The sequence below is a fragment of the Tenrec ecaudatus genome, chromosome 12 (genome assembly GCF_050624435.1).
Source record: "Tenrec ecaudatus isolate mTenEca1 chromosome 12, mTenEca1.hap1, whole genome shotgun sequence".
Lineage (NCBI taxonomy): Eukaryota > Metazoa > Chordata > Mammalia > Afrosoricida > Tenrecidae > Tenrec > Tenrec ecaudatus.
The window spans coordinates 33,139,411-33,396,176 of NC_134541.1; the positions used below are offsets into that span (position 1 = coordinate 33,139,411).

General features: G+C 45.4%; 1 protein-coding gene across 1 annotated transcript; it reads left to right on the forward strand.

The window, feature by feature from the left end:
* The first annotated feature begins 26,287 nt into the window (after window positions 1-26,287).
* Window positions 26,288-202,786, forward strand: TGM3 (transglutaminase 3). The gene is made up of 13 exons (XM_075527964.1): window positions 26,288-26,775; window positions 168,693-168,886; window positions 169,200-169,427; window positions 170,007-170,125; window positions 171,570-171,698; window positions 175,596-175,773; window positions 175,863-175,998; window positions 188,864-188,967; window positions 190,666-190,911; window positions 195,572-195,880; window positions 198,296-198,453; window positions 201,883-202,016; window positions 202,639-202,786. Exons 1-13 carry the CDS (start codon window positions 26,288-26,290, stop codon window positions 202,784-202,786), a joined length of 2,571 nt encoding a protein of 856 aa, XP_075384079.1.
* Window positions 202,787-256,766: the final 53,980 nt, after the last annotated feature.

Consider the following 256,766-nt stretch of genomic DNA (forward strand, 5'->3'; position numbering starts at 1 on the left):
GGCCTGTGATCTTCCTGCATTCGGCATCATGGCGTGTGTCATGTGATTGTGAAGCAGAGCTTATGGACTGGTATCCGACAGGTGGGCTAATATTGGACTTATGGACTTGATCTAGACTGGGTGGGATGTTTTCTCAATATACAATTGCTCTTTTATCTAAAGGTCTTTATTATACGCATATGAGTATCCGTGAATTTGTTTTTCTAGTCCACCCGGACTAACACTGTAATGCCAACCACTCTGGGCTGGGAGTGGTCAGAAATCTCAGGTTCTGGCCTTGGCTTTATTCCCATCTCTCTGTGTGATTTTGAGCATACCCCTCTCCTTCCTAGCAGAAAAACTCAGTGATTTCTTTGGGCCTCTTTGCTCGTCCCTGGAGCTAGCCGACGTCATCAGGATCCTGGTGATTTTCAGTTCTCTTTGGGAGCCCAACTCTGTGCAACAGCTTGTGGTCTAGCCACGTTTCAGACTGACCCCTCGTGCTGACCCGGATGGCCTCTGAGATGCCTGGGCTCAATATAACATGTGGCCCCTTTGGCACTTGCTGATAAAAGCTCATCACGTGGCAGGTCATACTCAGAATTAGAACTGCTAATCCATTTGGGGGTTGGGCCAGCCCCTCGCGATTACAAATACCTACTGAATTTTACTGACTTCTTACTGTATCCTGGGAGCTATGCCAAGTGCTTCCTAGGCATATCTCATGTCATCTCTCACCTGTCCAGTGAGTGGGCATAATTCTTTTTTTTTTTTAACAATTTATTAGGGGCTCATACAACTCTTATCACAGTTCATACATATACATATATCAATTGTATAAAGCACATCTGTACAGTCTTTGCCCTAATCATTTTTTTTTCTCCTCTTTTCTTTTTTTACATTTTATTAGGGACTCATACAACTCTTATCACAATCCATACATATACATATACATACATCAATTGTATAAAGCACATCCATACATTCCCTGCCCCAATCATTCTCAAAGCATTTGCTCTCCACTTAAGCCCCTTGCATCAGGTCCCCCTTTTTTTTTTCTCCCTCCCCTCTCCCCACTCCCTCATGTGCCCCCGGTAATTTATACATCGTTATTTTGTCATATCTTGCCCTATCCGGAGTCTCCCTTCCCCCCCTTCTCTGCTGTCCCTCTCCCAGGGAAGAGGTCACATGTGGATCCTTAAGTGGGCATAATTCTTATTGCTAATATATATGTCAGAGGATTCTTTGACTGCACATCAAAGAAGACTTGCTTCGCAAAAGGAAATTTAACTGCATCACAGAGTGAAATGTGAGGGAGGGAAGACAGTTCTACATTGTTCCAGCACCCCGAGCGTGTCAACTATGACCCAACTTGGTCTGTCTTCTCAGCTCTCTTTGGCTGCTGTGGTACATGGCAAATGGTACCACATTTTTGGCAAGCCTGTCCAACAAGAAATTGGCTCTAGGTCTTTCATCATGGCTACTGCTGCCCACGTGCCATCTAGGCCGAGGAAGACCTGGAAAATGAGGCCCACACAAGCCATGGCCACGGCCACATCGGGAAGTCCCCCGGGGAAATGTTGGTGGAATGTGACACTACAAGTTCAACTTCGACAAGCATCACCCGGTGACTTTGGGACAGTCAGTGTGAAGCATCGCCACTGGAAGAGGAGCCGCAGCTCCTGCCCAGCTGTCAACCTCGATGGATTGTGGACCTCGGTCAGGGTAAATGCAGCCAGAAGTAAGACTGGAGCTAATCCCATCATTGATGGGGTGGTGACAGCTGAGCTACAACAGAGTTCTGGGGACGGGAACACTACCAACAGCCCTGTTATCCCGAGGGAGAATTTCTTCAGCCGAAGAGCTGAGGAGAAGATTCCGGGTGCTGGTGGTTTTGTTTCCTGGTGGCTTGAAGCTATGTGGAGATTTAATGGTTGAATGCTTTCCCAGAGAGGAGGGAAGAAAAGGGGGAGGGGGATGGAGTAAAGAAATGCATTCTGTTTCCCAACCTCCTGAATCTGGGTTGGCTTTGTGACTGCCTTTGGACAATAGAGTGCTGTGGCAGTGAGGTTGTGAATGTTCTGGAAGTAAGCGATCTAGAGCTTTCTCCCACTCTCTCTTCCTCTTGAAAAGATGCCCCGTGTGAACAAGCTTAGTATAGCCTTCCTATGGAGGAGACCTCTAACCACCCAAACCATAGGATACCATTCGGGCTGTTACAAGTTCAACAATATGATCCCAGCTGGCTGGCCCAGGGATTAATGAACCCTGATCCTATCTGGATCTTGCGGAACTTTTGGGACAAAGAGTGTAGCTTCGGCTCCTCTCCGATGGAGGAGCTATAAACTTTACCGCTCCGGGAGGCCACAGCAAGGGAGCAGAGAACGTTGGTTTGCAGAGAGGAAATAATACAGCAGATGGGCAGGCAGAGGCAGGGAGTGCTATGGAGTCTTTTTTTTTTTTTCTTCTTCCCCTCAACAGTTTTATGGCATATGATTCACCTATCATATATTTCCAGAGTCTCTTAAAGGCTTCTGATCCCTAGTTTGGCTGAAGCTTTGCCCTTGAAATTCCAAGTGAAACATCTGTACCCCATCCTTCTTTTCCTCCTCTTAAACTCCCTTGAAGGGAAAGAATCTCTCTTATTTGCGATCAGGAATCCCAATTACAGACATTCCCTGCCTACAGCTGAGATGGGTTCCCAAGTGCGTCTTTCGGAATCTGTAGGTAAGTCAAAGCAGGTGCATACCGTTCTCCTTTAGCCGTCTCTCAGGGCGAGAAAACCTCAAGCCTCTTCAATGATTCAACAACTGCATGTGCAGGAAGCGAAGGTGATTGTGACAGAGAGTGTGCTTCAAGCAGGGATTAGTTTAATCGTTTCCAAGTGACGATAAATTTACATGCCCTTAAAGGGCAAGTTGGTTGCTGGGAACCCAGGGGTTGCCTGTATTGTAAGGGGATTCTCTAAGAGTGAGGCTTGCACCTCAAAGGCAATTGAGACCCTAAAACACCTTCATCCTCATGAGCGATCCGGCTAATTAGAGCAAAGGGCAGATGAAGATGATGGATGGGAGAGAAAGGGTGAATCCCTACCATGTGCAGAGCACATTTCACACTTGTTACCCTATTAACTACGTAAGCCAGAGTTCAAGGTGAAGGACACATCCACTAGGCACGCTATAGAACAAAGGGGTTCTTCTGGGAATTTAACCTTTGCAATGGGAGGAGCTGGCTGAGTTTGCATACGGGATTCACAAGGATAAGCTGAACCCCACATCAGTTTCTCATCCCCTCTAAACTTCCAACATCTGCAGTGCAGGTGACTGGTCTGAGCAGTGGGTCAGTGTGCTGCAGAGCTGCACTTGAACCTGCCCGGGGATTCAGAGAGAAGAGTGAAGGAAGAGCTCAGGGTGAGTTGGCAGAAGTGGGGAGTGCAGGTCTGGCAAATGGCAAATGAGTTGGACAAAATGCAAAGTCACTCCGTCAGTCCATACCACAAGCTCATGGTTGTGGGCTCCTATTTTGATTTATTTAATAATTGAAGAAACTGAGGCCCAGAGTGGGTGATGTGGCCGAGGTCAGACCATGAACGAGAAGGGACGGAGTTGAGAGCTAAGCTCCCTGATCCCAGAGAATGAATGCATGATTGACAGGTGCTTGTACATGGGATGGCAGAAGGCAGAAGGCAGGGGGTCTGCCTACAGAGGGGAATTCCCACACCTGTCTGGTGGACTTACTGGGTTGACTAGAGAAAGCCACTCATGTGTGTAAGAGAGAGTTTTATGTCAGAGAATAATTGTACATTAAGAAAACATCCCGGCCCAGTTCATAAGTCCAAATATTATCCCATATGTCCAATACCAGTCTATAAATTCCTCTCCAGAACCACGGAACAGATGCAATGATGCCAAATCAAGAAGATCACAGACATGTGAGCGGAAAGTCTTGTGGACCCAGTGGCAGTGGAAGCATCCTTAGCATTCTGGCTGGCATCAATGTGGTTCCATGTGGCTTGCCAACAGGAAGGTCAAGCAGAGAGAATGTGTGTCCTGCCTCCAGGGAGGAAGACAGGAGTTCCCAGAATCCTCAAGAGAAGGCCATGCCCACAGAGACCTCATTGTCTATGACCTGATTGACAGACTAGACTCCACCCCTTCGCTTAAGTGGACAGTGAGATGTGACTGTAAATAACATAGACATGTTCAAATTAGCATGCTCCTTTATGCATGTTCTTGGCACATCATCAAAAGAAGACAAAGCCCCCTGTGACTGCAGCCCGAGGAGGTATATACATCAAAGAGGCCATGACAAGGGGAAGCATAAGATTTCAGGACTGGCTGGGCGCTGGCACATTGTCAATGTGGAGAATCTCAGGAGCAATGGTGGACGCCAGTGGGTTACTTATTTCTCAAGATCCTCAGAACTAAATGGCCTCCCGTCTGTATATTTGGCCCGTCGAATGCCCCAACTCCAAAATTAATTGAGATGGTCACCACTCGTCACTAAACCTTGGGTGCGTAGCAAAGTCAAAACGCATTGCATTAATGTTTGGTGCCAGGATGTCTCAGCTGAGGAGGAGGAGGGAACTCATTTCATTTGGTAAACGCTTTGACAAAGCACTGCGGTGGGAAGGGGAGAGCTGAAGTGTTGGCAAGGGTCAGGGCACCAAAGAAGGGGAGCAAACTGTTGTGCAGGACACATGTGAGGGGTGTGGAGAGAGAAGCCAGACAAAGGGGACGGGGAAGGAGGATTGTAAGCTGGTGGACCGAATGCTCTGTGTAGTTGACGGCCTTCTCCTGCGACTGGGAGTCAGGGGGATGGGATGGGAGGAGTGAGATGGGGCAGGATTAAACGGAGACCGAGTTTACATGCCACACGAAGGGACATATAGGAGTAAGAACCCAAAGCTGGGTTCGACTTGAGGGGACCAACCATTGGTTTACCTAGCCTGGAAATTCACAGATCTCATAGCGAAACCTTGCGCTGGACTTGGGGGTTTCTAGCCCACTCTCTTTAGATACAAAAAGGGCAGGCAGCCACAGCTGGCCTAGGGAGTAGAGGAAAACACAAAAGACTGCAATTCCAAATACCACCTTCCAAACAGCCAGGGGGACCGTATGTCCAGACCCCCTGCCTAAAGATCACAATCGGCATATGCCAATCCTAACAGTGCCCTTTCTGTACTTTCCCAGCTAAGAGTGGTTTGGGACCCAGTTCTGGTTGATAGAAAAGCCAATGTCTGCCAAACTGGTTGTAGGGAGAGGGTGGAGGTAATGGGAGTTTGGGTGTGGTTTTTTCTTCTACCTTAAACACAGACATGACAGCTGGTGCAGTGGCAGCCATCTTGTCATGAAGAAGATTCAGGAGACTCGTAGAGCCCTGGTTAAATTCTTGAGGTAGAACTAGCAGCCCCCCTGGTCTTGTTACACTATGAAAACAACCCCCTACTGGTTTACAGCCACGATAGGCAGCCTTTCTGCTTCTAGCACTGAACATTTCTAAATGCCCAGAGGTGGATGAGGGAAACTGCCCCCCCAATGGCTTGGCTTTACTCATGTTTGAGGACTAAAGACAAACTCAGAGGGCAATTTAATCAGATGCCTGGAACCAACCGGCCCAACTCCAGCCCCTGGTAGAGAATAGTAAAGAACTGCCAAATCTCATTACTGAAGGCACAGAACAGCCCTCCGGTGAAGCATTAAAGTTAATGGTGTGTCTCAATCTCGTCCACCAGCAAAGCCAAGGCAGCAAAATGAAGCCAGGGATACATACCGTTACATCGACCGTTATCTGGCTACGGTTTTAGTCCCTTAATCACCGGCAACAGCAGGAGCCCACCGGAGAGATGGGAGGGAGGGAAGCTGAGAACAAGTCTTTGTGGGCAAGATACAAAGCCAGAGTGGGCAACACTTTTATAGATGAGAGAGCAGGCAAATGAGCATCCGAAGAGCTTGGTTTGTCTTTCAATGAATTGATTGATTCACCAAACACTTATTAAGTACCTATTGCGTACCATGCTCTAGACTGGGTTACTAAATCTAGTGGGGATAATAAACCAAGGACACAAATAGCTACGTCATAAACCCAGTGACTCCTGGGAGTCTTGAGAGAGGGCGAGCATGGTGAGAGTACTGGGCAGAGAGATAACTTTGGCTTTGACTTTCCAGAGGCGGGAGGAAGAGATTCAACCCTGCTTGGCAGTCACTGGTGGAACACGTCATGAGCAGACAAAAACAAAGGGTGAGAGGACATGAACCTATTCATCCAAGGGGGCAAGGGCTCGATTCCTGCTTGAAATCATAAAGTGCTCGAATAACTGCAGCACAATTGAATGGAAATATTTAAATAAGGTTTGTAAAACGAATACAGTAAACTTTTAGGTACAGTGACTCTTTAGCCTCCTTTTAAAAAAATTAACATTTCAGTGAAAGTTCACGTAGCAGATTAAGTTTTTCGTGGATAATTTCTGAACAACTTGCTTGATGGCATTGGTTAATATTACTTTTTTTTAACCAAAAGAAATAAGAATGGGTTAAAAGGGAAAACCAATGACAAGATGTTAAATTTTAAGCTAACTGCATCTTCAATAATTTACTTTCTGATGTAATCTGTTGGTGGGCAGGGCTTTTCATGTGGTCCATGGTGGGAGGGTATTCAATGGAGGCTTATTTCCTGGGGGGTCTCTGCAATGAATTTGGGTCTTCACTGTCATCCACAGCCTTCTGCAAATCGGATGCTCAGACTGTAAGCTGCCAAACATTTTCCTCCTCACATCTTGGATTTGGTTGTTTACAATCCGTGGATCACACAGGGTAATGTGCTTCTTCTGTGTGGGCTTATCCATCACCTCGATTAGATGGCTGTTTATTTTAAGACAAGGTTTTAAGACCCAAGATGCTATTCTCTCTGACGTTCCATCTGATTTCTTCAGCGCACTGTGCCACAGTGGCCTTATCTTCAGGGATCCCTCCGGGAGAGTAAGTACGAGCAAAGCCATATCATGAGAACTGATTGTTCTCAGGTTAAGGCTTACAGTGAGTGCGAGCTCAAATCCATTCATATATCTAAGGTTCATATTCATATCTACATATGCTGGTTCCATTTCAGTGGCAGAATTATCCGTTTTTTGAGGGATACTGTAAGTGATCTCCATGGGGCCTTTAGTAACTAATAATAATATCATGAAACACAACTGGTAGAATTTAGATTATTATTGAAATAGGACAACTATTGGTGCATGAGAAAGCTTTTTAGACTAAATTATGAAATCTAAGGGACTGAATTGGGTTTCAGAAAACACTGAAGGCTAGCTACAGGGCACAGGTTTCAATAACACTCATTCACCATGACAGAAATATGTCTGCAGAGCTAAAACGTGTCTTAGAAAGCTAAGAAGAAGGAGGGGAAAAAATGAGAAGCTGATACCAAGGGTCCAAGTAAAAAGCAAATGTTTTGAGAATGATGAAGACAAAAAATGTACAAATGTGCTTGACACAAAGGATGGATATATGGATTGTGATAGGAGTTGTACAAGCCTCCAATAAAATGATTTTAAAAAAATAATAAAATCAATAAATTGAAAAAAAGAAAGCTAAGAAAATATGAAAGTGTCAAGTACATGGGTACAGGGTTACCTCAAAAGCAAGAAGTATGAACCACAGGCCAATGGTTTCCAATTCCAGTGTCAGGGCAGCACTCTCCCTGTTCCCTGCCTGGAGTGTTACAGCTTTAAGCGCTTCAGGCTTCTTAAATGTTGCAAATCAACCCATAAATGTACTAAAATTACTTACACTTTAAATGTAAAATCAAAAGTCTAAATTGATTACTTGCTTAATTGCATATTTTAATTCAAATCAGAAGTTAGTACCTAAGACACTCCAATGTTCCAAATAATCTTGACTATTACATTTATAAAAATGCCAAATAGACACAAATGATTCCTAAATCAAACATACGCACACACACAACATTCAAATTGATGTGATTTACTTGATGGCTCCCATTAACAATGGCGCTTCATGAGGTTAAGAGAGTCACCCTCATTTACGAAGTACTTAGGGCATCTTCAGCAAGTCAGGTGACCCTGTGTCTGGAAGCAGTGCTCACAAAGGGTGAGTTGGGGCCACAACATAATTTAGGCCTGAGTCATTGATTCGCCATATTTAAATCTATTCAGAGTTGCCTCTTACGGAGGAAGGCCATCAGTTTTAGGGAAGTTGTGGCTGGCTGGGACGACAGGGAGGGTGTAGGGCCAGGGCTTCAATTCTGTAACATCTTGTAGACTGCTGTAAGGAATTCTGGCTCTGAGAAAGGATGAGAGCTTTGTACAGAGAATGTGATAGTCTCCTTGGATTAAAGAGTAGGCATGAGATCCATCTTGCCAATGAGTAGAGAGGCAATCTGTCTGAGAACCTCTCCATCTTACAGAAACATGAAGAAGAAAAGCCATACCCGCCTTTCTCCGCCTTCTACATGCGGTCTCAGGAAGCTGGGCTGCGGGAGCCCCGGCAATCGGCTTGTGCCTAGGAGAGAGCTGAAAACAATCTGACGTGCCACGCAGGGCAAAGATGGAACTTGTGAAAAGCAGGTTACTGAGACATAATTCGCATCACCTAGAATCGGCCTGTCTGAAGTGGATCATGCAATGGTTTTTCATACATGCACTCGCTGCCACAATTAATTAAAAACCTTTTCAAAAACACTCTATTTCCCATCACCCCCTCAGTCCTCAAACAAAAACAAGTTTCCAAGGACTCAGTTAGGCTCATGGTGACCCCACATGTGTCAGAGTCCAACGGCTACCTAGGATTCACCTGGCTGCGACCGTTCAGCACTAGATTACCAGGTCTTTCTTCTGAGGTGCCCCTGTTAGCCTCGAACTGCCATCCTTTCCACTTGTAGCCCAGCCTTTCATCCAGCTGCGCCTTCCTTCAGCTCTACAATACATTCATTTACTCTGTCTCTAGGGGTTTGTGGACATTTCATAAACATGGAAACATGTACTATGTGATCCTCTGTGACTAAATTCTTTAACACTAGCATGTTTTCAAAGACTCACCCATGATATAGAGCCTGTATCAGTCTCTTGTTATTTTGTATTGCTGAATAATATCCTATCCTGTGGTTAACTCACATTTAGTCTATCTATTCATCAAATGATAGGCATTTGGATGGTTTCCACTTTGTAGGACTAGGAATTATGCTGTTGTAAATATTCATACGCATGGTTTGGTGTGGCCATAGGTTTTTGTGTCTGTTAGGACACAGACCCAGGAGTGGAACTGCAGGATTCTATGGTAATTCTATTCAACGGTGTGAAGAATTGTCAGGTTCTTTTCCAAATTGGCTGCGCTTTAAAAAATATTTCCACCAGCATCATATGACAGCACTGGTATCTCCACATTCTCACCAACAGTTGTTACAGCTTTCTATTTGCTTATAGCCATCACAGAAGGTCGGCAATGGTATTGCATGGCTTTGATGAGCATTTTCCTAATGACTTAGGATATTGAGTTTCTTTTCATGCATTGATTGGCCATTGATAGCTTCTTTTTTTAAAAATTCTGTGACATTAAAAAAAAGTTTACACAGACAAATTATGTTCTCATTGAACAATTTCTATACATAGTGTTCAGGAGTTCTGGTGGCCTAGTGCCTAAGCATTGGGCTGTTAATCACAAAGTCAGCAGTTTGAAACCAACAGCTGCTCCTCATTAGGAAGATGAAGTTTCCTGCTCTCGTAAAGAGTTACCGGCTTGGAAACCTCCAAAGGCAGTTCTCCCCTGTCCTATGGGGCCACTGTGAGTCACAACCAACTCAACATCAGTGAGGGGATTGTTGCTGTTGTTGTTATGCAGAGAGCTTAGTGACACGGGCTACATATTACACACTGCACCAGCATCTTCATTGTATCTATCCTGCTTGTTCTATTAACTGAGCTTCCGTGCATCCTTCTCATCTTTGGTCAAGACTAAGTGAGGACAGCGTCTATGATGACCTCACCCCAGCTGAAGCTCTGCGTTGGGATACGGATGATGATGAGGAATCCTGTTTTGAAGGATTTTAACTCTTTACATTTTAGCTTGGTTGCTGATTGAGCTCAGGGAATAGTACTCTTAAGGTATCATTGTTGATACCTTATTGTTTTTGTTGAACCTATTTTCCACTTACTGAGCTGGTTTACTAATGTTAAATGACTTGTTGTCCTTTTATTTATGTTTTTTATTTAAAATAAATATTTAAATACATTACCCCACTGATGTCTCAATTTTTAGTAATTTTATTTTCATTTGTTTTGATTATTGAAACTCATCAATAGCTTCTGCATTTTCCACCCTAGGCTTATACTCGAGTCAATCAGTTTTTCTGGTTTCCCAGGTAATAATTAGGTACCTCGGCTTATACTCGGGTCAGCTTATATTCGAGTATATACGGTATGTATGTATATATATGTATATACTCTGTAAAACCCGGAATTGCATTATAGTGCACATTTTCCCCACTAGATGAGCATCGAACAACTTGCTCTGAGTTAGTGCACCCAGTGGCGTCACCTGGGAAGGTTCTCTCTGGTCACAGTGAATTTTATCATAAAAACCGTTTTACTTGAACCTCATTTTTTGGTGATGGCTAATTTAAGAGAACAGTGAGGGTCTGTGAAATTTTATTTCCTGCTTGGGAAAAATGCTCCTTAGGAGAAAGATGAGGCTTTGTACTCCCATAAAGAGTTACAGTTTCAGAAACACACGGGGGTAGCTCTACCCTGCCCTGTAGGGTCACTATGCATCAGAATCGACTTAATGGAAGGGAGTTTTTTGAGTTTTGACTTCAGGTCATGTCAACTTAATTTCAGTGCAAACACTTTGTTCTTTCATAGCTTCATTCCTTCCCCAACTTCTTGTGCCATTACTGTTTTTACAGATCACATCTTTGTGCATGATAAGCCCATAGAACAGTATGCACTTCCCTTTCAGATCAAATAGAAGAAATGTTGGGCATACAGTTTAACTTCTCTCTACATTAGCTTTTCATTTGTTCAGTGGGGAACAGCAATATCAGCCAACATTGAATTTTAGAATAATTACAATAGCTAACATTTTGAGTGCATACTGTGAGTCAAAGACTGTTTTAAGCTCTTTACATGTATGATTCACTTAAAATCAAATGAAGATTCTATGACATAAGTAGAGTTGACCCTTAAACAATGCAGGAGTTAGGGATGCTGACCTTCCAAGATACAGTCGAAAATCTGCATCTACTTGACAGTTAATTCTTCAGTGGAATGGATTTGTGGACACACTTACACATGGATTTTTTTTCCTACTAGTATTGTGGCAAAGGAGCCCTGGTGGTGCTGCAGGGTAAACATTGGGCTGCTTACTACCAGTTGTTCCATGAGAGAGCGATGAGGCTCTCTGGTAATCTTAGAAGGCCTACATATAGAGGAGTTATGAGTTGGGATCCACTTGATGACACTGGGCTTGGTTTGGAATAGTGTGGTTGTTGCTGGGAGTTCAAGCGTTATATCTGCTTAAAACACCACGTGATGCTGACTCATTGCCACCGAGTCCTTTCTGACTCACAGTGGCCCGTTAGAACAGAGTAGAAGCATCCCTGTGAGTTTCTGAAGCTGCAACTCTTTGCTAGGACAGAACACCTCATTGTTCTCCCACTCCGGTGTGTCTGAGCTAATGATCTTTCAGTTAGCAGCCTGATGCTTAACTCACTGCACAATGAGGGCTCCTTAAGAGTATGTTGGGGTGCTGGGGGTGGAGGTAGGAATCCTTATGTAAGTGGTCCCTGGAAGTTCAAACCCAGCTTGTTGAAGGGTCAACGGTACTGTCATTTTCCCGATTTTCCATTTAAGAAATTTAAATTAAAAAAGAAGAAGTTAAGTAACTTCCCCATGGGCACACAGTTGATAAACAGTAGAGCTGGATTTAGATCTGGGCATTTAATATCTAGAGCTCCTACATGTCACCAAAAGATACATATGAATGATTTTCAGTTCAGTCTATGTATTCCAGAATCTTTGACCAAAGAGATCTTTTAAAATCAAAAACCTATCGTGTCATCTGCCCAACCACCTCTACCTCAGTGAAAAGTGTGCCTGTGGCTCTATCTTGCTCTTAGGGTCAAGGCAAACTCTCCCCTGATCTAAAACCACTCTCCACTCACCCCCGAGGCACCCCAAGATCACCCTCCTGCCAGTCTTTCTGCTCCAGCCACCCTGCCCTCGTGGACTTGCTCACATTCACAACCTTCCCTGGCCGCCACGTGACTTTTGCACACGCTATTACCACTGTCTAGAATGTTCTTCTCTGTCATCTTTCCTCTTTTCCACCTGCTCATTCTTCACACCTGCATTACCTCAGACTAGAACAGGTCCCTCACAGCAGAGAGATTCCAGGCGTCAGGGTCTTCTTTTTGCTGCACATTTATGTTTTCTTTGTGTGGTTATCTGGTAGTATTTGAATGTTAAGCCCCAGACAATCTGGGGCATTGTCTAGTTTTTGTTCTTTTGCAAGTTACTGTGTCCCTACTGCTAACTTTAGAGCCTAACCTCTAGTAGGGACCTACTTAATAAGTAGTCTTCAATAAATGATTAATAAATTCTTCTGACCCTGATGCTCAGGCAAGAACCCCCCAGGCTGTGTTCAACATCTGTCCAGTGCGGCTGGTTATTTCAGACAAGTATATCACGAAGCTCTCATCCCTTCTCTCATCAAAGATTCTTTCAGTTCCTACCCAGGTGCCTAGCAGATGCGGATTGAGTGGTGAACAAAAGAGTCTTTGTCTTCATGAGATTGATGTAGAATAAGCAGCTAAACAGGTTGAAGAATTACAGGCAGAAGACATCGACAAGGGGGTAAAGGTAAGATAAGGTGGAGGTGGGTGTCTGCTCTTGTTAGAGTGACCAGGAAGGAAGGTCTGTCTGATGAGGTAGTATTTGAACAGAGACCTGAGTAAAGTGACAGGCAGCAGAGACCTGAGGTTGTGCCACTGAGGTGGGGGGGCGTGCAGGTGCGGTGGTCCTGAGCAGGGAGTGGGCTCTGACCCTCTGAGGAAGATCAGGAAGCTCCATGTGGCTGGAGCCGCGGTATGGGGGCCTGGAAGGGGATGGGGGCAGAGAGCTGGGTGGTACACACCACCCCCTGTGGACAAGGCAGGTAATGAGCGAACACCTTTGTCCTTAAACTCAACGTGGTTATGAGTCCTGCCATCGGAGGCCCTTCAGGAGCCTGTGCTTGAAGACAATGACCTGGAAATGAGTCTGTTTAAGAGGCCACTCGTGAGCACTCATTAGCGCCCTGGGATGAGTGGAGCAGGCCTACGCGGTCATATTGATGATAGCGCTCTCTGGAAGTGCTTCTGGTCTCTGAATCATTGTTTTCAAAGCTGAAACCCTCTTTGAATGCAGGCTTCCTCCCCTCCCACTCCCCTAGGCCAACCTACTGACTGTGCGTGGGGTGAACTAGAGAGGCCAACCAGGAGATTAACCTTGGGACCAAGAGGACATGAGGATAAGGAGTTAGGGATTGCAGGGTATCTCCACCCACCTGTCCTTTGAGGTCACCTCGCTCACCCAGCTCAGTGGTTCTGAAGCCTCTCAGCATCACCTCATTGAGCTCTAGGTTGCTGGGCCACCTGACTCAGCAGGTCTGGAGTAGGACCTGAGATTGCCTTTCTCACGTGTTCTGGGTCATCCTAGTACTGCTTGTCTGAGGCCACACTTAGAAGACCTCTGAGCTAGACCATCAATCCCCCTGCAGTAGGGTCCTTCAGGATGACTCTCTAAAGGGAGATTCCTTTTCTGGGTGTGCCTCACAGTACTCTGTTTAGGCCACTTTTCAGAAATGTCCCACTTTTGCTGTTGGGAAAAACACAGGAGAGCCAAAGAGTCAACAGTTCAGGAAATGCTAATGTTCATTCTTTGTTTCCTGGCTGGAAAGGCTTGGACTGAGACTCCTCTCTCTGCTCCTAACCAGTGGTGTGGCCTCAAACAAACCACTTAAAAAAATCAGAGTTTTCTAAGAAAAACAAAGTGACTTCCTCAAAAATTAAATACTTAGCAATTAAGCCAACCAGGGAACCAAAGGCTTGTAGAAAGAAAAGTATAACACACTAATACAAGGAGCTGAAAGAGACCTACATAAGTGGAAGAGGATATCATGTACATGGATAGGAAGACTTAACATTGTAAAACTGTCAATGCTACGCCAAATGATCTATAAATAGAATACAATTCCAGTCCATACCCTGTGTCATTCGTCAAAGGGATGGAAAACTAATCACCAACTTTATCTGGAAAGAACTGAGACACAGCAGACGTAGAACACGACTAAAGAAGAACAGAGTAGGCGGCCTCTCACTTCCAGACCTCAAAACCTACTACACTGGCACAGTTACCAGTCAAAACAGCTTGGTATGGGTGCAACAAGGGATATATAAATATATACCCATGGAACAGAATAGACAACTCAGAAAGAAATCCGTCCACCTATAGACGGTTGATCTTTGACAAAGGGCCTGTAGACCTGACCAGCTACTGTCGAACGTGGTACGGCAGTCCCTCAAACAGTTGGGAATAGAAATACCACACGACCCAGAAATCCCTCTACTTAATGTATACCCAGACTCACTGCCATCGAGTTGAGTCTGACTTATAGCAACCCTATAGGACAGGGTAGAGCTGCCCTTGTGGGTTTCTGAGACTCACTTTTTATGGGAGTAGAAAGGCTTGTCTTTCTCCCCAAAGACCATATATATGGTGTGTGTGTATATACACACAAGCAGACACACACACATGCGCACACCATATATGCTCACCACACATATACCATATACATACCATATATATATATATACACACCATATGTTTGTGGCTTGTGTATAAATATATGTTGCATGCATTTATATATATGTGGGTATACTTTGTATATACCCTAAAGAAATAAGAAAAATAGCACAAACAGATTCATGCACACTCATGTTCATTGCAGCTTTAGTCACACTATCAAGCAGATGGAAACAACTTAAATGCTCGTCGGTAGGAGAATTAACAAATTTTGGCCACACACATAATGGAATATTACATTTTGCTGAAGAATCACGATGAAGCTGTGGAACACCTCATGATATCGATGGATCTGGAGGACGTGATGCTGAGTGACTGCAGTTAATCAGTCACCAAAGGACAGATAATGAGAGAGATGACTGATATGGCAAAAAAAATTAAGATACCTTCAGAAATAGACTTGGGACATTTACCAAGGGTAGGAAGCGGAGTGGGGTTGGAAAAAGAATTGAGCAGAAGGGATAGATGCAAACCTGAGTAAAGGCCTACAAAAGGGAGATGAGAAATGGGGGAGAAGCAGGAACAAGGCAGACCCTGAGACATGATTTTAGGTTGTTTGGGTTGTTGAATGCAACAATAGTAATCTGATATGTAAACTAACATCTAATTCACAATAAATATTTTTTACAGAAAGAAATTGGACACTGACGATAAGGAGACCAAGTGGCCTGCTCACGGCTGCTCAGCCAGACGCTGGCCTGGCCTAGGTCCGGATCTGCCCGTGGAACTCTCATCTACAATGACCCGCCCTGTGGACTGGTGTAGAGGGACTGGTCCTGGGAACACAGCCAATGGGGATTCACAGGAGAATGAGATGGGTGTAGGGGCCCCAACTGTTGGAGCTCAGCTACCAATCCCAAGGTTGGTGGTACGAACCCAACAAGCCATGCTGTAGAAGAGCCAGATGACGTGTTTCTGGAAAGGCTACCAGCTTGGAAACCCTGTGAAGCTCGTCAGGGCTGTAATGGGAAGGGGTTTTTAAAGGGCAATGTTTTATTTTTTTAGCCAGAAGGACTTCCTTCAATCCAGTCTGGTTCCTGACTACCTCCTGCACCATTTTAACCTCTCACTCTCCGTAGATAACATGGAGGGATTTTACAGCTACTGGGTTTGGTGGTAGCATTCTTACTTTCCATTCAGGAGACCCCAGTTCAGTTCCTGGCTAATGCACCTCAGGTAGAGCCACACCCATCTGTCAGTGGACGCTTGCAGGATGCTGTGATTCTGAGCAGGTTCCAGCCCAGCTTCCAGACTAAGACAAACGAGGAAGAAAGACCAGGTGATCTACTTTGGAAAATCAGTGAAGGAGAACTCTTCCCGCGGGGCTGGAGGGAGGATGCTCTAGAACTGATTTTGATGATGTATTCACAACTCTTTAAAAATACTACTGAACTATGGAAGTGTATGATATGTGAGAGCTATCTCAATAAAATGACTGGGAAAAGCAAAACACAACATACAGTTCTATCAATCATAATGGTCCAACCTGATACCAGTCGCAAGGGTGACTCAGGACTGGGCCGTGTAAGGGGATTGCCCTGAGTTGGGGGCCAGAGTCCTGGTAGGTAACCACAGAAGCGTAGCTACTTCGGGTCGTTTGCATTAGATGAGACCATGTGGACAAAGCCCTTGGTCACACACAGTAGAGGACCTAGGAAGTGTAAGTGTGCCCACCTCCAGTCCAAACGGACCAAGGTTGGCCTCCAGGCCCAGCCCTCTTCCATCTCTGGCCTCTTTCGCCTCCCTTACGTGTTGGTGGTATGATGAGCACACACTCCACGCTGTGCTGAAGACAGCGACTGTGAACCGAAGTGCACAACAGCGTTTCTTTGTTCTCCAGGTTGTGTGAGAAAGAGACATCTTATGTTCTCAATTGCAGCCTCCCTGGCACAGCCTGGCTGGCTTCCTGAAGCGTGGATGACAAAGCTGATTGCTACTTGACGGAGAGGAGGTGGTAGAGGAAAATGGGAAGCAAATTTTGTTAAGGAGCAGGCTTTTCAAATGTCAGTGTGGGGATGACTTCGCATCTGGGAGCTGAAGGCTAATGGGAGCGGGGTGGGGAATACTGCTCTGCATTGTTATCCTTCTGCTGACTTAAATTCTGTATTTCCACCCGCTCTGCCTCCATTGATCGGCTGCTGTCTGACCTTGGCACCCCGAGTAGCTTTCACTGGCCCGGCTGGCGGCAGCACGGCAGACCCTCTCCAGGGCCGGCATGCTCCAAGAGCTATTGGGCTTTATCCTGGGATTGCATGGAGTGGCGAGGTGACGTGACTCAGATGGCTCTTCTATCCACAGCCTTTGTAATGCCCACCAAATGACCGGAAGGGGTAGCATGCAAATAGGGTTAACGGGACTCTAACTCAGGGATGGGCCAATTGTACCAATCTGCTGGGTATAAAGTGAGCCACCTCAGAAGCAGGAAATAGAGAATCTCACAACCATCAAGAAAGAAGAGCCACGAGCTCCGTGTGTCCAAGATTCCTGTGCGGAGCAGCAGAGACGGCAGCCGAGACCAGGAGACAGAGCAGCGGGCTTCCTGGACCTGGAACTGAGTCAAGCCGAGGGCATTTGGGCCGGAGGCTGCTTGCAGAAGGGGAGGCCCTTTGGGAATTTATCAGTGCGAAAGGAGCTTTGTAACAGTTTGCCTGAGCAGGTCAGAGGCCAAGGGAACACGGGACTGAGAGGCCTAAACCTGTTAGGTAGCTAGCATAGGGACGGGGGTGACCCTATGCATGCTCAGAGGTCCGAGCTTCCAGTCAGGAAGGGGTGGTACCCCTAGGTGGGTGTTACACCTGGATTGGCCCATCTGGGCCAGGTGAATTTGATTCAGCCAATGGGGTCAACCAGTACCATTGACCTTTGCCTCCAAACCGGTCTCTGAAAAGCTAGGAGTTTTCTCCCGTGGGGGCTCTCTCCCTCCCAGCGGCTTCGACACACAGCACAGTGCAGCCGGTCCTTTGCAACGTGCCTCAGACTCTGTCTGGCTTGTGTTGCATTTACTGTAAAACCTGAAACTGCCGTAACCTTTATAAAACTCACTCAGATCCCAAACCAGGCTTTGGTGTGAGTTCCTTTTCCCGTGAAGCCAAGGACCGAGGCATATTTCTCTAACAGGAGCAGGCAGAGATGTGCCTGCTGGCATGGCTGAGAAAAGGTGCTGAGGACAAGAGAACTGTATGGTGAACATTTCTGATCCTGACTTGTAACCTATGACGTCTGTAGCAAAGCCTATACACGTGAGTATCGTGTTGTCTGTGAGCTGTGTGGGGTTATTGCAACAAATGACCAAACCCAGTGGGAAGTCAAGTGCCCAGGGAGGGCTGCCCGGGAGGGAAAAGGGTCAAGGATGTTGGTGTGTGGGGGCATGTCCGGAATCATCCTTGGGCAGATGTGGAGTTGATTCTCCTTCCCCGTTGTGTAGCCAGAGGTCAGAGGTGGCCTCCACACCATTTTCCGATCACATAGGAAGAGCACAGTTTTTGAGACAGGCAGGTATAGATCCTTATTTGCATGTCCTTGGGTCAATACCTTGCACCAGCTGAGCCTCATTTTTTTCCTGCCTGGGAAATGGGGTCTGTGCTTGTGACTTTCTCAGGCCATTTCAAGGCACAGGTAGCTTGTCTGGTTGAATGTTCACCTTCCATGCAGGGCACCTGGGTTCCCTTGCCAGCTGATGCATCGCAAACTCCGCCCCCCCTTCATCCGTCAGTGGGCGCCAGCATGCTGCTATGAAGCTCAACAAGTATTAGGGATGGGGGGGGGTGCTCCCAGAAGATGGACTAGGCAAAGATGCCTGACACCCCAAGCCAGCCAATGGAAACCTCACAGATCACCACAATCCAATCAGGGAGACCCCACGAGTCAGGGCCGACCTGACAGCAGCTACCCAAGGCCATTGTAGGGATCAATTAAGGCGGTGTGTGCAGCACATGACAATGAGCTCACTCCCCAAAATCTTTATTATGTCAGAGAAAAATGTACGCGCACTGAACTGCCAGGTAGCACCCACAGCTCGGTCACCAACGTACCACGGGTGACATCTGCCGTCACATTTCAGGGGTTCACTACTTCCTCCAGGCCGGTGCCAATCAGCATTGGTTTCTTCAGGGTGGGAGGTCTGAATCGAGAACATGATCTATGAACACGATGCCTGGGTTTACACGAAGGCCCTTAGATCAGAATGCGAGTTCAAGTCTCTGGCCGGAGCTGGCGGTGTTTCTGTCCCCTTCCTAACAAACAGGCAGAGGCAAACTCGAGCAACCGCTTCCTTCCCGTTCAGAAACCAGCAGATGAACAGCTTCCCTAAGCCGACTTGGCACGCCATGTAATTTGATGACGCTGTTCAGCAGCTCTGTGTACTGCGTGCGGAACCAAAACATATCGCCCGTTTAGGAGACGAAAACCAAAAGACAAACTACCAATTCCCAGGCACTACTGTGAGGATTGGTCACGAGCCCCGACTCCATCCCCAGTGGACGAGGGCACAGGGGCTCACAACTGAAAACCCAAACTCGCTGCCATCGAATTGACGCCTACTCATAGTGGCTCCACAGGGCAGGGCAGAGCTGCCCCTGTGAGTTTCCGACACTGTGACCTGTGACAGGAGTAGAAAGCCCTGTTTTTCTCCTGAGGCGTGGCTGGTGGTTTCGAACTGGTGACCTTGTGTTTAGCAGCCCAATGTATAACCACTACGGCACCGGGGCTCAGTGTGAGTAGACAATAATACAGATGAAAGCCTCTTACGACCAGGCATTGATTTGATTGTGGTGCAGCTGTCTACTTATTTCATGACCTTGTCTGATTCATTGGGCCTGACGGGCCCCATTTCCTCACCCTTAAATCGGGAGCGGTAATGCATATGGTGCTGTCCCCGGGGGTTGTGGGGACTCTCTTGAATTATTGAGGGCTTCCATAATAGCAATGCCATCAATGGAGGGCTTTAAATAGCAAGGATCTAGTTTTGCATAGTTGAGGAGGCCAAATTCAGGCCAGGCCTCAAGGGGATGGCCCATCCTTGTTGGTTGCAGCTTCTAGGAGCTGCCTGAAATCCCTGATGCTCCCTGGCCTGTAAATCCAACAACTGTCTCTGTGGTCTGTCTTTGTGGGGGACCAGCCTCCCCACAACCGAATGGGTCCAAGGGGTGGTTATGGCATTGTGGGGTAAATTAGAGAGACATCAGACAAGATGAAGCACACAAGGGCTCACCTCTCAGTCATGACTTCAGGAGCCTGGTTTGAGCAGAAAATAATGTAATCTCATGAGTTTCTGTAATCTGGGGCACGCAGGCCACAGTAAGCACATCCATAATAGGAAGGGGTTGTACTAGAGGCATACGTGTAACAGGAGGGGGGCGAGCTAGAGGCACGCACTCAATAGGAAGGGGAGGCACTAGGGGCACACATGTGACATGAAGGCACATGCTTAGCAAGATGGGTGGGATCTAGTCAAGATGGCAGCCTAACCTTGGTCATCTGAGTTGGCTTGACCTTAGGTGTCTTTGGGCTCTCCTTCAAGGGAACAATCCATTATCCTTATCAGAAGGGAGTGGGTCCTACTTAGGGTGGGACAGACTGTCTTTGATGGCAGATAACTTTCAGGCAGATAGCTATTAAGCAGTTGACCTCCAAGTGTATAGTCCGTGACCTTGTGTTTGCAAGCAGCACCTTATGTTTGGCATCATTATGGGGGGACATTGTAGGAGAATGTTCTTCTGCAGGAGCCCTGGCCTTCCAGACTCCTTAACATAGGAATGTGGAGAGTTTGTCCCCATACACTTTCTTCTCAGTTCTGTTTCCCATATGTCTTCTCCTTCCTCTGTGTTTATTTTGCTCTTTTAATAACTCTGAAGTATTTGGGTTTAAGATCCACCCTGCTGCAGCACATCCTCATTAACAGAACAGAAGAAGCCCCCCTTTTCCCAACAGGTCCATGTTTCCAGATACCAAACCAAGCACACTGCCATCGAGTTGCTTCTGACTCGTTGTGACCCTGTAGGACAGAGCGGAACTAAGGCTGTAACTTTGCAGGAGTATAAAGTCTCATCTTTCCCACTGACAGGTACAGGGGCTAGGATTTCAAAACAGTATTCTGGGAGGACACAATGCAGTGCATATAACGGGAGGGTCATAAAAGGACACACTTCAGTGTATAACAGGAGGGTGGGCCTGCCAGGTGGCAAAGGCAGGGAACTGACAGGGAAACATGGATTCTTGGCAAGATCCTCGTCTTGAATGCTGCCAGAAGGAACGAATGCAAGGCAGGAAAGAAGAAAGGACGGAAAGTTGAGGATGGAAAGGAGGGAGGGAGGAAGAATACGTGATCATCACTAATTTAACATTAGACTATTTGGAATTTCCATCCCCATCCTCCATCTAAACTGCATCAATCCCTCCCTGGCATTTCCGCTGGGCCCCGGCTGCTCCTGCTAAGGGCCTCATCTACCTGCTGTCTGACCCTGGCATTCCTCAGGGATCTGCTGGAGCCTCTGTTCTGTCCTTGGGGGAATTTCACTCCATCCTGCCATTTGTCACACATCCATGTGCTGAGCCTCAGCTCCTCTGAGAGCTTCCCGGAGATATACCTCTCACCATGCCATGTGTTCCAAAACGGAACTCCAGAGCCTCAGCTCGAACCCTGCCTGGCTGGGGTCTGTGCTGCGTCCCTAAGTGACAGCCTCACCCCCATTCTTTCAGATCCACCAACGCCAGCCTTGGGGGCGTATTCCATCGCTCACCTTCTCTCCGGCAGATCCTGTTAGTTCTAACTAGCACATACCATCTCAAATCTATCCACTTCTCTTCATCCCAGCTATCCAGCTTCAATGGCTCTCTTTGGATGAGCCTGACACGAAGCCCTTTCTACTCTCTACCTCTATTCCTGTCTTCCTACATCCATTCTCCACCTGCCAGGGAAGGAACCGGGAAACCGGAGAAAATTCCACCCAGAAACACCCCTAGAAGAATTCAGAGGATACCTTGCAGTGAAATTTACTAATTCAAAGACCCTGGGATTGGAGAACTCGCTTTCACCTTGGAAACAGCCGTCAGGAGATCAAACAAGGCATTGCATTGGGTAAACCTGCTGCACGAGACCTCTTTCCGAGGGATGAAAAGCAAGGATGTTACTCTGAGGACGAAAGTGCGCCTGACCCAAGCCATGCTGTCTTCCATGACCTCATCTCCACGTGAAAGAGGGACATGGAATAAGGAAGACCAAAGAAGAAGGGATGCATTTGAGTTCCGGTGTCGGCAAAGAACAGTGAAAGTTTCATGGACTGCCAAAGGAACCAACAAGTTGGTCTTGGAAGAAGTAGGGTGACCAGAATGCTTCTTGGATCGGGAGACTTGGCCTCACTTACTTTGGACATGCTGTCAGGAGAGACTGGTCCCCGGAGAAGGACATCATGTTAGTAAAGTAGAGGGGCAGCCAAAGAGAGGAAGGCCCGCAAGGAGATGGACAGACAGTGGCTGCACCATGGCTCAGCCACAGGAACCAGTGTGAGGCTGGCGCAGGACTGGGCAGTGTTCTGTTCTGTCCTGCGTAGGGTCGCTATGGGTCAGCACCAGCTGGATGGCACCCAACAACAACGACAACAACTCCCACTGTGAGCATATGCAGCGGGGAAGAATGACCTGCAGGAAACGCGTTGTTCGTTATAATAAAAATCACACCCACTAGCGCCATGACAGTTTACCATCACCTAGGAGACTGCCATGACACTTTCGGCCGGACCATATAAGGGAAAGTGAGGGAAAGACCTCAGACGTATCAGAAGGTCCCCCGGCCCCCACACCAATCACGAATATTCCTCCCTTTAGTTTGCATGTATTGGTGAAAGGAGACTAGATATGTTCACACTGTACACTCAGCCTCCGAGGAAGCTGACCCATTCCCCCTTTGGAATGTACCTTTGCTTTGAAATAAAGGCTTGGCTGAGCGATACTCTGCCTGGGTAATATTCTCCTACCATGATTGGGCCACTGACTCTGATTCTTTGGAAGGAAGTGGAACAGGAGACCAGGGACACTCCATCAGCCTGAACGGGAGATCAGGGACACACCATCAGCAAAATGCGTCTTTTTCAAAACTAAGTTTCAAAACTGGCAAAGTTAGCTCATAGCCACTGCCCCGTGGCCAACTCCCATTTTCCACCACAGCTTGCTTTCACTGTTAGCCGCCGGGGAGGTCAGTGCCCAATGCATGGCTATCCCTGACTCAGGGCGACCCCATGACAGTGCAACAACATGCCAACACCAGCCCCATGGTCGATGGCAGGTCAGACTGTTGTGATCCATAGAGGTTTTGGTTGGCTCTATTTTGGAAGAAGATCTCCAGGCCTTTCTTCCTAGTTCTTTGTAGCCTGGACACTCTCGCAAAGTGTGCCCGGCCCCACAGCAACCTACAAGCTTCCAGTGACAGCGGGATTGGCGGTTGTGCTTGAGGTGCGATGGCCAAGGAGTCCCAGGAGGTCTCTAGCACGGAGGAGAGAATTGAATCATTGTGCCCCAGGGCACTTCAGCTCAAGTAATATTGAAATTCTTCCCTGTGGCTCCAGCTTACGCCCCGACCTTCTTAACATCTTTCTCCTTTCCAGCCACAATGGCTCCCTGTCTCCTTCTCACTGGACTCCCTGTGCCCGTGCTGTGTGGGGCTTGCACACTCTGCCCTTGGTGCCCCATGTGGCTGGCTCCTTCTTTATCATCAGGTATTCTGGGCTTAACCTGCCCATCCCCAAACTGCTCTAAAGCCCCTTCTCCATCGCATCGCTCAGGTGTGCTGCCAAGGTCAGTGGGAGAGAGACCACGTCACCATCTGCCCACTTGGAAGAGACCCTGGGGGAAAGAAATCCTAAAGGCATTAGCGCCCGCCTGCTGCGGGGTTCGTGCTCTGGGCACCATGGGAATCACCCACTTTTTGATCTGGCTCCTGGACGACGGATGATGCCGTGATGCATGGCGGGCGGTACCAGTCTCTTCCCTTCACCCACCTCACACGGAGGGTTTCTTTCTCAAAGGATGCTTGGCAGATCCAGGAGCTTTTGCTAACTCCGTGCCACTTGGAATCCTCTGCCCATGTGTTGCCTGCACGTGCCGGGAGTGATTGGTGAAATCGGTCCCGCTCCCTTTGGCGCTGCGTAACCCTCGCTCTTCCATTGCGTAGTGGTACTTGGCCTAAGCTTCTTCCTGCACGGCCACCTGCAGCAGGAGTCATTCCGTGCCCGACAGACGCAATAATGTCAACGCATTATAAGGGGATAGGTATTAAATCCACATTTTATCGAATTTATTGTTTCTAAAACAGGCCCTCTTCAAAGCGGAGGGACCACACAGCATCACACGACAGACGTTTATTTCGAAGGCTGCCACGCACCACCCTGTTGAGCAATCACCCAGGATTTAATTTCCTTCAAGACCACTTCATTCCCGTAGAGCCACTTCAACTGCCAGGCGACGCAGAGTGCCTGTGTGCCTGTGGAAGGCTCCCTCCCGCCTTCGGGGTCCAGCCCTTCCTTCCTCAGACAAGATCGCAGGACCGGGCGGTGGTGGTGTCCCCTTCCTGGAACAGCGGTGTTCTCTGGATCACACATGACAAGCGCACACGGACCAGATGTTGCGGGGTTGATTGCGGCGCATAGAGATCCCATATTTCAGAGTAGATGGGGCTTTCCACAGCTGCGATCTTTCACAAGTACCTTGCCAAGTTTCTTCTGAGGTGCCTCCTGGTGGTCTTGACGCTTCCACCTTTCCCTTAGCGCCCAGCACATTAATGGTTCGTACCAGCTAGGCACGTCCACAGTTACATATTTCCAAACCATGTGATTAAGGGGGAAATATATGCATGGAATATGAAACACCTCCCGTGTCCCTCTTAAACCCATTTGTTAGTAGTTGTTTAAGGAAAAAAACTCACAGCCATCGAGTCGATGCTGACTCACACTGACCCTATCAGACAAAGTGGAACTGCCCCTGTGAGTTTCCGAGACTGTAGCTCTTTACCAGAATAGAAAGCCTAAGTAGAAAACCTTCCTCGGAGCAGCTGGTTTTGAACTGCTAACCTTGCAGTTAGCAGCCCATGGACCACACAAGCTCCTTTTAGGAGAAAAAAAAATGGGGAAATATAGAGTCATCTCTTTATATTTTTATTAACCATTTTATTGGGAGCTCTTACAAATAGTATAACGATCCACAATTCAATTAGGCCAGGCATAATTGTGCAATTGCTGCCACCATCAGTTTCAAAACATTTCTTTCTTCTTGAACTCTTTGAGATCAGCTCCCCTTTCTCCCCTCCCTCCCCCACCCCACCCCCGGAGCCCTTATTATGATATTATATATTGACATATCTTACATCATCTAATATATCTGTTCACCTACAATTCCGTTATCCGTTCCCCTCGAGTGCGGTTATGCAGTTGGCATTGCTATCAGCTTTCCCGTCCCCCCTTCCCCACTTCTTATCCCGTCCCCTCAGGGAATCATTACTCCCGTTACTGTTTCTGAAGGGTTATCTATCTTGGCTTTCATGCATCTGCATCGAATGATCTTAATTATACAAACAAACGTACCCAGATCTAACATGATTAATGAGGGAAAACAAAAACCATAATAGAGAGGGGAGGAACATTTAAAGAACTAGTTATGTGTTTCATCAGTAATATACCGTACCCTCTGCTTATCATCTGTGTGGCCCTTCTGTGAGGGACTGTCCAATGGTCTTACAGGTGGGTTTGGGGTCTCCACTTTGTCCGTGCTTCTTCACATCAATTTGATTGCTTGTTTTTGAACTTCTGATACCCATACCCATCGATAGCTCACGATCACACATGCTGATGTGCTTCTTCCCTGTGGGTTTTGTTGCTTCCCTGTACACAGCCATCTTTTAAAGCATTTTCAAGTGTTTTAAAACGCTGCCATTTACAGAGTTAAGCTCTGTCAAACGGACCCTTGTGGATGACATCCTACAGGAGGAAAACTGAAACACAGGACAACGTGCCGAAAGCTGAGCAACGAGTGGGAGCGCCATTGTCCCCCAGTTTGCAAGCAATAGATAGATCACAGGGGATCTTCATGGTCAAGTTATGCAGTAAACACTGATACAGCTTAATGCCTGACCTTTAAATTAAAAATAACTATAAATAGGCTGAGGCTACTGAGGCAAAGCTGCACAGCTAGGCCCAAGAGGCTTGAGCCCAGGGGGCCTGCAGAGGGCTGGGCTCAGCTCTCAACTCCATTCTCTCTTGGGCTGAAGGGTCTGGGGTGCAGGGCAGGGGGCACTTACCATGCCCCAACCACCAGTACTTTCAGGAAACCCAAGGTTCGCTGCTGTGGGAAATATTTCAGTCTGGCTTTAACATCTGCTGTTGAAGGCCTACAGAGAGGACATTGACCTGCAAAACCTCACTGACTTTGCTCAGGAAGACTGGTCTTGCTTCAGAGCATGAGGGCTCAATGGCTGAGAACCTCAACATCTATTACAACTGCACGGACTTGAACCCAAGTCTGGAGTGCTGTGGGTGCTCTTCTGCTGCATCAGACGCCCTACAGAGTTATGTTCTCAACACCCAGTATGACTACGACGTCCCCCTCAAACTGCAGCTGGTGCCGCGGGACTCCATCCATGCCAAAGGCTGTGTGGGCCGGTTTGAGAAATGGCAACAGGATAATCTGGTCCTCCTGGCCAAGGTCTTTGTTGGCTTCTGCCTGGCCCAGATCCTCCTGAGTGGCATCAAAGCAGTGAGGGCCAACTGGCAAGGCTGCCACACTGCTCATAGCCACCCCACCTGGCCCTGGTCCACAGTGTGGGTCCCCCAGGCCCCTGATAATGTGTCTGTGATGGGCAAGGCTGAAGGAGACGTATCTGCGGCCACCAAAGCTCCCCGTCAAAGCTGCCCCAGCAGCACCCCGCTAGGTGGCTTTCTGCTCTTTGCCCATGAAAGGTGTGTGGGATGTGCACAGGGACCTTCCCCCAACTCGAGGACTTTCCAGAGGTTAGGAAGGGCCTACGCCCCGCAGCCCCGCCAGCCCCATGCCCCGTCCTGCGGCCGCCACTGCCGCTCATTACCCGCTGGCCCCGTGGGGGGCGGGAGATCTGTTGATTCTTTTGGCAATCCCTGGTACTTTCAATATTCTTCACCACCATGTAACTCAAATGCGTCAATTCCTGCTTACAACTGGGTTGGATGACTGGATAGGGGAGTCTTAATCTCCATCCAAACACACTGTCTGAGGACAAAGCTTATGTCACATTGCTGGTCAGTGTTCAGAAAGAACTCAAATAGAAGTTGAATTTATTTCAAGACTGACAATTGAGTTTGTGATAGTTAGGTTTATGGTGCCAACTAGGCTTCTATAGGAACATGTGGGTAGAGTTTAATCAGGTCACAGCTGGATTGGAGGGCAACAAGATAGATGGCTTGAAAAAATTGATGGTGTTACAACATAGAGAGAGCACTCTACAAATGAGTAGGTGGTGATTCCAAGGCAGGCCCCGTCCGCTCTTTCTCCCTGGTGATCTGATCCAGTGCTCTGCTGCCTGAACTAGTCCTTTGCCTCAACTGTGTACTTACACTATTGTTTGCTGCACTACTGTGGGCCAAGCCAACCTGTGGACCATGTCACCTTGCCTTGAGTGGTTTGCTAGAGCTTGAGGATCCATGGGACCACTTCACTATGCTCCCACCCTACTGGCTTCTGCTATGTCTCAACTTCTCATCTTCCTGCTGTTGCTGCTGCACCCTGCTTGCCCTGCTTGTCTTGCCTGAGGGCAGACTCCACTTCTGCTTCCTTGACCTTGGACCAGCAGCTTGCGTGAGTTGAAGGACCTTCAGTATATGAACTGTTCTAGGAAAGTGAGTTGAACTGAGCCCTCTGTAATGCTGTGTGGACTAATTGGTTGTTGTATTCCTTCTCACTATACAAATCTATCTATCATCTATCTATCTATCTATCTATCTATCTATCTATCTATCTATCTATCTATCAAGTGTCCTGGTTTTGTTTCTCTAGAGAACACAGACTTGAGGCTTTCTCTGTAAGCTACAGCCTTCAGCAAACCAAATGCTCAGCATTTAAGCTCTAATACAGAATCTACTCAGAGGGGTCTTAGAAGAAAGACCCAACTGTCTACTGCCAAAGACCAGTCATGGAAAACGCAGTGAGGCGCACTTCTGTGAAATGGGGATGTCATGAATCACAGTCAACTTGATATTAATTTTTTTTAATCCTCATAAAGGATCCTGGTGATGCTGTGGCTTAGGTGTTGGAGTGCTAACCTCAAGGTCAGCAGGTCATATTCACTAGTCACTCCTGGGGGGAAAGATGAATTCTTGGGAGATAGATGACACCATCTGCTAACGTAAAGACTGACAGTCTCCGAAACACTGGGCGCACTGCTGCGACTCAGCACTGACCGATGGCGTGGGTTTAGAGGACACAGCCACCCTCATTTTGCGCACCTCATTCTCTTTTCAGAATTGCATGGTCTATTCCTCAATACACGGGTAATTTGCGCCTAAAATTTTCACAGGGTTGAATACTCATAAATGGAAAAATATTCTCATAATGGAAAAAAATAGTTGCAAGGGGTAATAAAACATAAGATTCTCAAAGCTATGAAATTGACTTTTAAATGAAAAACAAACAACTAAGCTCCCTTCCTGCGAAGAAAGCAACAAAAGGAAGACAAAGGAAACAATGCAAGGGATGCCTGGGGGTTTCCCTGCTGCACACAAGGAAGCTCGGCCACAGCTGCACCAACCGTGGACACAGCGTGGGATGACTCCAAGACAGCTGCTCCTGGAGCTCCAGCGGCCCTGGCAAAGCAACAGAATTCCGTGCAGACCAAAGGGAAGGCATTACATGACACTCCTTTTGAAGCAAAACCCTTGGACCTCGTGGTAGTTACATAATCTGTTGTCAATTTGAGACTTTAAGAGTGAAGGGGTGGAGTTTAGCCTGTCAATCAGGTTGCAGCTTAATGACCTCATTTAGAGGCCATAAGAAGATAAATAGCTCATTGGAGGTGGGACACATGCTCACTCCCTGAGAGAGATTCTTGTTGACAAGATACATGGAACTATACTAGTGCCCTGAGCTGGAGGAGCCCCGTGGAGACGCCTGCTAGCGCTGACATTCTTTTATTGCCATTGGATCCACAAGATGTTCCACCCACTGGCCTGTGATCTTTCTGTACTCGGTGTCATGGCATGTGTTTCGTGAGTCTGAAGAGAAATCTATAGGTTAGTTGGACATATGGACTAATATTGGACTTATGAACTTGATCTGGCCTGGGCTGGGATGTTCTCTCAATGTTCAATTGCTCTTGTATATAAAGCTCTTTCTTATGAACGTAACGGGTCTCCCTGGATTTGTTTCTCTAGCCCACCTGCACTAACACAGACATGCATAGGCACCTCTTGGCTAAGATGAGCGTAGTTCCTGTAATAGGTTGTTGTTGTTTAGGTGCCATGGACTCTGCTCTAGCCCATAAGGACTCTCTGTAACACAGAACAACCATGGCCGGCCCTGCACCATCCCCACAACGATTCCTCTGCCTGAGCCCATTGCTGCAGTCAGTCCCTCTCCTTGAGGATTTTCCTCTTATTTGCTGCCTCTCTGCTTTACGCAGCATGGTGTCCTTCTCCGGGGACTGCTTTATCCTTACAACATGTCCCAAGTACCTAAGACGAGTCTCATCATCTTTGCCTCGAGGGAGCGCTCTGGCCGTACTTTTTGCAGGACAGATTGGTTTGTTCTCTTGGCAGTCCACGGCACTTCCCTGGTCTTTGCCAGCGCCATAATTCAGACGCATTGCTTCTTCTCTGGTCTTCCTTATCTGATGTTCGGCTTTCACATCCACCCCACGAGGCAATGGAAAAGACCATGGCTTGGACCAGGGACACCTTAGTCCCACAGTAACATCTTTGCATCCATATGCATGCACGGTATTTGCTAGCTGCCCTTTTATTGGGGTTTGGGGTTGTTTCCATGATTTCCACTGACTTACCTCACACATCCAGCTCACACCTCCATCTCATTTGCACCCCCAGCACTCCATTGACGACTTCCGTCTTCTGAATAGCACCGGGGATGGTCCTCGCTCCCTTGGACAGCTGCAGCAGCCTCTTTCTGACTGGTTTCCTGGCACTGATTATCCCCTTTCTAATTCATTCCCCACGAACATTGCAAAATGTGTTTCTAATCTAAACATACCAAAGCTTATTTTGCCACTCTTCCTTGGCTTGTTGTTTTTAAATGAAACTGCAGACTCCTTAGATAAAGCCCTGCAGGAGGGGACATCTGTCTACCTCCTTCATCTCCCAAGCTCTCCCCCTCCCAGCCCACTTCATTTCAGTCAGCTCTGCAAACCAGTTCATCTGCATAGAGATCACCTGGGGATCAATAAACATCACATGGGAGTCTTGTTAGAACATAGGTTCTGATTCAGTGTTATTGGGAATGGAAAAGAAAATTCTCAGCAGGGGATCGAACGAACTGGTTAGAAGGCCTGGCTTCAGCACATTGGCTTGTTTTTCATCCCTCAAAAGAGCCAAGCCTTTTCTCACTTCAGGCCAAGGTTTGTTTCCTCTGCCAAGAACACTCTTCCTCTGCCCGGCAAAACCCAGCTCATGCTTCACATCTTGGATTAGAAATCACTCTCTCAAAGAAGACATCCTTGGCTTCCATTACGTTGCCATTGGCCAACCTCCCATAGACCCCTGGGCTTTTCTTTGACCGGCCATTGCCCATGGCAGTCCTCAGTGTGACTGTTTAACATGCGTCTCACCCACTGAACTGAGAGCCCCACAGGACAAGGGCCACACAGCACTTCTCCTTCCTGTGTCCCCAAAGCGCAGCCCAGTTCCTGGCACCAAGTAGGCACTCAGTAAATATTTGCTGAGTGAATGCAGACCTTGCGTTTGCCTGCTCCCTCCATCTGGAAGGCCTTGGCTGCTCTCCTCCAGTTCCCCTATCTCTCTGATTAGACCAAGAGTGGCTGGACCAGGGGCTGTGTTCTCAGTGCCCAGCCCAGGGCATGGAGGCACACGGTGAGTCTGTCAGCCACAGCAGAGCAGTTTACTTTGCCATGTACCCTACACCAGTTCCCTACAAATAGTTCTTAAGCCAAGCAATAGCTAAAACGTTCTCGATCTTGTGTCTGATTCATAATAACGATTGCCAACCCACCACCATTGAGTTCCATCTGATGACTAATGACAAGCAAACAAATCTCAAAGAAAAAGGAAAACAAAAGTGAAAAGCAAGCAAACAGATCAGCAACAAAAATAACCTACTGCCATGGACTCGATTCCAACGACTGGTGACTCCGGTGACTGCCGTCATGGGCTCAGGCACAGGGACGACACAGGGATGACTGTGTTTTGTTCTGTTACACGCAGGGTCGATGTTCAACCCACACATCCACCGAGATGGGAACCAACTAAGTGGCACCTAACAATGACAGCAACTATGGTTGGTGGCCCCACGAGTTACAAAGCAGAACTGCTGCACAGGTTTCTTGGCTTCATGGGGAGCCCATCCTTAGACCTCTCTTCGATGGCCCTGCTCGTTTGAGCCGTCAACCTCGAGGGTAACCGGTGGGCATAAAGCACCTGTGCCACGGAGGGACCTCTGGTGGAAACAGATCGTGGAAAATGACACTAACCCTGGTTAAGATGGCATTGCTTTACTTGGTCTTAAAAAAATTAAACACTCAGATGAATTGCCTCTTGAAAGTCAGCACACGCCAGGCAAAGTCAGAGCTGGTTGGGACGATCAATTCAAACGAAAACAGAGCATCCATCGTAAAAGATGTTCTTCAAGAAACATTCAGGGAAGACGGCAATCAACAAATATGAGACCCGCAACATACTGCCAAAGAAAACGGAGCTTAGTTTCAACGTCCTCCTGTCGAAGACCACCAGGGACACGCCTGTCCTTGATCAAGTTGAATCTGTTATTTACTTATTCCCCCCAACAGTTTTATTTGCTCATAATTTACATATCCATCATCCAATCCTATCAAGGGGCATTGTACGGTCACCACCGCATCAATCATCCCATACGAAATGTCAAATCTTTGTTATGAAATAGAAAGACAATCACCCAATGAAAACAGTTTCAAAAAAAAAAAAAGAAAAAACAGTTTCCATAAAATGAAGATGTCACTGGATCCTTCGAAGCACTATTCTGTACAAAAACAGTTGATCCAAGAATTAAACCGGCAACATGGCGTTGGCTCTGGAACACTCTTTCGCAGCCGTTCATCACTGTTGATATGATCCTAATTAAAATTATTGGATTCCAATTTTGTTGGAGATGTAAATTGTCCATGTCTTTGGAGAGCAATTTGGCCTTATCCATGAAAATTAAAATTGCCTTTGGCTCTTGACACCGCAATTTTACTTTGGGGAATGTATTCTACAGAGAACATTACCCATGTGCACAGAGGATGCTATTGTTACAACATGGTTGATTGCAGTAATAAAAAAAATTGGCAAAAATATCTTTCAGTGGGGGACTGGTTAAAGGCATTAGGACTATGAGAGGTCAGAAGGGTGAAGGTCAGGGGTCCCAGGCAGGCCACCCACTGCTGGAAGCAGCCCCTCCCTCACCCCAACTATACAAAAGGGTTAACATCTTACGTTGGGTGGCCATCAGCCATTTCTAACACAGAGAGGCACAGGCCTGGGAACACTCACCACCTGGGGCTCTTCTCTCCACCTTACCTCCCCTCACACACTGACGCCCTTGTCTCCCAGGCACCAAGTCCCCAGCTATCTATCAGACACGGGGCTCTGCATCACCATGGCAACTGGGACTGCTGGTCACATCACAGATTAAGCAAACTCATTGCCTTCAGGTGGATTCGGGCTCATAGCGAGCCTATAGGACTGAGTAGGACTGCCCCCTTAGGTTTCTGAGGCTGTAGCTCTTTACAGAAGCAGAAAACCTCATCTTTTGGCCTCTGGGGAGCAGCTGTGGGTTTGAAATGCTGACTTTGAGATTAGCAGCCTCATATACCACTAGGCTCCTGATTTTTTTTGGGTGTGTGTGGGAGGCTGTGCTATACCAGGGCCTTTTACCATAGGAATTCTGAAAGCCCGGGGAAGTAGGGAGAGGGGTTTACCAGTGACCCCAAGACCTCACTTCTCTTGTAGGACCCGGGGTGCAACTCAGCTGAGAAAGACCCTTCCCCAGATGCCTAGGAAGCCAGAGTGCTCTTGGGCAGGGGCAGGGTCAAGGAGGGAAAGGCATCCCCTTCCCAACAACCTCTCCACCTCCCACCCCCACTCCTGCCCACTTCCCCGAGCATAGCTCAAACTCAGATCACTGAGCCGTAGCATTCTGATCCCATCTTCCCCACCCTGAGCCCATCACCATGTCATCACAGGAGCTTCGCCAGCGTTCAGGCCCTTTGCTTCTTCTGATGCTTTTGCGGGTGCCTTTCAGGGTGGCCACCTGGGGTCTGATGCTTGGGGACCGACCCCTTAGCTCCTGTCTGGAGGGAGAGAGGTGAGGACAGAAGGATGTGGGGATGGAAGGAAGGGAAGAGAGAAGAGTACTGGGAATACAAAGAAGCCAGCTTCTGTTTTCCCTCGCCATTGGGCTTGGGTGGGAGCAGATGTGGTGGTCGCAGGCATTTAAGGGGCGAGGATTTGAGGGTGACCAGCCCTTCGCTCGGGCAGGGCTCTCCGCTGGGAAGGCAGAGGTGGAAAGGCAGGGGTTCTGGCTTCTGGTCCTGTGGGCAGCAGAGGGCAGTAGCGCCTAGGGATGCGCGGAGGATGCGGATGGGGAACGGCCAGGGCGAGGCTGGGGTAGGCGGAGGGCCTGTCTTTGCCCTGAGCTGAGGACCAGGCAACAAGGCTGCCTGTCTCCTTTTGAGCTGCCGGCGCCCTGCCCGGACCCCAGTCCACCTGGTTCCCAGGATGCTTCTGTTCCCCCTCAGTGGCATGACTAAGGACTAAGAGCTAGAACTCTGGGCCCAGTTTGGGCTAGTTCCTCTCTCATTAATCCCCATTAGCCTCATCTGAAAAGGCGATAGTGGCAGTAATTATCTAATGGGTGCTCCGAGTCGTCAACAAGGGGATGTTGTTGGGTGCCATCCAGTCGGTTCCGACCCTCAGCGACCCTCTGTGCTGCAGAAAGAAACACTGGCGGGTGCTGTGGCATCCTCACAATGCAGCCGCTGTGTCTGTCCACCTCCTGGACTCCTTCCTCTTCCGCGAGTCTCCCCTACGTCACTAAGCATCATGTCCTTTCCCAGGGACTGGTTTCTCTTGATCAACATGGCCAAAGGACAGGGGATGGAGCCTCTCCACCCTTCCTTCTAAAGAGCATTCAGGCCATCCTTCTTCCAGACCGATTTGTTTACTAAACCCCTGCCAGGAGTGGATTTCAATGTGTAGGGTGTCCAATCCCCATCTTTCTCCCCCAGAGCAGCTGGTGGGTTTGAATCACCAACCTGCAGGTCTGCCCGCCAACACGTCGCTGACAGTACCATCACCGTACCTTCTAGAATAGCCGTCTCTTCCTTATCCTCTCCACCTGCCCTCAGTATTTACAAACTCGATCTCTCCCCGCTCATCTTTCCAGGATCTACTTGGCCTTATCATTAGAAACCATTTCCAACGAAGTGGCCATGGCTGCAGACTTGTCGTTCACGCACCGTATCCTTGAGCTTGCTGGTAAAAGCTCCCAGTCTCTGTCCCAGCGGTGAGGATGAGAAGACCAACTCCGGTGCCCTCCCTTCCCCTTCTACTGTCCCCCTCCCTCCCATCACAAGGGTCTGTTTGCCCTTCTCTGCTTGTCCTCCCCTCAGTTTTTGTTCATATTTCCTTCTTACTGGACTCCTTTTTGTTCATAACATTTTTCATTGTAAATTTTAGAGTGGGGTTTGACATTTCTGGGATATTTTTATTTTTGACCAAAAGCCATCCTGTGTCCTGTACCCAGCCCATCGCTCAGTGCACTTTTCCCTGTGGCGGCTACCTTGGGGCGATTTCATAGGCTGGAACATCCATATCCTCCTTGGAGACATGGGAGCTGGCTGTTGTGAGGATGATAAGAATTACTATCCCCATTCTACCTTACAAATCTGGCTAGACCAGAGCATGGGCACGGGGACAGATAAGAGTTCTCAACATACGGAATCCAGGACAGATAAACCCCTCAGGACCAATAATGAGAGTAGCAATACTAGGAGGGTAAGGGGGAGTTGGGGGGAGAAAATGGGAACCGATCACAATGATTAATATATAGCCCCCTCCCAGGGGGCTAGACAATAGAAAGTGGGTGAAGGGAGACAGCAGTTGGTGTAAGAATTTTTTTTTAAATGATAAATTATCAAGGGATCATAAGGGAGAGCGAGAGGGGGAAGGAGGGAATGAGCTGATACCAAGGGCTCAAATAGAAAGAAAATATTTTGAGAATGATGATGGCAACATACATGCAAATGTGCTTGACACAATGGATGCATATATGGATTGTGATAAGAGCCTCTAATAAAATGCTAAAAAAGAAGATGAATCACTATCTAGAAAGGGCCTAGAACATGGCAGGTGCAGCAAAAGAAAATGAACACATTGCTGTAAAGTGGATTCCTACTCACAATGACCCTGCAGGACAGAGTACGACTGACCGCCTAAAGCTGCCATCTTTACAGAAGAAGTCAGTCATTTCTTTGTCCACAGAGCAGCTGGTGGGCTTGAACTACTGACCTTTCAGTTAGCAGCAGGTTGCTCTAACAAGGTACCTGCCTTCGCTCTATTATTGTCAGAGTCCCTGCAGTGAACAAGAGCTTGATCTTTCAATGACTCAACGAAAGGCGGTCTGTTCAAACCATCTCACAGGCTCCTAGGACACAAGACCTGGCGAGCTGCTCTGAGAGGCCCCGGAGCACAGCCCGACTCTGCCAGATGTCATCAGGCTGCCTTGAGTCAGGATCGACTTGATTCCAACTAGTTGGTTAAAGCGACGATCGTGAATCTATTAGTGCTGTCGCTGGGCTCATCAGGTTGCTTGTGAGGCTGAAGAAGATTGCTTCTGTCCTTCCGCACCAAGGACTTTTAGCCTCTGTGTGGTGTGGTGGGAGGAGGACAAAGCTTTGAACTCCCATAAACAGGTACGGTCTCAGAAACCCACCAGGGCAGCTCTACCTGTGCTAAGGGTCGCTCTGGGTCGGAACTGACTCAGTGGCAGTGAGTTCGGGTTTTCGTCAGATGCTGGTTTTACACTTAAGCACTTGACTGCTAATGAAGGTCGCAGGTTTGGATCCGCCCAGCGGTTCTGCAGGAGAAAAGATCTAGTGAGTCTGTTCCCATAAAGATTACCACCAAGACCTGAGGGGGCAGTTCTGCTCCATGAATTGACACAATGGCAACAAAACAGTCACTATGGTGGTGTTCAAGGTCACTGAGCGGGAGGCAGGTGGGTCTGGGTCTTGGTTATGCCACTAGTTTTCTGTGGGACCTTAGGAAAATCACGTACCGTTTCCCCATCTGCCTCTAGGGCGCTGTTAGCAATCCCGCTGTGATGTTATCTAGCGATAGGATATCTCACCTCTATTAATAATGCCGTCAGTAAAATGAGCACCTACTCTGTCAGCAAGGGTGGGTGGGGTGGGGGGGTCTGGTGGTGCAGTTGTTAAGCACTGACTGAGGACTAACAGAGAAGTTGGCTGTTCAAACCCACCAGCTGCTTGGCAGGAAGAGCCCGGGCAGTGGCCGTCTGTAAGATCACAGCTTTGGCAGCACTAGGGGGGCACTTGGGTTATGTCACATGGGCTTGCCTGTGAGTTGGCTTTGACTCAGCAGGTTTGTATGCCAGCAAGTCTCCAGAAGAGTGGGAGACGGACAGTGACTAGTTACAGATGAGGTGCTGTGGGAATTCTGAGAAGGGAAAAGAAGTTTCTGTATTTATATATTTCTAAAAGTAAGGAATACCCAGGAATTTGCGGGTAAGATGAGAACGTCCCCTTCCCCCGCAATAAAAATGTAAAGAACGACTTTCTTGTCTGGTGCAATCTTATTTATAGGTTGGTCCTCGCCTTTCTGCTCAATGCCTTGCTTCCTGTCAGTCTGATCCAGGTGCTGCGATGGACACCAGACTGCAGCTCCTGCCCAGTGTCCTCCACCAACGGGAGCAATGATAGTTTTCTTCCCCCTTTGGTTTCGGAACCAAACCCTCTCTGAACTCACCGGAGGGTGAGCTCATTCACCAGGCTAACGAGTAAATTTTAAGGATTGATGGAAATTTTAAGGATTGACTTGGAGAATCCGTGGGGATTTGAGTCCCTGTATAACCTTGGGTCAGTCTCCGAGCCTCGGGTTTTCATCTTTGAAGTAAGGGGAGTAGCACCCAGGGCTACCTGAGCCATGGCACGCAAAGCCTCCTGCAGTACACGGTACCTGGCAAGTGCCCAGAAAGTGTTCGCTGCTCCCTTCATCAGCATCATCCTTCTCTTAGATTGTCAGCTCCTTAAAGGCATGGCGATCTTTCATCATCTCTTCTTATTGTCTTCTTCCAAATGACCCGGCACATAGAAGAGGCCCAGCAAATGTTTGTTGAATGAATGAGTGAATTCATCCAGAAAAACCCAAGTAAGGGTGAATTTCACATGACCTTGACTAATAGTTTATTGAACATTTGTCATGCACCAGAAATGGTATTAAGCTCCGCTGCTTCCCTTAGTACTCAGGGTGAGTGACCTTGTTTAGCTCGACTTGTCTCCCGAAGCGTTGATGCCATTGGTTCGTCATCCGGAAGCCGAGAGTGACACCTGCTGCGGACGGGCGTCTTATTCCCATAATGAGGCCAGCAGCAGGGTGATTTCCACAGTTTAGGCTAGGTTAGGAGACTGGTGGCAGGGTTGACGTCAAGCCCTGTATTGTCATCCTCCCCAAGGATGAGCTGGCTGCCTGAATGCACTTTCCCCATCTTTACAATGATTGCTTGGCATTCCGGAGACAGCAGGGCTAAATGAAGCATTCAGTGATGCCACCTCTCTAGAGGGATGATGTCATATGATGTTGGGTTCTTTTTCAGGCTTCTCTGGATTCACTTTCAGAGGCGTGCAGCTGCCGCTCCAAGGGCAGGGCAGACTAGCAAAGGTCCTTTCGCAGTGTTTGAACCCACTGATGTGCTTAAGTTTTGCATTAGTGAGGCCTTTAGGGATCCTCTCATCCAGTGTTAGTTTGTTCTTTTACTAGTTCGTGGGTATCTTGGGGGGCCTCCCGCAGCTGGTTTTGTGGACACAAGAACTACCTGAAAAGGCAGAACTTGGGACATCCAACTCTGGCTCCACCAGAGTGAGCTCTCTAAGACCTTTGCCACCCTGAAGGGCAAGCTTCTCTCTGCTCTCTAGCACAATCTTTAGGCAGAGGGTCTGAGCAAGATACTTACACAGTCACTCATTCAACACCTTCCCAGACACTGTATTAAGCACAGAGGATGAAACAATAACCAGAATGCAGATCCTTCCAACAGAGGGCTTACATTCTAGTGAGAGGAGACAGAGAAGAATGAGCCGTGCCTCTCTGAGGAGGTGACATTTGAGCAGAGATCCAAAGGAAGTGAGGGTTATAAGTGATGGAAGAACTTTCTATGCAGAAGGGATAGCACATGCAAAGTCCCTGGGGTAGGAGACCAGAGTGATTACAGAGGCTGGATTGATGGAATCAGTGGAAACAGAAGAATAGAGTAGGCTAGCAGACTTAAAGACCATGGAAAGGCCATTTGGTTCTAATCTAAATGAGATGGGGAGACCTTGCAGGGGTGAGAGCAGAGATGTGACCTGACCCGGCTGACAGGACCTCCAGCTTCAGCTTAGAGAGTAGACTTTAGGCAGCTCAACAATTAGGAGTCTGAGACCAGTTAGATGATGTGGTAGCCACATAATCTGGTGTCAACTTGAGACTATTAAGAATGAAGGGGTGGAATATAGCCTGTCAATCAGGTCACAGCTTGATGGCATCGTTTGGAGGAGTGACTAAAATAAATAGCTCACTGGAGGCCAGATACACTCTCTCTGATACATATTCCTGTTGACAAGCCACATGGAGCTACGCTGATGGAGGCATAGCCCTGGAGCTGAAGGAGCTACGTGGACACCCCTGCCAGTGCTGAGATACTTCCACCGCCACTGGATCCACAAGACTTTCCATCCACTGTCCTGTGATCTTCCTGCATTTGGCGTTATCGCATGTGTTGCATGAGTCTGAAGCGAAATTTATAGACTGGTATCAGGCATATGGGCTAATATTGGACTTATGGACTTGATCTGGACTGGGATGAGATGTTTTCTCAATATACAATTGCTCTTTTATATAAAACTTTTTCTTATACACATGAGTGTCTATATGTGTATGACAAATATGAATTTGTTTCTCTAGTCAACTCAGACCAACACAGATGGTTATTGCAAAAGTCTGCTTGTGCGATGGTGGTACTGTAGCCCAGACTCAAGCGGTGGAGTGAAAGGAGGTAAGAAGCACTGGGATTTGACAAATTCTGAAGGTAGAGCTGGTGAGTTTTACTAACGAATACCATGTTGCAAGGGAGACAGTGAGGAGCCAACACTGTCTTCAAGACTTAGGACGGAAACACCTGGGTGAAAAGGGGCTAGCTACTTTGATAAGACTCAATGGACAACAACAGACATTACTAACAGTATAGTCTGCCAATCCATCCATTTTCATGAGAGGAGGAATTGCTGTGTGGGGATATTGGAGGGTCTGAGACCAGAAGGATTTTTTAGCTGGGTTTTCTACAAGGGTGATTTGCTCAGAGTCAAACATGGTGCATCTAGCATCTAAATCAGTGGATCCCCAGTGCTGTGAACCTCCTATTAGCTTTGTAACAGCGGGGTTAGGATGGCTTCTGACCTCTTCTAAATTCATTAGGGAGGACAGTCAAAATTAACAGCCCAAGGTTAATTCCATGTCAGACATACTTCCACTCTCCAACCTGTTTACCAATTCTACTATCAACTGTCCCTCCCCTGGCCTCTATTTCTGGGTTGGAAATTTTATTGCAATGACCACAGAGAACCTAAAGTCAATACTCCCTTGTTCAGGGTTTATTGGGGGAAGCAATAGGTTACAAGTCAGGATCAGGAATGACTCAGGATAGAGTACAGGTCTTCCATTAGGGTAGCTTTCTCTCCGCAGTACCTGCAGGCACCCCAGAGTCCATGAACCTTTGCTTCTGTCCTGTTAGGGCACATGTTACAGGATCTTACAGCTCTGCCAAGAAGCCTCATCCCAAAGGCATTCAGCATTCTCCTTCTGTAGGCCAGGGAGCCCACCCCTCTACCTTGTGCCCATACACTGCTGTCACTATCTCTCTGCCTCTTTTTTCTCACTGCTCAGGTGTTTCTGTCTCTTGGATCAAGGAGGTTAAGCACAGGGATCTCACGTCTAAAGGACATGCTTGACTCCTGGCTCTTTAAAAATTTGTTTTAAATAATTTTATTGGGGGCTCGTACAACTCTTATCACAATCCATCCATTGTGTCAAGCACATTTGTACATTTGTTGTCATCATCATTCTCAAAACACTTGCTTTCTACTGGAGCCTTTGGTATCAGCTTCTCCTTTCCCCACTCTCCCTCCCTCATGAACCCTCGATAATTTATAAGTTATTATTTTGTAATGTCTTAACACTGTTCGACATCTCCCTTCACCCACTTTTCTGTTGTCTGTCCCCCAGGGAGGAGGTTATACGTAGATCATTGTGATTGGTTCCACCTTTCTACCCTGTCTTTCCTCCACCCTTCCTGAATTGCCACTCTCACCACTGGTCCTGAGGTGTTCATCTGCCCAGGATTCCCTGTGTTTCCAGTTCCTATCTGTACCAGTGCACATCCTCTGGTCTAGCCGGATTTGTAAGGTAGAATTGGGCTCATGATAGTGGAGGGGGCGGGGGGAGGAGGGGCAGAGGAAGCATTCAAGAACTAGAGGAAAGTTATATGTTTGCCTCTAAGGATCGTGCTGGGTATAATTCTTCCAGTACAGATTTGTCTGTTCTTCTAGCAGTCCACAGTACTTTCAGTGTTCTTCACCAGCACCATTACTAAAATGCAGAGTCTCTTATGGTCTTCCTTATTCAGTGTTCAACTTTCACATGCATATGAGGCAGTTGAAAATACTATGGCGTGAGCCAGGTGTATCTTGGTCCTCAAAGAAACATCCTTGCTTTTCAGCACTCTTAACAAAGTCTTGTGCAGCAGATTTACCTGATGCAACACATCTTTTGATCACTTGACGGTTGCTTCCATGAACATTGATTGTGGATCAAAGCAACACAAAATCCTCGACAACGCCAACCTTTTCTCCATTTATTGGGATGTTATTTCTTGGTCCAATTTTAAGGATTTTGGCTTTCTTTACATTGAGTTGTAATCCATGCTGAAGGCTAAAATCCTTGATCTTCATCAGCAAATGCTTCAAGACTTTCTCATTTTCAGCAAGCAGAATTGTGTCATCTGTATATCGCAGGTTATCGATAAATCTTCCTCCAGTCCTGATGTTGCATTTTTCTTCACATAATCCCTCTTCTCTATTTTTTTAGCATGCAGATTGAGTGCACAATTCTCCTGATTTTAAACCATTCACTTGTTCTGCCTCTTGATCCATTTACAGGTTCCAGAGCAGCACAATGAAGTGTTCTGGAATTTCCATTCTTCCTGCAGCCTTGACATAGTCAATAAAATACAAGGAAACATCTTTCTGGTATCGTCTGCCTTCAGCCAAGATTCATCTGACATCAGCAATGATATCCATATTGCAAAGCCCTCTTCTGAATCCAGCCTGAATCTCTGGCAGCTCCCTATCAATGTGCTGCTACAACCATGTTGGATGATCTCAGCAAATTTTACTTGCATGTGATATTAATGATATTGCTCTATAGTTTGAACATGCTGGATCACCTTTCTTTGGAATGGGTACAAATATGAAGCTCTCCAGTCAGTTGGCCAAGTAACTGTCTTCCAAATTTCCTGGCATAGATGACTAAGAGCTTCCATTGCTGCTAAAGCTTGTTGAAACATTTCAGTTGGTATCCCTTCAATTCTTGGATCCTTGTTTTTGACTAATACTTTCAGTGCAACTTGAACTTCTGCCTTCAGCACCATTGATTCTTGTTTATATGCTACTACTGAAATGGTAGCATTTCCACTAGTTCTCTTTGGTACAATGACTGTGTATCCTTTCCATTTTCTTTGGATGCTTTTTTCATCAGTCAGTGTTTTCCCATAGAACTTTTCAATATTGTAACTCAAGGCTTGAATTTTTTCTTGAGTTTTCAATTTAAGATATGCTGGGTATTGAATGAAGGCAGAGCATGATGGTAGGACAGAAGGGAAGTAAAAAGGAAATAGAGGAAAGAACAAGGAGGCAAAGGACATTTATAGAGGCCTAAATACAGGCATACACATATGTAAATATATATATAATTCGAGGGAAATAGAACTATGTACTCATATCTATATGTTAAGAATTAAGGTTGCAGATGGGCATTGGGCCTCAAGTACTCCCTCAATACAAGAACATTTTGTTCTAACAATCCGGCATTCTGTGATGCTCACCTTCCTGACACGAATGCTGAAGACAAAATGGGTGCATAAGCAAATGTGAAGAAATCTGATGGTGTCCAGCTACCAAAAGATATAGCATCTGGGGTCTTAAAGGCTTGAAGATAAACAAGCAGCCATCTAGCTCAGAAGCAACAAAGCCCACATGGAAGAACCACACCAGCCTGTGTGATTATGTGGTGTCGATGGAATCAGGTATCAGGCATCTAAGACCCAGAATAAAACCATACCCAAGGTGAATGGGGGTGGGGGGCATGGAGTGGAGACCCAATGTCCATCTGTAGACAATTGGACATCCCCTTACAGAGGGAGTCACAGGGAAGAGATGAGCCAGTCAGGGTGCAGTATAGCACCAAGGAAACACACAAATTTCCTCTAGCTCTTTGGTACTTCTTGCACTCCACTATCATGACCTCAATTCTATCTTACAAATCAGATTAGACCAGAGCATGCACACTGCCACAGATACACATAACACAGGGAATCCAGGACAGATAAATCCCTCAGGACCAACAAGGAGAGTAGAGATACCAGGAGGATTAGGGAAAGGTGGGGGAGGAAGGGGGAATTGATCACAGGATCAATCTAGAACCCCTTCCCAGGGGATGAATAATGGAAAAGTGGGTGAGGAGTGATGAAAGACAATGTAAGATATGGAAAAATAATCTATAACTTATCAGGGGTTCATGAGGGAGGATGGGAGGGGAAGAGAGGGGAAGAAATGGGGAGCTAATATCAGGGGCTCAAGTGGGAAGAAAATGCTTTGAAAACAATGATGGCGGCATATGTGCAAATGTGCTTGACACACTGGAGGAATGTATGGATTGTGATAAGAGATGTATGAGCCCCCAATAAAAGTATTAAATTATATATATTGGGTATATTCTTCCTTTTTGATTTCCTAACTTTAGGGCTGTACATATTTCACTAGAATATCTAACTCTGTCTTCTTAAGCTGCCATTTGAAATTTTCTGTCCAGCTTTTTGCCTTCATCATTTTTTTTCATTTGCCTTAGCAATTCTATGGTTAAGAGTACGTTTTAGAGTCTCTTTTGACATCCATTTTGATCTTTTTTCTTTGTCTTTTTAATGACCTTTAGCTTTCCTAATGAATGATGTCCACAGCTCATCAGGTCTTCTGGCATCAGTGTTCAATGTAGCAAATCTGTTCTTGAAATGTTTTTGAAGCTCAGTTGGGATGTATTCAAGATTATATTTTGTCTCTCTTGGATTTGTTTTGATATTCTTCAGTTTCAACCTCAACTTACATATGAGCCACAGTCAGCTCTTGGCTTGGTTTTAGCGCTTGTATCGAGCATCTTTCTGGTCGCTTGCCACAGATATAGTCAATTTGATTTCTGTGTATTCCAATCCATCTGGAGAAGTTCATATGCATAGTGACTGTTTGTGTTGTTGAAAAGATATTTGCCATGAACAAGTTGTTGGTCTTGCAAGATTATATCACGTGATCTCCAGCTTCATATCACCAGTCTATGTGTTTCAACTACTGTTCCATCCCCTTTTCAACTTTTGCATTCCAATCACCAATAATTATCGACGCATCTTGATTGCAAGTTTGATCAATTTCAGATGGGAGATGTTGGTAGAATTCTTCAATTCCTTCATCATTTGCTTTTGTGGTTGGTGAATAAATTTGAGTAAGAGCTGTATTGACTGGATTTCCTTGAAGGCAAATAGATATAATTCTATCACAGATTGCAGTGTACTCCAAAATAGATTTGTTTCCCTGGATGTTTGAAATGAATTTGTGTGTCATTAAAGACTCCAAGTCCAATTCAGTTGTACTTTTCCACCTTTTTAGACATTCAGGCCAATATTTAGATCAGAGGGGCAAGGAATCTGGAGTTGTTTATTTCCCCATGAAACAATTTTAATTCTATTTATTTATTTATTGTGCTAAACCTTCCATTTTTGTTTTGTCCCCTCCATCCCTCTCTGCTCCCTGTTCCTACCCTTGACCCTGGCCTCTCCGTAGTCACCAAAGTCTTTCCTATTTGTGCATAAACCACATTTTAGATCTTGAAATGCCCTTTCTGGTCTATGAATAGAACCTCGTTCCTCTTGATGTGTCTGTCATTCCTGGAATAGTAAACCATATGATTTTCTGATTCAAAATGGCTACTCTCAGTCCATTTCAGCTTACCAACACCTAGCACATCAATTTCTATGCATTCCATTTCATTTTTTGACAGCTTCCAATTGTCTTAGATGCATATGCGGTATAATGCAAGTTCTGATTACAGTTTTATGTGGCTGTTTCTTCTCACCTTGAGTTGTGTCCCTTCAGCAAATGAAGATCCTGAAAGCTCCATGTCCACTGGCCTTACTCCATTCACGTCGCCAGAGTCAAACCCGCTGTGGAAAAACAGCTCCACCTTTGTCACATTTCGGGTGCCCTCAGAATCGAGGGCCCATCCTCTGGCATTGTTTCCTACAATGTTCTGCTTCCGTTCATGAGACCTTCATCTGAAGCTGTGCATAAGGTTTTCAGTGGCTACTCCCTCCAAAGTGGGCAGTCAAGGGTCCTTCATAGTCTGTCCTTCTCTGCTGAAACCTGTTCCCTTTGGGTGACCCTGTTTGGCATTTGAAACACAGTGACATAACTTCCAACATCACAGCAACACACAAGCCACCACCGCATGACAAGCTATCATCCATACCCTCCTTCAAATGAGGGCTCAGAATTTAAGCTCTAATATACTTCCTATCCCCTTACCTCCCATCTGACAAAGTGCCACGGCAACTCCTCTCTCACATGCCACAAACTGCAACAGTGGGCTCTGCTGCCATTGCTTCTTTGCCTCCACGTCTCTGTTTCTCACCCCCTCTGACGTCACAGCTGTCCGTCTGCTGGATTGAAGAGGTATGGCACAGGGATCTCTAGTCTACATCTCTAGGATGTGCTTGTTCTATCTTGCCTCCCCTTTCTTGATGGTCAAGAGATCCTTCTTTCCACCTCTAGGTTGGCTTATTTTCAGCCTAGGAGAATGACAAGACACCTCATAATGGTTCCACATACCTGAATTGTATGGTCACACTCCAAGAATGTCATGTTTTACTTGCATGGCTAGCAGGCTTTTCAATCTCCTTGCTGGACCACCTTGGCCAGTGACTCGAGCTCTGGTGGTGTCATGGGTTCTCCATTAGACTGCTGGCAACAAGGTAGCAGATGAAAACCACTAAAAAGAAGAAGAGGCTTTCTATTCTTATAGAGATTACAGTCTCAGAAATGCACAGGACCCGGGCTACTCTTACCTTGTTTTAGGGTCCAAAAGAGACCCATTTCAAATATCATTTAAGGAAGAAACTCGTTAAGTCTTAAAAGAGACAAAACAACACAAAGACCCAGACACGTAATCTGGTTGAGAGAGGCCATTGGCACGAGGTCAAAATGGTGTCTGAAGATTCATAGTCAAGAAGCCAGAAAAATAAAGGTAAGACATGGAACAAAGGAACTGTCACAAATTCACGATTGGTGGCAGATCCGTACATCACAGTTACAGGTCGGGCTACAGGAGCATGATTGGAACATGTACGTTGTTAGATAGAATTGGTTACAAGATTGGTCCCAACCAAGGCAGTCAGGGCACAACTGATAGAGTGGGACTCGTGACTTGGGACCCCTCAGTCCAGTGACCTCCATCCAAGACACACCCAGGCAAGCCCCTGAGAGGGACCCGGCTCCTCCCTGGGCTGGCTGGAGATTTTGCTCTCTGCCTTCAAGTCCATGTCCACTTCTAGAGACCCTGTGGGTTTGCAAGGCAGGAGATGGATGGGGGCAATCTACTTTCTAAAGCACTCTGCCCAAGGGCAAGAGTATCTACCTCCTTGGTTAACGATAAGAAATAATTCAGTGGAAGCTCAATCTATGGGGGGGTGGGGGGGCTGCTAATGGATTTGGGGTTGTCACTGCCATCCATAACCTTTTGAAAACTCGGGTGCTCAGAATTGAAGCCCTGAGATAGTCTTACAGGATTACTGGGAGTCTGAATCGACTCAGTGGCAGTGAGCGAGACCCAGTCACTTGAAAGTTACAATGACAGTGGCTAGAATGAGATATTAAGTAATTCATCACATGGCAAGATGGCAAGCTTCAACAGGATTTCTCATCTGTTGGCTTCACTTCAGGTCAGGCTGTCAAGTGGCAGCTTTTTTTGACGCCTAGGTGGTCCCAGTGTGAAGGGAAGGATTCATATCAAGCAGAGTAGTAGCGAGTGGGCCAGGTTTTTCTTGTCTCCCAGCAGCCCAGCTGAAGCAGAGTTAGCAAAATTGCAGTTCATTTGGAAGAGGATGTTGAGGGGGAGCCAAGGCACTGAAATGACACCCTGTGGAGGAATGGCTGATGGCGCTGGGCTGTTTACCCGGAGAAGACTTGGGTGGGACCGAGCGTTGTCCTCTGGAGCCCAGAGGGCTCTGTGAGTGAGCACCCTTCCTGCTAGATTGTTTGTTTGCTGGTCTGATTAGATGTAATCTGTGGGTTTTGTATCATTAAAGTATTATCCTGTGCTCTTAATGGGTTCGGCTATTTCCCTCTGGAGGGGGAGTGGATGATCTGGAGCTGAGCTGAGCACTCCTGATGCACCGCTGCCTGTGTCTAACTGGTGCCAGTTCCCAGATTAAAAACTGAAATGCCCTGGGGGGTTTAAGAAGTTTTACACGGGGCCTTTTGGGGCTTGACCTGCAAAGGGATGAGACTGTTCCCTCCTGAGCATAAACCCATACTGGGTCCTTGTACAACAGAAGTGGAGCAGAGCAAGATGGGGGGCCCAGGGAGCCAGTGCCAACCTGCCAGCCATGTAGGTCACTGTGTTTCTTGGCTGGGGGTCAGAGGTCTGTCCTTTGGAAACCAGACTGTTTAAGCAGTTAGGAATCAGCAGGGTTACAAGCAACAGAACACCACCTCCATTGTTTCCACAAGGCAGGGCTTCATTTGAGTTAACTGGTCGCTGGTGTTCAGCTAGCTGCTGAGCAGCCTCGCCTTGTTCTTTCTCTCTCCTCTTTACAAATGAGTGTTTGCTCTCGCGGCCACAGTGTGTTTGCCTCAACGCTGCGTGTTACAGCTCCATTCAAGGTAGGAGGAAGTTGGTTTCGTTGTTAGGCGGGATCGCTGAGGTTCTGTCCCGTAGCACAACAGAACCAAACACCTCATGCCAGCCTCCAAATCACCCCTCACTGGAGCTCACTGTTGTAGCTACTGTGTGCATCCACCTCTGAGGGCCTTCCTTCTTCCTGCCCCTCCACTTTACGGAGCATGATGTCCTTCTCCAGGGACTGGTCTCTCCTGACAACCTGTCCAAAGGATGCAAGACAAAGTCTCCCCATCCTTGCCTCTAAGGAGCCTTCTTTTCATACAGATCGGTTTGTCCTTTGAGTAGTCCACGGTACTTCAGCTATTCTTCCCCAGCACCACAATTCAATGGGTTTATTCTTTTTTTTTTAACAATTTATTGGGGCTGATACAATTCTTTTTACAGTTTGGGTTTATTCTTCTATGGTCTTCCTTATTCAATGTCTAACACGCGTGCGAGGCAATGGAGACTACCATGACTGGGGTCAGGTGCACGTTGGTCCTCCAAGCAACACCCTTGCTCTTCAATACTTTACGGGGGTCTTGTGGGCAGTGCAGCTCATCTTGGGATCTCTTGACTGCGGCTTCCGTGAGCGTTGATTGTGGATCCAAGCAAGACAAAATCCTGGACAATGTCAACCTTTTCTCCATTGATCATGATGTTATCTGTTGGTCCAATTGTGAGGCTTTTGGTCTTTCTGACCCCGAGTTTTAATCACACTGAAGGCTCAAATCCTTGATCTTCCTCAGCAAGTGCTTCACGTCCTCGTCACTTTCAGCAAGCACGGTTGCGTCATTTGCACACCTCAGGTTATGGATAAACCTTCCTCCAATCCTGATGTCACACTCTTCTTCATTTAATCCAGCTTCTCTGATGATTTTCTCAGCATATCGATTGAGCAAGTATGGTGAGAGGATACGACCGTGACCCACACCTTTCCTGATTTTAAATCATGTAGCATTCCCTGGTTGCATTTGCACAGCTGCCTCTTGGTCCGTGTACCAGTTGTGAATGAGCACAATGAAGGGTTCCGGAACACCCACTCTTCTCAAGGTCATCCACAGTTTATTATGGTCCACACAGGTGAATGCCTTTTCATCGTCAATGAAACATAAGTAAACCCCAGTCTGGTAATCTCTGCTTTGAACCAAGATCCATCCCCCGCCAGTAACAATATCCCTTGTTGCATGCCTTCTTCTGAATCAGCCTGACCTTCTGGCAATTCCCTGTCATGTGCCGATGCAACCATTGTGGGATGGTCTTAAGCAGAATTTTACCTGTGTGCGGTATCAATGGTGTTGTTCCATAATTTGAGCATTCTGTTTGGTCACATTTCTTTGGAATGGGCACAAATATGGATCTCTTCCAGTCAGTTGGCCTGGTAGCTGTCTTCCAAATTTCTTGGCATAGATGCACGAGTGCTTCCACTGTTTCTTCAGCTTTCTGAAACATTTGCATGGGTATTCATCAATTCCGGAAGCGTTGTTCTTGGCTCAGGCATCCAGTGCAGTTTGAACTTCTTCCTTTAGCACCGTTGGCTCTTGCTCACAAGCTGCCTCCTGAAACCATGGGCTGTTGACTAGTTCTTTCTGTGACTAGTTCTTTCTGTGACTAGACTCTTGCTGTGGAAAGATTCTATCAATGAGTTAGTTTACATCTTTTTCTTACACTAAGCCTTCAAAATTGGATGCATATTTAGCATAAATATGAGTAGACTGTCTCCACTTGGTCCTGTTTTAGGGTACAAAAAGACCCTTATCTTAAATATCATTTAAAGAGAACATTTATTAAGTCTTAAAAGAGACAAAGATGACACAGAGACTCGGACACATCATCCAGAAGAGAGGCCATTAGCACGAGGCCACAAAGGCGTCCAAGGGTTCATAGCTATACAACTCCCCAAACAAATCCTGGGGCACAACGGAAACTGTCACCAATTAATGACTGGTGGTCGATCAATACATCAGAGTTACAAGTGGGGCTACAGGCGTAGGATAGTGAATAAGGAAGACTGAAGACTAATTGATGCCTTTGACTTGTGGTCCTGGAGAAGAATAGTAAATGTCCCATGGACTGCTAACAGGACAAACTGCTGTCTTGGAAGAAGTATGACCCGAGTGCTCCTTAGAGGCAAGGACGGTGAGAAGTCATCTGACCTGCTTTGGATATGTTGTCAGGAGAGACCAGTTTCTGGGGAAGGACATCATATTTTGTAAAGTAAAATCCAAAACCAAAACTCACTGCCATTAAGTCAAGGCCAACTCATAATGACTTCTAGCGGACATGGTAGCTCTGCCCCTGTGATCTTCTGAGACTGGAACTCTCTACAGGAGCAGAAAACCCGATCTCTCTCCCTAGTGCAGGGGCAGCCAAAAGGAGGAAGCCCCTTAAGGAGATGGATTGACACTGTGGTTGCAACAATGGGCACAAGCGGACCTACAGTTACGGGGATGGTGTAACACTGGGCGGTGCTTTGTTCCGTGGTGCGTGGGGTCACTATGGACTGGGACTGGCACCTCGCAACAAAAGGAGTGGAGCAGGAATAGGACCATGATTGGGACACGCACCTTATGTTAAATAGACAGGCTCACAAGAGTAGTCCAGTGCCTCCTGACCAAGACAGGCAGGGTGAGACTGAGAGGGAAAGATTCATGACCCTGTGCCCCCCTTGCTCTCTGCCCTGTATGGCAGCGGTTCTCAACCTGTGGGTCGAGACCCCTTTGGGGGTCGAACAACCCTTTCACAGGGGCCACCCAATTCATAACAGTATCACAATGACAGTTATGAAGTAACAATGAAAATAATGTTATGGCTGGGGGTCACCACACATGAGGGACTGTATGAAAGGGTCGCGGCATTAGGAAGGTTGAGCACCTCCATCAAAGACACCCCCAGAGAAGCCCCAAAGTGAGCCGCTGCCCCTCGCTGGGCTGGCTGGAGAGGGTGGAGGTAATCTACTTCCCAAGGCTCTCTGCCTGAGGGCAAGATTATCTACATCCTTGGTTCATGGTCAGGAAGAATTCTTGGGAGGCTTAATCTATTTGGGAGACTCTGTAAATGGCTTTTGGTCTATCCTTGACATCCATAGCCCTTTGCAAACTGGGAGCTCGGAATTTAAGTTCTAGTCCAAACCAGCGAAGCCTCAAGGTTTCAATAGCACATGTGATGAATGGCTGCTGTGTAGACAGCACCAGGGTAGAGAGCACGTTGGGTGAGCAAACTAACACCGTCTTACCACAACCCTTGTTTTGGCCATTGGTATTTTCTACAATTACCTTCCTTTTAATTCTCCCAACTAAATTTAGAAACCACTACTGTTTCTCAGCCTGCTGAAGAGAAATAAGAAAAGGCGATCTTCGTTTATGTTGGGGCTAAAATATTAAAACAGGAGTCAGGAACACCCTCGAGCCAGACTAGTAAGCACAGTGGATCCCAGCGTTGAGAACCCTCAGGTGAAGGGATCAAGGGTGGATGGGAAGAAAGAGAGCAAGAGGTAGACTGATTGCTATGTAATACCTAGCAGAGTTCCTAAAAAAAGCGCAAATTAAAAAAAATCTGATTAAATCAGAAAAAATTTGTACAAAGTGAGCACAACAGAAACACCAAACTTGAACTCTTCACTGTTGTAGAGTAGATGCCAAGTCATAGCTACTCTCCCGAAGAGAGGGGAACGATGTAGTGGACCTGCCTCCGTGGGTTTCCAAGACTGTAGCCCCTTCTCCCTCGGAGGGGCTGCTGGTTTAAAACACGTAACCCATGAGGCCACCCAGATTCCTTACTAAAAATGAAATGCCTCTGTTAGATCTCTCTGGAGCTAGAATTATACCTCCGTCCGTGGCCCCGCGCGAGAAAGAATTCACCCCGAAGCCTGGTTCGTGATCCAAGTGAGTTTTATGAGAGTCAGAGGAAGTTTCAGGTTTACACGGCACCCATAGGACTCCTCCCGACCATGCAGCCTGGAGGAAGCTGCTCAGAGTCACGCAGAAAAGTCTGTCTTGATTCTGGGCTCCTGCCTTTTCAAGGATTCCACAGGGAGGTGGGGTGGACGACCCCTGATCGACCCCATTGGCTGAATTGAATTCACCTGGCCTAGGTGGGCCAATCCAGGTGGCCTAGGTGGGCCAATCCAGGTGGCCTAGGTAGGCCAATCCAGGTGGCCTAGGTGGGCCAATCCAGGTTTAGCACCTACCCAAGCCTACCTGCGGGAAACCTTAGTCTCTGAGCATGTGCAGTGCGCCCCTCCTTGTTCCCGTGCTTGGCTCTCTGGGCATGCGTTAATGGACATTCCCTAGTCCTACGCTAGCCTGCCTAATATCTCCACAATTCTGGGATTATTGCACTTCACAGATAGGATGTTTTCTACAAATTACAGGTAAGGGGGGGGAGCGGCCGGCAACCTTGTGTGGTGAGCAAGATATTGGGCACTATTTTTTTCGTCCTTGCTATGTGCACACTTAATAGACGACAGCATAGTGTAAACCTAAATTTTCTATGCTTTCGGAACCTAAAACTTTGTGGTTTTCACCTTATTGCAATAGTTGTTTTATCGTGTTAACATTTTTCTGTATTTATATAGACAAGTGAGGGTGAAGTCAAAAAAGAGTTGCTACAAAATATCACAGAAACATTTAACAGTGACATAAAAATGTTAAGCTGTTGTTTCCCGACACAGCCTCCATCTAGGTCTACAGACTTCTCAAAGGAGTGTTCCCAGCTCTCAGTGTTGGGCTGCGATCTGCATGGTCGGCAGCTCCAAGGCAGAAAGTCTGGGCTTTCTGTTCCCGTAAACAGTTAGTTTCTGAAACCCCCAGGGCAGCTGCCATGAGTCAGCATTGACTGGATGGCTGCTAGTGACCCACCCCCGAGAATTCAGGGTCCTTTGACTTACACCACCTTAAAACTGAAGTTTTGATGTCCTTAAGGGACTCCAGTTGTGCTTTGAAATGCTCCTTGAGTTTAGGGAGCACAAGGAAGCCTGAAGAGGCAAGATTCGGGTTCTAGGGAAAATGGGGAAAGTTTTCCCAACAACGGTCTCCTAGGGAAGCCCCCCTGGCCCCCTCCCCTGTCCCCCTCCAAATCATGAGCGAGAGCATTGAAGTGGAGGGAAAAGCCCTCTTGGTTTTTAGCATTTCTGGTCTGTTTCTTACCAACATACATTTCAATTGCCTTAAATCTTCTTTCCAGTAAGCCCCCGTGACTTTCCTCTGTTCTTTTGAGAAAATGTATTAAGATGACCCCTTTTGGATCTCAAAAACATGTCGTCCTGCCCTGGGCTTTGATTTCATCCGAGTTCCTTGTATTTCCAACCTTCCTTAAAATACTTGATTCCCCCAAACTGCTATTTATTGTTGGCAAGCATTCCTGTAAACTTGTTGCAAAGGTTCCGTAATTTGGGAAGATGTCCCTTTGAGTTTTATTAAAAAATTGGTATTAGCTCTGACCTCAAAATAGTTTTTTACTGTCCTGAAAATGTACTTTTTCCTCTTTTCTAAGGAACCCTGAGGGGACTAAGGCAAACGTACTGCTCAGAGAACTTGTCTGCTGCCACACACCGATTGTTTAGACACAGTTTGTTTGGAACAAGTCTGCTTGTGAATGACTTAGCCTTGTACACAGATAGGAAGGGGCTTCAAAAGGTTCATAGAACAATGAAGTGACCATATAATGGAATTGGTCCCATGAGCTTTTGGAAGCCCCTTTGCAACACAGGCTTGGATGGTAACGTATTTCCAAAACAAATGGAAATTTTCCTTTGTACCACATTTTACAAATTAATTTTTTCATTTGAAAATACATGTGAACCTTGCCCCGTGTCATGAAATAATCTTCTAAAATAAGATTTGTGTGCATTTAATGTAACCAGCACCCCATCGTCGGTTTTGGTATTTGGGTGTTGAAGTGTTGCTATAAAAACATTTGAGCAAAATTCTCCACATACACTCCTGATTTACCGACTTGGGACATGGGCATGTCAGCAATCCATCTATGTTGTCAGCTTCTGGAGAATTTGTATTAATTTAGGCACTAGTAACATAGTAGGTTCCAGTCTTCTGCTGGAGAAAGACGGGACTTTCTGCTCCTGTAAACGTGTCAGTGTCTTGGAAACCCACAGGGGTCACCATGGCAGGGGGTTTTGAGCGAATGTTGTAGGTGAGTGCTCATTTTATGACAAAGAACGTCTTTTCTTTATTCTTTTAAAAATCATTTTATTGGGGGCTCGTACAACTCTTATCACACTCCATCCATCCATCCATCCATCCATCCATCCATCCATCCATCCATCCATCCATCCATCCATCCATCCATCGTGTCGAGCACATTTGCATATTTGTTGCCATCATCATTCTCAAAGCATTTTCTTTCTACTTGTGCCCTTGGTATCAGCTCCTCATTTTCCTCTCCCTCCCCGCTCCCCCTGCCTCATGAACTTCTTAACAGCGTTGTCCAAAAAAAGGAGAGGAGATAGGAGCCGTCTCTCCTAAGGACAGCTGGAAGCAGTGATCTCAGGTAGAATGGCTTATAAGTGATTCTTTCTCCCTCAGCCGTCACTGAACTCTATTGCTTGGCAGTTGGATCACTGTAGGAAGAAACACTGCCTAGGGCTCGGGACTCCAGCAAAGGACCCTTACAGCTTCTTCTAACCTGCAGGATCTATCTGTGGTCCTTAGATTTTTCAGACCAAATCTCCATGGAGGTTTCTGCACGGATTCTGAAGTGTGGTGTGTACTCCGTTATTCACGCTCTCCGGAGACGGGTTAGTGCCATTTCCTGAAGGGCTTTCCCCGAAGTATGAGGCCCTTTGAGGTAGCGGAGTGTCTACCAGACAATGGGAAGCATGTTCAAAACTGAGCATCGTGTGATGTCCAGATCGCCTGTATTTTTGTCGATTTTCAGTTTAGTATTTCTGTTACTTGATGACTTCTAGAGGAGCCCTGATGGCGTAGTGGCTATGAGTTGGACTGGACCAGCAAGATCAGTAGTTCGAAGCCAGCAGCCATCCTTGGGAGCGAGGTGAGGCTTTCTATTGCTATAAAGAGCGACAGTCCCAGAAACCCGCAGGGTTGCACTGAGTCGGCAGGGACTCGATGGCAGTGATTTTGACTTTGGTATTGAAGTCTCTGGCTCTAATTATGGTTCTCTTTTCAGCATTTTTTACCCTTCAGCTTTTGCTTAATGTATTTTGAGGCACGCTGTTTAGTGGGCACATATTTAAGATCACTGTGTCTTCCTCAGGAGCCCTGGTGGTGGTGTGGGCTTACGGATTCCAAGGTTAGCAGTTCAAAACCACCAGTTACTCTGAAGGAGAAAGATGAGGCTTTCTGGTCCCATAAAGATTTATAGGCTCAGAAATCCACAGGGACAGTTCAATTGTCCTATCGGGTTGCTATGAGTTGGAACTGATTCCATGACAGTGAGGCTTTATTGTCCTTCTTTATAAGCTTTATTTAAATTTTCTTTTTAAGTTTTAAAACTTTTTAGTGTGATTAGGTACAAGTTTACATTTCAGAGCATCATGTTTATAGTCCATAATTTAAACAACTTGTTTTAAACCTCCCCATAAGGTGCCTTGACCTTGCCTCTTTCCCCCCCCCATCTTCTTCCTCAAGTAAAATGTTATCTTACCCTTGACCTTAGCTCACACCTGTCTATGTTCTGGCCTCGCCTTCCCGTTCCTTCTCACACCAGCACCCATCAAAGCCCGCTTTGCTCTGGAGTATGAAAAACTTTCCTCTTGACTTTTTCCTTTACGACACTGATATTAGATGAGTTTTCTGTCTTCCTCCTGGACTGCTTTTTACTCTGTCTCTAGTAATTTTCTTTGCTCTGACTGTGTCTCATCCCTCTGGTTTTTAACTTGAAGTTTCTTATAAGCAGATTATATTTTGATTTTGTTTTGTTTTTTAATCCACTCGACCCATTCTTATCTTTTGGTTGGTGTATTTAAACTATTTGCATTTAAGGCAATGATGGAAATGTTAGACTTCAAGCCAATGAAATGTTTTCTGGTTGTTTCTTCTGGTTCTCTTTCCTCTATTTCTCTTTTATTGCCTTTCTATGGGTTACTTGACTTTTTCTTTTTTTAAAATTCTATCTTTAGTTTGTGTACATTTTGGGGTGTATCTCCTTCCACAGTGTTCTCCATGGTTGCTGTGAAGGCTGACGATGCAGACTCTACCTAGCCGACTTCACCTCTTCAAGTGAAGGATAGCCCCTTCACTTCCATTTATGCCCCTTGAATGTCTTTGCTTTCAAATATGATTCTCTTGAGTAGTAGGTGGTGTTTTTTAAAAGAATCAAATCTGACATGTAAAACACACAACGAGAGGAATCATCTGCTGCATGCACCTCACAGATATATATTTTCCCTGGTGCTCTTGCTCTAAGAGTCTTTTAGCACTTCCTTTATGTTCCATGACTTTCTTCAGCTAGTATTTAAGGGTAGGTCTGCTGGTATCAAGCTCTTTTAGTGTTCCTTTGACTTTGAATGGCTTCAGTTTCCCTTTATTTGTGGAGGATCATCTTTTCTGTCAGCACCTGGGGCCCTTCCTGCTGACCTGTGATGACTCAGGGCAACAAGCGCAACAATAAGGTCAGTGTGTGTCCTCTCTCATTGTTTTCCAGAGTTTTCTTTGTCCTTAGTTTCAGGATTCTTGGTGTGGCTTTTGGGGCCCATCCTAACTGGCGTGCTTTCAGCTTCTTGAGTGCATAGGTGTGTGTGTTTTAGGAGCCTGGGGAGTTTCCAGCCTTTGTTTCTTTAAATCCTCTTTTCCTCCCTACTCTCTTTCTCCTCTCCCTCTGGGACTTTTGATGTTATGTTTGTTGGGTTCATTGTTCTCAAACTAGAGAGCTTAAAAAAATCACTGAAAAAAATCCCGTAGCCTTTTAATCCTGTTTCTTCACAAACTTCTAAAAACCCCTTCCTACAGGTCCCCATGGGGTCTTGGTGGCTCAGTGAATTAATGTTGGGCAGCTAACCAAAAGGTTAGTGGTTCAAACCCCGCAGCCAGGCTTTGGGAGAAAGACGATGCAGGCGCATTTCATAAAGATGGCCTTAGAAAGCCTACGGAGCCGTTCCACTCCATCCGATAGTGTTCCCGTGAGTCAGAATTGAGGTGATATAGGTTTTAGAGTTTGTATAGGTCCCTGAGTGTTGGTCATTTTATTCAGTGTGTGTGTGTGCGTGTGTGTGTGCGTGTGCATGTGTGTGTGTGTGTGTGTGTTTCTTTCTCTCTCTCTGCTGTTTGCAGTGGTTACGTTCTATCAATCTCTCCTCAAATTTACGGATTCTATTTTGTCATCCCCAGTCTAATCTCCGCACAATGTACTGTGGTTTTTATTTCTATTTTATTTTTAGTTCTTAAATGTCCTTTACTTCTTTTTTTATAACTTCAGTTTCTTTTCTATCATTTTCTGTTTCTACCGATGTCAAGATAATTTGCCATTGATTGTTGGCTTTGAATTTTTTTTTATGACAACTGCTTTAAAATACTTGTCAGACGAGCTCAACATGTGACTCATTTTTGGGTTGATGTAGTGGATTGTTCCTTCTCATTCAAGTTTCTATTTTCTTGGTCTTTCAGTGGATGGGTTTTTGTTTTCATTGTGGGCTGGACAATTTGTGTATTATGGTACAAGACTTTGGATCCCCTTAATTTAGCACCCAGTCACCATGCTCAAAGTGTAGCACACGGGGTCTCTGGGCGGTGGTTTCAAAGACAGCTTGATTTTCAGCACCTTGGTGGTATTGTTAGTCTGTATGGGTCTCTCTGGCAATGGGGCAGGGGCAGTCCATGCTGTTGTTTCCTAAGAGGGTAGAAGGCATTTCCCCGGCCCAGGGCTGTGAGAAGGGCTGGGACTCTCAGACCCATGGGGACTGAGAAAGCTTCTGGACCAGGTGTTTATTGGGTTAGGATCTCCTGTCCATCTGCCTCCTTGCTCCTGTCCCCCAGCAGCCCTGGCACTGTGGCCGTGTCCCTGTGATTGATGCCACCGGCCACCCAGTGCTTCTGGGTGGGAGAGCCAAGTCATAGACCTGGACAACAAGCAGGAGGCTCCCTGGGCAGGGCAGCTCCTCCTAAGTCCTACCCCATTGCCCCAGGGTTTCTTGTTGGGGCGTGGCAGGCCCAGAGGAGAGAGACAGAGACAGAGAGACACACACACAGAGCGAGATGGCGTCAGGTTGGGGGTTAGACAGGGCTGGGCTGTTTCTGTTTGGTGAGTGGGGGGATGACAGTTCTAATACTATTTGTGCCTCCAGCCACCCGCAGCCCCTCTTCCCTTCTGTGGCCTTTTGTGCAGCAAATGCTGTGGAGAGACCCTCCGTGGACTGGCCTCAAGGCGTTTACTTCTTCATAAAAAGCTGAGGCCCATTCGTTCCCCCAGAAAAGCCTACTTGCACCAAACTCAAATTTGTTTACATCCAATTGTTTAAAAAGTGTCCAGACTTTTAGCCACTTAGAGCCTGCCTGCTTTACATACCCCACAAAACTGCAGCTGATATCTGCTACCATAGCAACAAAACAAAACAAAACATTGTCATCTGGTCAATTCTGACTCATAGTGACTCTCTATCTCAGAACGCTCCCTAAAGGCTTTCAGAGGGCACAGAAAGTCTCATTTTTCTCTCGAAAGTGGTAGATCGAAACTCCTGAGCCTGCAGCGAGCAACCCTCCTCACTCTCGAGATGCCCAGGGCAGAGCGCAGCACTCAAAGGATGAAGAATTAGTGAGTTACTCAACGTAAATAAAGTTTACTCTCTTGTCCAAAAGATGCAGCCTGTATTTATTCGAGGACTTCAGGTAGTGCGGGGGAGGAGGAGGAGAGTAAGAAAAAACCCTACACAATTCCACATTTGAGAGGCCAAGCATAATTTACACGTACACACACACTCATTTATTTACTTATTTCCTCAGTCTTTTGCCGTTTATGGTATTTGGGCTGGTTTGTTTTATATGGCTATGTTCATAATATATGTATATTTATAGAATATGATTTTTTTACAAGCAAATGCCTGGGCTTTCCTAACAGTTCTATTATGTTTGGTCGTGTAAACTACTCCAACTTCCAGAAAGGCCCTATGAGATGTACAGGCACGGTATTTTTTGTATTGCAAACCTGTGCCCCCTACTAGCTGCCTATGAAATGAATGGGAGAGACTTGGGCCGCCTGCCTCCCAGTGGAGGGTGACAGGGGGTGAGTCTAACTCTAGGCAGCATTGAGTAACCTCCCACAGCATCGTGAGTTCTGCCTGCTGTCACTTGGCTGTGCCCATCCGTCCCTGTCTCCCCTTCCCAGAGAGGAGCATGTTTGAGGGTTTGTTCACCAGGCGTGGCCTCCCTCTAGACCAGTTTAAACTCATTCCATACTGCAGGTGTGTACTCACTCAAGGTGCTGTTTGCATGTGAAGAAGGCTAAGCCCCAGCCCAGCAACTGGGATGTGTCTGTTCTTCCTTACATCCCAGTTCTCCCTGTCCCTGAAGGCACATACGCCTCATGTGGCCCAAGATGACAGAACCCTCCACCCTACCAAGCTTCAAGAGTCACTGGTTGAGAGGTTGCTAAGAGGATGAGATATGTGGCATTCTCAACAGTCAGGGCCCTGAAGTGGCTCTTGGAGTTACTGACATACGTGATTATACCACAGTCTCAGCTGCCACAAGGTCATCACATTACACAGCTGTTAGCTGTTCTCTTCACTGTTTTATTTGTTTTTCTCTCTCTGACACACACACACCTGTCTCAATCTACACCTCTGTCAGATCTCACCGCAAATACTACTTCTTCAAGAAATCCTTCCCTGCATGCTGGGTTTGTCGTGTCTCTTATGAAATACTCTCAGCAAAGTGCTGTACACCTGTTGTCCTCGATCTCACTATCATTGTATTAGCCTGGGCTGATTAGAGAAACAAATCCAGGGAGATTCATGTGTATATGAAATAGCTTTATGAGAAGAGTAAGTGTATATTAAGAAAACATCCCATCCCAGCCCAGCCCAGATCCAGTCCATAAGTCTGATATTAGCCCATATGTCCAATATTAGTCTATAAATTCCTCTGCAGACTCATGCAACACGTGCAATGATGCTGAATGCTGCAAGATCACAGGCCAGTGGTAGAAAGTCTTGTGGATCCAGTGGTGGTGGAAGCATATCAGTGCTGGCGTGGGTCTCCAGGTGGCTCCTCCAGCTCCAGGACTATTGATCTATCACTGTAGCCCCATGTGGTTTGTCAACAGGAAAGTCCCACAGAGCGAGCTTGCTTCCCACTTCATGGGAGGAAAAAGGAGTTCCCAGAATCCTCAGGAGAAGGCGAACCCCACACAGAGGCTTCATTGGCTATGATCTGATTGACAGGCTAGACTCCACCCCTTCGCAAGTTGACAGGAGATAATGTAACTGTCACAACCACTTACCCATATGCATTTTTTTATGTCTTTGTCTCCCCCCCCCCCATTTCCCATTAACTTATGTATTCAGTGGGTCCGGGGACCACATTGCTTTCTACATATCTAGAACATGATAGCTCTCAGCAGTTTTTGAATAAATGAATGCATGAATAATGGAAATTGGGGCTGAAGCGATAAATGGTTGTGGTGAAGAGCACGAGCCTTGGAAACCAGATGCCCAGGGCTCTGGCCTAGTTATGTGAGCTTCTGTGGCAGCCTAACCTCTCTGGGCCATTGCTTCCACCCCCACCCCACCCCGTAAAACGGAAATGAACATCACGCCGCCCATTTTATAGGGAGTTTGGGAAGATCAAATGATGGACTCAGTGGTAAGGCTTCGAGCAAAGCCAGCCTCATAGCAAGTTCTCAACGTGTAGTAATTACTAGCCTGACTGCTAGTTCCTTTTTTTTTTTTTTTGCTAGCAGAAATGTTACTGTATTAAAATATTGTCCTGTAATGAAAGTCTTGTACCTATACCTCGAGACAGTTTTGGGTTTCAGTAGGTGACATCCCTAATAGTTGGATGATTATATCAGAAGGCTTGTTTATTTGGAATTAATGTCTGTGTGTGTTATGAGAAAGAGATCTAATTTTTGTGTATTATGAGAGGCTGACCGTCACCCTTTAGGCCTGTAGAAATCACACATTCAGTGGTATCAAACATTCACTTAGGTTGGTTAAAGGATATATAGATAGATAGATAGATAGATAGATAGATAGATATCTTCTAAACAGTTTTGTTGACATTTAGTGTATATACCATACAACTTAATCATTTGATCGTATTAAGACCTGGGCAGTCATCACCACCATCAATTTCAGAACATTTTCATCTCATACTCACTGTTGTCAATTCCCAATTTCCTCCCATCCGCTCCCTGCCACGCCCCCATCCAGTGACTGTCTCAATAGATCTAGCTATCCTGGATTTATATGCAGAAAACCATACAAAACAGAATCGTACAAAGCAAGCAAACAAAATCCAACCACAATGACTACCCAAAACATAGAAAAACCTCAAAGAGAAGGCAGAAAATATTAAAAACTGAAACAACTTTACAAGGGAGGTCAAATGATAGGGCATTGCATTTTAACTAACCACATCTTCCCGAATCAGCTTCACAAAGTTATCTGCAGGACAAGGCTAGCCAAATCCTTTGCCTATGGTCAGAGGAAATTCACCAGACTGCAGCTACGTGAGGAATGTGCTAGTGAATGGATTTGCGGCTTCCACGGTCATCCATAGCCTTCTGCAAACCAGGCATTCGCAAGTTAAGGTCTGATACCATTTCCTCCTTCAGATTTTGGTTTTATTATTTATGATCCTTGGATCACACAGGCTGGTGTGCTTCTTCCATATGCACTTAGTTGATGCCTCACTTAGCTGCCTGCTTGTTTGAAGACAAGACTTAAAGACTCCAGGCAACATTCAGTTAAAGGATAGCTTGCTGGAAGGTTGTAACAGCTCCCTATGACTTACCAAATCTCTCCTGAGGTTCTCCCTGGATCGCAGGAATCAGGCAGTTGTGTAACAGGAATCTTGTTCTAGCTCCTCGTGCTTGGACTTTTGTTCCCCCAAATATGGGAAGTCATGTCATTAATACAACAGCTGCACTCCTATCTTACCTGGTAACTCAACCACTCTGGAACTGACACATATGGGGGACATTGATGGTCAGTGGCAGAACTGTCACACTTCCTGCCAGAGACCTGGGTTCAATGATCAGTCACTGTACCTCATGCACGGTCATGGTGGACTGCATGCTGTGACGATGCTGAATGGGCTTCAGTCGAGCTTTCAGACTGAGAAGGAAGGTCTGACGACCCATGTGTGAAAATGTGCTCAATGGAAACTGAATGGTTCCCAACAGTCTGATCGTGTGGATGGCACAGGACTGGGCTGTGCCTTAGTCCACTGTACAAGGGTTGCCACGATGACATCCAACAACTACCACCACCACCGTGTTGCCTGGATGTAACCTCTGGACTCTTGTTACAAGATTTTTATCATCGGCTTAGGGCTCTCCCATGTGCAGTGGAGAAGTTCTCCAGCTTAGGCGTTCCCGATGGCAGGTCTGGCCATGGCCCAAGATCACTTACTAATTTCATATGCGTATTGGTATCCATTTCTGTACTCTGTTCTGCTCCTCAAATTCTGTGTGTGCTGTTCCCTCCCTCTCCTTGCACTGTTCTTGTGTTTCAAAACATTCTTGGCTATCATTTTCAACGAGAAAAACTTGGGAATCTATTTGTTGCAATTCTATCTCCAAGTCTCTGAAAATGTGCTCTTCTTTCACGCGTTCTCTCTCTCTCTCTCTCTCTCTCTCTCTCTCTCTCTCTCTCTCTCTCTCTCTCTCTCTCTCACACACACACACACACACACACACACACACACACACACACAGATCTTGTCTCTCTTTCTCAGGAACAGGATACTGTTTCTTTTACTTAGGCGGTCTCTTTGCGTTCTGCAGTCAAAGTTTATCATTCCTGCTGGAGGGTCCACTCATTTTTCATTCCTCATTGCCACTGTCAAAAGGGTCTTAGTTGTTATGTATATTTTTTCAGTTGGTTATTGCTCTGTCTAGGGCTTCCATCTGTAAGAGGTGAACTGAGAATGCTTGAGGCAGATGGTGACCCTGCCACGTTGCAGGAAGAGTGCTCAAATAAAGTAAACAATTCCTAGGCAGGGATTAGCATGCCCGGGGGTTGTTCAAAGGGTGTGGAGCACACACATTGCCAATCGGTCTTTACTTGGTTTGGTTGCTATACAAACAAGGACACGGCTTTATCTCGGACTTCATCACTGTAACTCTTGAAGAATCCAGATTGGTTTACATAATCTCATAAGGTCGTCTACGGAGAATGGTCTTGAAGCAGGTTTTAGACCCACATTGATCTTATTTCGGAGGTCTAGATTTTCATCAAGTGCCTTTCTGACATCATCCATCTCCAATTTTGCACGGTGTTAATATTTGCCTCTGGAGGTCTGAGTTATTGTCTTTTGGGCTCTGACCTTCAGTATTCAGATAAGATCCTGAACTGTCTTATTTGCCTTTTTCTATAACTGTTATGATCTTGTATTGTTTTATTTACCTTTTTATGTAAGATAGCCTAAAATACAATTCACATACCATATAACAGACCTATTTAAAGAATGCAATGCAATGGATTTAAAATGATATTTTCAAAGTGGTGTGCCAACACCACCACAGCTTAGACGCTTTCATCCCCTGACCAGGACCCTGTCCACATTGGCAGTCAATGCGTCTCACCATTCTACCCAAGAGCCTCTGTGCTCCTGGCCACTTTCAGCACACTTCCGTGCCTATGGATTCATCTGTTCTGGACATTTCAAAGGAAATGAATCATTTAATAAAAAGGGTCTCCTAGAAGTTTATGGGGAAATGGATTTAAAATTTTAAAGTGAAAAAGGTAAACTTAAAAAAATTATTTTAATAGGACTCTTACAGCTCTTATAGCAACCCATACATCAATTGGATCAAGCACATTTGTACATTTTCGCCATCATCATTTTCAAAACATTTTCTTTCTACTTGAGCCCTTGGTATCAGCTCCTCCCTCCCTCCCTCCTTCCCCTCTCGCCCTCGTGAACCCTTGATACATTATAAATTATTATTGTTTTCACATCTTACACTGTCCGCTGTCCCCCTTCAGCCACATTTCTGTTGTTCGTCCCCCTGGTCTGGGGGTGTTATATGTCAATCCTTGTGATAGGTTCCCCGTTGCTCCCCCTTCTCCCCCCACCTTCCCCTACCTTTGTTCTTGAGGGTGTTATCTGTCCTGGATTCCGTGCGTTGAGAGCTCTTAATCTTTACCAGTGTTGTCCTTCGGTCTAGCCAGGTTTGTAAGGTAGAACTGGGTCATGACAAGTTCAAGACAATTTTGTAAGCAATGATACCAGCCATTTAATCCATCCCTAAAGGTCTAAGGATCCTGGGAATTTAACCATGTCAATAGTCTTTTTTATATTTTAGTAATATAAAGAAATATAATATAGTATATTATATAAATTATAATAAAGTAATATAAAGAAAAATGGTTACCCCTTATACAATTTTAAAAAGATAAGGAGACAAAAAAAAAGTCAGAAGGAGCCAAATCGTGACTGAAAAGTGGATGCCTAATTATTTCTCAAGGCAATTCTCACAAAATTGTTCTTGTTTGATGAGAGAGTTGGGCTGGAGGAGTGTTTTTGTGATATAGAAGGACTGTCTAGAGAAGTTTTTCAAGTATTTTTCTGTTAAAGTTTTGGCTAATATTCTCAAAACACTCTCATAATAAGCGAATGATTGAATTCTTAGGCTCTCCAGAAGTCAACATGCAAAATATATCCCCCCCAAACTTGGCCACTTCCACCTCCTGGTAGCCATTGCTTTGATGTGTTTTGTTTGCTTTTGGTAGCCATTATTTCGGTTGTACTTTGTCTCCAGGATGGTACTGGTATAGCCATGATTCATCTCGTGCTACAATTCTCTCAAGAAATGCTTCAGGATCTTGATGCCACTTGTTTACAACTTCTACTGGAAGCTCTGTCTTTGTCTGCAGCTGATCTGGTCACCGCCAGCTGGGCAGTCATGGTGCAGAGAAATTTCATTTTCCTCAACTTTAATTTTTCAGTCAGAATTTAAGATAAATGAATTGAGATTTCTATTACGTTGGCTATTGTTTCTGCTATTAATTGCTGATCCTCTAAAATTAAGACACAAATAAGATGAGCTTTTTTTCCTTTGACAAATTGCTGTGGATGATTTGTCACTTTAGGCTTTATCTTTAACTTCATCTTGTCCCATCTTAGCATGAGCATCCATTTGTAACTGCTACACTGGTACTTCTACCCATAAACCTTTTGCAATCCATCAACGAGTAATTACACCATCCTTCCATGCAAGTTTCAACATAAATTTGATGTTTGCTCTTGTTTCAATTTTAGCAGAATTTATGTTGCTCCGATGGGGGTCTTTTCAAACAGATGTCTTATCCATCTTAGTGCCTCAAATTAGATCCTGTTCAGGCATGTGATCACAAGTTAGTTAGAATTTAATTTGGTGTGGATTTTCTTTTAAATCCATGCACAGTGTTTCCGCACTACATATTTTCTATGAACTTTTTGATGACCCCGTCCTATGTGGCTTTTTGTGTCTGTTTTCTTTGACTTAGCAAAATGTTTTCAGGAGTCATTCAAGTTGTGGCATGTATTAGTATTTCATTCTTTCTTTTTTTCTTTTGACAAATAACATTCCTTTGTGTGGATAGACCAGATTTATTTATTTGGGTTGTTTCCATGTTTGCACATTTATGATCTGTGATGCTACTAACAGTCATGTAGAGGCTTCTTTGTAGATGTATGTTTCGTTTATCTTGGACATGTATCTTGGAGTAGAGCTGCTGAGACAAATAGTCATGCTCGGCTTAGGCTTTTGAAGAACTGCCCGAGTCTTCCAAAGTGGTTGCACCATTTTGCACTCCACCAGCAAAGTGGGTGAGTGTTCCATTTTACCCACATTCCCATCAACACTTGTTATTGTCTACTTTACGATTGTAGCTATCCTAGTGAGTGCAAAATGGTATCCCATGGGGGTTTTGATTTACATTTCCCTGATCATAAATCAGTTCTACTTCTTGACTCTAACAACTAAGTGCCCTCTTCTGCCTCTCCATAGAGCTTATTTGATTGGCTCTGTGATAGGAACTACCGATTTTTTCCCCTTGACCATCGCCCAAACCCACACAACTAGTCCATGTGTTGTATGACCAGTATTATTCAGGCAGAAGGGATAAGATTTGAACAGAACCTGAGGAGGAATGCATGTGGCTCCTATCCAAAAAGAAGTAATTGGTTATTTAGAAATCCCAGTCAGCCAGCCAAACACTAGCCGCATACCTCTGTTAAAGGTATTACCCATCTCTAAACTATAATAGGAAGTGGGCTTTTTTTGTAGGAGGTTTCATCAATCATTGACTCTGAGTGACTCATAAGAAAAAAATATATAATGTGTTATTGAACATGAGCATGCTGCTGGTAGTTTATAAAATTCTCTATGTCCCTGTACTTATTGACCAAGAGGAAAGTGTTCAGAGTAAATGGGCAAGGAAAAGGAGTGGAGAATGTTTTTTGGATTAAGATCACTAATTTGGGCCTCCACTTAAATCTTACCTCAGTACAAGAATGGTTTGTTCTAATAATGTGGCATTGTATGATACTCACCTTCCCGACAGGTTTGCTGAAGACAAAATGGGTGTAAGAGCAAATGTGGTGAAGAAAGCTGATGGTGCTCAGCTATTAAAATATATCAAATCTGGGGTCTTAAAGGCCTGTAGTTAAACCAGTGGTAATAATCTAGCAGGGAAGCAACAAAGTCCAAATGAAAAAGCACACCAGCCTGTGTGGTCATGAGCTGTCGATGGGAAGAGGTATCAGAGTTCAAAAACAAGTAGCTAACAAACCACCTTGTGAAGAGATGTGGATGTAGTGGAGACCAAAAATCCACCTGTAAGATAATTGGACAGTCACTCTTGTAAAGGCCACACAGAAGGGATGAAAAATCCAAGGTTCAGTATAGCACTGATGAACCACGTAACTATCTTCTAGTTCTTTAATATTTCCTCCCCTTATTATTATGACTTTATTTGTTTTACATCATTAATCATGCTATATTTGCGTATGTTCATTTGTATATTTAAGATCATTCAGTACATGAAAGCCAAGATAGATAAGCCATCAAAACAGTAACAGGAGTAATGGTTCCCTGGGAGTGCGGGAAGAGTAGGGGGACAGTGGGGAAGAGGGAGCTGAGAGCAGTGATGACTTTATAATCCCACCCAGTGGGACCAAACAACAGAATTGAATGTGAATGGATATATTGGATCATATAAGATGTGAGGAAAAACCAACCCTATTATAGGGGAATAATAATAAGCGTTACTGAAGGGTATGGTGGAGAGGGAGGAGATAAAGGGATCTTATACCAAGGGGCTGAAAAATAAAATATTTTGAAACTGATTGTGGTAGCAGTTGTACAACACTGCTTGAGGGGATGGAACTATGGATAGTTGTGATGTCTGTAAGAGCTCCCAATAAAATGATTTAAAAAAATTTTAAATCACTAGTCTAAGGGAAAAAGACCAACAGGACTTGAGTGTCACAGAGAATACTCTGTAAGAGGAGAAGAAAAGAGAAATCAAGTAACATGTAAATAAAAGGAAAGTCAGAAATGGGAGGAAATATTCAATACTTTTGTCAGTGTGAGGGCCTCTAAATACTTGACCTTCAGAGGTGAAGGAGAACTGGAGGCTCAGAAAGCCTTAGCTGTGGCGAGAGAAATACAATAGCTGCTTTTCAGAGCCCTGGTGGTACAGTGTGGTTAGCACTCAGCTGCTAGCCAAGAGGCCAGCGGTTCAAACCCGCCATCTGCTTCTGTAAAGATTTACAGCCTAGGGATTTTATTGTCCTCCCTCCTGTAGGGTCTTTTATGGATCTGATTCTATCCAAAGGCAAAGCATTTAGCTGTCTCTTACTCAGCACTTGCAGTCAGAGACACACAGGTAAGTGAGTACCACGGAGCACTACATCGATTGCTTATGCCAAACCCCCAAGCCATTTGCTAGTCAGTTGTCATCTCCAACTCCTGGCAGTCCCATGTGCCCTCTGGTTTCAACGGCTGCTTTTGCAGTCATCAACTGCCCAGCCTTTCCCCGGAGGCACCTCTGAGAGCACTTGAACCACCTACTGTGCAGGTAGCTGTGAGAAAATGACCCATTTTGCATCGCCCTGACCTTTTCGTTGTCACCTTATTTTATAGGCGAGGAAACGGAGGCTCTGAGAACTTCTGTCACCATGTCCAAGGTCCTTGGGTGACATTTGAAAGCAAGTCTTCCTGACTCTTAACCACTCAGACCTAGGGCTGTTCCCAAAGGGTTATGAAATATAGAGGGATATTCTAGTTTGGGGAGAAAGAGAATTTGGGTGGAATTTTAAAATCAGCAATCTCTTAATGCCTAGACTCAAGTAATAACCTTTTCAAGGAAGTATGATAGGGAGTCTCTAAAATAACAACAGACTAACTTTTACAAAGACGTAGATGATCTTCAGAATTGTCTATAGGCAAGTCGATGACAACACAGATGTATGTGTATGACATTGTGTGTGAGTACCACGCGCCCTCTGCCTTGTGTGTCCCCTCACCTCTCCCACCTGCAGTTGAACGGGACTGTTAATGTCAAGACGGTCTGTTTTCCTGGGAGGAGGACTCTGAAGGGAACAGACAGGAAAAAGGCAAAATACTCTATGTGGAAGCTAGGAAGGACGTCGGTGTTTGGGGTCACGACAAATTGCCAGCTCACGCACGACAGTGTCTTACATGGAAGCAACGGCCTTTTCTATAATGCTGAAAAGACCACCCCAGCCGCACCCCCCATCTCTGAGAGGAGCATCATGGACTTCCCGGGGACCTTGGCCGTTGGCCAAGTATAGCCAGGGCAAGGAACCCTGGCCTGTCTAACCGCTCCTCCCTTTCTGACTGCGACCCCCTGGAGCCAGCGCCCAGCTGGGAGAAGGGACCGGTCCTGAACTGGACAGCTTGGGGATAAAAAAGATCAAAAGCCCGGCGTGCATCACTCTTCACTCATCCCCTGTTAATTGGGGCTCCCTGGGAGTCCTGTCAGATTCATCCTGCACCTTCATTTACAGGCTTTGTGGTCATCAACCTTTGTGTCCTCTGTTGGGATGTGTCTCAGGAGAATCCCAAACCCTTGCAGTATGGCGCAATCACAGTGAGAGTCACAGACTCTGAATTAATAGGCACTGGGAGACCATCCAGTCAGCACCACACGTTTCATTAGAGTGGGTGAGCAGCTTGGCTTTAGGCACGCTACAGAGCCAGGGCGACGCAGTCACAGTCACGGGACAGGCGTAGCTGTAGGGGCACACCTCCCTCGGACCACACCTTTTCTGTGAGAAGCGGCAGGCTTTTCAGGTTACAGGTCCGTTCTGGCATGTTGGAGAGGGAGATGGAGGCCAGTGAGGAACACAGACAGGCCATGCAGACTGTGGTTTTGAGCGCCTCCCCCCACCCCCCGCCCCACCTGATAGAAAGCATGTTGGGGAGGGGTCTCCAAACACTTCCAGCTGTCATGGCTTTCTAGGACTCACAGAACCAGGCAGATAGTTTTCTCCAGAGCGGCAACTTCTTATAGGGCAGGGGTATAGAGCAAAATCAATACAGGGGAAATACAAGGTCCATGAGGTGACGTTTGAAGGAAACCAGGTACAAGTGTCCCAAACGGACCACACTGAATTCCTCCAGCAGCAATTTGTGACACTGTGTGTGGGCAGAGACTTGTCTAGCGAAAGAGCCCGGGTGGTGCAGTGTGCTACACATCGGGCTGCTGGCTGCGAGTTCAGCAGTTCGAACTCACCAGGTGCTCCGAGGGAGAGTGGATGCTTTCTGTTCCAGTAAAGATCGACAGTTTCAGAAACTGACAGGAGGCAGTTCTCCTTTCGGGTTGATATGAGTCATAATCGACATGAGGGCAATGGGTTTTGTCTGGTAGGGAAGCGCTTTAGAGACTCGGCGCTTATGGAGCATGATCACCTACCATCTGCCTCACATCTGCCAAGACTTCGAGAGGTCAAGCAGGCGCTAGATAGAAACCACCTTTGTACACCATCTAGGCACAGCGAGAAACCCTTCTCGTTTTGGGAAATTTTCCTATCGGTACAGCGAACTATTCGCGAGTCCACTTCGCAGACGCCACACTTGCAGTCACCCCTTACCTGCCAGTGTGTCGTCCGGTGGCGGCTTGTGTGTTGCTGGCATGCTGGAAGCGATGTCACTGGTATTTCAAGCAGGTTTCAGCAGAGCGTGCAGACTAAGAACAGACTACAAAGGAGGAGCAACAGGCTACCCATCTCCGCGGAATGGGCCGCCGAACGAACACCTTTCGGGTAGCAGCAGAACATTGCCGGGGCGGCACAGCTCCTGCCTAGCGGCAGAGCCTTGTCAGGTGGAGTGCCCGAAGAGGAGCCCTTCCGGTGGCGAGGCACTCAAAGGACCGAATGCTTGGCAGCGAGACTGGGAACAGGAGGAAGCCCCCGGGTGAGATGGGTGGACACAGAGGCCGCAAACAAGGGGCGCAAGCCTGGCAACAACGGTGACGATGGCGCAGGAGCACGCGGGGTTTCCTTCGGTTGTACATAAGGTCATTCCGAGTCGCAAGCGACTCGGTGGCACCAAACAACGATGGCGACACAAGCAGCCTGCCTAAGGAGTCTCAGGCCTGCGCTGCTCTGCAGAAGGGCAGTCACATCTCACTCCTTTTTCCAGTAGAGCTCAGAAGGCTGCCAACAAATGAGGTCAATGTGAGTGTTTCATGATAGAAGCCCTGGACTCATACTTCCCTAGGTTATCTGTACCTGGGGTTCAAATCTGGCCCGATTCCTCACAGTCACTGTCCCGAGCTGAATTAACGCTTCCTCCTCATGTTCTGCATGTTTCTCTTTGTCTATCCTATTTGTGAAGAGACAGCTGGCTCTCTCTCTCACATCACAGTAATTCTTAAGTTTACCAGTTCCCAAGTCCTGTAGATTCTACTGCTTAGCTCTCTCTCAACCATCTTCCTTACCCGATTGCCACTTCCTGTGGCCAATTTTTATCACTTTGCCCCAGGACAAGAGCTGTTTCATGGGCCTTTCTCTGTAATACCGATACATGATTTAAAACATTCCATAACATCCCAGAGGGTATGCAGTGAGTTTGGTACTAAGTTTATGGGAAAGAAAAAAAAAGAACCCTGGTCATAGTCTGTCATGTGTCGGGTCAGCAGCTGAAACTACCAGGCGCTCCTCTGGAGAAAGATGTGGCTTTCTACTCCCGTGAGAATGTACAGTCTCAGAAGCCCCAGGGACAGTCCAACTGTAGCACCGGGTGGCTGAGTCAGGATTGATGTGATGGCAGTGGGTTGGATGGGTGATAAACTGGACTGGGGCAAGAAGCATTAAAGGTTAGTATAAGGAATACACCGGCCTGTACTCCAAAGAACTGGTCAACATTCAGTCCTTTCAAGGGGCAGCCCATGACCAAGGACTGAAGGGAGAAAGCATTCCAAGCTTCACTGCAGGTGATGGCGAAACCCAAGGCTCTCGGAACTGGTGCAACACCAACTGAATGTTCAAACAAGCATGTGCCAGGTTGGAGTACTCACCTACGCCCAGAAATGTGGAAGACCGCTGCCTGTCTGACTGACTGGAAGAGGTCTATATTTGTGCCATTCCAAAGAAAAGTGACCCAACAGAATGAGGAAATAATTGAATATCATTAATATCACATGCAAATAAGATTATGAAGATAACTTTAAAACGGTTACATTAGTACATCATTAGAAACTGACAACCTCAGAAGGGGACTTGAAACAAGGACAGCATTACTGTCTGATGGGTCTTGCTGAGCGGAGCGAACACCAGACAGATGTTTACATGGGCTCTAGTGTCTATGCAGAGGCATTTGACTGTGAGGATCATCAAAAATCATGGATAACCTTGTAAAGAGTAGGAATTCCAGAACTCTGCATTGTGCTTGGGTGGAACCTGTACCGTGACAAAGAGGCAATTTTCCACACTGCATGGTTTAAACTCAGGAAAGGTGTGCATCTGGGTTGTATCGTTTCACCAATTGTACTCAGTCTTTATGCTGAGCAAGTAATGTGAGGAGTCATGAGGAGGAATGTAGAATTGGGATTGGAGGCAAAATCATTAATGGCCTGAAGCTGACACAACCTGGCTTGTAGAAACTGAGGAAGACGTGCTGGAAGCACTTCCTGATGAAGATCAAAGACCACAGCTTTTCGTATGGATTATCTCTCAACCCAAAGAAAAAACAAAGGCAGAAAACACCTCACAACTGGACCAGGAAGCATCAGCATGGCAAAGGGAGAAATTTCCAAGAATATTATTTTATTTGGGTCCACAATCAACACCCACAGGGAAGCAACAGTCAAGAAATCAAACGACACATTACAGTCTGCAGACTCACTGCCAAAGGCTTCTTTAAAGTGTTAAAAACAAACAAACAAACAAAGCTTTGACCGTGAGGAAGGAGCCTTGGTGGAATACTGGGTTAAGGGGCTCAGATGTTGGGCTGCTCATCATTAGGTCAACAGTGTGATACCACGGGCAGCGCCACCGGAGAGCAACGAGACATCTTGTTTTTGTGAAGACATACAGCCTAAAAAGACAGTGCTATTATGTCCTTGACGATCACTGTGAGTCAAAACTGACTTGATGGCAGTGAGTCTGGTCTGATTTTGTCACCTTTTGGCCTTCCTTCTTTCTTTCTTTCTTTTTCCTTCCTTCCTTCCTTCCTTCCTTCCTTCCTTCCTTCCTTCCTTCCTTCCTTCCTTCCTTCCTTCCTTCCCCCGTAAGCCATCATATTTCCAAAAGCTTCACATACCGCCCAAAGCTAGACAATGAATAAGGAAGACTGAAGAAGAATCGATCCATTTAAATGATGTTGGCAAATAACATTGGCTATGTCATGTATTTCCCGAGCAATGCACCATCCTGGCTTGGAAGAAGCCCAGCCAGCAGACTCCCTGGAAGGGAGGATGTTGAGACTCGAGCTCCTGTTCTTGGGGCATGTTACCAGGAAGGACCCGTCCCTGAAAAAGGACATCTGGCTTGGTCAAGCAGGGGTCAGCACAGAGGGAAAGATGCTCCATGGGATGGATGAGCACTGGCTGGCAGAGTCGTGAGGCTGGTGCCGTGAAGGTGGACCAGGCAGGGTGTGGTATTGCACACAGGATAAGGTTTCCCAATGAAAGGCTCTGGGCAACCCTCGGTACTCCGAGGAAAGAGGAGGTGTCGAGTGTGGTGGAAACCATTTTCTTGAACCACCTGTCCTGGCCTTTTCCTCGCCAATGCAGTTTTTAGTTTTCTCGGAGCTTGTTTCCCATAAGCCCCTGTGACTGTCCTGTGCACGCTGAGAAAATCTGTCAAGAGGATCGCCTTTGGATTAAAACACAACAGCAGCAGCAGCAGCAACGACAAAAAACCCAGTCTCCACAACCTTCAGAGCTCACCTCTCTGTCTTAACTTTCACTGACTCAGCACTTGCCCTTAGAAACTATTATTTGATTGGGTCTTGTTTTTGAACTCACCCGAATGAGACCAGACAACTGTATTACGGAGAGAACGTGTCTGCAGTCACCCACTGCTTGCAGACACATGTTTAACGATGTTTTCTTTGTAATAAACGCGGCTATGTCTGATCAGTCAAGATTGCATTTTCCCAATTCTCTCAGTTTCAGTAGCACCCGCTTCTAATACTTTGGATAGACTGTATTGGCTGCCTCTTCCCCTTCAGGTCATGATCTTCTGGCGAAGGGACCCTGTCAGCGTTATCTCTGTATTCTCAGTGTTTAATGTATGGTAATTAGTCGATGCTGAGCAAATGTTAAGTGAGTGAGCTGGTAATTATTATAGTAACAGCCTGAATTCTTGTATGTCTTTTTTTCCAAGACCTTCTCCTTTGTCTATCCGGTGACTTCGGCTCCGACACAGGCTTTTTCTCTTCTTAGGAGGGAGCACACCTGAGAGAATGGGTGACCGCGAGGGAGATAGCTAAGTGAGCGCTTCACTGTAGAAATGATTTACACTAAGCCTCTATTTCTCACTCTACACTCACACTAATAAGCTATTCTTTGAGAACAGGTTCCTTGCATAAGTAAGTTTGTGCAACTTGGGGTTACACCAAACGAGACCGATAACTTTATTACAGAACTCCTCAGGGCCATCTAGCTGATGGACATCTAGGCCTGGGGGAAGGAGGTGGGGCGGTAAATCCATTTCTTTCTTTTTTATAAAAAAAAATAAAATTTTAAAATAAATCCTTTTCTTGGGGATTCTTACAGCTCTTATTAACAATCCACACATCAATTGTATGGAGCACATTTGTCCATATGCTGCCATCATCATTTTCCAAACATTTTATTTCTACTTCAGCTCCTCTTTTTGCCCCTCCCTCCCCAACCTTCCACCCTCCTGAACCTTTGATGTATTATAAATTATTATTTTCATATCTTACACCGTCTGCTGTTGCCCTTCACCCAGGGAATGTATTTCTTAACCTTTTTTAACCAAAAGACTCTCCCTCCCCTACCAGAATACTTACTAATACATTTTAATTTGTTTTAAAAGCAGTTTTTACCCCAAGTTGATGAGAAACTGCACTCACATAGCCACAGTCTTTCCTATAGCTGAGTTGATTGCCACGGTTCAAGATCCTTGTCAGGAAACAGCCAGGGAAGCTCATTAGTCTATATTGAATAATATAAACTAATATATAAATGAACATTGTAATATAAACTAATATAAAAAGGGCAGCCCCTCCCCTGCCCCTGTTCTCTCCAGTTTCTGGATGCAGAGGGTCACTGCGAGCTGGAGCGGACTTCGTGGCTGTGGGAGTTTTTGTTTGCTGATCACAGGGGATCGCAGGATTCTTGCCTCAAGGAACCCACCGAGGAGTCCAAGCAGAAGCGCAGGGTCTGTGGCGCTGCGTGCGGGCACGTGGAGAGGACGAGGCCCTCTGCTGGCCACACAGGAAGCTTCTGCCACGGAGCTGATTCCAACTCAGTGTTTGAGGCACAGGGCACTTGACTCTGGTCCAAACTGCTTTCCATACGGTGGTGGGCGGGCTGACGGGTAGACCCACTGCTCTTGAGTTGGCAGTGTGTGTTCGGCTAACACAGCTCCTTAGAGGCAGCCTGGGGGCAGCATCCGTCACATGGCCTCACACTGTCTCTGAAGTTCAAGTGGTAGAGTCAGAAACAGAAAAGTCAAACTAGGGAAGAATTATTTTCATGCAGTTGCCAGCGGTTTCTTTTAATCATTTTATTGGGGGCTTGTACAACTCTTATCACAGTCCATCCATCCATCATCCATCGTGTCAAGCACATCTGTACATATGTTGCCATCATCATTCTCAAAGCATTTTCTTTCTACTTGAGCCCTTGGGATCAGCTCCTCACTTTTTTTGCTCCTTCCTCCCCCTCCCTCACGAACCCTTAATAATTTATAAAATATTTTTTCATGTTTTGCACTGTCCAGTCTCCGTTTACCCCCTTGTCTGTTGTCTATTCCCCTGGGAGGGGCTTATAGACAGGTCCTTGTGATCGGTTCCCCCACCTTCCCCTTACCCTCCTGGTATGGCTACTCTCAATATTGGTACCGAGGAGCTTATCTGTCCTGTATTCCCTGTGTTTCCAGCTCTTATCTGTATCAGTGTACATGATGTGGTCTAGCCAGATGTGTAAGGTAGAATTAGGGTTACATGACACTGGGTGGGGGAAGAAGCATTAAAGAACCAGAGGAAAGCTGTATGTTTCATCAGTTCTTTACTGCACCCTGACTGGCCTGTCTCCTCCCCACGATCCTTCTGTAAGGGGATGTCCAATTGCTTACAAATGGGCTTTGGGTCTCCACTCCACACTCCCCGCCCCCTCACTCACATGATGTTTTGCTCTGAGGTGTCTTGAATGTATTCACCCTTCACTGTTGGACATCTTTCCTGATGACAGATGGCTACCAGTAACTCCAGACAGTAAACTCCAGAAACAAACTTGGATGGTGGCCTTAGAGGACCGAGTGGAACTCCCCTGGGGGGTGGGTTCTGAGACTGTCACTCTTTACAAGAGTAGAAAGTAGCACCTTCCTCCCTCAGGGCTGCTGGTGACTTGCACCGCTGACTTTGTGGTTTGCAGCCTAACCCAGCGTGCTCCAAAAAGTTTTTTTGGGGAAAAACATGGAACAAAACTGAAAATCAAAAAGAAGCCCTGGCGTTTGGGTTGGATAGACCATGGCCTGCGGTCACTCTTCAGGTCTGGAACGGCGTCACCCCCGTGGCTCAGCTAAGCGACAGGTCTGTAAGGGGGTCAATGACACTGGTGGAGGGCCCCCACCTTAGAACCACCGGTTATTTAACATTAAAGAGACAGCAGTTCTCCAAGCACATGGTTCCCAGGAGTTAGCACGAGGAGACTGAAGGACGGAAAAAGGAACCCAGGGTGCACGAGCCATCAGTGCTGCTCACATGGGAGAGCCCAGTGAATTAAGTCAACGAAATATATACCAATTATTGACTACAAACTGATGATCTGCTCTGTAATCCTTCACCCAATTCATCAGAATAAGGGTTTTTTTTTGCATTCATGAAAAAATAGAGTTGAAAGATAATGGAATTTCTTCATGAACTTTTAAAATTCCTATGTGTTTGTGTGTATATGTACACACATATATCTATATGTCTATCTAACTATCTATCATCTATCTATTGATGCCTGTTACTTGTTGGATTGCTATCTATCTATCTATCATCTATCTATATCTATATCATCTACCTAGCTCTCGAGAGATGCCTGTTATGTGTTGGACTGCTACCCGGAGAGAGTGCCAGTCTCAGGAAGCCTCAGGGGCCGTTCTACCCTGCCCAACAAGGTTGATAGGAGTTGAAATCAACTTGATGGCAGCGATATACATATGCACATACCATTACAATATGTAACTATAATAATAGTTATCATCTCTAATCTGGGATTATAAATATATTCACACAGACTCTCATGTATTTGCCTTCCTGGTACTTCCATTGTTGACAATGGCTGGTAAAGATGCTGGTGGCCTGAAACCTGTCACACATCCTTTGAAGCCAGAGGGCCTGGTTCAGTTAGCTGTGGTCTGGGTAATTGCTGGTGGGAGGAAAGTGGCCAGGTGAGCGCCGTGCCTTCAGCATGTGAGGGAGTTTGCGGTACTGCGGTTGGGGCTGTGCCGGGGAAACACCCAGCAAACAGGAACGCAATAATATATATGCTGCAGATGAGAATGAAACAGGCCGCCCACTCTTGCTCCAGGCTCCTTCCCCGCCTGCTCATCAGGACACAGGCATGCTCACTGGGGCACCTGGGACTCACATCAAGGGAATCGGGGGTTAGTTCCTCACGAAGAGCATAACTCATTTCTTTCTCCTGCTTGAAGTCCGCACGCAATCCTCGCAGTCCCTGGCATCCCTTCGGCAGCTCCTATCTGCCTTTTCTTCATCTCCCTGTGTACTTGGGCTCACTTGGCCTACCACACGTTCCAGGCGCTTCTCGTCCTGCAGGCATTTTGCCTCGGTCTCTGTTGGAAGCCCATACCTTTTCCAAGGCCCATGAACCTGCTAGGTTTGGGCTCAGCTGCATGTAAGAAAAGATCTCTGCTACGTTGACTAAACCAACAGCGATGACCATAGCTCACCCAAGAAGAAGTTAAGGGCAGACAGTCCTGGGCAGAGGTGGCAATTCAGGGATTCCATTTGGGGAATCGGGCTTTTAAAAATTGTCCCACTTTACCTTTGTTTAATCCTCAGGGATGGCTGCTGGAGCTCTAAGCACTAGACAAGTTTCATTTGGGCAGAAAGAAAGAGAGGTAGAAGTGGGAAAAAAAAAACAACACCCCCCAAACAAACAAACAAACAAACCAACAAACCAGCACTGAAAGACGCCTGCTTAGTCTCATTGGCCAGGAGGGAGTCAGATAGTTACCCTTTGCCGCAGGGAGTCTGGGAAGATTTTTAGTTCTTCAATTTCTAAAGGACAGCTAGAGTCACAGGGTGGTACAAAAGGTTCAACATGTTTGCCTGTTAACCAAAGGGTTGGCAGTTCAAGTTCACCCAGAGTGTGCCTCATCCTTCACAGTCTTGCTTCTTTTGCAGTTTTTTTTTTTTGGTGACTGAGTCATGAGTTTTGCTATTTCTTTGTGTGTTTCTCCTTCTCTTTCTTTCCTGAAATGCGCACATGGTCTACATTCCATAAGCTTTTATTTGTTTTAAAAGAATTGAACTGAGGAACGGTTGTGTGGTTCTTGGACAGGGCAGCTGAATTTAGAAACAGGGAGCCTGGATTTGAATCCTGGTTTTATTACATGGATTTATAGCAATCACATGGCCTTCTTGGACCTCAGTTTCTTCATCTGTAAAATTAGATTATCGAGTTAGATAATATCAGAGGTCCTCCCACTCCCCACATCCCTATCATTAGAAGGTAACTGGTCTTGATTAGCTGCCCTAGAAGACAGTACTCCAAGGAACTGGGGCCCATTTAGAGTCAGTGAAAGCCATCAGCACAGGAGTGGTGGAAGGTGTATGTATCTTGGCCACTAATGGACCTAAATCAAAGGCAAAGAGACAGGGAAACAGCGGGCACAAAGAGGGTGGACCAGAGAATGAGAGGGAAATTCTGCTTTCAGATCCCAAGTCTCTGAATGACTCTGAACCGTACCACCTGAAGGCAAGAGGAAGCCTCTCACTACAACTTCCTTTAGGGAATGTGCTAGGCTGGGTTGACTAGAGAAACAAATTCATCGACATTCATATGTGTAAAAGAAAGAGCTTTATATACAAGAGCAATTATATATTAAGAAAACAGCCCAGTCCAGATCAAGTCCATAAGCCTGATATTAGCCCATATGTCTGATACCAATCAATAAATTCCTCTTCAGACTCACAAAACACATGCAATGATGGAAGATCATAGACCAGTGGGTGGAAAGTCTTATGGATTCAGTGGCAGTGTAAGCATCTCAGCTCTGGTGTGGGTCTCCACGTGGCTCCTCCAGCTCCAGGGCTCTAGAGTAGCTCCATGTGTCTTGTCTTCAGGAATAGGAAGCAGAGGGTGAAGCCGCCTCCAGGGAGGAAGACAGGAGTTCTCAGGAGAAGGTCATGTCCTCAGGAGAAGGCCATGTCCACAAGGTGGCTTCACTGGCTATGGCCTGATGGATGGGCTAGACTCCACCCCTTTGAAAGTTGACAGGCAATTCTATAACTGCCACAGGGAAGTTCAGGGTAGGTAGCCATCCAAATATGGATCCTATGTAAATTAGGATGGGAAAGTCTATCCTATTGGTAATCAGTGTGTCTATCTCATATGGGGCATATCTCATATGGTAATCAGTGTGTCTATCTCAACCAGGGCTTATGGAGACTCAGCTTGCCCCTAGTGATACTTTGAACAAGTTAATAGTTGCCTCTGACCTTAGATTCCCCTGTATAAAAGATAAACATTGCCATCGATCACCCATTTTTCAACCTTTAGCATTGGAAGCAAACAGATGCAAAGTTTGGGTTGGTTCCTCAAGCAGCAGCGCATCTTCTTAGCACGCTCTTGGCCATGGTTGTGGAGTCCTCGAAGCATCCCTGGGGCTCTTCGTGGCCCAGTGGGTGAAGCACTCGATTAAGTGGCCTTTAAGCACCTGCCCTGTTCTCAGAACCTGTGCCTTCGCCCCCTGATGATTATTACCGGTTTGTTTGTTTGTTTGCAAGGCTTGGCATTTATTTAAGACATGGTTGCCTTAAGAAGGTACCATCCTGGCAGATAGGAGCTGGAGGCACAGGGAATCCAGGGCGGATGATACTTCCAGGACCAGGGGTGTGAGTGGCGATACTGGGAGAGTAGAGGGTGAGTGGGTTGGAAAGAGGGAACCGATTACAAGGATTTACATGTGACCTCTTCCCTGGGGGTCGGACAACAGAAAAGGCGGTGAAGGGAGACGTGGGACAGGGCAAGATATGACAAAATAATAATTTATAAATTATCAAGGGCTCATGAGGAAGGGTGGAGCAGGGAGGGAGGGGGAAAAAAGAGGACCTGATGCAAAGGGCTTACGTGGAGAGCAAATGCTTTGAAATTGATGAGGGCAAAGAATGTACAGATGTGTTTTACGCAATTGATGTATGTATGGATTGTGATCACAGTTGTATGAGTCCCTAATAAAATGTTTAAAAAAAAGAAGGCACCATCCTGACTTGTGATCTCAAGCTTCCCTGTTCCACTTCTGTAAATTGCTTGTTTCAAACCATTCCTATTTCTTAATTGAAGTTTTTATTTGCCTTTCTCCACCCTAAGACAAGGCTTTGTTCTTGATCTCCTGTGCCCTCACCACACATACTCATTCATGAGATGCTATGACAAATTCAGCCATTCCTATCCCTTGCCTCCTGTTTGAGTGAGTCACAGGCAGGCAGCGAAGCTGGTGCTGAAAAGAAATCTCACACCCAAAGAGACTGTTGATTCTGCGCAATGGCTCATCACGGAGGTGGAAACTGCTGACTTGAGTATTTTGTTTTTGTGTCTCTTGGGGGAAAGATCTTTCGGTGTTGGTTTCACAAGGGACCTGCGTGACTAGTTTCACTAAGGCTGTCCAAGTAGTAACATAACCAGTATTTGCAATTCTTCCTATTTAATAGCAAGAGCAACAACAGCACTGGTATTCAGCTATCCTGTTGCATGCCAGGAACCAGGCCAGCTGCTCCACACACATTTCTCTAATCCTCATAGCTTCAGAAGGTAGGTAGTTAGGGTCCTCATTTTCCAGAGGCAGAAATTAAATCTCTAGCCCAAAGTTGCTCAGATAGCAATGCAAAGTCTGGGATGAGCCCAAGTCTATATGATACCCCAATACCCATGTTCTTTCAACCTTCCCAGAGAGACAAAACTCCACTGCTGGCTCATACTCTACTGGGCAGTATAGAATTGCCCTCATGGGGTTTCCAAGTCTGCTTACAGAAGCAGACCGCCCCACCTCTTCCCCTTGGCATGGCTGGTGGATTTGAACTGCTGACCTTTTGGTCTGCTGCTGGGTGCTCAGCTACTGTGCCATCATGGGTGTTGAAAGTTTGTGGATGCTTTTAATGAAGTAAAAGTAAAAAAAGAAAGAGAGGATAAAAAGCAACTGATAACTTTAAAACAATTACTATTTAAGTTGAAAATTAAGGGTGAACCAATGGTAAAGTCTGATTTTATTTCTGAGGAGAAACCACAGATTGACATGGGTGCAAAATATCTGTGTAAGTTTGTGTGAGTCTTTGAAACTCTCAGGGCCTCCGATTCCTTCTCCATAACACAGAACCACAAAGTCTGTAGGAAGCTGCTGTAAGCACTGGGTCATCAGCTCATTTGGAAAACACAGTCATTATCTCAAAGATGTTCCCAAGTGAATATGAAGTTGAGGTATCGTAATAAGAATAGCTAATTTAGCTCTCCAATGTGCTTTGTCACTTACAAAGTTCATTTCTATCCATACCTCCTTTAATCCTCCTCATAGCCCCATGGGACATGTATTGTCATAACTGGGACCTTTCGTTAACAACAGATCAAAACATGCTGATTGAATGTCTCCTCTGTGCCAGGTTCTTCTTGAACCTGAGCAGGATACAGAGATAACTAAAACAGGGAGTGTGTGTGTACGTGATTGTTATTGTACTTTAAATTTTTAAAATTTATTTTTGTCTAAATGGTTTCATATTACTTTGATTTATTTTGTTTCTCTATAATAAAATTATCACTGAAAAAGATTAACCTGCTCCTTTCCCTGCTTGCCGCACCCCCACCCCTAAAAGGAGCCCTGCTGGTGCTGTGGGTTAAAGGTAGATCTACTAACCAAACGGTTTATGGTTCAACCCCCAGCCATTCCCAGGAAAGGAGAATGAGGCTGTTGGGCCTGTAAAGGTTAAGTCTTGGAAACTCTATATAGATAGGGTGCTCTCAGTTGGAACAGAGTCAATGGCTGTGTTTGGATTTTTTCCCCTTTCTCCCCCAAAGAGGCAAGGCAGACAAAAACCAAACCAAGAGAACCCCAAAACAAAACCTGCCCCTTTAAGGAAACTGAAGTCCGGTGGAAGAGTAAAAGTGAACAGGGAACCCCACACCAGACCAAGCTCTGTGGCATGGAACCCGGCACGTAGGGATCCTAATGGACAGAGCAGAACTGAGCCGTCGGATTGTCAGGGCTGTAAAATTGTAATTCCGATGTTAATGAAGACTGTTGAAAGCATCATGGTCTGACAGAAGACCAAATGAATCAGTCTCTGGAGAAGTCCAACCAGAATACTCCTTAGATGGCAGGAGAGCTTCTTTGGACACATGATCAGGAAAGACTAGTCCTTGGAAAATGACATCATACTTGGTACAGTAAAGGGTCGGCAAAAAGCAGGAAGACGCTCAATGAGATGACTTGATACAGTTCCCTTGGTTTGAGCTCAACCAAAGCAACAGTGTGAGGATGGCACAGGACAGAGCAGGGCTTCATTCTTGGGCGCACAGGGTCACTGTGAGTTGGAAACGGCTCGATGGCAGTAACGACGGCAGCCAAACTTAAGGAGGCTGGGGGTTTGAACTGCTGACCTTTTCGTTAGCAACCAAGTACTTAAGCACTACTTCATCAGGGCTTCTACGGTTCATGAAGGGTTTTTATCAAGGAAGCACAGATGGGTAGGCAATTCATTTGGGCACCAGCAGCAAGAGGCTTTTAAATACTCTGTGAATGAGGTGCAAGAACAATCCTCATTCGGTTCACCCAACAAAGAGTTGTGAAAGTTTTAAAATAATGGACAAACGCTCTGAGATCCTGTCGACCGACTTGGATTATTTTAACTCTGTTCCTGTTTGCCAGTAGAGTTGAGAGTCGGGGTCTTTTCCTTTGGGGCAGTTATGTTGTGCCAGGGATGTCTAAAGATAACTTGTAGAGGTCACATTGGCAACACCCCCAATAGCTAGTAGCTATCCTGACTCCAGGCCACCCCATGTGTATCAGACTACAAATGTGTTACGAAGTTCGATCCTTCCCGCCATGTGTCCTTCCTTTGTCCCATTAGCCCAGTCTTCTTATATTGAGCTATCTTCTTCCTTCCTCTCCCTTCCTGCAACCGTTTTTTGTCTTTCTTTACCTTACCTTTCACTGCATTAGGCGCCCAGTGATTTACTGGGGATGCCACAGAACTCAGCCTAGGGTCATACTTAGCACTGTCATTGGTTACAGCAAAGGTTGCAAAGCAGAATCTGTCAAGGGAAGAGGTGCATGGGGATGAAGTCCAGAAGGAAGAAGACACGAGCTTCCAAGAGTCCTCTCCCAGCGTAGTCCTACAGGGCACCATTCCTCCAGCAATGAATTACGACAACAGTGTGAACGGTGTCTACCAGAGAAGAGCACCTATACCCAGGAGTCCAACGTTTTGATTGGGGGCTGCTCACATAGGGACCTTCTGCTTAGCGTGTACAGAAAGTTCAGACCCCCGGAAGAAAAGCCAGGTGTCCAATACAAACCACATTGCACAAATGGTTTAGCACAGTGATTCTTAAACATCCAGGGAACGATGGGAAACCTCCTGAAATGCAAGTTCCTAGAAATCAACCACGGGCCAACAGAGCAAGATGGTGTTTCTAAGGAAAGACGTCTTAGACCTGCTGTGTGAACTCTTCGCTGTCCACCTACCTAACTAGGAAGCAAGGGAATGGAAACCATAGATAAAGTGAAAGAGTGAGACAACAGAGAAAATGCAGAATAAGTTTAGCCCGAGGATAGAAAAGTGGCAAAGAAAGTAAATGATTACACTTGTATATTAACACCATAATGAATAAAAATGAAAAATGGAGGAGCTCAGTTCCACACTCTGGAACACAGCAGCCCCACGGACGAATCTGGTGTGGCCGCCAAAAACTTTTAAAGGAGCAAAACCCTTAATTCACATATGACCTTACATTGAAGCCCCTTTGGGCTTGTGTGTGTGTGCGGAGGATGTGGGGTCCCTTTGCCACCCTGATGCCTCCTATTCTTGGAGGTCCATGAAGCACAAGTGGAGAAACACTGGTTTTGTTTCATTGTCATAATTTTTCAGGTGAGGAAACCAAAGTCCAGCTACCAAAGGACTCGCCCTTTGGAAATGGCTTCTTCAGGTGCCCCTGGGTCAGTACTGACTCAGAGCTATCCTCTGTACAAACGAACACAACACTGCCCGCTCCTGGGCCGTCCTCACAATTGTCCTTAGGTTTGAGCCCATTGTTGCAGCCACTGTGTCCTAGACGTAGAATCCATTTTGGAGTGTCTTAGCTTATTTTGTTATTGTTGCTGTTGCTATTGTTTTCTTTCCATCGATTTTAAGTGGCCCCTGAAATAAAACAGATTCAAGCCAAAGTTGACGAGTCGTGCCTTCAGATTAACCCAGCTATTCTCAAGACAGCCAAAATAATAAACAAATGGTCTGACTTTTGGATAATTCTCCAAATCCTGCCACGCTGTTGTGTCTGCACGGACCATCAATCAGCCTGTGCAGTAGGGTCCCGCATAAGCATAGCAACTCCCCCTCCTCCTCCTCCTCCAAGCCTTAACACCTCCGGCCAGCATTCCAACGCTTCTGCCATCTCGTTTACACTTGCCTTCCATTCTGGATGTCCAGGCTGGTTTGGTCTGAAGTTGTCTCCATGTTTATTTTACTTTGAAGGCAAGAATGGTAGCTTATTCATGTCCCATCCTGTGATGTGCTGAGCTGTGTGCCGCAGAGGCCCGGTTAGAGTTCACCGGATCATGATGAACTGGGTGAGGTTTGCCAAGTCTACTGTTAGTTGGAGAGGTCAGTCTTAGGGAGTGCTAGAAGATGCTTAAAAAAACAACATCTCTTCCACTTCCTCCTTACTTCCACAGGCAGGAAGCTGTTCATAGATTTATGAGGAAAAGCATATGGCCCATGGCCAGCTAATTACGAGCTTCGTGTCTTTGTTGCCTTTCATTAATCTTCTCTAGTTTTGAGTTCCACCCCCACTTAGAGAGAGAGAGGCACAAGCCAGAGGGATCCTTAGAGGCAAGGATGGTGAGACTTTGTCTCGTGTACTTTGAACATATTGTCAGGAGAGACCTGTCTCTGGAGAAGGACGTCCTGCTTGGTAAAGTGGAGGGGCAATGACAGGGAGGGAGGATCTTAACAAGATTGACACAGTGGCTGCAGCGATGGCTCAACCGTAACGACAATTGTGAGATGGCGCAGGACGGGGCAGTGTTTCATTCGGCTGCACGTAGGGTCGCTAGGAGTCAGCAGCGACTCGATAGTACCGAACAACAAGAGAGAGAGCTCTGGTGGGTAGTGGGTTACATCTTGGGCTGCTAACTGTAAGGTTAGCCATTTGAAACCACCAGCTCCTCTAAGAGAGAAAGACGAGACTTTCTACTCCCATAAAGATCGATACACAGGGGGAAGCTTTACTTTGTCCTATAGGGTCGCTATGAGTTGGAACTGACTCAATGGAAGTGAATTCTGTTCTGAGCAGCAACAGATTCTAATCGTTTGCTCCCCCCTCCCCCGCTCCCAGATATTTGAAATGAACTTGTATATCACTTGTATATGAACTTGTACATCACTAAAGACTCCAAGTGTACTTCAGTTTTACGTTTCCTCCTTTTTATTTAGCCACTCAGACCAATATTTAGATCTGAGCACTGAGGAATCTGGAGGGTATTTTTTAAGACTGCGAGTCTTCACTCTTGTTTTGATCGATTGGTTTTTGTTCTGTTCATTTTGCTTTTTTGCCTTCATTTTCATTTTTTTCCATTTTGCTTTTAAAGAAGCGTATTCGATATAGTTTCACAGCCCATCTCAACAAGTGGAATCAATAATCATCCTATTAACCCCCATAAATGTTCTCTTCCCCCCCCCCCTCCCATCCTTTCTCCCTCTCGCTATCATTTCTTCTCCCGCCCCCGTCCCTGGCTTTCGTGTGGTCTTCACAGTCTTATCTTTTGGTATAAAGACCACTTTTGTCTTTGCTTTTCCTTATAGTGGTGATGTCATTAAATATTTACCGTCATGTGATTAATTCACTTTGCTAAGCACAATGTTCTCTAGTTTGGTCTATGCTTTGTGTTTAAGAGAATTGTCATTATTTTTTATTGATGCATAATATTCCGTTGTATGAATGCACCAGAGTTTCTTTATCAGTTCCTCTATCATCAGGATTTTTTATTGTTTCCATGTTCTTGCTGTTATGGAAATTGCAGCCACAAACACAAACAGGCACATGTTTGTCCGTGCTGTATTCTGGCTTCTCTAGGGTCTATTCCCCGTGGAGAGCTGGCTGGCTCATAAACTACTTGCATTTGCATATGTTTAAGGAGGTGTCGCACTGGTTCCCGTCGTGGGGGTCCAGTTCTACAGTCCCACCGGTGATGTGTGAGTCTTCCCATCGCGCCTAGGCCTCTCCGGCAGTTATTATTTTTTATTTTATTGAATTTTGCTAAAAGTGTCAGTATGAGGTAGTATCTTATTTTTGTTTTAATTTGTTTATTGCTAACGAAATCGAACATTTCTTCATGTGGTTGTTGGCTGCCTGGATGCCATCTTTGGTAAATTGTCAATTCACGTCTTGTACCCACTTTTTAAATTGGGTTATTTGTATTTTTCTTGTTAAGATGTTGTGGTTTTCCACATATTTAGGAGAGTAGCCCTTTATCTGATACACCATGACTAAATATTCTTCTTCCCAAACTGTGGATTCTCTTTTAATGCTTTTGATGAAGTCTTTTGATGCGCACAAATATTGTGTTCTTAGAAAGTCCTAGTCTTTTGTTTTGTCTTCTATAGTATGGATATTCTTCATTATGTTCTGTAGTGTGCTTCTTCTTTTATTTAATCATTGTATTGGGGGCTCATACAACTCATCGCAATCCATACATACATTCATTGTGTCAAGCACATTTGTACATTTGTTGCCATCATCATTCTCAAAACCTTTTCTTTCTACTTGAGCCCTTGGTATCAGCTCAATTTTCCCCCCATCCACAGCCCCCCTCTCTCATGAATCCTTGATAATTTATAAATTATTATTATCTTGCCATTTCTTACACTGTCCAACATCTCCCTTCATCCACTTTTCTGTTGTCCGTCCCCCGAGGGGGTTATATGTAGAGCCTTGTAACTGATTCTCGCTTTCTGCCCCACCTTCCCTCCACCCTCCCAGGATCGCCTGTAGTGTGCGTCTTATGCCTTGTATTTGGGCCCTTATATTGGTCCTTATTTTTTTGTTGATGGTCTTTGGAGATTCTAATCTTGCTGTAAAGTATCTACCTTCACAAGTGCAATTCTTTTTTTTTGCTTTTCTTAATGTAATAAATACTTGCGATTTCTTTTAGAGTTCAAACAAGTGTAATGGGATATTGGTTATGGGATAGTCACAGGAGTCCTGGTGGCACATGGGTTACGAGCTGGGCTGCCACCTGCAAGGTCAGCAGTTTGAAACCACCAGCCGCTCCTCAGGAGAAAGACGGAGCTTTCTACTCCCATCAAGAGTTACAGTCTTAGAGTTGTATGAGCCCCTAATAAAACGTTTAAAACAACAACAATAAAATAAAATGGCACCCTAAAAAAAAAGTTACAGTCTTGGAAATTCACAGGGCCAGTCTTAACCTGTCCTACAGGGTCGCTATGAGTCAGTAATTGATTCGATGGCAGTGAGTTGCTGTTGAGTTATGGGATTGACATTAAAAGCTATCTGGGCCAATTTCCTGCTTGGGTCCTCTCTCTGACCCTTTGGTGTTAAGCCCTCTTGCCTTACTCTTGTCCATTCTGGGCAAGGAGCAGGCTGGCTTGGGATTATGTACACCCCAGGGATTTATAAACTCTAGCTGTTGGAGAAATCTTCCTTCTGTTAAGCTCCAGACTGCCTGCCCTGCCACTGTTTTCTAGTCTTGGTCCTCTCCCATCTCTCGTACATTTCTTCCAACTACTCAATTTTGTTTTAATAGAACATTAATGAAGGATCCCCTGCACTTCACCAGAGCAGGTGCAGTGGTGGTAAGGAAGAAATGCAGTGTGACACATTCAGTTCCGTATAGTTAAACCTGCTATCCAATGGCATGCAGGACCCTGGTCACACAGTGGGTTATGAACTGGGCTGATGTTCAAAATCACCAGGTCAGATGTTCAAAATCACCAGCCAACGAGGCTCTCTACTTCTGTAAAGATTGGCAGTCTCAGAAACTCACAGGGGAAATTCTACTTTGTCCTGCTGGGTGCTATGAGTCGGTATCAACTAGATGCCAGTGAGTTTGGTTTCAGTTTGGGTACAATGTCATGTCCAAAGAAAGTGATTTTAAAGAAAATATCCCATGATTCCATGTATTGGAAGTTCTGAAAAAGACAAAACTGTAGGGAAGGAAAGGGAGACAAGAGATTGATTACAGAGAACCAGGGAACTTTTGGGGTTATGGAAATCTTCTATACTATTATTGTAGTTACGGTGGGTATAATATTGTGTAGAGTTGCCCAAACTCATCAAATTTACATTTAAAGCTGGTGAGTCTTATTATATGTAACTTATGGCTCAATAAATAATTATTTAGTTCCTAAAAGACAGCATAAGAGGGTTAAGCAGATATTTCATTTAGTGTTTCAGTTTAGGAAATTAGAGAAAATAATTTCATAATTTATTTAGTTGGCTCACTGAAGCATGGATTAAGTGGTGGCCTAGCCTAAATCAAGTTAAAGAATCAGACCTTCCCTGGTGTACGGTAGAACAGTGTTTTCCAAAATGGTTGATATCACCTTTGAGGGTACTGGTGTGATCCAGTGGCCTGAAAATGCAGAGACCTATACTTTATCCTGGATCATATGCTATAGTACAAAGTTTTGAATTGCCAGGCAGGCACTGAGTAATATTTTTCTGAAAAGGGAAGGTGTGTGTGGGGGGGGGTTGTGGGGGGTGGCAGTGGTGAGAGGACTTAAGCCAAGCAAGTTTGGGGAACTAAGCTGTAGAAGAAGCTATTCAAAGACTTAGGAAAATTGGCACATTAGAGTGGACATATGGGGCTAGATGCATAGACCTACACATGGACTACCCAGAGAACAAAGCTGTGACACCGAGGGACACATGTGTAAAGCGGGATCCAGAACCCTGCGGGTTGCTGTGAATGTAATTTTATGTAAGTCAGATCTAAACAAATGAAGACACCTAACTACAAAGGGTCTGCTTGGACCTTGGTTTGGTAGGGACCAAGAGTAGCATTTAATCATCAAAGCAAGGTGAGTATTGGTACCAAAATGGGTAGCCTACTGTCAAAGCAGTAATCAGAATAGTGTGATTCATATACATTTAAGGCATTGTCTACTTAGTCATGGTTTCTCTAAGAGTGAAACAAATGAGAAATCTACTAAATATTTACTTGATCAGTACAAGTAGAGTAATTCTAGGTCAACTGAATGATGCTAACTTGAATCACTAACACAGTCATGGCTCCTCTTATGGGATATCAGCAAAAGAAACAATATATGCATGATAAATGTCCCAGAACAGAAAGAAATAATAACTACTAAGAAAATAGTCAGATGTTAAGAAAGAGCTTCCCTGTCATCATGACAGAACATAAAATAACTATGCAAGAAGTCTATAGATTTCCAAACAGAATTGACCCAAAAAGGAAATCATCTTGACATATAATAATAAAGATTTCTAATTTTCAAGATGATAAACAATCTTGAGAGCAGCACAGCAAAAAATAACAATTATATATAAAGGTCAAGCAATCAAGATAAGTTCATATTTTCCACTGAACCTATTCAAGCAAGAAGGCAATAGAATGACATAGTCAAAATTCAAAAGAAAAAACATTGCCAATCAAGAATCCTATATCCAGTAAAATGATTCCTTAAATATGAAAGAGAAATAAAAATATTTATGGGTAAGGAAAAACTAAAGGAGTTTATAAAAGTACAACAATCGTTACAAAAATATTAAAAGGAATTAAACGGACAATATATTCTATAACAACAACAGACAGAAACCTAAAAAATATTAGAAAATAAATTATTATGGAGAAAACATTCTACTTTAGCAATACTCAAAGTGAAATGGAAAGAAATAAATTGAAACAAGGAATCATAGACAACATTCCACTATGCAGATAAAAATAAGCAAATATCAAAAGCAGCGGCAATAGCTCAGACAGTAAATACTCAAAGGGGGATGATAGCAAAGAGTTCACAAAATACAACAAACTGTTTTGTAATTGGAAAGAAAACCACAAAATAAAAAATCCTACAAAGAAAAAGTTGAAACTTCAACAAAACAAACAAGAAGAAAACCATATAAGCAAGGCAAACAATAAGATTAAAAAAGAGTATCAAGAAGACAATCAACAAACAAAAGGAACACAGCACAAGAAATCATGAAACCTGAAATCAGTAAGATCATTAAAGACATAGAACAAAATGGCATTAACAAAACTTTATCAAAAACAACACCGATTGTAAATGGACGGAATTCACCAGTTAAAAGACAATGACTAACAGAATGGATTTTTTTTAAAGTACCTTTAGTATACTGCTTACAAGAACTGCATCTTATATAAGAAAAATAAACACACTAAAAATCAAATTATGGAAAAATTTTCTCAAGTTAACAGCTGTCAAAAGAAAGATGGAGTAGCAATATTAATCTCAGACAAAATAGACATCAAAGTTAATGACATAATAATGACAACGGTTGTCACTAGATAGTTATGACAGCTTTAATTGAGCAAGGAACTATAACCATAATTAATACATAATTACCAAATGAAAGACCATCAAAATATATTCATCAAATTCTTATAGAAATGAATAGACAAATAGATCACAACACAATAATGCTAGGAGACGTCAACATATCACTTTCAAGCAAAGACTGGATCAACTAGAAAAGAAAATCAACAACAAAAAGATTAATTAACACAATCAACTTGATCTCATAGCTATATAGAACACTTCCCCAACAAAAATTCATTTCCTTTTCACTCTAGCACCCAAATAGATCATATTTTAGGTCATAAAGCAGCATCAATTATTTTTTAAATGTTGAGATAATACAAACCATATTTTAATTTTTAACAAATCATAATACTGTAAAATTAGAAATCAAATCATAGAACAATCAACTCCAAAAAATGAAATACATGGAGATTGAGCAACACTTTATTTAAGAACCACCGGGTAATTGAACAAATAAAGAACAATCAAAAGATTCCTTACAACAAATGAGAATGAAAATACAACATACCAACACTGTGGTAGTAACATAATCTTGTATCAACTTGAGGGTCATAGGAGTGAAGCAGTGGAGTTTAGCCTGTCAATCAAGTTGCAGCTTGAGGAGGGTGACCAGCTAAGTGGCTCTCTGGAGGCCAGCTTCCCACTCTCTTTGCTTCACCTTCCTGTTGAAGAGCCACACTCAGAACTGGAGGAGCCACGTGGAGACCAGCACCAGCACTGACATGTTTTCAATTTGGATCCACAAGACTTTATACCCAATGGCCTGTGATCTTCCTGCATTTTGCACCATTGCATGTGACAGTATGAGTCTGAAGAGGAATTTATGGACTGGTATAGGACTTAGGGATTTGATCTGGATTGGGCTGGGATGTTTTCTCAATATACAATTGCTCTTTGATATAAAGTTATCTCTTACTCACATATGATTGTCTCTGGATTTGTCTCTCTAGTCAATGTGGCCTAACACAAAAACCTTTGGGACAGGGTAAAAGCAGTCTCAGAGGGCAGTTGATAGCAATAACTGCGCACATAAATAGTTTAGAAAGAATTAAAATAAATACCTCAACGCTGAAACAATTGGGAAAGATGCAGCAATACAAAACATCAGATACTACAAGAAAAGAAATAATAACGATTAGGGCAGAAACAAATGAACCAGAAAATAAAACTATAGAAAAAAATCAATAAGACAAGAAATTGGGTCTTTGAAAGATTAACAAAATTAATAATCCACTATCAAATCTAACAAAGGAAAAGATTGAAAAAAGCAAATTCTACAAATAAGAAATGAAATGGATTATATTACATCAGAACCAAATAGGATAAAAAGTAATCACATTATTAGAACACTGTAATCCAACAAACTTGAAAATCTAGAAGAAATGGATAAAATTCTAGAAATGCATTATTTACTTAAAATTACCACAGAATGATGTAGAAAATTTCAACAAGCCTTTAATACGAGAATAGATCTGGTCATAAAAAAATCTCCCAACATCAAAAAGTCTACATGGTTTCATTCAGGAATTTTATCAAGCATTTAGAGTAGACTTATTAACAATTGTATATAAACTATACCACAATATACTACCAAACTCATTTGATGAAGCCATTAGAACTCTGATACCTACACCAGGGATACCTACATCCCAAGAATTGAAAACTACAGACCAGTATTTCTAATGAATATAGATGCTAAGATCTTCAACAAAGTCCTAGCCAACAGAATTCAAGTAAGCATGCAAAAAGAATACATCAATAAAAGGGAGACAATGTTAAGAGACCAGGAAGGAAAACTATGTTTGGAAACTGATTATGGAAGCAATCATACAATTCTGTTTGATGAGATTGAACTATAGAATGGTATGACATACGAGGGGGTAAAAAAAACCGGATTTTTTCCAAAGCTATGTATTAAAATTTTTTTTACATATTATTAGGGGCTCATACAACTCTTATCACAATCCATACATATACATACATCAGTTGTATAAAGCACATCCATACATTCTTTGCCCTAATCATTTTCAAAGCATTTGCTCTCCACCTAAGTAAATTTTTTTTAAACAAAACTACCTTATGCCCTTCAATGTACTCTCCTTTACACTTAACACATTTGTCAAATCTGTGATTCTTGGAAACAGTTTTCAAACTCATCTGTTTGGATGCTGACAGGACCTCCCTCATTTTTTTCTTCACCTCTTCTACATCATCAAACTGCTGTCCTTTTATGTCTCTCTTTATTCATGGAAACAAAAAGAAGTTGCACAGAGCCAGGTCAAGTGAGTAAGGTGCATGGGGCAAGAGAGGCATGCTGTTTTTTGCCCAAAACTGGCACACTGAGATGGCTGCATGAGCAGGTGCGTTGTCGAGGTGGCAAAACCAGTTCCCCATCTGCCATCGGGCTTCCTTTGTCACACACTGTTATGCAATCTTTTCAGAACTTCTAAATAGAAGGTGAATGAACTCCAGATGCACTATCCCCTTCATATCAAAACAACAAATAAGCATTGTCTTGATCTCTGTTTTCATTTGATGAGCTTTGGGGGAGCAAGGTGATGATGGCATCTTCCACTGGCTTGATTGATGTTTGCTTTTGGGGTCATAAGAACAGCACCATGTCTCTTGCCCAGTAATGACCTTGGGGAAAAACAGCCTGGGTCACTTCAAAGCTGTTCTTTCAAAGTACGGCATGTTTCCACTCGACAATTTTTCCCGGTCAGTCAGAACCCAAGGCACACATTTCAAGGCGACCCTTCTCATTCCCAAATCTTCCATTACAATTTGCTGAACCGAGCTCCAAGGTAGTCCAAATAACTTCCTCATCTTTTGAGTCATTCGTTTTCAGTCTTCAAGTGCACGAATTTTGTCGACATTTTCATCCATTTGGGAAGTTGATGGAAGTCCAGAATGAGCTTTGACATCAATCGGCATTTCACCTTTTTTGAAATGAGAAAACCACGCATTCACTTGAGTTTTCCCCATAGCACTGTCCTTGTAAGCTGTGTTCAACATCACAACAGTTTCTCAAGCAGGAAAAAAAAATTCACAGTTGGACTCTGTTCTCTTAAATCAGTCATTACAAAAAACGAAGTTCAAGCAAAACTGCTTTGATTAAAAAAAATTCACTGTGACCAGAGACAACCTTCCCAGGTGAGGCTACTAGGTCCTCTCACTCAGAGCAAGTTGCTGGATGCTTGCCTAGTGGGAAAATGCATACTACCAAAGCTCTGCCCAGCAGAGCTTTTTTTGATTTTTGTTTTATTTTGTTTTGCGGGGGGTAGAGGTAGCCCTTTGCATGTACTAAATCCCAAGTAATAACAAATTAAAACAAACAAAAAACCATAGATGCAGTAATGGGGTTTGGGCTCACACTAAATCCTAGCTCCAATTTAAGAACAATTAGTTCATATATCATGTCCTGCTCACCCTCAGGAAGGGAACACAGAAGATATGGTTGCTATAGCAAAATGCGATCAAGAATTTAGATGGTGCCTGGCTATCAGATAAAATAGCATCTGGGGTCTTAAAGGCTTGTCTGCACACAAGCAATCATCTAAGTGAGATGTCCACGAAGTCCACAAGTAAGAAGCCACCATCATCCGTCACCGCAGGATTGTGAACCATATAGTCCAAAGTTGAAGGAAGGATGGTATCAGAGCCTGAGTCTGAGACGCTCTGGTGTGCAGAAGGCTGTGGATGACCGTGGGAACCCAAGATTCAGGTGTGGAACTACACAGGAAACAAGCCTCCAGAGAACCCTAAGTACAAATGAGGCATGGGAGGACAGTGGTTACTAAAGAGCGTGCTTTGGAAAGATGAGGACAGAAGGTCAAAGGCATAACTCTGACTTGGACAGTTAAAACTTTCTCAGCAGATCCCCGCTCTGATGCAGGCTGGACCTGATCTGGTTTCCGACATTTTCTGTATCTTTGATATGTGTTGGTTGTTTGGGTTGGTTTTTGTTTGTTCATATTAGGGTGCATCTCAGAGGTGTTACGTCATTGGAGGTCACCCTCTCCAAGTTGTGTTATATGTTTTTCCATTTACCAGTATATGAAACCCAGATTGATGAACCTATGGAGACAGCGAGTAGACTCAGGGTTTTGGGGGGAAGGGGACCCAGTGATGGTGGTGGGGTTAAAGGGTGAGGATGTCAAGGAGTTCATATAAAAAAGGAATGTTTGGAACCTGATTGTGGTAGCAATTGTACAATTCTACTGGATGTGATTGAACTATACAATTACATATTCATTAAATCCCAATTAATAATAATAAAATGGAATCAAATCTATAAAAAGAACCAGAAAGAGAATAAAGCGAAATAAACTCTACCTTAAACAAACAAAATGCAAGCGTGAGGATCTGTACTCTAGTCTCCTAGCAAGTTGGTCTTGGCAGATTGTTCTACCGAAGACAGCATAGCTAACAAAGCATGCGCTGTTGAGTCTTTTACATGGATGTATTTATGACATTTCGTCCTTACCATCCACATCCAGGTAAAAAATCAGCTACATGTATTTTTGCTAGGTAGGCTAACTTGATTCCATTATTTTTAAATTTATAAAAATTTGAATCAAATCAGTATGTATCACCTACAGTAAAGAGTCCTTCGTGTACATCCTCTCATAAAACAGAACGAAACTGACTGCTAGCTAGTTGGTTCTGACTCGGAGAGATCATATTGACCCCTGGAATTGCCTCATGGAGTTTCCAAGGCTGTAACCATCTATAGGAGCAGACACCTGCATCTTTCTCCTGGAAAGAGGCTGCTGGTTTGAACTGCCAAGTGTTTAACCACAGAGGAGTTACACACCAGGGCTTCATAAGTCAATTGTAACACTACTATTTCCTTGTTGTTGCTATTATTTGTTTTTCTCTTTCAAATGACTGTGCATTAAATAGAAAGGAAAGATGTATTTTTCCCACAGCAAATATTAAATGTCTGGCACAGGGGTCAGTATGTAATAAATGCCCAGTAAATATAAGGGTTTCAAAAATTCACGGAAAAATGCAGTGAAAAGCTAATGAACTACATAAACTTAAGTCTCAACAATCCTGAGACTACAAGAACTACTGCTGCGTACTCTGAAAAGGATCACATTAGAAGGTCCGGAGTGGAGTGGAGAATAATGTGGAACAAAACTTGAAATCATAAAGAGGAAGCTTCACGGTGAAATAAAAACCAGTGGGATTTCAAAGACTGGTCTTCAATAGTCACCCTTTCAGTTCAGTCATCTGGAACTCAACTCATCCTCAATTTTCATTCAAACAACATATAGGTCGATAAGGGAAACAATAACCAACACGCCTTAGAATAATCAACCATTTAAGATCAAAGGGCTGCGTGTTGCTGTGATGCTGGACGCTATGTCACTGGAACATCACATGATCGCAGGGTAACTCAAAGTGAGCAGGTTTCAGCAGACCCTCCACACCCAAGGACAAATTCAGAAAGAGTAATAAAGAAGGAGAAATTAAAACAGGAAACACAGGGAGGAAATGGCACGGTGCATCGAGGGATTGCAATGAGTGCAATGAAACAAATGTATATAGATTGTTAAATATAAAACTAATATCCTCCTCTGTAAAGTGTCACCCAACTGACTATTGGAGAGAGGGAGGGAGAGAGAGAGAAAGAGAGAGAGGAAGAGAGAGAGAATAGAGTTTTCCTATGGGGCGGGGGTGATAATAATACATCATGTTCACATGGGAGTCATGCCAAATATGCAAGGATGGTTTAATATTAGAAAAACAATCAATGTAATTTACAGCATAAACAAATAAAGGAGAACAATATGATTATATCAATCGATGCACAAATGACCTTTGATAAAATCCAACATTCATTCCTGATAAGAACACTCAATAAAATACTTAGAAAAGAGAAATTTCTCAACATGATAAAAAAATATATATATGCCATATATGTGAAACCAATGGTCTGCATCTCACTTAATGGAGAGGAATTGCAATAATTTCTGTTGCCCTTTATCACCACTTTATTTAATATAGTTCTGCAAGATTTAGCTAGAGTCATAAGACATCAAAATGATATTAATGGGCACAGAAGAAATAAAAATCTCCTTATTGTCAGATGATATAATCCTACATATAGAAAATTCCAAAAATTCAATTTTAAAATTGCTTAAATTAATTAAAAATTTTGGCAACATAGGAGACTATGATATCGACATACAGAAATTAGGTGGATTCTTGTCTATTAAGGATGATAATACTGAAAGATATGTCAAAAGAACATTAACCATTTACAATAACTACACAAAAGATAAAATATTTAGGAATAAATCTTACCAGAGAAACAAAAGACTTATACAAAAAAAGCCCTACAAAACACTCCTTCACGAAACCGAATAAAAATTTACACAAATGGAATGTTACCACACAGATTAAACGAATTCAACATAATTCTGATCCAAATCCAACCACAATTCCTGAAAGAAAAACGATGGCCAACTTTTATGAAAAGAAAGAATCTCAGGGTAAACAAAACACTATTAAATAAATAAACAAACCAGGAGGCCTTTCACTCTCCAATCTTAAAATCTACTATACACAACCGTAATCAAAACAGCATGGTACTGATACAACAACAGGTAGGAAGACCAATGGATTAGAACTGAGAACTCAGAAATACAACCAAGTACTTATAGACACATAATTTTTTTTTTATAAAGGACTGAAACACATTAACTGGGACAGAGATAGCCTTTTCCACAAATGGTGCTGGGAAACCAGATCTTCACCTAAAAAAGAATGAAGCAGGGCCTATGCCTCACACCATGTAAAAAAACAAACTCAGGATGGATCAAAGACCTAAATATAAATCACACAACTTTAAGGACCATCAAAGAAGAAATAGGGACACATTTGAGGAAGCTAATAAAAGCACAAACACAATATAGACAAAATAAGAACTGGGACTACTAAAAATATGACATTTATGCACTTCAAAAGATGTCATCAAAAGAGTCAACAGAGAACGCACAGATTTGGGAAAACTATCCAGTAATAATACATAAGATAAAGGGCTAACCTCCAAAATGTATAGAAAACTATAACATCTTAACAAGAAAAATACAAATAACCCAATTGTAAAAATGGGCAAGAGACATGAATAGACAATTTACCAAGGATGACATCCAGATGACCAACAACCATATGAAGAAATGTTTTGGATCATCAGCAATAAGAGAGGCACAAATTAAAGCAACATTGAGACATCACCTCACATGACACGTTTAGCAAAAATCAATAAAAACAGAAAACAATAAATTCTGGAGAGGATGTGGAAAGATTGGAACTCTTTTACATTGCTGGTGGGACTGTAGAATTGGACAAGTCCTATGGATTCTCTACTGGGCACGAACTCTAAAGATATAGCACCAACAGACATTCGCACACCTATGTTTGTTGCAGCAATGTCCATAATAGCCAAAATGTAGAAACAACCAAAAACCACATGTCTAGTGGAATGGGTCAACAGCTCTGGTACATTATTCATCAATAAAACACAATGACAACTCTCTTAAACACTGCAAGACATGGACAAAGCTAGAGAACATTACACTTAGCAAACTCAGTCAATCTTACAAAGTATTTAATAGCACCATTGTTATTAGGAAAAACAAAGGTGGTTTATACACCTACAGACTATACTTTAATGACTACAAGGCAGCCAGGGCCAGGGCCAGGATCCGGGAGGGGAGAGGGATCGATTATTGAGCGGGGTGGGAGAAGAAAAGGAACCACATATATGGAGAGTTGGTTGCATTTCTTAAAATGGGCTGTGTAAACACACATAGTACAGTCGTTTCTTAAACAAAACACCACCAACAAAAAATGCCCTCCAGATTCCTTATCCCTCAAACCTACATACTTGTCTAAGTGACTGAAAAATAAATAGGAAAAGTAAAATTGAAAAGGAGTTGGAGTCTTTATTGACAAAAAAGTTCATCTCAAACCCAAATAGAGAGAGAGAGAGAGACGGCCCCTCAATAAATTCTCAGACTCAAGCCAGTTTAGAGACCCCTCAATTCCTTGAATAAGGAGAAACTGGGTCTCCTTGAGAAAGAAGCCAGCTACGCTGCCCAAAATGTAAACTGTCAGTCTTTCTCCCAGCCTTCCCCAAATAAATCTAGGACCTATTCTGAAAATGGCTGTTCAAAAGCGGGTGCATAAGTAAATGTGGTGAAGAAAGCTGATGGTGCCCGGCTATCAAAGATACAGTGTCTGGGATCTTAAAAGCTTGAAGATAAACAAGCGGCCATCTAGCTGAGAAGCAACAAAGCCCACATGGAAGAAGCACACCAGCCTGTGTGATCATGAGGTGTTGATGGGATCAGGGATCAGGCATCAAAGAACAAAAAGTCATATCATTGTGAATGAGAGGGAGTGCGGAGGGGGGAACCCAAAGCCAGTCTGTAGGCAACTGGACATCCCCTTACAGAAGGGTGGTGGGGAGGAGATGAACCAGTCAGGGTGCAGTTTAGCAACAATGAAACATACAACTTTCCCCTTGTTCTTTAACACTTCCTCCCCCCACTATCATGATCCCAATTCTACCTTACAAATCCAGATAGGCTAGAGGATGTACACTGGTACACATAGGAACTGGAAACACAGGGAATCCAGAACGGATGAACCCCTCAGGACCAGGGTAAGAGTGATGATGCTGTGAGGGTAGAGGAAAGGTGGGGTAGAAAAAGAACTAATCACAAGGACCTCCATATAATCCCCTCCCTGAGGGACGGACAACAGAAAAGTGGGTGAAAGGAGACGTCAGGAGGAGTAAGACATGACAAAATAATCAGAGTTTATAAATTATCAAGGGTTCATGAGGGCAAGGTGGCGGGGAAGGAGGGGAAAATGAGGAGCTGATATTAAGGGCTCAAGTAGAAAGCAAATGCTTTGACAATGATGGTGGCAACAAATGTAGAAATGTACTTGACACAATGGATAGATGGATGGATTGTGATAAGAGTTGTATGAGCCCCCGATAAAATGATTTTTAAAATTAACTAAAAGAAAAAAATGGCCGTTCAATGGTCAAATGAAAATAATAAGACTTTGGGGAGTTCTTGGACACTGGCTCTGAACTGACACTCAGTCTAGCAGTCCCAAAGGCAACCATGACCCACTAGCCAGTTTGAGTGTCTTGAGGTCACAGTATGGATGAAGTCATAGCTTAGATCCATTTCACATTGTGTACTCAACTCACCCAGCAGTGAATTCTCAAGTTCCAGATTGCATCATTGGAACAGACGTACTCGTCAACTGGCAGAATTCCCCAGACTGGCTCCCTGACATGTACAGCTAGTGTTATTGTGATAAGAAATGCCAAGTGGAAGCCATTAGAACGGCTCTTACCCAGGAATGTACTGTAGCAAACCAAAGGCAATACCGCATTACTGGAAGGATTGCAGAGATTAGTGTGGCCATCAAAGACGTAAAGAATGCACGGCGGTGGTTCCCATCACATCCCCATTCAACTTATCTGTTTGGCTTGTGTAAAAAACCAGATGGATTTTGAAGAATGACTGGATTATCATGTTAACCAGGTGGCAACTCCAATTGTAGCTGCTGTTCCAGATGTAATTTCATTACTTGAGCAAATTAATACATCTGGTACCTGGCGTGCAGCTACTGATCTAGCCAGTGCTTTTTTTCTCTATTCCACTTTTAAAGGAATTCCGGAAGCAATTTATCTTCAACTGGCAAGGTCAGCCATGTGTCATCATTTTCTGACATCAGGACTGCCAGCTGTCCTGCCCTGTGTCATAATTTAGTCTGCAAGAACCTGTATCACCTTCTGTCTTCACAAGACGTCATACTGATTAATTACATTGATGACATCATGCTGATTGGTTCTAGTTACCTAAATGACTCTAGGTTTATTGGTAAGACTTTTTTGTGTTGCTGTTTAGTCGAGTCAGTTCTGACTCATAGCAACCATATGTACAACAGAACAAGAGTTGCTACGTCCTGCACCATCTTCACAATTGTTGCTATGTTTGAGCTCATTATTGCAGCCACTGTCGATCACCTTGTTGAGGGTGTCCCTGCTACTTTACCAGGCCTGATGCCCTTCCCCAGGACTGCTCACCCATGACAACAAACTCAAAATAGCCGAACCAAAATCTCACCACGAGGAGCATTTGGCTGTACTTCTTGGAGATAAATCTGTACATTCTTCCAGCAGCTTATGCTACCGTCACTATTCTTCACCAACACAATCATACCGATGCATCGATTCTTTTTCGGCCTCCTTTATTCATCGTCCAGCTTTCACAGGCATATGAGGAGATTGAAAACACCAAAACATGGGCCAGGCGCACCTTCCTGTACAAGCTGATATATTTGATTTTTTTTTTTCCAAAGGAAATAGATTTTTTTTTTAACAATTTATTGGGGCTGATACAATTCTTTTCACAGTTCATACATATACATACATCAATTGTATAAAGCACATCTGTACAGTCTTTGCCCTAATCATTTTTTTTCTCTTTTCTTCTTTTACATTTTATTAGGGACTCATACAACTCTTACCACAATCCATACATATACATACATCAATTGTATAAAGCACATCCATACATTCCCTGCCCCAATCATTCTCAAGGCATTTGCTCTCCACTTAAGCCCCTTGCATCAGGTCCTCTTTTTTTCCCCCCCCTCCCTCCCTTTCCCCCCCTCCCTCATATGCCCTTGGTAATTTATACATCGTTATTTTGTCATATCTTGCCCTATTCGGGGTCTCCCTTCCCCCCTTCTCTGCTGTCCCTCTCCCAGGGAAGAGGTCACATGTGGCTCCTTGTAATCAGTTCCCCCTTTCCAACCCACTCACCCTCCACTCTCCCAGCATCGTCCCTCACACCCTTGGTCCTGGAGGTATCATCCACCCTGGATTCCCTGTACCTCCAGCCCTCATATGGACCAGTGTACAGCCTTTGTCCTATCCAGCCCTGCAAGGTAGAATTCGGATCATGGTAGTTGGGGGGAGGAAGCATCCAGGATCTGGGGGAAAGCTGTGTTCTAGATATATTTGCTTTTGATTGACTATGCCGAGGCATCCCACTGTGTGGATCATAACAAACAATGGGTAATCTTGAGAAGAACAGGAATTCCAGAATCCTGGATTGAGCTCGTGCGGATCTTGTATATGGATCAAGAGGCAGCTGGGAGAACAGAACAAGGGACTACTGCATGGTTTAAAAATCAGGAAAGGTGTGTGTCAGGGTTTGATTCTCTCATCATACTTATTCAATCTGTGTGCTAAGCAGATCATCAGAGAAGCTGGACTATATGAAGAAGAATGTATCATCAGGACTAGAGGAAGGCTTATTTACAACCTTCAGTATGCAGATGATGCAACCTTGCATGCTGAGAGTGAGGACAGGAGGACTTGACGCACTTGCTGATGAAGATCGATGGCTTCAGCCTTCAGTGTGGATTACAACTCAATGTAAGAATGACCCAAATCCTCACAACTGGACCAGTAGTTAACATCATGATAAATGGAGAAACGGTTGACGTTCTCAAGGATTCTGTCCTCTTGGAGCCACAATCAGCGCTCACAGAAGCAGCAGTCCAGAGATCAAAAGAGGAGTTACATCGGGTAAATGTACTGCACAAGACCTCTTTAGAGTGCTGAAAGGCAAGGATGTTACCAAGGGCTCAAGTAGAAAATGTTTTGGAAATTATGATGGCAACATATGTACAAATATGCTTGATACAATTGATGTATGGAATGTTTTAGGAGCTGTAAGAGCCCCCAATGAAATGATTTTTTTTTTAACAAAAAGCAAGAATGCTACTTTGAAGACTAAGGTGTGCCTGACTCAAACCATGGTATTTTCAATGTCCTCATGTAAATGTGAAAGTTGGACACTGAATAAGGAAGATTGAAGAATTGATGCGTGTGAATTGAAGTGCTGGAGAAGGACAAACCAGTCTGTCTTGGAAGAAGTCTGGCCAGAGTGTTTCTTAGAGGCAAGGTTGGTGAGAAGACAAGCTTGACAAAGTCGAGGGACAGTGAACGGCCTCAAGCTTTTAAGAATTGTGAGGATGGTTCAGGAGCCAGGAGGGTTTTGCTCTGCTGGGCATAGGGTCACTGTGGGTCAGAACTGGCGTGATGGCATCTGACACCAACAGTTCCACTAGTCCACTTTTCAGCGTACTCTCTCTGATAGGAAGTCTGTTCACATCCCTGCTCAATGGCCCAAACTACAGACTTGATTCAAGTGAGGACCCTGGATATAGATTTGAAAACTGGGTGCTCTAATACAGCTCTCTCCTCCCCGTCTTGGAATTTATTATTTGCGATCCTTGGCTCACACAGGCTGGCGTGTTTTTCCATGTGGACTTAGCTGCTACCTTTCCTTTTCCAGTCGGCACGTGTGGCTGTATGCCATTGTTAGGGGCCATCGTATGCCATTGTTAGGCTCCAGCTCACAGCAGCCCTCTGCACAACGTTGTGCGCCATCCTCACAATTGTTCATATGTTTGAGCCCCTGGTTGCAGCCACTATGTTGAGGACCTTCTTTTTTTGCTGCCTCTCGATATTACCAAATATGACGTCCTTCTCTACGACTGGGCTCTCCAGTCTCACCATCCTTGCCTCCAGGGAGCATTCTGGCCATACTTCTTCCAAGACAGATTTGTTTGTTCTTTTTGGAAGTCCTTGGTATTTTCCATTTTCTTCTCCAGCACTAAAATTCAAATGCATCGATTCTTCTTCAGTCCTCCTTATTCAATGTCCAACTTTCACATGCAAGTGTTTGAAAATATCATGGCATGGTTCTGGTGCACCTTAGTCCTCAAAGTCACTTTTTAAGGAGGGCTTGTGCAGCAGATTGACCCAACGCGATGGCCTTGTGGGAGTTCGCTGTGGCCAACTGACTGAGGAATAGAAAGCTTAAGAGATGATTTTGGGTGACATGCAAGAATCACTTGGAATTAGACAGTGGCAGTGCAGTAGCCTATTTTGGGGACTTCCTTGAAGGACACTGGTGAAGGGAACTTCTTTGCAGCAAATGAACCACAGTAATGGCCCATGTTTGTGGAATTAATTGCTCTTGCAATGTTCCCATAATCCTGAAGCAGCTGTCTCAGTAGAATGATGAATGGCCTTCAAAAGATAATTACTGTGCCAGCTAGGAGGCAATACCTTTCAGGACTTGGACAAGGTTCTCTAGGAAGCCATAATATGCTCTAACCCAGTATCTGATATATGGTGGTATTTCTCCTTTAACTAATACTCAGGGTACAGGAAATGCAAGGGGCACCACTCACTATAACCCATAGTGACCCATTCACAAGTTTTTGCTTTCTGCCCTGAAATTCTCTGTACTGAGGGTCTGAAGGTCTTAGTTCCAAAGGTAAAAATGCTCCCACCTGGAGGCACAGCAGCGGTTCAAGTGGAGTGGGAGTTTAAAATGACAGCCAGACATGTTGGCCTCTCATGCCTTTGGGTCAAGAAGCAAAGCAGGCAGTAAATGTACCGACTATGTGATTGATCCTGATTACCAAGGGAAAATCAAATCCATCATATATAACGGACATAAAGAAGAGTACATTTGGAAAACAGGCGGGCCCTTGGAATGTATCTTAAAATTTCCCTGCTCTGTAACTAAAAGTCAATAGAAAACTACAGCAGTCCATGCTGAAATGACTATTAATGATCCCCACCCTGCAATGAGGTGCTTGCTGAGGGCAAAGAGGAATACAGAATAGATAGATGGTGGAAGAAGGTACTTCTAACGACCAGTTATGACCATGTGACCAGATGCCAAGTGAGGACTATCATTTTATTAGCATTTCTTCTTTGTTTTTTGTACGTATGTGTGTACATGCATGTGCGCACGTGTGTGTCAGATATCTATGTTTTCTTCTCTATCTTATCCCCTTACTTATAAAATATAGGATGTAACTAGGGCTGGTGCATTTTAATTTTACATATGTTATTTGTATCATGTTAGGCATAACTATGACTTATTTAGAGATTATGCATCATTAAAGGAGATGTGTACAGGTGCCAAGCTGACAAGAGGTAGACTATGAGTGTGATGTATGTGTGAACGACATGAGGGCTCTCCTTCCAAGAACTCTCTATATTTATACATATACACGTATCGGTTTCACTTGTTTTGCAACTATGAAGAACCCAGCCTATAAGATTCACCCACAACCAGTGCATAGCAAGTTTTAGTTGCCTCAGATCCAAGCTAACATATCATTTGGTATTGTCTTTTAAGATTTTTTTTTAGCATTTCTAATGGGTGTATGTGATATTACCATGTGGTTTCATTTTGTATTTAGTTTACTGATGACTAACATTGAGTACCTTTTTATATGCTTATTTTGCATTTGTTATCCTCTTTTATAGGCTGGATTCAAGCATTTTCCCCTCATTTTTCTGTTGAGTTGTTTGCCCTTTTGGATATGCTACTTCAAGAATAATAGTAAGAAGAATATATGTTGTTGTTGGTTGCCATCCAGTGAGTTCCTACTCAAAGTGACTTACGCACACGGAACAAAGTGCCAACCTGTCCTGCGCCGTCTCCACAGTCACTGCCATGTCCCAGCCGCTGTCATCATTGCAGCCACTGTGACAATTCGCCTTGCTGAGGGCCTTCCTCTTTTAATGATTTTTCCAAGCATGAAGTCTTTCTCCAGGACTAGGCTCGCCGGATAACATGCCCAAAGTACAGGAGGCAAAGTCTCGCCATCCTCGCTTCTAAAGAGCATCCTGGCTGTACTTCTTCCAAGACCAATTTGTTAGTCATGCATTGTACAACAATCCTTTTTTTGTGTACTAATTCACAATTTTTATTATTGGTTTTTTTTCTCCCCATAAAAATGTATGAGGGTCATAGGAAATGACGAAATGATAATGCTAAAAGCAACCGTGGAGAGCTGCTAGCACCCCAGTGGTAGAGTCTACTTTTTGGGTACTTCCTATGTCTCCAGGCTCTTGTGCTCTTGCCTGTAAGGAAGACAAAAGACAGGGAAGGGAGAGACAGACCAGCACAGCTGAGTTTTAGGTGTTATAATGAAAAGGAGAAAACGGTGGCACTTGAAGGTAAAGTGAGCTATCCAAGGTCTCACAACCATCGTATATTCATCTATGAACCAACAGCAGAGAGTAGAAGCATACTTTCCTGAAACCCAAAGTATGTTTGTTTGTTTTCCTAAGTCATGCTAACCCAGCCTTACTCAGTAGAGTCAATGAGAGCATCTTGAGTCATTCAAGTTCTACTCTACTTTCAGGGTGTAGCGCAGATGTAGGAAGCTTTTCTGATCTTTCTCTCAGAAGCAAATTCTTTGCTATTTGTCCCGCGTTGGGGGATACCATGTACCCCGTTCTAGACTATTCGTATAGGCCGCATGCTCAATGTGCTGGACACCAAGATCCTGAGAAGGCAGGTTTCACTTGTCCCTTTTGGTTGAGGAAGAGTGTGGGAATGCTCACACCAACCAATGGCTTAGTAAAAGTTTGGATTGAATTGCCTTGCATCCAAAGAGTATGGACACGAACGGCTGTGTGTTCTGTGTAACGGGTGACAGGCATATTCAGAGTGACTTGATAGATATCATTATTTTGTAGAGGTGACTCTTGTGTATTTAAGAATGGGGTCACAGGCTCCAGAATCTTGGTAGATTCTTGAAGGTACTTGGGAAAAATCTAGAATAGGCTTTACTTGGTAGGAAGTCGATGGTGCGAGGGCTGCTCTGTCGGTTCTTCCTTGTCATGTCCCGAATTGGTGGCCAATCTTTTTCTTTCTTGTTCCTGTATCAATTGTGGTCTAATGTAGACTCCAGAGAGTGCCAGGCAAAGAGGACTATAGAAGACTGCTTCTCAACCTTCCTCATTCCGCGACCCTTTAATAGAGTTCCTCATGTTGTGCTGACCCCCCAACCATAACATTATTTTCATTGCTACTTCATAACTGTAATTTTGCTACTGTTATGAATTGGGTGATCCCTGTGAAAGGGTTGGTCGACTCACAAAGGGGTCATGACCCACAGGTTGAGAACCGCTGGCTTAGGAGCTCTTAAGTGTGGTCAAACAGGTGGGAGAAGATTATCCAGGAGAGTAAGTCAGGAGAGTCCACACCCTTGTCCCGCCTCCTCCTTACTCCCTAATTCTTGTTGGAGGGTCCCACATCTCCAAGGCAGCCGCCACAGTGTGCTGGTAGCTGCCAGGGTGTGTGCCTACCTCTTTCTTCATCTTTCCTTGCAGTCCGACCTGCCCTGCCCACTCATCCACCTTTCATCCTGGTCCTCTGGTGACTGCCTAGTGTCGAAGCACAGGGTGTGGGGGAAACTCGTCCTGTCATTACTCAGGCAGGGCTCAGGTTGGGACAAAGATGTACTTGGAGTCCCCAGGGCTGGCATGTGCCCAGATCCGGAAGTCGTGTATTGCATGCCCATTAAGGGTGCAGGCTGGCCTCGGAAGGAACTTCTTTGGCATTGGGGACATGGTTAGAAGAAACTCTTTTCTAATACTCTGATACGTGGTTCCAGCAATGGACTCTGTCCTGATGCGTGGTTCCCAGAGGCAGAGGAGCTGAACAGAGAAAGGGAAAAGAAAGGAAAGAATGGAGCCTCCCAAAATTCTAGGAATTTTGAACTGCTCAGGGCTGTGTGCTTAGGTCCCTGGGAGCTGCAAACAGTGGAGCACAGTGCCAGTCACCAAAAGGTTGGGGCTCCAGCCCATCCAACAGCACCTCATAGATAAAGACACCCTTCCCTGCAACACACAGGGCTCCCTGAATCAGGATCAACTCCATGCCAACCAGGAAGGGGTCTCAAACCTTAAATATTCACCTACGAATCAAAAGGTTGGTGGTTAGAGTCCACTGAGAGGTACCTTGGAAGAAAGGTCTGGCAACCTATTTCTGAAAAGTCAGCCATGGAAATCCCTGAGGAGCACAGTCCGACTCTCAACACATGAGGTCATAAAGACTTGATGGCAACTGGCTGGTAGGACAGTGATTCAAGTTAATTGAAAGGAAAAGAGGAACCAGAAAAGTTAAATAACTGGTCAGTGGTCAAACTGAGCCTTGGTGACTGATGAGCTGTGGGAGGTGGAGAGTTAGAGGCCTCCAGGGTGACTCTCAGGTGCGGTTTTGTACAACACTGTCACCACAGCACCTCTATCCTCTGACTTAAACACAAATGGGAGAAGCAGTGTTCACAGAATCCAAGTCATTTATCCAAGGGAAATTGACTCTTCAGTGGTAAAGCTGGGATTGGGATCTATCCCTATTTGGCATTTTGTAACTCCGCTGATTTCATAACATTCCTGATCCTAATTGATGGGCTCAGCCACACCAGGCTCACTGCCATTGAATCAATGCTGACTCACAGGGACCCCGCCCCCCCCTCCACCCCCGCCCCCCATGGGTTTCTGAGACTGTAACTTACTGCTTACGGGAGTAGAAAGCCCAGTCTTTCTCTAAACGTGAAGGGCTAGTAGCCATAAACTACACTAGGAGTACTTTCTGGATCAGTGGGCTTCTAACATGACTAGAACAGATGTTTCTGAATTGTAGTAGTTCATTTGGACGGTATGTCCAGAACCTCCCCACCCTAACCCACCCACATTTCTAATGTATGGAGGCGTTAGACACTATCCAAAAAAGCAGCCTGGGTTAATAGAAGTACTAAGCTGCGTTAGGAACCTTGGGTTCAAGACCTGGTCCTACCATGCCATGTCATACACCTTCTTAGGGCCCCTCAGTATCCCAATATTAGAATGACGGGGTTGGGCCTATAATGTTACATGCCTGGCAAGCAGGGCATATGTTTAGACATGTGTAGTTGTAGGCTGGAGGCATTTGGAGGCCATTTAATTTGCCTACCTAAAGGATATGTCAGTCTACACGCTGGGCTGCAAGGTGCACGGTTAGTATTTGAAACCACCAGCCACTCTCTAAACAATTACTGTCGCAGAAAGCCACAGGGTCGGTTGCACCCTGTCCTGTAGGGTTGTTATCAGTCAGCATCAGCTCGACAGCAGTGAGTTGTTTTTTTTTTTTTTTTTTTGGGGGGGGTTGAGTGACGTGGGGCATGCACAGGTCTCATGACAGAGAGATGAAATTGGAACCTCTGGGGGTACCCTGTGGGTAGGTATATTTCACACTCTCTAGATCAGGGGTTCTCAACCTGTGGGTCCTGAACCCTCTGGAGGTCAAACAATTCTTTTCAGAGGGGTTGCCTACGACCATCGAAAAACACATATTTCTGATCGTGGGGTGTCACCCCCCATGAGGAACTATATGAAAGAGTCACGGCCTGAGGAAGGTTGAGACCCACTGCCCTCGACGATTTCAGTGTGTGGTGAGGATTGACAGCCACTACCCAGAGGACTGGAGGAAATCGCCAAGGCCTGTGTCCCCACAGGAAGCAGGAAGCTAGCTTTCAGAGGAAGGCTGGTGGCCTCCACAGGAGAGAATGCAGTCCTGAGAACAGCTGGGCATTCCAGAGCAGGGAGGGAAACAACGCTTGGCTGACAGAGTTAATCCTGATTCATTCTCTGAAAGATGTTCCTGGTACCATGGGGAAAATGAGGCATGCGTTCTTGCATTGCCCTCCTGGGCAGCTCTTCTCCATCCATCACTTTAAAGCACTTTCTCATCTTCTCTCAACTCTTCAGAGCCTCCGTGTGTGTCAGGGTGCTCATTCCTAGAGAGACAGAATCATAGTCTACATTGGGGTGCACGTTCTGATTGCGTACAGCTATCTGAGGTGGAAATGCCCATTCTCAACAGGGGTTTGAACCTGAATGAATGCTCCAAAGGCGAGGTGTTGCTATTGTTGCACTCATCAGCCCCAGAGGGAAAAGTCATTTGATACAAATCCTACAAGAGATGAAGACAAAGCCCCTCTGGGTTGGACAGAGTAAAAAATGAAGAAAGACATCGTGAAAGCAGAAGGTTAAAAGATAAAAGCCCGCCACTAGCGAGATGTAAACACGACAAATACTGATTTTTTCCCCATCACCCTCCGGGCCTATTATCTCCCCCTAGTCACCTGTGAGCTAGAGGGAATTTCCTGCATACTATAGAGAAGGAAGCCAAGGATGAGAGAGATTGACTTCTCCATCAACACTCAGCAGGTTAATGGCAAAGCAAGAGTTCAACATCTTTATATACTTGGTAGATTCGGAGGAAAGACAATAAATAATCATTCCAAGTTAAGGCTTTCTTTTCCCAGATCTGTCTACTGTATACAGACTTAATACTATAAGATTAATAATAATACTTATGATTATGTGCCTCACCCATACGCTGCAGAGTCCCGGCCGTTTGATTATCACCAGCCTGCAATATTTGTGACAATTAGATTGGTTTAGTTGTGGTTAATTAGAATCATGCCTCCTGACAAGCTTCTCCTATGGTCATTTAATGATAATTTAAAAGATTAGCAGAGTTGATGACATCCGGGGTTTAAGCATGAGGGCAACTTAACTGATAAACAGGAAATTCGGGACTTCAGAGCTTCAAACACGCCCTTTTGGTTGGGTTGCAAGGAGTGACTTCTGAATTTGCCCCACCTCTCCAAGCCTTCCAGGCAGTGCCAGTGGATGCTAACGCGTGTTTCCAGACACAGGGGTATGTGTGTTCACACGCAGTTACTCCCAGTGAATTATCTAGTAGAATGGGAGACTGAGGAAGAATATGCCCTAGTTCCGAATATGGTGCTGTGAGTGGGCTTTCAGAAGAATTGTGTAGTTTTAGAAGTTGCTGGTGATGAACAATAAGAAAGGTTGTTCAAGGAGATGAATCACGACTGAATTTCAGATGAAAAGACAAGCCACATGAGCATGCTGGCGATGCCAGGATTTCCTAAGAACTCCTGTTATTTCCTCCTCTTTGTCAGTCCGCTCCTTGAGTTCCAAATCTACTTTTAAAGTTGACTCTGATCAAATGATAGCAAGGCTCCCTAGACCGCAAGCAAAAGCGCCGCACATACACGCATGCCCTCCCCCAGTACAAAGGGCCTTCAAAATGTGGGAAAAGGGAATTCAACGATAAAGGAATATTCTCAAAAGCGTTTTTGAAGCCTCCTCTACTAGTACTGTGGTCAGCAACATTTGGAAGACGTACCTTGTCTCAAGGATTGTGTTTCTGTCTTTCACTGCAGGGGAATGTGCGCCACTACCCCCACCCCGACCCCATCTCATGGTCCCCCAAGCACAATGGGATGTGAGTCACCGGGTTTTCATGGGCTGAGGTGTTTTGTTTTTTTTCCTTTTTAAACAGCTGTATTGATACAAAATCCACCAATTGTGCAATTTAATAGTTCAATCATAACAAGAGTTGTACAATCATGACCGCAGTCAATTTTAAAACATTTTCTTATACTTATTAGCTTCCCATTTGCCCCCCAACTTCCCTTGCCATGCCCCCAAGAAACCGTTGATTCAGTTGCTATCTCTGTAGATTAACCTACCCTGGATTTCAAATATAGAAAAACATACAAAAGAAAATAAGCACCTCCCACACCCCCCAAACAAAACAAAACAATAATAATAAAATAGAGAAAATCTCAACTGAAAAGGAAATGTAAATTTTTAAAAACAAAAAGAACTTTTAAAAGGAAACAAAATTTCACAGCCGCACACTGTTCTCTTAAATTGGGCATCACAGAAAACGAGGTTTGAACAAAACTGCTTTTGTGAAAATATTTGCTGTGACTAGAGAGAACCTTCCCAGGTGATGCCACTGGGTGCACTAACAGCAAGTTGCTTGATACTTGTCTAGCAGGAAAAATACATACTATGAAAGCTCTGCCCAGCATAGCTATTTGCAGTTTTTTTGGAGGCACGCCATCACCTATCCTATGTGTGCACAAAATGCATGTTGTTTAGATGCCCCATGTGTTTTGACTGTAATGCAATGGAATTAGAAACGGGTCAGGAGACACCAAGCAACTGTGGGAGAGATCTTCAATGGATTAAGTTTGCAGGAAAAGTGCAATGTAATATTTATAACGTGTTACTGTGTGTGTCTAAAAAGATAATATATGTTGGGAAGTTGACAAAACACCCATGGAAAGACACCGGAATACTAGTGATGGCACTTACCTGTGGGAAGAGGATGGCTGGGGTCCAAGGGAAGGGAAAGGGACCTTTCCTCTTAATTTGCTTTCTTAAAATTCAGATCTAATTTGCTCAGTGTGCTTCACTCTTTTGACTATACATTTCTTTCTTTAGTTTCAATGATGGTACAGCTAGCCCATACCAGTGCATTTGCAGGGTCATTCCATAGCTCCCTAATTTTTCTCTTCCCCTTGAATAGTTAAGCGTGTCCCCTGCTTGTAGCCACTGGCAACCATTCCTCTCTTTTCTATTCTCCTTCCTAAATATAATCATACCGTGTAGCCCTTTGAGAGATTTTGCATTCACCTTCACAGCAGGTGCATTTTTATCTAGTCTCAAAAAAAGTAGAGTAAAATCATATTCTGGAGATGAAAGAAGAACCTAGTGGAAATTCTGTCACCCAGCGGGTTGGAACTGCAGGCCTTGCGTTCAGCAGCCCAACATGTAACTGGTTGTGTTACCAGGGCTCCTCGTCAATCACCCAGAACAGAATATGAGGGGTACCCCAAAACTGAACCCGAGCTCAGCCCGGGGGAGCTTTTGTAGCACACGTTTCCCCGCTAGGCGGTCACCAAGCAACTCACTCTGAGCTAGTGCACCAGCGGTGCTGCCTGTTTCGCTCAAGCCTCTTTTTGGGGATGACCGATTTAGGAGAAGAGTATATGGCTGTGAAATTTTGTTTCCTGCTCAGGAAAAATGCCGCAGAAACTGTCGTGATGTTGAACACAGCTTACAAGGACAGCGCTCTGGGAAAAACTCAAGTGTACAAGTGGTTTTCTCATTTCAAAAAAAGGTGAAATGTTTATTGATGACAAACCTCGTTCCGGACGCCTGTCAACTTCCCACATGGACAGAAATGTCAACTTGTAGAGTATTTGGAATTCATTCCACCAGGTCAGATTGTTAATCAAGCTTTTTATTAAGAGGTTCTGAAAAGATTGTATAACCGTGTGGGGCAAAACAGGCTCAATTTGTGGCAAACGTGACTGGTTTTGTATTCACGACAATGCACCTCCTCACACAGCCATCTCAGTGCATTCGTTTTTGGCAAAACACAGCATGTCTCTTTTCCCCTGTGGCCTCACTCCATAAAACATCTTTGTTTCTGCGAATGAAGAGAGACATGAAAGGACAGCGATTTGATGATGTAGAAGAGGTGAAGAAAACAAAGGAAGTGCTGTCAGCCATCCAAAGAGAGGAGTTTGAAAAATGTTTCCAAGAATGGAATTGCAGATTTGACAAATGTATTAAATGTAATGGGGAGTGCTTTGAAGGTGATAAGGTTGTTTTATAAAAAATTTAAATACATAGCTTTGAAAAAAAAATTTTTTGGAGGGGTACCCCTCATGGTAATGGAAGTCGTATATATCAAAACCCATGGGATGTGACTAACGTGACACTTGGAAGCAAACTTATGGCCTTAAATGTTTTGTATTTATTTTAGAAAACATGGGTCAAGAAAAAGAAGACCCTAAAGTGTTCAGTCCAAACAAACAGAGGAAGAAGAGAGTCAGCTCAAAGATGCCAGAAGGATGTCAATAATCATTAACTAAGAAACACAAAATATTTCAATAATAAAAATGCACATGATTTGTATATGCATCCCTAAGAACCATTTAGGGTGGTGGAAGCAATGTTGGAGTTAGAGGTAGAAACCTGGATTCTGGTCTCCTGTATTGGAAGTCTGGTCTTCTCGAGCCCTTTGAGTGCCTATGTTCTCGCCCCATACCAGCAAGCACACAGTTGGATAGCATTTCCCTCCTGCAGTGAGGACAATGGCATGCCATTCATGAAGTTCCTCTTCAGAGATACAGCATATGTATTTCCATATCTGAATTTCCTTCTTCTCTGTTACCCCTTAAATCCTTCCTTTCCTCTCCCACTATTGACCTATGCTAGACCGCGACAGCAGAGAAGAGAAACGTGGGACCCTAGGTCAGGCCAAGCTGAGTTTCCATGCTGGATTTTGGGGTGCCCTGAAGGAAGACCTAGATCCCATGCAGCAGACCAGGACGTAAGACCAGACCACTTTCTGTCTGTATAATCCCGAGGAAGCCTCTTAACCTCGGTAAGTGTAGTGTCTTTAGGAGGATAACGGGATTGTAAAATTGCACTTATCACAGAGCTGTTATGGAAATAACAGCAAATCAAACTGTATGTGTGAAACTAGTATATATATTGCCAGTACTAGAAAGATGTCAGCTATTATGGCAATTATATACATTAAAACTCTTCCCAGATATATCTGCCCAAATATCTTAGAGTTCACAGTACGCCCTCTGGCCTTGGCCGCTGAAAGCAGAATGCTTTCATCACGACTAGCTGTCGTTCTTCTTGGGTTGGCCGGATTTCCTAGTTTTTCCCATTTGTTGATGAAGGAAGTGCAATTTAAACTTCAAGTGGAGGAAGGAGGGGAGGTTGTTTTTGGCGTTATAACGAAAATCAATTACCCCTCCTTTTGTGCCCAAGGTTCCTGGCAAGCCTGAAAAGGCATTCACCTGTGTGGACTGTTCAATGGCCATGGAATGCAGGCTACAAGTGCAAGCCTGTAAGGGAAATTAAAATGTTTAATAGTTCATACCGGAAAAGTTTTTAAAAGTATGCAATTAATTATATTATATTTAACCCAGTATATATAGCCTATTAGCATTTTAATATGCAATCTATATTTAAAATTACCAATGAGCTATTTTAAAATATTGTTTTCCGCAGTAAATTTTTAAAATCTGAGGTTCCTTACTACTAATCTCAATTTGACCAGACAATTTCAAATGCCACGTGTGGATCTTGGCTATCGTATTAGACAGCACGGGACTAGATTTTAGGCAACATAATTTACTTCTGAAGAGTAAAAATCTCTAAAAATGGCATGAATCTAAAATCGTTTCTTGTGGAGTGGAGTGGGGGCACAAAGGAACACAACGCTGGTTCTGTCCAATCATTCATTCAGCAAGGATTTCTTGGCAGTGCGTGCTTTCTGTCCAGGGTGGTCTCGGCTGGGCAGCCAGCTCACGAAGTGACTTTAGGCAAGTCAGTTCCCTTCTCAAGGCCTCCCTGTTCCATCTTTGAGAAAACGAAGCTGCCCAGGTAGGAAGAAGACAAATGTTTGTCATATCTGGAGTGAAATGCATATGATGGAGATCTTTAGCTTACTGGTGGACTTCTGAAAATCCATCAGCACCTATCACTTTTATTGATTCAGTTGATGGAGCTTTCACAATCCCTTTATTATTCATGAAAAACAAAACAAAACAGCTAATGTTGAGGGTTTGAGTGGAGAAATGAACCATACCATCTTTAGGAACAGTTATTTGTCACCCTGTAGTGTCAGCCAGGACCCTAATTTCATCACTGGTGTCTTGTTGAGCATCCTTTTATGGAATTTTTAAAGGAGAACTAATAAATGTCATAAATTCTTTTGTGACGCCAAGTGCTTTACAAATGCTAAGCACTCATTACCAGTGTTGGATTACCCAATGAGCAAGGTAAGCACGGACTTACTTAGGCTTACTTACTAACTTGTAGTGAACACTTTCATATGTACACGCTTACTTACAAATCTGTAGTGAGCAATTTCACATGTTACTTCACATTTGATGTTGTTCACTACAGACTAATAAGCAAGCACAAGTAAACCTGTGCTTACTTGTTGGGTAATCCACTCCTGCTCATTACCATCCAGCAGTAGATTTAACTACTGGCAAGAGGTCTAGGAGGTGTTGCAAGAAGTCCCAGCGCTTTCTCAGTACCGTCATTAAGACTTGGAAAAAACGACATTCAGTAACAGGTAGGTGGTCATGACTTAGGTATGAATGCAGTTTAGGTAGAAAAAAGAAACAGAGTTGTACTTCCTGAGAACACGGTGATCTGTTCTCATACAGATGGGATACTAGGTGACATCAATTCAGAGAATGACTCTTGGAAAACAGAAGTCTTGGAGATTTATTACATAGATAACCATCAGAAAATTAGATACCATCTTTTGTGCTTGCAGCGCAAACCAGCATTAGTCATGGGAGTGCACCGGGACAAGCAAAGACACTGCAATGGCTGCTCCAGGTTCAGATAATCAGCAGCCCCAAGTAGCCCTGAACCTCAGGACACGTATTTGAAATGCTCCAAAGTGCCCTCGTGAACATTATCTCGACGGAGCTTCACAACAGCTTCCTGTGGCAAGCAGGCCGAGTGTTATGATCCACATTTTAAGAAGATGGGGCTCCTCAGGTCAGTCTCAAGGTGAATAGCAGAGAACAGTAGGTTTTTCAAAACAGTCTGATTAGGACATACTCCTCATATCATACAATTCAATAGTTCAATCGTATCAAGAAGAGTTGTTCAAATCATCACCACAATCAGTTTGAGAACATCTTTCTTGTACACCTTATTTGTTCCCCATTTCCCCGCCACCTCCTCTGCCATACTCCCAAGAAACTATTAATCTGTCTCTATAGATTCATCCATCCTGGATTTCATATACTGAAAAACACACAAAAACAAAGAAACAAGCAAAAAAAAACTAACAACAAAGTAAAATACTGAAAAAGCTCAATAGAAAAGAAAGCAGAAAATATTTTAAAAACCAGGACAATTTTAAAACGGGTCAAAATGGAGATGGAGTGAGAAGATTGAAGTGTGAACCTAACCCATCAGCCATCGGCCACTTTGCAGTGCACGGCATGGCAGCAAGGCTCTTCAACCCCTGGTCTATGTTCACAGAGAATTCACCGGAGAGCCACATGTATTTCTCCTTCACATCTTAAAAAGCAATACGGCTTTTTGATGGGTCAAAAGGGAGGTCAAATAAAATGTTACACTTAAGAGAACAGTGGGTTTTTTTGTTTCGTTTCCATTTTGTCTTCACTGCACCGAGTCACTTTCCTAAGCTTCTCCAGGGCAGAAAAGTGGCCTGTTGCCTTCTGTGACGTAGGGCACGGAACTCGGTGCTTCCTAGAAAAGTATATGCTTAGAGAGGTTTGAAAGCTAAGTAGAAACTCATCTCATTTGAGAGAATTTAACAGCACAAGGAAGCTGGCCTCCGTTCTCCTATACATGCTTAAACTTCTCACTATGGACAGGATGGAGTGAACCAAATATGGCGATTCTCATGTACTGTATTTTCAGTTGTATCATCCACTAAAATGTCCCTTGGTGACACAATGGTCCACACTGTACTAACCTAGAAGTTGATGGTTAGGCTCCACCCAGCAGCTCCATGGAAGAAAGACCTGACAGTCTGCTTCTATAAAGATTACAGTCAAGGAAACTTCATGGGGAACTTCTACTCTGTGATGCATGAGTCAGAATTGACTTGATGACAACTGGTTTTGTCTTCATAATCATCCACAAAAGAAGTGGGGTTAGTACTAAGAAATGCTTCTCTAAAATTGGATGTAATAGGCTTTATTAGAAAGGAAAACATAATCTACATCTCATTTTGTTTATAACCGTCCATGTATACTGTTCTTGATCATTTACAAAGCTCTTTCATGATACATCTCTTTTCATGCAGCAGTTCCACAAGGTAGAGAGCAGTTATTACTTTTGTACACTGTGCTTTGTGTATTATGGACAATAAAATACTTATTGAGTGGATTAATGAATCTCCAGTTTAAAGATGGAATGCAAAGAAGATGAGTGATTAAACCATAATTCAATCTCAAACACTCCCAATTCAAGTCTAGTTCTTTTCTATGTGAGTTCACTCTTAGATCTGGTTTCTGAACCAGAGGATATGGAAGATTAATACAAGAAATAGGATGTTTTCCTAGGAATTCGGGAATAGGCACACATCAAACCACTTTAGGGGGAAGTATGTGAGCAAGAACTAAAGACCCCCCAAACACGATAGCCTTTTCCAGTGCGAGGGCCCTGAAGGAAAAATAACCCACAGAAATTGATAGAAAACCTACTGAGATTGTAGAAAGCAGATGCACCACTTGTCCACGATATCTGGAAATTTGAAAGACAGCAGGCTAACCAACTGAAAGAGACTCTTGTTTGTGCCAATTCCAAAGAAAGGTGATCTAACAAAACACAGAAATTATCAAATATTATCAATCACACACAAATAAAATTTTGCTGAAGATAATTTTTAAATGGCTCTAAGCAGTACATCACTATAACTGCCAGAAACCAAAGCCAAATTCAGAAGAAAACGTGGAACAAGGGATGTCACTGCTGTTGTCAGACCGATCGTGGTCAATACCATCATGCAAAGGCATCCATTCTTCTTTGGTCTTTCTTACTCGTTGTCCAGCAGGGAATACCAGAAAGATGTTTACCTGTGTTTCATTAACTATGCAAAGTCATTAGACTGTATGCACCACAATGAATTATGGATAATATTAGAAAAAGTAGGGCCATTGAGCTGCACTAATGCAGATCTTATACAAAGGTCAAGAGGTAGGCAGTCATTCAAACTCGAGAGGATGCTGTGTAGTTTAAATCAAGAAAGATGTGTGTCAGGGTTAGACACTTTCACAAGCACTTACTGAGCTAAGATTACAGCCTTATCTGTGGATCACACCCCTATAGTCGAGAACTCAAAATAATGCATTGCATTGGGCAAATCTCCTGCAAAAGACTTCTTTAAAATGTTGAAAAAACAATGATGTTATTCAGAGGACTAAAGAGAACTTGGAGATTGAATAAGCAGAATTGATGCCTTTGAATTAGAGTGTTGGTGAAGAATATTGACTATCCCAGGGACTGCCAGAAGAACAAATCGAACTATCTTAGAAGACGTATAGGCAGAATGCTCCTTAGAAGTAGTATGTCGAACTCACACCTCACATATTTCAGACCCAATAATGAGGAAGCCGTTCCTGGTGCAGGACAACATGCCGGTAAAGTCGAAGGTCAGTGACAAAGAGGAAGCTAGTTCACGCGACGGACTGACATAGTGGCTACACCAATGGCTCAAACAGAACAACGACTGTGACGATGGCCCAGGACCAGGCAGTATTTCCTTCTGTCATGCCCGGTCGTCATGAAGCAAACCCTACTCAACAGCCCCTAACAACAGCAGGAATTGGGGGATATCTCAAGTATCTCGGTATTTCCCAGTCACTCATATTACTGTAAATTAATTCATTATTCACTCTCTACAAGAGCTAGAAAAACACCAAACTGGCATTCTTCCTTCCAAACAGCTCAAGGCTGAGTAGAGGTGGCACAGAAAAGTAGCCAAATTTCTAATTATCTAATCAAGGAACCAAAGCAGAAGGATTAATCCATGAGCTACAAATCATAAGTCCAAAGTAATGACAGCTTGGCAAAGAAAATGGAAAAAACTTTATACACTCAAAAATTACAAAGTAGCACCTGGTATTGAAATTCCAGTCTGTGAGCCAGGTGTCTCACCAGAGAAGAGCATGCTTATTTATTCTCCAAAGATTTCAAGACTAAAGAGAGACACCTGAATCTTAAGAAGGGGCTTTATAGACATTTAGAACTCCAGCTGTGTATTACAAAAGCTCCCAAAGGAGGAATGATGAAGTCAGTGGTGAGGAAAATGATGTGGTTTCTATGAATCCAAATATATTAGAGAAATATACAAGTTATTTTCCTTCAGGAAGAATGATTGTTACTAGACAATCTCTGCCAAGAGAATTATCTTTATCTCCAAACTGAGATAAACCTTAAGTTGATCATCTAGTTTAACACTTGTGAGTCTTGCCCGTCTGCCAGCTGTCTCCAAAATATGCCTGTCAATGTCATTGAGTCTTCATTCATTTGTCCACCAATGGTGGGGAACTCAGCATTCATTCCTTTACGTAATCTGAGTTCTCGAGAGTGCTGCCCTTGTGTTGAGCCCAAACTTGCCAGCTAGGGACTCATACTTTAGAGCCCATTGCAAACAGAGTGAATCCCTCTTTGGTATGAGAAGGCATCAACCATTGAAGGCCATAGTCATGACACTCCTGTCCCGTGCAGTCAAGTATTTCTAAACTAGATGTCTCTGGTCAGAAGTGAGTACCTTAAAAGATCCCAGAAAGGATTCTAGTTGCGGTCGGTCCCATCTTTATGGCTATTCCTTCGGCCAAGTTTCAGGAGGGAAAGCTGGACTCCAGAGGTAGTCTGAAGAATGGAGAGCATTTCCTCTAAGATGGTTATTTAATGTCTGCCTCTGACCTCAGGAAAATTCCCACTGGAAGGATGGCCTCTGACCTCAGATCTGGTAGTTCCCATGGCCCAACGAGAAATTAGACTTATTCTGGATTATCAAGTTGAATAGCAGCACAATTTCAATACAACACTGGAGGTAGTAAGGACTTGACCTCACAATAACAGAAGCTAAAAGACCCCACAATAGCAGAGGCTAAATGGCCCCACAATAACAGAGGCTCCCTCAGGAGGAGCCTGACCCTCTTCCAGCAGGTGAGGCCAACTCCATCCTAGTAAGTCAAACTACAGTCCCATCAAGCTCACCCTGCCCCAGCAAGTCAGCTATAATTTACACCCTTGCCGGCAGCATGGCCCGCCTATCTTGGCCTTTGAATCTGTAGAACACAGGTTCTATAAGCCTGAGAGAAAGTGTGGCCCTGAATCAGCAAGGATTAAAGGGTGAGACATGGGAGCAGGAGCACCGAGAGGTAGTCCCTGGATCAACCGTGCTTGGACCTTTGACCTTGAACTTCTATTCATGAAATATTCACAGAACCTTAGAGCTCAAAACCAGTTGCGATTGAGTCTTATGGTGGACCCATGTGTGCACAGCGGTGCTCAGTAGGGTTTTCAATGACTAATTTCCCAAACAAGATCTCCAAGCCTTTATTCTGAGGCCCCTCTGGATGAACTTGAATCAGCAGTCTTTTGGTTATTAGTTGAGTGCATTAATAATTTGCACACCCCCCGTCCCGCCAGCCCAGCCCCGGCCCAGAGCTTCCTTAGAGCTCAAAGAAGTCTCATAACCTACCTTTAAGTAGATATGGAAATGGATTCAGAGAAGGCAAGTGACCCAGCCAGGGGCAAATAGTACCAGAGACAAAGGCTATAGGACTCAAAGCTCATTTGTTGGAGTCTAAAGCAGCCAACTTTGTTGTTCTCTAAGATCTACTGTGAAGGCTCCGTAGCAGATGGTCACTTGATGTTGAAGCTTCCCTTATCCCTCCCAACAATGGAATACAGGCTTACAAACACTACACAGTGACTTTCTGCCTTATTTAGCTTAAGAAGGCTATTGAACATCAACCACAAACCCTGGGTTAACCAATCTAGTAGCACGTAATACTTGACTGACATCCTAACTCCAGGTCTTGTCCTTGCCCATAGACTTCACTTTCTCCATTTGGAACATGGGTTTGGATGAGCTAGTCACCAGGATCTCTTTCTGCCTTGGTGCTCTGTGATCCCAGGGCACTGCTAATGACCAGGCACTCTGGGAACTGGTTTACCCTAGGTTTCAGGAAGGTTTTAACCATGACCAGCAGAATTTGAAAGGAATCAAAATCTGTGCTAACTACCACTTTTACTGTCACAAGAGAAAGAAGAGTTTTAATGATGAGGCCAGAGGTGGAGACCTAAACTGGGGTTGCCGTCAAAAGGGAATGTGGATCAGGGAGGACTTCTACCAGATTCCCACAGGTCATGCTGCACCCAGCAGGACCTAGAGTCCTTGGAGCTGTTTGACCGCCAAAGCAGCTTTTCCCAGCCCTCTTCGGGCAGATGTCCCTGTGCTGCCAGTCTCATCCACACCATTCCCCGAGGCGGGGTGGCTGCCTCTGCTCTGTGGGTCTTGTTTATCCAGTGCATGGGCATGTGGCATATATTCACCTCATTCCAAACAAATTATGAGATGGGCAGAGCTTCTCTCTGAGACACGAAGTCAGGGCAGGAGTGGATTTTATGGTGTGTTTGGAAATACCCTGCTTCAGCTTGTCATATAACTTGGGCAAGTCTGTTGCCTCTCTTTTAAGATTAAAAATAAGGGCGTCATACTAACTGAATATTTTTCAAACTGTTCTGCAGAACACTGGCTTCTTGGAGATTTCACAAGAAAACAAACAGACAACAAACCAGTCCCCATGGGCAATTTGGGGGGAATACAGCCTCTTCAGCTCCCTTGTTAAGATTCACATGCACATTAGAATAGCCAAGGCTCATTAGTGGTTTCTTGGCGGTCTGGCAGGGGATGTTAGGGGCAATAGGGTACTAATAATAATGAGTACAAGAAAGCAAATGTTCTAAAATTGATTGTGGTGATGAGTGTACAACTCTTCTCAATGTGACTGAACTATTGAATTGTATGATGGGTGAATTCTCTGCCAATAAAACTGTTAAAAGAAAAACAACAACAAAAGAACAGCCAAGGTTCTAAGAAGTCCCACAGCAAAGACAGCTACTTACTCTTATTTAATATAACCCTCCAGTATTTAGTGGTTCCCTTCGCACAGCTGCAAGAGATGATCTCCAAGCCCCCGTGTCTACTTTAACGAGAGATGAGCTAGCTGTGTATAGTGTATGGTGGCACCAGGTAGACCTACGTTCAAATCTTAGTTCTGCCTTTTAGTAGCTGTGTGACCTTGAGCGAGTAATTTTCCAAATTTAGATTTCTTCATCTATAAACATAATAATAATGTATGGGTAAAGTCTGTAAGTTGTTGAAAGTACTAAATGAGCTGGGCTATATTAAGCAACTGTGCAAAAGCATTCAACTGTGTCAGTTATAACAAACTATGGGTCACATTGAGAAGAATGGGAACTCCAGAACGCTACCTTGTGCTCAGCTGCGTCTGTTCATGGACCAAGAGGTGATCATACAAACAGAACAAGGGAATAGTGCATGGTTCAAAAGAGGACAGATGTACCTCCGCATTATATCCTTTCACCATATGTATTATATCTGCATGCTGAGCAAATAATCTGAGCAACTGGATTCCATGGAGAAGAATGTCATATCAGGAACAGAGACTTATGGAGAAACGTGCAGATGGCATAACTTTGTTGCTTAAAGTGAAGAGGATTTGAAGCGCCTGCTGATGAAGATCAAGGATTGCAGCCTTCAGTAGGGATTACAACTCCATGTAAAGAGAAACAGAATTCTTACACTGGAACCGATATATAACATCACGATAAATGGAGAAAAAATGGAAATTGTCGAGGACTTTATTTTGCTTGGATCCACAGTGAATCTTTATGGAAGCAGCAGCCAAGCCATCAAATGCTGTATTGCACTGGGCAACTCAGCTGCACGAATCTTAAAATGTTGGTCAGCAAGGATGTCACTTTGTAGATTAAGGTGCGACTGACCCAAACTGTGGTATTTCCAGTCATCTCCTGTGCATGTGAAACTTGGATAATAAATAAAGAAGACTAGAGAAGGTTTGATGCACTTGAACTGTGGTGCTGGAGAAGAATACTCAAAGTGCTGTGGCCTGGGGCAGGGAGATGACTTGACACAGGGGTTGCTACAATGGACTCAAACATCACACTGATTGTGAGGATGCTGCAGGACCAGGCAGCATTTTGTTCTGTTGCTATGAGTCTGAATGGACTTATCCGTACCTACCAACAACAACATGTATCAGAAAAATGGACATAAAGAAGCAAGACTAAAGAAGAAGAGAAGCATTTGAATTATGTTCCTAGTGAAGAAAATTTAGTATATCATAGACTGCCAGAAGAACGAACGAGTCTGTCTTGGAAGAAGCACGGTTGGCATGCTCCTAGAAGGGAGGGTGGTGAGACCTTATTTCACTTTGCACTTGTTTTCAGGGGTGAACAGCCCCCAGAGAAGCACCTCAAGCTCGGTAAAATATAGGACCAGTAAAGAAGAGGAAGCCGCCTAACAAGATGGACTGGCTGCAAAATGGACTTAGTGGGAGGGTGGGGGGAGGAGGGGAACAAGCAGAGCTAATACCAAGGGCTCAAAAGGAAGGAAAATGCTTAGAAAATGATGATGGCAAACTACGTACAAATGCCCTTGATACAATTGGTGTACAGATTGTTAGAAGAACTGCAAGAACCCCCAGTAAAAATCTTGGGGGTGGGGTAGTGGACTTAAACACAGCAATGATTGTGCAGATGGTGCAAGACTGAGCGGTAATTCGCTCTGTTGCACTAAGAGTCCACACTGACTTCATGGCACCCGGGCACCCTCCAGTGATTGACACTGGGCACATTGACGGCCCAATGGTAGAATCCCCCGCCTTCCATGGAGATGGCGTAAGTTTCATTCTCAGCCAACTCACCTCATGTTCACCTTCCACCCATCAGTGGTGGCTTGTGTGTTGGTGTGATGCTTTGCTGGAGCTTCTAGGCCAAAACAAACTAGGAGGAAAGACCTACAGATTTACTTCCCCAAATCAGACAATGAAGTCCTTACAATCTCATCCCATCAGCACAATGGAAATGGGATCAAATGGGATCTACATGTCAGAGCCACAATGATAACATTCTCAGATGAAAGCTAAGCACGGTCTCGAATTAGACCATGGTTTATTTATTGTACTATAAGCACAAACAGCAACCAAAAATAGAGAAATTAGGCTTTATCTAAATAAAGAAATGTTATGCATCAAAGGACACGATCAAGAACATGAAAAGACAACCATGGCACGATACAAAATATTTGCACATATCTGATAAGGATCTTGTACCTAGACTATCTAAAGAATGCGCATAACTCATTAATAAAAAGAGAACCCAGGTTTTAGAATGGGCAAAGAAAATGGATAGACATTCTCTAAAGAAGATTTATATATGGCTAATGACAATGCAAAAGAGATTCACAAAACCATTAGTCATTATAGATACGTATATGTGGTACCGAAACCACACTAAGATGCCACTGCACTTGCACAAGGCCGGCTGTAATGAAAAAGACAAGCACTAACCAAATATTGGCCACGGTACAGAACAAATATAACTAATCCATTGTTAATGGGAATGGAGAACAGTTGGCAGTTTCTCAAAGTGTTAAGCACTATGGTAATGAAAAATTTGGCAATGATATCGGTGGTAGTTGTACAACATGATTAATGTAACGAGGTCATTTAAGTATACTATAAAGTATTGACTTGGCTAATGTATTATTTATATTTTTATAGTAATGAAAGATATCATAATGAACTATTCCTTTTCCTCATTCACATAATATCAAGATTTAGACAAAGTGATAACACTGTGAGATCTGTACCTTTATTTTGGCCTAGATTAACTTACTTTCACTTAGGGTATCCAAAATTAGACCGGCCAACAAACATGGAACAAAACAGGTGACAACAAGATTCTGAAAAGTAAACACATCCTAGTTAAAAGTTGACAGCAAGAAATATGAAATCTACTGAAGATGGCTGAATTTCTAAAAACAATATTAAATACCCATATTGACACAGGAGTAAATAAACTTAAATATCCCAGTCACCATAGGCTAGGATAAATGAAACACCCAAGTTAACATAGAGTATATTGAGTCTGGAGCCATGGAGGCTGGGCAAATCCCTGAAACCATTGTTTTGAGATCACGTTTAAACCTTAAAACCAAACTATAGCTTGACTTAACTAGCAAAGAATATCCGCCTTGGTTTTCTTTTGCTCTTTCAAGCTCCATCTCCATGGGATCAGATTGAGAACTTCAAATAAAAAAATTCAATTGGAAACTTGGAGAATAGTGAGTTTATGTTAATGGAGGAAGAACAACTCAGAAAAAAGAATTCAAAGAATGTAATCGATGTCGCTGAATTATGTAGGTAGAAACTGTTGAATTGATAAGTATTTTATAGGACACATTGATATATATGCTCACAACAACAAAATAAATACATTTTAAAAATAAGTACAGTGCTATAGATAACAATGGATATTGAGTATAAGGAAAGACCAGGCAGGATTTTGTCCCGGTGTGCAGGGAGTCCCAGTAAGTCGGCCTGACCTGACAGCAGCGAGCACAGTGTTTAACGCGTGGAAAGCCCACAGTACATATTGGTTCCCATTTCCCATTATTTGGGACACTCCACTCTTCTCCTCCCTCCACCTTATCCCAGATCTAGCCATTGGCAGCACAGAAATTATAGCAGAGAGGTAGGCTGAGTCTGAGTCCTCATATGACCTTAACCACATTCACAATTTGAATAAAGCACCACACCCTAGGCAAACCTTGGATAGAGGGATCAAGAAGGGACCCAAGGGGTGGGCTGGTGGGCAACCTTGCCCTTTTTGCCAAGCAAGTATGTTCTTTGCTTGGCAACTGGATGCTGTTGTCAAAAAGAGAAGCTAAGGAATCTTTGCAAACTGTTCCAGAATGAACGCCCACTGCCATAAATTCAGTCCCTAAAATAGCAAACCCTAAGCACCAACTTGAGGGCAAGTGTAGACAAAGGCAGTCATCTGAGTGATGGTTAGTCAAAGGGTGGGTTAGGAATCTGAGAGGGCAGGGTTCCGGAAGGCTTCTAGGAGCCTTGCCACCGGGACAGTCACGGCAGCATCTGCCCTTGGAGCAAAGCCACCAATTGAACACAAACCAAGCATGAGGCTCCCGTCAGATTCTGTTGATTATAGTGCAGGAAACTTGATGGCCAGAAGGCAAGAATGGTGATGAGGCTTGAATCTTTGTAGGAATTGAACAAGCAGTTGGATGAAATTCATTGGAATCTATGTGTCTTGAAGGAATTTTTATTTTACTCTTTTCTTCCACCCTTCCCACTTTTTGGCAACCTTAGCTGAAAGAGCACAACCCTTGGGGGCATAAATGGTTTCAAGTGTTGCTGTACTTGTACAAGTTCCATTACCTTGGTCAAATTATTTAACTTCTCTGAGCTTTAGTTTCCTCCTATGTAGGATAAGGACGATAATCTATGCCACACAGACTATTTGTGAGGGCTGAAAGAGTTAGCGTAGATGTCTCAAAATGTGACACATGCAGCTTTGGTATGGGGACATTTGAAAGGTAATAGTTATAGGTTTATTTTAATATACATTAGAAGAATTAATATACCAATCCATTTTATAGATATTATTGATCAGTATATGGCTAAAGCTGGTATATTTTTTAAAAATGAAAAGGAGTTGGTGTAAAGAAAAACATTAATAAATAATAGCTGGTGTGCAGATATGGCCGAATCCATAAAGTTGAGCCCTTGATGAGAAATGACATCTAGAACCGAGGCCCGGCTTTGACAGGAAGATACAAGATTAGATAGTCAGAAAACAAAACAAAACAAAAATCAAGCAAACAAGCAAACAAAAAAAGGACAGACTTTGAAGAACTAGAACCATTTTTTTCACAATTTTTTCCTTTTCTAAGACTAGCCCAGTCCCCCTAGTAGGCATAATCATCTTTTGTCTTTTTAATGGATTCCTGTTATTAACAAATAAGTAGTATCTCATTGTACAGACATGCTGTTTATTAATTCATCCATTGATAGACTTTTAGATAGTATCCACTTATTATGCATAAAGCTGTTATGAACACTCATATACAAGTTTTTGTGCCGATGCAAATTTCAATTTTTCTTGGATATCTACCTCGAAGTGGCATTTCTGGGTCATAATTAACTCTGTATTTAATTTTTGAAGAACTTCCAGATTAGTTTCCAAAACGACTGTACCATTTTACACTCCCCTCAATTGTGAGGGTTCTAATTTCTTCACCTCCTTCTTACAGTTGTTACTTGCCTGGTTTGATCTAGCCGTTTTAATGAATATCAACGGGGTAGCCCAGTGAAGATTTCGTTTGTCTCCTCTAAGGATTCATGGGGCCCGGGTGGTTCAACAAATAAGTGCTTGAGTACTAGCCCAAAAGTCACAGCCTGGAAACCCTACGGAGCAGTTCTACTCTGCACAACTGCGGATGTTGTCAGTTGGAATGGATTCAGCGGCAGCTAACACTGACTAATACTGCTGAGCACTCTTTCATTTGTTAAACATTTAAATATATTTCATTGAAATGGTTACTTAGATTCCTTTCCTGCTTTTATCTCTCTTTATTGTGTGTGGGTATAAGTAATAATTTATTTTGGGGGGAGAATTTTATTATTTTAAGTTTAATTTTTAAATTTTGTTTTAACTTTAATTTCTAAAGTCTATAGAACCCCGTTGTTTTATGTTAATTTATTATGTAGTTTTATTCATTGGGATTAATACATATATCACATTATTCCATCGTTCCATCATGTCCGGCAGAATTTCAATTTGCGCCGATGATCTGTTTCCAACCATTCTTTTTCTGTATGGACCCCTTGAGGTCCCTTCACCCTGCCCCCACCTCCGTGACTTTCCCTATTTCTAATTGGTTTCTTTTTCTTTTGAATGTTGAGTTGTCTAAGCGTATATATTTAGGATAAAAGTTTTTTTTGTGTGTGTTTTAAACGTTTTATTAGGGGCTCATACAACTCTTATCACAGTCCATACATATACATACATCAATTGTATAAAGCACATCCATACATTCCCCGCCCCAATCATTCTCAAAGCATTTGCTCTCCACTTAAGCCCTTTGCATCAGGTCCTCTTTTTTGTCCCCCTCCCTCCCCGCTCCCCCCTCCCTCATGTGCCCTTTGTAATTTATACATCGTTATTTTGTCATATCTTGCTCTATCCGGAGTCTCCCTTCCCCCCCTTCTCTGCCATCCCTCTCCCAGGGAGGAGGTCACATGTGGATCCCTGTAATCAGTTCCCCCTTTCCAACCCACTCACCCTACACTCTCCAGCATCGTCCCTCACACCCTTGGTCCTGAAGGTATCATCCACCCTGGATTCCCTGTTTCTCCAGCCCTCATATGTACCAGTGTACAACCTCTGCCCTATCCAGCCCTGCAAGGTAGAATTCGGATCATGGTATTTGGGGGGATGAACCATCCAGGATCTGGGGGAAAGCTGTGCTCTTCGTCGGTACTACCTTGCACCCTGACTGACCCATCTCCTCTCCTAAACCCCTCTATGAGGGGATCTCCAGTGGCCGACACTTGGGCCTTGGGTCTCCACTCTGCACTTCCCCCTTCATTCAATGTGGTATATCTATATTTATATCTATATATATATATATATATACACACACACACATATTCTTTTTTTTTTTTTTGCATGATGCCTTATACCTGGTCCCTTTGGCACCTCGTGATCTCACTGGCTGGTGTGCTTCTTCCATGTGGGCTTTTTTGCTTCTGAGCTAGATGGCCGCTTGTTTATCTTCAAGCCTTTAAGACCCCAGACACTATCTCTTTTGATAGTCGGGCACAGGATGAAAGTATTTTTTAACAGATTCACTATTTGAAAATATTTTCTATAGTTCTGTGGATTTTTCGCACTCTCTTGGTAGTATTCTTTCTAGTACAGCATTTTTAATTTTGGTGAAATGAATTTTTTTCATGATCTGTGTCTTTGTAACCTCTAAAAAAAATTTTAACCCAAGATCACGAAAATTCCTTCCTGTTTTTTTCTAATAGTTTGATAGTTTTAGCATTTATATTTGGTTTTTATCATCTATTTCAAGATAGTCTTTGTATATGGTGTGAGGAAAAGATCCAATTCTATTATTTTACAATCAGATATATAGACCTGGCATCATATATTGCAAAGCCTTTTTTTTGTTCAGCTGTTAAAATGCCTTGACACACTTGTCAAGAACTGACAGTCCATAAAGATCGGAAGAGTTGGTGGTGCCAACTCTCATTATTGAACATTTTGATCAGGATTCTATAGAGGAAAACAAAAGATCATCAAAAAGCCAGGCAAGAAAGACCAATGTGAATATTAAAAGAGACTGAAATTCTCTCATGAAGGTTAAGTAGCTGAAGCAAATGGAAGAAATGTGAAATAAAAGATGTGAACATATTTTTCAAAAAGACAAAGTAAAGCATTATAATGAAATATGTGAAGACCCAGAATTAGAAAAAACAAAATGGAAGAACATGCTGAGCAGCAATAAAGTTGAAACAACTGAAGAGAAAAATGCAACCCTTGCTTTGCAATATTGACGAGTTCTTGATCAAAATATTGAATGCTGCAGGAAGCATCCAAAAAAGGTGGAAGGAATACACTGTGCCACTGTATCAAAATGAACTGGCCAACATTGAACCATTTCAAGAATCGATAGCACCAAAAGGAGAAGTCCAAGTTACACCGAAGGCATTGACAAAAATCAAAGCTCCAAGAACGGATGGGATACAAATTGAAATGTTTCAACAAACTGGTGCAATATTAGAAGCACTCACTAGTCTATGCCAAAATTGGAAGACAGCTGCCTGTCCAGCAGACTGCCCATTCCAAAGACAGGTGGCACAACAGTATGCAGAAATCATCAAGCAATGTCATTAATATCACATGCAAGTGAAATTTGTCTGAAGATAATGCAAGAGCAACTGCAGCAGTGCATACATGGGGAGCTGCCAGAAACTGAAGCTATTTTCAGAAGATGTGAAGTGAAGGGATATCATTGCTGACATCAGATAGATCTTAGCTGAAAGAAGAGAACATCAGGAATATATGTACTTACATTTTATTCACTATGCAAAGGCATCCCACTGTATGGATCATAATAAACTATGGGCAATATTGCAAAGAACAGAAATTCCAGAACACTTCATTATGCTCATGTGGAACCAATCCAAAGACCAGGAGGCAGTCATTCAAGTACAAAAGGAGATACTGCATGATTTAAAATCAAGAAAAGTATGCATCAGGATTGTGTCATTTCACCATATTTATTCATTCTCTATACTGAGCACATAATCTGAGAAGCTGGATTATATGAAGAAGAAAGAATACAGCATCAGGATTCGAAGAAGGTGCATTAACAACCTGCAATATGCAGATGCCACCATTTTGCTTACTGAGAGCCAAGAGCACTTGAAGTCTTTACTGATGAAGATCAATAACTACAGCCTTCAATATGGATTACAACTCAGTGTAACCCAAACCAAAAATTTCATAAATGGATCAATAGACTATCATGATAAACAGAGAAAAGATTGAAGTGGTCAAGGATTTCATTTTACTTGAATCCAAAATCAAAGCTTATGGAAACAGCAGACAAGAAATTAAAAAGGAGACATCAGGTAGTGTAAGACAGGACAAAATAATAATTTATAAATTATCAAGGGTTCATGAGGGAGGAGGGGTGGGAAGGGAGGGAGGGGAAAATGAGGAGCTGATAGCAAGGGCTCAAGTAGAAAGCAAATGTTTTGAGAATGATCATGGCAACAAATGTACAGATATGCTTGACACAATGAATGGATGGATGGATTGTGATAAGAGTTGCATGAGCCCCCAATAAAATGATTTTTAAAAAAGAAATGGCATATTGCACTATAAGACAAATGTGCTGCACCAGACTTATTTAGGTATTAAATAGCAAAGATATCACTTTGATTTGGACTGGTCTCAAGTCACGTACTTTTAATCACCTCATGTGCACTCAAAAGCTAGACATTAAATAAGGAAGATTGCAGAAAAACTGATGCCTTTGAAGTAATGATGTTGTAAATCAGTGGTTCTCCACCTTCCCAATGCCACGACCCTTTAATACAGTTCCTCATGTGGTGGTGACTCCCAACCACAAAATTATTTTCGTTGCTACTTCATAACTGCTATTTTGCTACTGTTATGAATCATAATGTAAATACCTGATATACAGGATGTATTTTCATTGTTACAAATTGAACATAATTAAAACAGTGATTAATCACAAAAACAATATATCATATATTGTGAAATGTTTATTTCTAATTGCAAATAAATGAAATTTGCCTTGAAGAATGGTGTAGCATGGTTAACAGTCTGAATATAACAACAGTAAACTACATTGCTACATTTTGCGACAGTATGCGTAAAAAACCAACATCAGTGCAAAGGTTGAGATAGCTTCTTTCTCACCAGATCAGAAATTATCTGGGCAGTCTTTGCAAGAGCACAGCTAACATCATCTTCCACAACAAGTCTACTTCTGTATTTAGACTTGATAACCAACAAGCTGGAAAACCCTGTCTCATAAAGATAGGTTGTTGGAAATGAAAGAAGGCACAACACAATCTCAGACAGAAAAGGATATGACTGCAAACACTTGATCCAGAATTTTGTAACTGGCACTGTAGAGAAAACAGTTCTTGCTGCATCACTCTTAATAAATTCAATGAACTCCTCTTGTGCTGTCTCAGGAACATCTTCAACTTTGACTGTAAATGGCTTCTGGCAAGTGCAAATGGGGTGTTAGGTAGATTTGGAAAGTACAATGAAAATTTGTCTGCAATCATGTGCAAGTGTTCTTTTTCAGAAATTATCATCGTAATCCTTTTGTCTGGTTCAATGTCATGTTCCTCAAAGAAAGCAGATAAGGTAAGCAACATGTAAATTTTATTTTCATCCAATTTTTTTTGTTTTTTGCCAAAGATGAAGTGTCATTTGGAATGATCAGATCTTTTCAGACAAATCGAGACATGTTGTCTTTGGTCCTGGCAATAGCCAAACTCATTCAAGATGGTAAAGATGTCAACCAAGTAAGCTATTTTCTGCAGTTCACTTGTATCACTGAAAAGTGCTTTGAACCGCAGTCTTGATTTCTGATTTATAAACGTTTTGAGTTCATCATGAAGCTCAAAAACACGTTTTAAAACTTTTCCTCTCAACAACCATCTCACTTCTGTGTGAAATAGCAGAGCATTATTCAGCGCATCTAACTCGTTGCACAGTTGTGAAAACAGTCTACTGTTTAAAGTGTTCGCCTTTACAAAAATGACAGAATTTGTTATGCTTTTTATTATTTCTTGTAACTATTGTGGCAGCGTCTTCATTGCTAATATTTGCCAATGAATTATATACAGTGAATTCCGATGACTTCTGGTGACTCATTCAGTACCAAACGTTGAAATCCAGATCGATATCCTAGCATAGCTGGAGCACCATCTGTGCAAACACCACAAACCTTTTCCCAAGAGATCTTATGCTCTTTCAGAAATAAACCAATGGTGTCCAATATATCACTTGCAATAGTTATCGTTTCAAGAGGTTTGCAAAAAAGAAACTCATCTTTAAAGTCACCATCATTAATATACCTCATGTAAACCAGTAATGTGAGCAGTTTGCAACGTCTGTAGATTCATCAAGCTGGATGCTGAATATTGGAAGTGGCGCAGATTTAATTTCCTGGATTACCTGATCAAGACTATCAACCGATAGTCATTTATTCTTCTGCAGACAGTGCCATTAGACAAGGAAACTGCACTCAATTTCGTAACAAATTCGTCTCCGATCATAACTCGAACAACGTCTTTGACCGCTGGCAACAATAAATCCTCAGCAATGGTGTGAGGTTTCATAGCTCTGGCGAGTCTGAGTGCACATAGAACGGCCTAGCAAGCAATAAGCCCATGTAACATGGTAAAACAGAGTTCCTCTAACTTCACAAGGAAGGAGGATAAACAACATCAGTATTTGCCTAAAGCTGGTTGCTATGAGGTGGAAGCCAAACATACCTCCACTGTCTAACCTTATTTTACTGATTCTGACACCAGCGGTCCCTCCTACAGCACTCTTTACTTCTCTGGTGGATTTGATAACTCATTGCAATGACCAGACAGAATTCAGAAACCATACTCACAGTTGCAGGGTTTATTAGGGAAGTAGCCCGTCACAATCCAGGATCAACTTGGAAGTGATAGGAATAACTCAGTAAACAGAAGACAGTTTGTCAATGAAGACGGCTTCCAATTTCTCAGTTCCTTCTCGGCTTGACTCACAGGCAGGCAAGCCTTGCCCTTGGCCATGCCTGTCCCCAACCTTGCTCTTGTCCTCTCCTACACTTGGGTCTGGACTCTGCCTTACTTGGGCAAGTGTTTCAACTCTTTAGCTCCAGCAATAAGAGCATACCACTCCACCAAGAAACCTCTGCCCAAAGACAACTCTCCAGTCCCATAGTTCAGCAAGCCTATCACTTCATGGTGATATTCTGGTTCTGCTGTTTCTATTTCCTTACTACTGGGTCCTTATAATGTTTGTTGCTGCTCCCTCCTGTCTCACATCATCTCCACTGCTACAGCTTTTCTTATTCCTGGGTTTAAGAGATCATCAATAGAGGGATCCTGGGTCCAAAGGACATGCTCTGTTACAGCTCCTTCTCTCAATCGTAGTGAACCCCTCCTCAACCTTTGGCATTAGCTCTAAGTCTGGAGGAATGGCAAAAGTGACTAATTCCATATATGGATTCCATGCACATTACTTATCAAGTTGACAGGCTGTGGACCACAAACACCTTATATGCATATCCCAGCCAATCCTTTCATCAGCTCCATTATGTTGTGGGAATTACAAGACCATGGCTACAAGGCCTATAAAATAGCAATTTATTGCATCACATCTTTTTACAGACTCTCGGACTCTTTTTTAATCGTTTTATTAGGGGTTCATACAACTCATCACAATCCATACATACATCAATTGTGTAAAGCACATTGGTACATTCGTTGCCCTCATCATTCTTAAAACATTTGCTCTCCACTTAATCCCCTGACATCAGCTCCTCATTTTTCCCCTCCCTCCCTGCTCCCACCTCCCTCATGAATCCTTGAAACTTTATAAATTATTATTTTGTCATATCTTGCCCTGTCCGACGTCTCCCTTCACCCACTTTTCTGTTGTCCGTCCCCCAGAGAGCAGGTCAAATGTAGATCCTTGTGATAGGTTCCCCCTTTCCAGACTCTTGGACTATTGACACTGATTTGGTTATGTGGTATGGCCAATGGCAGCAACAATTTCCTATCCAACGTCTCCTACTTTGGGGTAAAGAATTCTAAAAATTTCTTGACTCATAAGAACTCAAAATATAAATTAGGTCATATATGTCTCTGCACACACTAAAACCATAATATCCCACAATCTGGACTTATTTATCAAGACACTACACTTCAGAAGTGATATGAATTCTCCCAAGACAAATTCTTTTTTTATATAAATCATTTTATTGGGGCTCATACAACTCATCACAATCCATACATCCATCAATTGAGTAAAGCACCCTTATACATTCGTTGCCCTCATCATTCTCAAAATTCGCCTTCCACTTGGGTTCCTGGAATCAGCTCATTTTCCTTTTTTTCCCTTCCCCTCCCTCCCTGTTCCCCCCTCCCTCATGAACCCTTAATGATTTATAAATTATTATTTTATCTTATCTTACACTGCCCGGCGTCTCTTCACCCATGTTCCTGTTGCCCATCCCCCAGAGAGGAGGTTATATGTAGATCCCCGAGATTGGTTCCCCCTTTCTACACCCCCTTCCCTCCCGGTATTGCCATTCTCACCGTTGGTCCTGAGGGGTTCATCTGTCCTAGATTCCCTGTTTCCAGATACCAACTGTACCGCTGTGCATTCTCTGGTCTAACCAGGTTTGCAAGGTAGAATTGGGATCATGATAGTTGGAGGGGAGGAAGCGTTTAAGAACTAGAGGAAGGTTGTGAGTTTCATTGTTGCTACACTGAACCCTGAGTGACTCATCTCCTCCTCACTACCCCTCTGCAAGGGATGTCCAGTTGTCTACAGATGGGCATTGGGTCCCCATCATGCACTCCCCTCATTCACGATATGATTTCCACCCCCACCCCCCACCTTTGTTGCTTGAAACCTGGTCCCCTCAGCCCTTCTTGATCACACATGTTGGTGTGCTGCTTTCATGTGGGCTTTGTTGCTTCTGGGCTAGATGGCCGCTTGTTTGTTTTCAAGCCTTTAAGTCCCCAGACGCTATATCTGTCAATAGCAGGCACAGCAGCCTTCTTCACCACACTTATGTATGCACACATTCGTCTTCAGCATTTATGTGCTGAAGGTGATCACACAATGATGGTTTTTGTTCTTTGGTGTCTGCTACCTGATCCCTTCAACACCTCATGTTCACTTAGGCTTGTGTGCTTCTTCTCTGTGGGCTTTGTTGCTTTCGAGTTAGATGGCCACTTGTTTGCCTTCAAGCCTTTAAGACCCCAGATGCTATATCTTTTTGATAGCCAGGCACCATCAGCTTTCTTCACCACATTTGTTTATGCACACATCTGTCTTTAGCGATCATGTCGGGAAGGTGGGTATCATGGAATGACCATTTAGCTGAGCAAGGTGCTATTGTATTGAGGGAGTGTGTGAGAGGAGGCCCAATGTCCACCTGCTACCCTACTACTGAACCTATAAATATATGCACCTAGGTCTATTTCCTCTATAATCATAAATATATTTACATATGTGCATGTCTGTATTTAGGCTTCTATATATGCCCTTTGCCTCCTACTCCTTTCCTCTATTTCCTTACGCTTTCCTCTTGTCCCACTACCATGTTCTGTCTTCATTCTGGTTTCAGTAGTTCCTCTCAGTTACATTGCCCTTGGTGACTCCCTACCAGTCTTCCCATTCTCTCCCTCCACTGGTTTTGAACCACTCGTTGTTCCCTTGTTCCTGGGATGGCCAACACCTCCTCCTTCCCCTACATCCCACACCCTCATGTCCCTCCGGGACCGTTGGCCCTGTTATTTTCTTCTCACATTGTTTGTCCAGCCTACCTTTTCTAGGTGGACCTGCAGATATAGTAATATGTGTATAAAAATGCAGATGGCTTTGACAACACCCAAGTGACACATAAGAACATGGCATCGACAGCAGCAACACTGACACACTAACAAACAAAAAAGCCACTGACATACAAAATCAAAAGGAGAGAGAAAAAAAACAAAGACAGCAAAAAAAAAAAAAAAACCCACCAAAAAACCTGTTAGTAGTTCGAGGTCTGTTTGTTGACCTTTAGGAGTGTTTTCATGAAGAGTCTGGTGGGGTGCTACATCCTGGCCCCAAAGTTCATCCTTTATACTCCCCCCGGGACCTCCTTGCTCTGCTTCCCCCACCGCTCCATTGTACTCCCCCAGTGTTTTGCCTCAGTGTGGTGGGGTCAGCTCAGTCGCACATCCCCCACTGTGTCTCAGGTGCTGTTCCGTAGGGCCATGGGTCAGTGGAGGATGTTGCAGCTCACCATGGGGCCGGCTGTATAGTCCTCTCTGTACAATGTGGCCTTCGAGCCGGACTATTGTCCTCTGAGCTTGGTGGGCCCAGGGGTGCCCCGCTCTGTTCTTCCTCCTTCCTTTGCTTCAGCTTCCTTCCGGGTAGGTCAGTTCCTTTCCCACACCAGATGATCTATTTTCATTTTCTGTGGTATTCTCTTCGACTGTGGCGGTTGGGCTAATTCTGGTTGGGGCTGGCGTATGGTCCAGTCTCTTTGTGTACTCCTCCACACTTTACGTTGCCCTCCTGGTTTGCCGTGTCATGGTGGGGTCTGTATGCATGTTCCAGTTCTGTGGGGACACAACCAATACTCTCTGCCGGGTGGGTTAGTGCCCTGTTCCCCCCCATGTCACCACTCGGTTTCTCCCCACCCCACATCTCCCTCCACCTGCCCCACTTCCCCTTCTTTATGCTGGGCTCTCATGTACCTCCTAGATGTGGCCTGCCCTCCCTCCAACTATCTATGCTTCCACCGTTTATTGCAAAATAGATGTTTATTCTTCTATTCCTGGCATGCTGGTTGTAGTTACCTCAGGGGACTCATGTTATACCTGTCCTTTTGAGTTTGGCTTACCTTGCTTAACATAATTCCTTCCAGGTCTTCCCACAAAACAACGTGTTTCATGTGATCGTCCATACTTTTCAGTGCTACATAGTACTCCATTGTGTGTATGTGCCAAAGTTTACTAATCCACTCATCTATCGGTGGAAACTTAGGCTGTTTCCAAGTCTTTGCAATTGTGAATTGTGCAGCAATAAGCATTGGAGTACATATGACTGGTCATGTTTTACTTGCTGCTTCCACCAGGTATATGCCCAGTAGAGGAATGGCTGGGTCATAAGGTGGATCAATTTCCACTTTCTTTAAGTATCGCCAGATTGCTTTCCACAGTGGCTGTACAAATCTACACGACCACCAGCAGTGGAGGAGGGTTCCTACTTCACCACAGCACTTCCAACACTTGTTGCTCTCTGATTTGCTGATTTGGGCTAGCCTCAGGGGTGTTAGATGGTATCTCATGGTTGTTTTGATTTGTATTTCTCTTATGCCTAAGGACCTGGAACACTTTCTCATATGCTTATTGGCCATATGGGTCTCCTCCTCCCTAATAAAAGTTCTTTTCAGTTCTTTTGCCCACTTCCTTAGGGGGTTAACTGTTTTCCTCTTTTTGCAGGTCATGATGGTGTTGTAAATTTTAGTAATGAGCCCTTTGTCTGATGTGTCATTACTAAAAATCCTCTTCCAGTCTGTGGGTTGTCTTGTCACCCTCTTGGTGAAATCTTTCAAGGTGCACAGGTGCTTTATTCTTATTAAATCCCATTTGTTGATTTCCAGTTCACCTGTGTGTGTACCCTTCCCTATTGCAATGAGCCTATGAGTTCCCTGGGCCAGTGCTCTGAGGTTAGTCCCAATTCCCTCCTTGATGATCCTGATGGTTTGAGGTTTAACTTCTAGGTCTGTGATCCACCTTGAGTTTATTCTTGAGCATGGGGTGAGGTAAACGTCTTGTTTCATCTTTCTATATGTGGATATCCATCTTTTCCAGCACCACTTGTTAAAAAGGGCATGATGGTTTTGGGACCCTTGTCGAAGATCATTTGTCTATATGTTGATGATTTTACTACTGGGCTTTATTATTTTCCACTGGTCTGAGTGTCTGTAGTTGTGCCAGTACCACGCTGTTTTGACGACTGTAGCTGTGTAATAGGCATTAAAATCGAGTAAGGCAAGTCCTCCAACCGTGTCCTTCTTCTTGAGTTCTCTGCTAATTCTGGGTTTCTTCCCTCTCCATATGAAATTGATGGTCAGTTTATCCAATTCTTTGAAGAGGGTTGATGGTATTTGAATTGGTATAGCATTGAACTTGTAAAGTGCTTTGGGTAGGACTGTCATTTTTACTATGTTGAGCCTTCCAATCCATGAGCAGGGAAGGTTCTTCCATTTGTGGAGGTTCCTTTTGGTTTCTTGTAGTAGGGTTTTATAGTTTTCTTTATATAGGTCTTTAGTATTTTTTGTTAAATATATTCATAGGTATTACAGTTTGTTCTTAGCTACTGTGAAGGGTACTTCCTTCTTAATCCCCTCTTCCAAGGCCCTGTCCGATGTGTATAGAAAACCTACCAACTTCTGCTTATTGATCTTGTATCCTGCTACTCTTCCATATTCCTCTATTGCTGTAAGTCCTCCAGCAGTGGAGCTTTTGGGGTTTTGAATGTACAAGATCATGTCATCTGCAAATAGTGATAGTTTCACCTCCTCCTCTCCCATTTGGATCCCTTTGATGTCCTTCCGCTGTCTTATGTTGTTAGCCAGAACCTCAAAATGATATTGAATAGAAGTGGGGACAGGGGGCATCTTTGTCTTGTACCCTTTTTCAGTGGGATTGTTCTTGTCTTTTCTCCATTGACTATGATGTTAGCCATTGGTCTTTCATAGATAGCTTGTATAAGCTTGAGGAACTTACCTTCCAATCCTATCTTCATGAGTGTCTTCATTAGGAATGGGTGCTGGATGTTGTCAAATGCTTTTTCTGCGTCTATGGATATTATCATATGGTTTTTATCCTTTTTCTTCTCGATGTGATGTATACTATTGATGGATTTTTGGATGTGAAACCATCCCTGCAGCGGATGAATCCTACCTGGTCGTGGTGGATATGTTTTATATACTTTTTTATTCTATTGGCCAATATTTTGTTATGGATTTTTGCATCTATGCTCATTAGAGCTATTGGTCTGTATTTCTCTATACCTGTGGGGTCTTTGCCCTGTTTGGGTATCAAAGTAATGCTGGCTTCGTAAAATAAGTTTGGGAGTTTGCCATCCTCTTCTATGTTATGGAATATTTTGTGGAGGATAGGTGTCAACTCTTCCCCGAATGCGTGGTAGAATTCTGCTGTGAAACCATCTGGCCCTGGTGACTTTTTTGTTGATGGGTTTTTGATGACCCTCTCTATTTCTTCTTTCGCCATGGGTTTGTTGAGGTTCTTGATCTCTGTCTGAGATAATCTAGGGTGAGACTGTTTTTTTCAAAATATTTATCCATGTCTTCCAGGTTTCTGAATTCATTAGAATACAAGCCTTCATAGTACTTTGTGATTATCCTTTTAATCTCATTGGGGTCTGTTGCTATTGCCCCTGATTCATCCCTCAGCCTGGCTATTGGTGTTTGCTCCTTTCTATCTTTGGTAAGCTTTTCCAGAGGACTGCCAAGATATACATTCTTACCAAAAATACGTACAAGGGGACTTCAAAAAGGTTGTGGGAAAATTTCACTATCTTTGAAAACTTTTTATTTTTAATTGGGTGAAGGTTTACAGAGCAGACTGTCCATTTCAAATCCAAAAATTTGTACACATTTTGTTTCTCATCTTTTGATATTAAATGGCTGATGATTCAAAGGTGCCTGTACCTCACTAGGGTTATTATTCTCTTTAGACACCTGGCTGCTGTTCGAGTGAAAAAACATCCCATTGTCTTACAATTCTGTTTTTCCATGAACTTTTTAAGGTCCTGACTGCCTTCCCCATACATAACATTGCAAGCACATACAGGTCACAGAGAATAACTTTAACCTTCCTTACTGATCCAGACTACAAGCCTTTCAGAGGTCCATAATGGCTTAATTAAATAAGTTCAAATTAATTAAATTAAACATGGCATATTCCAGCCATTAGCCACACATCAAGGCTGAATTGTAATAAAGAGTCTGACTTCATTTTTAAATAAATGTTTAACTGCCAACAGCTCTCAACTCTTCTCCTCATGCCTCAAACAAGCCCAGAAGGCCCATATGCTCCCATATTCAGGGAACACAAACAAGTCTCACGTGTGTGGGCCTCATCCTATCCACAGTAAAACTCCAAGTCAGCCATCCCTTCTCTCTGATGTAATTTTCAGACGTGCATGGGAGAGTGCCTTGCTCTCTCCCCAGAAAGCCTTGTTAATTGAACAATAAATCTCTTCATAACCTCTTGGTATATGAGTGGCATCATTAGTTTCAAAATGTGAACCTTTTTTTTTTTTGAGGAAGGCAGTCTCCAATAATATCCATGAGGTAACTACAACATTACCACTAAATGATAAATATTGGGTATTAATAATATGAGAACCTGAATATTAGTGCTATATATTTTGAACCTCCTGACTTAGGGATTTACTCTTGACTGGGAGAACTGTGCCTCATATGTTGCCATCCACATTACAGTCAATGGGCCTGGAAATGTATATGGTCTATAACAAAGGAAACTGATGACAATAATATTATATTCCACCTTCATTTGTTTTTCAAAAGACTTTTCATTATTATTTCATTATTGAGTAAAGGTTTACAGAATTAGTTTTACAATCAAAATTCATAATCACTTTGCTTTATTTCATTCATTGTAGTCCCATCAATGAAACAGCTCTATCCCCATATCCTCCCTGGATTTTCCATTTCCATTCCTCCTTGCCTAACTCTTCAAAATTGTCCTTGGGTAGATGCTGCACTTGTGATCTCATATGGATGACTATTCTAAAACGTGTGTACCTGGCTAGTGATATTGTTCCCTCTTGCTCTATTATTTGCCTAAAAGTTGAGCCCTGGGGATGAGTTCAATTCCAGACCTTAGGGTGAATATGAACCATAGTCCTGGCTGTTCCACCAATCTCCTCCATCTTACCAACACTCTGGTGAGATTCCCATTAAAACTTTCTTTCCCACTCTATCCAAGAACTTATATGATGATCCCTTTCAGAGCTGTTGATGATAGTAGCCAGGCACTATCTAGTTGTTCTTGTCTCACAATCATGGAGACTAATGTTCACGTGGTTCATTCATCCACTGGATTGTTTCCCTAGGTCTTCGATTTTCATTTTTCTTCTTTTCTCTAGACAAGGAGAAACCAGTAGTCACACCTTAGAATCACAAGTTTTACTGCCCACCAAAGTCGGATATAAAGCATTGTCTTTGGGAACTCTTGAACTAAGTTATGCCAATTGATTTTAGTGTCCTCTGAGACTCTGGTCCTGAGTCCAGTGACTCATGTCCTTAAGGTGTTTGGTTATGTTTGATAAGTTTTCTTAACTTTGCCCCCTGTATGCTCCACCACATTAGTGAATCTATTTTCAGCAAAGGTAAATGCCCATGTTCAAATATCCTCTGTCAAACCCAAACATATTTGTGTGTATTGCCTCTCTCTTCTTCACCCACTCATTCAGCGTGTATATCTACCCAACCATCCACTGTGATCACAGGATGGTGTCTGTTCCCCTGGTTGTGGACTTTCATTCTTTCACTTCTTCTCCCCGTGTCTCCCCTGCCTATCTTCTTTTGCCAACCTCCACCTTATTCGTTATTGCCTTCCACTTCATCCAAGTCCACACATATCTAACTTCTAGCCAGCACCTTAACCTTCTTTCCGTCCCACCCCTGGTAATCATCAAAGGATATTTCTTTTAGTGTAAAACCCTTTTCTTGACTATAATAATGGTTTCATACAATATTTGTCCTTTTGTGCTTGACTGTTTTGACTCAAGAGGATGGGCACTGGGTTCCATCCATGTGATGAGATGTTGCACGGATTCATCATTGCTCTTTAATGCTTTGCTGTATTATTCTATTGTCCACATGCACCCAGATTTATTTTTCCTTTCTTTCACCAATGGAAATTTGGTTGTTACCATCTTTTTGCCATTGTGAATAATGTTATGATGAACATGGGTGAGCATGCACCTATTTATATCACAGCTCTTATTTCTCTAAGACATATACCAAGTAACGTAGATAGGTCATATGGTGTTTCTATTTGTAACTTTTCAAAGCAAGTGCCATATCTTTTTCCACAATGGTTGTCCCATTTTACAGTCCTACTAGCAGTACATGACATTCCAGTGGCTCCTACTGTTGTTTCCTGAACTTTGCTATTAATGCTGGGGTGAAGTGATCTTGTTGTTCTGATTTTTATCATGAGCACATTTCTTCCTATGGTTTTTGGCTACTTGAATGTCTTCTTCTCTGAAGTGTCTTCATGTCCTCTGTCCATTTTAATTGGATTATCATTTTCTTAATGAGCTCTTGATTTTAGAGATTAGTCTCTTGTGAAATATGTCATTGCCAAAAAATGTTGCCCAGTCTAAGTTCTTAATTTTTTTAAATATTTATTTTTAAACGAGAGTTTTGCTGTGTTATGAGATTCTTGTTCAGTAAGTCTTTTTTCCTTTAACACTTTGAATATGGTATCCCCATTACCTGGTGACCTATACTTTTTCTGATGAGAAGTCAATTGTTAGTGTTCCCTTTTACATGATGAGTCATTTCTCTTTCAGCTTTCAAGATTATTTCCTTGTCATCGAATGTCAACATTTTGACTATGGTATGTCTTCATGTTTATTCTTGGAATTCTAGGTTAGTATTTTTCATCAAACTTTGGGAGTTTTTCAACTGTTATTTCTTCAAACTTTTCTACTCCTTTGTTTCCTCTACTTCTGTTACTCCCATTAGGCTTATATTGGCATATAATGGCACCTCACTTTTTCTTAGACTGTGTTCACTTTTTAGTTCTCCGAATGCATAATATCTCTCAATCTGTCTTCAAGTTCACTGATTTTTTTCTTTGCCATCTCAAATCTACTGTTGACATTTTCTAGTGAATTTTTATTTTGTTATACTTTTGGCTCCAAAATTCCATTTGTGTTTTTAAAAATACAAATGTGTTTTTATCTCTTTATTGTACATCATCATGAATTATTTTAATTCTCAAACATGACCTTTTTTAGTTCTTGGAACATATTTATATATGCTTTAAATGTTTTGTCTGTGAAGTCCATTATCTAGGCTCTCTCAAAAGCAGTTTCTGTTGCCTGCATTTTCCCCATATGAGTCACACTCCCGTTTCTTTGATGTCTATTAATTTTTATTTAAAACTGTACATTTTAGAGAATACATTTTTGCCACTCTAGATACTGACTCCCCTAATATTGCTGTTTGCCTGTGTATTTATTTAGTGAGTCATCTGGGTGAGTTCAGTGATGTGTATTTCCCCTACGGTATGTAGCCTCTGATGTGGTTCCTTCAAGGGCACTTCTGTGGGCAGGTACGCTGACACTCGGTCCATCCCACCCCCTCCAGGGATGACAGTGCTCTTAGGCAGATTCTGTTGACCAGTATTTCTCTCTGAACTTCATATTAAGCATCCCAGTAAGCTTGTCTGTTTCCCTCTTATCACTCTCAGTTACTTTCCACTGACTGCTAGCTTTTGCTGCTGCTGTTATTGTCTATTGCTTTGACAATGCTCTGGGCATAAGTTGCTCCACAGCCTGAAATTGAGGCCTTTTGTAGGAGTGGAGTATTTCCTAACTTGAAGCTTGCTCTGCTCCTAGAAGCGCTCTTCTTAGTGGTGTCTTTTTCTGAGTTTCTCCATTAAACCCGTACCTGCTTTACTGTTCAGCCCTCCTAATTACTTAGCTCCAGAAGCACCAGTTTTTGAAAGTACGCTTACACAGGAACTTTCCCATCCTCTATTCCCAAGAAAACCGGTCCTGGGAAGATTTTAGGAACTCTTCATTGTATAGGCTGCCTCTTCCCTTGGACAGAACCTCATGCTATTGCTCTGGAGCTGGAGGTGGGAGACAGGCCCTCTGCTCCCAGACAGACATTCCTACTCCACAAGCAGTGTGCTGGGCACCGATGGTAATTCCTGGTCTCCGTGATTATCCCTCCTGACATGGAACCTTTGCCTTGGAACTGTGGCGAGGCCAGTCAGAGTTCACTGTGCTTGGTGTACACTGCTACAAGTGGGAGCTGACTAGGGGAAGGGGACTCGACTCTTCTTAGGAAGGCTTTCCCAGAACTCAGCTTCTGCAACTACCGCTGGAGGCAAGGGGCAGAAATAAGGGATGCTGGTGGCCTTGGCCTCTTGAAATACAAGCAGAGCCCTAAATTTTCATTGAGATCTAGTGGGAAAGAAACACCTTATTTCCTGCCTGGAGCAAAGCGTTCATCTCAATGATGTAGGTGGAGTGGGATGTGACCCAGACATCACAGATTCTTGCTGTTCATATCAAGATTCAATACATTTTTCTTGAGTGGGTGGTGTTTCATGGCTTTTCAAACACTTCCCAGAGATTTAAATTGCCATTTTAATAATATTCCACAGCTCAATAATTGTTTCACTGGAAAGAGGGTCTTCTGAGTCCCTAACCAATACTAAGCATTGTTTCTCATATTTGTGTACTTTTCTACCATTATTTCATGGTTTTAAAGTTTTTTCCAGAAAATTTTAAATTGAATATCAAAACATATAACAATAATTGGGCACAATGTTTTGTAATGTATTCCAACTAAAATGAGGATAGAATTCACCTTTAGCATAAGACAGTAACAAACCTCAACAAACCTTATAGCAAGTGCATCTCTATTAATGTTGAATCGTAGTGATGTCTTACAGTTTTATCTTAGCAAATGTCTTTTCATACAGTTATCTGACAATCACAAATGCTATCATCACTCCAAGTGTACATGGTTTAAAAACAACAAAACTTTTTATTGTGGTTTGGGTAAAGTTTTTTGGGGGGGTGAAATTTTATAGAATTTGTTTCCTATTCGATAATCTGTGTGTGTGTGTGACATTGCTTGTGATTCCCTCAATGTACCTAACTCCTCCCTCTTCTTTCCCAGGCTTCTCATTTCTATTGTGTCAATAGTTTCTACCTCCCCCTGACCTCTGAGTTTGATTTTTGGAGAAATGCTACTCTTCGGTCTCATGTGGTTGACACTGTGATTAAACATTCCTCACTGGTGTTATTGTTCACTTTCTCGGCTTGTCTATTGTTTGGCTAAAAGGTTCATCTCCAGGTTCAAAGTGTATTCAAGGGCCGCCTTCTCAGGCAGTCTACCAGTTTCTATCACACCTTTAAGTATGGTCACTTTTGTAATTTTTAATTTTGTTCTACATTTTTCTACCACTCTGTCCCTGACCAAGCAAGCAGTTGGTAATGGTAGCCAGGCAACATTTAATTTATATGATATCAGCTTAGCGAGCCCTGTGGCTCATTAGTCCTGGAGTCTTTGATTTTCTTTTCTTTTTTCCTTTTGGATATCAAAGTTTAATAATAATTATTAGGGTCAGGAGAGAGAAAGTGAGGGTGGAGGGTAGGAGTGATGGAAAAACTACATGGATCATGGAATGGTACGCTTGCAAACAGATTCTTGTAATTGCTGTCAATAAGGCTAAAACATGGAAATTATATAAACAGGCAAAAGTTGTGTAATAGATATATAAGGGGGCTTCAAGAAGTTTGTGGGAAATTTCCATTATTTTCTATTTAATTTGCAGTCATCACTGGGGCTATTTCCTGCTGCTGATTTGTTTGCTGGCCTGCTCTTGCCCCTGCATGACCAGGACCAGGGCCTTCCTCAAACCTGGCAGAACTGAGAGGTCCTTGGGAAGCTTGACTAAGGTAGGTTCTTCTTTGGTCTCAATTTTCTCAAGGTCGTAGTCCGGCTTCTTGGTCATCTTGGGAGAGCTTGACAGACATGTTAGAGGGCTTTGGTCTCTACACAGGAGCTGGCATCTTCATGGAATGAACTTTTTAGTTGAAGAGGTGCAAGGAGTCTGGGAGGAGGCACCGCTGGATGAGCCGACTACACACTGAGTCTTCGATTTTCTTTACTCCTCTTTTCTCTACGTGGGAAGAGTACTAGTCGCATCTCATGTGGGAAAAGACTACTAGATGCTTCTTATGTGCTTGCTCCCAAGCTTGTAAGACTCCAGTTACTTCTCATGAAAATAGGACATAGAATTTGACTTATGTGTCCCGTTTTGAGGCTTTAAAAAATACTATTATCTTACACCTACATTTAAAAAGGACATACATTTATGACCAAACCCACTTCCATTGAGAGAATTCTGATCCATAATTACCCCACGTGTGCAGAATAGAACCATAGGGTTTTCAATGGTGTGATCTTTCAGAAACAGATCCCCAAACATCAAGGTGCCTCTCAGTAAAATCAAATCATCAACCTTTCAGCTAGCAGTTGAGTGTACCACCCAGGAATTGCTCTCATTGCAGTAAATTCTTTTAACTCTTAATTGACTTGCTGAGAAAAATTCTCAAGACATATAAAAATAAAACTAAGTTTTATTTTTCTTAAAAAAGTTTTAGTCCAATAGAGTTCTTGTTTTCAAGGAGTTGGTGACTCACCAGTAGAGATGAGAGCACAATATCCCAGACTAAAGTATGGAATAAAGCAGAGATATTCTAAGAAACCATCATACTGCAATGCGGGTTCTAGAAGACACATCCAACATTTGGAACATGCCTTAAAGATGGATGTGAGCCAACAAAAACTGAAGGGAAGGCAGGGAGTAGCAGAGTGTGGCTACCCTCAGGGAGCAGCACACCTTAACGGGCTTAAGGACAGAGGACAAACTCTTTCCTATTTTCCCAGCTGCCAGACCAACCTAACCCTTGTGCTTATCCATCAAATTCTTCATTATCTTCTCAAAGAAAACAGCTATCAGCATTTTTTCCTGATTGATCTTATTGCATATAGGTTAAGGCCATTAAAGATGGTTTCTCACTGGAGGGCTTAATTTAGAAACTGGGAATTTGCTATTGGCTACTGGCAATTTTGGTCTTCGCTCCCAACTTATCTAATATGCAAATTTCCTTAGTTCTGAAGGACAAGGTAGGAGTTTCCTATACTGATTTAGATCTTAGTTTCATGCATCCATAAAGAAGCTATACATTGCAGAATGTCAGGTTTTCTCTTAACATAACACAGGCCTCCACAGTAAGGAAGTTAATAACTTTAAACTGGAAGAGTGACTTCCAAATGATGGTAGAGCTCTCTCTACCGGAAATGAGTCTAGAGGAGCGGGAGGGGAAGGTGTTCTGGGAAAAGGCCGTGATCATCTTTCTGGAATGTAAAGATGTAAAGACATAGAAAGCCCAAGCAAGGGTTGCTTTGGAAGATGTAGCAATGCTCACAGGAATTGTGCTCTGGAAATGAGAGATGCAATTATTCATTCAAGTCTATTATAGCTCAAGATCAAATCAAGAATGTCCTCAACATTGTCTGCTTGATCACCGGATCCCAAACACTTGACCTATTTTAGTCTTCTGCCTTATAGCAAGGCAGCTAGCAAGACTTCTGGCACCATCTTTGTCCTCAACAAACGCAGTTGAGTCAAACCAGAGCACTAAATGAGGTACGCAGATTCTTGGGTTCTAGTTCTGGCTCTGTGACTCACTTACTTGAAGCTTAGGGACAAATTACTTGATCTCCATGAAATGAGAAGTTTGGGCTAAATCGTAGATCTCTGTCTTTTCTTCAGCCGCCACACCACCGCATGTTCTATACACATTCATCAAAAACACCTCTCATTAGACACAGTGATTGCCAATTAGCACAGCCACCTCCGCCCATCCTCTGATCCTCATGAGAATCTCTGACCAAGATGCCCTTAATGTGTTTTTCCTCTTATTCTTAGATGTCAGTTTAGATGTAAATTGTTAAAAAGAATCTTGAAAAATAGGCATAAACACAGTATGCTTGTGCATGCTTAGACAGTATCTGCAAAGATTTAAAAGAAGTCGCTAGCAGTGTTTTGTTTTGTTTCTGCCCCTCCGGGGAAGGGGCCTATAAGGGTGACATCAAGGAAACGAAGACTGACTATATGTCCATTGATTTTTTTCCCCAGTTAGGAATTTCATCTAATTGAAGGAGTATAACAGAGACACTGATGTCCCAGGGAGGAGTCAGTGCAAAGAGCAGGCACGAGCTGAGTACCGCCCCTTCTCAAGAACTTGACTGGAATGCCGTTTTAGCAGCTTCTTAAATTGCTCTGTCCTCCCGCCGCTCAGGACAGTGTGGGGCAAATATGTCCACCTGGGAGACGGGGAAGATGCTTTTCTTGCTGAACACAAGGCCCTTGAGATTCTGTTGACAAGAATGAAAACATGGAACTAGGGTTGCTAATTAGTAGGGAGGAGCCCTACTGGTGCAACAGGTTAAGCACTGGGCTGGTTTGGACCCACCAGCTGCTCTGTGGGAGAACACTGAGGCAATCTGCTTCTGTAAAGATTTACAGCAGGGGTGCGCACACTTTTTCAGCATGCGAGCCACTTATAAAATGAACAAGTCGAAATCATCTACCAACTACAAAATGCAAAACATATATTTTATTTATTACATTTATTCATAAATGCATTGAGAATTGTTTACATGTACAATGTATATTTATGTACCTTGCATGACTGCATGAGTCCATATGGCACAACAAAACACAATGAATTATGTACATTTTTGTCATTACCTGAGTTTACTCTGATGACTTGCACTGAATGGAATGAGCCAGGGACGCCTAGTCCGGACAGTAGCTGCTGACAGCCAGCCTCAAGCACACTTCCAAATGACCATCAGGCATGGTGGAACGGTGCTGGGACTTAATGATCTTTAGGTGGGAAAAGGCTGACTCAAATAAGTAGAGCCAACAATGCAGTCAAGGAGGTAGCGCATTGTCTCGTGTTTGGGTACTTTCCCTCTGCGAGTACGTTCCAGAACTGTTCCTGTGCTCTGGACTTCAGCTGAAGGTCGACTTGCAGTGTCAAAATCTCCCATTCCGTATGAAAGTGATACGTTTTTGTCTTCTTACTTGGTCCAGCTCCCCCACTCATCTTAATACCCTTTCTTATGTTTAAGAAAAAGAAAACAAGGTCTAAAACTTGGCGATAACTTGGCTTGTCAGTTTTGCTGCACTTAACGCAGTTGTTTGCACATACGTTTGACACCCAAGATTGCATCGGATTGGCTGCGCTGTATATCAGTTAAGTGATGGGATTGATGAAGGCTTATGTCTATTTTTTTAAATGCCATGCTATCTACCCACACTACATTTGGGTAGACTAGGAGACCGCAATTGACGTATTGAGCACCCCTGATCTATAGCCTGCTGACTTGGGAGGCAGGGCTTAGCACCTCATCAGACTTGATCGGAAAACATACATAAGGGTCAGCAGACAGACCTAGAACTATCAAAAAATAAAAAAAAGATTTACAGCCTCGGAAACACTATGGAGTGGTCCTATGCTGTCCTGTAGGGTCATTATGCATCAGAATCTACTCGAAGGCAGTGGATCTGGTCACACATGTACATCCTTTTCAAAAAATGTATTTTTAGCTTATAGTGAACATCTAATTTATAAAACTATGCTGTTAGGTGCTGTTGCGTAGGTTCTGACTCATAGTGACCCTGTGCCCAACAGAAAGAAACAATGCCTGCCCTGCGCCATCCCCACAATTGTTGTTGTGTTTGCACATAACAATGTTGTAACCACTGGGTCAATACTCACTACAATAGGCACTAGAAAATACAGCAAAACAAAAATCGAGAATGCTGTTCATATCTAATTATACATTCCAAGCTTTTAAAATTCAATGTGCAATCCAAAGATATATATATATATTCATATATGTAGTTATTAAACTTGGATCACACAACACATACAATGTTAAAATATTTTATATTACTATATATTATCACTAGCATCTTTCTGTGTGAATATATTCATGTTTTTTAAATGTGAATATAGTAATAGTAAAAATATATCACATCCATACATATTTTAGAAACTAAAACATGCTTATTTGCACATACAATTTTTACTGCTTATGTCATGAACACATTTCAAAGTCAAATGTTTAAGAAATCTATACCATCCTCTACACCATTAAAATATCTGCTTAGATAGTATGCAGATTCACTATAATTTATTTCCCATTACTGAATATTTTATTCTCAAAATGTTTTAAACAAATTTTGAGTCCTCATATATTTTAATTTCTATAGGTTGTGATTTAAATTATCCTCCATAAATTATGTGCCCCCCCCCCCCCAGTGTCTCCAAATGTCCAGAGAGAGCCTTTCATAAAGTGGTGACAATAAATGGTAGGTGGATGGATGGAATGCAGAAAAAATTCTTTTTTCCTCCCCTCTCATCTTTCTTCTTTACCTTTAAGTTATCAGTGGGAAAAAAAAACTTATGCTTCAGGCACCATGGGTGAAGCCGAGATTGGAGAGAGAGCCTGTGCAAACTAATCCCGCCTGTTGTCACCTAAAGGTAAAAGGAGTTCCAAGAGGCTACCTTTGGATGCTGAGGCCATGAGGGACTTTCAGACATTGGCTCTTATTGTGAGGAACCTGGTGCCACAATGCGTCAGCACAAGGCTGCTAACCATTAGGTTGATAGTTTGAATCTTCCAACCACTCCACCTGACTCCATAAAGGTGACAGTCTACAAAGCCCTGTGGGACAGCTCTACTCTGTCAGAGAGGGTCACTGTTAACCCCTGAGAGTGCCACTCTGACCAAGACCAGAGAGGGTTCTGTGGGATCCTCAGGGTCCAGCTCAGCATCCCCTGCTTACCACACGGTATTGGACAGTCCTTTGAGTATTAAAGTTTTATCTCTGGTGATATTGGCTAATCTACTGCGAGAAACTCTTTAAAATGTTAAGAAACCAAGATGTCACTTAGTGACTAAACTGCGCCCCTTTCAATCACTTCACCTGCACGAAAACGCTGGACAATTAAGAGGACACCTCCCCCCACCACCACCACCAAAAAAATGAATTGACACATTTGAACTGTAGTGGTGAAGATCATGGGACTACCGGAAGAGCAAAGCAAATCATTCTGGGAGGAATTCAACCAGAGTGCCTCTCAGAAGCAGGACGGCAGATTTCAGCTCACTTGCCTGGGGCACAGCCTTGGGAGTGACTGGGCAAGGACACTGTTGCTGCTGGAGCAGAGAGTCCGTGGAAACCTCACCGAGAGCACTCCCCATCTCCAGGCACAGTACCCACAACAACGGCCGCAAACACACCAACCAAGATGAGGCCCAGCAGGAGCGGGCCACCTGTTCTGCTGTTCTCCACAAGGCCTCCATGAGTCACAGCTGACACCGTGGCAACAGACACCAACAGTGAGGTGGAGTCCAAGAAGCATGAATTTGGAATGCAAAGGTTGAGATTAGACTTTAGCTTCCATGATGAGACCCAACTTCTCTGGGGATCGATTTTTCTTCTCCATGAAATAGCCACGTCATAGGAGCCTTGTAAGGACCAGGAGGGCAGATGATTATGAAGGTGAATTTTGTGACGAGTGTACCAAGGTTACACAGTGTTGATGATACTTGTGGTTACTGATAATGTTGAAAGTTATTTCCCTAATCCTGCATGCCCAGCTTCACTGGTCTTTCTAAATGGAGGCAGGACTCTCAGCTACAGGGAGTAAAACCTTGTTTCTGGGAGCTGGAAAAACCACATTCTCGCTCCAGGGGACTGGGCCTCCAGGATGAAGGAGGAAGAAGATGGTTGAAGGAGGAAGAAGCGATAAAATGGAACCTCAACTCACTGCCTGCCCGCTGTGGTTACAGGTCAATTAGTGTGTGACTTTATGCAAATAATTTCTCTCCAGGCCTCATCAATAAAATAAGGGGCTTGCCTGGATGACCTCTCTGATCCATTTCCTCTCTGAACATTGGCGAAATAAATCCTCGTGATCGGCCCCTAGTCATCACCTGCTCAGGTACACATGGCAAACCCCAGCATGACCTTCCGGCTTGGGGCCTCAGACCTCAAAGGGTTTGGGTAATGGTTTCTTTTCTCGCCTCTGTTGATTTTTCTGCTCGGTGCTGACAAATGGCCCACGAGTGCTGGCGTGACAGAGCAAGCCAGCCCTTTTGTGGAGACGTCACAGACGACGGAGATAAGCCAGGGCTGTATGTTGATTTCCCTTCTCCAGTGCCTGAGGATTGAGCGTCCATCTTGTCTAAGTGGGGCATGCCTGTTGAGCCTTTCCACTGTCTCCAGGCGCTGTGTGCGCCAGACCACTGATTTGTGGTCTACTTCCTGTGGGCTAGCTGCTCGCCATCCCGCCTCCGTGCCTCTCTCTCCATGATCTTTTCCTTCAGGGTCTGCCAGAAATGCCTCCTGCTCAATTGACCAAAGAGTCCGGTCGGCTGGCTCAGTGACTCATGGTGATCCGTGTGTGTCAGTCACTGTGCTCCACAGGGTCTCCCATGGCTGATTTTTAAGAAAATCTACAAGTTCTCCTCCTGAGGGCACACCTGGCTGGACTTGAACCGCCAACCTTTCGGCTAGCAGTCGATCATGTCAACCATTTGCACCACACGGGGATTCTTTCCTAAATGAAAACAAACAAACAAAAAACACATCCTTTTCTCTATAACTAGCTTAATCAATCCTGAGCTCTTTCCACAAATATTGTTTCTGACCTTTTTACAAAAGGAAAGCTCCCTCCTGCTGAGTACAATCCGTCCATCACCAATGCCGCATGAAGCCACTTGCAGGAAAGAACTAGAAGAGGCGAATGCAGACCCAAGGCAGTGAGTGGGTCCCGGGATCGAGGAAGAGCAGGGGGACTGACTCACTGCTTGGGAGATGCCGAGCCTCTGGGAAGGGAGATAGCAAAAGTTGGGGCTGGGTAAATGGTAATGGCCACCCAATGCTATGGATCTGAATATTCTTGTTGCTAGTTGCTGTCGAGTTGATTCTCTTGACGACCCCATGTGTGCAGGGCTGAAAAGCGGTGAACTGTCTAATGCAACATGTCAGGCCTGTCTTCTGAGGCCCCTTTGGGGGTTCAAGTGGTCAGCGTGCCAGCTAGTGGTTGAGAGCGTCACCGATTAATGCCACTACATTGTCCATGTGAACAGTGTTGGAAGGGAATTGTTTTGTAACATGTCTGCTGTCACAGAATTGACAGATCGCTCTCTCAAAAAGCTCACTGCCATCGAGTCCATTGCAATTCAAGGCAAGCCTACAGGACGGGGAGAACAACCCCTGTGTGTGTCCGAGACGGTAACTCTTTACAGGAGTAGAATGCCTTGTCTTTCTTCTGAGGAGAGTGGCTGTGGTTTTGTGTGTGTGTGTGTGGGCAGGGGTGCCTTGAACTGCTGGTCTTGTGGTTAGTAGTCCAACTCCTAACCTACGACACCACCAGGTCTCGAGACAGACAGATATAGTTGGATGGATGGATGGATGGATGGATGGACAAAGTTCCACTGCTATCTGTCTTTTCCTGTAAAGGATCACCTTCTCCAGTCTGGGCGTCTCTGTGCTCACCATGGGCTTACAATGCTTTTAAATCTAAGTTGATGCCAAGCTTACTGAATGCCCTAGGCATAGCGCTAGGCGCTGGGAGAGGACAGTGATGGGTGGGGACAAGTCCCTGCCTGCATGGACTTCTTATGAACAGAAGCCCTCCCAAACGGTTACAGCCAGAGCTATCTCGTGCAAATGCAGTGCTTTGTAAGTTGGCCACCCTTGGAGTTTTCAAGAGGTCTGCTGTTCAAGAAGGGTACTCTTGTGTCGGGGCTTGAGCACTGAGCACCTGGGCTCAATGACTCCTCAGGTTCCTCCCAAGTGAAGGATTCTCACTCTGGGCCTCTGCCTGTGTTGTGAAATCTTAAATCCCTTAATTAGAAGGAGAAGGAAAAAAAGAAGCAAATGATCAATTAGCTTCTCCTTTAAAAATCCCACATTAGCATTCTCTATCGTAGCTAGAACCCAAGGTGCAGATCGGGTGGCTAAGCAGGAATTTCATCCTGCATGAAGGTAGGCGACTCCACCTATGAACTGAAAATCATTTAGCCAAAATTGTGACACAGAGTGCAAATTATAGTCTGCCTGCAGGTTGGGGCTGTAACTTGGGTGATGGAGCAATAGGCCAGCAGCTAACATGAAATTGACTCTGGGCAGGATTCCCAAGAGCTGTGGGAGGCAGGGCCTGCCGACTGTCAGTTAGCAGCCTAGAGCAGGATGGAGCGGAGGAGGGCAGTTGGTCACTTATTCTTGTCTAGACTTCCCTGCCTACAGAGGGGCTTATTATCTACAGTCTCATCATGGCTTTGAGTCTCACTAAAGCCTTGACACAAGGTGCCAGTTAGAACCTGGGTCTTCAGAATCCAACCTGGGATATCTTGGTGCCACAACTTGCTGGGGTCAAGGCTGGCCAGCCACCGGCCCCACCAGAGGGCCCAGTTGTCAGGCATCCCCGGGCAAGCTGTGGCTCTCATAGCAAAATCTGCAACACTCAGATCGCTGTGGTACCTTAAGGATATTAATAGCACTATCAATAATAATAACGATCAATACTAACTTCTTAAACTGAGCAGTGCCAGGCTTATGGTTTTTTGTCTTAATTCTCACAGCAATTCTCAGCTGTGTTGTTGGTAGCTGCCTTCGACACTTCTCGGCTCATGGTAACCCTACACCCCATGAAATGAGACACTGCCCGATCCTGTGCCATCCCTTGGACCAATTGCCGATCAAATGATTGTGATCCATTGGGTTTCTACTGGCTGATTTTTAGATTGTCAGGCCTTGCTTTGAAGTCCAACTTAGTCTGGAAGGTCCTGTGAAACCTGTGCAGTATCATAGCAACATACGAGCCTCCCTGTACAGGTGATTGATGGCAGCACATAAGGTGCATCAACAAAGACTTGAATCAGGGTCTCCTGCATGTGGTGAGAATTCTACCGCTAAACCACTGAGACCTCATGTCTGCAGAAATGGAAGCTCTGAGGTGAGGGGGGGGGATGATGACTTGGAAAAGTTGGAATTGGGGCCCAAGTCTAGGTCATCCCAGGGTTCCTTTCTATGATCAGCCCTGCCTCAATGACACCTCTCCAGGTGACTTGGTGTAGGTCACTGAAAGGGATATCCAGGGTCCAGTTCTTGACTCCCAGGACAATAATCATGGTAATAAGCAAAACCCTTCCTTTTATTGACACCTCATCTAGAGGGACACAGCAATTTCACATCCCTCATCCTATTTGACCGACACATTTCTCTGGTGTTTCTGGCATGACTGACTCTGCATCAACGGGTGGGTCTTTCCCAGAGCCAGAGCCAATGCCATGGCAAAGTCAAGATTCACACACGAATCTCATGGTTGGGGTTCAGCACCCTTCTCCAAATGCTTCTCTGATCACTATCTTCTCGATCATATGCAAGGCCAACATTGAGTCACATTCTGCTGAGTAAAGGTCTAGCTCTTATCTTGGAACTAGACCTGTAGGCAGACAGCAGCCACCACAGATGCTGAGGATAGACTAGTTCACACCATACATGGAGGCAACTGACCTTACAGGCCAAGTGAACAGGCTAAAGTGTCTGATACACGTGGGTGTAAATCTCAAGTCTTATCTGGTTGCCTAAACTTGGGTAGATTAACCTGTTTCTCCCACATATAATAAAAGGAGCTACATCATAGAGTTGAGATGAGGGTGAAAAAGTTAATATTATGTGAAGTGTTTCACTTGTGCCTGTTCACAGTAAACTGATAATTATTATTTCTGTCTTTACCATGATGGATTGACTGATTCATTTTTTTCAAAAATAAGTGTCTTCCTTCCATATGAAAGTCCTATGCTGGTAAATTGCCAGGAGTGACTTAGTCTGGCCCTTCTAGTCATCTTTTCAGCTCCCACCGAATGACTGGCTTGTCCTTAGGTGCTCGTGAGTCGGTTCTGACTCATAGTGGTCCACTGGACATCAGAACGTACCACCGGTCCTGTGCCATCGCCACAATTGCTATGTTTGAGCACCATCTTTGCAGCCACGGTGCTAATAACCCATCTTGTTGGGGGTCCTCCTCTTTTCCACTGTCCTGGGACTATGCAAATGTAAGGTGCTTGTGACCTACCAAAGCGATTGGATACATTGCTAAGAATTTAAGCAAGGGGTATGGTACCCTTGTGGGGTGGGACCATGCAAATAAGGTGTACAGAATCCTAACGGGGGGGTGGGGGGGGAGTCAGTTGTGCCATCCCACTAGGTTGAAAATGAGCCATCCAAGAAGTGGCCCAGAAAGGCCCTCCATACCTTCAAGAAAGAAAAACCAGAAGTGGTGTGTGACCTGAGATCCCCGTGCTGAACCTCCTTGATCCAAGTGCCAACGATCTGTGACACCGGAAACAGCAAGAAACAGAGAGAGGGGGGCGCAGAGACAGCAGAGGAACACAGACTAGAGTGGTGGGCCTCTTGGTCCAAGCACCGAGAGAGCCTTTGAGCAGGAGGCTTACTGGAACACTGGGTTGCCTCCAGACACTTAGCTGGAGGGTAAGGGAGAGTTGCATAGGTTTGCTAACCCATGGAGCTAGAGTTGAGCACTTTCCAGGCTGAGGCTTACTGGCAGAATGGAGCACCTTTGAACATTTCCCGGCTGAGCTAAAAGAGCTTTGGAACACACGCTCAAACAGAGGCCAGGCCAAGGGACCATGGGGTTGAAAAGCTAAAAGACCTTTGTAATACCTGTCCAAGCAGGGTGAAGAGGCTGAGAGATCAGGCCAGAAAAGGGTGTGCCTGCAGGCTTGGCCAAGAAGCAGCTATCCTGATGGAAGAAATGTATCCTGAGCATTATCCCTGATCCTGACTAATAACCTGGTAACCTCCTTAATAGACCCCACGTGTGAAGTATTGCGCGTTGGTGCTGTGTGAGCATTCCAATGCACTATGGAACTCGGGAGAAAGGTAGAGTATCGTGGACGAGGGGGCTGGTGTTAGAACTAGTTGGAGCATGTCGGATCCCTGCCTCATAGGAATCAGTCTAGGGAAACCGGAGCTGTTTGTTGTGAATCTTCCTTCTCCACGTGCTACCAGAGCAGTGTAGATGCCATGTTCACCGCTGAGCTCTAAAATGAAGATATGAGCCATGCACAGCCTGTACCAACATGGGAAAGAGCCCTGGAGGTGTGGTGGGCCGCTGAGCAAGAGGTCGGACATTCAAACCTACCGGTTGCTCCACAGTAGGCATTCTGCCTCTGTAAGGATGACAGGCTCGGGAACCCTGTGGAGCAATTCTACTGCATCCTATGGGGTCACTATGAGTCACAGTCCACTGAACTGACTGTCAAAGAATTCAGGGCAGGGATGGGGGGACAGAAAGAAAGAGACCGTTCTGGTGAAATGATTCAGAGAGGTTTTTGACCACCATGCTGTGGGGCCCAGAGGTCAGAGAACAGACATTGATTCCTTTTCCCAACCCACCTATGTGTTCGGCCTCGCCTCTGTCAGATTCCAGTACTGCACTGTCCCATTGTGCTTGTTCGTCGTCTTCCTGGTCCCTTCTGACTTGGGGAGAAGTCCTGAGAAGTGTCTGGGCAGCCATGAATCCTTGAAGCCATCTTTTTTTGACTTATTTATTTTTAGCTCTCTTGCCTATCACAAGGAACCCCAGTGGCATAGTGGTTACACAGTGGACTGCTATCCATAAGGTCAGAGGTTTAAAACCACTGGAGATAGAAATCCAGAGTCAGTTATACTCTGTCCTACAGGACTACTAAGGGTCAGTATTGACTCAATGGAAGTGAGTTTGGCTTTTGGTTGCCTATCACGAACAGCCTGGGTGGCACAATGGATTAATTGGAATTGGCTCCTGTGAGGTCAAGAGTTCAAACCTACCAGTCACTCCATGGGGAAAAGATGAGTCTGTCTGTTTCCATACAAAATTTACTGTCTTTGAAACCCTATGGAATTCTACTCTGTCCTATAGGATCATGATGAGTCAGAATCAACTCAATGGTAGTAACTGCCTGCCTATCGCAAAAAACCTTGATACTCGTGAATATTTACAATAGGATCATTTGAAAAGTATATCCTCATATAAAACAACAGAAAAAAATCAAATGTAGAGGGCCACCTCCCTTTTGTTAACCAGTGGAGAAGCTGGGCCCAGAGAGGGTCCACAATGACTTACTATCTGATTTCAGAGAGGAGAGGTAGAACCAGAACAGAGTATCCCAATCACACTCATGGCTGTTTCTGCTGCCTCGTTAAAAAGAATCATCTTCCCACTTAAGAAAAAAAAACCCCACAAAACCAAAAATTGGAATCAAAGTGACATTCAACTCCAGATAACATCTGGATTGAACCTATTATGGGGCATATGCATGCACTTTCCACCTGCATCATCTCATTTGCGCCTCCCAAGCTTGGTGTGTGGAAAAGGGTGGGTTACAGTTAGCCCTTCACTCATGAGGACTCCAAGGCGTCACGGTCTGGGGAAGCGAAGAGCTTTGAACTCCAAATGAAGTGTTCCTCCTCCTGTCCTGTGGCTCTGAACAGTGACATGCGCCTCGTAGGAGTGGAGAATGCTAATATATGTCCCTTGTGAGAAAGGACTTGGTGTCTGATTTTCCACCTGTGGGGTCTGCTGAGAGCCTTCTTGGACCCACAGAGGACTTCTCTGAATCAGCTCCCGAGAAGACACTTAAGAGGGAAGTATGGCATCATCACATCCTACACCTGGTGATCGGGGAGGGTTAATGCTGGAGAGAATCGTCAGTGTGAACGAGCTGTGCGTGTGCCCTTCCGACAGCCCCCTTCTTACCGAACTGGTCTTGCATAAGCAAGATGACCTTCCATTGGGTGACAAGCATGTCGTAAATGAAACGTTTACAGGCACTAGAGGAATGACCTAGTGCCTCGCCCACCTCATTAGAATTCTAATTGGGGTGTGTAGGAGAGGCTTCTATAAATGGTAAGGCAAATCCTGGCAGCCCTTCTCCCCACACACCGTCTGTGCCATCCCCAGACGAGCTCGGAAAAGCAGCGGCGGAAGGCGCAACATGGCTGGTGAGTGCAAGGCATCTTCTGAAGGCTGGAGCCTGGCTGGGAGCCCTGCTTCCTGGGACAGCTTCCCTGAGGGCCCAGGGTTTCAGGGCCCCATTCCGAGGTGGTTTTTGTTTTGTGTTGTTTTTCCCTCAATGGCTACTCACTTTCTGTAGCACATTCCCAGGGGTGGGCCGTTTTGGAATGTCACCCTGAATGATGGGCAGGATGTTCGATGCACGGAGAGGTCACATCCCTTGAAATAGTCAGACAAGCCTGGCCCTGTTGGGTTTTGTTTGTTTTTAATTCTCTGGTTGTTAACCAGCGGAGTCCTGCCAGCTGGTACCAGTCTCCCGTGCTTCTCATTGTCACCTTGGCCAGCTGTCAGTAATGTCGGCGAAGAAAAGCACATCTCGGCGCTCCCAGGGCGGGGAGGGAAGGAGGGAGAGTGGCAGCTTGTCAGTAGCTCCCGAAGAAACCATCGGCACCACAGGAATGCTCCAGTGTCAACTATACTTCCGGAAGGAAGCACCAGCAGGCACATCAGAAAGTGACTTGATGAGCTGAACCCTCCCAGTAGCAGGAGGAACAGGTGCGCCCCAAGACTGACTGTCACGGTCCTGCCAGCAGTGCCAGTGTCGCGGGCGGCAACGAACAAGAAATGCAGGTTCTCCAGCTCTGCGGTGACTGTCGAGGATTTGGCTCTTGTTAGGCAGCGCCCCCACTAAGCAGTGTGCTAATTACCGCCTGTCATAGATGTGCAGCCTCAGTGGGTCGACAGCGACGCCAAACCCAAACACGGCATGAGTCAAAGCTGGGAGATACTGTGAATGGCCATCTGGATGGCGGGGAGCTTGTAAAGAAACCACAGGGCAAGATGCACAAGACGAGGGGTTGGAACAAGGCCCTGCACAAAAGTGACCCCATTCGCCTGTCGCGCCTTTTCTTCCTAAAAAAAAATGCACATCCAGGCAGGGTTGCTACGGGGAGGCGTTCTGGAGTTTATAGACCTCAGCAAGAAGGGACAAAAGCTGTCTGCGAGGGGTCCCCTCGCCCCACTTCCCCAGGGAGAAGCCGAAGCCCCTTTTACCTAGGCCACCCAGCTCTTCAGATGGGGGCCGGATCCAGACCAGGTCTGAGCAGTGTCCCCTCCAATGTGTCCTGAGCTGAGGTCATGCCGGAATGCACGTGACACCTGTGACCAAGTTCGCTTCCCAGTGGAACTGTGCTACCCGCTGCGTACGAGTGCCAAGATAAGCCCCGGCCACGACCACAGCCTCAAATGCCCATTTGCAGAGTGAAAGTCCACAGCCATCCACCCATTCTGACACAGACTGGAACTGCCCCGTGGGTCTCTGAGACTCTAAATCAGGGGTCCTCAAACTTTTTAAACAGGGGGCCAGTTCACTGTACCTCAGACCTGTTGGAGGGCCGGACTATAGTTAAAAAAAAACTATGAACAAATTCCTATGCACACTGCACATATCTTATTTTGAAGTAAAAAAACAAATGGGGCAAAAACTCCCGGCAGGTCAGATAAATGTCCTCGGCAGACCACATGTGGCCCACGGACCACACTTTGAGGACACCTGCTTATGGGAGTAGAAAGCCTCATCTTTCTCCCACTGTGTAGCTGGTGGTTTCAAACTGCTGACCTTGTGATTCATGGCCCAATGTCTAGTCCACCATGCCACCAGGGCTCTAATTTGCAAAGTAAACGGTTTAAAAATGGATGGACTTTCAGACTCCTTCCAGGTGCGGAGAGCACATGTCCCCAATTGTGCTCACTCCAAGAATGAGTGACTATGGAGAGTGTGTGCCCACCTTGTTCTACAGGGCCCACATATATGGTCTGTCCATGGTGACATCTGCTTGCATGAGGGGGTCGCAGCAGGCAGTGAAGGCCTGTGATTCAGGAAGCCTATGAAACAGGGACTGATCTAAGATCACTAAAGATGAGGACCGGGGTTGATTGGGAGAAAATCAATTTTTTTAAAGGTGCCGGGATGAAGAGACTGGCCAACACATTCATTCCTTAGCATTTGCCACTCACAGCTCCCAAGCTCAAAGCCTCGTCATATAGCCAGCAAGTGCTCAGTCTGTGCTTCTTGATGGAATGGAGTTTGCCTATGGGGCCTCTAAGCAAAGGGGCCGTGCCAGGTGCAGTAGGAGACCCACCAGAGGACCAGCTCTCCTTCTGTGAGCTTGCCACCTGGTGGTGCTTGACGGCACCAGGTTACACCGGACTATGACAAGGCTGTGTGACACATACACAAACCCAGCGCTGTGGAAACCAGGAGGAAGAAGTGATCATCTTAGCTGAGGGCTGAACAGGGCAGAAGCCCGGGAGATGCAGGTGGCATTGGGGTTGAACAGGGAAGACTGATGTAGTAGGCATTTGGCCATGGAAGTGGGTTGAACCTGGTCCAATGGCATTTCATGGAGGTTGAGAAGAGTTCTGGCAGAAGGCACAAGAAAATAAGAGTGGGCACAAGAAGGCACAAGAAAATACGTGAGCCAGCAGGCGCACCCCGGGGAGCTCTCAGAAGCACTGTGCTGTGAGTTTACATCAGGTTTGAGAGGCCTGTGTCCTCTGGTTCTTGTTGGATCCAGCTGCAGTTCAGTTACTCTCCTCCCTTGGTGGAGCGGGTGGCCTATCTGTGGATTGAATGGTGGCGGTGGTGAAGAGAAACTGGCAGTGGTCTGAGCCAAGTGGCCAAGCACCCCCTGCCTTCTGCCATGGAGGCGGGACGCTCAGAGCTCATCTCCGTGGACTGGAGTGTTGACTGAACAGAGGGCGAGCCTTGAGTGGAGGGAAAGCCTCGTGCTCACCTCCAGAGCTCCGTGCAGTCCCTGGATTCGGGGCAAAGTCTTTAGGCAGAGCCCCCACTTGGGAGAGGCTGCTTATCTGGGAGACGAACAGCTCTGCCCACCAGGGGCAGTGAGCTTTCTTGCCAACTGCTTTCTCCTAACGGAACTGGCCTGAGCTTCGGGACCTTGCCTTCTGTGGGCCTTATTTTCCCCACTGCCTAGAGTAGCGGTTCTCAACCTTCCTAATGCTGAGACCCTTTCATGCAGGTCCTCAGGTTGTGGTGACCGCCCCCACCCATAAACTTTTCGTTGCTACTTCATCACTGTAATTTTGCTACTGTTATGAATCGGGTGACCCCTGTGAAAGGGTCGTTCGACCCCCAAAGGACCCAAAGGAGTGACCGTGACCCACAGGTTGAGAACGGCTGCGAGTGGTACTTTCTGGGCCTGTGGGTTGGGCACACTTCCCCTTCTCCCTGCATCCAGAGCTCTTTCCGCCCGCCGTGGAAGCAGTCCAAATTCCTTTGGGGTTCCTGCCTTTTCTATAAGTCTTCTAGGCGCTTCCTGGGCTCTCTGTGGGGGCCTTGTTTCAGTCACCAACACTCTCTCAGAAAAGCAGATGGTCCCTGGGGGCGAGGCTGTGGCTGCAGCTGTTCCATGTGTGAGACGAGGAGGCACTCTCCTCGCTTCCCTAGCTCGCCCCAGGACAGACGTCGTCCCCTGTCCGTCAGAGACAGAGCGGCCAGCAGCCTTCCCCCACCTGGAACAAAGACAGCCGTGTTCAAACCTTTGCCACGATTGGACCATGGGCAGAAGCAGGGTCTGAGAAGGGGTAGGAGTGTTGGTCCAGAGCCCCACGTTCTCGGGATGGCATCTCAGCTCTGCCCCTCGCTGCCCAATGACACGCAGCTCTCAGGCTGCCCATTAGAATCATCAAGAGACCGTTTAAAGAAAGGACAGTGCTGTCCTTAGCCTGAGATGCTCCTTTCACTAGTGTGGGATGGGGTGCACGAGACTGGGCAGCTGGAGTTGACCGCCAGGCCCTGACAGATCCTAAGCTCTCCCTCGGAAAGTGAACGGGGCTGAGGGGGTCTTCCTTCCTTCCTTCTTCCTCCTACCCTGAAGTACAATATCTCCTCATGGAGGAGGCTGTGGGTGGCACTTTCTCTCTGGCAGCCCCAAAGAATGGTGCCCAAGCGGTTGTCGCCACAACTGCTTTGGTTGGCTGCAGAATGACTGCTTAAGAGTCATACATACAGGGTCAGCCTGGAGGTTGAGTCCCGGCTCTGCCTGAGTGAGTGATGGTGAGCTTCCAAATCCCTCATCTAGAAAATGGGGCTGATACTACTTTCCTCATGGGGACTCTGTGATGATTGCAGGATGTCAGTGGTGCCCACAAAAACAGCCCTAGCTCGTCCTCACTCTGTTTGCAGAAGCCCGTGGTTCACGTTTCCCTTCCCTGTGCAGGACCAGACAATGTTTTGTTCTCTTACACAGAAGCCTGCAATTAGTCAGAGCTGACTTAACAGCACCTCACAAAAACAAAAACAACCTTTGTGGGGGCCTCAGGTGCTTGTTCGGGGTGCCTCTCTGGTCTCAATAATAACCTTGGCGAGAAGAGTGTATGGAGAGTTCTCATCCTCTACTGACACGGAGAGTGTCATCAGTCTGACTTCAGACCACCCACCCAAGACCCAGTTCACTTCATCCCAGTCTCTCCGCAGCGTGTTCCACCCACCAGTGGAAACCTGGGGTTCTCTGCAGCTTGGGCCCTAGAAAATTGCCTAGTGCCACCTGTGGAGCCCTGGTGGTGTTACACGTTGGGCTGCGATCCTTGTGGTTGGCAGTTCGAAACCACCTATCTGTGGGAGACAGAATGGGCTGCCTACTCCTGTAAACAAGTCTCAGAAACCCACAGGGGGTGGCAATGAGTCAGCAGGGACTCAATGGCAGAGAGTTTGGTTTTGTTTGTTGAGTGGTTCACAGGGACGCCAGATGCTTGGGGACAAAAGCAAACTAAAGGGCAATGGCACGGGCTAATGGGGGACAGTGCCTGCATTCCGGGAGCCAGGATGGTGTGGCAGGCCAGGCACTGATGATGTGCCCAGTGCCAGGATCCAAGGGAGAGGGTGTCAGGAATGACTCTCGTCCCTCATTAAGTTAGGATGTGAGATGTAGCAGACCTGAAATGACTGTACCCCCAACTCTGCCGGGGTTGTATAAAGAACTATAAAGAATCCAGGGTCAGCTCGGGCAGCGGCGGGCAGAGCGGCAGCGCCAGCAATCCAGCGTCGAGAAGGCTCTCGGTGCCCCGCGGTCCGAAGGCGTCCTGCAAGCGCCCTCCCCACAGCCACGATGCCCAAGAGGAAGGTCAGCTCGGCCGAAGGGGCGGTGAAGGAGGAGCCCAAGAGGAGATGGGCGAGATTGTCAGCGAAACCTGCGCCGGCAAAAGTGGAGACGAAGCCCAAAAAGGCACCAGGAAAGAAAGGATAACTCTTCGGACAAAAAAGTGCAAGCCAAAGGGAAGAGAGGAGCAAAGGGAAAGCAGGCTGAAGTAGCTGACCAAGAAGTTAAGAAGACTCACCTGCTGAAAGCGGAGAAACGGAAACGAGGAGAGCGCAGCCTCTGATGAAGCAGGAGAAAAAGAAGCCCAGTCTGATTCATGTTTGTCATGTCTCGTCAGTGGGCCCTGTTGCCTCCCTTGTACGATCCAGAGGAATATTTTTATCAACTATTTTGTAAATGCAAGTTTTTTAGTAGCTCTAGAAACATTTTTAAGAAGGAAATCCCAATTCATCCCATTTTTTTTAGTGTAAATGCTTTTTTTAAGATGTGAAATCATTTACTGGTTGCTTATTTTTTAGTACAACCAGAAAATAGTGGGATGTTAAATTGTGGGAAGATTTGACTGTCTTGGGTGTCAACATAACATTCCATGGGAAGGGGGGGAGTTTTTGTATCCCTAATACAAAACATTCTTAATGGCAATTTGGAGTCACTGTCATGCATTTGTATGACTTGAACATTTAAAACTTTGTTTCCACATTTGTTCTCTTAATAGAACTGTGTCTGAAACCATTCTGCCATCATGGCCCTGGTCAGAACTGTGCATTCTGAAACAGCTTTGGTCGTGGTAGTCCAGTGTTCCTGATCACTTTGTTACGTGCTGTGAAGGATTGAACATTTGAGTGTGTGACATTGAATTGTGAATTAGTGGGATTTAAGATCTAAGTTTACCAGCATTTGAAGATAATGGTACTTGATCTATCTCTTTTTAAAAATTTGCCTCTAAATTTAAAGCTGGAAAGTCACTGGAATTTAGAAACAAATTTTGTCTACATGCCATTTTAGGATTTTGGTACATGCATTAAGGATTGTGTACAAATTGTTCATAATGTCTCTGTACTGATCTCAAAACAACCAATAAAATGCCAGTTACAAAAGAAAAAAAAAGAATCCAGGGTCTGGGCATCATTGATATCACAGTGTGAGGACCCCCCCCCCCCACTGCCTAAGGCAGCGGCATCAGCAAGGGTGGTATCACACCACCTCCCCCTTTACCCGCCAGTTAGAGCATGGACTGGCAGGCGACCGTGCCATAGCATGGGCGGAACCACATAGCGAGGTGCTCAGCCTGTGTGGAGGACACTCTATTCATAGTGGGGTGGGAGATTTGCCTGCTAACATCGCACACTGATGGACTGCCCACCTGGCTGGATGTGCGTGTGTGAGAGAATGTGTTATAGTGCTGGCTGGTGACCCCAACCCTACTGATGCCACAAACCTGACTTCTGGTCTCACCACTGCGTCTAACCTGCCTGTATATGTAACACAAATTGAATTGTGGCTGGCTAGCAGTAGAGAGCAAACATTCTACCAGAAAAACCAAACTCACTGCCCTCGAGTCTATTTGGACTTCAAGTGACCCTGTAAGACGGGGTAGAGCTGCCCTCATGAGTTTCTGAGATTGTAACTCTTTGTACGAGTAGAAGCCCCGTCTTTCTCCCAGGAGCAGCTGGTGTTTTCAAACTGCTGACCTTGTACTTAACCACTATGCCACCAGGGTGCCCGTTATGACATCGTCATCATCACCCTCAATCTAGCACTTTGTATGCTCCTGTCTCCTTTTGGCAGGCTGAGTCCTAGTGGGAGGGAGAGCATCTTAGCATCCAAGCTCAGTCTTCTCTGAGCCGTTCTCCCTGAAGACAGGGCGCTCTGGGCTCTGGGATAGAGGGGCTGGCCTTCTTCTACAGACACAGCCCCAGCACACTGTGCCTAAGAAAACCATGACACCACCCAGGGGCTCCACAAGCGCACCCCATTTTGTAAAGCAGGAGAATCACGTAGGCCCATTGGAGGGGGTGCACGTGTGACATTCCTCCCCTGTGCCTCCATCCTCACCCCTGTGCTTGGCACAGGGTTGCCTGGAGACAGTCTTTCTGTGATCTCCAATAGTGCCCTCTGCCTGAGGGAGAAGGGCATGCATCTTGGGGAGGGGGAAGTGGGGATCTCAGGCAGCTCGTGCCATCTGAACCCACATGTTCCAAGAGCTCCTCAGTCTTCTGAGACAAGTGGCAGCTGCACAGGGGTCATGAGCAAAGCTGGTAGGTGGCAGGAGTGGGAACCACTGTGGCCCCAGAAGAGAGTGCTCACCTTGAGCAGCCTAGTAGATGCACACAGTGGTGGAGCTCCATGTGGACCAGAGTGCCGAAGGTCCAGGCTATCTCCATTGGATGGTGGTGAGCAGCCAAGAACGTGCAACACTGTTCTTCCCTCTGGCTCGTTCTCCGTTCCTTCCTTTGTCCTTTCTTTCTGTCAGGCGGTGCTTGTTGATGGAATGAATGCTTTGTGTCACTGAGGTTGTACAAAAATACATTCATTTATTTCTTCCATGACTATTTGCTGAATGACTGAAGATGTGAGTGAATGAAAGTTTAATACCCTTGAGGTGGTGGAAGGTCACCCCTGAGCCCCCACCCCAGGGATTCTGCATTTTCCTGTCACGAGTCTCTGCCTACTTGACTGCCAGGGCGCCACACACACTCCCTCTCGCGGCTCTCCACTGTCCTGTGTCGGGCCAGATGAGGCTCCTGATCTTGGTGGCCTCTCGCCCCACTGCCCAGAAGACTATCTATCCTGTTTGTACCTGTCAAAATTCTCTTTTCTGCGAAGGCTGTCAGGCATTTTCAATGAAGCTGTTCCTTACTGTCCACACCACTGAGGTCCACCATCATCTCATAGGCTTGTCTTCCCCCTGCTGAGGCTTTGTAACCATTAAAACATTTCGTACATATTTATGCCCCCCCCATCTTGTGACTAACACTCTTGCCCACTGCCAGTGAGCTGATAGCAACTCGTAGTGACCCTGTGGGACCGAGTAGAACTGTCCCTTTGCTCAGTGAAGACTGTAAATCTTTACCACAACAGAGAGCCCCGTCCTTTTGCTGAATAGCTGGTGGATTTGAACTGCTCGCCTTGCAGTTATAAGCTGGAAGAGTAACCCACTACACCATCAGGGTTCCTTCGTGACTAACTGTTGCTGTCAGCTGTCATGGACTTGCCAGAGCTGGCACCATCCTCAGCACGATCGATAGGGCGGGGGTCATTCTTGTGGCTGGTGTGACAAATCATCTCACTGAGGACCTTCTTCATTCTCACTGACCTTCTACTTTCCAAACATGAAGTCTTTCCCACCAGGGAGGCTCTGCTGATGATGGGTCCAAAATGAGCAAGGCAGCGCCTCCCCAGCCTCACTGCTCAGGAGCAATCTGGTTGGCTTCCTTGCCAGACTGATGTGTTCTTTCTTCTGGGTCATCTTTGCCACTGGTCTCATGACGAAGATGGACCCATCTGATTTGCAGAGGAGTGAGTGAAGTAATGTCTCAGACATCGAAGGAGTGAGGTTTCTCAAAAGATTTCTAGAGACTAAATTCCTTACAGTCATATATTGTCCATAATCTTCTCAGTTTAGCTCCGTCACCCCTATAATCATATGCATTTCATAATGCTAAGAATGAAAAACAGACGATGGTAGATAGATGAACACTGTCAAGTCAATTCCAACGCAGGACAACATTCTGTACAATGGAAGACAACATTGCCCAGTCCTGTGTCATCCTCATGATCACTAGGCCCCTTTGAGTTCCCCCGTGTGGCCCTGATGCCAATCCATGTCACTGAAGATCTCCTCCACCTTCCCTGGCCAACCATGGTGTCCTCCTTTAGCAACCGATCCCCCCGGTGATGTGTGCAAAGCCAGAGTCAGACACCGTCCTGTCATGACAGGTTTCCAGAAGGAGCTCACCAGCCTTTCTTCCTACTCTGTCTTACCTTCGAAACTGCACAGAAACGTGTCCACTCTGAGCTTCCAGCACCTAGTGTGTTAACAGTGTGTTGAGCGTTTGCATGACCCAGGGACTTCTCTGGCTGCCCAGATGAACAGAACTAGTTCTCCTGACTGCTTGGGTGCAGCTTCACTGAGCACTGGGCTCATTCTCGAGGGCTGAGTGACGATGATCAGGTGCAGCGGGGTACGGCCCTTTTAGCAGTCTGAGGAGTACGTGCGCAAGTTCAACTCCTAAAGGGACAGAACCCTTTTGGTAAGCTTAAGGTACTGGCGTTAGGAGAGCTGAGCCTGGAAAGACGGAATGGGAACAGATGGTAAAGTTCTTGCAATGCAGCATCAAGGTCTTTGGTTTTGGAATGTGATTCCCCCTAGAAGTTTGGTTTTGCCCTGACTACTCCCTCACCAAAAGCTGCTCCTTTGGTATCTTGTGCTGTTTTCCCACGCCACCATTCTTTGCCTCCCCAAACTTTAGCCCCTTCTTTCATCTCCCAACTTTAGAGCCGTCATCTGTGGAGTGGAACGTGTCCTCCAACAGGCGGGCACATCACACCGACAAGTTCTACAGCCCAGAACTGATCTTGCGAAGAGGCCAACCCTTCATCATCTCAGTGAGCTTCACGGGAAATGTGCGCTCTGGGGAAGATCTGATGTTCACCGTCTCCACAGGTACCCGCTCACCCATCTCGGACCTGAGTTGCCCTTGGGCTGTGTAGACAGCTGGAGATAGTAACACTAGGGTCACTGAGTCTTGGGCTCCAATTCAGCCCTGCCTTTCAATCAGTGTGACCTTGGACAAGTTGCTAAAGGGTCACCATCTTTAAATCGAGGGGGATTTGGTCCCCATGGCCCCTCAGGGGCATTTCAGAGATATCATTCCATGTCCGTCAGATGACGTTCCCATGGGTGGTCCTGGAAGGGGATCTCCCCCCAGTCTGGCTAGCACGCTCTGATTTCCATGGTTCTCTCTCTTCTTTGGCAGGCCCCAATCCCTCCGAGTCAGCCAGGACGAAGGCCGTGTTTCCACTCGCCAATGGGACAAGAGACGGCTGGAGTGCTGAGCTTCAGTCCAACCAGGGCAATACTCTGACCATCGGCTTCTCCAGCCCTTCCAGTGCACCCATAGGACGATACACCTTGGGCCTTCGGAGCTCCTCCTCCTCTGTGAATCTTGGGATGTTCATTCTTCTCTTTAATCCTTGGATGCAAAGTAAGCATTGAACCACCCTTACTGCCAGCTGCCTACTAAGCGGAGCCCATGAGAAGGTGGTGGTGGGGGGGGTGACTTCCCGTGGCTCAGGTTGGACTAGGCAGTGTACGGGCTATGGAAAGAGCACAGAGGCCAGAAGCCAAAGACCTGCTCTGCTGCTTACCAGCTGGGTCACTGGGCACTCACTCTACCATGCAATGGATTTTGTTTTCCTACTGTCTCCTCTAGGGCTGATAGGGGCTTTGAGCATGCTAGAATTTTTAAAAAGGTGATGACCACAGTATAATTCTGCACATGGAGACAGTCTCTTGCCCAAAGGAGCATCGGTAGTGAGCCAGGTCTCCGTCCCCGAGGCCAAATTTGCAGACACCCAGCTCCTCCAGCTCTGCATTCCCACCGCCTTTGAGTTGTAGCAGGGCAGCCCAAAGCTACAATCTGAGATGGGGCTCTGAGGGAAGGGCTGAAGTGAAACGTCCTCCAAGCTTGGTACTCAGGAGAGGAAGGGCAGGCGAAGGATTGACCTCTCTGGCTCTCTGTAAGATACTAGTCCACATGATATCTACTCCATGTGTCAAACAGATGATAGCGTCTTTATGAATAACGCCGCCGAGAGAGAGGAGTATGTTCTGCAAGATGCTGGCATCATCTACGTGGGAAGCACAAATCGCATTGGCATGGTTGGCTGGAATTTTGGTCAGGTAAGGAAGGGGTCAGAAGGAAGCTGGAGGGCATGCCCTGTTGCCTGAGGAGCTCAGCAGCAGGTCCTATGGACAGGCAGAAAGCCCTCATCTACCTCTGCCTGCCCTTCCACTCACCCATCCATTCATCCAGAAGACACTCAGTGGCCACCTATGAGGTGCCAAGACCCAGGCTGCACCCTAAGGAGAGAAACTAAGAGAGAAGTGGGACAAAGTTGCTGTCTGTGGGGAGCTCGCCATGCAGTGAGCACAACAGGCCTGTAACTGACTAGTGTGATGAAGTAGAACTGGCACCATGGCCCACAAATAAATAAAAGGCACTCGGGACAGAAGGAAAATAGATTTAGCTTCTGCTTTTTAGCCCATGGGAAAGCAAAGTGAATGTCCCTTGTTGTATGCACTAGACCTGTCTAAGCCTTAGTCTCTTTGTCCTTTATTATCCCAGCCCCCTTCTGAGTCGCCAGTTTCCCTGGTTTGCTCAGCTTAGAAAACCTTCAGGGGCGTCCCAGACCTTTTCTTTTTCCCAGAAGACAACCCTTCCCACAGTCAGCGAGACCAGTTCTGTTTCCTCCTGTGTGTGTGTCAAATGTCCTGTGAAGAAATAAAGTCAAGTATAGCATACCGAACATCTAGAGATGAAAGGTGGGCTGGTTTTGCTAGCGTGCTCAGGGAACGGTTTCTTTTAGGAAGAGACACTTAAGGGGAGACCTGAGAAGGTAAGGGGGGGGGGGCATAAGTGTCCCAAATAGAAAGAACCAAACCCAAACTAAACTCACTGTCATCGCTTCGATGCTGGCTCACAGAGACCTTATAAGACAGGGCGGAATTGCCCTGTGGGTTCCCGAGACTGAGTGCAAAGCCCCATCCTCCTCCCGTAGAGCTGGCTGGTGGTTTCGAAGTGCTGACTTTGCAGTTCGCAGCCCAATGTGTAACCACTACGCTGCCAGAGGAACAGCAAATACCAAGTCCCCAAGACAGAGGGAACATGATCTCCAGGGATCAGAACTCAGTTTGAGAAGCACAGAGTTTAAGCTCTGATTTATGAAAATGGCTTCAAATCCATCTATAAGCAGGATTGTATTCCAGGAGGCAGATCATGTGCTCATGGTCACGGCCTGTCAGAGCCAGCGGAAACTGTGAGGTGTGGGTAGCCCAATCCCTCATGTTACAGAGCGACGTCCAGGCTTGCGTCAGAGTGTGTCATGGCCTGCTCCCTCTTGTGCACAGCGCCTTATGTATCCAGAGCGCGTTGGATGAGTCAGTAGGGCAGATGGGTGGTCAGGCGGCTATTCCTCAGCTGTTCTCAGTTCCGGAAACGAATGGTGGAAGCCCCCAGCTCGTTCCTGTGACTCGCCGGGGTGGCTCTTGTGTCCCTTGATTAGCCTAGACCCCTTGTCATTTCTCTCAATTTAACATTGTATGCCCCCCCCCTTTTTTTACACAGTTTGAGCAGGACATTCTGAACATTTGCCTGTCGATCCTGGATAGAAGTCTGAATTTCCGCCGTGACGCTGCTACTGATGTGGCCCAAAGAAGTGACCCCAAATATGTTGGCCGGGTACTGAGCGCAATGGTGAGTAGCAGGCAAAGGACAATAGCAAGGTGTTGCCACTTAGTGAGCACTAACTATGGGTTGCAGGAACTGCCCTGGCGGCTTTGTGGGTCGTTAGGCTGCTAACTGCAAAGGTCAGCCACTCCGCCAGAGAGAGATGAGGTTTTCCACTCCCATAAAGAGTTACAGTCTTGGAAACCCACAAGGCCAGATCTGCTCTTTCCTGTAGGGTCGGTGTGAGTCAGGATTGGGTTGCTGGCTGTGAGGGCTTCAACTATGGGCTACGTGCCTGCACTCACCATGCACACCACCTCCTGGAGCCGATTCTGGCCCAGGGTGGCCCAAGTGTGTGCCGCTGTAGAGCTGTGCACCACAGAATTTTCAGATTTTTTCCAGAGGTAAATCTCCCAGCCTTTCTCCCAAGGCATCTGGGAGTGGATTTGAAGCGCTAACCTTGCAGTTAGCCTCCAAGCACATTCAGTGTTTGCAGCACCCAGGGACTCCTTACAAAATACAGCCCAAACAGCTCTGTACGATTTCCGAAACAGGAAATCTTTAGGAAGAAGGCAGCCTCATGTATCTTCTGAGGAATGGCGGGTGGGTTTGAACCACTGACCTTGCAGGTAGCAGCCCCACACTGAGGATAATGGACTTGGTAGCTATTATCCCATTCTGTAAACGTGGCATGTGGAGCTCCTCTGGACTCACGGACTTGGCTGAGGAGCACTGGGTGTGAGTGGCAGAAGGAGGGCAGGAGCAAGATCTATCTGACTCCAAAGCCTCCCTGAATTGGGAGGTGTTTCCCAGACGACAAGGAGAACTTGTCCTTCGGTGCCCCAGGGACAGGAGGAAGCCAAGCCGAGACTGGTTGCATTAGTGAGTACCCTGGGAAAGGAGGCAGGTCTCTGGCGAATCACGGTGCTGAGCACCTGGGTACCTTCGCTTAAGATCGGTTTCCTCCACTGCACAGGGGGCTGGGTGTCAGGATGGCAGGCCACCAGCCCAGCCCGCTCTTTATCTTCAGCTGGGGGACCAAAGCTCAAGAACTACAGTGGCCTGCTCATCACCACACAGCCTGACTATCACATCAGAGCCAGGTCTCAAGCTGCCTGCCCAGGGCCTCTTTCCCACACCACCCACCCATCCACAGAGTCCTCAGAGGAGCCCACCACTCTGCACATGTTCCATGCCAGAAAGAAAGGGCCACCAGAAAGTCTCCCAATAGGGACCAACCTGTTAGAAAGTCACAAGCTAGGAATTCAAAATCTGGAACAGTTCCTTCACTCTGATCCCTTTAAATCAAATAATTGCTCCAGTATATATTTTTGTCTTTTCTTTAAAAACCCCAACAACTGATTGATATTTTTATAAGATAAACAACTGATTAATGACCTTGGCCTTTCGTGCCCTCTTTACTTTCAAGTTTGGAAGATCTCCAAGTTAATGAATTCTTGACATGGTTAAAATTCGCACAGCCTGTAGGCTGCATGATACATTTTGGGGGAGAAATCAGGGTGAGCTTTTTGTACCAATTGAGGCTTACACTGGGCCTTGCTGGGAAGGCACAGGGTGGGTGGGGGGTGGGGTGGGGGGAGGCAGTGTGGTTCATTGGCAGAATTGCTACCTGCCAGCTGAGAGACCTGGGTTGGATTCCTGGTCAATATATCTTCTGTGCAGCCCCCATCCTGGTCAGTAGAGGCTTGCCTATCGCTTGCCTGGACAGGCTTCAGCAAAGCTTCCAGTGTACGAAAAACTAGGGGGAAACCCTTGGGGATCTACTTCCATAAAAACCAGCCAATGAAAAACCCAATGGATCCCACTAGCCTGATCCAAAACCAATCAGAGGGATGTGTAGCACTGGGCAGCACTTAATTCCCATTATGGATGGGTTCCTCGAAAGTCAGGGCCCACCTGGACAGCAGTTCATAACAACAGCCCACCACGGGGTCCAGGGGAGTTGGAGACAGTAAGGAAAGGGGTCAGGACTAGAACAGCCCCAGCATAACAGACAGGGGAAGTGAGGCTTACGCAGAACTTCAAAATCCAGGGAAATTGGAAATCTAATGGTCTGGGAGGGAGGAGGGGGCTGGAAAGCCAAGGCAGGGATGAAGGGAACCCGGTAGCCTTTGGAGGCTGAGGAGAGTGGGTGAGGCTGCTGGCTCCTGCAGCTGCTGACTCACGCAGCCTCAAGACAAACCGCTCTAGATGGGTGCAGGTCTCCTCGGCTGCACCTCCCCAGGAGCTTGCCAGACCTCCTGGTTGGGCTGAGCCCTGAGCTAGTTGTGGCTTGTGCAGAGCTTTGAAGCGCTCAGCCAGAGATGACCCTCCTGATTACTACCATGGTGGTTCAGGAGATGGGGGCGTGGCCACACCATCTTCCCTCTCAGGAGAGGTCTAGTATAGCCCAACCTGTAATACCAGGCCCTCCCATTTGGGGGAGGGGGGGCAAGCTCTCCTACTGAATCCAGGAGCCCAGAAAACCCACTCTCACCACCTTGCCACTTGGGGGTGGGGGTGGGAGGGCAGTTAAGTGTGGCCCATGCGTCCAAATACGTGTAAAGTCATAAGTCATTCAGGAGCCATATCAAAACCAAACCTGCTGCCTCCCCCAAAAGAGGGAGACAAAATCATTATTTCTCAAGAGAAATATGCTCCTTGGGGAGCATGTTTCAGCCTCTATAGAGTTGGGCTAAATGACCAAGTTCCACAGACAGGACACTTGGCTTCTTAGAACTTCAGCAACTTCTGCTGTTCACCTTCCCTGAACTGGAAGATGAAAAACGGGGCCCCGAGCGGAGAACTGACTTGGCCAAGCTCAAAGAGCTGGCAAGAGGCAGGGCTGGGCTTGCAACCCAGCTTCTTGCTCCCTTTTAACTTGTGATTCTGGAAGCGTTCTGACACACGCACAGGGAGAAGGGCGGGTATAAAGAATCCGTGTGCCCATCACCTGGCTAATCTCCTGGCTACAGCAATTACGAGCTCAGGGTCAGTCTTCTTTCATCTCGAACCCCCTGCCCCTGCGATCTGATACATCGCAGACATTACATCACCCCACTGTGAAGAGCGCACCCTGTGTCTCGAAAAGGTAGTGGACTCTTGACTCCTCACACAGTGCTCTTTTACACCACCTCATGCGTGTCTTGCTTATGTTAGAGTGTGCTCTGGGGTAAATGAATACATACATGGGGGGGAGCAATAGTTCATCTTCATTCTTCCAAGAAGTTAGCCGCTTGTTGATTCTACCTCACTGTGACCCTAGGTAGGGGTCTGAGACTCAAGTCCTTAGGGGAGCAGGCAGCCTCGTCTCTCACCTGTGGAGTGGCTGGTGGGTTTGCAACACCAACTTTGCAGTTAGCAGCCCAATCCCCAATCCCCCAGGGCTCTAAAAGAGAGGTCCAAGCCATGGACTCACGTCAGGTGTCTGTGCCAGCGTAACCGCTCTTACAAGGACACGCAAGCTCCATTTCCCGTCCTGCCTTGCCAGTGGCAAGCTGCAGTCTCCAAGATGGATGGATAGATGGATCAAGGGCAGTTAAACTTCACCCATTAGCCACTAGTCGATGCGCTTTTCAATCCACCAACTGTTCAGCATGTTTAAAAACCAAATCAGTTACCACTGAGACCATTCCAACTGGTGCTGCAAAGTAGAACTGCTCTGTGGGGTTTTCTTGGCCTACCTTCTCTTCCAGCACCACTGGCTGGGTTTAAATGGCCAGCCTTGGGGTTGGTAGTCTAGTGCACATCATTTACCCCCACCCAAGGGCCCAGTTCACCCACTACAGGGATGTTACTACAGTTACAATGTCCCAGGTCCGAGAAAGACCAGGATAAGCCCACAGCTGAGCTCCCACCTTGGGCTCTCACGTGGCCGTCTGTGGGAGAGGGAGAGGCTGACTCCTCTGGGGCTCTCCTGCCCAGATCAATGGCAACGATGAAAGTGGCGTGCTTTCTGGGAACTGGAGCGGCAACTATACCGGTGGCCTGGACCCCAGGAACTGGAACGGCAGCGTGGAGATCCTCAAGGAATGGAAACGATCCAACTTCAAACCCGTGCGCTTTGGCCAGTGCTGGGTCTTTGCTGGGACCCTCAATACAGGTACTTCCAGCATGCTATTCCTCTCCTGGGCTAGGGGGTACCCTCTCCACTGGCCCCCCGAGTCCTCAGACTGACCTGACTTGTTGCAGTGTTGAGGTCTCTTGGAATTCCCTCACGAGTGATCACCAACTTCAACTCGGCTCATGACACAGACCGGAACCTCAGCGTGGACGTGTACTATGACCCCCTGGGGAACCCCTTGGACAAAGGCAGCGACAGCGTATGGTGAGTGTCAGGCCCTCTCCTGTACTCAGCACACCCAATCGGAGTAGCACCTTACCCTCCCCATTCTCTGCAACGCACTTTGAAACAGGAGCGGGTGTAGAGGAGAGATGCTGACAAAGCCGCCTAGATGTGTGGCAAGACCCAAACCACCTGCTCTCAGGATTCTGCAGTCACATGGTCTGCTGAGCGGGCTGGCACAGGGGAGGGTTTGGCTCAGGGAGTCTGCAAAACTGCCCAGCATTATCAGGGTCTATTAGGTTTGTCAGGTATAATGGACAATGTGTAGCTTTTCTTCATGTGAAGAAAAGAATAGCCATGTATTTTCTCGGATCGTATGTACTTACTACTATGTTCTGTAACTTCTGGATTGAAAAGTGAGATGCTTTCACTACAGCTGGACCTAGCCACGACTGTGACAGTGCACTTGTATGCATATAAACAAAAAAAAGCACACTCACTGTATGCAAGTACACACACCTAATTTAGACTAGATGTCAAATGGAAATAGGTTATGTAAAACTTTCAGACAGGCAGAGTTAATGGTCTGAAATGTCACCCCCCTAATTCACAATCTTTAAAATGCATTTAAATAAATAAACAAATATAAAGACCTATACCCATAATTGCTTACAGCAGTATATGTCATAAAAATAGATGTTTTCTCGGCTATTTAAACGTATAGTTGATATCAAGCTATTACCATATGGCAACCAAAAATAATTATGTCTGTATCTGTTGACGAGGCGCTCTGGTGGTAAAGCAGGTTGTGCGTCACACTGCTAACCACAAGGACAGCAGTTTGAACCCACCATCTGCTCTGCAGGGAAAGATGAGGGTGTCTACTCCTGTAAAGATTTAGTCTTGGAAACTTAGATGGCAGCTCTGCCTAGGCCTATAAGGCTGCTCTGAGTCGGAATCAACCGGGTGGCAGTAAATTTGGTTCAGAATATATCTGTATATATACAGATATCTCTGTGTGTTCATGTGTATAGGTCAACACTCTCATCTTAATACATTTCAAGGATACACACACACCCACACACAACAGTGCACCCCCATAAACCAAACCAGCTTGAGGGCATCGAGTCAATGCTGACTCATAGAGACCCCCTGTGGGTTTCTGAGACTATAACTGCATATAGGAGTAGAATGCCCCGTCTTTCACCTGCGGAGCTGCTGGTGGTTTCAAACTGCCGACCATACGGATCGCAGCCCAACATGTAACCACTACACCACCAAAGTTCCCCATAGATTTGGTAGAACAGCCGTATGGCCCTTAGTACCTTATTTTCAGGTATTCAACATTCCTTTAGAGATTCTCGAAAGGAAACCTATTGTTAAGGAGGTTCCAGCCCATTGCAACCCCTTAGAGGAAGGTCGACCTGCCCCATGGGCTGCCGTCTTTCCAGACAGACTGCCACAGCTGTCTTCTACAGTGTCTGGTGGCTTTGAAACACCAGCCTTTCCATTAACAGCCAAGTGCTGACCCCTTGCACATCCGGGTTCCTTCACATGGAGACAACAACCTATCAAACTCACTGCCATCCAGTCGATGCCAACTCACAGAGGCCCTTTAGGACAGGGTCCCACTGCCCGGTGAGTTCCCCACTGTGACTGTTAGCGGGAGTAGAAAGCCCCACCTGTCTCCTGTGGAGCAACTGGTGGTTTTAAACTGACTTTTCGAATCAAAACCCAACAGGTAACAGATCCACCACCGGGGCTCCTTACATTGAGATGGTCTGTATAAAATACGTTCTTTGCTCTCCCCAGATCAGTAGGTCTAACTTTTCTGAATGGTGGATAGGGTAACTAATGAAATAAAATGAAAATCAGAGTGAGGGGGAAACGTGTTACTGAGCAAACTGTCTGCGCCAGCAGCTGTAGTGCTCGGTGAGCACCCACAGCTCCATGGGAAGCAGGAATTCTGTCCTTCCCCCGAGGTCCCTCGGAATCCCTGGGCTTTATTGCAAAAGTGTCTTTGAGGACTTCCTTTCTTGACCCGTACGTACACAATGTTCTAAGGACACTGCTTCTTGAGGCGAGGTTTTACCTTCCAGCTTCTCATCCATGAGGGTCTTTTCTTTCTTTCTTTTTCCCACCATTGTATGGCTACTTCATCCCCATCCCCACAATAGTTCACTCCCAGCAAGCAGAGGTGTCAACCATCACCAGTGCTAGGACATTTTCTTCTTCCTTGTGCATATCGCTGTTTGTGTCATCAGTTTTCCATTACGGCAAAACTATGCACAACAAAACGTTCTCCGGTTCAACCACTTCCGCATGTATCATTCAGTGAGTGTCTTTGACTCCCCCTGGTTTTTCCTATCGTTTCTGCGCGTGCAGTCCCACTGCTGCCTGTGCTGGCTGCTGGGATAGCCCAACTTCTGACCTCAGTCACCTGCACAAAAGGAAAGCCTTAGCCAGACAGAGGGCTGGGTCTTTGTGGGGTGGTCTTTCTTTGATCATCCCACACACTCGATCCTGCGTGGAGACTGGACAGCTTAAGCTTCGTTCCGGTCCTCTGCTTAAAGCATTGTGCTGTTGGCGAGGGGGAATGTCATTCGGAGAGGCCACTTAGCTACAGAGGGTGGTGTTCAATACAGGCAGTAAGGGCAGTGGGAACTCAGAGAAGGAGTCTTCAGGGGGCTTCCCGGAGACCGGAAGGTGGGGCTCGGAAGTTTGAACATGGAGTAAGATCCGGATCTCTTGGTTACCAGTCTAGGCTCCCATCCCACATCAGCGGAATAATTCTAAATTAACAGTTCTAAATAGGATGACCTCTGGGGCTAGGGAGGCCAGTGCAGAGATGCCATGTGTTCCACTGCCATTTCTGTGGCTAGTGTGCTGGGCCCAGAAGCTCTGACTGCTTCCCAAGGCCCCTGCCACTCCTCACCCCAGACCCTCCAACACTCATGGGCCCTTACTGAACCTTTCCGCGAGAGCAGCGAGAGCTATGGATCTTTCCCCGCCCTCTCCCCTTGCCGGATGTGAGGAGCAGCACATGACCATCTCAGAGCAGGGGGCCCGGTCCCACTCCATACTGCTAGGAGACTCATGGGTGCCACGCCACGTTGGTGGTCCCATGTGTCTCTATTGGCAAAATGTCCGACTAGATGATCTCTTAAATCTCTGACCAGCTTGTGTTTTCATTCAACTGAAATCCTAAGACCCCCTCCTACTTTTTGCCTGAAACCTCTCCCTCCCAAGGGAGCTATGGCATCTTTTTATACAAATTGCCCCCTGGGGGGAACTGAACCTAAGAATGTTTCCTGCCTAGGGTGAAACTACTAACCTTCTCGGTGAAGGGAATTTGGACACCATACTCTTTGAGGTTTGGACAGAAAACAATTACATGTTCCAACATCCTTGGCTTTAGAATCCTGTCCAGATTTGCTTGAAACAACAGAATATGAGGATCGAGCGAGGCCGTGCATCCGAAAGTGCTTAATAATAATCACAGTAGCAGCAACGAACAATTACTGAGCAGCCACGAGTGTGTCGTGTACAGTCCAAAGTACTTACATGCACACTATTATTCCCGCCCATTTGAGAGTCCAGCAAACCAAAGCCCAGAAAGACTGAATAATTTACCCAAGGCCCACAACTAGAAAGTCGTAGAGCTAGGATCTGAACCAGGGCAGTTTTGTGCATGTTAAAGCATCGCAGACATTCTAGAGAACGCTGTTATGGTTACAGACTACTATTTGAGAAATAGAACAACTCTTAGCCTGAGATTGCCCAGAAGAGGTTGACTATACCCCATCTAGGGCTTTCATTACATTGGGTGCTGCTCACTCAGGGACGGGGTGAAAGGATCCCTTGAGCACCCAGTCAAGTGGAGAACCTATAGCTCTTCAGCTCATCCGTAGGCAGGCAAACACCCCAAAGTGTTGTCCCATAGGTTCCATGAAGGCAGGTGGCAGGCCCAAAGTCACACTATGTATTAATGTCTGCAGAAGACATGGAACACTGTCCCTTTCACTAGGACTTGACCAAGTCAAAGCACAGTAGAGCTGGATGAAACTTCAGATGGGGACATGCACATTTTATAGTCCAGCAAATAGGCCAGAGAGAAATGGCTTGTCTAAGAGCAAGCACCTCGAGACATTTAGTCATTCAAATGCATAACAATGCAGAGAGTTCCATAACTATTCTGTGCCTCATCTTAGTAAAATAAAAGGTCAGATCAAGGTGCCTTTGTATCAGCCTCACATCCTCCAGTGGGTAATTTTCTTTTAAACTATTCTGTTCATGGCAATGGTTTGGCCTAAGAGGCACAGCCTCTTTTCTTCAAAGTCGGATGCCTGGGGGAGCTTGCTGAATGTTTCTTTGGTGGTGGGCCCCTCAAAAGGAGAGCTCCAGGGCCCACCTGGCTGCCAAACTGCAGCAACCAGATGTTTTGGACTAGTTGGACCAATATTTTCTTTGTCTTGACATTTCTGGCGTATTTTCTTAACTAAGTTGACTTGCTTCCCAAGTTTCTAGAGTGACAAGCCAGATCTATCACCAGGCTTCATGGAGCTCCTTGGTAGAAGCTGTGGGGCTTGCCCAACCCTGTGACTAGGAAGTGGAGCTAGTCGGTCCTTCTGGAGAAGGGCTGTCAGCACCCACAGCTCAGCCTGAGCCCCTGGCTCTTCATGTAATATCCTGGCCTTGCCAGTGGAACAGCCACTTGTGCTAATAGTCAGCCAGTCTCCGGTGTGTCCAAATCAACTTGCTTTGACTCATAGAGAGGAGACAAAGTATCCAGTTCTCAGGCCACAGGACAAAGCAGTTTAGCAAAATGACTGAACAGGAGTCAGGTGTCAACCTGTGCCAGGCATCAAGATGTGCTAGATGCACAAACTGTGCTGACTGAGCTCTCAGGAGGCTTACATGGATTGGCAATAAAGGAGCAGGAGTAAAACCACAGAGGTAGCACAGATGTATGGTTGGCATGCTCTGAGCATGATGGGGACAGATTTTTCAGAGGAGGGATTATCTGCAGCAGGGGCAGTGGTAGTCCAGTGGTAGAGTTCTTTCACTCTATGTGAGAGAGTTGATTCAATTCCCAGCCAAGGTACCTCAGGCTCAGCCACTGTTCATCTATCAGTGGAAGACAGTGTATTGCTATAATGTGGAACAGGTTTCAATGGAGCTTCCAGACTAAGAAAGGCTAGTAAGAAAGCCTGGTGATCTACTTCAGAAAATCAGTTCATAAAAACCCTTTGGCTCACTATGGTCTGATCCCCAACTGATCATGGGAATGACTGGTGCAGAATTGGGCTGTGCTCTGCTGTGCACAGGGATACCATAGCTCGGGACCAACTTGTTCACAGGTAACAAGTATGTGAACTAAGTTTGGAAGGGCAAGTAGGAGTTTACCAGTGAATGGGCTTGGGCTTAGGGAATCTCCTTCTAAGTAGAGTCTTCCTTTGTCTTCAGCGATCATGTCAGGAAGGTGAGCATCATGGAATGCCAGTTTAATAGAACAAAGTGTTCTTGCATTGGGGGGGTACTTGAGTGGAGGTCCAATGTCCATCTGCTACCTTAATACTAAATCTATAAATATATTCACATAGATCTATTCCCATCATCATATATAAATATATTTACATATGTAAATGCCTGTATTTAGACTGCTATAAATTCCCTTTTCCACCTAGTTCTTTTTACTTTCCTCTTGTCCCACTATCATGCTCACCCTTCATTTGGGTTTCAGTAATTCCTCTTGGTTACATTGCTCTTGATCAAGCCCTACCAGGCCTCTTACACCCTCCTCGCCATGGATTTTGGATCACTTGTTGTTCCCTTGTCCCCGAGTTTGTTAATACCACTTCCTTTCCTCCACCTACCCCTCTCCCATGTCCTGCCGAAACCGTGGGTCTCGTTGTTTTCTCCTCCAGATTGTTTATACCGCCTATCTTATCTAGATAGACCCGCAAAGATAATAATATGCACAAAAACAAGGTGTCAATGGAATCAGGTATCAGGCATCAAAGAACAAAAAATCATATCATTGTGAATGAGGGGAGTGTGGAGTGGGGACCCAAAGCCCATCTGTAGGCAACTAGTCATCCCCTTACAGAAGGGTCGTGGGGAGGAGATGAGACAGTCAGAGTGCAGTGTAGCAACGGAGTTTCCTCTGGTTCTTAAATGCTTCCTCCACCACACCCATCCCACCACCACCTCACCCCACCTTCCCCCACCCCCGCCACTATCATGAACCCAGTGCTACCTTACAAATCTGGCTAGACCAGAGGATGTACACTGGTACAGATAGGAACTGGAAACACAGGGAATCCAGGACAGATGAACACCTCAGGACCAGTGGTGAGAGTGGTGATACCGGGAGGGTGGAGGGAAGGTGGAGTAGAAAGGGGGAACCGATTACAAGGATCTACATATAACACCCTCCCTGGGGGATGGACAACAGAAAAGTGGGTGAAGGGAGACATGGGACAGTGTAAGACATGACAAAATAATAATAATCTATAAATTATTAAGGATTGGGGGGAGGAGAAAAATGAGGAGCTGATACCAAGGGCTCAAGTAGAAAGCAATGTTTTGAGAATGATGATGGCAACAAATGTACAAATGTGCTTGACACAATGGATGGATGTATGGATTGTGATAAGAGTTGTATAAGCCCCCAGTAAAATATTAAAAATAAACAATGAAGGAGATTATTTCTTCTCCACCATAGTCCTGGTTCTGTAGCATTGGTTTAGTATGTATTTGTTTTGCTTATGGCCTTATCATTTTCTGCCTCATTTTCAAGCTGACCTACTGCACCTCCGCTTGCTCACTGCAGATTGTAGCAGCGCCCACTCACACAATGGGTCCTGTATGCATGCTTATCCCTCCTTACTGCTGACACCCTTACAGCAGCCAGTGCTCGCATATGCATACGTCCTACCCAGTCCCCACAAGCAACCTCCTGGTGGCGCTAAGTGCTGTGGAGTTGGTTCTGACTCAGCAACCCTACGCACAACAGAGGGAAGCGGGACCTGGTGCTGGGCCATCCTCACAAATGCTGGATTGGAGCCCATTGTTGCAGCCACCGTGCCACCCCCTCTTCCTGACAGTCCTCCTCTTTTCTGATGTCCTCTGCCTTACCAAGGATGATGTCCTGTTCCTTACCAAATACAAAATGAAAGCAATTTATAAAAATAACATGTTAATTTTATTCAGACAAATCAGAAAACTGAAAAAGAAGACTCATTAGTAATCTACCCAAAGAAAGACACTAGTAACATTTTAGGATAGATCCTTCCAAATGTGTGTAAGAGTTTTAATTAAACAAATGGGATCAAGTTACAGTCTATTTTAAAATTTTAAATATCTCTCTAAGTCAGTACCAGGAGTCCTGGTGCCATAGTGTGTTATGCATTGAGCTAACTGCAAGGCCAGCAGTTTGAATCCCACCAGCTGCTCTGCAGGAGAAAGATGAGGCTGTCTGTTCCCATAAAGATGTATAGCCTTGAAAACCTTAGGAACCATTCTCCTCTGTCCTATAGGGTCACATGGGTTGGAATTGACTTAGTGGCAGTGGATTTGGTGTTTAATTCACACCAGTACTATAAAATCCCGAGTTCCACTATGGTTTGGCAGTTTCTCAAGAGACTTCTGACCTGTGTTCCAAGCCCACTCTGTCTTTTTGTTAACTGTGAGACTTCAGAGAAACCACTTAATTTCTCTTTACTTCAGTTTCCAGATTTGTAAAATGACAATAAAATTGTTCTTATCTTTACACATGTTAAGCAATAAATGAGTTAATATACATAAAGTAGTTAAAATACTGCCAACATGGAAAAATAATTGCATTCACTGTTATTATTTAAATAATATGCATATCTACAAGTATACTTATTTATATTCTAATTCTAAAAATAATGAGAAATATTCATTAGGCCAGTAATGTTAAAGATTAGTCCATATGTCCTAAAACCTATCCATATGGGCTGCTAACCACAAGGTCAGCAGTCTGAACCCACCAGCCGCTCCGTGGGAGAAAGAGGAGGCGTTTTGCTGTTCTGAAGAGTTGGTCTCAACCATCCCTGGGAGCAGCTCTCCACTGGCCTATGGGGTTGCTTCGCTCTCAGTCAGTATTGGCTTAAGGACAGTGAGGTTGAGTTGTGGACGTCTGATGGGGTTTTTAAGTCAATTGAGTTCATCATACACACACGTACGCATATAAGATTTTTAACTTGCTTTTCTTCCTTCGTGATAACTTTTGGACGTTTTTCTCTGTCGGTGTGAGGTTTACCTCATTCTTTCAGTCAGTGACATAATACTCCATTGCCTAGCTGTGCCACAATTTGTCCAGCATTTCTGCTCGACAAACAGCGCTGCAATGAACCCCTCTACACTTCAGTCTACGTGGACTCGTGTTCGTTTCACAGCCGAGATTCTTAGAGGTGCAAGTGCTCCCATCACCTCCAGAAAGGCCAGCACTTCAAGCTCCTCCCAGTGACGTCTGTTCAGGCTCATTTCCCCATCCTCTTTCCAACAATGCACTTTCATCACTGCCAGTCTGATAGACACAAATGGTATCTCTTGGCCAGTTTAATTTGCTTTTGACACTAGTAAGGTTAGACTATTGTCCCATGTTCACTGCTTAGGAAAATTGCCTGCTGACCGTTCTTTATTAGAGTATTTGAATTGTGTGTACTTCTCTTATTGATTGGTAAGCACGCTGCTATGTTAGTTACTCATCACTCTCTAGCCTACACGTTTCATAGGCTTTCCTACTTGATTGGTGGTTAACACTAAGGTATCTCAAGATGCAATCTTCGGATCGGATCATTTGTACCGACAGATATATCTTCAAGTTTACTGTCTCGTCTGTCATTTCTATCAGGCTACTAAAAGCCTGTGCACTGAATTTCTGAATTCAGTTATTGGGTTTACCCCTTACCTAATAAAACATTTTTATTTGATTCTTTTATATTTTCTATTCCTCTTCTAAGAGTAGAGTCACTCTCAATTTTTTCTAATTTTATTGGGGGCTCAGGCATCTCTTATCACAATCCATCCATCCATCCATTATGTCAAGTAAATTTGTACATAGGTTGCCATCATCATTCTCATTTCTTTTGTCATTTTTAAAATTTTCATTATCTTAGTTATAATACTTGCTTTACTGTCCTTGTCTGATAATTTCAGCATTTGGGTTATTTTAGGAGTCCTACTGGCACCCTGGGTTAAGAATTGGGCTGATACACATAAGCTCAGGAGTTCAAATCCAATAGCCACTCCATGAGAAAGATGAGGTAGCCACTGTCCTTAGGGTGGCAGCCTCAGACACTCTATGGAGTTTTACTCTGTCCTATAGCGTTGCTATGAGTTGAAATCAACTTGACTCCAGTGTGGGTGGGAGTTAGCATTGACCTCTGTTTCTTGTCTTTTCCTTTGAGGATAAAGTTGTGTTTTCTGGTTCTTTGTATTTATCTTTTTATGTATTGTTTGAGATGAACTTCTTTGTTGTGAGATGAACTTGTTTGTCACTAAAGACTCCAAGTCTATCTCAATTTCCCTTTTTCTGGTTCTTTGCATGTTGAGTCATTTTGGATTATATCTGGAACATTAGGCAGAGCTAGAGTCTGTTCTTTTGGTCTAGCAGTCTACCTGTTGTTGTTGTTGTTGTTCAATGCCACCTAGCCACCCAACTCATAGCACCCCTGTGTACAACAGAACAAAACCCTGCCCAGTCCATCTCCTCGAGGACCTTCCTCTTTTTCGCTGCCCCTTCACTTTACCAAGCATGATGTTCTTCTCCAGGGACCGCTCTCTATTTCAGGTAGACTCCAACTGCAAACCCCAGTCCTCCATGGTGAGCAGCAGCTCAAACTTCAGTGAAAGCCTTCGGTCTTTGGCTGGGCTGTTGGCAGTTGGCTGCACACAGGCCTGCTTCAGAATTTGCACATGAATCTGGGCTTCCCTCTGTCCGACCATCTCCTTGCCGGGATGTCGCCCTGGTTCTCTAGCAGCCATGGCTGACCCAGGTTCTATTCCTTGGTTCCTCTGGTCAGAAAGGTTGGGCTGCCTGGAACTTTGGCTGCCTTCTACTACACTGAGGTCTGTCCTCTGGGCAGCTACCGAAAGTACAACTTACCTCCCCCACCTCCAAATCCTCCTGCTCTGTTCACTCCCCAAAGCCCATCATTCTTGGTTTATTCGTTTTTTCCTAGAGTTAAGGTTGCTATTGTGGTCACATATTGGGCTGCGAACTGCAAGGTCAGTAGTTGGAAACCACCAGCTGCTTCTTGGGAGCAAGACAAGGCTTTCTACTCACATAATGAATTACAGTCTCAGAACCTCACAGGGTAGTTCTACCCTGCCCTATAGGGTATAGGTATCAACTACTGGCAGTGAGTTTGGTTAGATTTGGGTACTGTTGCTCTCTGTAGAAGGGCCCACCTGTTAAGGGCTCATTTGTCAGCACCAGGAGCAGAATTCTGGTTTATTCTATGTGAATATTTTGGATATGTGAGCTTAATATTTTTATCAGGTCAAATGTGTCCGTCTTTCCTTTTGTGGCTTCTGAAGCTGTTGTTTTTTTTTTTTTTTTTGCTCTGAACTACCTTTTCCACTTCACAAGTATAAGAATTTTTTTTTCAAATTGAATAAAGCTTGGATTCATGCTGGACTTACAATTATTCTTCCAGTTGACTGAAAACTGTCAATGCAGATAGGAATGTAGCTGCCGTGGAAGCAGAGAGGGGAAAGGGCAGAAATGAGTAAGGGATGGAATGAGTAAGATTTTGACGCGATGTTCCTGCTGAGGGAGGAGGAAGAGACTAAAACTATAGCTGAGACACAAGGTGGGCAGCAATGTCATCGACGAAGAGGGATAGCTTAGGATTCAATTCACCGCCATCGAGTTGATTTCAACTCACAGAAACCCTATAGGACAGAGTAGAACTGTGCCCCTGTGGGTTTCTGACACTTTACATCCTTATCAAAGTAGGAAGCCTTGTCTTTCTCCCTTGGAGCTGCTTGTGGCTTTGAACTGCTGACCTTGTGGTTCGTGGCCTAACTTGTATCCAACTATGCCACCAGGGCTCCTTATTTTAGGACGGGGTCATAGAATTCTTTGCTCTAGTTCCAGACTTAGAATTTTCCCCAGGAAGTTGAGCCAGACCTATCATTCCTGCTGCAGTCCACCTCCAACCAAAACAAAATAAACCTCATTGTCACCGAGCTAATTTCCACTCATAGTGACACTATGACCTTGCAATTAGTAGCTCTACCCATAAGCCACTATGCCCCCAGTCCAGATCAAAAACAGAAATGTACTCCAGCAGGAAGCAGAAGAGGGAGCTGCATGCACTAGCCCTCCAAGTAGCTGGATCAAGCCTGGATTCATCTCTTCTCAAAAAGGTATCTGAGTATGGTGCTTAAGAGCCTAGGCTTCACACTCTACAATTTTCACCCAGAGTTAAAAATTAGCCCTGCCCAATGTAACCAAGAGGAATTACTGAAACCCAAATGAAGGCTGAACATGATACTGGGACAAGAGGAAAGTAAAAGAAAATCAGAGGAAAGAACTAGGAGGCAAATGGCATTTACAGAGGTCTAAATACAGGCATGTACATATGTAAATATATTTATATATGAATATGGGGAAATAGATCTATGTGCATATATTTATAGGTTTAGTATTAAGGTAGCAGATGGACATTGAGCCTCCACTCAAGTACTCCCTCAATGTGAGAACACTTTGTTCTATTATCTATTAACCTGGCATTCCATGATACTCAGCTTCCTGACATGATAGCTGAAGACAAAGCGGGTGCATAAGCAAATGTGGTGAAGAAAGCTCATGGTGTCCGGCTATCAAAAGATATAGTGTCTGGGATCTTAAAGACTTGGAGACAAACAAGTGGCCATCTAGCTGAGAAGCAACAAAGCCCACATGGAAGAAGCACACCAGCCTGTGTGACCATGAAGTGTCTAAGGGATCAGGGATCAAGCATCAAAGAACAAAAATCACATCATTGTGAATGAGGGGGAGTGCGGAGTGGGGACACAAAGCAACTGGACATTCCCTTACAGAAGGGTCATGTGGAAGATATGAGCCAGTCAAGGTGTAGTGTAGCAATAATGAAACATACAACTTTCCTCTAGTTCTTAAATGCTTCCTCTCCCCAACCCCCATTATCATGATCCCAATTCTACCTTACAAATCTGGCTAGACTAGAGGATGTGCACTGGTACAGAGAGGAACTGGAAACACGGGAATCCTGGGCAGTGAACACCTCAGGACCAGTGGTGAGAGTGGTGATACCAGGAGGGCGGAGAGAAGAAGGGGTAGAAAGAGGGAACCAATTACAAGGATCTACATATAACCCCCTCCCTGGGGGGCAGCCAACAGAAAATTGGGTGAAGGGAGAAGTCGGACAGTATAAGATCTGACAAAATAATAATAATTTATAAATTATCAAGGGTTCATGAAGGAGTGGGGAGCAGGGAGGGAGGGGGTAAATGAGGAGCTGATATTAAGAGCTCAAGTAGAAAGCAAATGTTTTGAGAATGATGATGGCAACAAATGTACAAATGTGCTTGACACATGGATATATGGATGGATTGTGTTAAGAGTTGTATGAGCCCCCAATAAAGTGATTTAAAAAAAATTAGCCCTGCCATTGTTAGCTGATTCACCTCTCTGAACCTCAGTTTCCCTTTCTGTAAATAAGGGACCAAGTAGTAACCATCTCCTGGTGCTATGAGGATTCAAGAGACAGTGCTGGCAGAGACGCGGCACAGTGGCTGGCCCAGAGGAGTGTCAGGCTGCCACATGATCAGAGAGGAGATATGGTGCTTGCTGTTCACCTGCTGTGTGGACTCAGGCAAGCTGTATGGTCTGTGGTTCTGTTTCTAGGAACTTCCATGTCTGGAATGAAGGCTGGTTTGCCCGGACGGACGTGGGCCTCCCTTACAGTGGATGGCAGGTGTTGGATGCGACTCCCCAGGAGAGGAGCCAAGGTAACCCTCTGGCGGCAGCTACATGTACTCTTCTCTGAGTTCACTCTAAGCCGAGAGCCCCTGTCACCACCACCGCCCTCCTCCTTATTTACAGCAGTGGAGAACAGTGCAGGAAGCGATCCAAATGCTCTGTCTCTCAGGAACTCACATGGGCTTAAAGCAAAAATATTTTAGAAAGACCTTTCTCTTCTAATTTTGTTTGGCTCAGGCTGCTATTTAAATGAGCACCTTCCCTGTGCAGCTATGCAGGAGAAGGCCCTGGCACGTGCCGGGTTACAAGGGAAAGAGCCTTCCTCTGCCAACACTGATTCTCCTGCACCAGGCAGCAACCTCTGGTTCTCCATTACTTCTCCAATTTTGTCCAGTTCCTCGCCTCTGCTGGAGGTTTTCCACAGTCATGCCCCTACCACCATTCTCACCCTGAGGAGAGTCCCATGCCAAGCCGAGCTCTCCTTTCGGCAGGCTTGCCTGTGCCTGACCCCAGCCTGTGCTCACAGGCTCCTCCCACTTCTGGCCTCTCCAGCAGTCTCTTCTCCCTCTTGTAGAGAATGCATGAGGTCTGCTGGACACCTTTTGAACTGTTGATTCCAAACTTTATATCTGTGCACATAGTTTTTAACTAATGAAACAGTTCTAGAAAAACAACCTAAAATGAAAATTAAGTCACACCCCCACCCCAATCCCTAGCTATGACCTAGCTCATCCACCTGAAGCAAAACATGGTACTAGATTTTTTTGAGGGGAGTAAAAGTTTTAAGATCCTTCTTAGGGCACTGCTTTGCAAACCTGTCATTAAATCCCACTTAAAAAATGAGTGATCCGAGTTATGAGTATATTTGAAATGAAACTAGATGGAATGGAAAACTCACTACAGTTTAGTCAACGCTGACTCACAGAGTCCCTATTCATGACGATATAAATCTTACGGGAGCAGGCAACCTCATTTTCCTCTGGTGGAGCAACTGGTGCACTTGAACCATTGAGCTTGCAGTTAGCAGCCCAACATGTAGCCCACAGCAACACTAAGGCAGGGAGCATGATACATAAGGAAGGGTAAATATTCGTCTGTGAAAATATTATTTCAGCATCACCTAGGCATCACAATATCAAAATGTACTTCTTTCAAGGAGTCATGGGAGGGAAAGAAAACCAGGCATTTAAAAAGTGTGTGTGTGTGCTTATAAAATTTTCTCTGGAAAGAGAGATAAAATACTCTCCCTTCTATTCTGCACCATGGCTTGCCCCTGCCAGCCCACTCTGTTTCACACATGAAAGGAAATCCAGGTCACAACCCAAGTCCAGTGCTGGGGGCAGAAGGGCGCTGTGGAGAGCTCCCTGTGGGTCGGGCACTTCAGGGAAGTCTTACAGGAGGAGGGGGTTTGGAGGGGAACGGTCCAGTAACTCAGAGCGTGGTGCCGTGCATGTTCTTATGTAGGACGCCGACGGAGGAAGACAGGACTGGGCCAGTCTGATGCTGAGCTGGGGTTTGGCCAGGGTGCCGGGGCAGACAAAAAAACAAGCGCCGCCACCCAGGGGGTGGGGAGGTTGTGCCAGGTGCCCAGGGAGTGGGGTGGGCAGTCAGTCAGGTTGGGGTGGGCGGAGGGGATTGTGTGAAAGGCCCTTGGGAGGAGCAGGCCTGAGGTGGGCTGTTGGTCTTGGTCCAGGCCTCAACCCCTGTGTTCTGCCGCCCCGCCCCAGGAGTGTTCCAGTGTGGCCCCGCCTCCGTCATCGGGGTCAAAGAGGGAAACGTGGACCAGGCCTTCGACATGCCCTTCGTCTTCGCGGAGGTGAACGCCGACCGCATTACCTGGATCTACGACAGTGACAGCAACACGCTGAAGAAGAACGCCTCCGACACGCACTCCGTGGGCAAGTACATCAGCACCAAGGCCGTGGGCACCAACTCCCGCATGGACGTCACCGAGAAGTACAAGTACCCCGAAGGTAGGCGGAGGCTACGCGGTATCCGCACGCGCACGCACATACGCACGCACGCAAACGCACGCAAACACACGCACGCAAACGCACGCACGCCGTGGGCGCCAACTCCCGCGTGGATGTCACCGAGAAGTACAAGTACCTGAAGGTAGGCGGCGGCTGCGCGGTATCCGCACGCGCACGCACACGCACACACGTAGGCACGCACACGCACGCAGACACGCACACACGTAGGCACGCACACACGTAGGCACGCACACGCACGCAGGAACGCACGCATGCTCCTCCAGTTCTGCCTGCAGGGTAGGGTGACGCCCACCTCCGAGCCCTGTTTTCCCACGAGGGGCTGACTCACCTGTTGGTGGAAGTTTGCCGCGGGGGACCCGGCCCGCTGCCAGCCAAGTCCCTTTGCCAACTGCACGGCTGCAGTGGCAGCACCCTGACGGAGCCCCGCAGGGGGAGCCCTGTCCCCGGGCAGGCCTTCAAGGACCCTCCAGGGCCGCTCTCTGATCCTGCCGCCCAGGCAGGAAACCAAAGTGCACCAAGCTCATCCCCCCCATGGGACCGCGTGTGCTACGGAGCAGAACTGCTCCCAAGGGCATGGCTCGCTGCCACCTTTACAGACGCATCCGTGCCACCCCTGGGTGGGAGGGGGGTGCCAACCGCCGACCTTCATGCCAGCAGGGGCACAAGACCGTTTGGTGCTACACTTGACCTCTGAAAAAGAGAAACGAGACCCAAAGACCCGGCCCATGCCGCCTCTCTGAGGTACCCCACGAAGCCAGGGTGAGGTGTGACAACGTGGAGAGGTGACTGTCCACTGCTCTGGGGCCTGCGGCACCATCTTAAGTGCTGACCGAGGAGCCCCCTGAAAGCGGCTGCTCACAAGCTGCCTTCACCCAGAAGATACCTGCGGCTGCATTCTGGAAGTGGCCGTCAGAGCCGGCACGTATTCTCTGAGGAGGGACGGTGGTGTCAAAAGTTCTGCATCTGAGGATGGACGAGGTTTCTTTTTTCCCCAAGGAGCCAGTGGTTATTTACTGCGCTCTCTAGCGGGCTGCATATCTCTCTCTCTTTCTCTCTCTCTCTCTCTCTCTCTCTCTCTCTCTCTCTCTCTCTCTCTCTCTCTCTCTCTAAGTGCTCTTGAAATCCTTGATTCTGATCATCCTCCTGGTCCCTTCTGAGGGGCGTGGCAAACTGCTCCCGTTAAGATGCCCACAGTAGGTCTCAAGGCTTGTGGTCACAGCTGTGTTGTTGTATCAAAGAGGAAAGCTGGGCCCAGGAGGTGGATAGGTCTGACTCCCTGTCCAGGTGAGTGGTCACTCTGGGTCATGAGTAGCCTTCATGGACATTTTGGGGCGTGACACTAGGTAATAAGGCTGGTGGACTCCATTCTCCGCACACACACACCCCTGGACCTGGCTCTAAAGGCCACCCCCCAGGTTCTGATGTTGAGCAGACCTTTTGTCAGCACAGTGCAGTGCATGACTCTGGGCTGGGCCCTGAGGTTGCAGCAGAAGCACCCAAACATAGCCTGTACTTTTGGGGAATTCGTGATCCAGGGAAGCAGGGGAGGCAGATGTAGGACCAGTATTATCAACACTCATGACAGCAGAGTAATGAGTGTTGGGGTCGAGGGAACAAAGACCCCTGGGCAAGGAATGAGCTCCAGTCCCACCACTGTGACGGGCGACTTCCAGCAGGTGTCTTCGTATTGCTGACCCCTGCAGTCTAAAGGGAGATTATCAGAGGAGACTTGCCATGCTTGTCTGGACTGGGATTTAAATGATTCGGTGTAGCCAGAAGCATCTCCAAAGAAAAGCCTGGTGTTCCACTTCTGAAAAGCCAGCCTTGAAAGCCCTGCTGAGCGCTGTTCTACACTGGTACGCACGTGGGGTCGCCATGTGTTGATATCGACTGGATGGCTACTGATCTGGTCAGTGGGCACATAATAAACTCGAACTCACTGCCATCGAGTCGCCCAACACCAATGCATGGCAACCCTATAGAACAGGGTAGAACTTCCCTGTGGGTTTTCCCAGGCTGTAACTCTACGGGAATAGAAAGCCCATCTTCCTTGCAGTACATCAAGTAGGTGCTTCATAAACATTGGCAGTCACCTTTATACGTTTGAACATCCACAGCCTCATTGGAATCATGGGCTCCCAAGGTCATTGTTTAGAAGCACAAGAGTGATCCTGAGGGTTCTTCCCCTACTGCCCTGCCACGACTCAGCCTCCAAGGTCTCGGACTCCCCCAGTCAAGCCCCCTGAGCAATGGCAGCTGTAGGTGGGAGGGGTGGCTGCAGGACTCCCGAGTGCGTGCCAGCCCCTGCGTGACAACAGGCTGCTCATCCTGGTCAGCTCTCCTTACCCAATGATACCAACTTGTCTCTGAGGGCCCGAGGGAGGAAAAGCCCATAAAACAGTTGCTAAGCATTTGTGCGATCACAACACCGGACAGCCAGCAGCAGCAGGAAGTATAGTGTTGAGTAAGCCCAGCAGGTGACCTACATAGGTAGGTCTAGGCTCTGAGCCTTCTTGTGCAAGCACATCTGCTTCGAGATCCTGGGCACGAAAGACTCAGATCTTGCCCAGGCATTGGCCCAGCGTGTGCACTTACAGCGCAGCCGGGAAATGGGACAGCACCAGAAGGAACCCAGCCCACCGGGAGCTATCTGCTTGGGTAATCGACCTGCCTCCTTTTCAGTTGGGTGCTAAGCGGGAGGAGCCTTCCATCGGGGGACCGGCTCCGGTCTGCCTCTAATCCCCAGAGCGGGCTGGACCAGTCCGTCCTCCTCTTCGGGCCTTAACTCTCGTGATAGACTTGGATGAATTGTCATCCAAGGTTTCTGCTGGTGCTTCCGGGAACTGAAGGGGAAGGATTAGCTCCATTGTCAAACGCTAAGAATAAATCAGCCTTTGCCTGGCTGTCAGCCGGGGGGGGGGTGGGGGTGGGACATGGGTATGCTCTGCAGAGAGAAAATGGTCATTCTCCTTTGGGTATCTCTGCCTGGTTCCTAGAAAGTTGCTTCTTTTTCCTTGGTCTTGGACCAAGACAGGGGCCCTATGTGAACTGCTGACTCAGCCCAGGCTGATGCTTGGATTCGGTGACTCAGCTCCTGGTGCCACGGAAGCAAGTGAGCTCCAGGGCACAGCCTGGTGACTTTCCATGGGCGATGTGTGCCACCGGCTCCACCAGCAGCCATCTCCTTAGTCAGAATCAGAAGCCTGCCCTTTAATCCAGCCCTTGTGGGAAACCTGCAATTTCTTGATAATTGGCAGTAATTATAACTTGGGGATCATACCAAGCCTGGGATGGTCTTGTCAGCTGCCGTACACTGGAGGGCTCCTCAGACCTCTCATGGTTGGTTTCAGGAACAAGGCGGAAGGACATGGTCAGGCGGTTTTAAAGGTCCTTCTCGATCTCAGCTGTTTGTATTTCTATTTTTAATGACGTGCAATTCTCCAGCGGGGACCGTGTTTGTAGGCCGGGAACTCACGCTCACCTTCTTTGGCTCCAGTTTCCATTTTGAAATTGGTGTCTGTTCTCGAAGTCCCACAAATGGTCTTAGAAATGGCCTATTGCAGAAGAAACAGCGGAATCCAGCCACGGTAACCTAATAAGGAAACTGTGGAGCCCCCTAGAAATCTCATGCTGGTCTCGACCAAGCTTCTTGGAAATGCACAGCTGACTGGAAGATGCCCAGACCGGCTGGTTCACGGCTGGTTCACAGCGTGTCTCAGAAAGGTCGGCCCAGGCCTAAGGCAGCATCATCCCGGCAGTAGAACCAGTACTGCGCCTGTGCACCTTTCTGGTAGGCGCTGTCCACTCTCTGGGTACCACGTTTCTTTTCATCTTTTAATACCTTAAAAGTTTTGTTGTTTTTCAGTCAGATATTATGTAACATTTTTCATTCGTATTTTAAAATTCCTTTTTTAAGTAACAATCTAGTTTTGTGTACCTCTTTCACGGTTATTTAAATGTATGAAATCCTGAACCGATTGCTTTTTTATACTTAAAACAGTCATTAGCGTAGTGAACCGGGTTTTTTAATCACTTTATTGGGGAGGGCACTCTTACAGCTATTATAACAATCCATAAATCAATTATATCAAGCAAACTTGTACATATGTTGCCATTGCCCTTCTCAAAATATTATCTTTCTACTTGAGCTCTTGATATCACCACCTTTTTCTCTCCTTCCCTCACCCTCCCACCCTCATGAAAGCTCGATAAATTATATATATATATATATATATATATATATATATATATATATATAATATCATACACCATCTGCTGTATTCCCTCACCCATGTTTCTGTTATTCATCTCCCTTGGTGGGCAGGGGGTGTTGTGCATCCATCACTGTTATCGGTTTCCCCTCTGTCACTCTCCCCACCCCTCCTACCTTCATGGTATTGCTATTTCTGTTACTGTTTCTGAGGGGTTATCTGTCCAGGATTCTGTGTATCCAGAGCCCTTATCTGTACCAGTCTACATACTCCGGTCTAGCAGGAGTTCTGAGGTAGAACTGGAGTCGTGATAGAGGCGGGAGCGTTAAAGAACCAGGGGAATGTTGGGGACCACATTTCTGGTAGGTGCTGCCCACTCGCAGGTACCACACTATCCCTGCGATGCTCCTCTCCGTTCCATCGCACAGGTTCCGACCAGGAAAGGCAAGTGTTCGAAAAGGCTCTGGGGAAGCTGAAACCCAACCGTCTGTTCAACCCAACGTCTGCGGGGGGCTCAGAAGGAGATGAGCGGGAGCCCAGCGTCTCTGGGAAGTTCAAGGTCACTGGCATTCTGGAGGTGGGCAAGGAAGTCAACCTGTCTCTGATCCTGACAAACCTGACGAGCGACATGAAGACAGTGACAGTGAACATGACGGCCTGGACCATTGTCTACAATGGCACACTAGTGCACGAGGTGTGGAAGGACTCCATCACCATATCCCTGGACCCCAAGGAAGGTAACTTGTCCTGTTGGGGTGTTCTGGGGGGGTCCCATGCTTCCCAACCTTACAGCAATACCTGCTGTGGACCTGGGCTGGAATCATCCTGCTGGGCTCCCGGCGAGTCGGCAGTGACCTCTGTGGTTAAGTCGTGGGTTTAGATGCTTTGGAAGGTGCTATCACTGTGAACAGCGTAACTCAGGGTGGGGCCAACCAATAGCCATCGGCACCCTGGGGGAGAAAAGGGGGCACTGATGGTTCATGGCCACAGAAGCAGTAGGTCTGGCAGGTGTTCCCCACCCCCACCCCCAGTCCTTGTGTCCTAAAAGAGGCAGATCTCAGTATCCCCATCTTTCCCAGGGCCACCACGGCCACTGCCACCTCCTGGGTTACCCAGTGTAACTGCTCCCTAAGGTTCTTGATAGCAGCAGCTCCCCAGGCCTGCCTTCTGGGCAGTTGCTGGGCAGGTCCCGACGGCCAGCCTTGAGGTTAACAGCCCATCCCAAACTGCCTGCACCACTCCATCTCCCAGAGACAGAAACCGAGGCTTGGAGAGGAGAGGTGGCCTGCTTACGAGGTCAAGTGTCACAGACAGCGAGCGGCAAGGCTAGGGTCTGCAGTCCAAGTGTCCTGATGGCAGTCCACTCCTTTCTTTTCAATGTTGCTTTGCTGCTGGCCCGCTTCTCACTCCCCTGCCCCAAACACCAGCCTGACCCCGGGAGGGTTGCAGTACCCCCACAGGCTCTCCGGCCTGGGCCCCATTCTCCCCCAATGCTGTTGGGGAGGTGGGTGGAGCTCCCTGACTCTGGGCAGGTTTTTCCTGGAGGTCTGAGCAGTACAAGGGAACAGGGACTTCTCGTTCCCGGGCAGCACCAATGGGGTGGAAGCAAGGTGGAGCAGAGAAGCCCGTGGAAGGATTGGAGTGCAGGTGTGCCCACATGGGCAAAGCCCTTCCGACGCTGATGAGAAGTGTGTACGTATAAAGCCGATACACCGGGGTGGAGGCTGTTTTTGCTCCACATCAGGAACTACTAAAAAGAACTGGTTAACTAGACAGCCCATCTCAACCGGATGCTCTCGGCAGAGAAAGGCCAACGTGTCACACCAGTCAGGAGCAGCCTCCCCTGGCAGTCTGTCTCCTGGCAGGATTGTCGCAGAAATGTCCTCCACACCAGAGTGGCTGGCTGGCTCTTTGCTCATCTCTGAGGCCCAACACAAGAGCTATTTGTGTAGGCTGGGAATAGTGGCCGGGAGAGAAATGGTGCAGAGGTAGCAGAATGAATGGAGAGAGGCCGGGGAAGCAGTTCTGGGGTGTTCTCGGTGGGACCCTGGCCTGGTCCCTTTCTCTTTTGGACCCTGTGTTTCCTGCAGGAGAGGGTGGGACCCGCTGTCCTCGGACCTGTCATCCTTATATTGGGCTTCTTGACAAATCCCCCAGGTGGACTTCCTCTTTCAAAGAGCCTCCAACTAGCTCACGGGTGCCTTCAGCGAGCACACCGAGAACATGAGGGGAATCAGCCACGCGTAGCACATTGGGTGAAACTTATTCACGCGCCACGTGGTGACCACACGGGACAGGGCATGTGGAAGATGTGGTCTCCCGGGGCCTATGATACCAGAAGAGGGAACCATGAAAGTTGGGGGTGGGCTGGGAACCAGAGAGAAGCCGGGGAGGGCATGTTCATCCAAAAGCACCATGGGGGTCACGTGGAGGTGAGCTGTACCTTGTCCCCTATGAGAGACATGCTGGGAAGGGCTGAGGCCTCTCCTGAGGTATGAGAGAGCTGAGCTGGGCTGTCCCAGAGCAGACCCCAACCCTCCTCTGAAGCCGGGGAGGAGCCACAAGACATTTTTGAGCAGTGACATGGTTTTTGAAAACAAACAAATGAACGTGTAGAAAGCAGCAGCCTTGTTCGGCTGGTGGGTGGATCATTGGGAAGCAGGAGAAACCAGCGTTGGGGGCGGGGGGTGGCCACAGGGTATTGGCGCCTGTTGCAACCAAATTGGAGGTTATTAGATGATCTGGGGGCATGCCAAGCATGTCGTCAGTTCCCTGGCTTCCTTTTGTAGTCATTGCCATCACTGTCTGCCTCGCCACGCTGAGCACGAGGCAACCTTTGGGTCCTTGTCTGAGTCTGGAAACCTCCGAGTTTGTCCGGAGGAGAAAGGAACAGCAGGAGCTTCTGTCCCTGCAAATCCACCCTCCTGGGAGTCTCCCCGCCACACGGAGACCCAGCCTCGCCAGGCCCTCCCTGGAGGCTGTGCAGGCAGAAGACTCGCCCCATAAAGCCCCCCCGTACCAGGAGAGTTCGGCCAAGCCCGGCCTGACAGGGACTCCTGGCTGCTCGCACCGAGTAGCTCCCATCAGCCTCTGCAGAAGGCGCTGGGGCCCGTGCACCCTCTCTCACGTCTCTGCCTCGCCCCTCCCTCCAGAAACACTGTACCCTGTGAAGATTTCCTACTCTCAGTACGAGAAGTTCCTGAAAGCTGACAACATGATCCGCATCACAGCCGTGTGCAAGGTCCCAGATGAGGGTGAGGTGTTGGTGGAACGGGACATCATCCTGGACAACCCCTCCCTGACCCTGGAGGTGAGGCCCGGCGTTGGGACTGGGGCGGTGGGAGAGGCAGAGCCAGGTGTAACTCAGGTCTAACTTCTGCCAACTGGATTGGCCAAGAGGCCCCGCCCTGCCAGGGTTCCAAGCCCTGGCAGGTGTGGTTAATTAGCCTGCTTCTACTAGACCAGCGGTTCTCAACCTGTAGGTCGCAACCCCTTTGGGGGTCCAACGACCCTTTCCTAGGGGTCGCCCGATTCACAGCAGTAGCAAAATGACAGTGATGAAGTAGCAACGAAAATAACTGTGGTTGGGAGGTCACTACAACATGAGGAACTGTATGAAAGGATCGTCATGGGATTGGGAAGGGTAAGAACCACTGTTCTAGACACACTGGGGTGACTCCCTCTTGGGCTCAACCCTTGCTGTGGTGGGGCCTGTGCTGGGCTCTGGCGTCACAGAGAGGTGTAAGCGTGAGTCTCCCCCTGTTGGAACTGGTGTGCCCCATCCCCAGGGCTCGCAGCCCAGTCGCACTCTGGGAGAGGCCTGACTCACAAGCACTCTCTGCTCCCCGAACCCTGGAGCAGCAGATTCTAGACTCTGAAGAGAGCCTCAGGCCCCACTCCCTTGCGCTTCCATTTCACACATGAGTAAACTGAGGGTCCAAGAGAAGGGATGAGCCAGCTCCCACCAGAACCTGGGCTAGACCTCTGACTAGGACTCCCAACCAGTACGCTCTCCCAAGCATCCTGGCATGTCAAAAGCCCGTAAACACATCCTGGGGATGTCCCCCAGCGAGGACTCCCTCATACTGCTTTTCAAGGAATTGCTTTGGGCTGAACACAGTGGGGGGTGGGGGCTGTCTGCTTCCATAAAGAGACACAGCCTCAGAAACCCTAAGAGCAGTTCTACTCTGTCCTTTCGGGTTGCTGTGAGTCAGAATCAACTTGGCGGCCGTGGGTTTGGTTGGAGGGTGGTTTTTTCTGCAGGCCCAGCACAGATGGAGGAGTCACAGTGCTGAGGGGCCAGGGGCAGGGCATGGACCAGCAGGTGGGTGGGCAGGAGAACAGGTTCTTCCTTTGGGGTCCCACAGAGAACCCTGTGAACCAGGTTCCTCCCTGTCTGTTGCACTTGCCATCTGCCCCGCTGTCTAGACCGTGACAGCATTGTAATCACTCTGTCCCCAGCTCTTCAAGCCCAGGTTCTCAGAGGAGCCAGTAATTGTGGCCATCCTGGCCCCTGCCCTCTCTAAGCTGCAGAACCCTCGATTCAGACATTCCTGACCATAGACAAAGGCCATGGGAGCCAACGAGTCCCACCAGGCTCACAGCCCAGGACACCACCTCTGGTGGGAGTTTCCAAGTTTCCCCACCATGAAGGAGCCCTGGCACCATCCAGATTTGGGTTGTGCTGCAGAATGGGGAGCAGACCCCACTAAGAACCAAGGAGCCAGTCATCTGGGGGGGATGCAGAGAGAGACAATAGCTCAGACTGGGGGGCACGTAGCCAAATAGTCCTGTAACAGATCCTAGCCACATCCTTTACCATCAGTGAACCGGGGTAAGTCCTGCATCTCTGAGTTCCGTCTGCTCCAACTGTGTCCAAGAGATCATTAAGCCCTGCCCTGCGGAGAGCTTGAACGGACAGGCTAGAGAGCTGGCACAGACCAGGCAGAGCCCGCCATCATCCTTAAGAGGAGGACGATTGCGCTCAAGATTAATCTTTTTTGTTGTGGTTTTTTTTTTTTCTTCAAGATTTGCTTGTCACCAACTACACTTGATAATTAATTCAATGAAGAAAAATGTTTTGGAGGCCCTTGCTGTGAGATCCTTCCTACCCTCTCTCTGCTAGAATATGAGGACCCACTGAGAGCAAGTGTAGCCCTTGGGAGACGAGGAAAGGGAGAGCTGATCTCTCTCTGGGCTCTGGGTGACGTAACCGTTCAGGAGAGCTCTATCAGGGGAGCGACATCTGAGGAAGGCACTGTGGGATGACCGGCATTTCGTAATGCCATCTTGAGCCATCTTGAGGTGCTGCTGAGTCCGTTCCAAATCACAGAGGTCCTGTGTACAGCAGGGCAGAACGCTGCCCAGTCCTGGGCCATCCTCACAGTTGTTGGGGTTGAGCCCGTGGTTGTGGCCACTGTGACCTACCATCTTGTTGAGGGCCTTCATCTTTTCTGTGGACCTTCTACCAAGCCCAATGTCCTTCCCCAGGGCCTGCTCGCTCCTTGTGACATGAGACAAGCCTCAACCCCCTCCCTTCCTAGGAACGTCCTGGCCGGACTTCCTCCAAGATAGATCTGTTCCTTTTCCAGACAGGCCTGTCCATTCCGCCGTCATGCCTGACACCGTCATCCAAATGCATGCATTCCTTCCTCAGCCTTCTTACTCATGGTCCAGCGCTCACATAGGAGTGCATCGGAGGCCGCTGAGAAGACCCTGACTTGGTGCACGTGCACCTTCAGTGGCAGAGTGACAGCTTTCCTTTTGAACACTTTACGGAGGGGTCTTTTGAAGCAGATTTTGCCCAAAGCACTGCGTCATTTCATTTCCTGACTGCTGCTTCCGTGGGCATTGATTGTGGACCCAACTAGAATAAGATCCTAGTCGCCATGAGTTGGCATCGACTCGATGGCAGTGGGTTCTTCTTCTTTTTAAACAACTTCAAGCTTTCCTGTTTGTCATGATGTTGCTTATTGGTCCAGATGTGAGGATCTTCTTTACATCGGAGTGCACCCTGTACTGAACACGGTGTAGTCTTTGATCGTTATCAGCATGTGCTTCAAGGCCTCTTCAGTCTCAGAAGCAAGCCCGCTGTAGCAAGAGAGCTTGCCTCCTTCAGAGGTTTGGGGATGAAAGTAATTCAGGACAGACCTCCTTAGGGAGGGCCATCTGAAGCAGGCATTGTAGGATGAATAGGGGTTTAGTGACAGGATTGTTTCTATCTCAAAAGGCAGGGCTGTGGGAAGCACTAACCAAAGGTCAGATGTCCCAAAGGCTTTGCTCTTTGAGAGCTGTTTAGAAAGGGCCTGTTTAGAGACCACACTCGAACCAAGCGCTTGCCAGGGCAGAGGTGCCAGTGTTCCGCCTCCCCACCTCCCTTGTCCACTAGCCTCAGCTCAGAAAGGCAAGGAGTTGCCACATGCTCCTGGGTTGCAACCAGAGGAGTCTTTTTAAAAATCTGGTCCTGTTACTTTTTATTTAAAACCCCTCATGGCTCTCCGGGGCTCCCCTCTGCGGTCCTCCGGGGCTCTCCTCCATGGTTCTTGATAGCTGTCATCTCTTTTGCTCAGGACCTGACAGATCTCACTTATCAGCCTCTTAAAGCTGCTGTCAGAGAATGTAAATGTCAGTCCCGTGTGCGGAATGCCCTAGCACCCAGTCGCCCACCATCTTGGGAACACCCCTCTGCCTCCACCGCTCTGGCTGGCCGGCGTGCTGACGGCAGCCCTTCTTCTCCAAGGTGCTGGGCCACGCGCAGGTGCAGAAGCCCGTCAATGCACAGATGCTCTTCTCCAATCCCCTGGACGAGCCCGTGAAGAACTGCGTGCTGATGGTGGAGGGGAGCGGCCTGCTGCGGGGCAACCTCAGGATAGAGTGAGTCTCGGCCGGAGCCACCTGGAGGGGGAGGGAGGAGGGCAGGTTGCGCCCCTAGCGCCGTTCCCCCCCTCCCCCCCGGTCAGGCAGTCTGAGTTGTCCCTAGTCCCAGGTCTCCACCCTGATGGGGCCTTGGGCTTGGAGCAGCCGATGAAAACAGAGGTAACCCAGCAGCACACACCTTCACCTGTGGCTGAAGGTTCATCAAATGTGAACTCCCAGAAGTCTAGGTTACGAGAGCTACGAGCAGTCCCTCAGGTCTTCACCTGTGTGGGAATGCCTGGAGTCCTCCTCCTCCTGCCAAGGGGTCATGGGGCGGGAGGGACACGGAGACTGAAGAAGGACCTGAAGGGATAAAAGCAGCGCCTTGACCAGTCCCCAGCAGAGTAGGCCGTGAGAGCCCGCTCCCCCAGCTCTGTCCTGTGGTGTTGGCTGCGCTGGAGTCAGGTCTGACTGAGTGGTCCCATACACAAGGAAAGAGGGTCGGCTCCTGCTCCATCCCCGTGATGGGTGGCAGAGAAGATAGATGGTGATCCATATAACCCATCTGCCTGCCTGTTGGATGCCTAGGCCTTTCAGTGCCAACCACAAACACTGACCTGTGCCTTCTCCCCACCTCCAGCGTGCCAACCCTGCGCCCCAAGGAACGGTCTCGGGTCCGTTTTGAGATCCTGCCCACCCGGAGTGGCACCAAGCAGCTGCTGGCTGACTTCTCCTGCAACAAGTTCCCTGCGATCAAGGCCATGCTGTCCATCGATGTGGCTGAGTGAAGGACCAGCGGCCCCCTTACAAACTCGGAGCCCGCAGAGTGAGTCCCCTGCCCATGCTGCCCTGTGAAACCTACTCCATCCCCCCAAGACTGCCCCAATGCCAACCTCCAGTCTCCAGCCCGCACCACCCTCCCCCTACAATGCCTCTCCGGGAGGGTCCACTACGCCCAGGACTGGGTCACCTTTGCAAGCTCATGGCTTCTTCAGTGACTGCCTGCTCCGTGAACCCCAACCCCGGCTCCTCCCTCACGTTCATCCTGGCCCTCACCTGGGGCACTCCAAGTGCATACAGGAGAAGACAGTCCCCACTGTGTGCTGGTGACCAGCCTGCAGCTGAGCTATCCCTGCTCCTCCCTCTGAAACCACTCCGGATGGGAGGCCTGGCCAGCCTTCACCATGGCGTTCCCATCCTTACACCGAATAAAGAGCGAGCATTCACACGCACAGCCCCTCCCTGGTTCTTGTTTTACCCAAGGAGGCAGAGACGGGCGAGAGGCGGGCTGAGCTGTACCCTTCCGGAGCAGCCCAGCATGGGGGGCGGGGGGCGTGCCTGCACCCCGTGTTCCAATATCCAACGGGAGTGGGCTTATTCCATGGGGCTCCAGGTGCAAAAAATGAAGAGGCAGACGGCAACTCCGTTTAGGAAAACTTTCCAACACGATGTCCTCCAAGGGGAGCCATGGCATGGTGCACACGGTTCATGTGCTTGACTGCTGACCAAAAGACAGGGCTTTGAATCCACCCAGGAGTACTTCAGAGGAAAGTGACGGCCAGCTACTGAAAAGTCAGCCACTGAACACCCTGTGGGGCCCAGTCCTCCCTCATGGGCCATAGGAGCTGGTCAACTCAACAGTGGCTGGTTTGGTCTGGCTTTGCCGTAGGGGAGCTCTCTGACACGGAAGGACCGCACATTGCCTTTCAGGGCCCTTGCTCAGATGGTAGAGGGAAGACTGGTGCCGGAGGCCCTGCTGGACTCCTCTCTAGGGCAGTCTGTATGATGACAGGACAGCCTTGCACCCAAGGGTTCTCCCGCCTTGTGCTGCCTCCTCTGGCAGCTTAGGGGGACCATGCAACCACCCAGACCCCAACACCGCCAACTGCACAGGAGCCCCCTCTGCACCAAACACATTCTATTGGATCCTCATTCTGGGCCCTTTGAGCCCTTTGAACATAATCCCCAGAAGATCCTGTGGATCCCTGTCATTGTTCCATTTGGGAATGAGCTCACTGCCTGGGGTGAAGGGACCAGTCCCCTCTTCTGAAAGCCTCAACCTCACATCAGAGTCAAAGCTTGGCCCAGGCTGACAGAAGGAGCTCAGCCCATACTCTGTCCGTACCCCACCCCCACCCTTCCTGTGGCTGGATCCTGCAGAGTTGGAAGGTAAAGGGGTTAGAAGGAAGGAGCAAGGGCTCCATCTCTGGGTGCTGTTGTACCCTGATCTGTGATGTCCTCTGCACCATCCCTGCCCTTCACGTGCCGCCCCACTGCCGCAGTCCCCATGATTAAGGCCATCCTGTCCGTCAACATGGCCACCCCGCCGTACAAACTTGGGTAACACAGAGCAGGGAGAACTGGTTCCCTGATAAGCATCCCCAGTGTAGTAGTTTGCACTGTGACAACCAGCTGCACCGATGAAATGGGGTTTGGATGAAGGCTAGAACCCAGAGCCCTTTCATGGGGGCCACGAGCCTCCCTTGTCCCCCTAAACACAGGTCGGCAGTCTGTCCCCCTGGCCTCCTCTTCCTAAATTCTCAACCTGCTCCAGCCCTGTTCTCCAACTTCCAGAATATCCTCAATCTATATCCACCTATGCCTCAATGTCAAGCTCTCCCCCCAAACAGTCACAAGGCCCAACTCTAGGGACTGACCCACTGGGCCTCCACGCAATAGCAAAACGTCAGGCCAAGTGGGAGGTCCCATCTGGCCTTCTCACAAGTTTCCCCACTCTCCAAGTGGAATTGGGTGGTTTGACCCCCAGACTTGACTTGGGGAGAGGAATCCCATTCCTCCACAGAGGCCACCGCCACCCCACTGGGAAGAACCCAAAACAAACCAGCTGCAGTGAGTGCGCCCCAGCTCCTGGCAACCGCACGTGCGGTAGAGTGGAACTGATCCCCAGGGGGTTACCTGGTGATTTTTTGGAAGTCGATTGTCAGACTTAACCCCCTCAGTACTGACCAGGTAGACTTGAACCCTCCAACCTGTTGGCTGGCTAGCCGCCGATCACTTAGCAGGGGTCCCCAAACTTTTTAAACGGGACCAGTTCACTGTCCCTTAGATTCATTGGAGGGCTGGACTATAATTTTTTTTAACTGAACAAATTCCTATGCACACAGAACATATTTTGAAATAAAAAAAACAAATGGGGCCAAAACACCCGGTGGGCCGGATAAATGTCTTCGGCGGGCCGCATGTGGCCCGTGGGCAATAGTTTGAGGCCCCGTGGCTAAAGGGTTTGTCACACACATATTCTCAAATGAAGAAGGTGAGGGTGAGATAGCCTGCTTCTCGGACTTCCAAGACAAAGAAGGAAGAGTGCGGAGCTCGTTTGCTCTGATTATGGTTGGCTTAACGCCAGAACTTGGTTTCCTCGGGCACCAGCTTCATCAGCAAGCTTTTCCTGGTATCCTCTTTGTTCCAGGACCTCTGGGCTGCCATCTTGAGGGAAACTCCCAATGTCTGACCTTAAGAATGAATTCAGAATTTCTAACCAATGTCAAGGCAGGTGTTTTGTGAGAGAGGGCCGTAACCACCCCACTTGGGTTGTGAATAAGTTTAGCAATAGAATAAGTAAATAGCAGGCAAAGAGCATGACACTGAATCTACTTCTGGTAGAAATAAAGCAGAGGCAAGAGTGTAGACTGGGGTGCAAACAGATCTCATTGCACCCCAAAATCAGGTGGCTATCCCTTATTGGTTAAAGGATACACTCAGATGCCATGGCAGAAGCCTGACAGACAGACACTCCAGTCTTGTGTGCTCAGGCAGACAGTCCAGGGACCGGACCCCTTTTACTTACTGCAGGTTTCCAACATACATAATGACAGACATCCAACATGCATGACTCTGGAGTTACAAACCTGTGACAGTAAAGCCTAGTTTATGAAACAATCTGAGGTGCGGACAATGATTCGTAATAACAAACAGACACTAATTTGGAACACGCATCAACACCTTACCCTGACTGCTATTTCTGTATTAAGTGAAATGCACTCTCGACATCTAGAAGTGTGTCTCCAGGGTGTGTATGTACGGAAAGGTTCACCCAATACTGCATACTAAGATAAACATTTGACTAACTGGCATTGGAGATGAACCGTACCGAAAGCGGTTTCAAATTAAGTACAAATCCAACTTAAGGACAAACTGGAAGTGGGCTCCTTCATAATGCGGGGAGTGCCTGTACATGACATTATCAACACATGCCTTCCACGGGATGGTCCTAGACGGCCGCTCCAATTCAAGGCGTAACGTCACAGTGCATCCAGCCGGGTGGAAGAAAGGGAGAGATGGGCACCCTCCTTCTAGTAGGGGAGCCATCTGAAGGTTGGAATTTGCACATACTCCATTGCCCAGCACATACTGACGTGGTCACAGCTAGCTGCAAGGGAGGGCGAGAAATGTAGTCATTACCGGGTTGGTCATTGAGAGCTTTAGTCAGAGTCTTTATGACCGCCGAGAGCAGGGGAGTAGGTATTGGGGTAACCGGCAGTCTCTGTCACCTTTACCACCAAAACAAGGGCATGGTGGGACCAGGGCTGTGTCCTCTTCCATAGGGCCCTACGAGGTGCCTTAGCGAAACCCTTAGCCAAGAGAAACAAAGATATCCCTGAGCCTAGTGATTCTTGCTAAATGTACCCACCTGACAAGCCCAGCACCTGCCTAAGAGCAGAGAGAAACTGAGAATGTGCCCGAGGGGAAATTGCTCCTTGTGGAAACTAAGACGGAAAAGACCTTTCCCCAAAGTGATCACAGGACCCTTCCCAATCAAGACTGGCCTAACGATGGCCGCTGGAGCTGGGGCACACTCTTTTACGAAATATCCTCACATAAGCTTATATCCTGAGCTTATGTCCTTCTTGCCACCTTAATCATGAGAAAATACATTACTGTTTATTAAAGCCACCCACTCATGGGATTTCTGTTAAAGTCACACTACACAACTCAGACAGCTGCTAATATTCCATATGTCTGAGGAAACTAAGGCTCAGAGAACTTAAGTCATTTTTGTAAGATCACCAAAATGAAACACTTGCTGCCATCAACTTAATTCCAACTCACCACGATTCTACAGAAACAGGGTAGAATTAGCCCTATGGGTTTCCAAAACTAACTCTTCACAGCAGTAGAAAGCCTTGTCTTTCTCCCAAGAAACTACTGGTGGGTTCAAACAATTGGCCTTGTAATTTCAGCAGCCCATTGAGTAACCGCGACACTACCAGGGCTCCTGTACAAAACCACAGAGCCATATGATAGAGACATTGAGGTTCAAATCATCTGCCTGCCTTCAGAGCCAATGCCACTAGGCTAAGATGTTAGACTTCTTCCATGCCAATTAAAAACTCTGGTTTCATCTGGAGTTCAGCATCAATGTGATCAACTTCAGAGGATGGAACCTGATTACTCTAAACCCATCATGACAATTATATTCCTTTTTGCCAATGATGGCACTGGAGATGAACATCTTACCCAGTTCTGGCCAATTGGATGTAAGGGAAGTTTGCTCACAGGCTTTGGGGAAAGAATGTTTCTTGCTAATAAAAAAGAAGAGCTGCCCCTTTGACTGGGATCGTTGATGTAAGGACAATGTCTGGAGTGCTGGCAGCCACTCTATGAGCATGAGGAGAAGATTAAGAGAAACAAAGAGACTAATAATGACCGAGAATGCTGACACTAGTGAAACACTGAATAACTGACCCTGCACTCTCTCAGCTCAGAACCTGGTGGCATTCCACTGTGCCATACGTGGGGTCACTGGGAGTCACAGCTGACTCAACAGCAGCCAACAAAACAACAATCAAGCGGCATACCTCCAGACTATGATGGGAGCTGATATCTGTTCTTATGTGGTGCGCATGGTACTTAGAGGCTTCCTATCTGATTCACCGGCACTGAAGATGCTCATGACTACCTCCACATGTTGGTCCTTGTGAAAGGAGCCGCAGAGAAGCACCTTGTTGAGAGAAGATACACATCTTCTCTGATAAGCTGTTCTGTCTCAACTCAGTCTGGCTCCATCACTTCGTGGCTATGTGAGCTTAGCCAAGCTACTTAACCTCTTTTCCTTGGTTTTCCTGTTTCCAGAATTTGGATGCCTCTAGTAAAAACAATTGATCATTTTAAAGATCAATATGATAAGAAAAATGGGAACAGTACAAAGGGAGTGATTTTCTTTAGATAGCAAGATAATATACTTAAATCTAATCATATTAATAATTACATTAAAATCTAAATAATCTAAACTCCCTAAATGGATTTTCTTTAAAAAGCAAGACCCAAATATAGTCTTCCAACAAGAAACCCCTTTTAAATATAAAGCCAGAAATAGGTTAAATGTAAAGAGATAAAAAATAATAGATTATGCTGACACTACCAACCAAGCTCTAATACAGCTTGTGAAAACCTCCAATCCAAACTCACTGCCATCAAGTCATTGCTGACTCATAGCGACCCCCTGTGGGTTCCTGAGACTGTAACTCTCGAGGAGAGCAGAAAGCCAGTGTTTCTCCCCAGGAACAGCTGTGGTTCCAAACGACCAACCATGCAGATCGAAGCTCAACTCCAAAACACTACACCCCAGGGCCCCACTACAAAGAAAAAAATGAAAGTGACCATTTTAATAACAGAAATATTTAAGAGCCATAAAAGATAGTTTCGTAGTGGTTAAGAGATCAACCAAGCAAGAGGACATGCGATCTGAAATGCTAATGTGTTTTAAAGAGCTCAAACAACACAAAGCAAAATCTTACAGAACTGACAAAAATAGGTAATTCACAATTCCTATTAGCCACTTCAATATTCTTCTCTCAAAAAAATGATAGTAGATAGAAAGTCAGTAGGAATATAGAAGATTTGAATAACACTTGCAGCTAACATCACCTAATTGATATTTATAGAATTCTTCACACATTAACAGCAAACCACATATCTTTTCAGGTTCACATGGAACATCCACCAAAATAGATGATCCTTTGGCCTATACAACAAGTCTCTACAAATTTAAAATTATTCAGATCATTCAAAATATGTCCTCTGGTCACAGTGAAATTCAAGACAACAACATGAATCAGAAAAGCCTCTAAATATTTAAAAGCTAAAGAAAACTTTGTAGCCCATGGGTCAAAAAAGTTAAAAAGGCATTAGTATTTTAACCTAAAAACACAACACACCAAAATCTGTAGCAGTCTACTGAAGCAGCAACTTAGAACAGAAAAAGGAAAGAGAAGATCAAAGAAGCAAAATCCAGGGCTTAAAAAAAAGTTAATATTGGTAAAACTTTGGTCAGACTGAATAGTGTTTTAAAAAGAGAGAAGATAATGTCCGTATTGATCAACCCCGATTGGAAAACACTCATAAAGTCAGCAGACAGACCTGGAACTATCAGAGTTTGTTTTTGTTTTTCTCTTTCGCCCTGTATCTATATAAGATAGGCACGACAAACAATCCCGAGGTGAAACCAATGGGACCGGTGGTCCTGGGGGAACATGGAAGAGGAGGGGGCATCCATTGTCCAGAAGCCAGCCCAAAGGACACCTCTCCCACCATGCTACAACTCCAGCTCCACTGGTTCCTCTATTCCGAAGTGTTCCTAGTGCTGCGAGCATGTCTTCGTTAGAGCTCAGTGCTTAAAGGCAGCTGGGCATTCATGGTGATCCTTCTCCCCCTTCAGACTGTGTATTTGTCATAAGCAATAGCCTTGCTTCCCTGAGACTTGCATCCTCCCTACTTAGCACAATAGCAAATACAGGTAGTTGATGTTGATCATTGGGTTAAATCCAACTCATATGGACTGTATAGGGAGAACAGGCTGTAATTCTTCTGGTGAGCATATGTGAAGTAAATGCTGGAGCTAAGGCTGACTCAAGATTGTAATTTTCTTTTTTTTTTTTTACATTTTATTAGGGGCTCATACAACTCTTATCACAATCCACGCATATACACACATCAGTTGTATAAAGCACATCCGTACATTCTTTGCCCTAATCACTCTCAAAGCATTTGCTCTCCACTTAAGCCCTCTGCATCAGGTCCTCATTTTTTCCCCTCCCTCCCCACTCCCCCCTCCCTCATGAGTCCTTGATAATCCACAGATTGTTATTTTGTCATATCTTGCCCTATCCGGAGTCTCCCTTCCCCCCTTCTCTGCCATCCATCTCCCAGGGAGGAGGTCACATGTGGATCCTTGTAATCAGTTCAAAGGGGGATTGTAATTTTTTTAAAGATCATTTTATTGGGTGCTCTTACATCTCTTATAACAATCCATACATCAATTGTATGAAGCATATTTGTACATATGTTGCCATCATTATTTTTTAAACATCTGCATTTATTTGAGTCCTTGGTATCGGCTCCTCTTTTTACCCTCCCCGCCTCTCACCCTCCTGATCCTTGATAAATTATAAATTATTATTTTCATAAATTTTAAAAAATTATTTTATTGGGGGCTCGTACAGCTCTTATCACCATCCATCCATCCATGTGTCAAGCACATTTGTACATGTGTTGCCATCATCATTCTCAAAGCATGTTCTTTCTGGCCGTGTGACGGAGGTGGGGGAAGGCCTTGATGGAGACCCAACCCTGGCTCTGGTCCCTGGAATCTGTACAACCGGTGATAGGAAATCAGAGTGCTGACTTCTAGGAGGCGCCTTCCTTCCCGCCTTGCTCCTAGGGCCCCCCAAGCTACCTAATATGGGGGGAACCAATCACAATTATCTACATATAACCCCCTCCCAGGGAAATGGACAACAGAAAAGTGGGTGAAGGGAGATATTGGTCAGTGTAAGACAGGAAAATAATAATAATTTATCAATTATCAAGGGATCATGAGGGAAGGAGGGGGAAGGGGGAATGAGCTGATACCAAAGGCTCAAGTAGAAAGAAAAATGTTTTCAAAATGATGATGGTAACATATGTACAAATGTGCCTGACACGCTGGATATATGTGTGGATTTTGATAAGAGTTGTAAGAGCCCCCAATAAAATGATAAAAAATGAAAAAAGACCAATAATTTAAATTATCAAGGATTCCTGAAAGAGGGAGGGCGGGGCAGGGGAGAAATGCGCTGATACCAAGGGTTCAAGTAGAAAGACTGTCATTCTTATGGGAGCGGAGCAAGTCTCCTCTCCCTTAGAGGGACTTGTGAGTTTAAACTGCCAGCCTGGGAGTCCGTAGCTGGGTGCTGAACCGCTGGGACACTAGGGGGTAGATTCAGCACCCGTAAAGGCTCCACGAGGAAACAAATGTGGTGAAGGAAACTGTGGATGAATAAGTAAATGAGTGCAGGGACTGGTTGCAATGACTGCGTGGCTCTCATCCAGTGAGAGCATGCAATGAATGAACCCGTTCTAAATATTTCATGGGTAGTTATTTAAATAAATAACCGATATTCCTGTAAAGAACCCACTAGTATCATACTCGTTTTTATGGCTGTGGAAACTGAGGCTTAGTTAGATCACAGGAGAGCCAGCAAATAGTAGAGTTGGAATTCACGCCCACGTAGACAGGCTCGAGTGCTAACCCTCTACACTACTGCCTACTCAATCTCTAAATAGGCGGCCAATGGTGAATCCCATCACAGTGCTACAGAGAGACAGGGGGGTATATGATACAGAAATGTGGTGTTTCTGCCAAGGCATCTAACCAAAACAACAGGCATTATGCACAGACATTAGAGCCAATTAGAGCCTTTTATCTAAATAATGTTTTGTGATGATTCGTTGTGCTTGTCTGGGGCCTTTTTGCCAAGAGGCAGGCACGGATCCACCTAGGGCAGGGACACCCTTGTGATTCTGTTTAAGGATAGGACATTCTCTTCCTGATGACCTCTCAAGAGTTAATGACAGACCTGCTCCTCAGAGAGGAGAACTGATAGTCTCCAGGTGACTCTGGAGGAGGGAATGTGACCTGAGGTAAAGAGCTTATCTGCCCATCTAGTGACTCCCAGGCTGGTGCTACCTCCAAACAAGGTTTCTTTAATACTGCATTCACTCATCCAGTCAATCAATGGGTGGTTCAAAATGCCAAGCCCTCCCAGAACCCACGTCCTAGTGGGCAACCAGAGGGCAGCAAGTCAAGAAAGAACCTACTGACCCATTGTGATTGGTGTGGTGTGCTATAAAAAAGATGCAAATGTACGGGAAGGGTTCGCATTTCCGCTGAGACTTGGAGAAGTTGTGAGAGCGGCCCTGCAGGCAAGCAACAGAAACTGACCCCCTGAAGGAGAGGAGAAACTCTTAAAGGAACTTGAATGGGTGGGAGCTTAGAAAACAAGCGGGGCCACAGATTGGCCACATAGCCGGTTCCTCAGTCAAAACAGCATCACAAAACCAATCAGGGGAGGATACCTCTGAGGTCACCAACAAACACTTTTTTAATAAAAATCTAAGAATATCATGGTTCTAGAATCTGCTTTAACCATCACCACCATGATCATTGCTCCCTCAAAACAAAGTCCTCATTGTCCCCACATCTTACCATCAGCTCTGTGATGGTTGTTTGTGGTTCTTATTAGGTGTCGTGGGGTCAGTCCCAACTCACAGCGACCCTGTGAACAACACAACAAAACACTGCCCGGTCCTGTGCCACACACACAAGTGTTCTTACGTTTCAGCCCATTGTTGCAGACACAGTGTCGGTCCATCGCCTTGAGGGTCATCCTCGGTTTCACTGCCCCTCCAGTTTACCAAGCATGATGTCCGTTTCCAGGGACTGGCCTCTCCTGACAACATGTCCACAGTACTTGAGACAAAATCTCACCATCCTTCCCTCTAAGGAACATTCTGGCTGTACTTCTTTCAAGACAAATTTGTTTGTTCTTTTGGCAGTCTATGATACTTTGAATATTCTTCACCAATACCATAATTCAGATACACCGATTCTTCAGTTTTCCTTATTCAATGTCCCACTTTCACATGCAAATGAGGAAACGGAAAAGACCACGGCTTGGGTCAGTCACACCTTGGTCCTCAAAGTAACATCAACACTATAAAGAGGTCTTATGCAACAGATTTACCTAATGTAATGTTTTTTGACCTCTTGACTGCTGCTTCCATGAACGTTGATTGTGGGTCCTAACAGGAAAAGATCCTTAACAATTTTGATCTTTTCTCCATTTGTCATGATGTCACTGGTCTCTTTATGAAGATTTTTTTTGCTTTGCTTTCTTTATCTTCAGTTGCAATCCATACTGAAAATGGCAATCCTTGATCTTCATCAGCAAGGGTTTCAAGTCCTTCTTGTTTTCAGCATGCAAGATTGTGTCATCTGCATGTCACATGTTGTTATTAAGCCTTCCTCCAGCCTTGGTGCTGCATTCTTCTTCATGTAGTCCAGCTTCTCTGATGATTTGCTCTGCACGCAGATTGAATAAGCATGGCGAGAGGAGGCAACCCTGGTGCACACCTTTCCTAATTTTAAACCATTCGGTGTTCCCTTTTTGAACAATTGACCCTTGGTGCATGCACAAGTTCCACGTAAGCACATTTAAGTGCTCTGGAATTCCCATTCTTCCCAAGGTTTTCGATAATTTGTTATAATCCACACAGTTAAATGCCTTTGCATAGTCAAAAAAACATAAGTAAACATCTTTCTGGTATTCTCTGCTTTGAGCCAAGATTCATCTGACATCAGCATTAATATACCTTGTTCGATGTCCTATTCTCAATATGGCCTGGACCTCTGGCAGCTACTTGTCAATGTACTGTTGTAATCATTGTTGGATGATCTTCAGCAAAATTTTACTTGTATGTGATATTAATGCTACTTTTATATAATTTAAGCATTATGCTTGATTACCTTTCTTTCAAATAGGTACAAATACACATCTCTTCCAATAGGTTGGTCAAGTAGCTATTTTCCAAATTTCTTGGCATAGATGAGTGATACTTCCAGTGCGTCAACTGTTGAAATATTCCAATTGGTATTCTGTCATGCCTTGCTTTGGGCTAGTGCCTTGAGTGATGTCTTCCTTCAGTACTATGGGCTCTTGATCATATGCTACCTCTTGAGTGGTTGACTGTTAACTAGTTCTTTTTGGTACAATAACTTTGTATTCTTTCCATCTTCTTTTGATGCCTCTTGCATCGTTTAATATTTTACCCATACAATTTTTCAATATTGCAACCCTAGTTTTTCATTTTTTTCTTGCATTCTTTCCATTTTAAATATGCTGAAAATGTTCTTCCCTTTTAATTTCCTAACTCTAGGTCTTGTAAAAATTGTGAGGATGGTACAGGACCGGGTAGTGTTTCATTCTGTTCTTCCTAGGGTTGTTATGTGTTGGAACGGACTAAATAGCACCTCACAACAACAACAGCTTTCTATATTTCATTAAAGTATTTGATTTTGTCTTTTTGAACTGTGCTTTGGAATCTTCTGTTTAGCTCTTTGACTTCATCATTTCTTACATTTTCCTTAGCTACTCTACAATTAAGAAAGAGCAAGTTTCAAAGTCTCTTCTAGCATCTACTTTGAACTTTCCTTTCTTGTTGTTTGTTTTTAACAACCTTTTGATTTCTTCCTGGATGATGTTCTTGATGCCATCTCACAGCTCATCAGGTCTTCTCTCATTAGTGTTCAATGCAACTACAAATCTTTTCTGGAAATATTCTCAAAATTCAGGTGGAATATCCTCAGATGGTATTTTGGCTCTCCTGGTCTTTTTTATTTTTTCATTTTCTTCAGCTTCAACCTTAACTTACATTTGAGCAATTGGTGGTTTGTACCACAATCAGCCTTTGTCCTGGTTTTAGTTGATGATATTAAACTTCTTCATCATTTCTTCCCAAAGATATAGTCTATTTTATGTCTGTGTATTCCACCTGGAAAAGTCCATTTTAAACGAGTCCTTTTGACTCATTGAAAAAAGAGACTTGGGATGAAGGAATTGTTAGTCTTGATAAAATTCTATCATGTGGTCTCCGGCTTTGCTTTTATCACCCCAGGCCAAGGGCAAAGTTCCCAATCATTGTTCCTTCTTCTTTGCTTACAACTCTTGCATTCTAAAATTGCCAACAATTATCAATGCATCTTGATTGCATGCTTGATCCATTTCAGACTGAAAAAGTTCATAGAATTCTTTAATTTTTAAAAAAATTATTTGATTCTTTATCACTAGCTTTCATGGTTGGTGCATACATTTGGATAATAGTTGTATTAACTGATTTTGTTGTATTCAAATAGTTATTATCCTGTCACAGACAGCATTGCACTTCAAGATAGACCTTGAAATGTCTTTTTGACAATGAATACATCACCAATCCTCTTGAATCTGTAATTCTCAGCATAGTAAGTCACACGAATTTCTAATTCAAAATGATCAATCCCCATCCATTTCAGCTCACTAATGCCTAGGCTATCAATCTTTATACCTTCCATTTCATTTTTTATGATTTCCAATTTTCCTAAATTGGACCATGTATTCCAAGTTCCAGCTATTAATAGGGGGCTGCAGCTGTATTTTCTCATTTTGAATTGTGCCCCATCACCAAATGAAAATCCGGAAGGCTTAACTCTGCAGGCTTTACTCCGCCCACGTCATCATGGTCATCCCTATTTTGAGAAGACAGCTCTTCCTCAATCATATTTTGGAGTGTCTATGTTCTGGCACTAAGTTTGACAATATTCTGCTGCTATTCAGGTTTTCAGTTTCTGACTGAAATGCTATCCATAAGGTTTTCAATGATTAATTACTCTGACGTTCAAGTGAGGGCATTGATTGGGAAGAAATGGGATCCCGAAAATTAGGACGCTTAGGACTGAATCAGCCCTTCTCCTCTCCTGTGGTGTGAATCACACTATCATGCCTGATAAGTCAATGTCTGAGATAGCTCCTGGGTTGGTGCCTGGGGAGCTGTCTGGGACACTCACTTGAGTCTGATGATTATATGACATTGCTGAATGTTCTCAAATAACACTCTATAACCCACTCTTGTTTCTAGACCTATAACTATACTAAAATTCCAGCCCCAAAGTTACAGATACGACCCAGAAATTGTGGCCCAGGAAGAAGTATGCTACACTCTAAAATAACTTCTTGGATTTTCTAATATACATAAAAAGAAACCTAGAGAATACATGTGGGGAAAACTAGTAAGAAAATTGGATAATGGTGAAAGGAACATGAAAGTTAGATAGGTCTGAGTTGATTGATTTGGGCCCACTAAGCACAGATTCTTCCTTCAGTGTTTCAGCCCAAGAGGTTATGAAAGGATCTAAAAACTGATTTGGTTTGTTCATTGAAGCATGGATTGTGCAGCGGTCTACATGAAATCAAGTTAATGTCCCAAACCTGCCTGGAATACTGTAGAAGGTATCCAACCACTTAGGGAAATTGGTGTGTTAGCATGCACAGTGGTTCTCAAGTTTCCTAATGCTGCGACCCTTTCATATAGTTCCTCATGTTGTGGTGACACCCCGCAACCATAAAATTATTTTTGCTACTACTTCATAACAGTAATTCTGCCACTATTATAAATCGGACAACCCCTGTGAAAGGGTCGTTCAACCCCCTCCCAAAAGGGGTCACGACCCACAGGTTGAGAACCAGTGGAACTGTTAGACATATAAACCCACCCATGGGAAAGAAGCACATCAGAGACTTCCGGGCCGATGGAGACAAGAGTAACACATACCAAAGGGACTCTGCAGAATTCAGCCCAGGAGAGTTGCTTAGAGGGAAATTCAACACTGCTGGAACGCAGGAGGAGCATCATAAAGATAAGTAGGCACAGACCCACAAGGTGTTGAGAGGCTGGAGGCTTTTGGCTTACCACAGTGGAGCCCAACTTGAGCTTGACCTTAGCACCACCACTGATTCTGCGGGAGCTGGGACCCTTTGGAGCCTGCAAGGGTTAACTCAACACAACCACAGCTTGCTGCTGCCTGCCTCGGGGCAGGGACTAAACCCTTGAAGCTCCAAGGGCAGGGAACAGGGGTTCAGCTACATTGTTACTTTTGCTTCCCTCTCTTCTCTATATCCCCCCACAGTCTTGGAGGGCTGTGCAGGGGCTTTTTCTCAACACAGCCACAGCTTGCTGCTGCTGCCTCCACGGGCAGGGATAGGAACTAAGCTACATTGTTATTTTTGCTTTCCTCTATTATATATATCTTTGCAGTCTCAGCGGCTTTACTTTAATTTTTTTCTCCTCTTTGTCTCTTTCCTGTTCTCTCACACTCCACTGGTGATCTCCAGACTACTCCCCTTGGCCTAGGGCATTTGCACATGCGCCACACCCAGCTAGGTGAACTCCACATTGTGTAGCTAGCCGGAGGCTGGGGAAAGCCCTGTTGACTTCCACCAGGGGATACTCTGCCAAACTTCTTACTGGGGAATTCCTGCCTGTGTGCCTGAGGGCCTAAGGCAGCTCAGCCAACACTCATCAATGGTCCAAGCTGTTGCAGGAACCTCTGCCCAACCTCTGCAACAACAAAGCTGGCAACACACCAGCCTTCTGGGGCACTCCACTGAGAGGGAAGCCACAGGAGGATGAAGTGGTAGGTTAATTCCATAGTGAAATTAGCTGTAGGCAGTTCGAAGAAGCATTTCTACAAGTCTCCCAGAGAGAGCCAGTGTCCTTCAACTCCCTGGAAAATGGCACCTGGCTTCTCTAAAACAACGCAACTCAAACTGCCATCAGCCCCAACAACCTCAACGAAAAACAGGAGAAAAAAAGGCAATGGCAGAAGATGTCCTGAACATAACAACATGCATAAAAGAAGCTGTTGTTGAGCTGCCACAGAAAGAAATTTCCAGAAAGCTGCTTGGAGTCATACAGGATATGAGGGAAACAATACAGAAAAAGGATGATATGATAGAGAAGATAAAGGCCATACACCAAAGGGAAATACAGGAGCTTAGGGAGGAGATAACAAAAACCAGTAGCAGAAACACGGACATCAAGAATCGACTGGAGGAAGCAGAGAACCGCATCAGTCACTTCGAGGACAGCCAAGCAGACTTTAACAAACACAAACAAAAATCTAATAAGATCATCAGTGAAACTGAAGAAAACCTAAGAGCTATGTCTGATACTATGAAGCAGAACAACATTAGAATAAATGGCTTACCAGAGGAAGACACAACAAAGAAGTCATCTACAAGAAGTCATGTTGGAAGAAAACTTCCCCAGCTTAATGAATGAAAACCAGGAAACCATTCAGGAGGCTGAAAGAATACCAGCTAGACTGAATCCCAAGAAGAAATCACCAAGGCACATAATAGTTAAACTATCCAACTTTAAGGAAAAGGAGAAAATCATTAGAGCCTCTACGGAAAAACAAACAATAACATATAAAGGTTCCCAAATAAGAATATGTCAGGCCTATCAGCAGATATTATGAAGAAGAAGAGAGAGTGGAGTAACATATACCAAAAATTGAAGGAAAACAACACAAACCCAAGAATACTTTACCCAGCCAAATTATCGATCAAGATAGATGGAGAATTAAGAGTCTTCCCATACAAGGAAAAACTCAAAGAATGCATTAGAAGAAACCCAGCCCTACAAAAGATCCTTGCCGACCCACTATGGGCAGAATAACAACACTCACCACGCATAAATAAGAGATCAACACATAGAACAACCTCATCCAGAGGGCAACAAAGAGAAAACAGACCCAAAGATAGCATTGGCTTAAGGATTGAAAGAAATCAAGAATGATACACACACACTCACAACACACTAATGAGAAAGGAAAGTAGAAAAACACCCAACACAAAGGTACAAGATGACATCACAGAGTCATCAGATGGAGATAATAACCCTGAATATCAATGGCCTTAACTCAGGCATTAAAAGACCAAGACCAGCACACTGGCTTAAAAAAAACAACCCATCAATCTGCTGCCTATAGGAGACACAGCTCAAGGCTACAGACAAAAGTAAGCTGAGAATCAAAGGCTGGAGAAACGAATACCAAGCAAACAGCAATTCAAAAACAAACAAACCAGAGGTTGCAATCCTTATCTCGGATAAAATTGACCTCAAAGTGCAAACCATAAAAAGAGATAAGGAGAGACACAATATAATGCTCAAGGGAATGGTAGACAAAGAACCACTAAGCATTGTAAACATATATTCCCTGAATGAGGGACCCATTGCATACCTCAACCAAACACTCCAAAAGATGAAAAAAGAAATCACAGCCTCAAAAATTATAGTGGGTGACTTCAATACACCGCTCTCTGAGAAAGGTAGGTCACAGGGAAAGAAACTCAACAAGGAGGCTAGAGAGCTAAACACTACAATTAGACAATTTGACCCGATAGATATTTACATAGCTTTTCATCCAAATACAAAAATATCACATTTTTCTCAAGTCTGCATGGCACATATTCGAAGATAGACTACATGCTGGGGCATAAGGCGAATCTACATAAATTTAAGCACTTTGATATCATACAGACTTCTCTCTCTGACCACTGTGCCATAAGGCTGGAAATCAACAAAAGGAAGACAAAGAAAACAAGAGCAAACAATTGGAGGATGAATAACTCCCTACTGAAAAAGAAGTGCATACTGGAACAGATCAGAAATGAAATTCAGAAATTTCTAGATACCACCGAGAATGAGCACATGACATACCAAAACTTATGGGACACAGGAAAGGCAGTTATCAGATGAAGTTTCATAGCAATACATGTACACCTGAGAAAGGAAGAGAGACTCATGATTGATACGCTGACACAAAATTTACAAAAACTAGAGCATAGTCATCAGAACAATCCTACTAATAGCAAAAGAAAAGAAATAATGAAAAAGAGGGCTGAGATTCAGGTGAGAGAAAATAAGAAAACTATGGAAAAATTAATGCTGCTAATAGTTGATTTTTTGAAAGGATAAACAGAATCAACAGACCACTGGCAAAGCTAACCAAAGAAAGGAGGGAACACATTTCAATAGCAAGAATAAGGGATGAAAGAGGGGACATTACAACAGACCCAAATGAAATCAAAAGGATAATTACACAGTACAATTAAAGATTGTACTCCAATTAATTCAACAATTTGGAATACATGGACAAATATAGGGGGGGGGGGATCCCTCCCTAGATTATCCTCGATGGACATCAAGAATCTCAACAGACCCATAGCAATAGAAGACACAGACAGGTTATCAAGGGATTACCAACCCCCCCAAAAAATCCCCTGGATCAGATGACTTCATTGGAGAATTCTACCAAGCATTTAGGGAAGAACTAACACCAATCCTACACAAACTCTTCCAGAATATAAAATAAGATGTCCAACTCCCAAAATCCTTCTATGAAGCTAGTATAACTCTGATACCAAAAACTGGGCAAGGATCCCACAAGAATGGAGAACTACAGACCAATATCCCTAATGAACAGCGATGCAAAAATCCTTAACAAAATACTAGCCAACAGAATACAAAAGTAAATAAAACAAATAACTCACCATGACCAAGTAGGATTCATACCAGGGATGCAGGGATGGTTCAACATCCGAAAGATCATTATTATTATTCATCACATTGACATGAAGAACTATAAGAACCACATGATAATATCGATAGATGCAGAAAAAGCATCAACATCCAATACTAATTCCTGTTTAAGACACTTGAGAAGATAGGAATGGAAGGAAAAGTCCTCAAGACAATACAAGCTATCTATGAAAAACCAACAGCCAACATGGTAGTCAATGGAGAAAGGACTAACACAATCCCACTGAAAAAGGGGACCAGACAAGGATGCCCCTTGTTCCCACTCTTATTTAATATCGTACTGGAGGTTTTAGCTAACAGCATAAGGCAAAGAAAAGGCATCACAGGTATTTGTCTGGGGAAAGAAGAGGTGAAACTATCATTATTTGTAGATGATATGATTTTATATATGGAAAATCAAAAAAATACTCTACAAGGGGAGTACTGGAAGAAATAGAGAAGTTTGGCAGAGTGGTAGGATACAAAATCAACAAACAGAAGTCCATCGGACTGTTATACACATTGAAGAGGACATCAAAAAGGTGGTACCCTTCACTATAGCCAAACACAAATAGAAATATCTAGGGATATGCCTGACTAAAAGAACAAAAGATCTCCATGGGGAAAACTATATAACACTATTACAAGAAACCAAGATTGACCTCAACAAATGGAATACTATCCCATGCTCGTGGATTGGAAGACTCAATATAGTCAAGATGTCAATTCTTCCAAAGGCACTATATAAATTTAATGCAATCCCGATGCAATTAGCCTCATCTTTCTTCAAAGAAATGAAAAAAAACTGATTACCAACTTTATATGGAGAGGGAAGAATTAGCAGAGAACTCCTGAAGAAGAGGACACAGTGGGAGGGCTTGCTTTACCTGACTTTGGCACATACTACACAGCCACAGTGGTCAAAACTGCATGGTATTGGTATAATGGTAGATACTCAAACCAATTGAAAAGAACTGAAAACCAGAAATAAAAGCATCAACTTACAGACAACTGATTTTTGATAAGGGCCCAAAAAATATCCAATGGGAAGCAGATGCCCTCTTTAACAAGTGGTGCTGGGGGGGGGGGGGAGGATATTTACCTGCAGAAAAATGAAGCAAGACCCTTATCTCACTCCATGCACAAGAATAAACTCAAGGCAGATCTTAAAGTTACACCCCAAACTATTAGGGCAATCAGTGAGGGAATTGGGACCAACTTGAGAACTTTGGCACAGGGAATACATAGGCTATCAGGAATAGGGAAGGACACAAACACAGAGGAGGCACAAATTGACAAACGGGATATACTGAAGATAAAACACCTGTGTACATCGAAAGAACTCACCAAGAGAGTAATAAGAGAGTCCATGGACAGGGAAAACATCTTTGACAATGACACATCAAACAAAGGCCTTGTTACTAAAATCTACAATACTCTGCTAGATTACAAAAAGAAAAAAACTAATTGCCCACTGAGGAGGTTGGCAAAGGACCTGAACAGATGTCTCACAGGAGCAGAAATCGGGATGGCCAACAACATAGGAGAAAATGTTCCCGATCTTTAGCCATAAGAGAAATACAAATTAAAACAACAATGAGGTACCACGTAACACCCTCAAAGATAGCCCAATTTAAAAAATCAGAAAGCAACAAGTGTTGGAGGGGCTGTGGGGAGACAGGAACTCTCATCCACTGCTGGTGGACCTGTAAATATGTACAGCCACTATGGAAATCGATCTGGCAATATCTAAAACAGATGGAAATCGACTTACCATACGACCCAGCAATTTCCTTACTGAGCATATACCCAGAAGAGGCAAGAAACAAACCACAGCCAGACATCTGTGCTCCAATGTTCATCGCGGCACAGTTCACAATTGCAAGGAGTTGGAAACAACCCAAATTTCCATCAACTGACGAGTGGATTAAAAAGCTGTGGTATATACACACAATGGAGTACTACGCATCACTAAAAGGCACTGATGAACGCAAGAAGCACATCACTGCATGGGAAGAACTGGAGGAAATCATGATAAGCGAAGTAAGCCAAGCACAAAAGGACAAGTACAACATGAGTCCTCTGAGGTAAGCTTTAAAAAAATAAATGGAAAAGGGCATAAGGAAAAACTACTGTATCCAAACATTCCTGGGGTGAGGACCAGATAATATGGCAGGGACCAGACCAAATACAGGGATACACATGGTAGACAATGAAAAAGGAGGTGGGAAAAGGGAAAAATAATAATAAAAAAGAAATAGGTAGTGGGGGCACAGGACACTAATCCACCCAAGGGGAGGGTATTGTTTATATCTCCAACAGGAAAAGAGGGACCAGACTTCAAGCCAGTGCACCAAGATGTGGATGCAACATGCAGACATAGAGTAGGGAACCAGTGAAGAGGTCTGGGGGCTGGCCCCAATCCCAAGTACTATGTGAACACCTGCCCCTCCCACCAGAAGAATTTATTTCAAAGGATGATATTGAATCTGCAGCTCCAGGAGAGGGACATATCTGATCGAAGCACACAGGACCAGATGAAGGGAGAGGAGGAGAGAGTGGAGCACATCCTGGCCCACCAAGCTTTGAGGACGATATTCCTGATTAGAGCAGCCAGTCCACAGAGAGGACCATATGGCCGGCCCCACTATGAGACATGACATCCTTCACTGACCCATAGCCCTCCAGGGGACAACACAGGAAACACAGTGTGGGAATTGCGCCCGATTTGATCCCACCACACCGAGGCAACACTAAGGGTGTGCAACAGAACAGCAAGGGAACCGGGTGGTGAGGTCCCCAGGGAATGCTGAAAGTGGACTTTGGGGCCAGGGCGTGGTTCCCCAACAGACTGTACTGGAAAACACTCCTAAAGGCCAACAAACAGTCCTCAAACTAACTGCAAGCTTTTCTTTCTTGTTGTGTTTTGTTTTTTTGTCATTGTTTTGTTGTATATTGTTGCTTGGTTTTGCTGTCTTGTTTTTGTACATGTTATTATCTCTGCAGATTTGTCTAAATAAGATAGGCTGGATGAACAATCTGGAGGAAAAACAATGGGACCGACAGTTCTGGGGGACATGAGAGAAGGGGAAGTGGATGGAAAGGTACTGGTGTTAACAAACCCAGGGACAAGGGAACAACAAGTGATCCAAATCGGTGGTGAGGAGGGTGTAGGAGGCCTGGTAGGGCTTGATCAAGGATAATGTAACCAAGAGGAATCACTGAAGCCCAAATGAAAACTGAGCATAATAGTGGGACAAGAGGAAAGTCAAAGTAAATAGAGGAAAGAGCTAGGTGGCAAAGGGCATTTATAGAGGTCTAAATAAAGGCATGTACATATGCAAATATATTTATATATGAGGATGGGGAAATAGCTCTATGTGCATATATTTATAGGTTTAGTATTAAAGTAGCAGAGGGACATTGGGCCTCCACTCAAGTACTCCCTCAATGCAAAAATACTTTCTTCTATTAAATTGGCATTCTGTGATGCTCACCTTCTCGACACAACCTCTGAAGACAAAGCAGGTGAATAAGCAAATGTGGTGAAGACAGCTGATGATGCCTGGCTATCAAAAGATATAGCATCTGGGGTCTTAAAGGCTTGAAGGTAGACAAGTGGTCATCTAACTGAGAAGCAACAAAGCCCACATGGAAGAAGCACACCAGCCTGTGTGTTCATGAGGTGCTGAAGGCATCAGTTATCAGGCATCGAAGATTTAAAAAATCATAGCATTGTTTGCTCACCTCCATGATACGATCACTAAAGACAAATGGGTGCATAAGCAAATGTGGCGAAGAAAGCTGGTGGTGCCCAGCTATCAAAAGATATAGCATCTGGGGTCTTAAAGGCTTGAAGGTAAACAAGCGGTCATCTAGCTCAAAAGCAACAAAGCCCACACAGAAGAAGCATACTAGCCTGTGCGATCACAAGGTGTCAAAGGGATCAGGTATCAGGCATCATCAGAACAAAAAAATCTTATCATTGTAAATAAGGTGGGGAGTGCGGAGTGGAGACCCAAAGCCCATTTGTAGGCTACTGGACATCCCCTTACAGAAGGGTCTCAGGGAGGAGACAGCCAGTCAGGGTGCAATGTAGCAATGATGAAACATACAACTTTCCTCTAGTTCCTGAACGCTTCCTCCTCCCCCACTATCATGATCCCAATTCTACCTTACAAATATGCCTAGACCAGAGGATGTACACTGGTACAGATAGGAAGTGGAAATGCAGGGAATCAGGGCAGATGATCCCTTCAGGACTAGTGGTGAGAGTGGCAATACTGGGAGGGTGGAGGGAGGGGAGGGTAGAAAGGGGAAACCGATTACAAGGATCTACATGTGACCTCCTCCCTGTGGGATGGGCACCAGAAAAGTGGGTGAAGGGAGACGTCAGACAGGTCAAGATATGACAAAATAATAATTTATAAATTATCAATGGTTCATGAGGGAGGAGGGAGCAGGGAGGAAGGGAGAGGAAACGTGAGAAGTTGATGCCAGGGGCTTAGGTGGAGAGCAAATGTTTTGAGACTGATGAGGGCAATGAATGTACAAATGTGCCTTACACAATGGATGGATGTATGGATTATGATAAGAGTTGTATGAGCCCCTAATAAAAGGATTAAAACAAAACAAAACAAAAAATACCTACCCATGCAGTGTCTAGAGGACACATCTTTTCAACATTTTTTCCTCTCAAAAAGGCAATTTATGTAATTTCATTTGCTTGAATATTATGATAAAACTCCCCAAACAAACTCACTGCCATCAAATCAATGCTGACTGATAGCGACGCCTTGTGGGTTTCTGAGACGGAAACTGTTTCCAGGAGTAGAAAGCCCCATCTTTCTCCCGGGAGCTGCTGGTGGTTTCCAACTGCTGACCATGCGATCACAGCACAAGTCACAATGCTTAATGATACTACTTGTTAATCACATGTGGATTTGGAACTTTAAAATATGTATATACATATGTAACTATAGCAATATTGATCATTACAGTTGTACTTCTTTAAAACATTGAATTTGAGGAAACTTTTTCTTAAAGTAAAAAATAAATTCGTAATGGGGGCCCCAGCATCTTTGAAGGCTACTGTGATAGCTATTTTACATATGTAACATTTGACAGGGGGAACCACTCAGATTGACTTCAGACACCTGACTACAACCATGAGCTCAAACATAACAACAATCATGGGGATGGCACAGGACCGAGCAGTGTTTCTTCCTGTCATGCACTGGGTCACTATGAGTCAGAACGGACTCTATGGCACCTCACAACAACAACCGCAAGGGGGTTGAATCAACTCTTTGGTGGAAACACTTAATCAGCAAAGATAAGACGGGCATGATTATGGTAATGGACAGCAGTCAAAGCAGTCATCAGAATCATCTGACTCGAATGGATTTACAGCATCGCCCACTTACGCGGGTTGTCGCCCACTTACGCGGGTTGTCCTTAGCAACAAAATAGAAGAGAAACTACTAAATACGGACTTGCTCTGTGCAAGCAGGAGACTTCTAGGGCCAGTGCATGGCAGTTTGCACTGAACAGATAGTCACCTCTCCGGACTCAGTTCCCAGGCTTGAGCCATCCTACACACCGACAGCCCCTTGAATAAACGGAAGGCTGTGTTCTCTGGAGGAAGGATCCTACTACCCTGACAGACATTTGTACTGTTCATCTTTCTCCTACCCTCCCCTGAAAAAACTTACAGCCTTTTACATTGAGGAAAAGAAAATGATCAAATATCTGGGACATTACTGGACACTGGCTATGAATTTACAGTACTTTCAGGAAACCAAAAATGTCACTGTGAGCCACCAGTCAGAATGGGAGTGTATGGAGGTCAAGGTATTAGCAAAGCCTTAGCTCACATCCTTCTCAAAGTGGGTCCAGAGGGGTCCCTGACCCATCTTGTAATAATTTCCCTAGTTCCCAAATGCATAATTTGAATAGACAACCTCCACTTTGGATCCCTGACATGTGGAGTAAGGGCCACTCTGGTGGAAGAGCCAGGTGAAAGCTAATACAGCTCCCCCTACCCAGGAAAAGAGTAGACCAAAACCAGTGCGAAATTCTGTAGAGATTGCAGAGATTAATGTGACACTTAAGGACTTGAAAGATTCAGGGATGGTACTTACCACCCCGTCTCCCTTTAACTCCTCTCTTCGGTCTGAGGAAAAAAGAAAAACCGATGGATCTGGTAGAATGACAGTGACTTGTCATAAACTTAGCCTGGTTGTGTGGCTTTATTGCTTGACTAAATTAATATATCTTCTGGCATCTGGGATACAGCTATCCATCTGGCCAACGCCTTTTTCACATTCCAGTTTTGAAAGATTACTAGAAACAGCTTACATTTAGCAATACACCTTCACTGTCTTATCTCTGAAGTATGTCAAAACGTCAGCACTATGCCATAATTAAGTCTTCAGGGAACCTGATCACTTCTTCCTTCCACAAGATGCTGCACGCGTCCATTAAACTAATTAGGTTATGCTGATTGGACCTATTAGGAAAGAAGTATCAACAACTCTAGCTTATTGGTAGGGCATTTAGGCATTTATGTGCTAGACTATGGGGAATTAGTCTGATGGAAATTTAGGTACTTTCCATTTCTGAAATTCATAGGGGGTCCAGTTTTGTGGGGGCATGTTGAGTACTCTTACTAAAGGGGTGGGTTATGAATCTGGCTAATGAACCTGGCCCCACCCACAACTAGAGAAGGGGCCCAACATCTGGTGGTCTTCTTTGGGTTGGAGGGGGCAGTATGTCCCTCATTTGAGGATGCTCTTCTAGCCTACCTGTCAAATGGTTCAAAACACTGCTAGTTTTGAGTGGTTCCCAGAGCAAAAGGAGACTCTGGCAGGTCCCTGCAGCTGTGTAAGCTGTGCTGTCACTCGGATCATATGATGCTGGAGCTAGAGGTATCAGTGGCCGATAGAGACTTTTGTTTGGAGTCTTTGGCAGGGCCCTTTTGGGATATCACATGGTATGAAATTGAGGATTTGGGAGTAAATTTCTGTCCTCCTCTGCAGAGAAGTACTCCCCCTTTTGATTAACAGCTTTTGGCTTAGTACTAGGCTTTAGTAGAGACCGAACCCCTACCCTGGGACCACCAGGTTACCATGTGCCCTGAGTTTCCCATTATGAACTGGATGCTCTCTGTCACACAGAATTGAAATTGGACATGCACAGCAGTACTCCATCATTAAATTAAAGTTATATGTATATGTGAGACTGGGCTCAAGCAGGACCTGAAGGAATGAGTAAATTGCAAGTGCCCATGGTCTCCACTCCTATCACATTACCTTTCCTCTTATAATTTGAACCTCATGATCAGCCGGCCAAGGAGAAGAAAACGTGTGCCTAGTTTACCGATGGTTCTGCATGAGATGCAGGTAAAGCAGATCCTTTCTGGGACCTTCCCGTAAAACAATCGTAAAGAGAAATCCTTCCAATAGGCAGAACTTAGAGTAGTGCACCTGGATGCTCACTGTGCTTGAAAGAAGAAATTACCAGATATGAGACTGTATACTGACTCATGAGCTGGGGCCAATGGTTTTGCTGGATGGTCAGGGAATTGCAAAGAATATTAATTGGAAAATTGGTTACCATTGGGCCAGAGAAGTGAAGGTGTTTGCGTCTTGTGAGGATGCTCACCACTCAGTGACTTTAGCAGTGCAATGTTTTTTAGCAGTCCCATGGATGGGAAGGCACATTCTATGGAAACCAGTCATCCTGTTTTCCCAGCCACTCCTGCCATTGCCCAATGGGCTCATGAACACATTGGCCATTGTGGCAGCGATAGTTATACATGGTCTCAGCAGCATGAACTTCCACTTACTAAGACTGACATGGCCACAGTCACAGCTGTGTGTCCAGTCTACCAACAGCAGAGACCAACACTGAGTCTACAGTATGGAACTATTTCTCGGAATCAGCCAGTCAACTGGTGGCAAGTTCATTACATTGGACCAATTCCATCTTGCAGAGAGTAGTGTTTTGTTCTTACTGGAGTAGACACTTACTCTGGATACAGATTTGCCTTTCCCGCACACAATGCTTCTTCTAAGACAACCATCGGTAAACTTACCAAATGTCTTATCCATCATCATGGCATCCCACACAACTGTACCTCGGACCAAGGGACTCACTTCACAGAAAATGAAGTGAAGCAGTAGACCTGAGTTCATGGAATTCATATTTCCCCATTATTTGGAAGCAGCTGGCTTGATAGAAAAACAAAATGGTCTTCTAAAGACACAATTATGGCACCAGCTATGTGGAAAGACTTTGGAGGGTTGGGCAATGTTCTCCAGAAGAATTAATATGCTCAAAACTAGCATCCAGTACTGTTTCTCCAATAGTCATAATTCACAGGTTCCAGAAACAAGGGGTGGAGATACAAGTGGCACCACTCACTAATACCCCTAGTGCCCTACCCATGAAATGTTTGCTCCGTGTCCCTGCTACCCTAAGTTTTACAGGTGTGGAGATAATAGTTCCAACAGGAGGACTACTCCCACCTGGAGACATAAACTCATACCATTGAACTGGAAGTTAAGAATGTGTCCTGGCCACTTTGGGCTTCTCATGCCTCTAGACCAACAGGTAAAGAAGGAAGTTGTTATATTAGCTGGTGTGATTGTTTTTGATTGCCAAGGAGAAATCAGATTGATGGGATCATAATGGAGGGAATGAGAAGTATGTCTGAAATCCAGGGGATTTTTTTTTGTAGGACACCTCTTAGTACTACCATCCTATTGATTAAAGCCAGTAGAAAGTTACAGCCACCCAACTCCAATAAAATTCATGACTCAGACTCTTCAGGATTAATAGCTTCAGTTACTTCACCAGGCAAAGAACCAGGATGAACTGAAGTACTTGGTGAGGGCAGTGGGAATATGGATTAGGTGGTGGAAGAAGCTGGTTCTAAATATCAGCTATGATCATGAGCTCCGTTGTAGATAGATATGAGCATTATAATTGTTGAGAGTATTTCTTTATTGCATCTGTGTAGATATTTTGGGTTTCTTTACTAATGAAATATAAGATGTAAATGAGGTTAATGTGCTTTCAATTGTACACTTGTTAGTTGTGTCATTTTAGGTGCAAGTATGACTTTGAAGCTGTCTTTGATTAGAATTTATGCATGATTTAAGAAAATGTGTACACTATTGGGCATATAGCCAGAAGAAATAAGAAACAGACCATGACCAGACCTCTGCACCCCAAATGTTCATCACTATGAAGTTCAGAATTGGCAAGAATAGGAAACAGCCTAAATCTCCATCAATAGACAAATGGATTTTAAAACTCTGATACATACACACAATGGAATACTATGCATCCGAAAAAAACAATGATGACATGATGAGGTATCTCACCTTGTGGAAGGAGTTGGAGGACATTGTGCTGAGTGAAGTTAGCCAAGCACAAAAGGACAAGTACAGCATGTGTCCACTGAGGTAAGTTCAAACAAGAAAATGGGCAATATGAAATATGTACATATCACACAGCTCCCCAGACCAGATACTCTGTCAAGAGCCAGACCAAACCCGATGATGCACACGCCATCAAAAGAAGAAGAAAGACAGCAGATAGTAACTGTGTGGAAAAGCATCTTCCCACCCCCCTCATATGCCTTCACGGTCTACAGAGGAGTGGGGGAATTAAAAATATGGCAATGCGGGAACAGGGCACTAATCCAACCAAGGGGATCAGGGTCAGGACAACAGTTAGACTTGGAGCTATTTGTATGGTCTCTCTTCCCCCCCCACTCTTTTGTTGTCTATCTATTTAAGATAGGCAGGATAAGCAAACCCAAGAAGATGGCAAAGCGACCCATGGTTCCAAGAGTCGGGGGGGGGGGGCATGGGAGAGAGGGAGGTGGGGGGAGGGGAGCAATGAGCCCAAAACGTCAGGGACAGGGGAATATCAAGAGTTCTAAAACTGATGGTGAGGAAGATATAGCATTGCTGGTCATGTTTAATCAATTGAAATGAATCTGAAAGGAATTATTGAGAGGTGAATGATGGGTAAACATGATAGCAGGGCAAAAGGAAAGAACAAAGAAAGAGAAGAAAGAACAAAAAAGTAAAATTTATACATATAGGTATAAAAATAGATATGTATATCTGTAAATATATAAATATAGTTAGACCTGCATATGATCATTTTTATAATTAAGATCATCCGAGGCATAAAAGCGAAGATAGATAACCCTTCAGAAACAGTAATGGGAGTAATGGTTCCCTGAGGGCACAGGAAGAAGGGGGGAGGGGGAGTTGATAGCAATGATGATTGTATAACCCCACTTGAGGAGAATGAGTAACAGAACTGTAGGTGAACAGATATATTGGATGGTTTGAGATACAGCAAATAAATAAATAATGATAATGATATATTAAGGGTTCCTGGGGGTAGGGTGGGAGAGGGAGGGGATAAAGGGGAGCTGAACTCAAAGATTTCAAGAAGAAAGAAATGTTTTGAAACTGATGGTGGCAGCAATTGTACAATTATGCTTGATCTACTTGAATTATGGATTGTTATGATATCTGTAAGAGTCCCCAATAAAATAATTAATTAAAAAAGAGATGTGTACAGGTATCAAGTTGACAAAGGATGGACTGTGATGGTTAAGGCTACATGTCAACTTGACTGAACCATGATTCTTAGCACCTTAACAATTATGATGTAGTTATCCTCCATGATGAGAAGTGATATAATATAATCACCTTCGTGATGAGATCTGCTATGAATTGTCAGTCAATTGAAAGGTAGTTTCCTCAGGGGTGTGACCTGCTTCCAGTATATGAGGGAGTTTTTAAAAGTCCATGGAAAATGGAATTAAAAGATAATGGAATTGTTCCATAAACTCTTGAAGCTCCCTATTATATAGATGTTTCTGGCAAAGCACCCCGCTTTTAGCTGTGTGTGGATCCTGCATCTACCTCTTTATCATCTGACCTCCAGTTCTTTGGCCAGCAGCCTGCAGTATTGCCTTCCAAGCCTGGGAGTTGTTAGCCTCTGCAGCCTGTGAGTCATTCTTACCTGCCAATTTTGTATTCACTTGCTCAAAATCAACAGCCTTCCATCTGGCCTGCTGATCTTGGGTTCGTTGATCCTGCGATTGAGACAAGAGAAGCCTCCAGCTTGACATCTGACCTATGGAGTTGGAACTTCCAGCCTCAACAGCCATGTAACACATTTCATGGAGATCAAGCTATATACACACATATATAAGGCTTTGCTTCTCTAGAGACCCAGAGACAATCAATGTCATGGAAGCAGCATTTCAGAGATCAAAAGTCATATTGCATTAGGTCCATGTGCTGCACAAGACCCCTTTAGAGTACTGAAAAGCAAGAATGTAACTTTGAGAACTGAGGTGTGCCTGACCCAAGTCATGGTATTCTCCACTGCATCATCTGCAGGTGAAAGTTGGACATTGCATAAGGAAGACCACGGAAGAATAGATGCATTTGAACTGTGGAATCTGGAGAAGAATACTGAAAGTACCATGGACTGCTAAAAGGACAACCCGATCTGTCTTGGAAGAAGTAAGGCCAGCGTGCTCCTTTGAGGCAAGGATGGCAAGACAGGGTCTTACATACCTTGGACATGTTTTCAGGAGAGACCAGTCCCTGGAGAAGGACATCATGTTTGGTAAAGTGGAGGATGGTAAAAAAGAAAAATGAAAGAGGAAGGCCCTAATGAGATGGTTGACACAGTGGCTTTATCACTGGGTCCAGGAATAGAAACAATTGTGAGGATGGCGCAGGACCAGGCAAGGTTTCACTGGATTGTACGTAGGGTCACTGTGGGTCATAGCTGACTGGGTGGCACTTAACAACACCAGCATGGTATCTGGGTGCATCTGATGCAGGCGGTCAGTGGGCATGTGGGAGAGAGATACCTGGTTTAGGGGGACGAGATGACAGGCAGACCCAAGTCTACTCCATTTTCTGTTCCTTGCCTATGAGCCCCAACCTTTCATCTGCAAAAGTATCAAGTATTAACAGGAGCTACGTAAACCATACTGTGCATTGTGCTAAAATGCCTGAGAACGTTGCCTTAAAGTTGGTCCAAACACTGGGTGTCTTACCTGAGTGTGCGACTTTGGTAAAATGAAACTCTCCACCTCTTTCTGCTCATCTGCACAGTACGGATAACAGGCCCGCGTCACCGAGTTGGGTGGTTAATAAGGTAACACCTGCCCAGCAGTTAGAGCACTGCTGGCGTGGGGCAAGGAGCTCAGCCTAGGTCAGTTCGAAGGCATGATTGTCAGGCCTGGCTTTTGCCAAGGCATCCTCTCGGTCAGAGAAGTCCGCTGCCCCTCACAGTGACCATGTTTGAGAATTCCCAACAGGACACAGTCTAATTTCTTGAGAGGATTTCTTAAAGAAAGTAATAATTAATTTCTCTCTTAGCCAGAAGTAATCTAATCAATGTGACCCTGGGGAGAGACATAAGCTTAGGCTGGCTCCAGCCACTGAGGGTTTTCCTGGAGTGGGACAGAGGCCCTGTTTTCTGAGGAGTTAGTAGGGTAGGGGTCAACTGCGGCCTGCATGCTAACACCCAAAGATGCGGAGGTCCCTGGACAGACGGCTGCAATCTTAAAGATGACCATCAGAGGGAGCACTAGACCACACTTGTCTTCGGTTTACAGGAGCGGGTCTTTTGGACTCATAGCGACCCTGCAGGACAGAGCAGAACAGCCCGCGTGGCTCTCCAAAAATTACTTCTTCCCTCCACTCCAGAGGATTATGCTTATGAATATTAATGTACATGACCCAATGTTGAATGTAGCTCGCTCACTCACGTGCTCTCTCTCACTCCACATTTCAAGTCAGTTCAGACTCATAGGGACCCATTAGGACAGGATAGAACTGTCCCTCTGGGTCGCTAAGATTAACTCTACTGAAGTAAAAAGCCTCACTTTTCTCCCTCAGAGGGGCTAGTGGTTTCGAACTGCTGACCTTGCTGATAGCAGCCCAACTCAAACCACTATGCCACCAAGACTCCTTTAACTCACTGCCATCGAGTCTATTCCAAGTGAGATCGCCCCTATAGGGCAGGGCAGAACTACACTTGTGGGTTTTCTGAGGCTGTAGCTATAGGGGAGTAGACCTAGCTGGTGATTTTGAACCGCTGACCTTGCAGTTTTCAGCTCAACGGGTAACCACTAAACCACCATTTGACCTGCATTTTCTTTTTAAAGTGTTTTCATTCATCTTGACAAAACATTCAGACTTGCTGCTTCTCTCATGAAACTTGACCATGCTCGTTTTGCATTTCTGCTTCATGCGCATGGGCTGGAGGGGTCGGGGGGGGGGCAATACCAGTTGTCATTTTTTATCAGTATGCTGTCCTGTTCCCACCTGGAAGAGACCTAGAACCTGGTCAGACCATCTCTTCGCTCCACCCTTAACGCCCACCCCTCTGTAAGCCCCCTACCAAGTCAAGAGATTTACCAAGGTGAACACAAGGCAGCTCGGGGGGCTAGGTCAGGAGCAGGTCTGGTTTTGCTCTCCCATACTCTGGTCTCCTCCCTCCCGCGTACTTCAGCTGCCTTACCGGGAAGAAGCAGAAGGCCTGCCTTTGAGCTCCAGCCGTTGGGATTGTTAGATGTACCTAGCCTTTCCCTGGTGTGTGTGTGTGTGTGTGTGTGTGTGTGTGTGTGTGTGTGTGTGTGTGTGTGTGTGTGTGTGTGTGTGTGTGTGTGTGTGTGTGTGTGTTGGGGGTGTCTGCAGGCTCTTTCTCCCTTGTACGGATCTCTGCAGGGGACCTTGATGACCACAGTACCATGGAGAGCGACATGCCTGAAAGCCATCCACCGAGAGCCCTCCCAGGACTGCTTTCATCTTCACAGGGATTCAGTGTGAGGGCAACAAGATCACAGGGCGGGGACTTCAGCCACGTTCCGAGACATGGTGGATACACATTGCTACTGTTTTTCTTTTTCCTTTTTTGAGGAGGGGACATATCGTGAACTATTTCACTAGTGCCGAAACCAGGCTGCAAAGAGAAGTGACTTTCACATTTTTCCCTCGCTCATGAACCCTTGATAATTTATCATTTTTTTCATGTCTTACACTGATCAGTGTCTCCCTTCACCCACTTTTCTGTTGTCTGTCCCCCAGGGAGGGGTTTATATGTAGATCATTGAGATAGGTTTCCCCATTTCCCCACACCTTCTCCTTCCCCTCCTGGTATCACTGCTCTCTTTATTTGGTCCTGAGGGGTTTATCTGTCCCGGATTCCCTGTGTTTCCGGCTCTTATCTGTACCAGTGCATATGCTCTGGTCTAGCCAGATTTGTAAGGTAGAATTAGGATCATGATAGTGGGGGGGGCAAGCATTAAAGAACTAGAGGAAAGTTGTATGTTTCATCAGAGTGTTATACTGCACCCTGACTGTTCGTCTCTTCCTGGTGACCCTTCTGTGAGGGGATGTCCAATTGTCTATAAATTGGCTTTGGGTCTCCACTCTGCACATCCCCTCATTCACATCACTATGATTTTTTTTGTTCAGGGTCTTTGATGCCTGACACCGGAACCCATCGACACCTCATGATCACACAGGCTGGTGGGCGCCTTCCATGTGGACTTTGTTGCTTCTGAGGCTAGATGGCTGCTTGTTTATCTTCAAGCCTTTAAGACCCCAGACACTATATCTTTTGATAGCCGGGCACCATCAACTTTCTTCACAACTTTTGCTTATGCACCTGCTTTGTCTTCAGCGATTGTTTCGGGAAGCTGAGCATCACAGAATGCCAGAACATTAAAACAAAGTGTTCTTGCATTGAGGGAGTACTTGAATAGAAGTCCAATGTCCATCTGCTACCTTGCTACTTAACATATACATATATGTACATAGATCTATTTCCTTATTGTTATATATAAATCTAGTTACATATAATCTATATGCCTGTATTTAGACCTCTATAAATGCCCTTTGCCTCCTAGTTCTTTCCTCTATTTCCTTTGACTTTCCCCTTGTCCCACTGTCATGTCCGACCTTCATTCAGGTCTCGGTAAGTCCTCCTGTGCTGGTTTCTGCAGAGGCCCTCTGGTATGTGTTACTCGGTCGCCATCTTGCCGGAAGTCCTCCTATGTAACTCTTAAGGCTGCCTCTTGTCTACATCCTGGAATCACAATGCAAATTAACTACCACTCTCACGTTTTATCTCAGTGTGTGCTTCCAGAGGACCCCAAACTAGAGTACCCTCATCACTGGCTCGACAGGTGTCTTTGGAAGCTGCCCAGGGCACCTCCGTGGATTGCGATGGGTCAACTTCTGCCCTGGGCATCTTCTGATTCTGACTTTTCTATGATCATGACCTTGATCCTTCACCTTCAAGAAGCAACCTAGACTCAGAAAGTCAATACAATTAACTTCACCCATGTTTCAACTTATTTATGTAAAATGAGAACACGATAAATAGGTCATGATGACTGGATGTAAGAGTGGGGGTGGGGCAGAGGATGAGAAAAGGACTCTAGACTTCCAGCTAGAGTGAAGAGGGTGGGAAATCAAGCCACTGGACCAGGTTAGGGGAAATAAAAAGACAGGGCTTGGGCATGCCCTGAGGGATATCCTGGTGGGGATAAGCAACAGATATTGATTACACCGACCAATATGCATTTAGAACATTAAATGTATGGCTTGTTTCTGGCAATATTTGACATGCTGATTCCAAAAGATGGCACCAGTTTTCCACTACCCCACTCTAGTATTGGAGATACAGCACATATGCCATATCCCACCCATCACTCTGCTTGCCCATACAAAATCAGGAAATTTTAATGTAGTGCTAGCTAGCCTGACAGAGGATGTGACCACTGGCTTTATTTAATGTAGTTTGTGTTGTACTCAACATCTAGGTCAAGTTGTATCTTACATTGGCGTTTTGTTAGTCTGGGTTGACCAGAGAAACAAATTCATAGACATTCTTATATGTATAAGAAAGAGATTTATATAATGAACAATTTTACATTAGGAAAAACATCCTAGCCCAGTTCACTTCAAGTCAATAATTCCAATATTAGCCCATGTGTCTGATACCAGTCTATAAATTCCTCTTCAGACTCATACAACACATGCAATGACGCTGAATGCAGGAAGATTGCAGACTGGTGGATGGAAAGTCTTATGGATCCAATGGCAGTGGAAGCATCTCAGCACTGCTGTGAGTCTCTACGTGGCTCCTCCAGCTCCAGGGCGCTGGATCCATAAGCATAGCTCCATGTGGCTTGTCAACAGGAATGTCTCGCAGGGAGATGAAACAGAGAGAGTGTATCTGGCCTCTCCATCATGCCTCCAAATAAGGTTATCAAGCTTCAACCTGATGGATAGCCTAGACTCCACCCTTCCTCAAGCTGACAGTAGATTCTGTAACTGCCACAGGCGTCCTTTGATCCAAAGATACAGTCAAACAGTGCAAACTACATGAACTTGGAGCCTTCTCCAAGTGTCACTTCACCTCTATTGGCAGTTTTCAATTTTTTTATCTTAAATAGGGGCCGAAAGAAGCAGTTCTATGTGACCTCCTCCCTGGGAGATGGACGGCAGAGAAGGGGGGGAAGGGAGGCTCCAGATAGTGCAAGATATGACAAAATAACAATCTATAAATTATCAAGGGCTCATAAGGGAGGGGGAGCGGGGAGGGAGGGGGAAAAAAAGAGGACCTGATGCAAAGGGCTTAAGTGGAGAGCAAATGCTTTGAAAATGATTAGGGCAAAGAATGTACGGATGTGCTTTATACGATTGATGTATGTATATGTATGGATTGTGATAAGAGTTGTATGAGCCCCTAATAAAATGTTTTTTAAAAGAGAAAAAAAAGAAGCAGTTCTGCACAATAAATAAGGAGCCTCGATGTGCGGGGTGTTATGTGTTGGACTGCTAACCACAAGGTGGGCTGTTTGAGTCCCCCAACCACTCTGCCAAAAGAAGAGCGAGGCTTCCTCCTCCCATGAAGATTTACAGCCTCAGAACCCACAGGAGAAGTTCCATTCTGTCTTCACATTGCTATGAGTTGTAACCAACGGATTGCTAATGAGTTTAGGACAATAAATAGCGATGCAACTGTTCTGGGCTTAAAAATGGATCTGTTGGTGTTCAAACTCCCTTATTAATATTAAGATGTTCCAGTCTTGTTATAAGCTGCCACCACTTCTCCACCTGTGCACAGAAACTATTAAAAGTTGGAGTTTTCTTACAAAGAAGCATGGAGTCAACCTCACCTCTGAGACATTTCACATGAATTATCCATTGACTTTTATATATTAAAAGGTGCTCTGACATGTTTACTGGATAATTTAAAGAAGAAAAATTTAGATCTTCAAAATACTTAGGAAAATTGCTCTGAAGTCTTACATTTCCGACACTAACTTGTTACCCTCATGCCTTCCAGAGACGTGCCTTTTCAATTTCCCTTTTTATTTTCTGCTCTTTCTCAAGCTGTGTTCTGGCTCTGCAGTTTCCAACTTAGTCTCTGTATATATGGCACAACTGTATATAGAGTCCCTAGAGACACTATGGGGCAGAAAATAACTGCCCCCTTTGGGTTTCCAAGCCTTTCCATCTTTTAAAGGCTGCAGAGTGGCTGATGGGTTTAACCACTGATCTTATCTTTGTCAGCTCAGTGCATAACTAACTTGCACCATGAGTCCATATGCAGCTTCCCATGGAAGTCCCTTAATACCTAATTCTTTTCAAAATTGTTCTTACCTCGTTTGTCTTATCCTGTAATTTGTGGGTCTGATTCTTCTCTACTGAAAACTCAAATGCCAAATTAATGCATTAGCCTAACCTAATAGCTGAAATTATAGTGGATCCGCATTGTCTAAGATACAAGAGCTGATGTGGTCTATCCGGTGCAATTTTCTGAGTCAGCATCTCAAATGACCTCAGGAACAGGCCTAAAAATCAAGACATCAAGAAAAAAAAATTTTGTTGCTGTTGCTCTGTGTTATAGGTATCGGAAGCTCAGAGACAGAGATTTGGAAGGCATCATCGTGTGAGTGATATCTAAAGTCATTAAATAAAATAATAGGCGAGAATGCAATCATCCAAGGTGAATGTTTAGGGTGGACAAAGAGCCTAAGAATTATCACTTAAAATGTAACCATGGGGACTTCTCAAGGGTGGCATTTTTTGTGGTAATAGAATGAAGGAACTTTCATTTAAATTGTCTACACTTTTGATGTTGTTGTTGTTGTTTTCTGCAGTAGTTGGAGTGACAGAGGAGAATCTGAGACTGGGTCCTGAAATCAGCACATGATTCCAGGTTGCACCTGCTGGATGTTTCCCTGACGTCCTTGCAACACCTGCACGGGATCTACTTCCAATACATGCGCCGCTCAGCGGGCAGGTGTGTTCCATCCTCTGGGTGTTGAAACCATGTCAGGGCTAGCGATGGCCTCATTTTCTTCAGGGAGGCAAAGAGAGCTTATTTGCCCTACATAGTCATCATCCGACAGTTGCAAAGTCCCCCAGGCTGTTTTGAAGGACTGCTCCCCAAGATAAGCTTCCACCTGCTCTCCCAGTGAAGAGCGCATCTATACAACCCAGGAGGAGACGCCAAGTCCAGCAAGGCTCCGTTCACCTCGAGCTGGAAAGAGATCTCACGTGCAGTCCTGGTGGGAAGCTTGAGCCAGAAAACAGCTGGAGAAGAACCAGGTCAGGCGGCAGGGAGGGCAGCTACACCTCCCAGGTATAATCCTTGGTCAAACCCCCTCTTCTCTGAACTTCAGTTCTCTCATTTATGAAATGGAAATAATGACATGTTTCAATCTTGTGGAAGTTCTCTTAATGAAGTATCATGGCTTGAACCCACTAATATTCCCACTGGTGTCGCCAGGGGCAGCGCTGTTGGCAGAGCGGCTAAACATGTGGCTGCCAATCAGTCAAGAGGCCAGTGGTGTGAAGTCACCAGCCGTGCCATGGGGGAGAGTTGTCAGTCTACTTCTGTGAAGATCACAGTTTGGGTGACCCGATGCATAATTGTTCCCGTTTTGATTATTTTCTGCTTTGTTCTCGTTTGAGGTTGTTCCTTATGTCATTGGTGGGCTGGCTGTATTCTGTCTTGATTTTTGTGTGATTTTCTGTGTATGAAACCCAGAGTAGGTAAACCTCGAGAGACAGCACCTAGACTCCAAGCAGCAGGACAGACGAGGCCGGCAGGAAATGGAGAGCGAACAATGAGGAGCACAGGACGAGGACATGTCCTGGAATCGATGGTGGTGATGGCTGCACACCAATTATGGATGTGATCCAACTATTGACATGCATGTCACGTGAATTATACGTTGGTGACATTGTTAAAAAATAAACAAACTAATTAAAATAAACACAATGAAAAGATTTACAGCTTTGGAAAGTCTATGGGGGTCAGTTCTCTGTCCCACAGGATCCCTGTGAGGCAAAACTTACTCGATCAAAGTGGGGCTTCTGTTTTACCAAACACGGTGTCCTTCTCCAGGGACTGGTCCCACGTGAACACATATCCACAGTCAGTGAGATGAAGTCTCACCATGCTTAACTTCTGGCTGTCCTTCTTTTAAGGCAAATCTGCTCATTCTTCTGAAAGTCTATATCCCTTCCCAAACCCCAAGAATACCCATCTAGTCAATTCTGACTCACAGTGGCCCCATGTAGAGTTTCTGAGGCTGTAAATCTTTACGGGAGCAGACAGCCTCATCTTACTACCTCAGGGCAACTGGTGGGTTTGAAACCCAACCGTGCAGGTAGCCATCCAACGCTTGCTCAACGGTGCCACCAGGATCTTTGCGGTAGATCGCGCTATCGTCAAATTCCCCATCAGTGCCCTAACTCAATTTTTCTTGCCCACATCAGCTAAACCAAGAAACCGAACCTACTGCCATCGAGTCTGCACTAGCCATCCTACAGAACAGAGCTCAAGTTCATTGCTGCCAACACTGTATGTTGAAAGCTTTCTAAACTAGAGGCTCCTCTTGCGGCACCATCAGAAACAAGATTCTATTGTGACCCAGAAGGCTTATTTGGCTTATTGGCGTATTTCTAGCAGTGGACCACCATGCTTTTCTTCCCAGCCGGTCTCAGTGTGAAAGCTCCCTGGAAACCTACCCTTCATAGGTAACCCTGCTGGTATTTGGAAGACCGTCAGCATCACTTTCAGGATCACAGCAACACAAATAGGCAGATGGGTGGAGGACCCATGGAGTACTCACTGTTGACTGAAGAAATGGAGAAACAAATGCAGTTCAATAGGACAGGGACCTTAACTCACCACATAATGCTGTGGTAGAAATACGGGCTCTGAAGTCAGGCTAACCTGGTTCCAGTGTTGACTCCCTGGGTTCTCGAATTTGCGACCTCAAGGAACAAATATGTATCCTTTCTGAGTTCCAGGTTCCCCATGGGGAAAACTGGGGACAGTGCTCGTGCCTAATCAGAAAACAGGAAAAGATTCGAGCAAGACCTGGCATGGAAGACCACAATGAATGATATTTATTATAGTTTCTCAAAAAGGTGAAACATATGGCTTTAAAATGTTGTTGTTGTTGTTGTTTAATCATGCATCTAATCTACATGAGCCTTAGTCCTGCAGGGTCCCAGGAAAAAGACATTTCAACCTTGGGTCTATCACACCTTGGTCTCTTCCAGTCCAAATAGTGTTGATGACCTAGCCCCTTCCTGAGTGACTGCTCAGCCTCTCAGGTCTTCTCTGCTCTCCCTGTTTTCCCTCCAGGATAGTATTGGGGAGCTGTAATGAGGATCTATCTGATGGAGTTTGGAACCCATGTGCTCCCTGTTTGTAGGGCTTTATCTCCATTTGTTGATCTGACCTTGAGCTCATCTGGCCTTCAAGGGTTGGGGCTGGCTCCAGGGCTGTAGGCCATGGCCTCAACCATGGGCCGCCAATGCAGAAGCTCTTGCCCTCTGTGATTGTATTCCAACCCCAGGCAACTGCTGGTCAATCAGTCCTTTCACTGTCCCCACTACCACTTCCTAGTGTGCATAGGAAGCGTTGGATCCTTTACCTGTTACGTGCAGAGGAGGCCTGCTTCTGGTCAACCTTTGCAGCCTCCTTTGTCTATCCTGGCTGGTGTCAGCAGGAAAAAAAATGAGATTATTCAACTATAACGGCAAATCACATAATCATGGGGAGCACTCAGCTTTCAGAAAGAATCTCCAAGCAGCGGATATGCCTGCCCTTCCCTTGCCAATAACACTTCCCAGCAAGGAGCTCATTTTTGCAACAGAGCAGCTTATCCACCCCCCCCACACACCTGCTGCCGCACCTGTGCAGTAAACGTGGTTGGGCAAGGAGTCAGGAGTGTGGCATACTTTGAACTAGAATTTTGCACACCTGAGTTTGATTTAATTAATGTAGATCATAAGTTCAAATCCTAGGTACAAAGAAGTTGGACTTTGGATGTTGTGTTTCCTATCTTTGGAAATGGGATTCATAAGCTTATGCATTCACAAAACATAGTAAAAGTCTTCGAGGGCTGTTGGATGGATAGACGGCATGATACTGTATAGGGCTTCCAACTTTTCCTGAAAAAAAAAAAAGTCAAACAAGAAGCACACCAGCGTGTGTAATCATGAGGTGCCAAAGGGATCAGGCATCAAAGAACAAAAATATCATATCATTGTGTGCTCACCTCCCTGATACAATCGCTGAAGACAAATGGGTGCATAAGCAAATGTGGCGAAGACAGCTGACAGTGCCTGGCTATCAAAAGATATAGCATCTGGGGTCTTTAAGGCTTGAAGGTAAACAAGCGGCCATCTAGCTCAGAAGCAACAAAACCCACATGGAAGAAGCACACCAGCTTATGTGATAATGAGGTGTTGAAGGGATCAGATATAAAAAGTCATATCATTGTGAATGAGGGGGAGTGTGGAGTGGAGACCCAAAGCCCATCTGTAGGCAATTGGACATCCCCTTACGGAAGGGTCTCAGGGAGGAGACGAGTCAGTCAGATTGCAGTTTAACAACGATGCAACATACTACTTTCCTCTAGTTCCTAAATGCTTCCTCGCTGCACCCCCCCCCCCCAATCATGATCCCAATTCTACTTTACAAATATGGCTAGACCAGAGGATGGACACTGGTACAGATAGGAAATGGAAACACAGGGAATCCAGGGCGGATGATCCCTTCAGGACCAGTGGCGTAAGTGGCGATACTGGGAGGGTAGAGGGAGGGTGGGTTGGAAAGGGGGAACCAATTACAAGGATCTACATATAACCTCCTCCCTGGGGGACAGACAACATAAAAATGGGTGAAGGGAGATGTCGGATAGTGCAAGATATTACAAAAAATAATTTATAAATTATCTAGAGTTTGGAAGAGGGGTGGGAAGGGAGGGGACAAATGAGGAGCTGATGCCAGGGGCTTATGTGGAGCGCAAATGCTTTGAGAATGATGAGGGCAATGAGTGTACAAATGTGCTTTACACAACTGATGTATGTATAGATTGTGATAAGATTTGTATGAGCCCTAATAAAATGACTTATTAAAATGTCAAGCATGCAGCATATGAAAAGCTTTTTATTGTTCTTAGCTAGTGTAGCATCAGCTCTGACACGTGGCAACCTGTGCACAATAGAAGAAAGCACTGCCCATCCCTGTGCCATCTTCAGGACCGTTGGTGTGCTTGAAGGCATTGTTGAAACCACAGCGCACTTTGAGTGCCTTCTCACTGGGTGGCCCATCATCCACCACTCTTCTGATATGATCCCATTGCCTTCCAAAGGGTTTCCACTGGCTGGTTTTCAGAAGTGGACCATCACGCCTCTCTTCTTCCTGATCTGTGTCTTAGCCTGAATGTTCCTCTGCAAACGGTCCACCATGGGTGACCCCGCTGGTACTGGAAACGCTGGTGACATCGCTTCAAGCATCACGGCAATGTGCAAGCTCCCACAGTGTTTGATGTCGGACCCCATATGCCCACCACCTAGGTTCTACCATTAATTTTCTACTGTATTTATTTTATCACATATCTATCCATCCATGTGTTGGCTGTGCAGGTATTTGAAGTTCAAATTCACCAAGTGGATATAGTCCATATGTATGCCTTTCATAGTATGTTAATTTAACTTCAAACGCCTGTGTAATCAGCATCCCTATCAAGATATATAACCAGCTATTACTTTATAAAGTTTCCTAATGTCCCTTCTCAGTCAGTGCCGGTCTCCTCCCCATTTCAAAGATAAGCACTAATCTGATATATACATATTTTTTACCACCCTAGGCAAGCTAGAAAAATCCCTTTTAATTTTGGCTCCCACCACCCCCAAACTAGTTATATATAGCTACATAGCTACAACCACACCCCGCTTTTCCAAAATTTCATCGGGACATAGGAGACGCGGTCTAGAATATGCCAATTTCTCCTTCCTCCGCCTGCTTTGTTCTTTGCAAACCACCCGTCAGCTGTAGGTATTCCTCATTTCTGGAGAGGAAAGGACTTCCCGCAAATAACGTACGCAGAGCTCTCCACTGCATCTCGTTGGTGGTTGCTATAGTTTATTGTGCCAGCCTGGCCGATAAACACAAGTAGGATTAACTGAAGGGCAGAGGGATAAATGGCTTGCTTGTTCTGTGCCTCAGTTTAAAGGGGTACACTACCTGTGGGATGCCTAGCCTGTGGATTGTGTCGCTGTAAGTTGAGGTCCCTTTAAGCCCACACGATTGGAATGTTCATCTCTGGAGCTGGGGACTGACAGTTGATGACAGTTGGGGACCTGCCCTGCAGTTTGCTGCCTGGGCATATATAGCCCAGCTCTCTCTACAGAAAAAAACTGGTACCTGGCAGCTCTCAAAACTTGAAGGACTGCTAGTATCTCACTGCTTTAAAATTTAACTGTTAATTTCTTGTATTATCTATCTGTATATTATTTAGTGGTTAATATATCTATCCTTATAAATATATTTATATATAATTACTAGCAATCTGGTTTGTCTCTCTAGAGAACCCTGTCCAATACAGTGGTCAAGTCCACTGTGGCTGCCTCTGCTTCTTAATGGAACTTTTCAGACGTTATTAAACCTTTACTTGGCAGAGCCTAGAGTTGAAGAGCCTTGTCTTGAGAGGGACTCAAATAAAACAAAACAAAGCAAAGCCTAATCAGGACAGTGGCTCCCTGCTACTGGGCCCCTCTGCCCTGCCTCGCCCTGCTGGCACCGTGGTGAAGCTCCTAGCTGGAACGTCAGTGGTTGAGCCCGCCAGACTCCTGGGGAGATGAAGATGGAAACAGCCTGCTTCCATAGCAATTTACAGCCTGGAAACCCTAGGACGCAGGCCCACCCTCTAGGGCAGCTAGCTGTGAGCAGGAATCTACTCGAGGGCAGTGGTAGAACTTTCTCCTGAAGCACTGCAAAGCCCATTTCAATGGCTGGGGCACTCCAGGGCGACAACATTTACAAGAAATAGAGCTGATAATATTTCATAAACACTGTTCCCATTGCCGAATGAGAGAACCAATATGCATGAAGGGAAGGATTTAGAACCAGGTGATAACAGCACTTTGATGGAAAAGGGTCACCCTGTTGATAAGCTCCCCAGTGATGTACCTTTCTATAGACCCACAGAAGTGCCCCTGAGTGACACAAATGGTTAATGTACTTGGCTGAGAACTGAAAGGTGGGAAGTTCAAGCCCACCCAGAGGTGCCTTGAAAGAGATGCCTGGCCATCTGCTTCCAAAACTGCAGCCACTGGAAATCCTGTGGGGCACAGGTCCCCTCTGACACACAGGGCGTCACCGTGAGGGGAAGCTTGCACGATGACAATTGGTTTAGGAATGAAGAAGTATTTGTTGAATGAATTTTGGAAGGAATGGAAAATGACCCAATGAATATAATCTTGACCTAGAGAAGAATAGGGTTGAAGCGCAAAAGAAAGAAAGACCATTGTTATTTTTCTTCCTTTTCTATATCTTGTTCTCAAAACAAGCGAAGTTAAATGAGGGTTGAGTAGGGAGTTTTCTAAACATATGAAATGCTGGGTTGTACCCTTTGAGCCTGGAGGTGCTTTGAGAAGCTCATCAAGACCTTGGCCTCACGTCAGGAATGCAGCCTAACTGAGACACAGCTCCGTGTAGCCCATTTCTAAGATAAACCCCATGATCCTTAGATGTAGAATTGCATCGCACTTTGACAACAAAAAAGTCTCGTGTTCACACAACCTAAGCACGTCCTATTATTGTGAAAAATGGGAAAAGCTTAAAACAAACTAGTTGTGAAACATGTGTGAACATAGCAGATTACAGCTGTAATGAAGTCATGATTCCTCTAAAAATAAAAGAAGAAATGAAAACACGGGGAAATCATAAATGCAGTGACTCCTGAGTACGAGCAGCAAAAACAAAGCCAGGCAGAATCTTGGTAGCTTCGTAGCAGCCCGCCTAGCAGAGACCCTAAGAATGCTTGATAGACGGACAGATAAATGAGTCAGGCAACACCTGGACGCTAGTGGCAGGGACCACGCCATCCTGGCTTGCTCCCCCGCCCATCCCCTGGCACACAGCAACTCTAATAAAGTCTGCTCACCATGATGGAGGTGTGTTTGCCTTCTGGCTGGGCGAGCCCCTCCCTCCCAGTTTGCACACCCCTATCTCAGCCCGCCCTCGTTATGCTCAGAATGAGGCACTGGAGGATGAGCTAGCGCTTCACATCCTTTATGAGCTACCTGATGACCTCGCCCAAGGGCGGGAGAGCGGCAGCAGCATCTTCCACTGTACAGCCCATGGAAGCAAAGCATCAGAGAAGGGAAGGCTGGTCTACCACCAGACCAGGACTTCTGACTCATTGTCCTGTGAGGGTGACTTCCCAAGAAAGTGTAGGCAACTTCCTATCATGAGCACACGCGGGAATCCATGCCCTTCAGGCCTTGGAGTTCATTCTTAGGCAGTGCCAGTGATGAGCCATCTGGAACTGAGGGCTTCCTGTACTGGTGCGGCCTCTTGGCTTCCCACCCTCTGAGCGCAGCTGCCCCAGGATTTCTCTGGCAAGGCCTCATCTTGCATGTCACCGCCATCTCCGTGTCCCTCCCCTGTGGTTTGGGTCAGTCTGTGGTTGCTCTTGAAACTCAGAATCAGAATCCTAGAGGGGAAGCAATCAACTACAGCAGTAGTTTCCAAACATTTTGGCTTCAGGGCCCCTTTGTAATGTCTTCATTTACCGAGTGCTGCTGCAGCCCAAGTACCACAAAGGGGTGCTGTTAAAGAACAGAATTTTATTTTCTCACAGTTCTGGAACTATGAGTCCAAATCAGAATCTCAACTGTGTCACTTCCTTCCTTGTTGGTAGTCCTGGGAATTCTTGGTTTCTAGATGCGCCTGGCTTGCACATCTTCATGTGGATGAAATGCCAATAGAACTGTTGAAAGAAAGAAGGAAGGAAGGAAGGAAGGAAGGAAGGAAGGAAGGAAGGAAGGAAGGAAGGAAGGAAGGAAGGAAGGAAAGAGAGAAAGAAAGAAATAAAGAAAAAAAATCTTTACCCAGTATCCATCCATCTTTCTCATGTGTATTTGTCTCCGCGTCTTCTGGTCTTTTTATAACTTAGAAGGGATTAGGAACTGCCCCATATATCTACAATTTCATTAACAAAACAGAAACAAACCCTTCCAATTAGGGTCAAATCCCTAAGGCTAAGGGCCAGGAATTCAACATTTTGTGTGGTGGAGAGAGCAGGAGGTTACACAATGCAAACCACAACAGATTCTTTAAAATTATGGAGAACCCCAAATATATATTAAATCTGTGGATATTTACTGATTTGGAAATGAGGGTTGAGAAGCTTATAAATTGATCTAATCATTGAATCATTTAAAAATAAGGAATTCCTTGCTTCTTAACACAAATAACCTCTATTTGTGAGAAAGTAATCTTATTGTCCAAAGCAGCCAGATTCTTGTGTAGCATTGCTTTACCCTGTCCACCACCACCTCTACCTCCCCCTACACCACCCCATCCCATCTATCTTTAAAAAACAACAAAAAACAAAACACATTTTACTGAGGGCTCTTACATCTCTTGTAACAATCCATACATCAATTGTATCAAGCACCATCCCATTTCTCAAGCTAAACAGCAGGCTTAACAGAAAACAACTAGGTTCTCATAGCTTCTTTGTACACAATCTTTTGCATACCATACATCATGTAGTCTATGGAAAACTCCATGGTACACTGAATAAGAGAATGAGGCAGGCCCAAAAACATATATATATTAGTTGATGTATCAAAGTAGTTCTGACCTCTCAGATTCCCTAAAAGGGTCTTGGGCATCTTGGACTTCCCTTTGAGAACCACCACATCATGCTCCTCAAATGTTCACGTGCCTATCAAACCCAATTCTACCTGACAAATCCACAAGACCAGAGGATGTACACTGGTACAGATAGGAACTGGAAGCACAGGGAATCCAGGGTAGATGATCCCTTCAGGACCAGTAGGGAGAGTGGTGATACCGGGAGGGTGGAGGGAGGGTGGGGTGGAAAGGGGGAACCGATTACAAGGATCTACATATAACCTCCTCTCTGGGGGACCAACAATAGAAAAGTGGATGAAGGGAGACATCGGACAGTGTACGCATGACAAAATATTAATAACTTATGAATTATTAAGGGTTCATGAGGGAGGGAGGGTGGGGAAGGGAGGGGAAAATGAGGAGCTGATACCAAGGGCTCAAGTAGAAGCAAATGTTTTGAGAATGATGATGGCAACAAATGTACAAATGTGCTTGACACAATGGATGGATGTAATAAGAGTTGAATAAGCCTCCAACAAAATGACTTTTTTAAAAAAAACACGTGGGGAGCGATTTGGGTTCAGAGTGTCTGTGGCGGGGGCCAAGGTTTCCTACAAGCTCCAGGGTGATGCTGGTGCTGGGGTTTGCACATCCCACAGAAGAGAACGTCACACTCCACACAGCTCAGCCCTGAGCACAGCTCCCACTCCACACAGCTCAGCCCTGAGCACAGCTCCCACTCCACACAGCTCAGCCCTGAGCACAGCTCCCACTCCATACAGCTCAGCCCTGAGCACAGGTCTCTCTCACGGACGCAGAGCTCGGCCCCTGATGCTGGACCTGTACCGCGCAGAGTCGCGCGCAGGTCCTGAGTCCTGAAAACAGTATGGCGCCCTCCCAAGCCCACATGGAAGCGCTGGGCAACTTGAACCAAGTAAACCTTATGTTTGCCAAGGTGACTGATTGCTCTAACTTAAAAAACAAACAAACAATAAAAAACAACATTCTGGAAAACAAAAGGATGAATACAAGGAAGAAAAGGGTAGTGGGGTCATAGGGCATTAATCCACCCAAGGGGAGGGTATTGTTTATATCTCCACAGGGAAAGTGGGACCAGACTTCAACCCAGTGTCGCAAGGTGTGAACGCAATATCCCGGTGTGGAGGAGGGAACCGGTGGAGAGGTCTGGGAGGCTGGCCCCAGCACCATAAATTAAGTGGATTCCTGCCCCTCCCCCGAAAAGAATTTTTTCCAAAGGACGACATTGACTCTGCAGCTCTGGGAGATGGACATATTTGATCAGAGCACACGGGAGCAAATGAAGGGGCAGGAGGAGAGAGTGGAGCACAGCCTGGCCCACCAGGCCGTGATGATGATGTTCCTGAGTAGAGCAGCCAGTCCACAGAGAGAACAACATGGCTGGCCCCACTATGAGACATGATGCCCCTCAGTGACTAAGGGCGATACAGGGGACAGCACCGGAGACACAGTGTGGGAATTGCACCTGACCTGATCCCACCACACCGAGGCAAATCACTGGGGGAGTGCAGCGGAACAGCAAGGGAATGGAGTGGCAAGGTCCCCAGGGAATGCTGAAAGTGGACTTCGGGGCCAGGGCGTGGTGCCCCAACAGACTGGACTGGAAAACGCTCCTAAGGGCCAGCAAACGATCCCTGAACTAACTACAAGCTTTTCTCTTGTGAACTGTTTTATTCTGTTCTTTGTCAGTGGTTTGTTTTTGTTGTTTTGTTGTCTGGTTGTATACTGTTGCTTTGTTTTCCTCTGTCTAGTTTTCGTGCATGTTAGTGACTCCACAGGTCTGTCTGAATAGGACAGGCTGGATGAACTATCTGGAGGAAAAACAACGGGACCGACAGTTTTGGGGGGACTTGGGGTGGGGGGGTAAGGGGGGTAAGGAAGTGGTGTTAACAAACCCAGGGGCAAGGGAAAAACATGGGACCCCAAATGGTAGAGAAAGGGGAGTGGCAGGCCTGGTGGGAAATGATCAAGGGTAAGGTTGCTTAGAGAAGAGGTATACTCTAGCCCAGGTGGCGATGAAGCATGGTAGTAGGGCAGGAGGAAAGTCAAGGGAGATGGAGGAAAGAGCTAGGAGTCAAAGGGCATTCATGGAGGTCTAGACAAAGACATGTACATGCAAATATATATAGGAGGATGGGGAAATAGATCTATGTGTCTATATTTATAGGTCAAGTATTAAGGAGGCGGAAGGACCTTGGGCCTCTACTCAAACACTCCCTCAATGCATGAATACCTTCTTTTATTAAATTGGAACTCTATGATGCTCACTCTCCCGACACAACGGCTGGAGCCAAAGTGTGTGGACAAGTAAATGTGGTGAAGAAAGCTGATGGTGCCCGGCTATCAAAAGAGATAGTGACTGGGGTCTTAAAGGCTTGAAGATAAACAAGCGGCCATCTAGCTCAGAAGCAACAAAGTCCACATGGAAGAACACACCAGCCTGAGTGAGCGAGTGGTCCCAAAGGGATCAGTTACCAGGCATCAAAGAACAAAAAATCATATCATTGACTGTACACCTCCATGATAGGATCGCTGAAGACAAATGGGTGCATAAGCAAATGTGGTGAAGAAAGCTGATGGTGCCCGGCTATCAAAAGAGATAGTGCCTGGGGTCTTAAAGGCTTGAAGGTGAACAAGCGGCCATCTAGCTCAGAAGCAAATAAGCCCACATGGAAGAAGCACACCGGCCAGTGCGATCACGAGGTGCCAAAAGGACCAGGTATAAGGCATCATGCAAAAAAAAAAAAGATATAAGTGTGTGTATGTATGTGTATATATGTGTATATGTATATATGTATGTATATATATGTATATATATCATATTAAATGAAGGGGGAAGTGCAGAGTGGAGACCCAAGGCCCAAGTGTCGACCAATGGAGATCCCCTCATAGAGGGGTTTAGGAGAGGAGATGGGTTAATTAGGGTGTGAGGTAGTATTGATGAAGAACACAGCTTTCCCCCGGATCCTGGATGCTTCCTCCCCCCAGCTACCATGATCCGAATTCTACCTTGCAGGGCTGGATAGGACAGAGGCTGTACACTGGTGCATATGAGGGTTGGAGGTACAGGGAATCCAGGGTGGATGGTACCTTCAGGACCAAGGGTGTGAGGGACGATGCTGGGAGAGTGGAGGGTGAGTGGGTTGGAAAGGGGGAACTGATTACAAGGATCCACATGTGACCTCTTCCCTGGGAGAGGGACAGCAGAGAAGGGGGGAAGGGAGACTCCGGATAGGGCAAGATATGACAAAACAACGATGTATAAATTACCAAGGGCATATGAGGGAGGGGGGAATGGGGAGGGAGGAGGGGAAAAAAAAGAGGACCTGATGCAAGGGGCTTAAGTGGAGAGCAAATGCCTTGAGAATGATTGGGGCAGGGAATGTATGGATGTGCTTTATACAATTGATGTATGTATATGTATGGATTGTGGTAAGAGTTGTATGAGTCCCTAATAAAATGTAAAAGAAGAAAAGAGAAAAAAATGATTAGGGCAAAGACTGTACAGATGTGCTTTATACAATTGATGTATGTATATATATGAACTGTGAAAAGAATTGTATGAGCCCCAATAAATTGTTAAAATTAAAAAAAAAAAAAAACATTCTGCGGGGCACTACACTTTGCCAGTATCCTAAGCATCTGAATAACCCGTCCTAGCTAAGGAGCCCACCTCCCCTCCCCCACGGTGTCTCCAGAGGGTTTGGGGAGGACAGAGAGGTCTGAGCCTCAGCCCAGAAAAAGTCTCTGTCAAAGACCTGCAGTGAAAAAAGGAAACAAAACCTCACTGTAGTGTGAAGGAGGTGGACAGACAGACCTGCTGAGGCCTCTGAATACGTATGACCTGGGGCCTGGGATCCTTCGAGTGGGACTTACCCTCCTCTCCGCACTGTTGGAATTTTTATATAATCTTATCTTTTAGTTTTCAAAAGAATCAAACTCGTTGTGTTTCTGTTTTAATTAGTTTTCTTTTGTTGTTTTTGCTGAGAAGATAGGAAGGGGCTTCAGAAAGTGTGTGGGAAAATGGAATGAAAAGACAATGGAATTTTTCCATGAACTTTTTGAAGCTCCTCTCTACCCAGCAGAACATATATGAATGGAACCGCTGGTACATGTACAATTTAGACACCGGTTGTATTATTTTTTTAATCACTTTACTAGGGGCTCATACAACTCTGATCACAATCCATACATACATCAATTGTGTAAAGCACATTTGTACATTCATTACCTTCATCGTTCTCAAAACATCTACTCTCCACCCAAGCCCCTGGCATCAGCTCATCATTTTTCCCCTCCCTCCCCACTCCCTCATGAACCCTTGATAATTTATAAATTATTATTTTGTCATATCTTACACTGTCCGATGTCTTCCTTCACCCACTTTTCTGTTGTCCGTTCCCCTAGGGAGGAGGTTATATGTAGATCCTTATAATCGGTTTCCCCTTTCCACCCCACCCTCCCTCAACTCTCCCAGTATTGCCACTCTCGCCACTGGTCCTGAAGGGATGATCACCCGCCCTGGATTCTCTGTGTTTCCAGTTCCTACCTGTACCAGTGTACATCCTCTGATCTAGCCAGATTTGTAAGGTAGAATTGAGATCATGATAGTGGTGGGGGGAGGAAGCATTTAGGAACTAGAGGAAAGTTGTATGTTTCATTGTTGCTACATCGCACCCTGACTGGCTTGACTCTTCTGTAAAGGGATGTCCAGTGGCCTACAAATGGGCTTTGGGTCTCCTTTGGGTCTCCACTCCACACTCCCCCTTCTCATTCACTATGGTAAGATTTTTTTGTTCTGATGATGCCTGATCCCTTCGGTACCTCGTGGTCACACAGGCTGGTGTGCTTCTTCTATGTGGGCTTTGTTACTTCTGAGCTAGATGGCCACTTGTTTACCTTCAAGCCTTTAAGACCCCAGACGCTTTATCTTTTGATAGCCGGGCACAGTCATCTTTCTTTGCCACATTTGCTTATGCACCCATTTTTTCTTCAGCGGTCATTTTCCTCCTTTTGATAAAGACGTTTTTCTGTAGCATCATTGACTAAACGATTCAGAATGGTACTCAGGCACCATGCAGTTCTGACCTCATGGCTCAGGAAGCTATTGTTCCTGGAAGCAATTAGGTATACCTTCTGTGTCTTCCTCCTACTCCTGACTCCCTCACCCCCCCCCCCCCCTGCCGAATTCTTTTGCTCCAGGCAAGTAAAGACCAATTGCTTTTCCTGGGAAGTCTGGTTTCAAGCTTTGAAGACCCTAGGCACTACATGAAGAGCTTGGAGGTAGACCAGGAACACTAATGTTATTAACTGGGAGAGCCCATGAAACCACGACACTAAATCGACAAACCAAGAAATCAAATCCCGTTGGTTATATGTAAGCAATCTCGGCAGAATCTCTTGTTTGAGTGTTGTTTTAAATACAGTATATCTGTCGCATGACAATTCAACTCATAAAACTTACTGATCTCAATTATATAAATTGACTGAGCAACCTTTAACCTGAATCAATATGGTGAATTTATTATCGCCATAGACCGAAACCCAGTGCTTCCTGAGTGATATAATTACACTGTGTTTAAAGCATTCATTTAGACCACAGACAAGGACTTCAATGAGCAGAGCACTCACTCGTGCTAGGCATGTATGCAGCGTGCACACTGGGCTCATCCGAGTTGCCCCGGTCTTTGGTTCCTGTCTACTTTCTCCAGGTGATTGTTTGGAATCAGAGAATATTGGCAACTGTCAAACCCAACCTGCACTCTCCTTTCCCAGGAAGGACACCGAAGCCAGAGAAGGTAAGTGACTTGCCAGAGGTTACACATGCATAACAGAGCCCAGTGTCCTGGCTCCCATTCCAGGAATGTCCTGCCACGCCACACTGCCCTCTCCTAAACCAAAGTACGAATGATGGTTTGGGGTTGGAGGTGGGGTCTTTTTATAGCCCCATATTCCCCATCAGGAAAACTTAAGGCAAATGATAAAAGGCTCCTAGATAGGCTGTCATTAGTGGGGAGGAGCCTGACCCTGCACAGGCAGAAAAGCAGCTTCAGGAGGGCCCCCGGTCTGCCCAGCCACAGGGCATCAGGGGGCTGGACCTGGGAGAAGAAGCTTCCCTGGGTTGGTGCCGGACCCGGCAATAATTATAGTGCCATGTGGGCTGAAAGTAGCCCATTAAAGATGTTTGTCCTGCGTTTAACCCCTCTGCCACTTTCCATAAGAAAAACGACCACAGGAAACACTGTGGGGTTTTCACACACTGCCCTGCATGTTTGGGCAAGCATAGGTATGCTCACATCAGTGGGTGCAGAGGTCTGCTTACTCCTCCTCACCCCTGGGCCCTTCCACCTACCTCCCAGTTCTCTGTCCAGTGTACACTCAGCCTCTGGTCACCCCAAGTCAGCCAACCACAGCAGTGTTCAGTAAAGAGACACTTTCCTACCAGCTCCCATGAGGCAAAGGTTCCCTGTTTTCACTGCACATCACCTTCAGAGGAGGCCCTGGGTGGGGCCAGCAGGTTGCATGCGGGACTCCTCACTGGGGGTTGGGAGGCATGAGCGCATGGAAAGGCGCCTTGGGAGAAAGGTCTGGTTGATCAACGATTGAAAACCTATTCTACTCTGACACAAATGAGGGTCACCATCCATTGGAGTTGACTTGAACCCCATATTTTGGGTATCATTCTTGTTTTAAGACCCTAGATCCCTAGAACCCTTGGAGTTCTAGAGTCTTAGCCTCTGAGACAGATGGTCTTCCAGAGTAATTTAGTCCAGTCCCTTCAGGGAGGAGAAGCTGAGCTTCCAAGAGGTCTTATCCATGGTCACTCAGAACACACGACTGTTAGGTCCCCAACCTGGAACTAGCTCACGTGACCAAGAGCTTAGGCTAGTGTTGACTTACAGTCAGTGTCAGGTCCCAACCTCCTCTGAGTTGCCTCTCCCCACAGAGTCCACAGAGCTCCAGCAGGCGGCTTGTCTCAGGGAAGCTTTGCAACAGGTCCAGAAGACAGAAGACCGCATGAGGAGCCAGACTGAGGGGCTTTCCCAACTAAGTAGAGGCAAGAGAATATGGCAAGCCTGCATCCCCGGCATCAAAAGTAGAAGAAGCTGCAAAACGTCAAGCTTGCATATAGTGAGGAATTAGTCAAGCGGTTCAACTCTCAACTGAGGAGCAACGGCAAGAGTGTGTGGTATCCACTCAAGAGGAAGAAGAGATCAATCACTCTCGTGACGTACAAATGTTGGGGGTCTGTTTCTGTGAATGTGCTCCACCACCCCTCAATGACATGTGAAGGACCATCTTTGCCTTCATGTTACCAAGACTCAGCATGGGTCACAAAGTGGACAGGGGGGAGCATCTAGACCTCAAGCTCAAGGCTGCATGGCTCTAAGGACTGTCTCTCTGAAATCCGGCTCCTCAATCAAAGCTGAGATTGTTAGTGGGCTTGGGTGGAGGGGAGCATAGTATGTGAGCAGGTCTCTGGAAGAGGATTGTGGGCCTTGATCACCCTCTCTGGCACCCACAGAGAAGAGAAAAGAACTGTGGGTTCTAGTATTTCTCCTTCTTTCACCTAGGCGAGAAAACAGAGTCCTAGCCTGCGTGCCATAAGCCTGAGTTCAACCTGCAACTTGTCACCTTGCTCTGGTACGTTCGCCTCACCTTCCTTTGTGCATCTGAAGGGGTTGTGAGGGGTGGTCAGGAACCCTACTTTCCTCCCACTCATCACTCACTTCCCTGTGACTTCCCTGTGCCTCAGTTTCTCCCGTAGTCAGCTCTCTGTGTTTCAAAGACCTCTGCTGGAGCCCCTCCCACAGAGGACACCATCTAGGTGCACCCCAGGGCAATTACTGGGTGATTAGGTCCCTGTCTCCTGGGTGTCATGGCTGGGATGAGGGCCACGCCTCTGCTTGTGAATTCCGACTTTCTTGCCTAGGAGTGTCCTAAGCTTTTCCTTGTTAATGTGAGCCTGCCTGGCTGCTCTAACACTCCGTCTAGCCCATCCCCACTGCTTGGTGCCAAGGAAGACAGGTGTTCGGCTTGGAGATGGCAGGTGAGTGGCAGGGTCTGAGGGCCTGGGGGGCTGGAGGGTTCTGAGGGGAACGTTGAGAGAAGGGAAGGTGCCATACGTGGAATGAGATTTTGATCTGTGACTGTTAAGAGGCTAGGGCTGCCAGGTCTGCGTGTCCTTCCCTCGTGTCCATGAGACCCAGAGATGGAAAGGGCTGTAAGAGGGATCCCCCAGGCCAGCAAGTCAGGGGCAGGGGCCAGACTCAAAATCCTCTAGGAAAGGAAGTTCCTCTCCACACGCCTGGCTGGGCCGCAGGGGGTGGCTGTGGGAAAGGACGCTGGAAGAACTGAAGCCTCCTTGTGCCCAGCCATAGGACGTGGGTCCCAAACTGTTTCTGGGCATGGTTGGTGACTGTGGGCTGAGTGCCCAGGGGCTGCCCCATCTTCTAATTCCCACCCAGGGGAGGATCTAGAAGGCAAGAAGGTCTCTGTCTGTGACAACTCTGTTGGATGACCTTGAGCAAGAGAATTTGCCCTTGCTACCTCCGTTTTCCCATCTGTAAACTGAGATTGGTAATATGAATGATCTCACAGGCCTGGTGGTAGGATTTGCATGTAGTACCTCCTACGATGTCTCACGTGGGGCCTTGTCAGCCATAGATTTTAAAGAGCGTCCTCCACAGTCCCACTGCAGGGAGCAGCAAACCACCCCTCCACATCAGGAGCAGCGAAGAGACTGACAGCCTGGAGACAGTGTGGGGCAGTGCTGCTCTGAGCTAGAGGTTGGCTCACTGGGAGTCGGAAGGGGCGCAATGGCTGCGGGCGTGGTTTCTTGGTTTGTGTCCCAGGCACTGAGGTGCTAGGTTATATGACAAGCATGTCAGCAGAAGTCCTGCACCCACGGGTCTTTAGAGGGCGTTTCTAACTCTACACTTGCTGGTTTCAATTGTTCAGTGTCATGCGATAATGACATGAGTCAACTTTTGCTTACTTTGTGACTTTTAAACT

What these genes read in the sequence shown, in the direction of transcription:
- TGM3 (XM_075527964.1), top strand. Translation starts at nt 26,288, where the DNA reads ATGGCTGAGAACCTCAACATCTATTACAACTGCACGGACTTGAACCCA. An exon ending in TGCTGGGACCCTCAATACAG is followed by an intron (nt 175,774 to 175,862) that starts GTACTTCCAGCA and finishes GACTTGTTGCAG; the next exon opens with TGTTGAGGTCTCTTGGAATT. An exon ending in ACCCCTCCCTGACCCTGGAG is followed by an intron (nt 198,454 to 201,882) that starts GTGAGGCCCGGC and finishes TTCTTCTCCAAG; the next exon opens with GTGCTGGGCCACGCGCAGGT.